General features: G+C 40.0%; 6 protein-coding genes and 4 long non-coding RNA genes across 39 annotated transcripts; 4 read left to right on the forward strand and 6 right to left on the reverse strand.

Moving 5' to 3' along the window:
* Nucleotides 1-265: 265 nt before the first annotated feature.
* On the reverse strand, nt 266-19,703 carry CWH43 (cell wall biogenesis 43 C-terminal homolog). 6 transcript variants are annotated; one of them, XM_085547191.1, is made up of 16 exons: nt 19,370-19,676; nt 18,752-18,943; nt 16,914-17,034; nt 16,615-16,769; nt 15,464-15,665; nt 14,453-14,541; nt 13,184-13,438; nt 9,986-10,111; nt 9,209-9,288; nt 8,410-8,515; nt 7,245-7,380; nt 6,077-6,226; nt 3,852-3,996; nt 3,179-3,240; nt 1,990-2,145; nt 266-668 (listed from the first exon to the last, which is right to left on the reverse strand). In XM_085547191.1, exons 1-16 carry the CDS (start codon nt 19,635-19,637, stop codon nt 578-580), a joined length of 2,334 nt encoding a protein of 777 aa, XP_085403317.1. In that variant the 5' UTR covers nt 19,638-19,676; the 3' UTR covers nt 266-577. The 6 variants fall into 6 exon arrangements, with proteins under 6 accessions (XP_085403317.1, XP_085403318.1, XP_085403319.1 ...); XM_085547192.1 differs by lacking the exon at nt 19,370-19,676 and adding an exon at nt 19,089-19,223; XM_085547193.1 differs by lacking the exon at nt 16,914-17,034 and having other exon boundaries at nt 19,370-19,523.
* Nucleotides 19,704-31,888: 12,185 nt separating this feature from the next.
* Nucleotides 31,889-48,535, reverse strand: OCIAD1 (OCIA domain containing 1). The gene is made up of 8 exons (XM_015862176.3): nt 48,401-48,535; nt 47,781-47,865; nt 45,706-45,759; nt 45,157-45,204; nt 42,000-42,129; nt 39,348-39,553; nt 36,717-36,866; nt 31,889-33,930 (listed from the first exon to the last, which is right to left on the reverse strand). The coding sequence occupies exons 1-8, from the start codon at nt 48,449-48,451 to the stop codon at nt 33,893-33,895; spliced, it is 762 nt and encodes a 253-aa protein (XP_015717662.2). The 5' UTR covers nt 48,452-48,535; the 3' UTR covers nt 31,889-33,892.
* On the forward strand, nt 36,040-44,079 carry LOC116653359 (uncharacterized). The gene is made up of 2 exons (XR_004306997.2): nt 36,040-36,071; nt 43,290-44,079. It is a non-coding gene; the product is annotated as an uncharacterized LOC116653359 (long non-coding RNA).
* A 21-nt stretch (nt 48,536-48,556) lies between the features above and the next one.
* On the forward strand, nt 48,557-187,600 carry FRYL (FRY like transcription coactivator). 22 transcript variants are annotated; one of them, XM_085547204.1, is made up of 65 exons: nt 48,557-48,618; nt 49,219-49,371; nt 62,314-62,514; nt 106,153-106,352; nt 112,424-112,477; nt 114,116-114,255; nt 114,728-114,824; nt 116,991-117,070; nt 117,901-117,981; nt 118,409-118,577; nt 119,507-119,599; nt 121,907-122,005; nt 123,456-123,557; nt 126,215-126,259; nt 128,656-128,759; nt 129,382-129,490; nt 131,303-131,389; nt 132,052-132,223; nt 132,889-133,021; nt 133,253-133,360; nt 134,017-134,254; nt 134,897-135,082; nt 135,188-135,274; nt 136,124-136,392; nt 136,795-136,990; nt 138,392-138,516; nt 139,860-139,917; nt 140,843-140,934; nt 141,292-141,464; nt 141,909-142,069; nt 142,596-142,706; nt 143,622-143,776; nt 144,017-144,116; nt 145,267-145,435; nt 146,600-146,859; nt 146,995-147,135; nt 148,910-149,078; nt 150,198-150,282; nt 151,219-151,331; nt 152,316-152,466; nt 152,827-152,930; nt 153,644-153,829; nt 155,153-155,357; nt 156,228-156,349; nt 156,832-157,022; nt 157,700-157,794; nt 158,585-159,192; nt 159,814-159,911; nt 160,533-160,703; nt 161,605-161,745; nt 163,887-164,084; nt 164,940-165,101; nt 165,390-165,464; nt 165,909-166,085; nt 168,393-168,596; nt 169,430-169,597; nt 172,650-172,903; nt 173,851-174,058; nt 175,004-175,153; nt 176,841-176,939; nt 180,174-180,242; nt 182,876-182,893; nt 183,808-183,918; nt 184,930-185,126; nt 185,495-187,600. In XM_085547204.1, the coding sequence occupies exons 4-65, from the start codon at nt 106,233-106,235 to the stop codon at nt 185,751-185,753; spliced, it is 9,102 nt and encodes a 3,033-aa protein (XP_085403330.1). In that variant the 5' UTR covers nt 48,557-48,618; nt 49,219-49,371; nt 62,314-62,514; nt 106,153-106,232; the 3' UTR covers nt 185,754-187,600. The 22 variants fall into 22 exon arrangements, 20 of the variants coding, with proteins under 20 accessions (XP_085403330.1, XP_085403334.1, XP_085403339.1 ...); XM_085547208.1 differs by lacking the exon at nt 126,215-126,259; XM_085547205.1 differs by lacking the exons at nt 48,557-48,618; nt 49,219-49,371 and adding an exon at nt 50,500-50,636.
* On the reverse strand, nt 137,448-164,757 carry LOC107313702 (uncharacterized). Its single transcript, XR_001555138.2, has 4 exons — nt 164,673-164,757; nt 155,527-155,577; nt 151,615-151,680; nt 137,448-137,515 (listed from the first exon to the last, which is right to left on the reverse strand). It is a non-coding gene; the product is annotated as an uncharacterized LOC107313702 (long non-coding RNA).
* Nucleotides 187,601-189,203: 1,603 nt separating the features above from the next.
* On the reverse strand, nt 189,204-191,902 carry ZAR1 (zygote arrest 1). Its single transcript, XM_015862175.3, has 4 exons — nt 190,735-191,902; nt 190,575-190,667; nt 190,431-190,505; nt 189,204-190,343 (listed from the first exon to the last, which is right to left on the reverse strand). Exons 1-4 carry the CDS (start codon nt 191,764-191,766, stop codon nt 190,200-190,202), a joined length of 1,344 nt encoding a protein of 447 aa, XP_015717661.2. The 5' UTR covers nt 191,767-191,902; the 3' UTR covers nt 189,204-190,199.
* Nucleotides 190,922-208,370, forward strand: LOC107313703 (uncharacterized). The gene is made up of 4 exons (XR_004306996.2): nt 190,922-191,047; nt 197,645-197,729; nt 198,296-198,398; nt 208,252-208,370. It is a non-coding gene; the product is annotated as an uncharacterized LOC107313703 (long non-coding RNA).
* Nucleotides 191,843-193,572, reverse strand: SLC10A4 (solute carrier family 10 member 4). The gene is made up of 3 exons (XM_015862174.3): nt 193,011-193,572; nt 192,657-192,867; nt 191,843-192,546 (listed from the first exon to the last, which is right to left on the reverse strand). Exons 1-3 carry the CDS (start codon nt 193,388-193,390, stop codon nt 192,031-192,033), a joined length of 1,107 nt encoding a protein of 368 aa, XP_015717660.1. The 5' UTR covers nt 193,391-193,572; the 3' UTR covers nt 191,843-192,030.
* Nucleotides 199,079-228,199, reverse strand: SLAIN2 (SLAIN family member 2). Of its 4 annotated transcripts, XM_085547218.1 has the most exons (10): nt 227,835-228,199; nt 220,210-220,358; nt 216,160-216,324; nt 214,599-214,760; nt 213,380-213,739; nt 212,227-212,364; nt 208,298-208,405; nt 207,521-207,598; nt 203,142-203,460; nt 199,082-201,707 (listed from the first exon to the last, which is right to left on the reverse strand). In XM_085547218.1, exons 1-10 carry the CDS (start codon nt 228,197-228,199, stop codon nt 201,641-201,643), a joined length of 1,911 nt encoding a protein of 636 aa, XP_085403344.1. In that variant the 3' UTR covers nt 199,082-201,640. The 4 variants fall into 4 exon arrangements, with proteins under 4 accessions (XP_015717658.2, XP_015717659.2, XP_085403344.1 ...); XM_015862172.3 differs by lacking the exon at nt 208,298-208,405 and having other exon boundaries at nt 199,079-201,707; XM_015862173.3 differs by lacking the exons at nt 207,521-207,598; nt 208,298-208,405 and having other exon boundaries at nt 199,079-201,707.
* Nucleotides 228,200-231,422: 3,223 nt separating this feature from the next.
* Nucleotides 231,423-237,066, forward strand: LOC146761114 (uncharacterized). The gene is made up of 3 exons (XR_014945981.1): nt 231,423-231,561; nt 232,996-233,120; nt 236,929-237,066. It is a non-coding gene; the product is annotated as an uncharacterized LOC146761114 (long non-coding RNA).
* The last annotated feature ends 580 nt before the right edge of the window (nt 237,067-237,646 follow it).

Consider the following 237,646-nt stretch of genomic DNA (forward strand, 5'->3'; position numbering starts at 1 on the left):
TTTGCATGTCTCCTAATTAAGTATAGTCTCATTTCTATTTTGGAAAGAAAAAAAAGAAGAAAAGAAGGCCAAGTTTGTTACTGTAATAGCAACTGAACTCCAAAATGCAGCATGTATCAACAGATTATCCTCACTACCACATTATTTTGCTGTGTCATCAAAAAAACGTGGAAGTTTGCTGCAACTCCTTGCTTATGTCTGCTCCAAGGAGCTATTAAGAGAGGAAAGGAGTCCTAGCTTAACACTGAAGAAAAGGATAGATCCATTAAGCAATGACACAGTACAACACATGATATGTTTAATAAAACTAAGTAGATTATTGCCAAAGCAAGTTCCCATTTTTGCTTTCATACATACAAAACAGATACCTGGCTCAAGAGGATTCCAGTTTATTAAAATATATGCAACTTCTCTCTCACAGCAATGATAAACAAAAGAGTTGCCAACTATTACGCAGATGTTCAAAGTGTTACAAAGCATGGGAACTCCTCATTCTTAAGCAGTGTATCCTTTTTGGCTGCCACTTCAGTTTCAAACAACAAACCTTTCTTGCTGGTCCCCACGATACGTTATTTTCTTATTCTGTTTGTTTAAAATATTTAGGGGTGCTCATATGAAAGTGGTGAATACTCTCATCATAATTATGTCCATCTTTATAAGATCCAAACCTAAGAAAAATATTCCATGAGGCAAAAACATTACAACAAAATTTAACTCATGCAATTAAATCATACAATTCTATAGCATAGTTAATATTTCTTCTTAATGATCTAGACAGTTTATTTTAGAAACAGGCTTCTATCCATCTTACATATAAATCATTACCTAAGTCAGCTACCTACTTAGAGGTCTTTAAGGATGGAGACATTTAATTACACTGATTGGATTAATGCCATGGGCGCTCTATAAATGGACCATGGTGTGAGATACTTCTATCCAGTAAAATCCTATGCTCTAAGTTTTTTCCACTGACTTCAGTTGGGATAGTATTTCACCCTCCACTGTATACAAATACCGAGTTCTACTGTTAATACTCCATATATGTTAATATCTACTGTTAATATTGCAGATATGAAATTATGTTGAAACCTTTTCATGTTCTGTTTAAGTCCCAAGAGTTTGATTATTGCCTACAAGGTTGATGGATCTGCAGAAGTGAAATATAATACTTACACAAAATAGAGATGCTAAATAAATAACAATGCCAGAGGGAAAAGATAGAAAGAAAGAAAGAAAGAAAGAAAGAAAGAAAGAAAGAAAGAAAGAAAGAAAGAAAGAAAGAAAGAAAGAAAGAAAGAAAGAAAGAAAGAAAGAAAGAAAGAAAGAAAGAAAGAAAGAAAGAAAGAAAGAAAGAAAGAAAGAAAGAAAGAAAGAAAGAAAGAAAGAAAGAAAGAAAGAAAGAAAGAAAGAAAGAAAGAAAGAAAGAAAGAAAGAAAGAAAGAAAGAAAGAAAGAAAGAAAGAAAAAGAAAGAAAGAAAAGAAAGAGCAATCAAGAAATAATTTCTCATGTTAAATTCTTGTCCTTTTTGTCTCCTGACACATGTAACGAACTGCATCAGATATCTTCTTTGACATTTGCTCAATTACATAAAGTATTTTAAAATACTTATTAAAAGAGCATTTAACACAGATATCATATTTTGTGTCCTATATAATTGTGCATTAAGATCCTGATCCTCAGACTGCTGAGAAACATGAGAGATTTGTTGTCTATTAAATGACTTACCACATCACTTGGCAATCATCCCTATCAAATAATCTCAGAGGTTAATCATCTGGGTGAAATAACCATTACCTTCAGTTTATGGTGCAACACGGCAGACTGATTTTCCAAGGCACATGCCAAGTCAGTAAAAAAAAGTTGAATCAGAATTCCGAATTTATTGCCTCCTTACCTTCTGTTTGATTTGGTACCGACCACCTTAAGAACTAGCTTGTTCCTAGACATCGCGTATATCATCTCCTTAATGTTTTATGAGATATACTGACCTGGGATTGAAATGGATGTCCTCAGGAACTTGGCTGGGATCAATGACAATTCTGTCATTGTCAACATAGTTATCTAAGTCATCTGGGATTCTAAATTTGGCCATTTGGACTTCTGAGTCACTTAAACCAGCGTGAGATATGCGGGCATAGCCCAACCTATCAGATACAAGAAGAGTTAGCTTGAAGAAGTAACTGAAGGCAGCTTCATCACACTCTTAATTGATGTCTCTTTTTTTTTCCTCCAAGGAGTTATTTTTTTAACCTACCAATAAAACTTTTCATTTCTCTGACTGTCACCTTCAAAGATATTGCAGTGCACTGTGAACATGAGCATCATCACTCAATGTCACAATCAGAAAAACTGAGAAATGAACTTGTGCTTGACAAGAAAAAATAAATCCTAGATCTCGAAACTTCATTTGGGCTTAAAGTTACAGTTTTAGGATGTGCATACATGTATAAGCTCACCAATGACACCAAAGAGATTCTGAAATTCAACAAAGGAACTCAAGTATCAGTGGCAAGAATAACTACAAAAATGAGATTGCAAATGGCGGGGTATTTTTACTCAGTATAGTTATTTATGAGAGGTATCTAGTTTACTGGGTATGCTCTTCTTACCACTGCAGAATTTGCAGTTATTTTGGAATAACCTGGATTTCATTCTGATATAAACGTCAGCAAGAGGATGATTTACAAGAAATTTGGTATTTGAAAATATGGAGTGCATACATCCCTGGCAAAGTACTTGAACATGAGCTTTACAGTCAAAATTTCCACTAAATCCAGCATAAAGCTTGGCTGGATGAGATCAGCATTTTATTTGAACATACCCTACAATCATAGTTCATAATTTGTATCTTCTGTGTCACATACAAATTAGGGCTTAACCTTCACATTTTAGAATGAAGCTGCAAAGCCAGAGCTTGGATCCTGGAAAAAAGTATTCTTACATTAACAAAACAGATTTGATCTGATGGTTGTTGACATAGAAGGATGAAACTCTTAACATTGTCTTTGCCATTTCTATTTAGAAATACACCAGTTCTTCTCAAGTTTGATTACTTCATGACATACTTAACTGCTTATATACATCTCTTATGGAATGTAAAAATCTCACAATTAGCTACAGAAAACTGCAGTATGTATTGTCATAAGCTGAATTTAACATACCCCTTCTTTAACGTACCTTATTACTCCACGGTACATAATATAGCTACACCACCTGTCACGATCGGTACTGTCAATATCCTATGAGCAAGAGAAAAGAAAAATATCAAACAAGGCAAGCTTTCCTTACAGCTAGGCTTCAAATCAGTAACAGAACCAATGTAACCAGTGCATAAACCTGCTGCAGAAAAATGTTTTACCTAAACACAATAGCAAGGTAGAAAGGGAAAAAACCCACAGCGTCTGACAAATCAGATGTTTTGACAAACAGAATGCAAAACTCAAATTTAAAACAAAATAATCATTTAATTTAACACTGGAAGGGACCTATGGAGCTCACCCACTCCCACCGCTATGCACAAAGTAACCGCGAGCAGGTTGCTCAGTGATTCCACAGCCACGTTTTTAATATCTGCAGGGATGGAGGTTTCACAAACACTCTGGGCCCCTCTTCTAAGTCTTGAAAACCCTCATTGCAACTAACTATTGGCATTTCCCTTGTGGCAACTAATGTACACTGCCTCTTGTTTCACTCCATCTTCTCTATACATTTCATTGAGTAGCTGAAGACTCTGAAAATGTATATATCTCTTTGAATGTCTATTTCTAAGTTACTCATTTACAATCTCGAATTTAATGTTTCAAATATATATTATCTCTAACACTTAAAGAAAGCACTGGGTTTACATTACCTGGACATTACCGTTTTCTATTAATTCAGTATAATCTCTGGATCCAGGAGCTGAAGTGATATATCCTAGAAATACAACTTGCTTAGAGCTTGTCTTCAACAACTTTGAAACAGCTATGGCCTGAAGTTTTCTGTCCAAGTCCTCTCTAAAAGAAGTAGAAAGTAATTTAATATACATTTATTTTAGCTCATTTCCTTTCTGCTATATCGTAATAAAACAGAAATGAGGCTGATGCTTTTTTATTCCTCACTATGAGAGGCTACGAAAGTCTATAGAAAGCATGCAGATTCAAAATGGCCACTATGTTGAATAAAAGCCAGATGGTAGCAGTAGATGTAATCAGGGTTCTCTTCCCAATCATTATTTGAGCAACAAATTTCTACACCAGAAGTTTTGGTTTTAATACCTATCTCATTGCTAGGCGATGCAAGTGTAATTGCTTCTGGTTATCTGAGGCTTTGTCTCTGCCTGCACTTGAAATTTAATTGAGCTACCACAGACAGTCTGGTGCATAACAGGGACTTCACATGCCAACAAAACCTTTTACTTTTATGATGGACAAATCATAGCAAAAAGTAGTCTTAAAGTCTGAGTCACATGGTTTACGAAATGTAATTTAAGACCTATGTCATCCCATGAGCATTTACAACATTTGCCAAGTATTTTCCACCTTTTTAACGGATTTACACAATAGTTCCAACATGACCAAAAGTAATAGTGTAAGTATAGCCTGGTAAATACTGCCTTGGAAAGCAGCCCTAGTCCTTGTCATAATATCCAAGGCGTTTCTCTTTCACTGATTCTTCATATTAATCACTTTAAACAGTTGGTAGACTGGTCTACACACCATTGATTTTAGAATGTGATTTTGGAATTTGTAATCCCAAAATAAGATAAGGATTGAAATGCTGCTGTGCTTTCTGAATAGTAGTAATTCTGACTGAAGAAAATGCATTAGGGAGAAAGAGCAGATAGAGAGACTATTTAAATAGAAGCCTGACCTAGATATATGAAAAGTTGCCAGCTCACTCAACAGCTCCTTCAAGAAATACACTCTCAAGAAGATGGGTTCCTTTAAAAGATACCATTATAGAAGTAGTTGTCCAGTCTCTTAGTTTATGCCATCCTAATCAGCAATAATTGATTTTAAAAAAAAGCAGTTGTGCCTGCCATTAATTATAAAATTCACTAATCTCAAAACACAATCTAATTTGTACTTGTGCCCCATGTGTCTCCCCCTATTATTCCTCTTCATCTTTGTCTCAGGTCTCTGTAGGGAAGGAATACAGAGCTATTTTCTTCTATTTTCACACTTTCTCAGAGAGACGATCATCTTTGTGAGACATAGAATGGGATTTCTTTTTAGACTTCAGACCAGGAGCAGTTTCTGACATACATGGTTTGTAAAAGGGAAACCTGTAAACATGCTTGCAGCACAGCTTCTACAATGGAGAAAGGAACAGTGGGAGTTCCTGCTGCTTTCTGAGTGGCTTTTTTTGTGTCGTATAGTCTGTATCTAATTCATAAACCTGTGTTTTCAAAATTTAAAACAATATGAAAATAACAACAAATGAATCTTAGATATTGCCACAAATAGAAAATAGAACTGCATGGAGCATCACAAAAATATCCCTCAATAATATTCATCACATTCAGTAACTCAGACATCGCTTTAAAGAACTGAAAGATACACCCTAATCTTCTTCATCACATATAATCACACATAATTCTTTATTTCAGAACCCGAAGATCAGGTTTCATACATAAAGATATGGAGTGGATTTTTTTTTTTTTTTCTGCTTTGACAACTGTTCTTTCTTAGAGAACTGTTACTTATTATTTTAATAAGTGTCTGATATCCATTAATGCTATCTGTAACTACCTGCACTGGTTGTGGAATATAATAGATCTATACCACATGCAGAAAGTCAGAAAGATGCTCTCCTGCACTGAGATGTACTTGTAGCCCTATTACCTGGTTTGCAGAACAGTATTTTTGTCATATATCTACTGGCTTGGGTATTAGGCTTAGCCAACATTTGGATGCAATATTTGTCCCTTAAAGAATAATGCTTCAAAATGTTTAACTACTGGCTATGTCTCAGTATTTCCAATATCATAGCAGAAGATTTTAAAGAGTATAAAAGAAGCCCCCAAATTTCATTAACAACAATTACGGTTAACTTTGCAGAATATGCAAAACAAGAAATAAATAGAATACACACTCTTCATTTCCAAAGTGAGCAACAACAAAATCAACCAGTCTCCCTGTGAAGTTGACAGTCATGGAGATGGCAGGTGCAATCTCTCCCTCTGGAGAAGGGAGAAGGTGATGGGTAGATTTTACAATTGGATACCTTGACAGTGCCATAATCCTACAGGAAAAGATGAAAATAGTTAAATTTTCTAGTTTGCAAGCATCACTAATCTGAACAAAGCAGATAAATGCAACCAGAAGTCACCATTCCTAGTGGGTATTTCTGAACTTAGATGTTTTTCTCTAAAACATAACTTAAGTACAAGTCTAAAAACATATTATTAAATTCATTCCCAATCATAGAATCATAGAATTACCCAGGTTGGAAAAGACCTTGAGGATCATCAAGTCCAACTGCAGCCTAACCAGTACCCTAACTCTAAAAGCCCTCCACTAAATCATATCCCTGAGCACCACATCCAAACGGCTCTTAAACACATCCAGGGAATGGCGATTCAGCCACCTCCCTGGGGAGCCTATTCCAGTACCTAACTACCCTTTCTGCAAAGAAGTTCTTCCTAATATCCAACCTAAACTTGCCCTGGTGCAACTTGAGGCCATAATATCCTAAATCCTAAGAGAAAGAGAATGACCAATCCTAAATAAAATGGTGACAAAGGTGTATGAATAGTTCATACAGAAAGAAGAAGAAAATATATTGATAAGCTCAGACATCTTTACAGATGGACTCTGATTGGAAAGGAATGTTGCTTTGGTATCTTGGAGGAACACGTATTCAAGCCCAGACAACCCAAGGACATACATCCATCTACATTTTCCAACTCCTATCGCATTTTTAAGTCTGAAATTTTTAAGTCTGAAAGTTCTCAGAGTCAATGAGAAAGGCTGATCCGATTTATTATTTGGAATATCATACTTCCAAATACATATATTAAGGGGCAGGATGCCATTCTCTGCATCACCAATACTGAAGTAGCTTGCAGGCACAGGCATCAAGAATGGGTTGCTGTTAACACAGAGGCAACTTCAACTGCATTGCATTGTAATGCTAGTGACTCAGCATGTCAAGCTCCAGCAAGCGATTGTGGTGATAGTTATTCCAGTTATTCTTTGTCTGTGTTTTACTGGGGTATTTTCACCTATTTACTTTCCCTGTGCATGTAAAGATGACTCACCCCCAAGTGTGATCTCTTGTACTTGGACCAAAATCTGTGTAAAACCCTAGCCTTTCTCCTAGCCACATTGTTGGATCGTTGTTCCCAATGAATGGTTTAGAGGCATCACTTTCCAGAACAGTGATAAAATCTGCACCTAAAATGGGAAAGAAAGAATTAGTAACTGTGATCTATAAATGTGATTTATGTGATTACAGAACGCGGTTATTTTACTTTTGATTACACATGGATGGACACAAGTCCATCAGGGCCAGTCCTACGCTTGTAACAAACTGATGCCCAAACTTTTGGTCACCACAGGCTACAAAGACTCTGGTGGAGACACACTTGTACCTGGATGCCATAGCTCCTCCCTGCCATATATACTGACTCACATTAGACTGTGCTGTATAGTTGGCCTGCACATACACAATGTGATGCACTTCAAAAGCATAAGGCATTGATCGTATACACAGATTAATAGCACAGCATCAAGTCTACTGCTTTCAACTTAACCGACATGTGCTTGCTACACAGTACATCTGCACTTACCTCATCTACCAAACCCAGTTCCTCTCCAAAGGGCCTCATACAAGAGGCAGTGGACTGCTGCTACCCAAATAACTCATTAGCCTACAGCAATTTGCATCCACTAACAAGCATAGTGACAGAAGGGTTCCCAACCCCAGTTCCCACAGAAACCTCCCTTTCTAGGGCACCATGGGCCTGCTATGTTTGCATATTGAGTAATTTTGTCACATAACAGGCCCTCCTACAGTTTTGGCTACAACAAACAGGAAGAGCTACCTGGTTCCTAAGGGAAGTAACAGCTAGGAAAAACCTGCCCATGCTCAAAGGAAAGTTATTTATTATTTCATTTATGCAAAGGCTTTTTCTATAGATAAGAGACTTTTCAGCAATATAAAATAAAATAAATGATACTGATGATCACAAACTGTTTTGTCCAACCAAAAACCCCTTTTATATCTAAGGAAAAACAACTACCTCTGCAAATAGATTTTTAACTGAAGTGGTTGTACTGGAGCAGCACACAGATTCCAGAGGAAGACAACAGATCTTGTGTTAAAGCAAGAAGAGACTTAGTTAGTTAGCAGATGTTCCTGCTTCTCTCTCTTTCTTCGTATGAAGCCTCTCAAATATAAATTAAGCAGGGGAAAAAAGCTACCTGTCTGATTAAGTAAAGCAGCGGATCCTTCCAAATTGGACCAGCCTTCATTGTCATATGCAAATCTAAAAGGCCAGATCATAGCAGAAAAATCTCTTTTTGGAACCTGAAGAATAAGATAGAAAGAAGGCACATTCAATTTGACTCCTACATACTATACGTTTGCATTCAACAACTTCAGGTACACGGTGCTGTAAAAGACACCCAGTGCAGATAATTTAACCAATATATTTTCCTAAAAAAGCTGTCAGAAGTACAAAAGTCTTTAGGTATTTTTAGAAGAATGTGCAGGATTATCTGGAAGCAAAATGTCACTCTAGTTCAAATGAATTTGCAACAGTAATAGTAAATAGATGAACACGTAAAAGACAAAGAGTGTTTTTTATCTTTCTAAGAGGAAGTACCTATTTTTTGTACCACACCTCTCAACGAGTTCTAAAAAGAAAGCCAACTGTATATGCACATGTACAGATTCTTCCTACTCAGTTCTCATATTTCTTGCATCTTTTCCCTCATTTACCATCAGTGTTCCCTCTAGGATAAAATTCACCAACCAGGGAAACATGTCAAGAGCAAGTTTTGAATGGCTACGTCAGGATGTTATCAAAAGGAAACAAGTTCAAGTCATAATTGCAACCGCTTGTATCAGAAGTTTAAATTTACAAGAGTAATCAGTTAAGCCATAGATTTATATATGTACTGATGTAACGATTTCAGTATTTACAAACAAACCCGAGTTATCAGAGGCACATTTCACTGTATGTTTGAATGTCACCATTTTCATACACATGCTACTCACCCCTCGGCCCAACTTCTTCTCATAGGTTCTATAGCGTAGACCCAGTCCTAGCAACCCAACACCAACAAACAGCCACAATACTTGAAACAGAGAAACACAGAAAAGCTGTTTTTAAATCAGGAAATAATGCTACTAGAGTTAAACAGATTTGGGTATGCTGCCATTCTAAGGTCTGCTACACACACAGTGGGGAATTAATGTATTTATATTCCCACATTCACCAGGGATAACACCACTTCAAAGCTGTGTATTTAAGAAAATCTGTATGCATACAGATCTTTCAATCTTACAGTGTATGAAGCTGCTTAATATTTACGTATATGTGTCAGGAGCACATTCTTTCCTCTGACATCATCTTCCACAATAAAATATGTGCAAATCTTACATAAAGTTGTTCCAGAAACTTGCATAAAATAATTACATGTAATTAGATACAGAGAGGCATCCTCATCTACCAAAATGAAACCACAAATGATGCCAAATCCATGTTTACATTTTCTTTTGTCCCCTATTTGGTATTTTGGTCACCATTTAATATATTCCAAGAGGTAGTACAGCCTCTCTCACCACCATGATCGCAGTGTTAGCTCCTAGGTTAGTATATATCTTCATCAAAACTGGAGCTGGGCAATACTTGCAATATCAACTACAGGCCTGGCTCTAGAACTAGCACCAAAAAACACTTCTGAAACTTCTGAGCAAAACACTGCACTGCTTTATGCTTTGTCCTCGAATAACACATGAGTCATGGAAGTGACAAAATAAAATCATACTTACATAGTTTAATGCATTCTGTAGTCTTTTTAAAAAATGGCTTTTGGTTGCTTTTCACTTCAAAGATTGAGTTCAGGTCTTTCTTGGATCCTATTAGAAAGTCTAGCCCAGTGCATAACACAATAAATCCTGTAAAAACAGGTTATTAGCTTTTTTGTAGAGCTCTCACTTACTAAACATTGCTCATGTATGCATCATTCATAAACTTCCAGCTGCTGTGTGACAGTCAAACTTACAAATCCAACAGCAAAGACAATTCATTCAGAGCACAAACAGATAAATGCCATAGCAAATGCAGTAATGAAGCAACATGAGATTAATTAAAGGAGAATATCCTACTTATCATTGTCAGAGTAGTCGCCTTACCTATGCCTGCAAGGTCTTGTAGGCATACTGCAAAGCAGTAATAGTTTTAATTTACAGTGATGACACAAGAATCGCTCCCCTTAAAATCATTTTGTGACATTAAGTACGACACTGATAAGTATTTCAAAATAATTATTTCAAAACAGTAATACTGCAGTGAGAAAGATTATTTGAAACTCCACTGAATACCCATTCCACTAAAAAATAAAGGCACAAAAACCATGACACTTAAAGCTGTAACATTTGTTGTCTGGTATTTTTCCAGATACATTGCAGCTAAGTTTTAATACATGTGAATCAGAGGGGTGAACAAACAAATGGGACTTGAAAGACAGACAACACTCTGCAAAGCCTGTTAAGCCTGCTGACAACTAAGAACAGACTTAAAGCTAACAAAATACTTAGCCAAAGCCCCTTTCATATCATGAACTCTGTCTTCACTACAGTGAGCTCCAAAATACAGATCATTTGGGGGTTTTTCAGGAGGAGATCAAAGGGCTGCTGACACTGATGCAGCTCAGAACTGTTCTCATTCTTCCCTTGCAACCCACCAAGATCACAGCATCACCACATAACATTTTGGTCCCCAGCATTAGACTGCACTGGGTGCAAACTGCAAGCTTCAGAGCCTGTCTCATTATTCACTATGGAAACACAAAGATATTTTAACTCAACTGGTACCATCAGGTACCACTGTAGAGCATTCTATTCATCAATGAAATATTTGTTCAAAGCCATGTTTTCCCTTCCTCTGTTCGTGCATCGGCAGGGAGTACAAGATAGAACAAAAATTCTCAGCCCTTTGATCTGGAGCAAAGCAATTTCAATGGATCTCTCCACTTCTGTGTATCTTAACCTCTACTTCCAGAGCTCCTGAAGCACATTCTGCCAGTATACTCAAGCAAAGACTGACCTGTGTAGCACTGCAGCATTGTTGCAGGGTCAAAGAGGTCTGTATAGGTTGGATTCTGTATGCTAAATACTTCCAGGCTTCCACTAACTGCCACAACTCGCTCAACAGTTAGTTCAGAACCAGCGTGAGCAGACTGCAGCAGGACGAGAAGTAGCATCTAACTGCTGCAATGTGTTTTCCTTTGGATAGGGAGTGCAGATTAAAATTACAAGCTCTTATCTCATCCCTTAGGAGCTGAAGCATCCCATTATCCATAAAGAAAATGTGGGAGCACAATGAACAGGGTAAGAGTTCTGATGGTGGAAGCACATGTCCTCAGTACCTTTGTGTAGCAGTTAATTAACTGCAGAATTCATGTTTTATTTCACAGTTATAGCCGAAGATAAAATAACTGTTACTCATAATTTTCTTATAGGTTCTACATGCTACGTTATGTATAAAAGTTGGCAAACGAGGAAGATGGGTGTAGTGTAATGCACAAGTGGGTACATACAAAACCTTTCTCACAGGGAATGCACTTCAAAGCCATTAAAGTTGATGGGCAACCAGAGATTTGACCCTCTAGCATTACATTACATCACAGTGAAGTAGCACAGAAGTTTTGAATATAATGATCTTACTTTCATTGTCACTTTCCCCAGTGCTGTTCCCTACCCGAAATACGGCAAGATAAAGGCAGGATATTGGACAGGAGGAGAAAGCAAGAAATAGCGCTTGCACCTGAAAGAAACCAGAATAAAAAAAAAGCAGTTTGCCAGAAAGCCAGGATGTAAAGGAAGCACAGCAATAAATACATAGCCTCATAATATCATTTGTATGGCTTTGATAAGCAATGGAATGGTGTCAGAAAGCCAAAAATTGCATTCTCACATTGAATAAGCTCATGTAGTGCCATCAGCTGACACAGGTAAAGTTCACAAGTTTCTTTTTGCCAGAAAGAAAGTTAAGACCATTTCTGTGTTTCTATTGAATGATCCTGCCAGGTGAATCAATCACAAGAGTACTTCCAAGGAAGGGATAGAAGGGGATTTTATATAAAGCTTTTCTTTTCTCAAACCATTACTCAAAAAAAGCATTTAATACTTCCCTACTACATGCTTTCTTCCTATAACCCCAAAAAATACAACTAAATGAACTGAGGTAACAGTTTCTAGAGGTCCCTTGGACTGCTTACAGAATAAAGCAAACTACAGCAAATGTAATGGAACCCTTCCCATAATATAACGAACCAAAATCCTGAGTGACTGCTGAAATATGTGAAGTACTACAAACAAACTAAGACACTGGACTGGAGGAAAGTGGTTGAAAGGTATTTCTGAAATCTGAAACCACTGAAGCAACAAGTCAAGCGTGGCATCCATTAATCCTTTTGAAAGACAACATGGGATAATGTGTCACATTTTCATATGTGCCACACGCTTAGCCAAAGTTAATGTTTAGCACTCCTTAAGTGTTATTAGTGAAATATACTACTGAAACACATCAATATCTACTAAGAGAATTATTTCAGATACAAAACTAGAAAGGGTTGTTTTCATTTCCACCTCCCCACCTTAATCAAGGGATCATTTTGCTGAACCCTTTATATTTGTTCACTTTAATTCTTCCTCATTGGCAAATATCTGACAATTCCTTTTCTTCTCCCATCCCTCTCCTGTTTGTCTGCATATTTCTGACACTGCAGGCTTACCAACATTCCTCCAAACATGCTGCTATGTCCACAAAGCATAAGGTACAGTTATGTGGAAATGAAGCTCGGGTCTTAAGTGCAGACCAGCTAGAAGAGCAGGATGCTGCACTTTGGTCCTCAGAGCAGAACTAAATGATGTGCTGTATTATGTTACAGTCCCAGAAAGACTTAATAGCCTTCCTAAGCCACCAAGTTTCCAGCAAGCACATTGTTACCTGAGGTAAACATGTACCTAAAAGAAGATGGGAGCTTTCTCTAGCATAAACTCCTCCAGGTACGAATTTATAAGCTGTACACCATACACAGAAGAATAGCTGAAGAACATAGGTGAACATGGCTGTACTCATGGCTTTTCCAGGATGCAGACAGCCAACAAAGCGTCCAGCCAGTTGAGGCCACACACACATTGTGAAGACGGCAAGAATATTGCCTGCAACAGCAGCGCTCCAGGTCTGTAAGTAAAGGAGACCAGCTGAAGATGCTATACCTGTAAATGGACAGAAAAAAACAAGTCAATCACAGTCAGCTGTGTTATCTGCCGTCTTCTTTAGAACATTCTTACTAGGATGGAAAAAACAAGATCTGGGAAATATAACTGTGCTTTGCAGTCATTAGAACTGCATCACTAGAAGGACATCTCAGTTTTCCCAGCATCTCATTCTCTTACAGGTTTCTTATCGATCTGAAAGAGTGCAGCAAAAAGACTGCAGAGAGACATCATCAAGAGTCAAATCTGAGCTGCCTTTCTTACATAAGGCTCTTCCAGAGCAACAGTTATTATGCAGTTAATACATAACAACAGCTTATGCAGTTTTTAAGATATTTATAGGTCTATTTGTTATCTACCAGCTTTGATGTGCTTACCTCAAAAAATCAAATCTCATACATTACAGTCTGTACATACATATGTTTCTTAAAACTAACACCTGCACCAAGAGCTAAATCAGGACAAATGACAGTTTAAGGGTTGCAGACTCTTGTGCCTTTCCTGAGACTGCCCTGATATTTGTTCTTTTATTTTGGCTTCTGTAGTAGTTCTAGAAAAAACTCAGTTCACATTAAATTTCTTCTTCTTATTATTATTATTATTCTATTTTTACTATTTTACTGCCAGGAAATCTTGGCAACTAAGGAAGCAAGCTGTAACCTTGCCTGTAGGTGAGCTACCTATCATGTTACAAGTTACTGCACCTCCTGCAGAATGCAAGGGCTTATAAAGCCACATAAAGCTACCTGTAGCCTTGCACAATGCAGATGATGAGAACTGAGATGCTGCCGGTGAGATCAGAACTTCAACGGGGATTCTGAAGAGAACAGTGCCGCTCTGCAGTTACCTGGAGATTCGGCCTGTAACCCTTAGTCAACTGGTCAGACACGCAAATGCCACAGCCAGTGATAAAGAAGCTCTGATTAACATTAACATTTCTGATATGGGATGTAGAATCCAAGGGCGTACCTAAAGGTAATAAAAACTAAAATCCTGCTCCAGACTTGCTCCTACCTATTAGAAACCAGGCAAATCTGGCAACAGAGGACCAACTCCAAAATGAAAGCATCAGTCCATGAGCCAGACCCAACAGAACTGTACCACTAGTAAGAAAAAGAGAAAAAAGAAATCATACATTATTTTAGAAACATCTGGCACTCAGAAATAAACTTTTAGACATAGAAGCAAGGATGGTTGGAAATATTTCTTAATCCTTTTATTTTAAACAGAGCTCGTCTTAAAGTATCTTTGCTTCACCAACCAGTTGAAAATAAGAGCTGTTCAACACAACGTATAAAACGAGCTGTGTTCAGCAGCACAAGCCTGACACTGATACACTGGGTACAAAAGAAAAAGAGAACTCAAAGAGAGTGAGAGGAAGGAAGCCATCCTGAAAACAACATTCTGGTCAATTCAGAGTTAACAGCATAAGACTAAATTCTTAACACCTAAAATTTCTGCAGAAGCACATCCTTTAATATTGCACATAGATGCTAAATAGCAAAAGAGGGGGAAAAAGCAAGCAGTCTCCAAGGTATAAAATTTCCTATTACCTTATTGATGAAATCAACTGCTAGATTCACTTACTGTCTATTACAGATGCATCTCATTCAGAAGCTCTTCAACTTCAGTCCTAATTATAAAGTAATTTTGCATTCTAGCTGATCAGATGTTATTATTGTGGATGTAAAAATCATTCTTGAACAGGAAAAAAATTATTTGTATAGACGCAGTGTTTGGAAATACGAGAAAACAGGTCAGTACTACTTCACCCCTATTCTTAAGCTGTCTGTGAGAAGTGTCTCGTACAGAGTTTATACTACACAAACATTGATACCATCAGCCTCTTTCTAGCAACCAAGCTCTTTCCAATAATGCGCTAAGTAATGTAACATGTCTGTTCCCTCCTTTTTGGCTGAAACAACTGAAGTTGAAGAAATGTTTCAGTTTCCACAATGACATAGTTTTTTGATTACTGTTTTGTTCAAATAATTAAAAACCAACCAACCAATCACAGGTACTTACCCATATGGATTAGGATCTGGACCTGTATGTGGATGTCCACTTACTGCCCACCTAGAAATTAGTGAGACCTCCCCAAATATCCACACGGTGAGGAACATGAGGCTGCCAAAAGCAATTCCTGACAAAAGCCAATTAGGCTGCGAGACAGTCTCCTTAGCTGTGTTACGAGCAGTGTTCACTCCTTGCTTCCTCTCGTCTTCAACTAGAGTAAGAATGGAAATATAACGGAGCCAAGTGTCAAACAGCAACATAAGAAGGTCATTAAGAAAAAGCCAAGAACAAATTAAACAGCCACAAAAGCCAATTTATCTGATTATTCATGAAAACTGATAGGACAAATAATCCCTAGTACAACTCATGTATCTATCGGGAAAACCTATTGGTCTTAAATGTACAAAAATGCAACCTGTCCATATGATTATTCTTCATTGTATTGGAATGTAAAACATTAAAGTGGCTTTGAAAATCAGCAGAAAAGTTACTGGAATTTGTTCAGAGGATTCTGTTCTCTGAAACTCTAAACTCTGATAAGAACACAACCTGACACTTCCAAAGAAGCCAGAAAAACTCCCTTCCTTCTCCTTTTTCCACACTCATTTAAGGAGAAAGGAGTGCCTTTAATTGCATTGACATATCACTTTGTCATGTAGGAAGAAGAGACTCCCTTCCTCATTTTATGCAGTACATACCCTTTCTAAATTATTATGAAAGTCGAGGCTTAGCTTGAGTTAGAAAACACAACACAAACACACCAAGTGCCAACTTATACCCACTAACACATGGACAAGGTTTTATCTTTCAATTAATTCATTCAGGTTATACTGAGAAGGAAGGAACTTCTGAGGATTTAACATGAGCTGCCCTCGCTAACCAAGCCAGCCTCACTGTCCTCCTTGGTGATACTCCCTTCACATTTTTAAAGCACGATTACCATTTGCCAGCACCAAACAGCAGACTGAATTAGAAAACTTACTATAGTTTGCATGGCTTGTAACACAGATTCCATCTTCTTTTAGGGGGGGAAATGAAAGTACCCCATGGTTTGTAAAGGCTGTATACTTGTGCGCCAGACTGCTTAAAAAATAGTCATACATAGACAGGTATACCTTAGGGCATCTGTATAACTGCTTTCTTTGCTAACACATGCTCACCTGAATAAATTCGCTCTATTGTTGCCACTAGACCAATTGTCAGCATGACGGTATTGGCAGCTTGTGAGCTCCACACTGGGTTCAGTGACGTATACCAGATTCGAAGAACAAGGAGCATCATCTTGCCTAGAATGAAGCCCCATATCCTGATGAACCTGCAAGAATCAGTTTTAGATCACTGACGCATTTGAAAGGGGAGGGGGAAACAATCTTGTTTTCTGAGAGAGAAAACAAAATCTTAAATACATATTTTAAGATAGAGAGATGTCTTTTATAATCCCATCAGTACAGAAAAATACCTTTGCAAATTGTTTCCTGACCACAATGTTACTGTTTGAACCAGCAATGAGGACGAAACACCAGCAGCCAAGATGAACAGTCTAATGGAAGCATTTGGAGCCTGGTATGAAGCTAAGCTCCCTACAAACAAACACACACACGTACAGAGGTGTCACGTACAGAAGTATCTAAGCATACAGACATTCCAGAACTGCGCACTTGCATGAATCAAAATCATACAACTTGATGTCCATCCTTTTTTTTTGTGCACTGCATTGCACAAGGATTAGAAGGCAATTGGTCCTACTGGGTGCAAACAAGACCTGCTTTGGTCCAGCATCTTCCTCCAGAGTCACCAACAGCCTGTTCCACCTTGTTACTGAAACGTATAACTCCCCCCACTTACCCCATTTACTGAAAGAAACACTGCATGTGTCTTTCATTGTGAGTCTATTTGAGTCCATTTGTGCATGGACGTGAACACAGGCTGCACATGCAGTGCACACAGATTTCTTGCTCCATCGTGCTGAATTCTGCAATTCTGCTTCTTCAAACCTTACACCATTTGTGCTAGCCAGGTTAGAGCTAGAGTGGATTTGCCTGTTTACATTAGACACACCTTCAGCTGCTGAGCAAATACACTCAAAATGTAAATATCTAACCTAACATGTAAATCTACTGTATGTGTTGTCTGAAGACAAAGGCTCACAAGGGCACAATTAGAAGGGTTGTTTGTTGGAGTCTTTTTAAAGAGAACACAAAGTAGTGTGACAATATACTGAAATCAGAACAAAAGCTCCAGAGAAAATGAAGCTTCCCGGGAGGATAAAAAACAAAGTGAACAATAATGATAGAGAAGGGAAGGTCTTTCTGCTTAGGAACAAGTCTTTAAAAGTTCTAAATATTCTGAGTTTAGCTAAACATGAAGAACTTCCCAGTTTTTTTTACTGTGAAATTAAAGGCTGGCTATTTCCATTGGAATAGGTTGCAGCATGCATGGGATCTTTCTGAGATCAAACAGGACCTGAGGAAATGGCAGCAAGTCGTACCAGAAGAGGTTTAGATTGGACATAAGGAAAAGCTAGGCAGGAATGAATGGGAGGCTTTACCTGTGTACAGCAATGTTCAGGGTACCCTGGCTGAAGGTGCTTACAGCATCAGCCTCCTCATGCTCTGGAGTCCTCCTATGAGCACCTTCATTAACACATCCTTTCCCCAGCTTATTACTAAAGGTGTTACTTTTTGTTCACAGTTAATACCTTCTTGTCTTCTTCTGTTTTCTACCAGTAAGAAAGGAGAATCATAAGAAAGGTGATTCTCTGGTTATCATCCAAAACTGATAAATAAGGAGCCAGGAACTGTAAGCAAGAGACAGGAAACCACCTATCAGCAGCACTCTCCCTCTTTGCAGGATGGATAACTTCATCTCCTCTGAGTTCTGACAGGTGCTACAGACCCATCAGTAATAACCAGCAGAAAATCAACAAGAACTAAGACTTGCACTGGTTGGCTGAAGAATGAAAGGGAACCCGGCATGTCTTGGGTTAGGGTGGGACATGTGGGATGGGTAGTGAGAAATTCTAGTCTGAATTTATGGCCAAACCCTTTTCTTGTGTAACTGACAGAACATGTGAGTCATTTCTCACCCAGCGTGAGCCTACAACCCCAGCAATACAATGCATGCGTACAGATGCACTTAATGAAGAAAGAAAATCATATATTCCACAATTTCAGAAGCAGATCTATTACAAAGAAGCTTAATTTGTGGCAGATCACGTTAATAATAACCCCAGATCTATCTGCTTTACCGATCTCGGAGTCTTGAGGAAGGTTGTAGCTCACAGCAGTGCGTACTCACCAACCACAGTCAGTCTCAGAAGGGCAAGGATGTACTTATTGTTCACCAGCCTCCAACAGGGACCAATTATCAGGAATATCGGAGATAAGAAAGCAACTGCAAAAACTTCTAAGCCAGTAAGCGCCAGTGTCTGCAGAGGGAAGTAATAGATCATTGGTGGCAGGGCATGGTAGAGGGACCAAGAAATGTAGCCTAAAAAAAGAGGAAAGAGAAAGAAATCGCTGTTATACAAAGTTTGGCTTCCTGGGCTTGACCAGATACGTACCATTTTATACCTCTATGCGCAGAACACTAAATCGTTTGCAAAGCATTTCAGGTAACAGAAGGCTGTTGTTACCTTTAAATAAAGCATTTCTTTACAGAAGTATTTGCCATTTCATGTTAAACGAATTGATCTTCCCAGGAAATAGGATGATAAGAAAACAGCTCCTCTCCCGTGTGACAGCAGACGCCGCTTTGGTCACGAGCGAGGATCGCCCAGGGAAGGGTCAGCCCGCAGAGGGAGCAAACACCGCAATAAGAAACTCGCTACCAGCCAGAGCTCCCCAGTGCCGAGCCCCTTTCTTTCCCCCAGCTTCGAGGAGTCGTTAACCGCCCTCCGGCCCCGCCGCCACCTACCGAGGATGCTCTCCGAGAGAACTGCCCTCCATAGGGGATCCATCCTCCATAGGGGATCCATCCTCCATAGGGGATCCAGCGCCGCTTCGCCCCTCTCTGCCGGCAGCCGAGCTCCGGGATGACGCCCCGCCTCGCGGCTCCCTCCGAGCCACCTGGCGGAGAAAGGCTTCCTGCTGTGCCGTGTCTGGGGAGGAAGAGCACGGACCCCTAAGGCAGGACGGCACCGTGCCGCCTTAATTAGCGATCCATGGTTTATATATATAGACATAAAATTGGAGTTTGTAGCTATGAACTAAGAAGCACTTTTGCATTATCTTAAGTTCTATTAATCATACATTACCCTTGGAAACTGCCAGCTGTATCTTCTTACTTCTATTTGCTACTGCCCCAGCCTATATTAACTTTATGAGATGCATTTGCTTTGTCTTTCCTGTGAAAATCCCAGTCCACGGGAGCAAACTTGAGAAGCTCCAGCACCAGTATTGTGATGGCCGACCTCCCTGGGCAAGGAAGAGTGAGACTCAGAGTTGGGAGGGACCCTTAAAAGCCATCTAAGCCAACACCCATGCAACAAGCAGGCACACCTACAGTGCCATCAGGTGCTCAGAGCCCCATCCAGCCTGACCCCAAGTGCCCCCAGGGACAGAGCATACACCTCTATGGTCAACTTGCACCTGCAATCTGCATAAGTCTTAATGGCCCCCTCTTTTCTCTTCTTCAAGGTCCATATTCCTAAATGCATCCTTTATTTTCCTCATCTGAGTAACCTTCACTTATAGTTGGTGCAGCATTATGCAAGCGGTGACAACATTCCATCTTGCCAAGGCAAGAGGAACATGTGAGATGAGCTCCTTGGCCAGAATAAACCAGAACAGCTGCTTTTGTAGCTGTGCAGCAAGAGGCTGGTGCTCACGGGCCAAGTCCAGACAATAAATACCTGGAACAATTTTGCAATGCTTCAGTAATTATTGTACCTTGCCTTGTGGTTTAGAGGTGGAGATCCAATCAAATTAGGTATGTCTGGGATCACAAACCTGACATGCTTGTGTGACTTCAAGTACTAAATATGTAGTTGATAAATAAATAGGAACCTAATAATGGCAAACCAGCAGAACCACAATAGAGGACTGCACTGAGAGCTTCTTCACATAGAAAGAGCACTGTGAGCGTGCCGTGGGACATACACTAACCTTGCCCCAGAGCTGCTCCACTGATGTACTCAGTACAGCATGCGTTGATTCACTTCAGTATGTGTTAGAAACACCAGTAGTATCAAGTCTGATTGCAGGACACAAGCACCTAGAACTGTTGAAAGCTGCTCATGTTGCAGGGCTTCGCAGTAGAAGTGCATGCACAGCTGTGCAGCTTTGCAGAAGACAAAACTGGTCATTTTGCTGCTTTCTTCACACTGAAGAAGTTTGAGATTTGGGATTTCATGTCTGCTAATTTCCTGCCATTCTTCACTATTAAAAGACAGACCAAGCCAAGAGTAAAATAGAAATTAGTTTAATCCAAGAGTCAGATAATAAGCCAGGACATAAAAACCCCCTATTACACCTTTTTTTTTGTGCAGTGAGGACAGACTTTAGTTTTATTCTTCTTACCTTTGAAAGGCCTCAGGTAGGCAGGGACCTCCAACAAGACACCCTTACCTCCACTGACAGCCCTTAAATGAGGTCTGGGAAGAGGTGGATCCTGGCTGCCCCCATTCTGTTCACTCAGCGTCATTGTACGCACCTGAGCTCCTCTGGGCTGGCCCTGCCTTCCCACCAGGTGCTCATTGCTGCTTCAGGCCATGACCTGGCATTTCTACTGCACTGATTTTTAATAGGCACTACTGCACAGGAAGGTACAAACATCCAAGTAAACACTATCCCCAGGAACACATATGCTCTATGAGAAAATCACTGTTCCATTGCCCTTCCATTCTGTGACCAGTTTAAGCTGAAACAAACAGAAAATATGATCTTTTAGGTCTTTTCCAACCTTGGTGATTCTAATTGTTTTTTGGGGATTCATGCCACATGGGATTTACTTGTACACTGTATTTTTCGTAACAGATTTTAGTGAGTACCTATAAATCTTTCTTTCACATGTGATTTCCGGGATACCTCTTTTGCACCTGCACTTTTAAGGGCTGCTTTAGGACATGACCTTTGCAAAACCTGCACATAGACAGAACGTTTAGCGGCAGCAGAGCCAGTGGTTGGCTTGGCTGGTAAGATGAGATAATGCTCTGGGGAAAGGGGCTTCGAGCAGCCAAGGCTTCTGGAAGGTGAAAGGCTTCTTGAACCTAGGAAAATGAACTGTGAGTTAACTGACATCTTGCTTATGAAATACAGACACTGAGGTCGTGCAATAGAAGGAATTATGGTGATGATCTCACAAGCTATTCAGTTCATGGTAAGCGCTGAAGTGCCGTTAGGGTGTGCTACTAAAAACGACGGTCTCCCTGTAGGAAAAATTTAAAAATAAAAACAAAAAGAATTCATACGAACAAGAAACCACCCCAAACTGCTTTTATTAAACAGCAATATCCTGCACAGCCCTGACGGCCACGGCCAGGAGGTGGCGGTGGAGCCCGGCAGAACGTATGCGAGTTCCTCTGATAGGAGTCCGCCGCGAGTGAAGTGCTCGTATAGCGATTCAGTTTGAGAGTTTAGATGACGCGGATCCTGTCCCTTTGCCGTGTTCCTGCCAGTAGAGCTTTCAGCCTCCATCCCAAGAGGGAGAGCTACCAGGAAGCTGCTTAATGGGCCATCGCCATTCTTTGAGAGTGGCTGAGAACAAAGTGTAGCCAAGTACTGAATGTAGTTACCAGTTCTGCAGGTTAGTGTGAGCTCGATGCTTAATTGACTTTGTAGCAAGGTGAGAGAAGGTCATGTTGCTTCTGCTCCATCGCTTAAGAAAGCATTGCAGTCTGAATGTCCAGCGTGCGTGAAGCAGACACTGCATGAGCTTTACAGCTGTGTATCTGACCCCAAGATAAGTGCAGGAAATGGCTTATACAGTAATATTCTGAGTGCCAAAAACCATCCAGGTTATTAAATCGTTGCAAAATGTTTCCTGCTTAACTCTGTCCTTCCCAGTTGCTTTAGCCTTGCTCACTGCCACAGCTCTGTGAAGGTACTTTCTGCAAAGCAGCAGTGCTTCGTATGTTGATAAGGAAAGTTCAAGACTGTTAATTATCTCCAGTGTGAAATGGGTGGCTGTAGGTGATAAAAGCATTTAATTGCTATGCTTACAAAATTACAAATCAGGCATAAAACAGGTTAGAGTTCTGTAGCAGACAAATGCTTTTCCCAGGGCACCTCTTGTTTTATGAAGTCTAAGTATTGGCTTTCAGGAACAGGTACCGTGGTATCACGGAATCACAGAATCACACAATTGTAGGGATTGGAAGGGACCTCTAGAGATCATCGAGTCCAACCCCCCTGCCAAAGCAGGCTCCCTACACCACGTCACACAGGTAGGCGTCCGGTCGGGTCTTGAATATCTCCAGAGAAGGAGACTCCACCACCTCCCTGGGCAGCCTGTTCCAGTGCTCCGTCACCCTCACTGTAAAGAAGTTCTTCCACACATCTGTGCGGAACTTCCTAGGCTGGTAGGTGGTGTGCTCTTACAGAAGAACACAAGCAATACACTGCTAACAACAAAACAGGGAGTTTTGTTTGATTGGGTGCTTTTTTTGTTCTTCATACTATACTATTTGTCTACTTTAGTTGATTTATTTCCTCCTGTGAGGTTCAATTCTAAAAGCTAACTCAGGTTTACCCAGTGTTCTGTTGTCCCATCTCACAAGCTCACAATGCTGGAGAAAATTACAAGGGTCTACAGAGGACATAGAGAGGAAAGTTTCTGGCACAAAGATGAGTGATCCAAACTTAACACACCTGGAGTGATTTCCTGATGCCACTGTGAAAACTGGCTGCAAAATGCCACACCATTTATTGCAATGCAATAAATAAATGCAATTTCTTGTCAAAATATTACAGAGTTCACTGTCACCCTAGTTTGAGCTGAGCAGTATATAAAACTATTGGACTACAGTATAATCATTACAGGTAGAGGTGGTTGAATTAAACTCTTGTTTAATGTGAGCTTGAATAATAATAGAGTTGGCACTATTCATGAAGTCAATTATTAAAACAACATTAGTTTTGTTGCTTTATCACATACCTGTGCACTTGAATGAAAGGGAGGCATGGACACATGGCTTGAGATTGTGTAATTCTTTAGGTGTTAGAATATCTTAAAGGTCAGATACTCGAGGGTTTAGTACCTTTTTAATCCAACATATCAAATTGTCTCTAAATCCTTTTCTGAAAGGACCAAATATGCATTATATTTGTAATGCATTGGGTCCATGTGCCACAGCTTCTGTCTGGCAGAGTGTGAGCACATCCTCGCCTCAAAGAGATAGTAATCTGAACAAGCAGGTGTAGCAGGTAATTTAGGCAGCACACTAAATTAGATTTTAAAAGATGAGTATTGTATTCAACATTATAATCATATAAAACAAGTGTTTAACATATGAAAGTTAACAAGTGAGTAACAAATTCTGCCTAATATTGTACATTTGTTCTTTTTGTTCTTACAGCTCTTCATCTCCTGGGAGAATGCCTGTCACCCAGGGGTTAGTCCCTAAAGGTAAATAGAAAGAATACATGGTGGGCATAGGTTACAGAGCTCAGACTCTGGAGATAATACTGAAGTAGCCTGCTGTTTTCCAAGATCAGCATTCTTCTCACTCATCACCGTCATTGCTATAATGATTTGATTGTATATTAATTTGATTGTCTATTAATTGCTGCATTCATTCATTTGAAAGAACATGAGCTGAAGAGAGAACTCATGAGTTCAAAGACTGGAGGCTAGATTCTCTTGCCATGCTCGTGTGTGCTCAGGTTGGGTCTTCTCTAGAGCTGCTGGTGGGGCAGAGCACTGCACAGCCTGAGCAGGGTGCCAGCATCTGGTACGCAAACTCCCTTTGTCTATTTGGAAAACACAGGCAGTGTTCTTGCAGTGACCACATACTGATATGAATACAGCTTTGGTGCAGAGGGACAAGGAATTCTGCCAAAGTGAGGAGACAGAGAGCTCTTTATAGAGGTAGCTTGCAATCTGCAGGCTAACATAAAAAGAAAATTGTATTCTGTTTATGTGGTGAGTGAGCCTGCTTCTACACATCGTCCCTTGGGGTTCCCCCTGGGGATCATGCCTAATAAAGATAGCATTTCGGGTAATGGGTGAAGGGCACCCACCTTAGCAATTGCCATAGTGGGTGCATCTCATAGGAGAAAATGATTTGGTACTTCAGCCCATGTCAGTAGCTGGTTACAGGAAGCCACGATGCCTAAAGCACAAAGGAGAAAGTGAATAAGCATTCTGACTGTTTCCTTTTATTATAGGCATTTTTCTCAGCAAACCCAAAATTTGGAGCATTACCTCAGATGGCAAGGAAGTTGGACCTAATTCTAGAATAAAGGAAAGGTTATATAAAGGAGATCTGCAGACCTCTGAAATCTCTTTTCAAAGTCTCTCGTTCTGGAATCTTTGAGATATTAGCAGAGTGATTTAGGAAACAAGAACTCTCTTGTGTTTAAAACAAATACATGAAATGCAGATTGTTTAATGTAAACATTTTCAATAGTGGTTTATATTTACTTACCTATCCTCTCAAACTGGTCTAACCTTTGTTTTAGAAGTCATGTCAGCCCAATTATCACCCATGCTCAGCAGATCATACAGTTTTGGCTATCAGTGGACCATCATAGTCTGCTATGAAAAGGAAGATAGGATTCTCTATATGTTCATTTGATGTATCATGTTTAATTTATGACCATATGATAAAACAGAGAAAATTGATCTCATCTGTCTTTTCATCTATTTCCCACAGATCTCAATGTGAGCCTTTATGCTTATGAAAATGCCTTGCTGATAGTGGAAAGCTTCACTGTTACTGTATCTCTCTCCTGCCATTGTCCCTCACACGGTGCTACACAAGGTGCCTATTTGACACTCTTTTGTATTATATCCTTTGCTCCTAACTCTGCTTCACCACTACTGATAGGTACGTTGGCAAAGAATGCTTAGAAATTCCTATTATATTTTGGTGATTGCTGGAAATGGTAATTACAACTAATAAGTAATGGGATTATATTGGTCAAGATTCTAAAAGCAGACATAATTGGAAGTGGCTTTATTTGTGCATTTTTTTCCCCCACATCCATTGCTATGGTTTGGCCAGAGCCTCCACAAGGGTGCTACAAGAGTGATGCTATCCTGGGAAGACACGGGTGTGAGAAATGAAAGTACAACCACTTGGTGGGGTGGGGGACATGAACCATGTAATGTTTTCACCCTAGAAAGAGGAAAGATTCCTGTGAGAAAAAGGAGGGATTACAGGCTGGAAAACAGGGGAGTGGTTAAATGAACTCTCACTCTTTGTCAAGAAAAACAGGCCAGCAGCTGGGCTCTCTAAAAACATTTTCACACATTCTGCTTGTGGTAATCTGTCCTACATTTCTCACAGGCTGGAGAATGTGTGAAAGCGTTTGCAAATAGCTTGGCTGCCTGGGAGAGGGGAGGGCAGAGGCCTGCTTGAAATCTTGCCATGTGAGTTTCTTAAGGCTCCATCTGCAGCTCAGGGCAGAAGTCTGATGTGGAAATGGTTGGATTGAGTCTCTCCAACCATTGGGACATGAGAATTTCAAGGATGTTGATAACGGTCCCTTTCTTGCTCTAAAGCTCATTGCTGCAGTGTGTAAGGAACATCCTAGAAGAACCCACTTTACTCAAAAGCAGAGATTTAATTGAACGTTACAACAGTAAGGATTGTTTTGAAGGAAGACATCAGAACAAATTCCCAGTTTTAATCAACTTACGTGAACATTTTACATCGAGAGAGGTAAGTGCTCAGCAACTGGCAGAAAATGCTTTTTGGCCCAGGGTTACCTAATAGGGATGGCTTCCAAAACAGGCAGTGCTTCTCTTGTGCCAGCTGAAGAGATCCTGAGCAATGTGGTCAGTCCGATCAGTTTGCTGCTTTAGCTGTAAATGAAGCCCCCAAGAAAAGGGGAAGAAAGAAAATCTTTCTGAGAGGTATCTTGCTATTAATAACATGAAAGGAAAGTGCCAGACACAGCTAATTGTGATTGAATAACACCCTAAATCCACCAGCAGTTATGGGCTTCATTAAACCCTTGCACAACTGTGCTGCTTAAATGCCTTTGAAGATTTTCTCTCAAATTAACATTTGCTTACACAGGTCAGTGTTCTCACCGGTTTCAAATACAGACCCCCAAAACATATTTAACTGAGAATGGTCAATTACAAGTAATTATCCGAGCAGTGCAATACAAGCTTTGATGGCTGCAGTGGGATTTGTCTCCACTGTTTGTTAGAGCTCAAGCTTGCTGAACGTTAAATCCAAATTCACGAGACCTTTAATGTTTCAGCCTTTTCCCTCTTCTGGGGTTTTTCCCTCCCTTTGGTGCAATTTAGATCTTAGTACTGAGAAATTAAGGTGGTCTTTGGTACTTAGATGCTGGCAGTACTTTGTGTAGCAAGGAAAGGGAAATAGACTGGAAAGTTTGCAGTTAAGCAGCCATTCAGACACCGAGCTGACTGTTAACAGAGTGGTTTGAAAGTAGTAAGCTATGGGAAGATCATTAAGGTACAATCACACAGCAATTACTGTGCCAAAGCAAATTTTGATAGGCAAGAGTCATATTTTAAAAAGCATCAATAAAACACATTACTAAGGGTATCAAACGTGTGTGTGACATTCATTGTGGACCAGGAGATAAAATATCTTGAAACTGTTCATGGTTTCCACATAATCCATGGCTATTAGATGTTGAGGTAAAAAAAACCCTGTATTTTATTCTGTACCTAAATAGCATTACATATAATCTTTAATGAAGCACCTCAGAAAATCAGGAGCAGCCATTTCCCCAAACATGGTGATAGCGCCTACTTGGAAACCAAAAGCGCAGCTACTGAGAAGTCTGGGCTTTATGGTCAGTTAGTGAAGCCTGTCTTCTGTGGTTTGGGGCTTTTTTCCCTTTTTGTTTTATATTATGCCTACAGCTCATTGTGCCTCTAGTTTGTACCCGTTTTGATCTGTCCGCTTTGGCCAATTCTATCTGCACAAAAAGAGACTGCAGTAAGGATCTATAGGATGTAAAAGTAGATAGTAACTATTAATTGGTTATAACAAACAAAAGGCATTCTAGATTTAACAGCCTCAATGATGCTGGCTATCAAGATAAGAGTAACATACAGCACCATGATTACTCACACTAGGGTTACCTGAGGCAAGCCACGGTGCATGCTTGTGGCAGATGGTGTTTCAAGGCAGACTCGCAGGGGTTGTTCCTGAGGTCACTGGTGTCTCCTGGGGGTTACTGGATGGGTGAAGATAACTGAGCAGTAACAGCTGCTTTAAGTGTAACATTGTTTAGGCTTCCTATTATTTTGTTGCATTAAGTCTACAGTTACACCAAACATTGATGCCTTTTTTGCTAAATCAATTTCCATGCTTTGGAAGAGGCGATATTCTGATGAGCTGATGGCGTTAGTGCTACAGCTGTGAGAAAAGGGCCTTCATGAATCTAAGCTGTATTAGCACTAAACTTGTGCCTATTGAATTAAAACAAGCACAGATTTGGGGGAAAATTGTTCTTTAAAAGGTGTTTAAAAGTTTTATTTTTATTTATTGGTGTTTGGGTTTTTTTGTGTACTGAATATTTAAACTGAGTTCTTTAGAAAACCCAGATAAATTTCTTCAGTTCACATATATATATATATAGAGAGAGAGAGAATATATGTATAGAGAGAGGGAGAGAGAGAGAGAAATACGTGCAACAGTGACTTATAAGATCACAGTAAAATCTGTATAATAAGCAGATGTCTGGACTGTTAGCAGTCAAAACGCATGATGCAGAAGCTCTTAAACGCATACTGGCTATCTTACACTAAAGAAAAGAATGACAGGAAGAGCTGCACAAAACCTTCTGTGCTTCTATGGTCAGACCCTCCACATTTTTGTACTTGAGCAGATAAGCTCCTGATGATAAGCAGAGTGCTGTGAGAGGTTACCAGTACAGCCATTTTGTAATAATTATGTACAACCTTGTTAGCTATCCTACGGTAAATGTTATTATTGATACGTTCAATACAAGTTGGTTAAAGAAATTGTTTTCACAAAGAGGAAGGTGAGTACGTTGAACTTAAGGGTCACCTATTTAAAACAATAAACAATAGAGCAAGATTTAAGGTAATCAGTTGCTTCCATTAAATGTATTTCATCTTATAAACGACAAAGTGTTGTTTATATAGTGTTTAAAACATTTCATAGTGTTCTCTTGTAGTACGTGCTCTGTATTGGCAGGAAGACGTTACAAAATGTTTAAAACATCCACTGAACATCGATTCCTATTAACAACTGGTGCCTGGAAAGTAGAGTTTACTACACCTGAAGATAAGGGAGTGTAGATCTGTGTTCAGAGACATCACAGCTTCATGAAGTCCACAGCCCAGGGAGAAACGAAGTATTGCCGATCTGATTACTAACATCAAGAAAGAAAATACAGCCTTCAGCTGTGATATATGTAAAGTGAATAGCCTTATGTAAGCCTCAATCAGCTGCTTGCAACTATGAATAGAAAAGGATTGAGAGTAGAAGAGAACAACTGCAATGTACTTCCTTCTTTGGGGACTTTCCCATCAGTTAAATTGTGTTTTGTAAAGAAATCCAAAAATATATTGAAAAGAAAGCATATTTCTATTAAAACATTGACTTATTTTAACTCTGGGTGAGCTGGCAGGTCCGCAATCCTTTTCTGAAACTGAAAAAAGAAAGATGAAAGCTGTCTACTCAAGTATTTATAAGTCTATAACAAAAATAACGTTTTGAGCTTATTCTATTACTTTTTGAGAGCATGTAACACTATAATGCAGTGCAAAGCACAGCAATAATAGTGGGGTAGGAAAGACTTTGGCTGCAGCAAATGAGGACAATCCCAAATACAGCAACCATAGAAACCAAGATAGGGGGAAGCCCTGCTTATTCTCGGAATGCCTCAGATAGGTAGGGATAGTCTCTTACTGGAGACTAAGACACCCTTTTTTCCTCTGAGAGCCCTTAAGTGAGGTCTGGGAAGGGGTGGATCCTGGCTGCACCCCTTCTGGTCACTTTGCACGCACCTGAGCTCCCCTGGGTTGGCCCTGCCATCCCACCAGGTGCTCAATCACTGCTTCAAGCCATGACTTGCATTTCCACTATAGAGTAGAATGAGATAGCAAAGCATGCTGAGCAACCAGAGCTAACGGATGGGCAGGGCTGTGGTTGGGGTTGTAAGTGGAGCACATGCCCTGGGACAGGAGCCTGCAGGGCAAGGACAAGGGGGGTGGTTGAAGGCACGGCTAGATGGGGTGCTGCTTTGTGCTTGTAAGAACAGTGTTAATTTGAGAGCACAAGCTTCTTTTGACTTGATTTTCATGACTGAACAACTGTTGGTTGTTTGTGCCACACAGCTGATTTTCTTACATGGCATTGCTGTGAGGAACTCTGTTTGGGAGAGTGAACAAAAGGGCTCCAACTTCTGATGTGAGCATTGCTGCAGTTCCGTACTTTGGAAATAGTAAGCTGCTTTTACTTACATATTTGGCTTTTATGAAGTGTCTTGTTTTCTTAACTGTGTACTTCATTTGGGGAATTGCCTCCAGAACTGGTGAATCTGTGAAGCCTAAAAGCATTACAAGTATATCCATGATGTTATGAATAATAATTCTTCACTTAGATTAGCAATCCATTTAGATTAGCAAAGAAAATATAACTGGAGTCCATAGTTTAAATATCAATGTGCACACTTGCTTTGGCTTAGCTAGTGCAAACCCATATTAACAGCTCTGGGGCAAGAGCCTGAAATAGGAATGAGATGCAAATTGCCTCATTCGTTTCCTTGAGACTGAAATCCAAACATGATTTGTTGATTTCTATAAACCATTTAACAAGCAATCAGACTACAACAAGGGTTATATCTATATAGTGCTATTGTGTCATTTAACACGTAATAGCCGTGCTGGTCACAAACCCTGAAAAACTGCATTGCGAGCAAAGCCTGCTGTTGAAGGACTGAGCTGGCTGCAGGTCAGAGCTGTGAGCAGAGGCCAACTGAGCTACTTGCTGAGAGCAGCCAGCCCAGCAGGGGCAAGACTAACAGGTCCTTGGCTTCCAACAAATAGTGGACAAGTCAGGATTCCCTCTTGAATCCCAAGTAGGCAGGAGATTTTGTGTGTTCTGTTTGGAATAGAGCATACTATTTCCCTAAGCTTCCACAGATCTACTTTAGCTTTCAAGAGGCAAACCAAATTACTTCTCATTTATGTGTTAATCTTCAATGTAGATATATTCCAAACCACTTTAATAGGAACAAACTCCCAAAAACTCTTATGTTTGTACTTCAGCTTATGAAGGCATCCCTTCATTTGAGCAGAGACTAGGACCAGGCTTTTGGTAGAACGTTATGGGCTGCAAAAGAGCTCAGGAACATTTACCCAATGCTCTCCCTGTGCTCAGGCACATCAGTAACAACTGGATTTTGGATAATGCTGGTGGCTCCTTTAAACTGGCCGTGCAACCACTTCTTTTTAAGAGTTATAGGAGATTATGAGAGCAGTTATTTTGAAGCTTTTTCAGTAGTGTTCCTAACGAAGCATTCAGACTGATTTGCTGATGTTTGCCATAGGGTACAATGGTTACTTTTTAATGTAAATTCAAACAATAAAAGAAAACCATTAGCTTTGCAGTGAACTTGAATAGAGTTATTAATTAGTTATTAAGGAACAGTGGCCCATAGGACAGATTCAATTCTCTTGTAATGCAATCGTCTTTGTTGTTAGGTCAGATTGAAAGTGCAGCCAGGGGGAAACATAAAGGGTAATGCCAGGTGAAATTCTTACTGTGATTTCTGAAGAATACTGAGGGGTCTATATTCAAGTAAAACAGGGGGCCTGGTTAATGAATTAAGAAAGAACATGCTTTGCATTAGCAGGAAACGTGTTTAAACATTAACCAAGAGGATCTGTCCTGCATTTTTCACACCATTTTTAATTAGACAGACTGCATACATTTATTCATACTGTGGGTGCAGCATAAATACAGGTAACTGGGCAGCTGATATGAAGTGATGAGAGTGGGAGAGAACACTGAAACTGTGGTAATTAATGGAAGAAATGCAGAAGAAAATGCAAACTGAAAGTGACCCTGCAATGACAAAGTGGGGGTTTGCAATAGCCAATCAAATTACCGTCTATGATTGTGAAAACTCTTGTATTCAATGCTTACTAAACCAAACCCTCAAGAGAAAACAACGAACCTGGAATTGTTTTTACAGTAATCTCAATTTGTTCCTCCGAACCACATGCAGCAGAATGAGAACCTTACATTCAGTTTAGAAATCTTATGTACATACAATGTTACATTAAGCACAGCTGGCCTTTAAATCAACATTAATTAAACATGCTTTTTATTTTCTTTGCAAAGGAAAAAAGTCTAATACAATTCATGTAAAACGCTGAATTTGCCCACCTGAAATATTAATTTAAGGCAAGACTAAGTCCCAGTTTTAGAGCAAGGGCTTCTGATCGTTGCACTAACTGCTAGTAGTCAGCCATCAGCAATAAGAGTACTCTCCAAACATTACAGTTGGTGAGAGCTAGAGGGAGTCTCACTTTGCAGTGGAATGGCCGCACTGCTGAGGTATCTGCGCTTACTCATATAGTCAGTGCATGAGAGGACCACCCCCTTACACAAGCATCTAGTCGTGTAAGCAGGCATTAAGATTCCTGAGATGCACAAAAGAAGTTACTATGTCCTTTTATCTTCTACTTAAGATAATGCAGTACTACTCCAAAATAAGAAGACACAAATATTTTTTGTTCTTGTTGTTGACGTCTTATTCAAGAGCTGCACCTTCTCCCCCCCTCAATGCCATAGGTCTGCTCATAGGTTTTCTCACTTGGAGGCTTTTCATTTGTCTTAAACATTCATTCTTTCAAGTGAAAATGCATTTCCTCTACCTGGCTCTTGTTTTAACACCTAAATATTCTGTCCCTGTTACTTTTTAACTCACAACTCAGAAATTTCATATTTCCAATATAAATCTACCCAGCTTTGGAGCAGTTCACAACAAATTGCAAAAACAAAACGGCAATGTAACTCTGGCAATTCTCAGTAAGTTACACTTCTGATACATCTTCGAGCTTACCTGATTAGCACACCTTTCAATTTTTGCTTTAATAATGATCAGCTTATCTGAAAGCACTTGTCATGTTTTCAAGATTATAAATAGAATTTCTCTCTGAAAGTATTTTCCTCATCTTTTCCTCATTTTTTTCCCTCATTCCAGCTGATGGCTCTTACCAAAACAATCTTCTCATTCATGTTGCTCTGCTGTTAGTCCACTAAATCAATGAAATCTTCAATAATTTTAAGTAGGCTATTTTTCATTTCTAATAAAGACATCAGGAAGGCTTTACACTATTAACTTCACCATGGCTTTTGCTCACCTGTCACCAAAGAAACACAATGCTGTGAGATTAAACAGCACAGTGGAAAATGAGAGAGCTCAGATGGACAGAAGATAATATATTAGTATTTTGATTGAGGCAGAGCAGATGGCACGTACATTAGAAAACACTTTTCAGTAGTTTTGCCAGTGTAACTCAGTTCTGACAGGTAAGTGAACTGCTCCATTGCTCAGGATTCAAGCTTTTGTTGTTGGTTGGAATGACACTCACAAGTGGAAAAGATTTAATGCATAAGAATTAACTCTAACAGTCAAGATACCATTTACATTTTTACCAGTCTGACTGGCTTAGCCTTCCACTTACATGTGCAACATGTATAAGGCAGAACAACAGTCCAAATATACCGCTGTCACCCTGAAACACATTTGAAAAAGGGCAAGTCCAATTCACAGTATGCTTACTCATGTATTTAGCACAGTTCCTCAGCCTTTCTTCTCCAGATAATTCAGTATTAATCCAAACATCATTAAGAATAATAAAAAGTTTCCAGCACATCATTTTCAAACAAAAGAACTTGAGAGGTTATTTCTACAGGTACCTTTTAATGCAAATCTTGAAGATTTCAGAAGATTTCGACATTTTTCCCATCCCAATACAAGCAATTGCTTTATTTACATACATTTTACCCTTTCTGGTACATTTATATTAGTTATTGCTAGTTACCTTCTTTGTTCTTAAATAATAGCACAAATGGTTTACAATCATCACACCTCACAGTAGCCTGGCTCACCATTTATGCAAAATAAAAATGACTTTAAGCCTAAATATATTCTTTTACATCTTCTGGCATGTCAAGATTTTCTCCTAATTTATTAATAACTTTGATTGGCAGAACACTCCAAACGTGCCAGCATCTGTGACTAATATAGATGAAACTCAATTGAGCTGAGTGAAGAGAATTTTCTTCAGTTCTTCATTCAGTTCTTATTCATCCCAGGTATCTCCATATTTATTTACTTTAACTGAAGAAGAGAAAGAAACAGTAACCATGTTATTAGTTTTAAGTGCAAAACTCACAGTGTCAAAAGGTACAGTGCATTCCCATTGAAAGTGTTGAGTGGGGAAAGCATCACAGCACAACAGACGTCTAATTGAAGATACTTTTGAATAAATGGGGAGAAGAATTAATTCATTATTCTTTAACAAACTTATCCTCACTCCAGAGGCCTACTGTGCTCATTCCTGCCCTACAGAACTTGTAATTACTTGGAAATGAACACAACATGTGGACGAGACAAAGACAATTGGAGGAAACGGGCAAGGAATGTTTCGAGAAATATGTGGCTAAATAATGTAGTTACGTGCACAATTGGATGGATTCAGGATAGTTCAAAACACAAATAAACTGAAATTAGCACTCCCTACTAGGAAACCGCTCAGCCATTATTATTTAGCAGCTTCCTTTAGCGTATAAGCGAGTCAGAGAGGAAAAATACAGGCTACTGGTCTTTAAGAATTTACTCAGATATATTGTGCATAACTGAAAAATGGACAGTAAGTGAAAAGATGCTCTCCTGAAAGTGAACTGGAAGGTGTCTGTAACTGATTGCCATCGCTGACAGCACAGAGATGGATCTATGATGCAGAAGGAATGCTGATGCTAGTAAGACACTCTTTTATAAATTGAATTGCACTTTAGTTACTAAACCCAGTTATTACTGCCTTTCTACAGTAGAAACAGTGGAACAGACCAGTGTACTGTCCTTGTTCCAATGAGAAGACAGTAAACTCAGCATAATGCACTGACAAATCTGTTTTAAGCAGATTGATACTGCAGGTGAGGCACATGAGAAGCCGTGTTCAACTAATCTGATTTCCAGTTCTTTTTACCACAGTAGCTTAGCAGATTGTGCTCATTTGTTGACTGTAATGGTCCAGTCCAAATCACTGTGCAGCTACACAAATTCACACTGTTGTAACAAAGGGAAAAGAAAAGGCACCAGCAGACGGAAGCTACAGACTGCTTACAACTGGTTTAAGTACTGTTAATTTCCTCTTCTGTCCTTGCTACAGAAGACAGAAACCTCTGTCTCCTATTGGCAGTCTGGGTCTGGATACAGAGACAGGAGGTGAACAAAGGGGTAACGAATCAGGATGCACAGAGGATGGACATAACAAGTAACACGTCCCATATGGCACAAGAAGCTATAACAGATTTAAGCCCACAACATCAGCATCCCTTAACTGCAGATTTAAATGCACCTCCACTTACAAATAATTTCTCAATTTTAGTACTCCCTTTTAACTTATTTTTTTCCTAACAATGGAAAGAAGGTACTCTTTATATACAAGTTTATATATATATATATATAAGTTTATATACAAATCTCAAGTGTTGGTCAGTGTACTTCTAGTCTCAAAGCCTGACTATACCCATCAAGCAGAACACAAATCTAACCAAATACAATGCTGTTGATCAATACTTTATTACAAAAGGTCCCAAATAACTATAACTACAATAATTAATGCATTCTCATTTGTAGCCATAAGACTTGGCATGAAGTATGGCAAGGTTTGCAGAATGCTACTTGAAATCTTAAGGGATGTTTCCAATGGTTTTCTGTTTGTGAAGAAACACCTTGAAAATAAACATTCTGTAAATCAACTGACAGTGTCAGCTGATTGAACTTACAATCTGAAACTACAACTTCAATGTTTTATTTGACTGAGTCACGTGATAGAGGAAAAAAAAACCCAAACTGTTATTCTCTTATTGATATATTTAAGTCTGTACCCAATAATTCTAATTTTAAGTTTTATTTCAAGACCATGATGGTTCTTCTAAAAGCAAAGAATCTGGAAAAAGTATCTCACAAGTATATAATAGACTGACATTCCTAAGCAACACTGTTGTAAAGTTTCCTATTACTGCTTCAGATTTTTTTGCATTTACATACTTTTTAATATATTTATAACAACCTAATATGCCCAATAGGAGACAACTATTCTTACAAATCTTTTTGCATTGTCATTGAGTAGACATTTGGTTTTGCTGCATATGAAACCAAATGATTGTATCTTAATAGTCCAGCAGTCTGGTAAAACACTTATACTGATATCTTTTTCCACAGCTGTCACACTAAATAATGCAGTCCTAGAGCAGGTAAGTATGAACTGCTACTGATGTCTCCTTTTAAAAACAACTGTTCAAGTCAGAAAGTCCACTGGAGTCTTATTCTTCAGAGCTCTGCATTCTTACTTTGTTGCATAGTTTTGTTTCTCATGAAACAAATCTCGATATTGTTGCTAGACGCTGTTTCCTTCCTTTGCATTTTAATGTAGAATAATGAATCTCTAGAAACAATACCGCTATAGAAATGCACTAACTCCACAAGAAACAATTCATAAATACCCCCCACTCCAAAACCATCAACTATAGTCTATTCTTTGAGAACAATGCTCTCTGAAACACACACCCCCTTCCACAGCTAAAACTCTTCAGTAAAGCTCAGAGAATTCTCTGTTGAAAGACATTGCTCAACGTATTAAAAAATAAAAAAAGAAAATTCAAAAAAAACATGAGATTTTCAGAGTCCAGCACCAACCAACATGACTAGGGAAGAATTATTGTTCACTATTGGAAGATGGGTATTTCTGGTAAGACCCTATTGCATATCACACACCTTGAGACACTGCAACTGTAAGTTGCTTGAAGGGCAGGCAGAATTAAGCTTTGGGTTTGTAACTATATTTAAAATTATTGCTACTGTTTGAATTTATCACATATTGTTGTAAATCAGCACAGTACCTTCCTTAACTGGTCTTTCCTGGGGAAATTTGCCTGGAGTTTCTGCCTTCAATGGTGACATGACTTCATATGTCTCTCTGTGTTTATTCCTTAATTCCTCGTATGTGACACTTTTTTTTTTACGACTTTCTTCTGGAACTGGAGGAGTTTCTACAAACACAACAGACACAAGAAGACCAGAAATGGCATCAAACAACAAAACTTGTCTACAACCTCTTCCAGAACACCAGTTAATTACAGCACAATCTCAAACAAAAACGAGTGTGACAGCTGCAATTCTAAATGCAATTGAGAATGTATGTGGTCCTTTTATCCATTTCATTTTGTCTGTCTGGTTTAGATCTACTTATTTTTATAATTTTACCCAATGGAAAGGCTAACAAGAACATGGTACCTGATAGATATAAGAGTTCTGGTCACTTTATATAAGATTAATGCTCAACATACAATTGATACGTTTGTAATTTCTGAGAAGAAATCCAGATTAATCTAAAGCGTTTGTAGCAAGGCTTTTAAATTCTGCTATCAAAGGATGAGGACCACAACCATCATACGTCACTTGTTATACACTTCAATTTACATTTGTAATGCAGAAGCTTGGTTCTATGATTAAGGCTTTACAAATCATTGATATTTGTGATGAAGTATTATAATAAGTCCCTTTACTGTCCCCCATGACATCCTTATAACAAAGCTGAGGAAGTATGGGATAGATGAGTGGACGGTGAAGTGGGTTGAGAATTGGCTGACTGGCAGAGTGCAGAGGGTTGTCATTGGCGGTGCGGTGTCTGGCTGGAGGCCTGTAACTAGCGGCGTCCCCCAGGGGTCTGTGCTGGGTCCGGTCTTGTTCAACATCTTCATCAACGACCTTGATGAAGGGATAGTGACCACCCTCAGCAAGTTTGCTGATGACACGAAGTTGGGAGGATTGGCTGATACGCCTGAAGGCTGTGCTACCATTCAGTGAGACCTGGACAGGCTGGAGAGCTGGGCAGTAAGAAACTGGATGAGGTTTAACAAAAGCAAGTGTAGAGTCTTGCACCTGGGTAGAAATAATTGCATGCACCAGTACAGGCTGGGGGAAGACCTGCTGGAGAGGAGCTCTGCTGAGAGGGACCTGGGCGTCCTGGTGGACGACAGATTAACCATGAGCCAGCAGTGTGCCCTTGTAGCCAAAAAAGCCAATGGCATACTGGGGTGTATTAAAAAGAGTGTGTCCAGCAGGGTGAAGGAGGTGATCCTCCCCCTCTACTCTGCCCTGGTGAGGCTTCATCTGGAATACTGTGTCCAGTTCTGGGCTCCCCAGTACAAAAAAGACAGGGATCTCTTGGAAAGAGTCCAGCGGAGGGCCTCTAAGATGGTGAAGGGCCTGGAGCATCTCCCCTGTGAGGAGAGACTTAGGGAACTGGGTCTGTTTAGCCTTGAGAAAAGAAGGCTGAGAGGGGACTTGATCCAGGTTTATAAATACCTGAGGTGTGGGAGCCATAGTTGTGAGTCTGGTCTCTTTTCAGTAGTGCGTGGGGATAGGACTAGGGGTAATGGGATGAAAGTACAGCATAGGAAGTTCCGCACGAATGTGCGGAAGAACTTCTTTACAGTGAGGGTGACGGAGCACTGGAACAGGCTGCCCAGGGAGGTGGTGGAGTCTCCTTCTCTGGAGATATTTAAGACCCGCCTGGACGCCTTCCTGTGTGACATGGTGTAGGGAGCCTGCTTTGGCAGGGGGGTTGGACTCGATGATCTCTGGAGGTCCCTTCCAACCCCTACAATTCTGTGATTCTGTGACACAACAACATCTAAAACTTTTACATAACTAAAGGTGAGTTGCACAAAAGAGTTTTTTTGTACTGTTTTGTGTGTGAAACAAAACATTTCCCATCAAGAAATTAAGAATCCAAACCAATTCAAAATATGCAACTCTGCATTGAATAGCAACAGACTCCTTTGTGTACCACAGAGGCCAGTCTTCAGAATAGTGTTTCCCTTGCAATAGCAGAGCACACAGTCCATACTGGACTGACAGGAACAGCTGCACAGAACAGTACTTTAAAACCTTTTTACTTCTTCATGAGAAAATCAGCTGTCACATGAGAGAACACAACCTACATTCAGTTCTCAGAGAATTTAAAGACTTCTCACTTTGAAGACTTAAGAAAAAACAACAATTTTAAGTCATGGAATTAGCAGTATACAGTTAAATACAGTTAAAAACAGTATACCATCACAAGTGAAAATTATTTCATTCTGAAAGGCTAGCAGATAAATGGTAGAAATTATGGCTTATCTACTGCAACAAAAAGGTTGGCACATTCATCTTAATTTTAAACAAAAAGAGCTTCAAGTCAGAACACGTATTTTGCAGGTCAAGTTTCTTAAGAGATTAAGCCTTGCAAATTCATTTACTTGCAATTAGAGCTACAAAATGAAAAAAACATCTGCATTTAGCTTACAGTTAAAAAATAATACATGTATTTAACTTCTGTCTCAAAACAATTCTAGGAACTTCAAGGTGTTTCACTAAAAAACACTATTATGCCACATATGATTTCATGGGGTGAAATTAATTTTACTGAGAGAGTTAAGAGAAAGGCAAGAGTACTACAAACTGCTAAATATTAAGACAGGTCCCACCTTGAACATTATAATCAGTAATTCCTGTAGGTGAAGATTCATTGAGGGAAGCACTGAATGGAACGGGTTCATAACTAGAGAGGGCTCTATCTGTGGAACTATAATCATCTGAATAGCCAGAAGTCATTGGGAATTCAGCTTTTGGAGAAGGTTCAGTAAATGATTGAGAAGGCATATCTGAAAATTCAGATTTTCGACTGGAGTAGCTGAAAAATAATAGAAATAAACATTAAATAGTGAAAGCTAAAGTTAAAATGAAACTATATGAGTGACATTGTGTGCAGATCAAGAACTTACCCTGTTTAATGATTTAGTTTAGTTTTCAACAAAATTAACTGAACTGCCTTAAAAAAAAGGTATTCTTTTTAAACACTGCAAAAACGAATAGGTACCCTTCCCCAACACTTTGATTCTTCCCAAAAGCCCAACTCATAGCCCCAAATCCCCAGATCGGAAGACAAAAGAGAAAGTATTTTGCACTTTAAAACAAAGAACCGACAATCCTTTCCCTCAGGGACTCTTCAGACAGAAAAAAAACACAACAGACACAAACAGTACAGGGTGTGTCCGTGTAACAAGCTATAACATGCGAACAACAGTTATTTCTAAAGATCTCTTAGGAAGAATTCGCAATTAAAAAGCCTTTATTATTACAAGTGGTATAATTGATCAGTAATTCAGAACAAAAGAAAAGGAGAACTAAGACCTGTCTTGGGGAAACAAAACAACAGTAGTTTCCTGAGCTGTTGAATTAAATTTCAGAAGAAATATTAATGAATTTCCTCTTGGGAAAAAAAAAAAAAAAAATCATACAAAAAATACTCCTGAAACTGATGCCTGATGCTACCTACTGGAATGGTTTCAAGCTGCAGCAGGGAAGATTTGGGCTGGACATTAGGAAATATTACTTCTCAGAAAGGGTGGTGAGGCACTGGATTGGACAGTCCAGAGAAGTGGTGGAGTCACCAACCCTGGGGGTGTTCAAGGAACGACTGGATGTTGTGTTGAGGGACATGGTTTAGTGGGAGCTATTGGTAATAGGTGAACGGTTGGACTGAATGATCTTGTAGGTCTTTTCCAACCTTGGTGATTCTATGATTCTACTCAGAGCAGCCTGATAAATCACTTCATGTGTGACACTTTTCTCATAGTTTAGTCTGATTTAAGTAGGAAGAGGGTGGAAATGATCAAGGCATTCTTGATGGAGGTGACACTTCATCCTCTCGGTGCCACTACAGTCTTTCTTGGTTCATTTTTTACTTTAAATTTTTGCTCATCTGTATATTTAACTTTGATTTGCAGTTAATGTTTGTTTTGTTCTCGTGTAGCACATTCCATAAACATACAGAGCTAAGCCGTTTTTTCCTCCATTATATTTTTAAAGTATTTGGAAACACAACATTAAAGAATGATGTAACCCTTTAGCTCCCTACTCCTTTTTAACTGCAAACACATTAATGGGCAGATGTGTAATGGCCACAAACAAGAGTGCAATGATTTGTCACTGGCTTTAAAAGCCAGTATACATGGACGACAATGTAATTTGAATGAATTTAAACTCATTGTTCACCAGGGAAAGAAAAAAAGTACCACATAGCACATAAAATAGACTTCACAGATACAAGAGAAAGGACTTATAAAAGGTTTAGAGACATAACAATGCAGCAGATGATTGCTCACATGGAGTGAGTAGAGCTAATGGTCATTATAAGGTCTTACTAAAAACTGTGGAGTGGTGGGAAAAAAGTCCAGCTGAGTTTATACAGTTGATGTATAATGATGGCCATTACTAAAACTCATCGGAAATAAAAACATTCAGAATAAAGTTAAACCTTGCAGAAAAAAAAAAAAAAACCCGATAAGTATAAATTCATAAAGTAATCCAGAATTCAATCAAATCCTACATAAATATCTGACAAATCTTCACATAGAGAAGCAGCAGGGCTAACACTCCCTATCCAAAGACTACTCTCTTGATTTTAATTCAAGGGTTTAAGTGAGACATTCCAAAAGTAATTTGTAATTAAAAAACACTTGATGTAGAAAACATTCTGGAACAAAACAGGAAATAGTTTTAAGAACTTGATGAGTTTCTCATATGCACAGCATAACTCGGTTACAGATGTAAAGGATTTAAACAAACAGCCGCAAGTTTGACCACCATGCTTCTTCCTGCACTGATATTGTTTACTGAGCTCTTTCCTTTGATAAACACTGAAATCATTTCCACCCTCTTCCTACTTAAATCAAACTAAACTATGAGAAAAGCTTCCAGAAGGTAACACTATTTTATTTCAGTTAACTTAGTTTACTTCTCAATTGGGAAGGGCGACTTTAGATGTCACACTACAAGTAAACTCCACAGGAAACCAACATATGTTAATTTACAAGGAATATATTTTCATAAGTAAAATGCTTGTTTTTCTATTTGTCAAAGTAATGTATTTTATTTGTTGAGTTCAAAATGTGTTTTTATAGCTGATAAATTGATACAGATGATACAGCTTCCAGAAAGTGGCAGAAAGGGGAAAGTGGGAGGGTACAGATCTGAAGATCTTTGAAAGCTGCCAATATAGCCTTGATCTCTTCGGTCTTTAAAATGCCTTATCCTAGAAAATAAGTGTTACATTTAGAAGGAAATTAAGTTCTTACGAATGTGAACTATGCCTCTGAGCCTGTCGCAGAACATCTCCTATTGGGGAGTCCTTCAGCTTCTTAAATTTCTCGCTACAGATTGGCAGGTAGGATATCTTTCCAGCCAGGTATCCACATGTTCCAGCAACTTTATTAAAAGAAGAAAAAAGATGTTTTTATATGTTGAATAATAACATTCAACACAGTTTTAAAATAAATAATTCCAAATGAATTATACAGCATCTCGAATAAGAGAATAAAAGCAGTTGACAACTGAAACAAACAAAAAAATGTATTAATAATCTCTTTACCACTTTTGCAGTCAAAGGGCACTAGAAACAAATGCAAGAGCTAAACAAATACACATGGCAATGACTTAAACATGACATGAGCACCAGGTGATTTCAGATAATAATTAATGAATGAAAGGTGACAAAGAATTCTAATCAGCCTTTCCCAAGCTCCAAAAACAGCAATTAACTATCAAAGATGATAAAATGGTCAGGAGTAAATAAAGACAAAATATTCTAAGAATTCAATCCATTGTAATGGATAGACCACAAAATGTATGAAGAGAAATCCACAATATTTTGTACTAGGCTCTAGTATTAAACTAGTTATACAACTAAATTGGTGGAACTCTTGCAATTTTAAGGCGAATGCTTTCAATTTAGCATATGGGATATTTTATCTGCTAGGCAGGATATAAGCCTAAATTCCATTTTTTTTCTGGAATTAAAGCTGTTGATTTCCATCAGTTGGTCCTTCAGGTTTACGAGTGGGCACAGAGGAGCAGAATTCAGTGGCAATCAAAAGAATCTCTGTTATCTGTAGAAGAGGACAGATGCCTTTATATGCATTTTCTAACTATGAAGGCTAGAGACTAAATCATCCTTAAAACAGGTAGATATTAGTTACCAGTAATATAATTCCCCAAGACCTTCACACTGTAGATTATATTACCTGGGAATCAACATAGCAGGGGATTTTACCCTACCATACTGAAATTGTGATCCCTGTTATAAAGCCAGTATTTTCCAAAAAGGTTAAAAAAAACACCATGCTTTCCAAGGAAAATAAAGGCCACATGCAAAAGCATAGTTTACAGATGTGTACTGATAAGAAGCGTAGGGGTTTAACTGCTTGGAAGAAGAAGGAAAGTGGAAGATACTTAACACACACAGAGGGAAAAATTTAGAGCCCTTAGAATGCTAAAAGAAAAAAAGTAGTCTTAAACTGTTTTACTGTTGTTTTACATCGACAATGAGCTAGCACTAGTACTCAGAACTGCACATGTTCTTCTTTCAGAGCCCATGGGGGAAAAAGAAAACAAAAATAATGACAACAGCGTTGCTTCCTTCAAGCAGATTTCACTGCAAGGGGAATGTACAGTTAAACTATGAGACACCATGTGGAGATGGCAATCATTTCCAGGAAGAACCTGTAGACAGTAGCCACATCTGACGTAAACAATGAGGATGGAATGAGAACTGCTTAACTCAAGCCTTTTAAACCACAACTGCATCCCCCCCCAAAAGTCCAGTAACCAAACTGTATCTGCTAACCTCCACAAAGCTACCTAATGAAAGGCAACCAAAACACACTTTTTATGGAAATTCTTTTCTCTTAACATGAAAGTCTAATGTTCAGCAGTGTATGCTGAAGATAAGTTAGAAGTATTTTAGATAGCCACAGTTTCAGCTAGCCACAGTTTCAAGAACAGTTGATCTGGCCCATTTCAAAGTGTAGTTCTGCATGGTCTTCAGCGACATATGCGTAGGAGGTGTCAGGAAAATAGTAATTCTATTATCCATTAGAAATCTTTGTACTGTTTAGCGTTCGAAAAAAGCAAGTAAAACTTGCTATAAACAAATGGCAGCCCTGGTCTCTCACATTCATTTATCTGCCTAAACAACACTTCCTTCATCACAAATCATGGCTTTTGCCCTCTTCCCACTGAAGTAAACTGTGATAATAACTGGCTGTAACTGGCTGCATCTAAGGAGATTGGCAAGATGGTGAGTTCCTGTTTTACTGCTATGTATTACATTCAAATGGCTAATTTATTATTTTTTTTATTATAGTTAATCCAAAATCATTCATGAGAAATTGCTGTCTTCCCATAATTGTATAACAGAACATCCAGGGAAAAAAAAGAAAAAAAAAGCACTAAAATAGGATGAATGGGACAAGTGAGACACATGAATAATGACCTTCAAATTAGGAAGGGAGGGGTGGGTGTACCCTGGCAAAGTCCTTCAAGCCAACTGCACTGCAGCAGCAGTATATTGTTCCAATATTTTAGGAGATATTATTTGGACCTACAAACTTTTAAGCAATGTAAAAAAGTTCTACTTGCCAAAGCAAAAATATTGAACAGATTCTGCAAATATTAAATATGGTCAAAAATGAGGTTCTGATAGAAGCATCACAAAGTGCTAGTATACACAGTTCAGGTGCTAGCAAGAGAAAATGTTCCTGTGTGTGTTTGTTACTTCCCTCCTGCAAAGTTTACACAGACAAGGAAAATACAAAAGCTAGGTCAAAAGAACATTTTTACTTAGTTCTTTACAGTTGTAACACTCTGAATAATATGCTTCAATAGCAACAGGCTACATTCCTACACACACTCCTAAGCATGAATTTATTTCTGATGAATTTCTGATTCCTCTTTAATCTCCATCACCAAAGGATACTGATCCCCAGCAGACCATAATGAAAAGGAAAATAAATAAGGAAATTTATACAATGCCTGTTTACAGTGCTTTTATCTTTCATTTTCATATTACTGCTGTGAAGAACAGTTCCAATCTTACAACTATATAGAAAGCCTAAAAGGAAAACTTGTCCTAAATCTGCTGCACAAATTCAAATATGATTAATTGCTCTACCTCTTGATAGTGTACAGGTTGTTTTTTTTTTCCAGTATTATATGCTGTTTTTAAGAAACATCACAAAGAAGTTACTGTCTGATAGAATCCACTGCAGGAGGTGAACTTTACTCACTAGATATATCTGATTGTGTAGGCATGATCTTCAAGCAGTTTTACTGATCTAAGCACAGAGTGAAGTCATAGTCAGTGAGCCAGCTGGTTTCATGGGAGTTACAGCTGAGTAACAGACTCCAGAACCTAAGACACAAATGCCAGCTAATCTGTACACAGCTTTTACTTACATACAACTTTAGTAAAGGAGCCAAATCTTGAGCTATCTCTTAGAATGCCTGAAAATGAGAGACCAAAGTAATTAATAACAAGTTATTAAGTTGAAAAAAACCCAACCCATTAACTGTTCTATGAATACAAAATCAGAATTCTATTGCATAATACCAAGAGTAGTGGACAACATTTTTACTGTTAACATTCAAAAGAATGCAAGAAAACCTAACACTGCAATTGTCCACACAATTCTAACGACCTAAGAATTAGCTCTTTAATAATATCACAGAGTACCACTACATTCAGTAGAATCTATTGTTTCATAGTCATAGTGATACTGTATTTGTAGAGCAAAACAAAAGGAAGTATAATTTTATTTTCATTTAAAGTTCTGCTCCTTCTTTAGCTTCAGAAAGTGCATGCCATATAGCTTAAGTCTGAACTCTCTTAGTTACCCATAGATGTAAAAATTATTATAGCTCCTTAATTAAGCAGAAAGGTCATATCTCAGCAAATACAGGTATATTTCTGTATAAATACAGAAACCAGGTATATTTACAGTTTACCTTTTTTGATTAAGAAACTAGTAGCCAGCATGCTTGCTGCAGCCAAAGGAAAAGCTGTGAAGAAGAAGAGAAGTTACTTCAACACAGTATTCAATGTAATTAACAAAACAGGCAATAAAACTAAAAACACTATGTCTTACTAAATTCATTTATATGAGTATATGCACAATTAACAAACTGTAAGAGCTATGAAACATTCTCAGTTCCAGCTTTTGAGACCCGTTACAAGTTATGCAATACTGGTTAATGTGTCATCTTGTCCTCGAACTTCAAGCTTCCTAAAACCTAAGAACCAGTTGCAGCTGGGGAAAAGGGACAAGGTGCTGACATCCAGCTACAGCTGCTATGGCATCAAAACACAGCACTTCAAACCTGAAAGTATACACAGGCTTTTAGAAGAGATGGCTGCATAGAGGCCAGTGCCTCTAAAAATTGTTGGTAACCAAAAGGTTTGATTTTATTATGAGATCGTTTAAATAATTCCAACTCTCTAAGAGATACAAAATAATGGGATTAAAATGAGATTATCAGAAGAGTCAATGAAATCAAAGAGTCAATCAGCAATCAAATAACAGAGCAGGTTGTTTTTGTAGTTTATGGATCACGCTAACCAACTTTGGAGTAGGGTCAAATGCAGAGAATGCAGGCAATGAACACAGAACTGCATTACTACCTACCACAATCTGCTTGACCATTTACATCAGTTTTTATCACACTGAATGACTACAGATAGCAGGAAGTACTTGGAGATGGCAAGAAGCAAAAGGAATGCTTCTTTCAAGCAATTATAATGTTTGGAAGATAACGCTGTTATGAAACTATTCATAGTACCAAGAACACAACAGATATAATAACACTGAAATAATGAATCATAGAATGACCTGGGTTGGAAGGGACCTCAAGGATCATGTAGTTCCAACCCCCCTGCCTGGCAGGGCCACCAAACATACACCTTTACTAGATCAGGTTGCCCAGAGCCCCGTCCAACCTGGTCTTGAACACCTCCAAGGACAGGACATCCACAACCTCCCTGGGCAGCCTGTTCCAGGGCCTAACCACTCTCCTAGTGAAGAACTTCCCCCTAACATCCAAGAATGTTGACAAAGTTAAAGGTAATGGCATCAGAACTCATAACGAAATTACATACTAAGCAAGACTGCAAACATAGATGTTACAAAAAGGCTACTTGAATTACATTAACTTCGTCTAGGGGGATATTTTTCTATTGTAAACAGCACTAAGTTTTTAGTGTTCTGAAGCATGTAATTTGTTAATTAAGTTCCTATGTTAAAATAAACAGAATTTTAATTTTTACAACACTATTTAAATACACATTGCAGACTGTTGCTTTTTGCTTCCCAAATTCAGACAGAGCTAAGATAGATTAGGAATCCAACATTAGGGTAAACATGGCCAGATGTCCCATTTAAGAACAAGTGCAGGCTCCATGGCTTACAAGTGAAGTTAAAGCAACAAAGCAACATTTCAAAGAGAATGTAACCCTCCAATCCACCGAATATTAAAACCCTTTGAGTTTTAGAGATGCTATGGCAGATCTTCCATAAGTTCAGATTCTCTGAGATACAGAATGCCAGCTTATAATTGAATCTAAGTTAAAAGAAAAAACAAAGTTACATTAAAAAATCTAGCAGAACTTATTGCAGGGAATTCAGTTTAACCTTCAGAGCTCAGAAATGATTTATAAGCCCAGCACAAATATTCTGGACATCAAAGACAAGTGATACATTATAGTGGAAACAAATGCTACAATGTGGGCCTACACGTAACATAAAATGATAACTAAAAATTAAAAAAACAGCCACAGCGAAACAAAAATTGGGAGTCAAACATAAAATCACCATAACTAGCAGGTGTAGAAATTAAACAAAAGATTAACAAATCAGAGCCCATCCCCACTTTTCACTGTGATGTGCAAAAACTACCGCGCTTCAGGAATGAAAGAAATCTTCAGAAAAACATTGAGAGGCAGGAATGGCAACAGCAGGTCATTGAGGAGGGGAATGCAATGCATCCTAGTTCAAATGGGGGAGGAGGTCCTATCAAACCCAACTCACCTCGGTAGCGGGCGCTCTCTTCAGCACACTCCTTGAGGAGCCTCCGTTCCTCTTCTGTTGGCACATAGTGCTTAGGGACCGTGTTCTTTCATTGGGGAGAGCAATAAGAGAGAGCAAAAGGATTTAAGAGGATTCCTCAATTAAAAACTTGTGACTTTCAGACCTCATAGCACCTATACTTCAACACAGCTATGATGAAGAAGTGAGCACTTCTCCCCAGCTCCCTGTGCAACCATCTTACAGATGAGTAGAGGATATTAAGTGCCTTCAGATATACTCCATTGGACTCCCTGTCAAGGTGCAGAGGCCCCAAGTGAAATCATAGCTTTGGGTATTTATCTAATTTCAAAGAAAAGAAAAGCTGTGGTTATACCATTTCCCTTCCCACCTACAAAAGGTCACGGACAAGCAGGCCTCAAGGGCACGGCGGGCCACAGGGCACGGAACGGCGGGCCAAGGCCTGACCGGAGCTACACGGGGCCCGACTGCAGCCACACCGCAGTGCACCCGTGGCGCCGCGGCCTCGCACCTCACACCAAGCGGGAACGGCCCTAGTACTGCACGGCCCCCACAAGCTCCCGGGGCCTCCAGGCCCAACGGCGCCGGACGCTTGGCCGTACCTCAGGCGGGTCGCCGAGCTCCCTGCCGCCGGGACCCTGCCCGGCCTCCATGGCGGCTCACAGCCAGCACGGCCCGGCCGCACCGACACAACCGCCACCGGAACCGCCCTGACGGCCCTCCGCCAGGCTGCGGCCGACCCGGAAGTGCTGCGGAGCACTGCGCATGCGCGACGAGCTCGGGGCGGCGTGGGGCCGAACCCGGTGCCGGGCTGGGCCTGGTCGGTACCGGGCTGCAGGGAGCTGGGTCGGGGCTGTAGGGAGCTGGGTCGGGGCTGTGGGGAGCTGGGTCGGGGCTGTAGGGAGCTGGGTCGGGGCTGTGGGGAGCTGGGTCGGGGCTGTAGGGAGCTGGGTCGGGGCTGTAGGGAGCTGGGTCGGGGCTGCGGGGAGCTGGGTCGGGGCTGCGGGGAGCTGGGTCGGGGCTGTAAGGAGCTGGGTCGGGGCTGTAGGGAGCTGGGTCGGGGCTGTAGGGAGCTGGGTCGGGGCTGTAAGGAGCTAGGTCGGGGCTGTAGGGAGCTGGGTCGGGGCTGTAAGGAGCTAGGTCGGGGCTGTAGGGAGCTGGGTCGGGGCTGTAAGGAGCTGGGTCGGGGCTGTAGGGAGCTGGGTCGGGGCTGTAAGGAGCTGGGTCGGGGCTGCAGGGAGCTGGGTCGGGGCTGTACGGAGCTGGGTCGGGGCTGTCAGCCTCAGCCCGCTGTTCTGCTGTGGGAACAGCAAAGGAGGACGTGGGGCCTCGTGTAGCTGTGGCAGTGCTATGCCTGGACCTGCTCCGCTGTTTTCTGCCCTTTTTTTATTCTTATTTATTTCTTTCCCTCGGTGTACAGGCTGGGTGCATCAGCAGGCGGGACGCAAAGCATTAATTTCAATAGAGAACGTTTCCTTCCTGTGCCTTATCTCGTTTCCTGCCTTCTTAAGGAGAGCCACCCTGTAATAAACGTGAGAGCAGGCACAGCTGCGGCACTGCGAATCCTATGAAGGTAATCACTATGCGGCTGTTCTTTTATTACACGGTGTCGTTAGCACCAGGCTCCTTGCTTGGCTGCATGCAGAGCTCCCTTCCCCTTGGTTTAAATGCTGCCCAAGGAGGAACCTGGCACACAGCTCTTAGCGGTGCTGGAGTGTGCTCAGAAAGCAGAGCCTGCAGGGCTTTGTTATTGCAATGGGTAATAGCGGGTGAGCGCTGGGTATGAGAAAGCAGGAAGAACTGAAGGGGGATGGAGGGGAGAGGGGAGATGTTTGTGATAATGCGGTTTGTTTTCAAGCTTCCTTGTAAAGTGTCAGTATTGCTGCGCCAATTGTCAGTGCAGCGCTGTGCCTCTACATGCCTGGAATGTAGCGCTCCCTGCCAGCCCCGCAGCCAGCCCTGCTCGCTGAACACTGGGATTCAAGTGAAGAGGCTTAAATTGCTGCTGCCTGATGAGTGTACAGAAAGAGCCTGCGCCTGAAGATAGGAAATACGAGGTGTAGAGGCTGAAGGTGTCAGAAATCAGCAGGGAACGTGCATGTAGTGTGTGAAATTAGCACAGAATGCGACTGTGATCTGCCTGGTAACACAGATTGGTGCCAGCCTTTATCTCTGCTCATCACCGAACGAAGCCTTGTCGACACCTGAACACACCGTTCATCCCAAAGCAAGATAACTTGAATTCCCGATATGATTTATTTAACTCATTTCTGAAGGCAGTTTATTTAATGCTTCCTGGTACAGATAACAACTTTATTCTTCCCGTTCTGGGTACAGATAACAACTTTATTCTTCTCGTTCTGGGTAAATCTGGATACCAGCTTGTTGTTAAAGCCTGCATGTTGTTGTGTGGGGATGTGGGAACTCAGTCCCTGGCTGCTCATCGTGGAGCCAGGCTCCTTTCAGCGCGGCCCCGTTGGCAGCCAGCGCTTCTGGGGGGGCGGGACTACCCACCGCCTCAGCCTATCGCCTGACAGCAGGCCGCCGTGCGTGACGCTTTGATTGGCCGAGAGTCACGCCGCGGGGCGGGGCTTGGAGGGCGGGCTCGACCAGAAGGAGCCAATGGGGATGGGCCGTGGGGGCGGTGCCGTGTGAGTGCTGCGCTCGCGCCCCAGTGAGCGGCGGTTCGTGGCGGGGCGGTGGGGGCGGGAGGTCGGGCCGGGCCGTCGAGTTACCGGAGGGAGCGGCGGATACAGCGGGATAAAGCGGCGTGAGCGGCAGAGCCCGCTTCCCGACGGCGGCGCTTTGCGGGGCGGCGGCGCTCCGGGAGCGGTGAGGGTGAGGTGGCGGCCGGACCGTGGGGAGGGGGAGGGAGCGCTCCGACGGAAACGGGGCTTGGTTGGGATGAGCGGTCGGGCCACTTTGTTTACGGCGGGCCGGGGGCGGGCGGCGCTCGGCACAGCTGCCCTCGGTACAGCCGCCCGGCAGCAGCGCCGCCCCGCCGCCTCGCTCCGTCCCTCTCCTCTCCTCTCTCCGTCCCTCCTTTCCGGCCCTGCCGAGCTCCCCCCGCTCGTTCCCTGCAGCCGGTAGGTGTTCGGGCGGCGTGGCGGCAGCTCCGTGGCCGGGAGGCGCTCGGCCGGGCCCCGCGGGCCGAGGTTCCGCGCTTCGTAGTGACCGTGCGGCGGCGCCGGGGGCAGCGGCCCTGAGGCAGGCTTTGTTCCCGGCCCCGCCCCGGCAGGCGGCAGCGTCGGGCCCGAGCCTCGTTGGGTTCGTTTTCGCTCTCGCGTTGTGCTGCCCGTGCGGCTGGAGGTGCGGCGGGGGATTGGCCGCGTTCTCCCCCCGCTCGGCTTTAACGTGTGTACTTGCTCTACTTCGCTTCTGTGCTCGTTGTGGTTGGCTGTAAGAACGCTCGGCGAGTGGCTTAGTTAGTATTTTAGCCAGAAATCCGTGGTTCAGTAGCGATTGCACGGTTAGTTCCAGCTCGGAAAGAATCGGAAGGGAAACAGAAAACAAAGCAAAAACCAAACAAACCGTGTTCTGGGGGTCGCTGAGGCTGAGTTGTCAGAGCCATTTGTTGGCTTTGCTGTGAGCCGCAGTGCAGAGGTGAAGGAGAAGGAAACCTGGGCTTTATCTCCCCGGAACCGGAGACCTGAGTGCAGCTGGGAGCACACGCAAAACATGTGGGCTCTTCTGTACTCATGTCCTGGCCATTCCCCCAGCTTAGGCTTCGTATGTTGCAAATGATAGGTCAGGTGGTGAGGCATTGAAATGAGGCCAGAGATAGCAAAGTGTAGGTAGGTTGCTGACCTGGCCACAAAGAGCCATGTGTATTTGCAGGAACAATGTAGTGTGGAGCATGTAGAGTGCTGTGCTTCATGAGGTGATTTACCTGTAGCTATTTAAGAAGTTCCTGCAGTGTGCCTTTCTATAGGTTCCCTGCTGTCGCTGTGGCATTGAGAATGCACTCCAGCCCTTCAGAAGCTCAGTGGAAGCTTGAGCAAGCAGTGGGAAACCACACACTGTGCCTCATCTTGTGGTGTATCACAGGAAGGAAGTATAACCCCAGGTAAAAATGGCAGTGCAGGCTTAGTAAGTTGAGTGCTTACAGGTGAGAACAATGCTCTGCGTCAGAAGCTTGTTTTATTTGCAGAGGCTCCTGGAGGCCACTGGCTGGTGGTATGTGATGGCAGTGCCCGCTCAGGAAGCAGAGTGGTGGTACGTTGCTTTGGGATGCTATCTGCTATCACAGAAAAGTACCGCTGAGCTTTGTTTCAAAAGAAAAGCTGTTGTTGTGCGATGCGGTGTAGGGAACCTGCTTTGGCAGGGGGGTTGGACTCGATCTCTAGAGGTCCCTTCCAACCCCTACAATTCTGTGATTCTGCTGGTTCTTCAGGATGAATTTAAGGTTGAGATACTGAGCTAACTTCACTTGTGTGTTTGGCTGCCTGAACTAAGGGAGCACAGTCACAGCTGGTGATCATGTCATAGCATTACATCCTTCAGGAAGGAGATGGAGGGCTGTAGGTTACTACAAGGTAACTATGTAAACGTCTCATTTGTTCATATTATTGTATTAATGCCTTTCCAGTGTTCTACCAGCCCTGAACAGCTCAAGAGTGCTTCTCAAATGTTTTTGTTCTTTCTCTGCTGTAAATATTTGTCTTTCTAATTTTGGGGGTTAAAATTAATTGATGTGCAGAAAGTTTTTGCTAATACAATTGAGAACACCCTGTCTGTATTTACTTTTTCTAAGAACTTAAGAAGATTATAATTAAACCCAGCTCCCATTGGCTATGTATGAAAGAAACCGACTTGGAAAACAAGGTGTTCCGCATTAGAAATTGCCTATTTTGTATCTACTTCTGTATTTCAGGGAGTTTTATCTTGGTCTCTTTGGCTGGTGGCAGCTGGTTCATTATGGCACAAAGGATTAAATGTTTTCCTTTCTTTTTCAGTCCGAGCACTGTAAGAGGCATGCAGGCAGACTGTACACTTCAGTGGGCTCATGTAATCCAGATCATGAGTATAGAATGTGCTCCCTCTGGTGTAGAGAGCCACGAGCTTGTGGTGGCTCTTGTATACATTTGAGCCATAGCTCAAGGGCAATCACAGGTGTCGTGTTCCAACAGCCGTGTGAGATGAAGGTACCTCAGCGTTAGAGATGAGTTGCACAAGTCACTGTGAGAACAATGAAGGTAGCGGTTTGGGGTTGTGACCACGTGAGGATCTTCGGGCCTGCGCTGTCCTACCAGTGGGAAGTGCAGGGCAGCTCACCCACGGTGCTAAAGCAGCTGCCTCCTGCAGTCTGGCTGTGGCTTACCGCTGTGCAGCGCTTCTGCACGCTCACACCCAAACAACATTGAACCTTTATGACTTCTGGGGCTGTAATAAACCTCTCAGGAATGATCATGGGCTGGAGAAGAGCGTGGCAGTGTGGGAGGGTTTTGCAGTTCAGTGTTATTCTTGTTTGGTCTCACTCCAAATCCCAGTCAGCTCCAGTGAATCAGTTAGCCAGACTGATTCAACTAGGGTTGCTTTGCCTTTTTTTTATATAAAAGTAGCAGTTCTTTTTCCTGGCATTTAGCTTGTGTTTGCTGATTAATTTTCTACATATCTTTGTAACGCTGCATAGCTCTGTCTCTTCCAAGACTGTGCTGCCCTTCCTTCCCCTCCCCCAAATCTAATACAATCCCTAATTCCCTGTGGCATGACGCCTCCCAGGAAGAAAGGCAAGATGTACCATGGCAGGGGGGAGTCAGTACTGTCGCTGGAAAACATAAGGAAGGAGTAAGCTCTTGGGCTAATCGAACGAGAGTATCTGCTCTTGATGTGGCTTTGATTGTGAGGGATTTTTATGTGTATTGGTTGATTGTTGCACACACTTTAATGGTTATCCTGGTCACTTTGGAGTTAGTTTGGTCATCTGTTTCCATTCTCCCTGTGCTTCAGAGAATGGGAGAAGTCTCCTGGCTCAGGCCTTTCTCTTTATTTATCTTTTTAACTGAAGTTGGCACAAGAGAATAAAAAACAAAACAAGTTTTGTGTGCCTTGTCATCTTGCTGTTGGAACACTGCTTCAGAATAAGATTCCTCTGGTACTTCGGAGTATTTGTAAGTTTCAGGCTGTTAATAGCAATCAATCAGTTGTTATTGTTCAGCTTTAATAATGGTGTTAAACAGGAAGAAAAGCTATAGGGTGACAACAGCAGTATTTATTGATGCTTGGACCTACCAAAGTTCAGGCCGTGTGGGAGTGGTGTTGGTTATTCTCATGAGGAAAGCATTAAGGGAGCTCAAAGGTGCCACTAACAATGCAAATAACTGAGGGAGAGAAACTGAGAGGAAACATCAAGTGCCATTTTCAGAGGCAAGAACGTGCTAAAGGGTCACAGAGAGAAAATGGATGAGCCCTGCTCTGCAGTATTCAACCACACTTGGCTAGCCTTTCATAGAAGACTGACTGCTATTGTTTTTGTCTTCACTATTTGTTATTGCAGTAGTCTCAAAATACAACAATTGTGTGGTTTCTGCCAGTCCTGTGCAGCTAAGTTAGTTTGTTTGGAGTAACTGACTACAGTGTTGGAAGTGTTTATAAAATAAGGGCTGGAAGAGGGTGGTGATAAATCTGTATGGACACACATAGATAGTTGTATCTGACCCAAAAGGTTTTGCTTTGGTGGTGCAGGGTGGGAGACTTGTAAATGAGAATATTCATTTAAGAAACAACAACAAGTGGTGAGGGAATATTTATAGTCTGAGCTTTGAGAATGTTGTTGATAAAACCAGGTCTCTGGAATTCATGTTTTCAGTTAAAATTGTAAAGCGTGACTTAGTTGCTCAGTTGGTGTTGGCACTCAGTTCCTTAATAGGAGGGTGCGTATACTGCGAACACCGTGCCCTGGAGGACACTTGTGGTTAACAGCAGAGCTGGACAGATAGACTGGCTTTCTTTGCCTGGGGAAGCTTCAGCCTGTCTTGCATGAAAATTATATCAATAACACTTGTTTTCCTGCTCTAAGACAGGTAGAACTATTTGGATTCTTTCTGGAGCAGCTAAACATCTTTGAGATTGACAGAATCTGCAGGATAGACAGCAAATTGAGCTCATCCGATCTGCCGGTAATGCTGATCACATTAAAAAAGATGACTTTGAACAAAAATAGGATGATTTCTTCCTCTGCAGATATAATCTAAAAACAGATGTCATCCAAAAACTGAAAAATGTGCTGCATTGTGCATACAGACTGCTGTGGCTTATTCATTCCTTGGGGCAAAGAGCTGAGTGGTGGCTGATCCCATAGTGGCTCTGGGAGCTTGTGGGTACCCCAGCCCTTAGAGGTGGGGGTAATTGCTTCTGTTGTTAGGAGAACTGGCAGTAAGGGTAGGGCTCCTGACTCCTTCACTCTGCAACTGCTACCTGTTCCTTTGCTTTGAATGTACATGCAGATCCTGCTGTCCTTCTCTCTGTTGCATCTCTTGTTGTGTCTGTATACCTCATGCTGAAGATCCTTCACTCGATTCTGTATCCTCATTTCTGCCTCCCCAGTAATAAGCAGAGATTTTCCATTTCAGACTTAGTTGGTAGGTGTAAGCAGTGTTTCTTCAGATGACGTTAAGGCTGTGTGTATATGTTTATTTCCATCTACCTCCCTGAATAATTAACAGGTAGATAACTGTAGGGTAGGTGGTATGGATGAGAAGCATTGGAAAGCAAGTTTGGGAATAAGTAAGGAGAAGCACAAAATGAACAGCACAGGCTTTTAGGGAAGAAACTTCTTTACCATTGTACGTACTTACTAACACCTTGATGTAATGCTTTTGGACTTGTGTTCGTCTGGAGGGATGAGACCCAACTATAAAACATTTGAGAACATTTTCTGTGTGTTACAATCATCCTTTGATATTATAGTCTGTTGCTCAAAATCCATAACCAAGCCATCAGGTTGGCGCTGATTATCCTTGTCTTTGTGTTGATGGTGGAGGTAAAATGGTGTGCAACTGATCTGAACCAACTTGAAGCCCAAACTTTTATTGCCTGGAGGATATTCACAGAAGGTACTACATAGCACATTCCACATTATGCTGTACTGCAAGTTGTTCTTTTGATTTGCATTTTAAAACCAAGTAAATATTTGTGTTTTCAAGTCTTTCTCAGGCCCTGTAATTTTATAGTACTTTCTGTTACATACTCCTTCAAAATCAAAATGTTTGAAGTCAAAAGGTGCAGGTCTGTGTGGAAGTACAGCAGAGTCCTTGTTCCACTCATTCTACTTCAAAATAGGCTCCTGAAGGTGGTGGTTGAGTCACTGTCCCTGTATGTGTTTAAGAGCAGTTTGGATGCAGTGCTCAGAGATATGATTTAGCAGAGGGTTGTTAGAGTTAGGGTACTGTGGTTAGGCTGCGGTTGGACTTGATGATCTTTGAGGTCTTTTCCAACCTGAGTGATTCTATGGTTCTATGAAAAGCAATAGGCAGCAATGTCTTTTATCACAGGATATGCGTCAGATTCCCAGAGTCCAGAGGATACTGAAATCACTGGAGTCTATCAATTTAAGGATGCTTTTCTGCAGCTGCTTACTATAGGAAATCTGACTGCTGTGCTCCAGCGTGGGCTGGTTGGTGCATTTGCAGAATGGCCGCTATTTCATACATAGGACCACAGCTCAGCATCTGTTCAAGTTGCTTTAAGTTGGAATAGGGAATGGTCCTCCTTAAAGTAGGACTTCTTCACTTGAAATCCATATACTTTATATCCAAATATGCTGTTTGTGTTGATAACTGAAGACCAGTTCTATTGCTGACTATTCTTTCTCCTTGTAAAAGCACAGTAATGTAACTGGTAGGTGATTTAACACTTTTTGGCAGTTTTTAAAAATAGAATGTATTTTTAGCATTGACAGTGCACTAAGGGAGGAAAAGTGGCGCATAAGCTGTTGATGTTTCATTCAGTTATTCCAAGTGCTTCAACTGTAGTGAATTCTGATTTATAAAAGCTCATTGAATTGAAAAGGATTGTTTGAAAAGGTTTGTTGTGTGAATTGCTTTCTAAAGTAGAGTGTTGCCAAAAGCAACTTGAAGATGTGATATAAGCTCCTGCTTTTTAAATTTAATTCATATTTTTAGGCTGATTTTAATGTAGTCTACGCTTGCGGTTTATTTTGGTGGGGAGGAAGGACAAAAGGTTTTTAGAGGTATTTGTTTGCCATGTTATGCATTTTCCTCTTTGTTGCTGTTGAGATTATGGAGCAGGGGTCAGAGTGTTGGGTGTGCTTCTGTGCTTATGCTGTGTACTGAATGGGAGTTCTTACTTTTCCTATTGCTAATACTTTGTTATTGCAGATATGGCGATTGATGGCACTAGGATCAGTGGCTGTGAGAGCTTCAATAGGATCAGCTGCAGTGTATGAATCTAGACACGCTCTTCTGCTTTACTGTTGCAGGCAGTGATGCACCTGAGGGAGACAACTGCTGCCTTTTTTCTTTCCCAGTGTGCAAGACACAGAAAGGAACAACAGCTCATAAATCTCTAGGTGACATAGAGATAGGCAAGCTGGAGTCACGCTTGTTACTTCTCTTTAAAATACTGGTGTGTAAAGGGCTTACGTTCTGTGCTGGGACAGACGGCGTTTTAGTTATTGGCGTGGTGGAAGCATTATCTGTTTGAGCTGGTATTGTTGTGTATGAGTGTGTGACCTTGGACACTGATATAAGGGTAGTGTGGTTAGGCTGCGGTTGGGCTTGATGATCTTTAAGGTCTTTTCCAACCTGAGCACTTCTATGATTCTAACTTGATAGTCTGTGCACCAGCGTGGATTATTGGCAGATTGGACACTTACGCTGTAGTTTCTTAGCAGGCAAACACCTTCTCTCTAGACAGTCTTACCTAGTAAATGGTACAATGGAAAATGACTGATGTCACTTGTTTTGGATTCTAGTCTTGCGCTAGTAAGTGCAAGTTTTATTTATTAAGAGGCTAAGCTGAGAGACTTGAAAACTCTCATGCTTAAATACACTCTGGCTGAAAACCCTGGTTTAATTTTAGCAGATTTTCTATTGCTTTGAATTGCTTTTCCAGAAGGTAAAAGTTATCAACATTTGAAGAGCAAACAGGTTTTTTGGCACTCTCCCAGTGGAGATGATTCATGATTCACGTACTTTACAGTTGTTTTTCCTGCTAACTAAAGAAAGGAGAATACAAAAATACATCTTTGAGCTGTTATGGTCAAGTTATTACGCATTTGGCACAACAACTTCCTCTGAAGTTTATCTCACAAATCCCTCTCAGCTACCAATTGTGATTATATTGGAGTCTTTTCAATTGAAGCTTGTCAGTTTGTGAATGGAGAGCTATTTGTAATTATAATGAAGATGAATTGTTGAACCATTACGATAACCTTCTGTACCCGAAAACTACATTTGACCTTATTCCAAAGTTTCTGTAAGACAGAGATTCTGCTTTTTAATCTTTTACCATGATCTTTTCAATCCAGGACCTTCTACCTAATGAGTGTCACTCCTCATTTTCACATCCCTTGTGTAGAAGCTGAAACTGCCTCAATTTCCTGCCTTCCAACCGTGCTTCTTCCTCTTGCAATATCCATGCTCCTGCTTATCATATCCGTGTACCTGCAAGGTTAATTGGCCAGCAGTCACCCAGCTGTGCTGCCTATGTGAATCATGGGCTGGGAGATGAGCTGTTTCTGTAAGGAGCTTGTTGGTGTCAGGAAAGTGTATGGCCTGAACTTAAGCACTTACGGTCAGTCACTGTAAGCTGAGAGACCACTGTGTTTTTGACAGTGCATAGTAACACTCAGTTTGTTATGGGATCTTTTCTTTTTCAGTCTGTCATTGAATACGGTGATATACTTGCTACATTGTTCACATACTTCGTGCCTTTAAAACCAGCAAAAGAACCGGGTTGTTGCTAAAAACCCGTTAAGACAAATCAAGCCAAGCTTCAGTAAAGAGGCAGATGAGAATGATAGTGGTTTAGGCAACAATGTTCCCCCTTTTTGTTCTTTTATAGCCCAGTTTCAAGGGATGATGAGCTAACAAATCTCTCAGAGAAATTCAGGAACTGCTATTTATGGAGATTCCCTCAAACTTTATTGATGCTTATGGGGCAGCCAAGTGTTAGGGCCACAAACAGTGCACACCAGCTGCAGTGTAAATGTGCATGATGAAGCTGGTGGGATGGAGGAACTGGGCAGTCTTTTGGTGTGCTGGTAGCATCTCTCAGTGCTGTAATGGCAGAGTTGCTTGTTTGGGTGCATCAGGCAAACCTTATCTCTCTGTATGCTGACATACTGTGTGATAAATCTGGGCTGTGTCATGAATCTGATGCTTCTCTATTGCGTGGGCTGTTAGTGCATCCCCCGTGACTTTGGGGACTTGTGCTGCCTGTTCCTCTGGTGCTGTCCCCACGGGCAGTGTGTTGTGTTAGTGCTTGTGATGCTCAGGGCTGCTGAACGTATGAATCAGCTACATGTTGAAGCAGCCATGCACCATTGTGTTTGCCCAGAAACTGGCTTTCTAGCAACTTGTCAGCATTGCTTAAATGATACCTTTAAAAAGTAATTAATCTTTGACTTTATTCTGACTTTACAAAAGCACACCCAGTGTATGGAAGAAGAGACTGTAACATGGAAAATACACTGCTTCCAACAGTTGGTTAAAACTTGAGTCTTATGTCATTACATCTTTTGGCCTAGTAACTATAAAAAGGCCCTAATTTAGTGTGTTATACATAGCTTCTTAAATGAGCTTCTGAAATGCAGGTGTTGGCACACTGATTTCCTACAGCTTTACTTTAAATCCCCAACCCCCTTCTGTGAAGCTATTGAAAGTAGTCTTCTCTGTTGCCTGCCTAGGTTTAACAGTAGCTTTGGATACAGGAGAATCTAATTGCTGCTTGAAAGCTGAGGTTGTTTGTTGTTTATCTGTTTATTATTCCAATTCAGCATGTTAAAGAAGAATTTTGAATTTTAAGTATGAAAATGTAATTAACCTTAGATATGTATTTTAAAAATAAATTTTATGATAGCTTGTCTCCTACAGTTTGAGCTTTCATAGAATCATAGAATGGCCTGGGTTGAAGAGGGACCATAGTGATCATCCAGTTTCAACCCCCCCCTGCTATGTGCAGGGTCACCAACCAGCAGACCAGGCTGCCCAGAGCCACATCCAGCCTGGCCTTGAATGCCTGCAGGGATGGGGCATCCACAGCCTCCTTGGGCAACCTGATCCAGTGTGACACCACCCTCTGTGTGAAAAACTTCCTCCTAATATCTAACCTAAACCTCCTCTGTCTCAGTTTAAGACCATTCCCCCTTGTGCTATCACTATCCCGTAAACACTTGTTCCTCCTCCTGTTTACATGCTCCCTTCAAGTACTGGAAGGCCTTTATGTAGCTTTGTGTTGTTCTCTGTTTTATTTATTTATAGCTTTTTGTAAGAAAGGTTTTAATAGGTGAACCTCATCCTGTAACCTTGTCTATGGCACCTTGCCTTCCCAGTCTGATAACACCTAGTTAAACTGTACCTTGACATTGGAAGCTGCAGTTAGTGGAATGGAGCCCAGGTACTTCCCTCCAGCCATACGCCGCAGTTACTGTAATCATTTCTCACTTCCTTGGAGACTTTCAACCTTTTGCTGCTGCTTTTACTGGTTCTTGTTTCCTTTGTTGACTTAATCCGATTAAGTTGCTTCTGTAGGAAACCTTAGGTGGTACGTAGATACAATCTTAGTTGTATTTGAAGTTTGGGACAGCAGCTGCAATGTGAAGTTTGTTGTTACTCAGTAGGTACAACTGGAAAACCTGAGACAATTTAAGTGCATGTTTGTGGGTGTGCCACTTTCTGAGCCTTGTCTGGATATTTTGCCAATGAAACTGAGATTGTAGTATCTTGTCCTTACTTTCTGTCAACTTAGTTCTCAGTTTAATTTCATTTCCTCCAGTAAGCAGCTGGGCTGCTGGGCCGTCTGCTGGGGGGAGTGTGGGGAGACAGAGCACACAGCGAAGAATGAGCCTGATTGTAAATCACAGACTGGTTTTGTGTGTTTGCTCCACACAACGTGAGGGAATGAATTATGTATCTGTGAATGCAAGGTTTGAGAAAGCGAGCTACCATGTCAGTGTAAGCCGTGGTGAATCCCTCCTCTCATATGCTTTCAGTTATATCAGGAGCAATGACCTGTTTCAGTTGTCTTCAGGAACTGTGAGCATTTGGTGCAAATGAGGAGTAAAAGGAGTGCCAACTGCTCGTTCCTAACTGGAGGGGGGGATATAAGGCTTTGATTGAAACTATTTTTATGATAAAAAACTATTTTTTAGGAAAAAATTTAAAAAGGGGGTGGGGGGGGGGGGGGGGGAGGGTGGGAAGTGAGCACTGTAATCACTGGAGACAGATTGAAAGGCCCGTATATATTTCTGCTGCACAGAAAACAATATTTGATTGCCCTAATAGTCTAAAGAGGAAAAAGTGATGCTGATTTTATGTGCTGCACTGTCAAATGTGTAGACAGTTGACGCTCTTATTAAAGAGCAGGAGTTTAGCAGGTGAAACTCAGATTTGTATCCGTCTATAAACACATTCCTTTACAACTGCTTACCTCCCTATAAAACGTGACCAGTTTTTCTAAGGGATGGTATGTTCCCGGATTGGAAGAAGTAAGCATCAATTAACTTGCATCCAGTTTGCACAAGTTGATCTAGTTTTCCCGCTTTTCTCCAAGTCTCACTTCTTAGTTAATTGAACTTCAGTGTGGAGCTTTTTAGCTTTAGATCACATTTATGTGAGTCACTTCAGAAACGGTAATAAAGAATTAGAAGAAACGGCCTCTAATGAATTAGTGATGATTAAATAGTTAACACATCCCTAAAAGAAACGAGTACGTTCTTGTTATATCTGAGCCCTCGTAAAGTCACGTTGGATGTACAGTCTGTGAATGTACCTGCAGTTCTTCAGGCTACGACTTGAAATATTTTTTTCCTACTAACGAGTTGATCAGGAGTTGTGAATCGCTGCTGCACGTTGAGACTTGAGTCGTTCAAAGAGCTCGGTCTGCCCCCGGGGTGAAATACTTCTGCTGTAGTTTAGTGGTGAAGGAGAACAAAAGCAAATTCAGAGGCTTAGGCGAGTTGTGACAAGTGAGCGAGTTGCATGCAGGCCTCTGTTGGAGAGGAATCTGCAGAAGTTCTCAGGGCTTTGTTAGAGACACAGCTGAAATACTGCTTGTTTCTTTTTTTCCTGACCACATCCCTGTGCTAAAGTAGAAGGGAAACAGGAAAGAACCAAAAGGACCGATATGGAAGGAGTGATTTGGAATTATCTTTGGTTGGGAGAGAGGGAGAGTGTGTGTATAAATATATGTTATTAAAAAAGCCTGTTCCTAGTTGAAATGTCACTGAAATGTGTGCAGAAACAGTAGCTGTACATAAAGCTTCTGGAAAACGTTGATATCTTTATTAAAATTGATATCTAACATTTGATTTCATTTCTTTTTTTCTTTTCAGTGTTTTATACTTCGTTTGTCTGTACTGTGTTTGGAGATCACTTCCTGGTATTTGGCTGCACACCAACTGACCTGCAGCTGTTTACACCTTTATCTACTCCTCTCATCTCTAAGCACAAGCTGGACTGTGGAGAAAATGTCTTGATGGATACATCCTGAGTGTGAGCAGCTCGTGTTGGTGGTTAGCAATGGCTTCTAAGTGGTAAGATTTCCTTCAGAATTCTGCTATAAAGTGTTTCCATATATGCATGTTTTTTTCCTCTTTTTGCCTTGGTCTTTGTGGTCTCTATTTTACTGTAGTGCGAAGTTGGATGTGTAATTATCACTTCAGATGTCAGTTACCTGAATGGAAATTACTGCTTTCAATAAGAGTATTCAATCACATTATATAAGGAAATTTGCTCTAATGTTAAATAAATATACTTATTCCATTACTGTATTGGATTGTGGACAGATGTGAGCATCTGCCAGAGAGGATAAGAACAGAGTGAGCAGCATTCAAGCTTTCATTCTTGAACTTCCTAAGTTAGATGTACTTCCCATACTTTCCCTGAGCTGATGTACACTTACTAATTTATATCAAATAATGTGTGTGTTGGGTAGTTCTGTCAAGTAGTCTTTCATGTATTTGTATGCTCAGTGGAAATCTGGCTTTGTCAGTGCCCCTAGGATGTGTGGGCAGGTGCTTGAGCTCTGTCCTCTTGTGGAAAAAGCCAGGTAGTGCAGCTAATTAGAAAAGGCCCTTGCAGTCCCTTGTATGGATTTTCTTTTCCCTTACTGGCCTTCATTTAAATATTTTATCTCAAATAAGTAGGTCTGTATTGATATCAAGCACAGGGTAATTGTTGCAGATGAAGTATTTCTGAGTTGAAGTGGGTACAGGCAGATTTAACTAATCTGATATATAAATTGTCCTCAGAAAATAATGTGAGATTCTGCTTCCCTATAGTCTAGCCATAAATAAAGTAGATTGTGCTTCCTTAGCCTCTTTGAGACCAGAGGGTATATGGACATGATGAAAGGAAAATACTGAAATGCAGTTGTTGCTGCAGTATTTATTTAATGGTCTTGTGCATTCAGTACCTTACCTATTATGCAGTGTTTCTAACATGCCTCTTACTTTCCTTTAGTATATTGTCCTTTGTGTTCTTTACAGGAGAAAGAAACAATAAAGTAGACTTTCAGTGTATTTTAAGTCTTGGCATGGGATCATATTCAATATTCTAAATTTCTGCCTCAGCTGCTGGTTTTTCATTCCTAGCTGCACAACTTTCTGACCTGCTTCACTTTCTTTTGTTAGAACTTTCTACTCTAACTGCTTTTTTCTGTTATGTGCATTCCTTCAGACAGTAACAAATCTGTCATTGAAGAAGCCTTCCATGAGCATCCTTAGATTTCCTGGTGCTCAGGGGAGACAAGTGTACTTTTAAGCTTTAGAACAGAGACTCCAGATCAGTACTTTCTTTTCTTAATGAAATAGAATAAATGAGGCAGAAGACTTGAGGACATTAGTATTGTTTTTGCTGTAACTAGTTCTCTTATGAGAGCTTATCTCTAGCATCTCCAATTATACCTCACTTTAAAAGATTTTAATGGTTAGGTAACATGTTTCTATATGTTTATTTGAAAAAATGTGCTTCACTGTCATTTGGACATTGGTTCTTCTCTGCTGCCCCGTTACTGGGTGTGTTTCTGCTGAGGAGCATTGTGGAAAATGCTTGCTCACATGACAAATGAATTGCAGAATTTGGAACACTTGATGCCTTTCGTTGTTCAAATAATGTGGAACATCTGAGATATCTGTAAGGAAACAGATGAGAAGGCTAATAGGGACACAGAAGAGCTGCTTAGTTTGTCGAGTGTGAAAGCTGTGTGTCAGATTAGTGGGGGGAAAAAGATTAATGGTTGAAACTGTTATAGGATTTCCCTTCTCTGGGATTCTTAGAAGTTCAGAAGGTCAACTACGTGGTATATATTTTTTCTTCTGTTCGGTGACATCAGATATCTATCTAGTTCCTTTTTCCATGTTAAGTAAAGCTCTTTCTTGTTGAACCTATTTTCTGTCATGGAGAACAACTTTATCATGACTGATAATTTTGGAGTTCAGTTAATTTTATTATCACAGTATACTTGTTCTGGTGTAATCCACTTGTTTATTGAACCTAATAGCATAGGATGCTATCAGCAGTGTTCCTGAGATACCTGAAATTAAATACATTTTGTGTTCAGAAGGACTTGAACTGTTATCTATTTCTTTTAACAGTCTGCTTAGAAGACTGCATCATTATAACGTAGTGGAAAAAGAAAGTTTTGTCAGCCAACTGACTCCCCCCTTGTATAGCTCTGAAACTTATTAACACATTTTGGTCAGACAACTGTTACGGGGATGCTGCTCTTTTCCATGAGCAGCCAAGGGCTGTTTCCTTGAAAAGAGTAGTACTGGAGTGTTCTCTAACTTGAAAGAAACAGCAGGATGTAGAGCAACTTGTATAGTTACTCTGTAATAAGAACTCTGATACAATTAAAATCAATGATAATATGTGTCTATGGAAAAGAATGAACACTAGAAGTCTTCAGGGAACTGGAAAATCCCTATCCCCTGGCTAGTAGCTAATGAAAGCAAATACTTCCAAGTCAGGGAGGTGGTGGTAAAAGGCAGTTTGTGAGGTTTGGGTGGAGAAAAGTGGTACAGCTATGTACTTCTCATCTCTCCTGTGCACTTACAAGCCCTTCCTGTGGAAACAGTTCCTCTTGGATGTGCTTCTGCCCAGCAGGGTTTAAAACATCCTGCCATTCTTTGCTCAGATGCACCTCTAGTCTTCAGCAATGCCTCCCCCTCCATAACTTCATCCTTATTAAAAAATAAAAATAAAGAAGGTCCTTGCTCCTTTGATTTGTAACACACCTTAAAGGATGGAGGTTAAAATGTACAGCAGAATGGATGGACCAACAGCTTTGAAAGATGTATTTAATTTTAACCACATTTGACTATCTATTTGGCGTTAATTAATGAAAGATACTGCTAGTGTGGATGAGAGGAAAATGACAGTGCACAGAATTATAGGGGTTGGAAGGGACCTTTAGAGATAGAGTCCAACCCTCCCTGCCAAAGCAGGTTCCCTACATCAGGAGTAAACCTATGGAATCTGATACATGTTAAACGTGCACAAACGCTCTTTGTTAGAATCTGTATTTTTCAAGATCTCTTTTCACAATGTGTCAGTCTGTCCTATAGATTAGTCTTAATTTATGGTCCTTGTCAAGTTTAGGGTTTATTTGTATCCTTTATTTCAAGCAAACCTGCTTGGGTGTGTATAAATACATAAAGACTCTACATATAATTAAAATTGGAAGCTTCTCATGGAGGGAATTCAACAATTAGTTGTCTTAGGTTTCCTCATCTTCTCATGCATTTGGTTTCCCGGTGTCTTTGATATGCTGAGCATTATTTGTTGGTAACCCAGAATTGCTGTTTAACTTATTCTTCACACTGCTTAATAGAGACATCTTTGAACCTTAATTTAGTACCCAGCTTGTAGTTGGATCTCTTTCTTTCATCTCTGAAGTTTTCAGGGTTCCCAGATAAGCGGATTAAATGAGGCTTCAGCCAGCATCTTACACTGAAAAGTAGTATTCCTCTCCTGTGCTTAAACCCTGAAACTTGGACAAGTAAACCTCACTTGGATTACTAGGAATTATGGAATTGTAAATTCCATGCTTTTTTGTGTGTGTGTCTGGTAGGAAGGAGTGTGATCGCTTAAATCGCTTTACTTCTACCATATCTGAATATATACGGGATTCAAAATTAACTCTGTTTTCTGTAGAATTATATTTGAATATAGTTTAGAAATGTTTGCGTACTAAAGCTACGATGTTGGAGTTTTCATGGGCCAACACAGAGCTCCACTGGGAGAACCCTGTGCTGCACCTGGTGATCTGAGCCCATGTGGTTTTTACCACCTTTAGACAGGATACAGCTATGCTTTTAAGTGAAATTCTTCCAATGGGGAAAAAAAAAATCCTTTTTTTTCTTATATGATTCATATAAAAATGTAAGCTCTAAATTATTTACTGATATTATTTTGATGTATTATGATATTAAATCATACTCAGCCTCTCTACCATCCAGTAAGTATTTTACTTTATCACTGCCTTGAATTTAGTATTATTATTGTAGTCTTAATGGGCAGGAAAGGATCTTAATCTGAGCAAGAGTGCATTTGTTCCTTTAATTTAGGTGTCGGTCTTTCTGTAAGCCATGAAACATTAAAGACTTCAGCCCTTGAGTACCTGTCACAGCTCTATTTATAGTAAGAACTGGGAGATTGGAGTAGCTTCTATTTAAACCAAATTACATCATTCTGCCAGCATTGTTCTCTCTGGTTAGGATCAAATTATGATGCAAAAATGCATTCATAATCATCATATCATCATTCATATCATCATGAACTTACTGAGGGTGCACTCAATGCCCTCATCCAGGTCATCAGTAAAGATATTGATAGTTTTAAGTACATACGTAGTTAGTGAAGAGTAACCTGCTTAAGTCCCACATGCAATTACTTTTTCTGAATCATTCCTAAAGTATATTTTCCAATTTCATCTTATTTTGCTCTGAATTGATCTAATACATCCTTTTCTCTTATTGAAATTCCTTACCACATTTACTTTATCCTCGATTGATATTTACTTCTTAACTAAAGAACTGTGAGCGACTTCCTTCCGTTGCATCTAAAACAGGTGAATTACTGATTCTATTTTACACAGGGGTTTTGTCTTCTCTAATAGATGAGCTTCTAAAGTCTGGCTTGTGTTTCTTGGATGGAGAAATTGCATGTTTTTTTTAATAGCTAAAAAATATTCTATGTAAAATATTGTCAGCTCTCAATGGCTGTCCTTTGCATTGTTTATCTTAGTACAATATTGTTTTGTGGGTGAAGGTATACAACCATTAGTCAATTTATTTTGAAGAGGGAACATGCAAGTTGGAAAAAAAAAATAATAAAAAGATGAATGTCAGTGTAACCAGTTCTTGAAAAGAGAATGTGGAATTAATGCAAGTTGGTATTCACACCTCTGAAAACTAACTTAATTACCTTTCTAAAGTAAAGAAATAGTTACACTCTTGTATATTGTCCATAATAGCTGCAAGGGCTGGGAATGCCATCAGGTGTGTGTATGTATATATTTATTCTTTATATGAAAATGCTGATCACCCCTTGTAAAAGTGGGGTAGTTGGAGGCTGTGTACTAGAAACTACTTAGGGATTCTTGAATAACTCGAAGCCTCAATTCTGCTTGTGTAATAGAGTGCTTCTAGTGCCCAAACCCTTTCTTCAGAGAAGCTAAATGACTCCTCTCTTTGTATTTGCTCCATATTTTGCTCCTATTATGATTAGTCAGCATAGAATAAATGAGACGGTAATTTGCCCCCAAAAGATACGAATGGCAGACTTGCAGATGGCTTTCAGTGTGTCTGGCATCCGGAGCACAGATCTAGTATTTGCTGAAAACATCATCAGCACACTGCTGACAAATCTCTACATATGGAGAATATTGCTTTAGCAGCACAGGGATACAAATTTCTACAGGTGAGGCTTGACTAGTGATGTTATTACACCTCAATACCATTTATGCAGCATTTCTCAGCAGATGGTATACTGTAATTTCTAATTACAGTCATCAGCATTAAACATCCAGCTCTCTAAATTTGAAACCAGGGACGATCTTGGAAAGTATTAATGGCTTTATAATTGGAGTGAGTCTGGTGGCAATTCTGGCTGTCAAATGTAGAACTGATCTATGGGTTTAAATAGTCATTTTGGATCTGTATCTTGGATCTGTAATACAACTAAATATGGCATTACCTACATCAAATATTTAATAGAAGTAAGCTCTTTCACTGGGGATGTTCCCCATGCATTAAATGACTTGGATTTCTTGTTGAAAGTCCCTGCAAGTAAATATTGGGTTAGTTATGAAAGTATTTAGAGATAATGGTGTGAGCTTTCAGTTCTTTTCTTTGCAGAAGTTGCATTGCTTTAGCCAGGTGATTCCTTTGGAATAATGTACACAAACTTTTTTTCACATTAAAAAAAACCCTTTAAATTTATATTGAAGGATTTGGAGTAGATTAGTGAGAATTATCAGAGATATCTGATATTATATCTGGTCATTATTGGAGAAGATAAGCTAAAAGACTTGAATAGAATTTCTACAAGAAGACAGAAACAGACACAAGGTTGGTTTCCAGAGGCTGCGGAAATGAAGAGAAGCACCACTGGATATCAGTTTCCATGCTGAATAGGGTGATAGCATATGGGCTTGAACTGTGGTTGAGTGTATGCTATAAGATGATAAAGTAATGAAATTCAGTAAGCAGGAAAAATTGTGGACTCATCAGAGCTGCTGGGAAATGTGAAAGCTGTGTGTTTGAGTCACCAGCAGTACAGGGGCTGAGGATCTGAGGATGAGCAATGAATTGAGGAGCCTCTTGAAATCCCACTTTCTTAATTTGTATTTTGTGATTAGACGTCCTTTGCTGCTGATGTGTACTGTTCTAGCATGAGTGAAAAGCAGTATAACCCACAAGGCGTGTGATTGTAATGGTTGAATGTCAATTATTTTATAAAGGCATCAAGTATTTGTGTCTTGAATATCAATGTGTATTTTCTAGCTTTCTGTTAATTACAAAATACAGCCAAACGATCATGAGCTTTCCAGCTCCCCCTTCCAATTAGCGTCGTGTTCTAAATGGCACTGGTGTATCAGTGCCTCTGGGGAGACTTTTCGTGGGTGCTTATGCTGACATACAATCTCTTCCTAATTACAGTAATAGCATTCATGGATCTCGTTTTGTCAGTCGAAAAAGAGGAATTGGGATTAAAAAAGCCAAAACAACAAAACCAAAGCAAAATTGCTTCGGGCTGCTGTGAAGTAATCAGTGCCTTCATTTCTATTAAGCTGCTAAAACACAGAGTGATAATATCGCAACGTGTCTTGTCTCTCTCCAGTGCTAAGTTTTGACTGTTTTTATAGCTGTATTGTAACTTAGTTTGTTATCTGCAAGTGTGACCAGCAGCTTATTTTTAGGATGTGGAGTCTTAAAATAAAAGTTTTTTTGCATGATTTATTTTAGGAGAATCGAGATCATATGCAGCATATCATGAAGAGTAATAAAAATAACTTCTAGTAGCAGTAGAAGCAGATTCTGCTCTGCTCTATCCTATATATAGGCTTCTTGCATTGAAATGATTTCATTGTTAAAGCTAATTGCTTCAAACATATGTATTTCTTTTTTACTTCTGTAAAACGTTGCAGTAAGTGTATGATGTGAATGCTATCAAAGCTGACTGCGTAACTATATTTATATGAAATATGTGAACTAGGATATATTTAAGAAGTTGTACTTCAAATATTTGAACTTTGTGAGAAAATTATGTGTGAGGGAGAACAACAGAAGCGCAGCTCTGGTTTACTGTTAGTTGTTCAAACAGAGTAACAGTGACTTTTATTCTCTCTAATATAGATGTGTTTGTTCTTGAAGGTGAAAATGTTTGTGTGAATACATTCATGCACATGTTATAGGTATTATGTGGAGACGGATCTGTTTTTTCATTAGACTACATAGCAAATGATTATTTGTGTTACTATGGATAGCCTTTAATTACTTTTTGTCATTGGAGCAAGACTGTTCCTAGAGCTGTCCCCACTGAAACACTCAACTTCAGCAAACATCATAATTCTTTAAGCTATTTTGCATAACTGAAGTTAAATTAATTATCCTTCTCCTTTGCACTTCCAGTTTGCACTCACTTAAAAGCTACAGGCTGAAGTGTTACTCATTGTTACCCATTTGATATGTTACTAGCTGTGGATGTGGCAGCAGTTCTCTAAAGGTTGCCCTTAACAAATAGTTTGTGATAATCTTTTAAGAACCTTTGGGTAATGGTTTCCATTTTTTTCCCTAGAGATGCCACTTCATAGCAGTACTGCCATTGTTCTGGGTTGTTGGTAGTTGGACCACAGAGCCTTTGCTTTTAAGTACTGCTTCTTTTCAAATGACCTCTGCATAAAAATATCAGTGTGGTTTGTCATCATTCATTTGAATTGTTTCATGTGGGAAAAGATCTGGCCACTTCCATTGCCATGTAATAGTTTAAATGATGTGTTTTGTTGCCGACTGAAGCAGTCTTCCTACTGGTGTGTGAATGAAGTATGACTCACTGCAGGTGCTTTGAAACTGCCAGTTCTCGATTGAATAAAACTTGCCAGTGGAAGAAATTGAAGGGTTTGGAAGGTGTTGTGTGAGAGGTCACAAGTCCTAAGAAGCAAGAGATCAGTGACAGGAAGACCTGGTGGTTATCCTGGCTAAGGATTATGGAAGCTGTGGAATAGACAATTAGCTCACCCTTCCCAAGAGCTCCTAACACGTTCAGGAAAGCATTGTGTTCTTTCATACTGCTTAAAGATAACAATTTCTGTCTAATACACAGATATTAAAAATGTTGGGGCTTTTTTATTGAATGGGATAATCTTGCATTCAGTCACTAAAAATAACAGTTGTGTTTTGTGTTCTGCTTCTGGTTGATTTCCTTAGCCAAGTATTTTATTGCTGCTTTTGGGTGCATTTACTTCTAGTGGTGCTAAATCAGAACCAAGCCCATAAAAACAAGAAACCCCCAGAAATCCCCAACTTTCCAAAGAAAAAACCCTGTAAGTCACTGAAAAAACCCATTCCCATGTAGAGCTAGTGAAGGAAAAGAAATTGAAGCTTTACCAAAAGCTGGCAGATGGATCTTACTTTCATTTCTTAGCAACCTGAAAGCCAGAAATTCTTTCAGAAAAGCATGGGGTCAACTGAAGCAGTTTTCATGTCTACGTGAATAGAAACCAAACTTAGAAATGGTTGAAAAATTACGTGACTTAGGTTTAGAAAAAAACCTTTTAAAAGGAAAGAAAACCTGCATCATAGAGGGGAAGAGGTGGGGTTTGTCTTCCCCCTGCCTACAGAGTTCTGTGTGACATGACAGCCATGTCCTGCTAATTGGCTGATAACCATCAGGTGGACATCTGGTACCTCGTGAATTTAATACCGGTATGTTAACTTACAGGCTGGAGTGCAGGTTTGATTTCAAGCTGAGCTGTTCTATTCTGTGTTCAGTTCTGACTTTGATCTTCACTGGGGAAGAGCAGATTGTTTTCATTACAGTGAGACAACTACTTGCAGATCAAGCTTCTATAATGGGATTCAAGGCTGAAAAACTTCCTATATGTGGGTGCTATGGTGGCTGCCCTATTTCAGTAGCAGACTGACTCCCACTTAAAGCAGTGATGTTCAGTTTGAATTGGCAAGTTGGAAAAAATAGTGTATATCGCATGAGGTTCGCTGCTAATAGTGCGCCCAGTGTCGGAATAAGGTTGCATGGCTGTAACCCTTTGGCTAAGTAAGAAATATGAGTATGATTGGAGACCTGTAGGCTGAGGTAGAGACCTCTGAGGTGGGATGTGGTGTTAACTAAGGGCAGCTCGCATCCTGCTGCCGCCAGAGGGCGCCGTGGAGGAGCCGGAGTCATCTCCCAGATCAGCTGCAGGAAATGATGTTCTAGCAACATGTCTTTTGTGACTAGCTTGGGCCATCCAGAGTTCTGTATTCATTTACAAAGGAAATTTAGTCTGAGTTGAATGTTTGGGGGCTTTAATGCAGATCAGAATGCAAAGATAGGACACATTTTCAGTTTTCGTTGTGTTTGAGGACGTGTCTCAGGTGACAATTTTAGTGGTGGTTTTCAAGTGTCTCCCAGGCCCTTGGCAGCATCTAACAAATGACACTGAGTGACCTCTAGCAGGTTATGCTGTGTGCACCTGATGGATTTTAAAGTATTTCTGTTTCCTTTTAAGAAGAGTTAGTTGCAGTGCTGGATTGACATTAAGTAGTTTCTTTTCAAGAGTATTGTGTGGTGCTTTGCACTGAAGTTGGATAATTGTGTTGAATGTGTTCAAAAACCTCTTGTACAGGGAGCTGCTGTCGCAGAGGTTGCCCTTGACTGTAGAATGAGTGCATGTTAATTTTATTTGTTTGAGTGATGACTGTAATCTACAGTGACAAAGTGAGGTGTGGATCTCCACTCTATGTCTGGTAAATATTAGTTTCAACCATACATGTTCCCAAGCGTAAAAAGCATTAAAGAATGCTTTTCTATGTTAACATCTCTTTTTCCTTCCCCTTCTCCCATGAGCTTTCTGCTCTAAATGCAAGACATCTTTCATAATGGCTTCTGTAAACTAAATATAGAACGGTGCTTAAACTTTCTTCCAAATGAAAACAGAAAACTCAGTTAAACCATATGGGTAAGTAGCCTTAGGGACAGCGAACGCTGGGACAGAATGGGACAGCTTATTTCTGCACTTGTTGTTTTATGGAAGGCAGTTTGAGTAGTTTAGGTGGTAAATATAGCAACAGAACCACTGGAAAATGGAACTCGGTGCTTAATAAACATTAATAACTTAGTGATTAGTACTTAATGCCATGTGAGAATGCAAATGGTTTAAATTGTGGTGCTGCCAGACACTTTGTAAGGCTGGTGAAGAGGCTTTGAGAATGATAAGTGTTATCTTTCAAATGCAGATGAATGCTCTCTGTGCACTTCATGAAAATTAAGAGCTATTGAACTCTGTGAAATATGACTTTGAAATACATGTGTATTTTTTTTTTAGCTCTTAAAAGTGTCCCGATGCTAAAATGGTGTTTTATCCTAGTCAAGAGTTTAATGTATGTCAGTTGATAGACTGGCTTGTTGTTGTTTGGTTTTCTTATCAGTCTGTACAGTTAGACTTCTTTAAAATCTGCCTGGGAGCAGCTGGCAGCTGACGCGCTGGGGCTGGCACCACCCAGGTCCAACATATGACGTCACTGGGAGAAAGAAGTCGTGTGCGCAGTCTACCTCTGCCTTCAAGGAAGTTAATGTGGGAGCTGCAGTCCGTAACGTGCAGCTGAAGTGCTGTGCTTAGTAAGTTCTGAGCGTACAGAAGGCAGGTAAACATGGAGTTTCTGAAAAAAATTGTTCCTACGGTTGCTTCTGGAGATGTTGTGTTGGATGTTGGAAGCTCTGCACGGGAAAGCTCCCCAAGGCTGCTGAAGATGAGGCGAGTCAGTCTGCTCTCCTTAGGACAGACAATAGATGAAGACGAGGAGATGCATGTTTTACATCCTCATTTCCGTATGTATCTGTGTCATCGAGGTGATAACTAAACTTTTTCTACAGGTCACAATTATTTCGCTAAATTGATGGATTTTGTAATAGTGCTTCCTTGTCAGAGTCTCTACGATGATTGTGTTGCATAGGCTTAGAACTCCTTTAAAAATGACATACTGTCATATTAGTGACCTGCTTTGAAGTAATTTTAGAGGATTTTTTGTGTGTGTTGATTGTACCCCCCTATTGTTTCACTATTGAAGTTGTGAAATTGTAACGTAGCTGTGAGTAGACATTAGGAGTTGTCTAGACAGGTGTGCTGGACTGATATACATCTGCTTTGCAGGATTCAAGTTCTGTGCCAGCTTTTGTCTCCCCGTTTCTGAAATCCCATGTTTCTGAGGTGTTTCTTTTAAGAGCTATTTTTTACATTTCAAAAATGTTTATGCTTTCTTTATTTTTAGTGTTCTGAGGGCTGCAGTCTTGGTGTAAATGTATTATGTTTATAGAATTGTTGACTAAGGAACACAGGCCTGTATTAAGTAGCAGTTATTGCATTGTAATTAGTAGACATTGTATTTAGACCTCTACAGGTAGGGAAAAAAAATGCAACAAATTTTAACTCAAAGAATGAGTTAATGTTACTTTTTCAAACAGTTCAGCTGATTTGCAGTAGGAAATCTGGTTTTACTTTATTTATAGCCAAAGGTCGAAAACAAGTAGATTATAGTTACTTTTTGGTCTTGGATTCTGATGGCTGTTTTCACTTTTTATTATGTGGTGGCTATTCATATGAATTAGCATGGCTTGAAATGTTGACCTGTGTAATTGTGATCATGGAAGATGGAGGCACTCATCCTGTTGAGCGGTGAATTTAGCCTAAACTATGGAATTAATCTCCTTAGGCTTAGCTTTTCTGATTGTAATATAAGTGTTATATATATGTATTTAGATGTGTCAGACATTTAACATCAGCAGCTGGAGAAAGCTGGGACAACTTTAATTTACAGACAGGAACAATTTGTGCAGCAAATTGGAATGAATCATAAAAATATGGGCTGTTGAAGACTTTGTGCAGAGTGAGGTCAGTTAAAATGGTTATAGCTTATATGTTTGACAGCTCTGATCAGAAACTCATCTTTTAGTCATGTTTGAGCCTTTGTTTGGCTTTAAATGTTTTACAGCAATGAGATCTGAAGTTGGATATCCCTGTGAAGCGCACAGCTTAGATATCTCCATGGGCATGTCTTGTCAGCTTTGCTTTTATGCTATGGTATGGTATTCTTTGATACTAAAAAACTATACATTAGATTTTATTTCAAATATTATAATTTCAGAGTTATAATTTAACAATAATCAGTGTTGTCTTTGTGTCAATCTGAGAGAAAATGCTGTAGTTGAAGCTTGTAGTTGATGCTTTCATCTAACCTTGTTCAACGTTTTATTGATAGCTGAGGGAATGAATGTACTAGACAATACTCCAGTCCTACTGTTGAAGATGACTTTTCCTGCTCATTAAATATTTGTGAAAAGGTCATTAAAGGGAGGAATTTCTACCAGTCAGTGGTTTCTGACCGCTGTCATTTAATAGCATGATGTCAACGTGTGCAAAATGCAGACTTAGTCTGTTCTGGGATCATGCTTTTACCATAGCAGATAGTAGCTGAATCCTCTTTAAATTATCTGCTTATTTCTATTTTTGTATCTTGGTAATGGAATGAACTGCTCTTCTGGAATAGAGCAAAAGAACCGCAGTGTTTACCAGTTGGGTATGCAGCAGGCAGCAGGTGACGGCGGAACAGGTAATAAAACAGTAGAACAATTAAAAAGATAGGGATTGTAAATGGTTGCTTAATGTCAGCCGAGGTGGTGGTCATGCACCACAGGATTTAGTACAGTGATACTGTTTGGGAGCGTGATTAAAGCTGAAGTTTGTTGCTCAGTTGGTACACTTGAATTTGAGTTTTTGTTGTTGGTGGTGTTCTATTCTTTCTTCCCCCCTCCTGTCCCTTTTGTTTTATTTAGGAAAGGTTTTGTATGAATAAGCCTCTGTGAAATTCAGTCTGGTAACTACTTAAGAAGTATTATAGAAGGTAGTTGAAAAACAAAAGCAACAACAGAAGAACAACAAAAAAATAGCAAGACTTGCCAGCGTGTATCTGATTTAAATATTTTGTATGGAATTCAAGAGATGAATTCTTTCTTTCTAGATTAAGGCATATTTATCACTGTTGCAGTCTGAAATACGAACTGAATTGGCTTGTGCTTCTGCCTTATAGCAGAAAGCAAGGACTCAGAAATTTCTCTGTGCTCTGTGAATATGCGTCTTTTAAAATGATACATAGCATTTGTCATGATACTTGCAAGAGCTTTTTCAAAATCTTTCATAGCTGTCTTCTGAAATTTAGTGGAGTTTTGAACGCTGGAAAGAAACTTGCTTGAAGTATTTTGCATATGATTGCGTGTGCAACAAGATGTAAATGGTAGTGGTAAAAGTACAGGCAGTTCTTTTAAATTTGAAGTAGCATTTAAGAGTTTTCCATTTAGAAACTTTGTTACAATAGTCTTTCCACAGAAAGCTAGATTAGAATGAAAGATAAAAAGGGGACCTGGAGGATCTAGAGGAGGTCTTTTCATACAGATGATTACCAAAAAAACGTAGTGATATGTATGCATGCAGGCATGCATCTCTCAACGATGCTTTTTTCTCCCTGTTGCAGTGTTAAGGAAGGGGACTGCTGTGACTGCTCCGTGCAGGTGGGCTCGTGGCAGCTGTACCTGCAGCATGTGGTGTGCTCTTAGGGGCTGGGATGTAAGACAGGGCAGCCAACATTGTGGAGCAGGTGTCATGACAAGATGCTCAAGTCAAATCTGTGGTAACCACCCCAGAGCTTTTGAATTTGTTGGTTAACGAGTGTTCTCATTGCTCTGTGTCTGCATCATTTCTGTGAGTGGAAAATGTCTCCTGCGAGCATTAATCTTGTTTCCTTTCCAACGCCTCTGCTGGAGAGGCAGAAATAAGCTGTTGGTGGTAAAGAAATGAGCAGTAGAGCTGTAGCTGCATCAAGGGACTAACAGCAGCAGCTGGGTAGGTGTGGATTGCCCCTGAACAGCATCCCGGTGTCATCTCTCTGGTGATGCCGTGAGCACTCCCAGATAGCAGAGGATGCCTGTCTGGAATAAAAGTCAGGTTTGGGATCCATGTTCTGAATTTCGGTTGGTGAAGGTTAGATTGGTTGGTAGGCAACTGAACACCACTGCTCTTTTATCCTTCTTCATTCTCTGTTTGCTTCTTGTTTACACTGAGACTGTTCTGTAATACTGCTTGGGATCCAGAATGCATTTAAATAAAAATCTCTAAACCTCTCTCCTGTTCGCTTATCATTGTAGATAGCATTGTTTTGCTTGAGTAATGCCCCAGGAAATTGTTCTATGTATATTTTCCATGAGAAGTAATATGGAACATTTCTTAAGGGCCTCTGGAGTCTTGTCTTGAAGCCCTTTGCAGCAGAACAGGGGATTTTTATTTTTTATGTATCTTACAAGCTGATCAGACTGACCTAATAGCTTACAGCCAATGAAGAGGGCAGTCTCACACCCAGCTGTGCAGCCTTTCTACCTCCCCTCTGGTACAGCCTTTTCCTGAGCTGCTGTATTTGACAAGGCTGTCAGGATATATAAGGTATAGTTCTAAGAGAAGTTGTTGAGGTAAATCAACTAATCACAGGCCTCCTTGGTCGGTAGTGGGGGCAGCACTGCATGGCTGGCCATTGCAGGTACAGTCACCTTTTGGATACCATCTGTTTTTAATAGATTGATCTCTGGAAAATCAACTTCTTAATATTTTAAATAAGTAGGAGCATAAACATTTCTCCAGAGTTTTAAGTGCAGTGATGATCCCTTTTTCTTATTAGTACTTAAAAGCAGATACAACTCTGTAATTCTGACCACTGGGTGAATGTTTAAGTAGGGCATTTGCTTAAGACTGAATCAATAATGAACTGCAGTAAAGTTTAGAGTTATGAAGCATGCCTTTTAAAAAAGACCTGGATCTTTACTTGGCTGTACACCTAATACTCTTTTAGTGTAACTCGACTGTTTCATCTGAATAATGAGCATGGATGAATTCATAATGGATAACACTCCTCATTTCCTTCAGTGTGTTTTTGTTTTAATTTGCTTACCAAACTCATCCCAGAGAGCAATGTAGTAATTCTGACTTGCTGCTTCCTTCAGGATGAGTGTCAGAATGGCTCAAAAGGATACCTGAAGGACTCTTTCTTCATACCTGAAGATACTTATGTAGAATTAATAAGGATGTAATGTGTTTTCCTCTGAGATACAGTGAACAGTGTTTAAAGGTTTTTATTTTTTTAATTTGCCATCATAGGTTACCTCTGCATCGTTTTCAGTGCGAAGGTAATACCAGTAGTAATACTTCACACTGATCTTGTAATACATTGTTTTCTGGACTTGAAGAACTTAAGAGGTTTTCTGAGGCTTAAGTATGTTACTATAGTTTTATTTGACAGCCGAACCAATGTAATGGTGAAGTCAGGCTCTTTTCAGCACTGTGTGGAGACAGGATGAGGGGAAATGGCCAGAAACTGGAGCACAGGAAGTTCTGCATGAATGTGTGCAAGAACTTCTTTATGGTGACGGTGACAGAGCACTGGAACAGGCTGCCCAGGGAGGTGGTGGAGTCTCCTTCTCTGGAGATATTTAAGACCTGCCTGGATGCCTACCTGTGTGACGTGGTGTAGGGAGCCTGCTTTGGCAGGGGGGTTGGACTCGATGATCTCTAGAGGTCCCTTCCAACCCCTACGATTCTGTGATTCTTTCCCAGTACCAACCAAAGTACAGTGAGTGTAAACCAATAGAGGGTTTAGGAAATAAGGATGAACAATCTTGGTGTTCAGGATGTTTCTTTTTTTCCTATTCTTTTTCTTTCTGTTCTGCAGAAAATATTTAAATTGAAAAGGAAAAAGTAACAAGAAAACCCTTCAATTGAAATTAGAAACGAAGACAAAACTATGTTATGCTGCAAATATTCTTAAAAATGCTTTCTTTAGACTAATTCTTCAGGATAATGCAGTTAAAAGGGGAGTTGTTTTAACATAGCAAGTACATCTTTCCCTAATTAATTTGAAGTTACTTTTTGCCAAGATAGTTGAAAGATACAACAGACACAGAGAGGGCAATAATACTAAAGCAAATATAACGATAAAGCAAGTTCTTAGCTACAAAACACAGTTTTTCAATGTAGTCTCTATCTTTAGCTATGCATTTTCACTGAGAATGAATAGGAGCTGGGTATCATGCTGGTAACAAATGGCACTAGTGGAGGTGACCCACCACTTCTTTGTGCTCACATGCACACTTTGGTGTTTATAAACATTCAGCAAGTGTTGATGAATGTCAGTAGATGCAGTTTTTTTCTGTATGGAGTAATTCAGCTTTTGCTTCATATGTACTTCCATGTCAGCTGCCATTTTGTCTGACTGCCCCTCTGCTGCCATCGGTCTCCTGGCAACAAAATGCAGTAGAAAATTGATGGGAAGGTTCAGCCTCTGCTGCCATATCACCTACATCCGCCTCTGATATCATGGGCCAACATAATAAAGTAATAGGTGTTACTTTTGGAGTAGCTATTGTGCATGTCTTCCCAGCCCTAGGATAGTCCGTAAAAGGCTGGACACTGTATGTAATAAAAATCTTATTTTACAGAGGCATTAAATGTTAAGCTATTTTCCTTTAAGATGCATTAACATTTGACAGATTAATGTTCCTATAACTCTCCAACGTCAATGGAGTATTTACCAGCAGGACAAAATCAGCTCTTGCCTATAGTGATTACATAGCAGTGATAGCAGCAGTGTAGACTTAAATTCAGCCCCTATGAGTAGCCTTGTGGCTCTCCTGTGGACCTGCTCCCACAGCACCGTATATTTCACGTGCTGGGGCCTCTGGACTTGGATGCAGTTCTCCACATGGAGGACAAGGGCAGAGCAGAGGGGGGACAACAGCATGATATCCTTCAGTAACTCATGGTCCTTTGGGTGGCCTTGGGCTGTTTCTTCTGGCTTTACTTCTCCTAGCTGTGCTGTCTTAATGTAGAAGTCTACTAATCAATGGTTTGTCCTTTTTCTTTTAAGCTTTTAAATAACAGAATGCTCTTTACTCCATAATTGTGAAGTTCATATGTTTTTCCTCTGAAAGCTATTATTTGGGTCCAAACTAAAAGAAAATAATTTCCAGTATTTCATCGGAATAAAGGGCTGATTTCAAAGGCTTTTCCTCTTTCAGTAAATGATGTTCTTTGTGCCTGTGCAAGCGCTGGGTTCAGTTGCCCTTGATGCAGGTCACGAGTGCTTTCTCCAGTTGGAAGTAAGGTTTTCTCAGTTTTTAAGTGTTAGTGAGGAATATCTGTGATTTGGGAAGGTAGTGCTCATGATCTTGTCCCTTTTGCATTTTTAAGATGCACTGGGGTGAGTCTTTTCTCAGTTATTTCTTTGAGAATGTGACTGGATGAAGAAGCATGCTTTTTATTTTACAGTATTTTTTAACTTGAAAGCAGGAGAAACAGGTAAGCAGGAAGAAAAGGAAAATGAGCATCTGGTAACATGTATAAAAAACCCACTGCATTCTCCAGCATGATGTTTTCTGCTGTTGAGAAATAATTTACAAATGTTTTTACTTTATGGGAATCTCAGCCAGAGAATAAATTGTTGTTTTGTGGAAGGAGTAGTGCAGAAGTGAATAGTTAATTCGTCCGGTAGTTGATGTAGTTATGCTACATACATTCTTAGGTAGACTCTGCTTTTGGAAAGCTAACACATTAATGTCAGTTACAGGGTGAAGTGATTATTATGCTAAATATCAAGAGATAATATGATTGAGAGCCTGTTCCATGAATAAAAAAGTCTTAATATTTTCCTCTTGTCTTTATTATGATTTGACCACCCAAAGCCAGTTGTGTGCTTTCTGTGTCTAGTAGAGACAGCAGTGGGGTGCTGTCCCTTCCCATTTGCTATGTCCCGCCAGCCACAGGTGAGCACACATGTGCAGGGCTCCTGACAAAGCATTAAGCTTCAGAGCTGCCGCGGGGCCTCACCCAGTGTTGGGTGCAGGTGCCAGATGCATCTGCTTATAGAGGCTGTATTGTACTGCTCTGGTTGGGGCCCTTTAGAGGACTTTGCGCCGTGGACTATTTGCAGAACTTCCAGACAACCGTGGCTTTGTTGTAAACTTGTAGTGTTTGTTAGGTGATTAGGATCCAACCGTTGCATTCAGCTGTGCTTTTGGGTTTGCTGTTGTTTCTCATTTTCTCCCTTTCTGATGTTTTGTTTCCTTTCTCTTTCCCATAAAGCAGCAAGGTGAAAAGAATACAAATGGTACCTCATACAAAATCTATGAATTTCCACTCTCAAATCAGCTTCACTCTCAAACTTGTTAATAACCTTTTCCTCTGTCCTATGAGGTTCTGCTTTGTACTTCTGCTTCATGTTGCTGCAAGTGTATCTGGTGTTTCACTGAGATGGGAAAGCTGTAAAAGTTAATGTTAAAAACACTTAGATGTTTGAATCCTGCCTAAAAAACATGCACTGTAGTTATGCACCGTAGTTGAGCAGTGTGCCTTTGGAGTGAGGAAACGTGCTATTTTGGTTTAGTAAGAATGCCGTATTAATGACTTTATATTTTTATGTAATATCGTCAAGGAGAGCTACTAATGCTCCTGCCTGTGTATTTAAGACATTAATAGTGACATTTTCAGGGAGTTAAAACATGAACAGAAAATAGTTTGCCTGTGCTTTGTCCTTGCTGTCTGTCTGCTGTTTCCAAGCAGGGCTCCCAAAGCCCTCACCTCGTGTGTGTGTGTGCACTGCCTCAGCCCTGCCAGCTGTGCAGCCACTTGGGCTGATGTGCCCTGCGTGGCACTGCCTGGAGCTGGTGGGCTGGTGCAGGTGAGCAGCAGGCCCTGCCAACATACACACCAATGTGACAGAGGTGGAACAAACTGCTGTATCCTGCAGCCTGCATTAGAGAACACTGTTGTTCTTGTGAGCCCTAAGAAACTTGGGGCTTTACTCTGATTGCTAATGCACTTAATGAACAAACCATAAAAACCCACAGAAACTTTTGGATGAGTCCCGAGTTTGTTTTTCATTGTTGGCTTTTTTTCCTTCTTTAAAACTGTCTGTGTTTCCATAATGCAAGTAAGATGTTTGCTGTAGAAGTGGCACGGGCGTTTAGCAGCTTGGGAGGAGCAACAAAAATAGAAACATAACTGATTCCTAACAGTTGTCCTCAGGCCTTGTAGGGTAACAGAGTTAAGCCTTTCCCTGCTCTATCCATTTAAATGCCCAGCAACTAAGCAGGGATTTTCAGCACAACCTCAGAACTGTTCCCAGGTTCCATTTAAAAGGTTGGTGAAAACTTGAATGCTAGTTCTCCAGAAGCTGTGCATTGATGTACTCCTGCTGAAGCACAGTAAGAAGACTGACATGTTACAGCATATCTTCAGGCTGTTATTTCTGATGGTTTAATGCAGAACCTACCAATCAGACAGACTGTACACTTTCATGACCACTTATTTGTGGTCATGAAAAATCCAAATTGAGCATCTGAGAAGCAATAAAACCTCTGGGGGTCGGTAGATTTTTGGCAATAAGGATGACCCTGAAAATCAAGAAACTCAGATTTGTTACATTGGTGAAATATGGTAACAGCTGTGGCTTTGTGTATTGCTTCACCTGTTCTATTTTCTCTTTGAGAGAGATGAGTTAAATAACATCCCCCAACTGCCTGGTGGTGTTTTTCCAACTTTTAATTACTGATTAGTTTCCTTGTGTTCAGTGATCTGGAGAGCTGGATTTCTCAAGAAGGGCCAGTATGAGATCTGTTTAGTGAAAGCCTTTACAAAGTTGGTCAACTCTTTGTTAAAGTACTTGAAAAGCAGTCTGATTTTTCAGGCTTCTGTTGTTCATTTATTTTGTTAGATTGGAGGCATGGAAGGTTGGAGGAAGATAGGATAATTGCAGTAAAACACCTGTGTTTATTATGGTAAACTTAGACTTCTGCTTACTGGAAAAGTTAAATATTAATAGTATCCTCTTTGATCTGATTCAACGTCCGTGTTTGGTCAGAAATCTGTGCATCCTCATTGTCCTTCACGGCCTGGTGGGAAAAGTTGTAGTTGTAACTGACTTTAAATAGGAAATGCTACTTCTACTTCTGTCTTAATGCATTTTCTGTCAGTCTGTATCGTCCTGAAATTGAATGTAGTAGGATTGAAAACCTCAAAGAAACTTGGAAGCAATGACTTCATATTTTCTTTTTTTATGTAACTTAAAAGAACGGCTTTAGCTGTATTTTTTTTAATGAAATATTTATGCTGGAGTGATTAATGCAGATTACTTTGCGGAAGGGAAAGCAGAGAAATCACATTGTTATCTCCACCATCCTAGTTGATTACAGCTTAAGTGGGGTGGGGGGGGAAAAAGTAATATGGTGTGATAGACTCCTACAGAAATGGAAGTGTTTTGAGATGAACTTTAGACCACACTGCCTATTCAGTCTATAGGGATGAGGCTGAAATAATACTGTAAACCGTATATTATTATATACACACGTATATAACCTATATACTAATAGAACACATGTTTTTTTTTGTCATCTTGATCTTTGCCACAAGTCATAACTTTGACAGCTGCAGAAATAACTATTAGATGCTGTGCTTGCAGTGTTACCAGGTAGCTCCAAGAAAATGGCATAATGCTACTCTATTAAAGGAAAGCTGTATGTGCCTCCTTTGCATACACATTGTTAGTACGTGAATTGGCCCTGGTGTATTGATATCTTCAGATATGTTCTCATTAAAATGTCAAACTCTATGAATAAAAGAAGTCTGAAACTTTTGTTATCTAACAGTAGCATAATTGTCTGATCTTTCGTACTGCTTGGATCCCGTATCTACTTGCAGTACCCTGGGCAGTTCTATGTTTTAGGACTGGTTGTAAAATACATATACTCTTTTCTCGTTCTGAATATTACATCTGTAAGGTGTGTCCTCTTGAAACACAGGAACTCGCTTCAGCACTTTGAGAGTGCTATGCATGAACAGTGGTTGCCCTGATATTCATAGAACTAGTGGGCTTACTGCATGGGAACTTTGTAATGTATAGTGTTGTTTAGCAAACTTCAGAGCCAGTATATAAACTACACCTTTAGTGCAATCATTCAACTTGCTACTTTATATGGAACTCCTAAGTCCAGCCAAGTAATAACCTTATTTTGCTGAGGATTTCTTTTTGGTTTGTTTTTCTTACATAAAACAGCCCCAGTTCAAAGCTCCTGCCTTATAGTTAAATAAAAGTGCTCTCTTTTTTCCATCTTCTCTCTAGGTAATAAAGGAATGAGCCAAGTATCTTATGAAGGACTTCCCATATATGTACTGCAAAGTGATACATATTTTTAGACACTTCCACAGTAGACATGCTTGTTGCTCTCAATTTTAGACACATTGTAATTTCCTGGCCAGAAGTCTGTTTAATTTTCCTCTCAAAAATAAATAAATAAAAAGAGAAGCTTAAAAGGAATTGATGCTGTAAATAACATTTTCTTGCACAGTTTTGAAATGCATTATGATGATATCTCGTAACTCTACACAATGACTTTTATTGGGCTCTGTTTAGTGAATTAGCCTTGTCTGTGCTTGGCAAGCCTCGGTGGCCTTTAATACATGGTTTTCCATGCTTCTACTGTTCTTCATTTGGTTAAAAGTAAAATAAACGTTGCATCTTAAGTTTTATGATTTCTCCTGAAATCTTATTCTAGCCTATGATAGGAATATTAACTCACTGGCTAAACAGAAATCATGAAGTCCAAAGTTGCGGCAGTTGTTTGATCATAAAGAACACAGAAGTTGGGACTGTGAAGAAGAGGAAATGTGAGAAGGCTCGTAAAAGTGTTAACGTGATTGTGCTTATCTCAGTGATGTCTGATAAGGCTGATACTGATGGATGTATTTCCCCTCTTGTTAAAAGGACTGGTAGTGGTATTTGTTTTATCTTTTTGGGATGGGGGGACAGGTGGGTGGGAAGAGATAGTACACAGTAAAGCTATTCTTGTGAATTAGTGATGTTCAATAAATCAAACTTGGTGTATATATATATATATATATATATATAATGGGAGAGCATACATGTGTATAGATAGTCTTAAGACATATTTCCTTTCATTATATTTTTGATCCTACTATGAAGCATTTATAACATTCAGTTTCTCCACTGAAGTATTTGGGGAAGCTTATGCTTCTTACATGGAAGTACAAAAGTACTCTTAGCATCTTAGGAGCTCCTGATGGGCTAACGTTGAGCTGACTGCATTTAAAAGTAATTGTTATTTTCCTTGAGGAGAAGACCAAGTAATCAGGTGCCATGGGGGAAAGCCACATAACTAACTTGAGCAAACACTGTTATCACAGGCAAATGCATGGTCTTAAAAATCACGGTCTGACTCCCATTCACTTTTAAAGCCCCACTATGCAGAACCACTGGCAGCTATTAACGGGGCTCCAGGAGGTGGAACACTGGGATTAGTGATTGTTATTAAGTTTCTGGTGCTAATAATTTACAGAATACAAGCCGAGTGGTGGTGGTACAAGTACAAAGAAGCCAGAGTGTATTTTAGAAGTCATTATTTTGGAGGTGCTGGGAGAGTTGGCTCATGATTTTGGAATGTGTGCTGTTAACAAGGCCTCCTTTGAAGAACTCTCTGTAGCCCAGTGTTGAAGGCACTCAGAGACTAACCATAATTAATACAGCCTTTCAAATTAGTGCTGAAATTCATCAGCCGGTTCCAAAATTTGACCTTTATATCTCACTAATAAAGTACAACCTCTTTATTTCTTATTTAGTAAGAGGAAAATGAAATGCTTGGAGTGTAACTCTGAATGTATTCATAATAGAAGTGATGAAAAATGAGTATGAGGTAATGGGAGGTACTAGGTTAGGTAATATTACTTGAATCGAGTTGTGAAAGAAAGGTTGATGCAGTGTCCTAAAGTGTTGCTCGGTCTGCACGCAGGAAAACAAGCTGGCTGCATGGACAGAGCAATGAATATGGGATGTGCACCGTTCTTATGGACGTCCCTTGGCAATGCCGTATGTGTGACTTCCTCCTCCCGCCTGCTTTACTTCTTCAGCTTGGGGGCAGCTCTGAGGCTCTAGGTTTTTTCCGATGGTTTTAAAGCAGATTTAGTGGAGCGTATGCCGGCCCCTGTATGATGCGTTTTAGCTTGGGCTGCGCTGTGTGGCTCCACTTATTGCCCAGCGGCCCTTCTTCACCTGCTGCGGGCAGCCGCTGCTGCAGCGCCCCGTGCCACTCATCCTGCGCTGAACGGAGCAGTGCTTGGCATTGAATAGAATTAATTCCTGAATCGTAACATCGCTTGGAAGTTTTAAATCAAACTCGGCGAACTGCAGACGGCTTTTTCTACTCCCGTATAGTTCGAAGTAGCGGTGCAGATGGGCTGCAAAGGGGCCTTTCGCTGACCGGCTGATCGCGCCGCCTCCCGCCGTCCCTTTCCGCAAAGGGAACGTGGTTTCTGTCCGGCGGGGCCGTGCCGTGGGCACCCTGCGGGCGGGGCCGGCGCTGAAGGGTCCCTCGGGGAGCGCCCCCCGTCGTTGCTCCGTCCCGGCCCCGCCCCCGTCCCGCCGCCCGCCTCCGCAGTCGGTGCGCGCCCCCCGGGCCCTGCGTCAGCGGGAGGGCGCGCGGCGGCGGGTCGGCGGTGCAGCCGCCAGCAGCCGGCACCATGCTCAGCCTGCAGGACTCGCTCTTCTTCGAGATCAGCATCAAGTCCCTGCTCAAGTCCTGGAGCGGCGGCACCGGTGAGTGCGGCGCTGCGACGGGAGACGCGGCCCCGCGCCCGGTCGGCTGCTGCGTGCGGCCGCGTGGAGCTGAGCCGGGACGGCAGTTGTAGCGGTCCTGGGACGGGGCACGGCGTGTCGGCACTTATGTAACCGGGCTTTGGGACTTTGGGCGTGTGAGGCGTTAATTTGAGCCGCCGTTATCCCAGGGTGATGAGGCTCCCTAAGGCGGCGGGCAGCAGGGTGCCTTACAGCGATCGTTGCAGCTGCGGAAGGCACTGTGCCGTGCCGTGCAGTGCTGTACTGTGCTGTGCTGTGCTGAGCCGAGCCGACGCATCTCGGACTGGGCTCCCACTGAGACTGTTCAGGCTGAGGAGGGCCGTGGTGCTGGGCAGGGGCAGCCACACTGCCCTTGCTTCACCCCACCCGCAGCCCTTGCGCAGGGCCACTGCTGCCCGAGCATGACTGATAGAGAGTGATGGGGTGACAGGCTGTACGTTGCCCAACATCCCTCGCCTTGTGTTTGTAACAGCAAAAGAACAGCTGTAGCAGGATGCATCCTGTGTGTCAGCTGGGTGTGAGCTCTGCGAGGTGCTGCCCCAGGCTGTTCCTCACCAGCCCTCTTCTGGAGCTGCTGGGGTTTGTGATGCACACACGTTCTGCTCAGAAAGACTGGTAAGGAATTAGCAGTGTGTTTGTTGGCTGGGTATATGCCGGCACCTGGCATGCCCCAGCAGCCCAGGCATGGTTTGCTTCTGGCACTGATGCTGAGATCTGTGTTGTGGACTGGCAGCCTCCAGATGGACAGCTCTAACTTGAATCCCAGAGTATCTCAAAGCTGACATCCCTCTGCTGCTTTTATGCCTGTCTTAAGGGTTCAGCTGTTCCAGGTTCTGCTTTGTACTCTGCAGTTAACTGATGTTCTTGCTGACTCATAAATAACTGTAATTTAAGCATCTATTTAACAGTACAAGTTGAAGATGTCATGAAAAGGATCACGAATCCCCGAGGTTGATTTTACTAATGCATATTATTTCCAACTTGAAGCAGAACACGGGATGCATTCGGTTGCAACAAATTGAGCCTGTAGCTGGCTAAATAAGTGCTGTGTCAATAAGAAGGCAAACTGCAGGCTCGTGACCAGACAGCAGCGCTGGCTGTGACGGGGCGATGATGGTAACAAAGGGTATGTGAGGAGAGGCTACACAGCATCGTGCTCCCCCTGTGCCCTCTGCTGTATGAGCAGCAGCTCCGTGGCCCTGCCGGGAGGTGGGATGGTGCTGAGCTGCTGCACTTCAGCCTGTGTTCCTCACTGTGGTGGCTCCACTCATATGAGCGGACACAGTTGCAGCTGCTGCGGTGTGCGGCTGGGCACAGGCCTGAGCTGTAACTCACACCCAGGCCTCTTGCTTTCTGTCCCCTCAAACATTTTCCAATCAAGTGATGCAGTGTGTGCAGAGCAAGGAGTTACGTAATATTTATGTTGAGCATGTGCTCGGAAATTCAATAAACTCGCATCTGCTGAGAGATTACGTAAGAAAGGTTTCTCCTGTGTTTTCTTAAAGAATTTTTAAGTAACTTGAGAACACTGTATGCCGAGGAGTATCAGAGCAGAAGTGCACGTGCTTGTGCACGTTTATATAAGCGCTCATACAGAGCATGTCCTGCTCCCGCAGACCCCGGCTGAGGGCTTGCTTAGCTTGCACAATGGTGCTGCAGTGCTGGCCTGGCTGAGGTTTTATTGTAGTTGATCTTTCTTCTTTCATTGACAACAATGAAGTGACACTTGTATGGCCTAGTTTCAGAATGCTGTCTCTCTGCCAACAATTTTAGGCATTACTTCTTTTTGAAGGGAGTCAGGCGTGGCCTTTTAAACCAGTGCTGTAGGGAGGGTGTTCCTGCCCAAGGATTGTTTGCTTGCTGCAGCGATGGATGGAATGGTGACTTCATGTGAGCTTGTTTTGGGGTTGTGTATCTAAGAAGTTGTAGCCACTATAATGCATCTGAGTCCTAAAGGTGGAAAAAACATGTGACATGAAAGTTACAAGTCCTGTTTATCTCATTGAAGGATGTATCTTCAGAAAGAAAGAAGACTGAATGGAGGTGAATTAGCGTAGCTCCAGCTGCTGAGCATCGGCAGGTAGCTTGGAGCCATCTGCCTGGTGATGGGGTGAAATCATGTGGGTTCAGGGCTGCTCTCCTTCCCAAGGATTACCCAAGTGAAGCGTGCTTTCTCTGTTAACAAGAAATGGACTTTTGGCTCTCAGGAGAGTTACTGCTCCGCTATTGAACAAGTTTGATATTACAGGCATGTTTTTGCCCTGTGGCTTTTCATTTCATGGCAGATGATACGGTGTGCTTTAACTGACAAGGATGACATCACCTCAAATTGTCTTAACCGGGGCATGTATAGGAAGGGAATGTGTGACAAACTGTAGGACGAATGTTCTGTTGTTGGCCTTGTCCTTTGGGAGAAGATGGCTGAGGGCTATTGCAGAGCTGGGCATGCACTTGCCAGGAGGGCAGCTTTATTGCTTCTCCTGCATCTTGCTTCTGCTTAAAGCAATATATGCACAGTTTGTTAATACTTCAAGAATCATCACTCTGCTTAATTTCTACTTTCCTTCCCTGTAACTGTTAGACTGCAAAGAAAAATGAAGCATAGGAGGAGAAAGGAGTGTTAAAATGCTCCATGATTGCTTCTGCTCCACAATGTCCTTTGAGACAGTAGTAAGCAGTGGTGGCCTAGGGAACCTGCAGGCATTTCTAGTGGCAGGTGTATGTTACAGTAGCAAAATGTGCGCTGTTTCACTATCAAGAGATACCTTATTTTCATGGGATCATATTTGTTGCCTTTTAAGCATTATTGAACAGGTTATTAACTTTATTTCTCCAGCATTAGACATCCCAAATAATATTTAGTCCTCCTGAAGGAAATGTTTTGTTAATTGTCACCACGTATTTAAAAAGTCATGCTAGTGAGTACTTATATACTGAAACTCCATAAATTAGTTGTCACAATAAAGCAAAGTTATGGCAGCAGTTGACCACCCAATAAAATGAGAACTGATATCTGCATTTTGAGTAAAAAGGGATGATGGAATGCAGCCTCAGTACTTGGCCTTGTTTGTGAACTTTGGTGGCCTCTAATGATTGCCATGTGCACCGCGGGCATCCATTCAATTGAATGAAGTGGCACTAATGTTATGTGTAATCAGATCTTGTATATGAAGAAAAGGAACTACTTAAAGGGATTACTTTTTTTTTCTAGAGGTCAGTAAACAGGCTGGCAGGAGACAGGTAGACTGTAAGGTGATTCAAAGTGCTCAAATCGTTAGTACCCTCCAGCTGAAAAATGGATGCTCCCAAGTGAAAGTCTCCAAGGTGCTGAACTTCTGTTTCAGTTCTCTACTAGGTGCTGGAGAGGTGAGATGGGTGAGAATGGACACTTCACTCTGTGTCTGACCCCACAAAAGGGGCTTTGATCCAGATATCCAGACATGTCACAGAATCACAGAATTGTAGGGGTTGGAAGGGACCTCTAGAGATCATCGAGTCCAACCCCCCTGCCAAAGCAGGTTCTCCATACCATGTTACCTTCTTATCTGCCACCTTTTAGTGAGCAGGTTTGATTCATTACATCAGCAGAAATTTTCTTGGGAAGTTAGAGAAAGTTTTTCTTTCATTTAATGAGCCAAACCAGAGTTACGGTGAGGCAGAGTTGGGTGGAGCATGGGCTGGTGTGCAGGAAGGGCTGGGACCGGCTGCCCACGAGTACGATGGTGACTGCTGCTTTCAGTGCCTGGTGCATCAGCTCAGCTGGGCTGTGGAGCCGTGCTCTCACATGGGCTGCACACAAGCTTCCTTTATATTTGCTCATTTTATTTCTGCATGACTGTGTGAATCTTTTTTCCATAACTTTCACTCCTACTGAACACATCGGTGCATGTATTTTTTCCCATTCTTTGGCTGTATCTGTTTGATATCCACCTTCTGTACTTTAAAACTTGATGGAAGTTTGATGTAGATTGGGCGTAAGGGCCTGGAGGCTCATCAGAGAATGGGATGTGACCAGATTTTTAGAGATCATGAGTAGATGAGTATTTAAAATATTTTAGGCCTTAATTTTGGACTTTTCTAAATGTTGTCATGGCAAACCTTGAATTAGGATTTCTTTTGAAGATGATGTCATGTGTGGTTCTTCATATAAATGTTTAAATAAGCTGCCTGCGTTGTAGTAAGTACGATATGTGTTGGGCCATGCATTATTTATTTTCATCAGGCATAGATATGCTAGAATGAGCTTTCCTTCAGGGCATTCTTTCTATTAAAACAATATACCTTTTGCTAAACCCATAACTCAACTGGATTTCGTAATGATTCAGATTGCAGAAGAGAATGCTATTGAAAGGAGAAAGTGCCCCACATACAAACCCCTCTGTCAGCTGCTATTGCTAGAACAAACTGCGTGCTCTGCATGAACTTCAGGAAAGCTCCAGATAAACCAACTGCAGCAACCCATATCAAATATCCCATTTCTGCTGACTTCTTTCTTTTTTTAAAAAACTCTTGCTCTGCTGATTTTGTATTGGAAGGGGAAAGGTTCAGACACTGGAGATTTAACAGCATTTAAGAGATCACTGACAGAACAGTATTTATTTATTTAGAAAAGTGATTAAAATCTTCAGAGTGTTATAGAGCAGAAGTATTGTTTGCTATGTTATATATTGTTGGCATATAATTGCAATTATCCATTGTTTAAAAAAAAATAGATGTACATTCTTCCTTATTTGTCAAAAAAGTATAATCACAGAATCACAGAATTATCAAGGTTGGAAAAGACCTACAAGATCATCTAGTCCAACCATTACCGATACTTCCCAGCTAAATCATATTCATCAACACAACATCCAAACGTTTCTTGAACACTCCCATGGTCGGTGACTCCACCACCTCCCTGGGCAGTGCATTCCAATGCCTGACTACCCTTTCCGAAAAGTAATACTTCCTAATGTCCAGCCTGAATCTCCCCTGGTGCAGCTTAAAACCATTCCCTCTAGTTCTATCACTGATTACACAAGAGAAGAGGCCAACCCCCAGCTCACTACAACCCCCCTTGAGGAAGTTATAGAGAGCTATAAGGTCTCCCCTGTGCCTCCTCTTCTCCAGGCTGAAATGAAGGTAATCAAAGGGAGCTTCTAAATTCAGTTTGGATACAGTGCAAAATAAAGTGTGAATATAAACTTCAAGAGGAAAAGGCCGTTTTAAATCAAATGAGGTACCTGTAACCTAAAGTATATAGGGCCACAATGCTGTAAATATGAGTTGTTTGAACTCTGATGTTCCTAGAGCCTGTGCTGATGTCATGAGATGTCATGATGTCATTATATCTTTGTGTTTTTGGGGAGAAAATGAAAGGAAATTTACTGAAACACAATTTTGGATAATAAACTGCCAGGCTGCACTAACAAGAAAATAGATTGCTAAGTCATAGAGTTCCATAGTTTTAATGGCTTAATATTGGAATATTAATTATTGAGGTATTAAGGTATAGAAACATAATATCATCAACTTTATGTTGATAAATCTTACTAGGCTCATCCAGGAGCTATGGACCGATCAAGAAGTAAATATGGAGATGGTCAAAATGCTGAATTATTTATAGCTGGAAAATGTTTCAGTACAGTTACAGAAATGGATTTTTTTTATGACCCTTTAATTATTTACGTCAGCATTTAGACTTGGTGCCATTGATGGGTATAGTTAAAAGCAGACAATATACATAGCACAAATTTTCCTCCTTTCAGAGTAAATACTGAATAAATAATACTTTAAAGCAGTGCTAGAGAACAAGCATATGACTGAAAACAAAAATCCTTGCTCTTTAACTTTTCTCATTCTTCTCCTAAGAATAAAGAACTTGATAACATAAGGAGGAAGAAGAGTACTGTTTTCCCGATGTACATAGCTTCAGTGGCATTCATAATTCAATAGGCAGTTGGACTGGATGATCTTTGGCGGTGGTTCCAACTGGGCTATTCTCAAGTGTATATAGACGTAGACTGCTCTGAGAGTTTGGAAAGAAACAAAGAAAGACAATAAAGAAATAAACCACGCAACCTTTTGAGCTTCTAAAATATTTTGCTGTTAAAAGCAGCGGTGTTTGTAGGTTTCTTGCTTCAACAATCTGTTCAAGTTGTAGAAGTAGTTTATTGCTCAAAGAGATTCTAGGGAAACGTGACATAAATGACTCCTCTGGTCCTGCCCATTGGGCACAGCTGCCGTGTGGACTGAAACATCCTTTGTAGCCTGTTGCTGGTCCAGAAAGATGTTGTAGTGCCTTGAACACATGCAAGTCAATACTAACTAATTAAAGGATATTAGAAATAAATGTTACATCACAATGTGTAAAGCGCTGTAAGTAGCCCTATGAATTGTATATATTTTTTTCCTTGTTCATCATCCCTGTGTTTTTACTGCTGAGCTAGAACTTAGAGGAATTCCTCATCTGAAGGACTTGTTTGTGAGGTGCTGGTGCATTTGGGTTACTGTTCAATATCAGCTTAGCTGGTCTTAATGCAGAGCTGGTGTTGGGCTTAGGAAATAGTGTCTGACATCTCAGTGGAAACCTGTCTCTTTTCTCTCTTTGACATCTTGTTTGTGCCAGCTGTCAGCAAGACACAGCAGTTGGGCCAAACATCACCAGATTTGTACTGTTCTTTCAGCTACAAATGGGGTCTTGTCCTGGAAAAAAGGCAGGCTGGCAACTGATGCTTCATTTTGATGACAGCAAAGAAGAGAAAGGAGGAAGATAGCCCAGCTGTACTGAGATCTGGCTGAGATGGTCAAAGTTTCTTGGATAGCTGTCTGGGGTACAAGAACTTGTGACAGTCTGAATAGGGGTGTTAACTAAGGATGAATCTCATTGGTACTGAATCTCACTGTACCCAGATGCTGTCTTCCTCTTGTATGCCCCCTATGCAGGGCTTTGGTAGAGGTTATGCAAGTTTTCAGAATCAAACATGTACACACTGCTTATTCTAAAGACTTGAAGTTCTGCTTCCTTAGTTGATTTTAGTGTCAATACTGTTTTGCTAGGTATATTATTGGACTTTTTTAGTTCTTTCTCAAGGTTTATTATCTCTTCTTTACTTCTGTTAAGACCATTTACATTAATGGTGCCAAAAAAAATGGTCCCATATCCTTCGGAATAATTTGGTTTTATATTTACAGTTTTGAGGTTATTATGGCTGACTGCCAACAAATGACAATTAATATTGTCTAGTTTTAGCTCTTTCAGAGTTAGAGGGCCAGAAAGGTGCTGAAAAGCACACCAGTCTCATTTGTGCTGGACAGGCTTTTCACTGTTTCAGTCCTCAGGCATCCAATGGGCTCTCCTCATCCACTTGACTCCTGCCCTGTAGCTACTAGATTTTTATGGCATGACAAAAAGTATCACAGTATTTTACGGTGATATCAATATGTGACCGTACAAACTTAAATCCCATGTCAGCGAGGAAAAGATGAATGACGAGCTTTGAACATGCAACTCCAATTTCTAGGGCACTGGCTTACAGTGTAACTCAAGGGTGACCAAGGCTTGTTCCATTTCATAGCTTGATTTGGTCCCGTTCCAGATGTCAGCACTGAAGCACTGTTTGTGGCACTGCGGTCAGTCTCCAGGCCCTAATCCCTGCCGAAATCTGTAGTCACTGCAGCTGCCAAGCACAACTTGTTTTCCTTCCTCTATGCTTGCCATCCTCTGCAAGCAGAGTCGTTCTCATCTTATTAATGAAATCTGTATCTTACTACTTAAGAGTGATTAATGAAGTAGTGTGTTTTCTTAGAGTACATACAGATTTTCCCTGTGTGCCTCACATACTGATGAGGCTGAGGTTCAAAAACTTCATGAGAAAAGACAATGTTTCCAGCGCTGAGTAGGAATATTTGGGCAACATGTGAAAACGTTTTTAGTAACAGAATAGCAGAACAAGGATGAAGCAAGCATTGCATGGGTTTCAGGTGTGCTAGTATGTTTATATGTTGAAGTTTAGGAGGTGGGAGTGTTGCCTGCTGATCTGCACTACTTCTGGTCAGTAACCTGTGTGATGGTTTAAGTGGAGACAGAGAAAGCTAGAAGAAAAAAATCCTTTTTCTTTTGCCTTTTAATTCCAGTACAGCACAGCCCAAATCTTTTGAACAAGCAGTTTAACCATGCGTTTTGGAGTTCCATGGCCAAGCATATGATAACCTATTTTTGTTTCAGATGTGACCAGCCTCCTCCCCAGGATCTGACAAAGAGGCTGTTAGCTCTGAAAGCTTGGTGTGTTTACAGTAGCTAAGAATAGCACTGCACCACACTTGGTATTGTCTTCTTTCAGAGGTCCGGTTCTAGCACTGGGTGCGGTTTGAATGCCGTGTGAGCATTTACAGCTTGTCTTGTGCCGTGCCCTTGCATTGCTACTTTCTCTGAAGACTCAAAGCCCTGAAGCTGGTTGTCTATTTTCTAAGAAGATGCAAAACTGCAGATTCTTATTGGGTTAGTTTACTTATATTTGCGGTAAGCGTAGAGAAATTTCTTCAGGAGATCCAGTAAGAGGTCTAAGTGTCTCATGCTTAGTGATGTAAGAAGATCTTTAAGTAGGGCTTCGTTAGAGCTCAGTGCTGCGTTATGCTGTTACACCAAGACTTCAGAAGTGCAGAGGAATGTCAAAACAGTTGCTAATCATAGAAACAAAATAAGTTTGTGTTTGCATCCCAGAGTGCAGTGCTCAGTCATCTACATATTTCCTCATTTTCACATTCAACAAGTTTTTTTTCCCCACAAAAACAAACCTGCAAACAAACATTCTAGAGCCTCACCAGCCCTGCAGTTGACTTTGCTGGTGTCCCGTGGAGTTCAGTGAGTGAAAGGGAGTACATTTGGGAAACAAACACGCAAAAGACAACAGCTCATTTGGAAACATTGACTTCACAAAAATCTTATGAGATCTGCACGTGTCATCACAAGGAAACGTAAGCTGTACTATGAAAGATGGGGAAATGTTCTTTAAATAGACCCAATCGAGGCTAACGTAATTTGTCTTCAAGCTTTGTAGACATAGTTTTCATCTGATATACTAACATACTTACATGCAACAGTTGAAAAGAAAATGATACTGTCTCTTTATAGATTAAAAAGTGCACGATATGAAGTTATTGGCTACTTTACAACTGATGCTCTGGAGTTTTTTGCAAATCACTTTTTACAACAAAGCTGCTAATATTCATTACTTCTAGCACTAACTCAGGAAAGGTATCAGATTGACATTAATGAGATTAATTGAGGATAATGAGCATAATGAGGATAATGAGCAAAAGTCTTTTCCTCTTTCTGCAAGGAGCAGGAATTGCTCTTTTCTCAGAAGCCGGGAACGAGCAGAAGGGAGAGGGATATAAAACCAACTACCTTGGGTTGTGCAGGGCCAGGAAACGCCTTGCAAGAGCTGCTGGTTTCTGCTGGTTATGGGAATGATAGTTAGAAATCAGCTGTCTGTTAAGCCATTTATCACTGTGTTTGGATTCCTTCAGTGCTCCATCCACCACTTCCTTTTTTTAGGTACTACTCCTTAAAGCTTTACATATAGAGTTTAGTCTGTGCTTTCCCTCCTCCTCATGTAGTGAGCATGCAATAAAAATAGATATTTAGAAGAAATTCAGTCTTGTCGTTGCTATGGAAATGTGTGTTTTCTTAACTTACAGAACAATGTATATGGAAATCTGGAATTCTCTTTCCTTCTTCCTGTCCCGTCTGGTTTATCTTCCCACTGCTGCCTTCACCTCCTTTGTGCTTTTTAACTTAACATCATTTATCCAAGCACTGATAGCACACACACACACACACATATATATATATATATACACACACACACACACATACACATGCATATATATATAAATACATACATATATATATATACACATACATATATTTTGGGTTTTTACTGGTAAAGTTTGGTTGAATGCTGCAGCCATAACAATGAACTGTGAGATAGTATCAAAATATTCAGCTTTTACATCATTGATAAAGTTCTAATTGCTTGTGTTAGTAGAGAAGAATTAGATGGTGTGAATAGTTGGAATCAATGCCAGATAGCTTGCTACCTGAGCCGACCTCCTTCCAGTTGTCCTCTCGACTGCAAGAGTTGGAATGAAGAGAATAAGGGCATGTCTGCAGGGCGTTCACAGGCCTCTGCTGTTAAGTGTATTCATTTGGTAGTGCTGTCTAAAAGCCCTAAAACCACAACTGGTATGGCCATGAACCCGTGCTAATGGCTCCCTTTGAAAGTTAGGGAATACTGCTGGCTCAGGCCTCTTGGGAGCTCAGTTTACATTTTCCTGAGGGCACATGGATCAGAAGAACCAAGATAACAAGCCAAAGTCACACCATTCTGTCCCCGCTTTCCGTATTTAAAGGAAAGTTGTAATCATTACTTCTGTTGCAGTAGTGATTTTAAGTAAGACATAAACATGAGATAAAGCTCTATTAAATGCCTTAAGCACTTCTGCAGTTTAATCCTGTGGGAATAGAATCGCTTTGTTGCATTGTTACCAGAGGTAAGACTTACACTGTAGAAGCCCAATATTATGATACAGGAACAAGTATTAAAAGGAACCAAAACTTGTAGTGTTTTTTGGTTTTTTAAGCTGATCTTGCATGCAAACAGCTTTCTGGGAGTGAAACAAAGCTTGTTGAATACGTTGGCAGTTTAGAAGTACGTGATGAAATAATTTTGATGCCTTTCTGAGTGAAGGTTTCAATTCAAAATACTTTTTTCTTTAATGGAAATGGTTTTTCTGAGGAGGGTTTCTGTTCTGGCAGTTCTTCTACAAAAGAAATTATATAAACTGCCATTTTAGTGCTCTGACACTTTTATGGTCAGGATTTCCTGATGTCATGCTGTAATCAAGAATGACTGGGCAAGACTTGAGACAACTTAGTTTAAATCAATTTCCTCTTCCTCTGGACAAATCTTTGTGCTTTGTCATGTTGTTTTCAAACTGTGTGTGTATGGTTTGGTCTTTGGCACCCTACGCTATCCAACCTACCCACAAATATCTTCTTTTTCCTGTCCAATACTGCTTTGCATACATAGCCTGCCATAGAAGGCTCTGCAAAGTGATTTCCAGAGGAGCTGTAATTCTCTGTGCATGTGCTTGTAGCAGTCTCCACCAGTATTTCCTTTTAGGTTCTAACTCTTGTGATTTTAAAAAATGTAAATATGGTAAAATTAGTTTGATAAGACATTCTAGGGATATTTTTCTGGTTTGGTTTCTTAGATTTTCAATTTCTTCCTTTCAGAGACAGCTACTTGTATCATAGGCCCCACATTCCCCTTTGCCATCTCCTGCTGATTAGAATTATGTAGTGTGAGAGGTCAGCTGATTTGCAGCAGGGGTCTTTGAGACTGCAGCTTGTAGGAGCATTTGCAGCTCTCTGGTCTGATGTTCTCTATGGGCAGACATTGAAAGCCTGGCAGCAGCTGCTGTTCCACTGCTGACTGGCTGCCCTAAAGGACCAGGCACTGTCCTCATGGCAGAGCTGACCTCTTTTTCAGCCATGATATTTCTTAAGAAAGTTATTTCTGTTTTCTGCCTTCCATAGGTAGAAAATACCTGCACATCTGATTCAGATGCCTGTAAGTGATATATGTGATATACGTGACTCTTCTTCCTGTTCAATAACAATTCCATATTTACCGTATGAAGATAACATGTGTTACTTTGCTACTACCTTTATGGTAGTATGGTAGAATTACTTGGGGAGGATACGAGTCCAGTTTCTCTCTTCTTAAACTTATTATTTTTATAAAGAAAAGCAGCACCTTGGAATTTGAAGTAATAATTTGATTTCTGCTCTCTTCTCTCTGTTTTTGGAGACTGTTTCATTAGGTTTCTAGACAACATTGTACCAAGTGAAATTGTCAGAGGTCTTAACAGTAGTGGAGAAAAAAGACTACTTGGGAACAGCAAAGCTGCCAATTGTGAAGAACTTCAAACATGAAGATCATCAGTAGCAACTTGTATCTGCTAAGGGGGCTGCAATCTGTCGCAGATAACAGAAAGCTGGATACTGCCTTACTAAGACTTTATGTCTTAGAATTTCAGCTGTGTCTATGTTGGCTTGCAGTAATATTTCTGTTGCAGTTTACTAGTAGAGGAGTCTGTGTTTTGAGGAAGGTTAAAATCTCTTGCAGGTGTTTTCAGAGGCTGCAGGCAGGAAGCAGGGTATATGTGAGTACCTGTAGCTACAACACTGACAGCTGTTCTTTCAGCTGAGTCAATTTTCCGTAACAGTAGAAAAATGGCTTTACATGATGAAACTTGAGTAGATTGCGGTGAGGTTTTTGTTTCTGTTCTTTTAGACCGCTTGAAAACTCAGCTGTCATAGTATCAGTTTCCACAATATGCTCAAAAATCATATTCCTTCCCAAGGCATCCTTTTCATATACCTAGTTAGTGACTGCTAGAAATGAATGCATCTTCCATTGATTGATGTAAAATAGATGTATGTTTATTTTCTCCTGCCTCTGGCTGGGATCTCTGAAGCTCCTTAGATAAACTGTCAGTAGGGAAATATTTTTTACTGCAGAGGTAAAAGTGCAAGTTCTGATTTGGAAGCGGAGGGGAAGTTATCAATATATGTATAACTTCCTGTCACTGCAAGATTTGACTTGGCTTTACCGGCATTACACTACCTGTATGGCTGAACTAACCAAGTTCCCTTGAGATCTGGAAGAGAATAAAATTAGTATATGTGTATATTTTACAAGTCTGGAATTTCTTCTCTTTCCTTTTGCTGTAATCTGTTATCACAAGTAATGTTTTGCAGGTAAATGAGTGTTGGTGAAATCAATGGAGACAGTTGGATAAATGCAGCACAGTGCCTGGTGGGTCACTATATCTAGCTCACTTTCTCTCTACCTGGAAGGCAGCCGGCTCTGCTTCACTGTGCTGCACAGTATTTCTTATCCTTGACAGATGCAGAGGCTTTCTGCTGCAGTGCCCAACTGGAGCCAGCTCTGGGCTGAGTGATGCTGCTGAACCGAGGAGCCGCCCAGCACTGTGTGTGCAGATGTGCTGGCTGTGCATAAGGTCAGCTGGTGCTCAGTGCAGCTGGAGCTAATAGGTCAATATATTCAGCTTGGGAACAGGCTCCATGCAGTAGCACTAGTGGTGCATGTTTGGACAAAAGCTGAGGAGGTTCCCATGGCTGTTACTGCAGCATCACAAGCTTGTGTAACCCAGGTAAACCAGCTGGATACCCACTGTGTCTTCCCCTCTCCACTCTGAAAGCAAATCTGCATGACCTAAGTAAATATATGACTGACAGATATAGATAAATGCGTTGCTGTAGAGAACAGGCTGCTGGCTTTGACATGGGAGACTTAACATTTTGGCTCTGCTCATGAAGTATTGGGGTGATTATTGGGCAGATTAGATCGCCTCTATTGCGCATCATGGTCCTTATTAGGAAGTAAGTGGTTTCTCTAGTTAAGTAAATGATGAGTTGTTGCTATGAAGCACTCAATATTTGTTGCAGATATCGTTCCATGTATATTAATTTCACTTCTGTGAGGTAGAGTGAGATAGTCTAGATTTTTATCAGAGCAGGAGACAAAGACTGGAACAGGCTGCCCAGGGAGGTGGTGGAGTCTCCTTCTGTGGAGATATTCAAGACCCGCCTGGACTCCTACCTGTGCAATCTGGTGTAGGGAACCTGCTTTAGCAGGGGGGTTGGATTCGATGATCTCTAGAGGTCCCTTCCAACCCCTACAATTCTGTGATTCTGTGAAAAGTTTAATTGAAGTACAATTAAGTAAAAATGCAGATAATATTTTCAGTCTTTTGAAATTGTCATATTGTCGGTTGGACTTTCCAACCTTCTTCTGCAACAAGTATCACAGGAAGCCTGAAGTAGCTGTGATTCTATCTGTGCTGTGAAAATAATAATAAAATGATGAATCATGAAATGTAAGCTGTATAAAATGACTTACTACCTTAGCAATGAGCCAAACGTAGCAACTAAGTACATAATCAGTTTGATGAGAATGATGGAGGCCTTCTCCAAAGTGTGTTGAGTTTTATAATTATTTTATATTATATATAAATATATATTTTTTATTTAAAAGAAATAAAAATAACTTCAGATGTAATTGCAACCATCTTGAAAGAGGACGGATCTTTGTTACAAGTTCTGCTTCTGTCCAACCAAACGTTCCAGCTTTCTGAGGAGCAGTAGCAACTCAAGCAGAGCAAATTTCAGGTAGCTGATGTGAGTCACCCAGTATTATTGAAAGCAAGTGAGGAGGGTCATCACTTAACTGAGTGGAAAACTGTACCAAAAAAGAATATAAAACCTCATTGTATGTTAGCTGTGAAATCAGTTGTGCTCCCACATTGCCACGGGTTGATGTGCATCAGTTACCTTGGGTACCTGCTCAGGTATGTGTGAGTCCCGAATAACCTTACTGGTGTATATGGGACGCCATTTATATCCTCAGCCACTTGATGTGTTTGGACTATACAAAGAGAAGCAGGATGATAAAAATACCATCAACTTTGGTATTAAGTAAACTTTGGTAGGTCTGGATGCTTGTGTTTACCATGAAGAAATTTTGTTGCTAATTTAACATCCATCAGCATGTGTTGCCTTTTGACCTAGGAGTGTGTTGTCTGTCTAATTATCCTTTGTATTGTTTTACTGTTCCTTGAAACTATCCAAACAATTTGGCGTGTCCCTAGCAACCAAACAATACTGTTTAACAGATATTTCCTACAGCTCTTCAGGGGCACTTGCTTCCAAATTTCCCACGTAGCACTAGCTCGCATTGGAACAAACAAACAGGATATTGTTTCAAGTGAATAGCACCCAGTGTTTCAAGAAGTTTATGAAAGTAGTTTTCTGTTATCAGACTGTTGTGAGTGCTGTGGGTTTTGGTTCCAGAGTTTGTCTGAAGTGCTGCAGACTGTTCCTTAGTTTTGAGCTTCAAAACGATGTTTGTAACTTAAATTTTCTCAGGCAAAAGATAATGCTTTGGTGGCAGGGAGGAGGGGGAAGAAAATATTTAATCCTACCCTGTAATGGGATTTCTCCATTAAATATGCTGTTTAAAATCCACACGCATCCTTTTTAGAATGTTATCAATTGCAAGTTCATGAATAGCACTGAACGTAATTATACCAGATAATCATGTAGTCTGACCTAGTTGAGAAATCTGATAATAGATTTTGGCTTTCCTTTAAAGAACTACTGTATATATATCCTTTTATTAAACACAGATCAACTCCCTCCCTGTTTTCCCTCCTTTGTATTTTTTTTCCTGTTTCATGTTAAGTTAAATATCTGGTTTTACATGGCAGTTAAAACCACAACCATTGTCATACATAGTTATTAAGAGTCCTCAGCAAGTTCGCAGATTAAAGTAAATCCTAGTCTTTTATCCAGCTACTTGAGTATGCTGGTACTTCAAGAAACCTACTGTATTTCTAACTTTCTCATGACATTGTTTGTAATTGCATCAATTTGTTTTGTTTTATTTTATTTTATTTTATTTTATTTTATTTTATTTTATTTTATTTTATTTTATTTTATTTTATTTTATTTATTAATTTATTTGGTGGAGAATGAGAATTCATTACCAGTTGAAAGATTTTTGCATGTGAATCCAGCAGTTAGCTGTACTGCAGGTATTTGTGGCTTTGTTCACCTTATGTCTGGTTTTAGATCAACCTGAATAGTCTTGGGACCTCATCCTGAACAAGAGATGCTGTTTTGTGTCTTTCATAATAAAGTCAGAGACATTAGAGACTTGGGCATACTGGGAAGAGTCCAAGATAATGTGGGGTTTGCAGCAGCTGCTCCTGTGAGGAAAGACTGAAAGCTGGGCCTGCTTAGCAAGGGGAAGAGGAGTTTCAGGGATATCTCATTGATGTCCATAGATACCTAAAGGGAGAATGCAAAAAGAGGTAGAGCCAGGCTTTCAGTGGTGCTCAGTGCCAGGATAAGAGGCAATAGGCACAAACTGGATCAGGCTGCCCAAAGGCTGAGGGGTCTTTCCCTTGGAGATCTCCAAATGCTGCATGGGCCTGGACACCCTGCTTGTGGTGTCCCTGCTTGAATGGGGTTTGAGCCAGATGGATTTGGGGGAGATTCTGTGGCCTCTTATTGAGAATTGATTGGTGCAAAGTAAATAAAGTGCTGTGAGGATGATCAGACCTCATTATTTTTTTCTTTAGTGGCAGATGCTTTCTAAGGTCATCTTTTAAAGGCTGGATACAGAAGTGTATTTTGTAAATACACTTTTAAGACTTGCCTACCAAAACAAAGTAAGAGAGTTATGGGTTAAGAAGTATGTTATTCTCGCTCAGTTTCCATGCAGAGGCACGAAGTTCCAGCTCTTGTTGAGGAACATGGGCTGGACAGCAGTGATGGCAATCGCTGCCAAGCCCTCTGCCCAGTTATTTGGGCATGGTGGCACGCTCCAGTAGGCAAGGCTACAAGGAGCCAAAGCAGCTGCTTCAGTAACTCCTTTCTGATCCAGTGCAGCTAGCAATGCACAAGGGATTGTTTACAGTTCTCCCATTTCTTTCAGCTTCCACGTGTGTGATTTAAAACAATGAAGTCAGTAAAGCTGCTGTTGAGTAGAACAAAGCATTGACTTTCTTATGAATGCTCGTATTTAGGATAGAAAGAACTGCTTACATAGAAATATGTGAAATCTGTTGGATACTTCAGCTTTTAGGCACCTTAGTACCTGAAACTTCTGGTTTACTTATCTTTACAACTCTTCAGGCCTTTCCAAATTAGACACTTGAAAGAAAATAAATAAAAAATTGTTATTTATGTTTGGTGAATATGGAAGGCTTCAGTTTTGTAAAGCTCAGAAACCTGGTGTTTCTGTTGGTCACCTGCTGAGGTGAGGAAGGTTGCTTCCCTCCGTTTCTCCTTTTCTGTCCTCGTGTCTTGACCCATAACATATCTATTTCATTTCCTTTGCTGCCTTTGGAAGGATTGGGGTCTAAGAATGGCATGAACATGGCTGAACAAGCACAGAGAGCTTGTAGGGAATCAAATTGGGCTTGTTTTCTTATGAGGTGCTTAAACTCTGTGCTAATAGGTTTAAGTGGGATAAGAAAAGAGTTTTCCTTTCAAGTTAGGAGTTTAGGATTGCTGTCTTTCCTTATTGCAGGTGCTTTGGTCTCTTCCCAAAAACCTTAGTGTGACTTTCCACTGAGGGGATCTGGAGCCTGGCAGCACTTCCTAGCTCTTGTTGCCTGCATTGTGTGCACATATATTTCAGCGTCTTTGTCACCAAGACCAAAAAGTTAGATTGAAGCCTTACAGGATGTTCTGAAGCACATTATGACTTGTGGCTGGTGTGCTGGGTGTTCTGGCACATCACCTGCTGTGCCCCCTGAATACTGGCAACTCAACTGTGTGATTCTGGCATTTCCTTCCTGTCTGTAAGACGGCATATGGTGGTTTACGTATGGGAAAACATACATATTGCTCATAGTGTACTGCTTATCTTTTCTTAACAATGATGGTTTGAGCAGCAAATTCTTAAAGGAAAAACGTAGATCATACATACTAACAAGCTGAAGCAAAGGAAATATCCTTTTTCTTTAGAGACTGAGATAATTAGGACCATTCATGCATTTCACTTCATGTGCTTCACTTCATAAAGCACTTCTGTCAGCTTTAGTAGTGCATTTGATACATGGATACTTTCTGTGGAAGTTGAGGAAACCTGTGTTATGTCAGATGTAACTTTCTGAAGTTAGAGAAGAAATTCTGAAGGGTTTAGAGGCAGACTTGGGAAGGCTGTAAGCAGATTCTGAGACCTGGTTTCCAGGATAACCAGTATTTTCACGGATGAAGAATGAAAATATATTGAGTGAAAGTTGTGGATAATATTTAGCACATAGGAATGATAATATTTAGCACATAGGAATTGCATTTGCACAAATTGAAAACAAGTGAATGTTTTGAAAATTAAGAAGAATTGGTAAAGTGCATCTCAACACCTTTTTAATCACAGAAAGCCCACAGAGCTTTATCTGGGCAAATCACAGTAAGTAATAAGTAAAACAGACAGATATTAGACTCCCTGTACAACCGTTATAAGAAAATCCTAGTATGAGTAGGAAACACAAGAACCATAGGTATTGAGGGACCTCTGGAGCTCATCTCATCCAACCCCTTTGCTAAAGCAGGTTCCTTCCCTTCAGTTTGTCACACAGGAAATCTCGGTATCACAAGAAGTCTTAACCTCAATTTCTAATACTTAAAAAAAACTTAGTAAGCCAGTAAGTATTTTGATTTTGTGTATGCAGTATGAGAATCATTATTGTTTCCCTTAATTGCCATGGATGTAATAAGCACTTTGAACAGTGAGTTGTAATACCTGAATTTTGATACTGCAAGTCATGTCAGATGGCAGCTGTGGTAAAAGGAAAGAAATGCTTTCAAGTTCCTGGGGAGGAAAAGCTAAATTCAAAGTGGATAAATATTATGCAATCTCAGCATATGTCAATTTCAGTAGACGAGTGAAAGCTCTGTTAGAGAGAGAGAGACTAATATATCAATCAGTTAGTTAATATGGCTGGTAGGGGATAAGTCTTCAAGATTTTTTGTTAGAGGGATGTCCTGGTTTCAGCTGAAATAGAGTTAATTATTTTCCTAGTATGATGCTGTGTTTAGGATTTAGAATGGGAATAATGTTGATAGCACACCAGTGTTTTAGTTGTTGCTGAGCAGTGCTTATACCGAGCTAAGGTTGTTTCAGCTTCTTGTGCTGCTCTGCCAGCAAGGAGCTGGGGGGGTGGGGAGTGGGGGGAGCACAAAGGGCTGGGAGGGGACAGCACCAGGACAGCTGACCCAGACTGGCCAAAGGCATGTCCTGTACCAACTGGCGTCATGCTGAGAAACAACTGGCCAGGGGGAGGAGGCTGCTGCTGCTCAGTGCCTGGCTGAGCATCGGACAGTGGGGAGCTGGTGAGCAATTGCATTGTGCATCACTTGTTCTGTGTATTTTATTATTCCTGTTATTATTACCATTTCCCTTCCATTTCTGTTTTTCTCTCAACCCATTAATTTTACCCTTTTTCTGTTTCTCTGTGCTGTCCCACTTTGGTGGGTGGTGGGTGTGAGCAAACTGCTTTGTGGCTCTTAGCCACTGGCTGGGTTAAACCACAGCAAGAGTGGAGAAAAATATTGAGTGTGACATCTCTGGAAGGAACTTGCAGTATCTTTGGAAAAATCACATTGCAGCCATAAGTTGCCAAGAGGCATTTCTTGTAGACCAAGTAGAACCTTGAACTTAGATGGTTTATAAACATCACCTCAAGAAGATGCATCTCACAATACAGGGAGGTGGTCCTACAAATTGAACTTTTGATTTTTAGCCATGCTTGAACTGGAGACACTGTATATTAAAGTCTGTCTATTGGTCATCAACTAGTTACGTTCTGAATGAGGCTGTTCACACACCTTGAGGCAATCAGTAATAAAGAGTTTATGTTATACTCCCGTATCAAACATTTGAGTGGAATTTCCTATCAAATGCAAAGTAACAGTTGAAAAGGACTTCTGGGTGTTTCTTTCTGAGATACAGAATATACTGTGTCGATACATTTATGTGGTGGATGAGAAAGTATCAAGAAGTGCCATTATTTAGAAGTTCTGCTTTACAGCTCACCTTTTTTTGCCTCTTTTCTTCTTTTTTTTAATAGCCTCCACGCCACCCAGCAGAGTAAATAAACGCAGAGTTTCTCCAAGTGTTGCTTCCACTTGGGAAAAGAGAGGCGTCATCATGTCTAACATTACTATTGATCCAGATGTAAAACCTGGCGAGTATGTCATCAAAAGCCTCTTCGCTGAATTTGCTGTTCAGGCTGAAAAGAAAATTGAAGTTGTAATGGCTGAACCTTTGGTGAGTCCTTTTTTTAAAATATTTTTATTCGTTGTAATATTCCTTCAATAATAAAGAGGCCACTGCAAACAGAATTGCTACCTAGGTAATGTTTTATTGGCTTCTTTCACAACTGTTCTAAGTGGTTACTGGAGTTAAGGCCTCTTAGTATTTATAGATTATGTAAAATTACAAAAGGAAATAGTGACTACAAAAAAATGTTCCTATGTTACTGCTACCAAGCATGTTTCCTGTTCATGTTCCTTTGAAATAATATATATTTTTTTGAAAATAGAATTTCAAAGAAAGATGCATGTGATGTGTTTGCCAAGTAAGTTACTACTGAATCACCGAATCATAGAATGGCTTGGATTGGCAGGGACCTTAAAGCCCATCCTGTTCCAGCACCCTGCTGTGGGCAGGGCTGCCCCTCACCAGCTCAGGCTGCCCAGGGCCCCATCCATCCTGGCCTTGAACCCCTCCAGGGATGGAGCTTCTCTGGGCAGCTGTGCCAGCTCCTCACCACTCTCTGATAAAAGGATTTTCTCCTAGCATGTAATCTAAATCTCCCTCCTTTCAGTTTAGAGCCATTCCCCATTGTCCTATAATTATTATATCAAAAAGTCATTTCTTCTCCTGCTGATAAGCACCCTTCAAGTACTGGAAGGCCTCTGTGTGGTCTCCCTGTAGTCATCTCTTCTCCAAGCTGAGGAAGCCTCCCAGTCTCTGTGGGAGAGGCGCTTCAGCCCTCTGGTTGTCTTCATGGTCTCTTCTGGACCATTTCTAATAGCATGTCTTTGTTGTGTTGGGAGCCCCAGACCTGGGTGCTGTACTTCAGGTGGAGCTTGACAAGAGCAGAGTAGAGGACCCCCCTCTCCCTGTCGTCACTCCTCTTTTGATGCAGGATACAACCGGCCTTCTGGGCTGCAAGCACACACTGCTGGCTCATGTCCAGCTTTGTGTTCACCACAACCAAATCTAGATGGCATGTTCTTGAAATAAATAGATATATACTTTTTTAATTGGGAATTGTACTCAATAGTGATCTTTACTTTGCATAAACTCTGACTCAGTATCAGTATCTCTTCAGGATGATGTGGGTTTTTGTTGTCCTCTTGTTTGTGGTTTTTTTAATATACATATGCAATTTACAATCCTGGAATTAAATGGGAAATTGAAGACACTTATTAGTCTCCAAATCACACACAATGCATAGCAACTTTCAGAACTTAGTCTAAAATGATATTATTTTTAGAAATGAAATTTAATATACAGATTATGTCTTCTGTGGCTTGTCTGTACTTGTACTTACTTTTTAAGTTAAAAAAAAAAGGGGGCAAAATTCCTAGTTTGCTGGATGCAGTTATAAAAAGGTACAATGTTACCAGCCTTATAACTTTGCGTGCTTGCAAGTATTTAACATATTTCTACAGCATGACCATATCTTGAATGTTTTCATTAACTGCTGTTATGGACTGTCCTCTCTCACAGCACACCAGTTGGCAGATCGTGACCATGCTGTGCCAAAGCCATGGCATCAAGATCATGCTGCATTATGGGCAATACTGACGAATAAGCTTTTGTTCTAGATGTCTTAATATTAAGAGCATCCATCCCATGCTCTCCTGCCTTCTTTCCTGCATATATGCAGTGAACTACAGTCTCTGTACTGGTAGTATTTCTTGGGCTAAACAGTACAAGGGAACACAGTAGTTTGGGCATGCAATGAATTTGGGTATGAAGTCTGAAGACCTTTTAGAGAAAAGCTAAAGATAAAAATATTTTGAAATGTTAACTGGAAAATCAACTAAATTGCAAGGCCTCTGTGTGCAACAATTGCTTGCAGAAGCATTTTTCATTATAATAAGCAGTCCTAATAAAGCAGAAGGCATGTGTTAGTGTTTGGACCCCAGTTGTGGAACTTTATGAAAGAAAAAGAGAAGGTAGAAAAAGAGGAACTAAATAGAATTGTGATACCACTGACTGAATTATCCAGGTGAAATCATGAGTAGATGAAAGGCCAAAGAAAAGAAAACATTTCATTATACACACCTGTTTAAGTATACATTGTGCGTAACTATGCTTGTGTGTGTACCAGACAAGTATACAATTTAAACGTACGTTTACTGTTTCCTTATCGACATTACAATGGTTTACGAGTTCAGGAGGGTTTGGTAAGAAACTACAGCAGTATTTGCAGGAAAACACATGTAAAAATACTCAAGTGATTACTGAAGGCACAGAGAGGAGAGGTGCAGAGTGGTGATGCTGGCAGCAAACAGGAAGGTTACCAGTGAATGCTGTCTGAGTATCTTTTTACAACTTGTTTGTTAAACATAGCATTTGGCCAAGACTTTTGCATCTATAATTCAAATGGACTGAAGAGCTCTGCAGATACAATCTGTTTGGAGTTAAATCTCTGAACCTAAATACTGATTAGTATGGTAAGTGTAGTAGCCCTGGTGTGCGCTTGTACTGCAAAACATATCCCTGGAGTGGATTAAGTCTGACAGCAATCTTGGTCTGTGCCTCTCTGCCATGCTGTTAACTGTTATTTAAACAAAGGTTTCATCACACAAAATCAGAATTTTCATTGGATTAGAAATTGGTAAAACTGTGAATAAGGCACTTTGCAAAGAAGTGTCACCCCTCAGATCTTTGGGCTCATGAACTTCTAAGGTAATTGCAAGAATTAATCAAGATCTGGTAGTAAGGTTCTAATGCTGATATTCTGAGTGCATACAGTACATATAAAATTCTTTAGGAGAAGATAGGAAATGATAATTATTGGCAGAACAGTGCTTTGTGAAAGTGTTTGTAACAGTTCTGCCTGGGCTCATGTGCTAGATTTTAAAATTGATTAGAACAAAATGCATTGTGATGATAAAGTCTGAAGGGGCAATGGAAAGTTGTACCTGAGATTGGAGAAAAGGTTCTGCAGGAAGAGAAGAAAGCCCCTTGCTATTTTAGTTTGTTTTGGTTTGTCAGATGACGTGGCTGCAAATAATGAAGTTTATGTGGAGAACATATATATCTGTTACATAAATCTTTAATGTGTTAGATGGAGCCAGGCTGTTGGATGGTGTTTGGAGCCAATAAAATTAGAAGCTAAGCACTTAAAACTTGAAGTTGCCCATGACAGCAGGGCAGCAGAAGTGGATGGAAAACAGTCACTTTGGGGCAGGGAAGGCAGGATGCTGCTCATTCAGGAGCTGAGTTGTGATTCCCAAAAGCAACTAAGTGGTTTCTCTGGTTGTGAAGTTTCTTACAGTGCTCTTTGTAATATTGCTCTTCATTGATTTATATCTTTTGTGTCAGTATTTCATTTTAAAAGAGAAGGGACTCAAATAAGATTAGTGTTTTGTTAGTGTTGGTAGTTCTGCAGCTGAGAAAAGATAACCGAGAGGCAAGAAAACAACTTTCCCCAATTGTGAAACAAGATCTGTGTGGGTACTAATGGGCATTTGCAAGGGAAGGATGAGAGAAGCAAGTGTGCAAACTTAGCTGTTGTACCTGAGCAGCTCCACTGCCATGCCAAGGTGCGCAGGCTACTGGGGAGCACTGGAGTGAGGCCAACGGGTGGAACCTGTTTCTACCAGCACCACTGTTTGCACAACGCGCACACGTCTACATCCTGGTCATTGCTGCCTGCCATATGTTGACATTTCTGCTTTCAGCAGATGCAAACTGTAGTGGGTTTGTTTCATTTCTCTTGTGAAAGATACAGACCTTTTGCTACCATCTCTCCCTGAACTTGAGGAAGCTTGAAAGATAAATCTTAAATTATGAGTTCAGTGAGAGTTCCCAGACCTTTTCTTCATGCTGTTGGATAGATTTTTGTATTTCACGTGAGACAGAAGGGGTCAATGGCAAAGCAGTGTCAGAAAAACACTTTGAAAGAAAATAAACTTTAGAGCCATGCAAATAAATCAAAGGCCTTGATAAACCTGTGACTGGGTGATAGAGCGCTATTTGGCCATGTCACATTTGTTTGGTATGCAGCTATGGTGATGGAGGGGAAAAAAAACAACAACTATATTTTTAGAAATACCTTAAAATAGTGTGCTATCTGTTGACATGGGCTTTTTTGTCTAAAGATTTCTGGATGATTTCACTTTGTGTGTGTGTGTGTCTGTGTGTGTTCTTTTGTTCAGATATTTCTGGTTTTAGACACATTCAGTGGGATATAATAACCTCAGTGTTTGTTCATCTTTTTAATAGTCCTGCAGGACTGTAGTGAAAATGTGGCATGCCAGGCACTGTGTCACAGGGAGTCTGAAGGAACCTCAGCTCTACAAGTTGTTTTATAGGAAGGTCACCTCTCCACTCGATAGGAAAGTCCACTTCTTCTCAGGAAATAATTTTCCAGTTAATTTTCCTTCAGCTCATTCAGCAGTATACAATGTTTATATAGGGTGGAACATTTCTCATGCAATCGATGCGATTACAGTTATTTGTGCAGTGTTGGTTGGTATCTGAAACCTGTTCCTTCTTGCTTCAGCATCAGTTAATGAACAGAAATACTGGAGAGTATTAAATGCATTTTCCTGAAACCACCTTTAAAAATGTTTTATTTAAAACGTACTTGAGACAGGGTTAAGTTAAGGACAGGGTTCAATTTAGGCAGTCAAATAGCCCATATGAACAGGGGTTTTCTGAATCAGAGAAAGTGAAGTTGATCTGAATTCTCAGTAGGTGTCAGAGTAGGTTTTAGAGAGCTGCAGTAGTGGTGAGAGACACTAGTTGTGGCTTAATAGGGTACAGCTGCAGTTGGAGCAGAAAATGGCAGAAATTGAGTCTAATTTTCAAGATCACAATTAAGATGAGGTAAAATAAATAGCCGGCTTTAATACTGATCTTGGTACACCCAACCCCAGTCCTGATCCATTTCCCATGTAATCTGTCTGCTTTGGTCTTGCAGGAGTTAAAGGCCAAGCGGTGCTGGCTTTGTAAATTTCCATCAGCAGCATGGCAGAAGGGTGTTGTCCCATGCCAGGCTGCTGAGCAGTTGCTGTTTGTGAGTGGTGCACTGCTGCTGAGCTCTGGCAAGGTGCTGAGAGCTGCGCGCTGCTGCGGTGTCCCACCTGGTGGCTGCTGCTTGGCTGTGTAATCCCTGAGTTCACCTGCCGCAGGCTCCTCTAACTACTTACATCCACTACTTCTGCTCTCCTTGTCAAAGGCAGAGGGATTTCTGGTTTATGTAGAATGAAGTGAAAAGTACCTCAGTGTGCCTGTAATTAGTTGGGAATGCTCACTGTGTCCTTACATGTCTTACTACTTCTTAGTATGCACTTAAGGCTGTTATTCTGGCACTTGGGTGTATGGTTTAGCAAGCCAGTCTGTACATCACTGGCCCTCAGAACCTATACCTGGGACTTAGCCTTTAAAAAAAACCAACTTTCCAGGTATCCTAGAAAGAGACTTGTCAAAAATTGTATTTTCTTGTAGCTGTACTTATTATAGTTCTTGAGTGTTTTGTTTCATTTCCCACAATGCTTTAATTCACACTGAATTATTTTGTCATGAATATAATTGAATTTTGCTTTTAACAGAGCAGTATGTTTTATGGTACAGGTAACAATGAAATATTGTAATTAAATCCCATTAATACTGCATTTTCTGTACCTTATGAAGGAAGTTATTATTGACATACTCCTTGACCAGGACTTGGTTTCTAGCTCTTTCCATTTGCTGTTCAGAGAAAGAGCAGGCTGGTGATGGACTGAGCAATTGATCACTGACTGTGAGCTCGGAGGGGAATGGCTTTTTCTCCCCAGCCCAGCCCACCTTGCCAACCTTGCCAGTTGACTCCATTAAGCACACTTCTGTGGGGGCTGCTGCTGGGGAGAGGTGCTTGAGGTTTTCTGTTTGTCAGTATTATTAACAATTAGTATTTTTACTACTAATTTTGGATCTCTGTTCACTTCCTTTTGTGAGCACATCACATCTTCAGAAACAGCTTTAGCTGAAAAATAATGCAGGCATTCACATTAAATGTTATTTCTTTGTTCTTTGATATAACTGAAATAGAAATAATCTTATCTTTGGTGAATTGCAATACAAAGTTCATATTCTTTTTACTTTTCTTCCAGGAAAAGCTCCTGTCCAGATCTCTACAAAGAGGTGAAGATCTCCAGTTTGATCAGGTAGGAGGCGTGCAATTGAAGGCAGCTCATCTAGGATTAAGGTGGCCTGTCTTTCTGCTGCACAGTGTAGGGGTGGGTTATAACATCTCTATTGGAGTGCCTGAGTTGCCTTTAGAAGACTTAGGCCTAGAGTTGTTAGAAACGAGCATAGAGGAGAAGCAAAAAACAAAAACCAACACCTTAATTTTCCATGATTTTCCATGATAAGGAACTTGCAGGTTGTATGAAAATGACAGTGAAAATTGCTGAAGGTAACGTGCTGAACATGTTTGGACAAAAAGACTGTGTATTCCTGCTATGAGCTTTGTGTAGCTTACGCCTAAATTGCTTCGTCTTTCAGTGTTTGGGTGTTTGGCTTTTACAAGCAAATAATGTTAATTCCAGTTACTTAATGCTCTCTGATTCTATAACAGAAGGCAGATTCAGGGTGTAACTTCATTCTTTCCTGGGTATATAATCTCACTGTAAAGCTATTATGTTTCACTTGGTTAACTGAACTTCACCTGGAATAACTGCTGAATTTATTCATGTTTATTGTCTATGCTTCTTTCGTAACACAGACACGTTTTTGTCCTGTGACCACTTCCTTGCTATGGAGGGGCAGCTTTGTGATGGTGCCCCATTAATTACGGGCTCCTATTAATGTTTTTGAGTAGCCTCTTACTGTATGAATTGCAACGTTCTGTTTGTATTTCTTGTTACTGGAATTTTTTAAAGCTTCTATTATTCCTTTGATATAGTACTAAGTCAGGGGACCTGATTGCTGTTCAGTTAAGAGCCATCCATGCACCTCTTTCTTTTCCTTCCTTCCAAAAGGGAAACATATACTGGCATATGACATTTGATGCATAAGTTTATTTTCCAGGACCCCTTCCCTCAGTGAGTCTTATGTAGGCTTCTAATAGTTTCTAATCTAAAATGTTCTGAGGCTCTTGTCTTCAAAGTGAAAGTTAACTCACAAGCAGGGAAAATGGTTTAGGGAGGATGTAGCTTACCTTTATAGCTTCAGTATCTTGTTTTAAAGCTAACCAGGAGCAAAATGATCTGAATCGTAGGGATCATCTAAGGAAATCTGCAGATCAGCAGTATTATTTATTTTTTCTACACTTTACCCCTCGAAGTCTTTCTCAGGATATTTTTATTAATCACAAGTATTGCTTATTAAGTTACATATTGATTTTGCGAGTAAACCTTTCCCAAAACTGAAAAAGCAGGATGCCTTAAATGAGGGCAAATAAATTCTAATATGATCTTAGGTTTCTGGAGTATTGAATAGTGAGAAATAGGTAAGTGCAGCGTCTCACAGGTAAGTTATAGCAAGAGGATGGCTTCCATCAAAATCCCTCACTTGAAAGATGCAAGAGGTAATCAGTGTGTGGCATTTGAGAACAATGTGGTAACTTTCCTTTCCCAGCCATGGTTCTAGGGACTGACTGGCTCCCCCACTGTCTTCTGGCTGGGGCTTGTAGCTGCTTGATGCCATCTTTCTGCAGACATTCTTCTCCCTCCACACTTGGGCACAGAAAAGTTCTGTTAGGTTAAGTTAAAAGAAATGCAGATAATTCAAGTTTCATATCAGGTATATACTTAAATCTGATTGCTTTCTCGTGGCAAACAATTTTTCTTATTTATTTTCAGTTGATAAGCTCTATGAGCTCAGTAGCAGAGCACTGTCTCCCCTCCTTGTTACGCACCTTGTTTGACTGGTACAGGCGTCAAAATGGAACAGAAGATGAATCCTATGAATACAGACCTCGATCTAGTACAAAATCAAAGGGGTAAGAGTTTCCTTGCAGAAGTCTGCTTAATTTTTGCATGTCTTCTAAGAAAATGTAAGTGTACTTTGTGTTTGGTGTTTTTTTGTTTGTCTGTTTATTTTTTGACAAACATTTTGTATTTTGATCTATCACTGGCTAAATCTGCAGAGGAAGGTGTTTTGAAATGTTGCATTTAACTGTGCAGATGATATCCAAGAAGTGATTTAATAATGCTGTGGGTTATACAAAGAAGGAAGTTGGATTCTGATTACTTCAAGCTAGTTTGTCAACTTTGGGCATTTTTTTGATTTCAAGAGGGTTTGGGATCTTAGTGCTGCACCAAACTATAAAGTCTTTCTAAGCATTTAAACATGTGTTTGACTATGATTGCATGGAAGATATGTGCACTCCTCTGTAATATTTGTGATTAGTTGTATATGATATGTATGTTCTTGATGGTGTTTTTTTTTATTATTATTATTATTTATTTTAGGGATGACCAACAACGTGAAAGAGACTATCTACTTGAAAGGAGGGATTTAGCTGTAGATTTCATTTTTTGTTTAGTTTTAATAGAGGTTCTAAAACAGGTAAGCTCTTTGACATATTTATCTTAATTATTTTTTCATCCCAGTTTTAGTTAGCTCTAAAATTTTATATAGAAAACTGGAGCATATGTATGATCAGCAGAAGTAAGGTGGTAATAATGCCTTGCCTTATCTCCGTTCATTTCTTGGATCTGCTTAGACAAAACTGCTAGTGCAGTATAAAAAGTAAGGTTCCAAAAATAATGTTTTATTCACACTCAGCACCTTTTGTGCAGTTAAAGTCTTCTGAAATGCGGTGTGAGGTTGTTGAATAGTAAGATCAAAATGTCACATTTCTTTAAACTGGAAAGGATATGTATTTATTTAGCTTTCACTAATGTAACACATGCACAAGTTTTGTTAATATAAAATTTGCATTGTTAGATGCATAAGATAGCAGAGTTTGGCTTCAAGTAACAGCCTTTTTCCTTATATATTTGTCAGGGGAAAAATAATGTAATATTTGAAAGCAGAGTTAAGCAGTTGAAGCAGGAAGTTTGCTCATATATTTTGTATCTTTTATGTGTAGGTATATGAAAATTAATTGGCTTTTTGTATTAAGTAAAAAATGGAGTATGGCTTAGTTTGCAGGTAATTTGTAGGAAAATTGTGCTTATATGGTTGTGTATGGCAAGTTTGTGGTACAGGGAGAAATGAAAATAGTGAAACATAATTCAGAGTTGTCAATCCTTCACTGCAAAACCAACCAGTCATCTAAAGGGATACTCCTGAGTTACTCCTGAGCCTCAGTTACTTCTCTTGTTGTACCTTTTACGTGTGTAATCTGGCTAAGTGTTTTTTCTGTAGTCAACTAATTCAGTGCTTATTCATCAGCCTTTTGAAACAGGGAAGAAAGTTCTGATCTGAAGTTCTGACATAGTTTTGATGGTTACTTTCTCTTTAGTGGAGATTCTCTGTATCTGATCTTGAACTTCTAAATGTGGAATTATCTCAGTGTTTTGGCCATATTGCTTCTGTTAGAGAAATTATTTGTCTAAAATCCCTTTCTCAATCATCTGTAGAAACCCAGCAAACAGCTATTTACATGTCTACTGGTCTAGATGCTCATTATTTTGTATTTTGTATTATTTTGTTTGATCTTTAAATTCCACTGACGTTCTTAGCCCAGATCACCTCTGCAAACTAAGGGTCAGGATTCTCTCTGCACAGTTAGAGGTACTACCTGTTTTATGTCCACCAAATTTTCTTTCTGAAGAGCCCTGCTAAGGATATTTTTTCTCTGGGAAGGAACATCGGTTGGCCACTGAACCAATCTATGCCACAGAGAATCCTTCGTTTAGTGTAGTCTTACAGGTTATCTGAAGGAAGTATGTTCTGCGTGTAGTATATTTTGCATTTAGGCAGTAAAAGTGTGGAAAGGATACCTTTTTTTCAGTAAACATATTTACATTTGCATTTAATCCTTCCTGTCTTCCTGGAAGCCCTGTCATTGTTTAATTCTTAGCAACTGCATATATAGCATGCAAGGGTTATGATCCAGCCTCTTTTGTGATAAGTGCAGAGCAACTGGAGAGAGGGTTACGGGCATGACCTGTGTAGGAACAAAAATCTTGCTTAAATGACTGAGTATTACTCATTGCATTATATATCCATGTAAACAGCCTGTTCCAGTAACCAGAAATTCTTGAATAAATAGCTTTATTTACACAGAAGAGTATGAAATTCTCAAGCAATAAGTGCTTCATTTTTTTTATTTTTATTTTTATTTTTTTTTTGTAGCCAAAAGAGTAAGCTTTTATGTATTTTAAAAATAGATTTGTGTTTTTCAGTCAGCTGTTTCCTTTTGAAACCGAGGGTGGTAGTGGTGTTAGAGAACCACTGTTATTTTGTTTTTAAAAAGGACCTCTTAAAAGTGCATGATTTTGTCACCTAATTATTACTTAATGTTAGGAAGATTTATTGTTTTGTCTATTTGCATGTGCAGCAACTCTTATATGGTTGCCAGTATTGTTTTAATTTTAAGATCTTAGATTGTGTAAATGTTCATATCTTGCAGAATGAAATTGGCCTCATGTGCCAGCAGAGGATTTGTGCTCTGATGAGAATAGGAAATATTTCTTTAGGGAACCTCACAGTCCTATTTATGAAATTCATACATACATCCACACACATATGTGCATAGTTACTTACATAACACTTTTATTTCAGATACCTGTTCATCCAGTGCCAGATCCTTTAGTACATGAAGTTCTAAACTTGGCTTTTAAGCACTTTAAACATAAGGAAGGGTAAGTTTCATCTGCATAATATAAAATGTTTTGAATGTATTTCAGCCTGTGCTTCATTGTGGTAATTGTTCTCATTTGATTACTTCACACGTAACACACTGGTGATAATATTCTAAATGAGCAATGATTGATGATTTAAAACTGAACACATATCTTGAAAGAACACAGCTTTGTTAGATGTAATAATAATAGAGCTAATTTTGCATAGAATGGTTTACATAGCCAACCAGATCCAGAAAAGAAGATTGAGGTTAGATAACAATAGTAAACTTCCTGTGCAAAGTGTGTCTGATCAACGGAACAATGCTATTTTACACAGAGTCATAGGGTTTGGAAGAGACCTCTGAGTAACTGATTTAGTAGAGGAATGTTAAAGTTAGGGTAGTATGGTTAGGTTGCAGTTGGACTTGATGATCCTTAAGGTCTTTTCCAACCTGAGTAATTCTGTGATTCTATCATCTACTCCAACCCTATAGATTCCCTATAGCAGGTTGCAAAGGGAAGTGTCTGGTTAGGTTTTAAATATCTCCAGAGAAAGCAACTCCACAACTCCACAACTGGGCAGCCTGTTCCAGAGCTCTGTCACTTTCAATGTTAAGAAGTTCATTCTCATGTTCAGATGAAACTTCCTGTGGTCCAATTTGTGCCCAAATGTCACCTATGTTCTTTATTTATGAATTTAGTTGTTTTTATGGTTATGTTCAAGGATATGGGATGTCATCTTTGAGTCTGTAGTTGCGAACACACTTGTAATTTAGAAGAACAAAAGTGTACTTAAGGTGCATTTTAACATTTTCCCTGGCTTTGCTTTTTTTCTTTCTTTCTTTTAGGTATTCAGGAACCAACACTGGGAATGTGCATATTATTGCAGACTTATATGCAGAAGTGACGGGGGTTCTTGCTCAGTCAAAGTAAGTTCAATCTCTGACTCTTCCTGGGGAAAGAGACAGTAGGGTTGTAGAGCATATAATATAGCAACATTTGTTAGTGGCCTTGGTAACAAATAGTGTAGGCTGAAGTGTGTTCCTCATGTTCCAGCGCAATGGATTGAACAGATCAAGGAATAATCTTTACTTTAGTACAACACTGAATCAACTTGAAGGTGCAGAGAAAAGAGGCTGACTATCTGTCAATAGTTGTTCTGTTAACAAGTGTATTCCAGTGCAGTAATCACTCTTGAAATGCCAAGCTTTTAAGTATCAGCGTTCATCTTGTTTGTTTTCAGTTTACTGTAGGTGCTGATATAAATTACAGAATAAAGACATCAGTTCCGAGTTAAGGACTTAATGTAAAAGTAAAAGAAAATGCAAATAAATGCAATTTATATCCCTTGTTCAGGTTTCAGGCTGTTAGGAAGAAGTTTGTCACTGAATTAAAAGAGCTGCGGCAAAAAGAACAGAGTCCCCATGTAGTACAAAGCATCATCAGTTTGATTATGGGAATGAAGTTTTTTCGAGTAAAGATGTATCCTGTGGAGGATTTTGAAGCATCATTTCAGTTCATGCAGGTAACAAAACGTCACAGCAAACTGAATTAAACTGATGGTTTAGATCATGAACGTGCAATGGTACTTACTGTGATCAGTTAACTCAGATGTGTCATCCTTCATCGTTTTTGTTAGTTTCAGAGTTCTCAGACGCATGAATCATTTGTTTCTCTATGGCTTATGAGTACCTACCATAATGAAAACCCATTCTGAGTTGTCACAGTAATGTGGCTAACTTGTAATACATGAAATCATTTGAGACGAAATGAAAATGGGTAGCAATCTACTATTTTTATTTCTTTATAAAAGTAGGTTGAAAAAGAAGTTTCTTGAGATATCGTTTTTTAAATAGCTGAGATACCAAGAAATACTTCTGCTTGAAAAACACTTCATTTTCAGGGAGAATTCAAATCTTTTTTTGCTTCTGTTGACTGTGGATTGAAAAATTGTTCAGCTGTTAAACAACCGTGGATCTTGACGTTAGTCCTGGGAAATCTACCACATGAGTGGATAGTTCAGTTTCTTGCAAGTTTTGTACAGTGAAGTGTGCATACAAGCATATGGATATTTATTCTTTTGTAAAACTGATTTTGCATCTTTGTGTCAAAGTCACCTTGGGAATTCAAATGAGCACGTAAAAAAATATTAGTTTATAGTGATTTCCATGTAAGATAAGCATTTATTTTTGGCACGTAGAAGAAAAATATGCATGTTTTTTAAATTGTGAATAGAAATAAATGTTCCCCTTTCAACTTTTTATTAGTTCCTGGCCAAAATGTATTTAAAGTTTCCAATCTTCAGTAAAGTTGTTATTATCACAGAAAGTAAGACCAGCTATTTTCAAAATCTGAACTAGTAATTGATGTGTTACGGTAAGACTTATGGCATAATGACATTTCTAAGTCTTTCTTCTTTTTTTCAATATCTTTTCTTAATTCTTCATCTCAAAGGAATGTGCTCAGTACTTCCTGGAAGTAAAAGATAAAGACATAAAACATGCACTTGCTGGTTTGTTTGTGGAAATTCTTATCCCTGTGGCTGCTGTAAGTATCTTTTATTTTCCTCCCTCCATTTTCCATTTTCACAGTTGAGCCCTCATAAAATTGCTTCCAATAATCTTTGTAATATTGCATTTTTACTTATTTAAAAATGCTACTGAGTTACTTATGAACACCTGCATAAACTTTTGAAGGGATGTGTGTTGGTATGATTTGCAGATTAGCTGGTTTCCCCATCTATTTTCAGGTCTTTTTAACACTGTTTTCTTGACTCTTATATCACAACACTGTGGTGTTGTAATTGTACTAAAGGACTGAAATTTCATGTATTTAATATTTTGTTTACTTAGAGATCCCACTGACTTTCTTTATTAGCTGAAATCTCTAAGTTCTTTCTAGAAGAAACTGATGTACATAATATTTTTACAGTCAACTGGGGAGAGCGTGAGCCTCTATGGAAGAAGAAAATATCTAGCATAGAAGAATATCTTTGACCCCTACTTTCTCTATGAAGTGTATTTGTCTTGTCATGACCTGCAAGGATATGTTTATCTCCTCTAGTTTTCTTACCTTTGTGTCTTAAAAGAATAAAAAAATTAAAATGGAGACGATATTTCATTTTAAGGCATGACCACAGAGATGTGGTATTGATAGTAACTGTCTACTGACCTTAGTTTTAGTCTTACCTGGGCATATTTCTTCTCTTTTCTAGAGAAGAATGACCTAACTTGCTGAGAGGTAGATGCATTTGTCATTTTGATTCGCGTAGTTGCTTGACAGGTCAGGTGAGGGGTGAATAGAGAAAGTATTTAGCATTTTGGTAAATATGACTTTTAGTTTATAAAATTGTAATTTTCAGCCTGGAGAAGAGAAGGTTGCGGGGTGACCTCATTGCAGCCTTTCAATACCTGAAAGGAACTTACACCCAGGAGGGGAGTAAACTCTTCAAAAGGGCTGACAATAGCAGGACACGGGGAAATGGTTTTAAGTTGAAAGAGGGAAGATTTAGGTTGGATGTTAGGGGGAAGTTCTTCACTAGGAGAGTGGTTAGGTCCTGGAACAGGCTGCCCAGGGAGGTTGTGGATGCCCCGTCCTTGGAGGTGTTCAAGACCAGGTTGGACAGGGCTCTGGGCAACCTGATCTAGTAAAGGTGTATGTTTGGTGGCCCTGCCAGGCAGGGGGGTTGGAACTACATGATCCTTGAGGTCCCTTCCAACCCGGGTCATTCTGTGATTCTGTAATTTAAATAGTAAAAAAATTTATTGATTAGTCAGAGGCACATTGGAATTAGAACTGGTTTGTGATAGTCACAGAGGCACGCACATCAGCTGTGCAGTGTGTGTGTCTGTGATGAGCCTTGGATCTCTTCCTACAAATAGTGGCTGACTCAGTGCTTTCAGCAGTCAGTGAGGGAGTCTTGATCTTTCTTTCTGACTCACTGAATCTTTAATCATTTCATATAAATGACGCTTCTTAAACAGAAGCTGAGAACCCAATTCCAGGTGGAAATAGAGTTGAGAGGGTTAGTCATTCTCTACGTGAGATGCAAATTTGAATCTTTTCAAGTAGGTGGAAGAACTGAATCTGGATTTGCTGTTATCTTGGGTACAGAAAATCGCTAGTGAGTAAGCTGTTGGATTTCAGCGTTATGACTTTGTTACTGTCCTCCTCCTGCTGAGTCATTCAGGCACTTTTAAGAAATGCGACCAGATTTGGACCCTCCAGGTGTAATGGATGAGTGAATATTTTACAGAGGGAAAGTTAAAGTTGATCTATGAGCTCAAGGTTATGTCCCAAAGCAGAAAAGCGATATTGGCAACAACTGGCTCCAATTCATCATGTGACTCTAGGGGAAGTACCAAACAACTTAGATCTGAACAACAGCAAAAGAGAAATAATTTGGGGATGTAACAAAAGTCATTTAAAATTTAAAACTTCTTTCGCTATTTCACAATTGGGGGATATGAAAGAAAAGGGGAGCACTGAAAAAGGGGAACAAGGTGAAAGTAATGGTTATCACTTTTGAAATGCATTAAACTATGCTTTTAAAGGGTTTCAGTGTAGTTTTATTTGTTAGATGGTGGCAGATATTTCACGTTCTGTTCTTTAAGTATGGAGTACAGACCACAGTTTTAAAACAGTGCTTTGTAGTTGGTTGGTTGTTTTTTAATGTGTATAGCTGATGGTGATGGTTCATTACGCTTCTGTTTGACACTGTTAGCCAATGCTTAGCTAACATGACATTTAACTTTGGAGTGCTCTTAAATTCATAAACATTCTAATGCGTGTTTTAAATGCCTTCTTTATAAAATTTTAAATCAATTTATGTGTGCATTGTTTTTGTTTTAATAGGCTGTTAAAAATGAAGTGAATGTGCCATGTTTGAAAAATTTTGTGGAGATGCTTTATCAGACTACCTTTGACTTGAGTTCAAGGAAGAAGCATTCGCTGGTATTTTAAAGAAATATTTCAACTTCTCCATTTTGTTCATCGTATGCTTTTAAGCTAATGCATTATCTTAAGTTAAAAGCTGTATTAATTTAAGTCTCAACTGTTCAAGCACAGTCCAATTAATGCTACATATATTGAATTTGCACTGATATTTATCTGTTTCTTTGTGCAAGCTATGATGCTGTTATCTCACTTGTGAGATTGTTTTGATATCGATAGTTGTTTTAGTTCATTTTCACACTGTGTTATTTAACCTGATGTCTCTTCTGATAAGAACTTACATGCAGGGACTTTATATATCAATCATGTTTAATTAAAAGATAGAAGTGGCAGTTAAGACTTTCCAGCAAAATAACAGCCCATTAAGTAGTCTTGTTCTGCTTGTTTTTCCCCCTTCCACGTGTAATCAATTCTTTTTCCAAAGTATGTTAATACCTCTTTCTGATAGAAATCTCTACAGATTTCTTCCCCCATGACTACATTTTAGCAAGGATTTAAATATCTTCTTATTGCATTATTCGGGAATTCTTGATTTTAGCAGCTGTATTTCAAGTTTAGCTATTTTACTGGAAATACAGAGCTAAATTTGGCATTCAAATTGACTTATTCAATAAAAGCACGTGAATTTAATATCATTTATTCTTCCTTCATATCAGGGACTCTCCATAGATGTGTGAGCTTTACTTAAACATATAAAGCATATGTACATTGTTACATATAGTTACACCCATGGCATATAATAACAGTTGATGATAGTATTCACAATTAAATTTTATTTATTAAGTCAGACACGTAGTTATGTCAAGATTACAGTTTACCCATTTATCCTCTTTCTTTAATTTTTGTTCCATAACAAGATAATATGTAGTCCGATTTGGTATTAATTGTTGTGTATTTTGTTAAGGGATGTGACATATAAACAAATCTTTTGTTAAAGAAGCAAAGCCAGATCATCCTAGTTTGCGTATTCACAGTCATTATCAAACTAGTTTATCTTGATTAATCAAAGTAGATCTTGAGGAGCAGTAAAACGTCTGACAACCTCAAGCCTGCCTCAGTTTTTACTGAGTTTTTTCCCCTCAAAGGCTGCTCCCTCTCCCAGCACAGAAGACCCTGTGAAATGACTCATATAATTGCAGGGAAAGTGAATATTGTAAGAAGGGTGAGATGTGCTGGCTGCCTTTGCTAGAGATCGGACCTTGGTAGATGAGCTCCACCGTGGTCCCCTGGTGCTATACCATGAGCAGCACACAGCTTACAACACCCACTCCTGGCTAGCAGACATCTCCTAGTGCAGGGCAAAGGCTGCAGCAGAATGCTAACCTGATGACCAGTCCTAGCTGCTGTGAGAGCTTGAGACAGGAAACAGCTCTGTCTCATTCTCGATGTACAAGACTTGGGAGGTCTGCTAAGAGCAATTTGATCGATTCTTTTTCCCCCCTACTCATAGGCTTTGTATCCATTGATCACCTGCCTGTTGTGTGTCAGTCAGAAACAGTTTTTTTTAAATAACTGGCACGTTTTCCTGCAGAACTGTTTGTCACATCTAAAGGTAAGAGTCCTTTTCAATTCAGAAACTTGCAAATCTGTAGCGTTTGTTCCAATATGTTCTCAGACACCTACTGCCAAATAAATAGAAGTACTTAACTATTTAAAAGGACACTGTCATTTAAAAAAAATCATAATGTCTTAAGTCTCCATTAATACTAAACCCTTTATGATGTTATGTAATTCTGGAAATGGATATCTCCCTCATGGGGGCCTTCAGTTTTGTTGAGCAAAATCTACAGAAGTATCTGCTAATAAGTGCTGTCATCTATTAGAGAAAGGACAGAGTGTAATTTTTTTGGTGAAGATTACATTTGAGAAAATAATTTGTCTCTTCATTTACTGAAAGGACAGAAAATGAATCAGTAGTTCAGAAAATAAATAATGTCTACAGCTTGTGATGTGTATTTTCCATGTAATAATTACAGTGTCCCTTTAACCTTGTGGCTTCAGTTGATAGCATCATAAACAAAAGTTGATTGATAAAATGTAGAGATTCTGATACTTTAAAATTGGGGATTTCTTTTCAAAAGTTACTTACAGTATTAATTGTTGTACAGTTTCTTTCCATAATTTTGATTAACATAGTTGATGATTTTGCCTAAGTATTGATTTTGATGATTTTAATAAATTCTATGATTGACTTTCACAATATTCATTCTGGTTAGGTATGGGTGGTGATTCCAAACCTTATTAGTAAAATACATAAACCAGCATGAAGTCTAATGGAAACAGGGTTAGCTGCTTGGATTGTTAAGGATCATTTTGTTTTCATGACATCTTTCACACTTTTCTGTTGCTTGTTGGGTTTTTGTATATTTTTCATCTAACATTCTCTTGCAATATTTGCCTGGATTTTTATGTTGTTTATTTTGCTTACAGAGGCTTCTTTTGGTTTTGTTTTAAAGCTTTTTAAAAAGCTCTTACAATTTAGGAATTGCATTTTTTCTGGCATAATGTCCATTGCTGGTAATGGATGTATTAGAACTATAAAAGCCAGTGAGTTTAACTGGTGGCATGCATTTTATATATCTTTTTTAGTTTTGTTAACTACTAACAGCTTAACACGTTTACTGTAAGGCTCTATTCAGCAGAAATTTTGTGTATGAATTTCTGCAACTCAGAATTCACAGTGTCCTGATGCTTTGCCATCAATGAGTTACTTAGGATGTTTTCAGTGTTGCTTTAATCTGGCCTATCAAATACTACAGGGTTTGGTTGTTGTTGTTTTTTGGGGGGTGGGGAGGTGCCTAGCTTATGCAGAAACCTTTCTGAGGTTAATCTTACTGTCTTCCTGTGTCTTGTGAATGAACGTGTTCCTTTGTTTCTCAAGCTAATTAAATGCATGCAATCTGTAATAAGTAATCTCATTAATTTATAAATCTGAATTTCACAGCAGTTTAGTCTTTTAGGTTTCCCTTTCCCCATTTTATTTCCTCATTTTCTAGTCACTAAAGTTATTTATTTGCAGTTATTAAGTATGTAAAACACAATCAGGATTCCATACCCATCATCTCTAGCATCTTTGATGTTATTTAATGAAGTAATGCAGACAGTTACTGGGAAATAGTTTGGAGTGCTAAAGAGTTTCATCTAGCCCCGTGACATGGAGGAAACAAGAGAAGTTAAGAATTGCAACAGTGATAACACCAGGGCTTTGTCACAGGGATGCTGGACAATGAACATAAGCCGAAGAGGTGACACAGGCTGTGAAGTCACGGTGCTCAGTTCATTCCATCATGACTGCCAGGTGCATTCTTTTGCCTGGCAAGGAATGCCCTGAGGCCACACTTCACTGGGGGAAAATTAAGCCATGTCCCATTTCTGTGGGATGAAAGCTCACACCTTGACAGTCTCTCCATAGTAACTAGTGCACTGTGTTCATACCCTGTGGTATTTCAGTGCACTTACTTCATTTGGAAGCTAGGTTGTCCTTGATAACACTCCTGAAGGTACTCTGAATCCTGATCTAGCAAGATTTATTGTCCTTGTAAACTGTTTGCATTTGGTTTCAGCACATTCCTGTGCCAGTTAGTTATCCTTAGAGCGGCCTTAAGTCTGTGGAGAAAACATCCCAGCCTTTCTCAAAGAGAACAGCCTAGGGCATGATTTCTTTTTCTTTCCTGCTATTAAGCTGTTAACTGCTATAAGGAAGGCTTAAATAGCTCTGGGCCTGGACCAATGCAAATAACAGATAAGTGAGGAGTAAGAGTCGGTTAGGACCGGGAGGCTACCAAATAGAGTCCCTTGGCATATGCAGCTCTGACCTTGATCCATGTGTTAGCTGGGCTGCCTTTGTAGCTTTGAACTCGGGAGAGCTAAGTGTCTTGAATTTGTCCAGCAGACAGTAACACCAGCCAGTATTGCAAAATCACTTTGCCTGCTTTTCTGACTAGTATCTAGATGAAATAGTTGTATCAGATTTGTCAGAAAACTGATTCTTGAGTGAAGTTGAACTCTGGTGTCTGTACCACATCTTACAGAGAGAGAAAGGAATGTACAGGAACGTACATTTGCAGCCACAGAAAAAACAGTATTTCTACTGAATAGAGTCCTTAGTATACAGCTATCTGTTGTTTTTGTGCTTTTTTTCATCTAACATGCATGTGCCTCCCATTCTCATGTTTGTTATGTTTTGCTGTCTCACATTGCTTTATTTAGATGCCATCTAACAACAGTATCAGAAAACAAATAGAAACACTGCAGGTGAGTTAATATGTTGTTATAACTCAGTGAAATGTTGCTTTGTCTTGTGTAAATAATGTATTTTGTACTTTTTTATGTTAATCATTGTTTTTTGTACTTTCCTTTCTCTGTAAAAAATGCTCTTGGCGTTGTTAAGAAGCCACAGGACACAGAATGTTTTGAAGGTCTTTTCTTCATGATAGGGAGTAAAGGAGAAAGTCAGAAAACTGATATCAGTTCGTCCTAGGGGATGAGACTTTGTCAGGTTGCATATCAATATTACACCTGGTTGCCCTGAACAACAATGCATGTTTCCACTGGCATTAAACTACATATTCAGATATATGGGTTTTTTCCTGTTAATTTGTTCCAAAAAAATGTCTTGCATGTGAGCAAACTTGAAAGCATTTTCACAATAAAAAATGTGAAACTGATTTACTGTAACAACTTGCAGTGCACTAACTTGAAAGACTTTTACACTGTTGGTTTTGCAGGTTTTAAAAAGTAGGAAATGTTTTAGTTCAGAACAGAAGAAAAGTTTAACATCAGTATTAAAAAGTACTTTCTTCAGTAAGTGACTACATTTGACTAACATGGAAAAAATGCTGTTTTGTTTCTTGCCTTCATTGAGATATGTTTCATTGACTTGTCTTTGATGTGTCATGTAAGACCATTGTAGATTTGCTCTTATTTTTTTTTTGTTTTATAACTGAGATGCAGTTCTTGAAAGTTTATTCCATAGTTTTCTGACATCGTTTATCCATGTGAAAAGTTCTAGGATTTGAAAGAGAAAAAACAAACAACCCACAAAAGAGAATGCTTTAAAATCTGTCACTCATCAGCTAAAAAGGCTGAAATGTAGTCAGGTTGTGGGGCTACATAGACTTGTTTGCTGCATTCTATGTGCAGTAATCTTGAGGAGGAAGGGAAATACTTGCATGTTAACAGCAGGTATACAATAAGTGTGCCACAAGTAGACCAAACAAAAAGCTTTCCAGTGCTTAAGTCCACGAGTACTGCTGCATTTTTGATGTTCTTGCACTTTTAAAAAGTGAATGTCTATTCACATTTTGCTTTTCTGACAAAGGAGCAAGCTTCACCAGAACCAATCAAAATGATAAACCTTCTCAGCTATGGAATGTTATAGACCACGTTACATAAGTGTCTGCTACCTACACTTATTTTTATTTCTTTTAATTTTGGTTTCCTTCTGGGCTGTAAATTATTTTCCCTCTTTGAATGATCAGATATAAGGAGACCAGAGCATTACTCAAGTGGGTTATTATTAGTAAAAAAAGAGAGTTCTAAATGCTGCATTATGGGTAGTCTTTGTTAAAGCATGTACAGAGGAATTCATAATCTTAATTTGAACATAAAGAACCATTGGTCTGTAGATAAGCTATGATTAATAATAATGTAATTGAGATTTTGGGGTGGGGGTGGAAGGGTGGGTGGTGGGAATGGACACAGTTTAAGTTGGTTGAAATCAAAACTATCAGAGTCTGTTGCAAATTTACACTCTACTTGTCCTGGAAGGACTAAGTAGCAGTGCTACTCTGAACCACTGGCTTGTGATTGAAGCCACAAAAAGTGAAATTAATTGTGTTCAAGCCATCAGGCAGAAACGCTGTGTCTTGAAACAACAAGACTTCACTAGACATGGGAAAGAATCTTTTTTTTTTAAACTGAGACAGAGCCTAAAAAGTTCCAACTGGGAGTCACTTATTCCCAGATCATAATACTAGTGGTGAATTCCAAGAGTCCCATTGAACACTCCAAGATTATAAATACAGTGAGCATCCTTAGCTAAAAAAAGAGGTTACTGCGGTTGGTATGACAAACGTTATTGTCACTCAGTGTTCTGAACAGTGAAACAGCTAGAAGGAGCGAAGCTGAGCTCCTGGAAGAAGCTTTAGGATGAAAAAGAATTTCATACCATGCATAATTTATTAATGCTTGCCCTGCACTCTTTTTCTTCTGCACCTGCTACTGTCTGCTCTCACAAACTGAATACTGGGTCTTAGATGGGCTTTGTGCCTGATCCAAAGCAGCTACTCCCATGTTTTACAGAAAACTATTAGTTAGTTTGCTAAAAAGCGGGTGTCCATTGCTTTCTAAGAAAAGTTCTTTGAGGCAATATGCTCTTGGTGTTCATCCTGAGGACTGTTAGTTAATCTTCTGCTTCCAGAGTGAAAGGCATGTAAAGCAATGTGAAGTTAAGTATTTAAGTACTATAGGAAATACGCAATGCATGCTTGGTTTTAAATATACACAGTAAAACTTATAGTCAGTATTAAACATGTCAGCTTTCATTCTTAAAACAAGTTGAAACTATTCTCAAAAGTCAGGAGAGTAATAGTATGATTTCCTCAATGTCTCGCAGGCAACAGTAACTGTATTTTTCTTCTGTTTTACAGAATAAAGATCCTAAAATGTCCCGAGTTGCACTGGAATCTTTGTATAGGTTGTTGTGGGTTTATGTTATTAGAATAAAATGTGAAAGCAACACTGTAACTCAAAGGTAAGTTCATTGTTCAAGGGGTTCTAAGTTGTTTATTTTTTCCATTGGGATGTTAAAAAAGATCCTGAAGTCACCTTGGGGATGAGCTTGTTGAATAAGTAGAGGAACAAAGACTTCTTCTTAATAGAGAAAACCAGAGGAACTTTTTTAGTTTGAAGAGGAGAATGAAGACAGTCCACTCTCCTTTTTATATGTATGATGACGTAAGTGGAGGGAGAGATAAAAAGCAGGAAATTTAGTTTACAGGCACTACTAATACTGTAAGAAATAGAATCCGAAGTGTCTGTCGCTAAGTGCAGGCTGGAAATGAAAAGAATGAAAAGACGTGTTTTTACAAAGTAGCACGGTAAGAATTTGGAGTGGTCATTCAGCATTTGCTCCTCCTTCTGACTGTTACTGGGTAGCTCAAAACCAAGATTTTGGTCACAGTGTAAACTAACTCATTATAATGTTCCCTGCAACAACAGAGGGCTGTACTTCAAATGGGAGGTGCTGCCTTCTGTGTCACGTAGGAGTCAATCCCACACTCCTTCAGATTTGAATCCCAACAAATAGGCTATTACAAAAAATTATTCTTAAAACAGGTTTTTGACTTTTTGTGTTTGTTTCTCGATTCTCGTAGTCGTCTCATGAGCATTGTATCAGCACTTTTTCCAAAAGGATCACGTAGCGTGGTCCCACGAGACACACCTCTGAATATATTTGTGAAGATTATTCAGTTCATTGCTCAGGTAAGAAGATATCAAGGTAGAGACACAGTATTATGAGCATTATTTGTAAGAAATGTAAATTATGGGCTGTTTTTTGAAATATTTGGAGAGTATGATATATTGAATACAACTTCTCCAAATAATAATATTTATTTCTTCAGATATAATAATTCATTTCTTCAGATAGTGTATTTTTCTTTATATATATATTTTATATATATATTTATTTATATATATATATATATATTATATATATATATATATAATATATATATTTATATTTTTATATATATATATTTTTATATATTTTTTTTCTTTATATATATATTTTTCTTTAAAGTTCAGTAACTGGTTTGTAAATGTCATGATTAGTATTTACATTTGTATTGCTCTGTAACGGATGTACACTAATATACTGAGTGTATTCTACTATAATATATTTATAAGAGAAAAGTATCAGAATGTTAATATCCATTTGTATTCAGCAGGGAGTTTAGCCTCTGTAGGCTGGAAAAAGAATTGCAACATGTATGTTAGTGTGTAGTTCCTATTACATTGCAATTTGTATTGTTTTAGCTGCTCCTGTTGTCTTAATACCAAAATGTAGAGGGTGATCCCACAGGATCTCGTTCATCTGTAACCTTATAAATTAGACTTACTCTTTTCCATCTTACAGATAGCTTGTCTGTGCTTCAGTTTCCAAAATGACCTACTTCTGTTTATACAGCGATAAAACAGGAGACAAAATCCATTATGCTCTGTTTGTTTTTTCTAGGGTTCTTCATTTTAGCACTACATTTTAATTATTTTTTATTATCAAATATTTGAACCTGTAAAGCAGCCTAACTGTAAAAGCCTGTGCTTTATTTACTTTGTTCCTTTGCCTTTGTATCTGAATACACATTTTAATGGTGAATTCTTCTATTGCCTCCTCATCCTCATTTCAGAATGTGTGTTTTTTTTCTTATATACTGTGATAAACAAATGAAGAACTGAAGTTCAGCAAAAATTAAATGCTGAAGTTTGTGTTCTTTGACATAGATTTTCACCAAACTGGGTACAAGCAGAGTTTTCAATTTGACACTTCTGCTAATGAGATTCCAGGGTCTGAAACCAGGCATTCTCAGAATGAAGTAGATGTAATTAGTAACCTACTGTGAAAACTTTATTTAACTATAACTCAACTGTCATCAATAATAAGAGCTGCCTAACAGAAGCAGGAATAAAATATGCTTTTCAAAGGAATGTTCAGTTGACTCATGGATCAGACTCATTTGTTCCATTTTTCCTTCTAGCACATATATTACATTTCTGAACTTGTTCAAGAACTGTGCTGTATTCATAAAAGAGAAAGAAAGAAAGAAAAAGAAAACAGAAAAATACATTTGTTAGGCCAATTTTAGTTTCGTTTTTTTTTTTAGTTGACATCTCTTGTACAGATCGAAACTGAAGTCCAATAGTATATGAACATTCAAAGAGAGCCTGAATGGTAATGCAAAAAGGAGCTAATCTGAGATTCCAAATGCAACCTTAATTGATGTATTTTCTAACTCACACGGGCTTTACCGGTGTATTAATGCCAACACAGTGTATTTTGGCATTTTACTTTTAATATATTCTATTAAAGAGTGTTAAACTGTATTACATTTTTTAAAGAGTTCTATTAATTTGTAACAATATGTAAGAAAAACATGTATTTTAAAACTTTTTAAATATCATTTTTGGTTTTTTAAACTTCTAAGGCATGATACCCATGGCCTATAAGGAAGAAATTAAGCAATGCATAGAAAGATAAAAACAAGAGTTTATGTATAAACCTATTTTCCTTTGTAGGAACGCTTGGATTTTGCAATGAAAGAAATAATATTTGATCTTCTTAGTGTTGGAAAATCACCTAAAACCTTCACAATTAATCCAGAGGTAAAACAAAGTTATTACTTGCATGCAGTGGGAACAGGGTGTTGTGGTGAAGTTTTTGGAACTGCAGTTAACTATTTTTGAGCTGACATTAAAGCAGATTAATGATTATTTTAAAAGATAAAACTAAAGAAATAACTCGTTGTTACTAGTTAAAGAAATAAACGGTTGTGTAGAATTGCTGTTCCATGTGTGGTGAGTAAGCCAACAAAACTACTGCTGTTTCAAATAATTGCAGCTGTAAACCCAGTATGTGTGGTTGTGTGTATAACCTAACCACAAAGCCTTTATTTCAGGGACATCATACCCAGGTCTTAGAAACTCAGTGTACTAGATGAGATGTATAAATGTCTTTCTTCAGGGTATCATTCTTATGATTCATATTGACTCCTTTGATGCTGTTTACTCTAAAACATCAAATATATTAGTCCATTCCAGTTTTGTTGACTGGAATTGGTTATGTGAGGAGGCATTGAACACTAAAATTTTGTTCTTGATACTTTCATTACATTAATGGGTATTATATTTAAATCATGCCTGTCCTACTAAAGCTGTCTGCCTACAGAGGGAAAATGCAGTTTGTGCTTTGCCTCAGCTGTGTTACTACAATGTTACAATTCCTTTTGTTTTCTACTTCTTTTTTCTTCCCTTTTTTGCTTTTGAAGAGGATGAATATAGGCCTCAGAGTCTTCCTCGTCATAGCAGATAGTTTACAGCAGAAAGATGGTGAACCACCAATGCCAACAACAGGAGTTGTTCTTCCCTCAGGAAATACTCTGCGTGTGAAGAAAATTTTTCTTAATAAAACACTGACAGATGAGGAAGCAAAAGTTATAGGTATGTACTGGCCTTTTGGGATTTTACATTCCAATACGTACAGATATGTTCTCAGTTATTCTCAGATAGTATGTTTGTGTATCTTTATATTTATTTTAACTTCTATGGAGAATTTAGTGGTAGCATGTTTTAACATGATTCCTTAGAGAGAAGCTGTAGACAATATTGAAATTCTTGTGTCCAAGACCAGATCTGTGGCTTTTTTAAAAACTGTTTTGCACTACTGAATTAATGCACAACATACTGAGATCAGTTTGGTAATTGGCATGGCAATTTGTTCCAAATTTTTTCCAAAATACATACAGCTGCATTGGAGTGAGATATTTTTTATCCCTTTGTTTGGTTGATCTTCTGCAGATGAAATAGCCGTCTCTAAAAGATGGTTTCAAGCTAGAACTAAAACACTCAGAAATGAGAAAAGCAACTAATTGTTACTTCTCTGTTTGTTCTTCCCTGAAGGAAACTTCTGCTTTCATAAAATACCTCCTACTGCTTGCTTGATATGCTTCTTTTCTTTCTGATGCTTAAAATGAGTCTCATGACAGGTTTTGTACAATAAGAAATTTGTCCTAAGCTGAATGTGGTATATATTTCAATAAGAATGTGAAAAATAAGTGAGAACGTGCAATAGTGAAAGAGGTGATTGGAACTGTTTGCCTTTTCAGGAATGTCAATATACTATCCTCAAGTCAGAAAAGCTCTGGACAGCATTCTTAGGCATTTGGACAAAGAAGTTGGAAGGCCCATGTGCATGACTAGTGTGCAAATGTCCAATAAAGAACCTGAAGATATGATTACGTATGTATAAAATTCACTGTCACATTACCTTGTTTTATTCTTGTGCTGTAATGTTTCACACTAATGCATTAAAAATTTAGGCTTTTTATTTGAATTTTAAATTCATTCTGATTTTATTAATGCTAAAAATTTTCGAGTACCTTCTTAAGTTTTGACTAAAGATTAAAAATCTTCATGATATACTGATGTGGATTTTCCTGTTGTTTTGTTGTTTATAAATTGGTTTCATAGGGGTGAAAGAAAACCTAAGATAGATTTATTCAGAACTTGTATTGCTGCTATTCCAAGATTGATTCCAGATGGTATGAGCAGGACTGACCTCATTGAATTGCTTGCAAGGTAAGAGAAACGAAATAACTTTTAGTGAATATTTCTTCTTAAAAGCTTCTTATATAATGTAGAGCATGTCAGAGCACTCACTGTAAAGTTCAGTTCCACTGCATACAGATCGATCCCTCTTATTCTTGCCTGCCTTCAGCAGTTGTGTTTGCAGATAGGTAGTCTGAGCATTCAGTGAGAACACATAGTTGGGATATGTGCGGGCAGCCTTTACTTATTACTGGAGCAATATTTTTTCTTTTCTGTTTATTTATTTGTTATATTTCATTTTTTAATATAGTTTTGGTGTAGGAGAACAGTTCAGCTTAAAGTTTTGGAATTACAAGCTTATTTGCGTAGAGGGTATTGAATTATACATATGTAAATGGTAGTTAATGTGGGCAAGAGTAATTAAGGTTTTTGTAATGCTTTTTCTTCATAGAAGACAGGAAGCATTGAAAAACAATAACCTGTACATCATGAGATACCTTCACACTATTTCTAGCAGGGTCTTGTCTTAGCTAGTTACAAATGTATTCAGTGCAGAGAATGCATCTTGGTGGAAGTATTGTGCATTGTACAGTAAGGACAGAAGACAGCATCAAACTTTAATTCCTAAAAGCTGGTTAAGAACATGTGATTCTAGGGTTGATGAAATTGGTGTTTTTTCTAAACAGGCTGACAATTCATATGGATGAAGAACTTCGTGCCTTGGCTTTCAATACACTTCAAGCGTTAATGCTTGATTTTCCAGATTGGCGAGAAGATGTACTTTCAGGATTTGTATATTTTATTGTGCGTGAAGTGACTGACATCCACCCAACGCTTCTTGACAATGCAGTAAAAATGTTAGTGCAGCTCATAAATCAGTGGAAACAAGCAGCCCAAATGCATAATAAAACCCAAGATTCTCAGGTACTTAAATTAAAATCCTTTGATATGAAAACATAATTTAATCTATATACAGTTTTGTTAGTATCCTTTTTTTTTAATTAATTTTTTTTAATTAAAGAATTAAATAAATAAGAATTCAGTTTACTTTCTTACAGTGTTGAAGATATTTAGACCTATCATTTTATTTTTTCACGAAAGTTTAGTTTAATATTAACTACCCTCTAAACACTGGTTAATTGCCACATTTTTCTTTACATCAAATTCAACATGCAGAATTGGATATATTAAATAGCAGTTTTAAAACAGCAGAGCTAGCAAAAAAGTACCATTTTCCACTAAAAAATAGAAAAGTGGTGCAAGAGTTGTAAGAAATAATTCTATACAATATTAATTATGAGAGAGTTGTTTACTCTTTTTAAATTTTGCCTTCATTGCATCACTTACGTGAGGAAGTAAAATAAGGACTTTCTTGTGGTATTTGGACTGAATTCAGAGGGAGAAAAAAAACAAGCTAGCTGATATTGTGCCATTTTCACAATTTCAAATATGGCAAGTAGACAAGACCTAAACATCTTGTGATTAATTCTGTCATCACTAATAATGACACTATGATTTGTGTTTACTTTTTCCTTTATTTGTTTAACTTCTGTGGTTATTTCTTAGCGTGGTGTCTCCAGTGGGGCTGCCCATACCCTTCCTCTGGAAAGGACCCTTTATTCCAACGTATTTCATGTGGTGGAAGGCTTTGCTTTGGTCATTCTTTGCAGCACAAGGCCTGCAACGAGAAGATTAGCAGTCAGCGTGCTTAGAGAAATAAGGGCCTTGTTCACACTTCTAGAAATTTCTAAGGTAAGAGTTGATTATCCATCCATCTAAATGCCTAATATCTTTTTACTTGAGTTTATGATTCTTATGTTTTTTTGTTTTGGTTTCTTTTGGTTTTATTTTTTTTAGAGTGATGATGAATTGGCTATAGATGTAATGGACAGACAGAGTGCTTCTATCCTGGAGAGTTTCATACATCTTACTGGTGCTGATCAGGTAGGAGAGGTTTTATCTTAAATTGGAGTGTAAGAGAATGTATTTCTCTAAATCTTTTGGTATTTGTTTTAAATCACAGTGTCATTATATTCAAGCTAATTTTATCAACAGTTTATCAACTGTTTATCAACCCAAAAAACCAACCAACCAACAAAAACAAATGGGGCCTCCAAAGCTATTTCTTAAAATAAAAATAAGGAATGTTTTGAGGCTGACAATATCATTGTATGTTTTCTGATCAATTAGGTGCTTACCACCTCACAGACACACACAAACACACACTTTTTCTGTTTATTTTTTATTTTTTCTTTTCCTCCATCTGGTTCTACAGGTTACAAGTTAATCGAAGGAAAGACTGCTGATTTTTCTGTCACTATGCAGTGTCTAACAAGCAGTGCTTCCTTTAGCCACAATGAGAGCATTATACATAGCTGAATAAGAGTTGAATTCCCTTGTTACATATTTATGGCAAGCAATTAACGGTTGAAGAGAAGCTTTGCTGTGTTTAGGCTTAGGAAATGAGTTGTATTTCAGTAGTAAGACTTTAAGAGTCTGGAATCTTTTGGAAGAATAAGTCATCATGAGTCAAATGCCATTTTTTTTTTTTTTTTTTTCCTTTTTTTTCCACTTAATATTTATTTCCTTTCCAATGTGTTTCTGTCACTGCCCATATTAGAAAATTCTCTAAAACAGTATGAATTAAGTGATGTGTTTTAATTATACCTAAATGTGGCTTTGACACTGACATTTCAGAATGAAAATCTAACAATGAAAAAATATTACTTAATATGTACAGAAATTAATTGTGTTTTGTTTTGTTTGTTTTGTTTTGTTTTTTAATGCATACAGACTACTTTATTATACTGTCCCAGTTCAGTAGATTTACAGACTTTGGCTGACTGGAGTTCCTCTCCAATCAGCCACCAGTTTGACGTGGTCAGTCCATCACATATATGGATATTTGCACATGTGACGCAAGGCCAAGATCCGTGGATTATAAGCCTTTCAAGTTTTATGAAGCAGGAAAATCTTCCAAAACACTGCCCAACAGCTGTAAGCTATGCTTGGATGTTTGCTTATACCAGACTCCAGATGCTGTCTCCACAAGTGGATATAAAGTAAGCTCATTTCTAAAGGAGATCCAGTTTAATTTACTCGTATTCTTTAAAGATTTATAATCATTCTAATGCTCTAATGTTTCGGTGAGGCAGTGCGCACTCCTAATATTTCTGTGGATTTCATTCATCTTCATATAACAAAAAGTTAGAGTGGTTCTATTTGGAAAAAAAATATTATCTGCTGTAAAGGTTAATTCATGCCATAGGCAATATTGTAGCTCAACAAGTTTGACTATAAAAGCATACATTATTGATGTACAAGTATGTTCTGAATAATTCAGTCTGTATACTGTGTTAACAGTTGCAGAAATAAAGATAAGCAATTTAAAAATGAATTCAATGCAGAAACAAAACCTTGTAGGCATTGTTTACTATATTGAGCTTTTTTTTCCCTTTAAATAGCAGCCCTATCAATGCAAAGAAAGTGAATACGACTACAAGCAGTGACTCCTACATCGGCCTCTGGAGAAACTACCTGATTCTTTGCTGCAGTGCAGCATCTTCTTCAAGCTCCTCTACTTCCACTGGCTCTGTGAGATGTTCCCCTCCCGAGACGCTGGCGTCTACCCCTGACAGTGGTTATAGCATCGATTCAAGAGTAGGTTCTTCTAATGATTACTGTAAATACTGCAACTACGTTTTATTGCAAGTAGAACCACTTGAGGCTTACAACATTCTTAGATGCTTAGAAGGCTGTGTAATTTGTCTGAATATATGTTTACAATGTCTTTTTGCATTTGTTTTGGATAACATTCAGTTTGTTACTTCCAGCCCATACCGTAGTGGCAGTTCTACTTGCGGTTTTTCATCTAATCATGTATTGAAAACATTAACCCAATTTCAAAGTCTTATCTGGTGATAATGAGGAATTTTTTTGTCTAAAGTTGTTTTTATTTACTTTTTTTTTTTTTTTTTTTTTTTTTCTGTCAGAAGACCTATGTAATTCTGAGCAAACAGCCTCACACTTCTCCACTAACTGAGGCGGTGTTCTGTTCAGGCACTATAATTTGTTATATTTTTACTAACCACAGTTTTGTCTGCATTACTTCAGCTTACCTGCAGATGTGGTTGGATGTTCTTTTGTGTTTGGTGTTTGTGTTTTCTTCATCTCCTCCTTGGCTTCCTGTAGGAGATAGGAAAAAGGCAGTGAAGATAACTCATAGATTGTACAGCAGATTTTTGGCAGAAGCAGCCTGTTCCAGTTGTTACCAAGATTCTGTCCTTAAATCTGAGAAACTGCAAAATGAAATCTTAACAGGCTTACTTTTCCTTTTAAAGAAACAGAAGATCTTGTAAGATGTTTGTAATCACTTCTCTAAACTGATTATGCAAGTGTGAATTGGAGAGCTAACAAAGTTCAAATTAAAGTTTTTCTCTGAAGATGAAATACGGAAATGTTCCTATAATTAGAATGTCTTCAAGATAAATGTGAAAGAACCTAAGAAAGATGTTATCCAAAGGTAGCCACGTAAACCTCTAAGTCACTGTTTATTTTTGATTTTCAAACTTTTGGAGTTGCCTCTCACATGGAGGATGTAAAGATATGTAGTGCCATTGCCTCTCAGCTGCCTGTGAAGGTGTTGCATAGCTGCATACTCAGCTCTTTATGAAGAGTCATTGGCTCTAGTCACTAACAGTCTATTTCAGCTCTCTTGTGTAGTCAGCACAGAGCCTCAGTAGGTTACCGAACAGATGGGATGAAGCCTCCCCAGAGGCTTTTTAAGTTCAGTGAAATAACAGCAAATTTCAGGGCAGATAACTACTGATTTTTCTGAGGCTTTCTCAATTATCTTCATCCATCTTGGTCACCACAGGGAAAGGATGTTCCTTTTGTACCATTGCTGAAATTTGTTTTCCACGCTAAAGGTCCAAAACTTTGTTTTTATCATGAGTAGTTCAAGTCAATGCTGAGAACCTGATATTGTAGCAGATGTTTTAATCCTGTTACCTGCACGTTGGATAACTTCTTCATTCAGGTTTATTCTGATTTTCTTCTTAGATCATTGGCATTCCATCCCCTTCTTCCTTGTTTAAGCACATAGTTCCAATGATGCGCTCTGAGAGCATGGAAATTACAGAATCCCTTGTGCTGGGACTTGGCAGGACCAACCCAGGAGCTTTTAGGTAATTGCTGTGTTTCATCTGGTTTTATGCTAATAAAAGAAAGCTGGGGAAACAGAACTCAGAAAAAGGCCTTCTTAAGCATTAAAAAAATCTGTGAAAACTGATTATCATTCTTTTCTAGCACTTAGCTGCATTACAGTGATTTTTTAGAAGCTGAACTAATTTTATTATTTTCATGCCTTTTATTGATACTTAAGAGAGCCCTATGGAGGAACAGACTGTGGACTGTTGACATTTACAATGTTAATTACAGTCATGGTTATAGAGGTACTAAAGATAATTGATAACACCACTTAAACCTGCTGGAATACTCATTTTCTCTTTTGTTTTCTATTACTATTCACGTGAGCTTATCTTGTTCATTGTGTGCCAAACTTTGTGTTTTACAAAAAAAACCTTTACAATAACAAAAAAAGAACCTTCTATTTTTTTGTTTATATGAACAAAAATATGCATCTATTCATCACCATGCTTAAGTCTCATGTAATTTAATGAAAGTCTTTGCAACTTTCTGAACACTTTAACACATTTCTAGAAGGAGAACCCCTGTAGCAGGGTAATCAGTCATTTAGCATGAAAACTTCAGTGGATGATGCTTTTGGTATGTCTAGAATAGAACAGCACAGGAAGTACACAGAAAAATGTGGGACACACTGCAGCAAACCTAAAGTAGAGGTGGTAATTACTATGCTATTGATTATAAAAGTGGAATTAGTAAGTTATAGGTTAGTGTGCTGTCTGCATAGATCCATGCTGCCAATCTCTTTTCCATTCCTTTGCTCCTCTTCATGGAACCATGAGATAGTTGGAGTTTGGCAGAGGGAACTGAGAAAAGACTGTGAAGCTTCAGAACAAATTGGGAATGTAACCACAGTATCAAAACATTGCTTTTCAGTTTTCACAGAGACTAGACTGACTAATCTGTCAGCATATCGTTATTGGCCTTAGAGAAGCAATGTTTATTAACAACTAAATGGATAGTGACAGCTGCACGAACATAATATGATCAGCTGCCAGCATCGTTTTTGTCCAATAGTATCTATTGCAGCATTAAGGCCTGAATATGAAAGTGAATGAAAACAATATCTGGTAGAAGTATAACTCAGAACTTTCTAAATGAAAATTTAGTGGAATTATTGAGATATCCATTTGGTGGTTTGTATTTAATTTATTTATTTATTTATCAGAAATAGTTCTTTTAAATGCAAATTTATTTCAGAAAACTACAAGTAAAACCTAAGGGTGTTTAAGTAAATTTTTAACACTTACTATGAAACATCTTTGAGTTGATATGTTAACTTAATGGTTGTTCATATTCTTTCAATTATTTTGTTTTAATTCAGGGAACTAATAGAAGAATTACATCCTATAATTAAGGAAGCACTTGAAAGAAGGCCAGAGGTAATTAGATGTTTTTCCTGTATTCGGCACAGAGTTTTATCTGTCTTCTCAGAAATGATAGTAAATAACTGTTATGCTACTGCAACTAAAAGCTGTCAATATGCTGGCTAACAAATTGAAATGTTACTTTTTAAAGTTAGTGTGAGTTGTTTACAGTGAAATAGTTCTGTTTTGAATTCTGTATTATTCTTATATCAAAGGAGTTTGGTTTTAGATGACTAGAAATTACTGTAAGCTTTCCCACATTCTTTAATTTGTGTTGCCTAAGCATAGTTTAGCATAGTTAAATACTGCTTGCAAATAGTAGTTCCTAAGATGGCATTGATTTCTGCTGTCAACCAGCTTTGTTTAGTTCTTTAAAATGGAAATGGCCCTGAATGAAAATCTTCTGATGGAGAGGATGTTTTACTGTAGGGTTTAGAAGCCCCTGTAGGTATCCACAGACATAATGATCTCTGTAAACACAAACAGATGATTATTCAGTATTTTATTTGTGGTAACTATTGTATTCATATTCATACTAAATTCATACTTATATACAGATGATGAGAAGGAAAATGACTTTTGTTTCAGAATGTTACTGGAGTACAGTATGTTTACTTAGTCCTATGTGCAAGAAAGATTGGTATAGTACTGCAGTTCATTGTTTTGTATGTCACACTTGATGACAGGAGAGTGACAAAAGAAAAAGGATATTATTTCATTAATACATGTAATAATAAACTTAGTGTATCTTGCAGTTACAAAAGGAATAACTGCCTGATCTGTTAAAATAGGCAGCCATTTTGGTAACTGATGATAGAAATTTTGCACCCCCGATAATTCATGCTAATTGTTGTCTAGATATAATAATGCTTTTTTATTCCATGCAGTTTTATGTATTTTTTTCCACTTCATCTAATTCTGCGTTTCCTCTGTTGAGCAGAACATGAAGCGACGCAGGCGTCGAGATATTTTACGTGTACAGCTTGTACGAATATTTGAACTGTTGGCAGATGCTGGTGTCATTAGTCACAGGTGGGGGCTGCACTGATAAGCAGGATCACTTTGTAATATAGATATCTATAGGGAAGGATTATTCATTAATTAGTTGTGTTTCTAAAATTGCATTTTCTTCATTATCTATTACTCTCAGTGTAAGAGCTAATTCTGTGGAAGGATGACTTGTGATAAATGAAACTTATTTGTTTACTTTCACTGGAGTTTTTTATTAGCAAGGAAACAAGCTTGGGGAAAAACTGACTTTGAATTCAGTGTTTGTAAGGATGACGTTTTATGTCCATTAAAGAGAAAGAGATAAAGATTGGGGGTTTTTTTCGGTATTTTTTTTAAAGGTGTATATTTAGCATACGGTTTAATGTTTTTATTTTTAAGTGCAAGTGGTGGCCTTGATAATGAAACACATTCCCTCAACAACACGTTACTGGAGTATGTTGATCTAACAAGACAACTCCTAGAAGCAGAAAATGAAAAGGATTCTGACACATTGAAAGATATCCGATGCCATTTTAGTGCCTTAGTGGCAAATATCATTCAAAATGTTCCAGGTATGTAAAAAGATCTTGGTAACTTCTGATAGACTGTTTTCATTTTATGTTATTTTTTAAGAGCAACAAAAAATTCTACTAACCTGAATTTGCAGAATGCATTACTAAAAATATACCATCAGTTCTGAACACAGCTTCAGCAATGAGGGTTTTTAAGAGAGATACTTGATACTGTTTAGAAGCTACAAGTATTTTTCTCGTTTAACAAAAGTCTTCTTGACCGGCAATGCATTTACATTTTTTAGATTAATAAATATCTCAGATTAATAAATACCTCTGTGATGTTTAGCAGGATAACAGTAAAACTACATCCAGCTATTATGATTTTGAAATTGTGTGTCTTTATTGTTTCCCTTTGATTCTCTGACTCTAATTCTCTTTTATGTATATAATTTTAAAAAATGGTACAAAAAGTGTTTCTAACTTCATTTGCTTTTCTTACAGTCCACCAGAGAAGAAGTGTCTTTCCACAGCAAAGTCTCCGCCACAGTCTATTTATGTTGTTCAGTCATTGGGCAGGTCCTTTTAGTATCATGTTTACTCCCCTGGATAGATACAGTGACAGGAACATGCAAATAAACAGACACCAATACTGTGCATTAAAGGTATTTTAATACTTTTTGATCTTTGACAATAAATGCCCGTGTTGATTTTGCTAATGTACATTTAACATCTCAGCTTTGTGGGGGATGATTTTCATATCCTCGTCATTTATGACTTTATTTCTCTGTTCTACCTACTTGCTCATTTTTGATAATTGGTTTTTTTTGCATACTTAAATCATTGCACGTAGAATAAGAATTACTTAAAATTACTGGTAAATGTTGACTTCCCATGATTTCTCAGCTGCCTAAGGAGAAAGACTTTCACTTAAAGTTTGTTAATAATAAAAACTGTCATATGAACTCTTGCATAAGTCAGCTTTTCACTTTTAACTTCAGAATTGTTATTATTTCAGAATAACGTGATTTGGTTGAAGTATTTCTTTATCAAGATGTAATTCAGTTTTTGCTAGCTGTAGTCTTTCTTATCTGTCAGAAAAGACTACAGTTTTCTGGGATTTTAATGGGCTTGATAAAAACACATCTTCTGTATCTGAGTTATTAAAATGTACTGTTCTACTTTCTAAAGGCTATGTCTGCTGTACTGTGCTGTGGTCCTGTGGCAGATAATGTTGGGCTCTCATCTGATGGCTATTTATACAAATGGCTGGACAATATTCTGGATTCACAGGATAAGAAGGTAATGCAGGCAATGTAAATTTTGGTTTGCAACTGTCAGTACTTTCAACATAGGCATTCATGAATTGTTGTGGTCACATTGACTCAAGGGCTTTAGAGTGGCTTATGCCTAAAGCTTTTGGGAGTGCATATTTTTGCCTTCTCCTTAACACTCACTATCACCAAGTTGAGGAAGCCAGTCATGGGGCACATTCTGAGTACAGACATAGCAGAACTAAAGAGGAAAGGACTGAAACAGATTTCTTGTAATTTCTAAGCTAATCAACTAGATAAAGTTGTGTTAATAAGCACAAGCTTCAGAAACATAAAGGAGACAAGATTTTTAATGTAATGTCTATGAGACTCCAGAGTCCATTGATGGGGACCTATGGAATTCTGAAGACCAAGTTTAAGGCAAGCTTTACAGCTAAAAGATAGGGCCTCCATTGCACTAATTCTGTGATAGCATAAAATTATTGCTCCAGTGGCTAGATTCAGGGGATTATGCAAGTCTCCAGATGGATCAGTCCCTTGTACCCCACAGATTACCTGTCTATATTTAAGTGCTTTTCTGTATCTGATGCCTTCAGACCCGTGTCCAGAAAAGAGTAAATAGCACAATATGGGCTTGGAACTGAGAAAAAGGAATGTTAGAGCTACCTAGTTGTTTACTAGTCTACTTTCTTTACTTATCTAGTTGATTACTTCAGTAATCTTTTACTGTGTGTACAAGTTGGGCATTAAACAGTTCGATAGATTAGCTGTTGTTATTTTTAACTGTGGACTCATTATTTTTAGCTGGAATAATTTTTGTGTATTACAGATGTTTTGGATTAAATATCTATTTTCCTCTTTTATGCCATTTTTATAAGTTGGCCCTTTTTTATTTTTTTATTTTATTTTCTTTTATTTTTAATTGGTTCATTTCTGAATGCAGGTTCACCAGCTGGGCTGTGAGGCAGTTACACTGCTCTTGGAACTCAACCCTGACCAGAGTAACCTCATGTACTGGGCTGTGGACCGGTGCTATACAGGTTCCAAGAGAGTAGCAGCTGGCTGCTTTAAAGCCATAGCCAGTGTGTTCCAAAACAGGTACTGCAGAATTTTTCAGAACTATCATTTTCCAAATGTCATTTCATTTAGAATGTTTTTTCCTCCCTTAAAGAATAGAGAACACTCCTGTCTGTGTGTATGTGTTACTAGAGAAGCTTTCCAGAATGTTAGGTTATTCCATATCATATCCCTTATGAATTAGCTTTTACTTAATAAATTCAAATTTAAAAAAAATAATAAATTAATGTTATTTATTTTATGCTTGCAATTTTTCCCTAGGGATTACCAGTGTGATACAGTGACCCTTCTAAATCTGATACTGTTTAAAGCAGCTGATTCTACTAGGGCTATCTATGAAGTTGCTATGCAACTATTACAGGTTTGTAAGCTAATTTTGATTCAATTGTTTTTATTTTAAAAATTAGAACAATCTCTATTCATTGCAAATAACAGCAGCAAAACCCACAAAGATATTTTTGTTATCATTTAGCTGTTCTTTCTCTAAGAAAATGGGATGTATGTTTTTCTTCTCTGTTTTTATAAATAGTTAGCCTGTATCCCTTACTTGGTCTAAGTAGATGTCAGCAACATGTGTCTGTTTTCAAGAAGATATACAAAGACTTACATTTTCATAACATGTGCTTTCTAAGATAAATAAGCTAAATGAAGATTTTTCTGATTCAACACTACAATAAAGTGTTGTATAGATCAATTCTTGCAAAACTGTCTCAGAGAGAATTGAGTTGCTTCTGTTTCATTGCTCTCTTTAGTGATGTAGCTGTCAGGGTCTTGATTTTTGCATTGGTGCCAAACATTTCCCTTATCCATCAACACGGAGAGGTGTTAGCAGAAATGTTGTTAGTCATTTACTTCTGCTAATTCCTTTCCAAGGACATTTAGGGGTAATACAGGCAGCACTAATATATATATATATGTGTATATTAATCTGTATATACTGCTCATAGCTCATACCAAAAGTCATCTTAGAGATTTTTCCCAAGGTCCTTGTCAGCTAAATTAAGCAGTAAAATCCTTTCGGAAGTCATGCTGTTGCCAATGTGTCAGAACTCAGCATTCTCCCTTTCAGTCCCATCTTTCTTGTCAAGTGAACACTGCTGCTTAAGACCAGACAAAATTAATTTTGGATGTGCTGAACTGCTTTAGCTTCCCTCTGCATTTTGGCACATCAAAGATTGTGTTTCTTCTATTTTTGTTTCGAGCAGAAATTAATATTGTTTGGAAATAAGAGTATTCAATGGTATTTTGCAATTTGTTATGGAAAAATATATGTTGGATAAGTTATATAAGTTAACTCAAGAATTTATCATTGGAAATGCATCAAATGGGATGAGTGTCAGCAATTCTGTGTAATTGCCACAGTGTTTGTGGACACAGAAGATGTATGGAGATCTGAAAGATACAAAGCATTAAATGAGAGTAAATGCATAGATTTCAATAGTGATTTTTTTAATAAAGACTTCTAATATAACTCTGTATAGAGCTTCAAATTCTGAACATTGCTGTTGTAGATCTTGGAACCAAAGATGTTCCGTTACGCTCACAAACTGGAAGTTCAGAGGACAGATGGAGTTTTGGGTCAGCCTTCTCCTTTACCGCATCTCTATTCTGTGTCATACTATCAATTGTCAGAAGAACTGGCAAGGACTTACCCTGAGCTAACGCTTGCCATTTTCTCAGGTATGGTTTAAAATAAATCAATATAAGGGTCACCAGGTCTGAAATCTTTTACTGTATAGTTCATAATTCACTAAAATAAGGAATGTTTGATGATGTCTTCAAAGTAAGTGGTGAAAATTGAGCTTACTGAGTTAGAATTTTTGTTTATTCTTATTTATAATGTATTAAAGAAGAAACTGAATGAATTAAATATATTTTTCTGACTTTCTAATATACTAAAGAGAAACCATGTATTAATAAAATAATTGATTTTCAGAATTCCTCTTCTGTTAATCTTTCTAGTATTTTTGTTTACAGTAGATTGCTGAAAAATAATATTCTGTGACATCTTAAATAGTTGCAGAATAATAATCTCTTGCATAAATTAAGAAAAAAAATGCAAGGAGAAGTTTAAGAGAAGTTTTAAAGTGCTTTTTTGACATATTTTTTACATGCTTTAGGTATTCAGCTGTCTCCTCAATTAGAGGAATTTTTCTCTAGTTAGTAATAGTGTCTAGTTAGTTTAATACTTATCAAACACAGTATGATATATTATAATGTATTTTTTCCCCTGGGTGACTTGAATTGCTTTGTCCTTAATGTTTATGTAAGAAATGAGCAGTGCTGAAACCCTGCTTATCAGACTGGTTTTACCATGTTTTTAATTGTGCAACATGCAATGCGTACTTATTTCATCAGGACTCATTTGTGTCCAGGAAGGTATTACTTGTGTTTTCCTCTCCATAGAATTGAAGCTGGCACATAGAGATTGGATTTTGTTTTCCATTTTCAATGAAAGGCTACTAAATCAAATAAAACTAGCTTGTATTTTGCAAAAATTGGTAAATGAAACAAGCATGAAGCTTTCAGCAGTGAACAAAGCTATCAGAACCTAGTACACGCTTTCTTGTTCGTGCATACAAATCTATGTGTGTGTGATTGCATACAGCAGTTCAGTTTCTTCAGCCGTGCTGTTTGACAGAAGAGTCAATTGAAGAATAATGATGATGGTTATGAAGTAGCATTGGTTAGTTAAACAAAAGAATTATGTCAGTGTCAGTGGTTTTTTTATATTAGTGTGATGTACTGGATTCATAGTAGGGATTGTTATTAGCAAAGCAATTCTGATTAATGACACACCATTTATGTACATCTTTGAATTATATATATATCTTTGAATCACAGAAGTAAGTCAGAGGATCCAAACAGCTCACCCAGCTGGGAGACAGGTAATGCTGCATTATCTGCTGCCGTGGATGAACAATATTGAGCTGGTAGATTTGAAACCTTTGCCAACCTTTCGGCGGCAAGATGAAGATGAAGAAGATTCTTTGAAGGACAGAGAAATAATGGTAAACAGTAGGCGCTGGCTACGAGGAGAAGGCTGGGGATCACCGCAAGCTACAGCCATGGTCCTGAACAACCTTATGTATATGACTGCAAAGGTAAAAACTAATTGGTATTGAATGAAAATGGAGTTGCAAATATACCCAAAAATGGATGATTTTTTTTTTTTTGGTCAGTCTTGAAACAAAAATTTTGCTGGAGTTTTCAAGAGAGATATTGACTTTGTTTTCCAGTATGGTGATGAAGTGGCTTGGTCTGAGATTGAAAATGTCTGGACTACGTTGGCAGACAGCTGGCCAAAGAATCTGAAAATAATTTTGCACTTCCTGATCAGCATCTGTGGAGTGAACAGCGAACCCAGCCTTTTGCCTTATGTAAGTATACTGTATGAGTCTCCTTAGTGTTACTGGTGTTTTAGAAATTAACTGAGTCTCTAGCAGTAAAGATCACCAAGCAAAAAATATGACGTAGTATTTCTGATACCCAAATCTAGCTGCGTAATCATATCACCCCCTGTTTCATGACCAATGTATACAGTGAATAAATTAAATACAAAATGTATGTAAACCTGAAGCAAAGAGGTTTACATACTCAAAGCAAAGAGCCAGACTCTCTTCGGTCATGCCCAGTGCCAGGGTGAGGGAGAGGGCACAAACTGAAAAGCAGGAGGTTCCCTTTCATCATCAGTTAGTTGATGCAGTGCTCTGCAGGTAAAGACTAAGCATTGGCACAGGTTGCCCACAGAGGGGAGCTTCTATCTATTCTCTCTATTGGAGATTGCTATAAGCTGGCTGGACTGTGCTCCTGGGAAGCCTGCTCTGAGTGAGTGACTCTCCTTGAGCAGCAGCAGGACCTCCAGAGGTCCCTGCCAACTTCAGCCTCTCTGCGATTAGTGTACTAATTCTAGAAATAGGCTTATAGGATTAAATGGACACTAGCTGTCCCTGGCAAAGGAAACCTTTTGCTATTTCAATGACAAGTTCAAGAGGCAAAGAATGTTTTTCACTGTAATAAGTATATAGTATGCTGAAAGCCTGTAGAACTTTTGAAATTAAAGAAGTCTGCTATTGAAGACGAATAATCCAAGGATTTGTAAAATGAAATAAAAGATTCTGAGAAAATAATTTCTCTGATGCTGGTGGTCTTCTGGTTATGAAAGTATCAGTAACTTACTGCAATTTAATCAGTGATAAATCTGAAACAAAGCCATCTATCAGTTGTGAGCTGTCAAAATTCAGTGTCCTAGATGGACCATAGATATTATTTAGTAAGTAAGATTTTTAAAAGGATAAGATTTAGTGAACATCTGGTTTTGCATTTTTGTTCCTTTGTCATTAAAAAAAAAAGAACCTTGGAGATCGATTGCTGATTTTAGATTGATTTCATTCCATATACGCACTGATCAATTCCTTTCCATCATAATATGCAAATCAGCACCCACAGATAATTTCTGTTCTTTAGGAAGAAATAAGATGGCTCTATAACTAATACTTTCTTCAGAGAATTATAATAGGTTTTGCTAACAGTCCAAAAAAGTAGATATGAAGTAAACAAAGAAAGAAAGGTATCTGTGATTTATATATATATATATATATATATTTATATTTATGTATGCTTGTCTGTGAATATATAGGACTTATAATATTGTGTTCTTACAAAGGTCATGTTAAGTTCATTGGGTGGCAGTTGTTTTCATTGCAAATCAGGAAATGTAGCAGTGAAGCCCCAAAACTTTCCAATATAGTTTGATCCAAGAGATAAAGTAAGTCCATGAGTCAAACATCCTAAATTGCTTAGCATTTTACTAATTTCTTAGTGTTACTGTCCAAATCATAATTTCAGATGTTGCTAAAACCTGTGTTAGAAAAAGCTATTTTGTTTCTTCAACAATGTTCATTGAACTAAGATACATTTTTGTGATGTTTCTGATGCTTGCTGGTGTTTCTGTCTGTGGGAAGTGATTTTGTTTGCTTTTAGAACTAGAATAAATTGCAGGTATCCTCAATGGCACTACAGGCAGGTAGTAGTTCTATTGAGTTGAGACGATCAAATCTTTCATTTATTTATTTTTTTACAAATAACTAAGGTAAGAATTGTATTTATGTGTATTACTATTTTATGTATATATACTTTTCTATTTGATGGCAGGTAAAGAAAGTTATTGTTTATTTGGGTAGAGACAAAACAATGCAACTACTGGAAGAGCTGGTGAGCGAACTTCAGCTTACAGATCCTGTCAGTTCAGGAGTCACCCATATGGATAATCCGCCATATTACCGCATTACTTCCAGCTATAAAATCCCTTCTGTCACTTCAGGTGAGAATTTATTGAGCTTAAACTATTATTGCTGGCAATGACAAATATGTTTCTATTAAACACTTAAAATATTGGAGTTCATCTGTAAATATTTAGTAGGAGTACAGTGTTCTGTTTCTTTTAGTTATAGTATGATAGAATTTCTGTTTTGAAAGATGGGCAGGTTTTAGATTATCCAGAGTTCTTATTAAAGAGTATCTGAAAGACTCACAAGGAACAGGATTGTATTGATATATATGTTAGATATTGTCTGCATTCAGATCTTGCACATCTGTTTACCCTCAATATATCACTTTTATATCTGTCCAGCTAAACAGCTGGGACAGTTTACATCTTTAAATACAACTTTAAATCATGTTTTTGGCGAAGCATCTTTCAAAGAGAGCCACATAAGACTTGGACGGGAGTATCTATGCAAGGATTTAGCTTTTCAGATGCAGAGCTGTCAGTGCTCTGAAGCAGCCTGGGCCTATCATCTGGGGATTATCTGGATAACAAGGTGCTTGCATTGGTACTTGTTCATGAAAGTATTTCAAACGTATTAAAAATAGTATGGAGCACTTATACTGTAGTGTTTATTGACAGTAACAAAGTAGGGAGAAGGAGGTGCATGATTTTTCACAATTATGATCAAGTGAGTGTGATGCTTGATAGTTTCTCTTAAAAAGAGATTGATATACGCTTCACTGAACACTGCTAGGTTTTAATCCCTAATCTGTTTGTATTTTGAATTAACTGCATACCAAAGTCCAACTGCATTTTACAGATGAATAGAATAAAGGAAAGAAAGAAAGAGATATCTGGGTCCTGCTTCAAAAACAAGCCTTTCTGCTTCATTTACTCTGAAGACTTAGAGATTCCTGGAATTATTTGCTTTTTTTATTTTCCAGTTAGTGAGATTACTGAAGCAGTTCAGAATCTATTTGTCTATGCAATAATTTTTCTTTCTCCTACATGAAAGTAATCACTGCTGCTTGGTTTGTATTTGTGCTTGTTGCTATAGCATGTGTCTGTTTAGGAGTCCTGGCATGGACAAGAAAATAAGGGTCACTGTATGTAGCTTAAGTCTGCTTTGCTTTTTTTTATTCAGTTTCCAATGTCTTTGTCCATGATTAACAGGTACCACTTCTAGTAGCAATACAATGGTAGCTCCCACAGATGGCAACCCTGACAGTAAACATATAAAAGACAGCATTGAAGAGAAGTAAGTATCTCCTCAGAGATAGTTAAATTACAATAATTCCTGGTGGCTTTTATAATTACTTGCATCTCAATGGCTTTGATATGTCTATGCTGCACAGGCCGTTACTGTAGAGTAATGTAGCTGTAATGTAGCTTATTTTGTGATGACTTGTTTCCAAGCCTTAGAAATACTTCTGCAGCGAATACAAAAGTAATTGTATTTCTCTAATTATAGCAATGTAATTTCCCATTTGAACAATTTTCTTCTCCAGGATAATTATATCAATATAATTAAATTGGTAAATATATTGACAGACGTTGACAGAGCCTCATACTTCAATTAAAGCAAATTATAGAAGATTATGAAATCTGAGGTGTCATTCAGAATTTGTCCTACCCAGGCACAGACCAGTACTTGACTGCTTTTCAGGCTTGAGCTGAAGAAGCTTTTAAAGTAATGATGACAGTTTTGAAAGTCTGTGAAAGTTTTGGCATCTGTTGTAGCATTGTCTAAAACCTCCTTAGAGAAAGTGCTTTTTGATACGATATACGGTGTGTATCTTGGGCTTGAAAAGATGGAGTTATAGAAGCTGCTTCAAAAGAGCTTGGAAATTATGCTTTGGGCACTTCAGCTTCTCTGACTTCCTTCTAGTTTAGCAGATTAATGAAGATTAAAGAATCATTTCATCATTAGTGAGAAGAATGTATAATGCCAACACGTGTTAATATTTTAAATGCTGGTGGAAGTGATTTATCAAATCGAGTTGTACTGGATTCTCTCCCCAAATACTCTTATGTGGCATTGCTGCAGGAGGTCTTATACAGCTGAGATGTTTAAATCATATTGTATAATTGTCCTTGTAGGATGAAACATTTTTGCGTAACAGTTTGATTGAAATACGGATCAGTTTTTACAACAGAATGCCAATTACTAATGTCTCTTTATTTGTTCCTGCAGTTATGCACATCTAGACATCTACAGCGGGTTGAACAGTAACTTAAACCGTCAGCACCACAGACTAGAATCTCGCTACAGCAGCAGCTCTGGAGGATCATATGAAGAGGAGAAAAGTAATAGTTTATAAATATTTCTGTGTGTAGAAAATAAAATTTTCAAAACTGAATGCTTTTGCTGAAGCTTTTGGAACATGAGGAAATAGTGATAAATAAAGAGGTTTTTTTGTCAACTTATTTTTGAAAAATATCTATGCATTTAAATAATATAACGTAATATATATTTATTGTTATTATTATTATTTTTACATTCTCCAGTCTTTTTTCTGCTGTTTAGATCTTGCACATATTTGATTACAGTACTGTGTGTAAAGGAGATAAACATGCCTTCTTTCCTTACCTTGTAATCCAGAATGACTTGTGAATATCATCATAAGTGAAGCAGTTTCCTTCCATTTCTTTGCCCCTATCAGCATGAAAAATAGTAGATTAGGTTGAAGAAATAGAAGAGAGATTAGCAGGTGGAAAATTAAATGTGTGAGAAAAAAGATGATAGAAAATAAGTTAAAATATTAAAAAAAAAAAAAAGACAATTAGAAGTGATTATTCTTTTAAACAGCAGCAGTGCCTGTTTAAAAAAAAAAAAGAGCAGACAAAACTTTCTAAGAACCCTTATCAAATCCCTTATTGCAGGGAAGAAAGATCTTGCAGTGTATCTATAATTAATTGTCAAGCTTGCTTTATTTAATCTATTCTGATCTGTATTCTGTTTTGTTTTGTTGTTTGTTTTTTTTTTTTGAGGTGTCTGAGGTGCAGGTGTAAGGGTAAAAGTGAGAATCTTTTCTGAAACTCCCATCTACTTTCAGAGACATAATTTAAACAGTGGCTTATTAATTGTGTCTGCTCTTGTACCAAACTATCCCACATCGTTATTGCCTGTGTCCAACTGCTGCATATAGGCCTCAGTTTGTCAAGAACTCAAAAATATTTACAAGACTGTAAAACAGAAATGGACAATTTCGATGTAATACGAAACTACACATACTGAGGGTGTTTGTTTTCATTTTTATGGTGGTTTTTTTTTTTCATATGCTGTGTTAGGTGATTCCATGCCTCTGTATTCAAACTGGCGGCTGAAGGTGATGGAGCACAATCAAGGAGAGCCTCTCCCATTTCCACCCACTGGAGGTTGCTGGTCACCCTTAGTGGATTACTTGCCTGAAACAACTTCTCCGGGCATGTCTCTGCACAGGTAAGTAACTGTTTTGAAGATTGTTAAATGCTTGCTGATTGCAACTCATTGCTTTTCAATTTGTGTGTTGTACAAATATAGGAATTTAAGCATAGTAAATTTAAAGATAATGCATAAAGATACTACAGTTATTTTCATGGTTTTATGTGTCTGGCAGTTTAAGATTTTCAAGCCTTTTGTTTTGAGGAACTGAAGTTTCTCTGTATTCATCGTGAGCATACGTATTTTCCCTTAATGCGTGTTTGTGGGTGTTTATAGCTAGACTTCAGAGAAAACTGTTCAGAAGCATTTTAAGTTCTTTGCAGCTCAATATAAAGGTTATATGTTATGTTCTGCTAACAGATTTATTTTTGCTTTTAGATGCAACATAGCAGTGATCCTTTTGACTGACTTGATAGTCGACCACAGTGTGAAGGTGGAGTGGGGAGGTTACTTGCATCTTTTGCTTCATGCCATTTTTATAGGTACCAACATTCTAGAAATATTTCTGGTTTCTTACAAACTGTACCTAAGTACATAACTGTTCTTTTCTCCATTTAAATTAGTGTTTGCCATTGTATTTAAATTTCATTAATAGGTTAATGTTTACAAACACAGCTTTAACACAAAACATGGAATGGACCGCTGTATTGCTAAAAATCTGCACTATTCATATACTTGTGGTGGCCTGTTTGAAAACTTACTTTCACATAACAAAAATGGCATTCCTTTGCCTTTTGAAAAAGATTTCACCTAAATACCTTTCAACTTTGTAACAATTGATATAATTAAGGATTGCTATTGTTCAAAAGCAATTTGTTGTTTCACTTTTCTCTTTGCCTTCTTGTAGAAGACAAAGTGAAATTCTGCTTATTTTTTCCTTCTGTTTCCTTTCTGTAATTTTCATACAGAGAGCATATTAATTTCTGACTGCTGTGTAAGAAACGAGGATATATTCGTGTTTGTTAAACTGTGTGCTTTGTTTTTATATTTGAACACTGAAAAAAACATTTATGTATGGGAGAAATAGCTTCTGTATCTAGCAGGAATCATGTGTGCAGTTAATTATTTCCCTATGTGTCAATGTGATAAAGTATAACAATTGGAAGATGTGCTATTTTTGTAATAATCAAATGTGTTCTCTGCATTTAATACAACTTTTTTTGTTTTTGTTTTTGTTTTTTTTAATCTGTGTTAGGTTTTGACCACTGTCACCCTGAAGTTTATGAGCATTGTAAACGACTGCTTTTGCATCTGCTGATAGTGATGGGATCTGGCAGTAATGTCCAATCTGTTGCTTCTGTCCTACTCAGAAACAGAGAGTTCAATGAGTCCAGGATGCTTACTGTCAAGCAAACTACACACTTAGATTATACTTTTACAGGTATGCTTTTGGACTTCTTAAAATGGCAGAAGTTTAATTCTAGGCTTTATCTCTTTTACTTTACTATTTTTCAGAGCCCTTGTTAGCAAAGTACATTTTATTTCAGCTCCGCTTAGCTGGCTAAAAAGTATTTTAAGACCGAATGAGTAATGTTCACATTCACACTTTGTGCCCCGTTGTCAGAGTAGTGAGCTCAGTTGAGCAATTAATTAATAATTAAAAAAAAAACAGAGGAAATTCTATGCTTTGGGTCTGTAACAGCACAGTTTTTAAGTTGTTTATAAAATAATTAAAAAACAAAAAACAAAACTAAACAGGAAAAAGCATCTCTTTCTTGGGCATAAGAACTTTGAACTGTTTACTTCAGTCTTTTGTGCTTGTTTAATAACCTAGCACAGTATTCTTGTGAGGTCTACTTAAGCATCACAATATCATTATGCAATAAATAATATGGGTTTTTTTGTGTAACTGTGAAAATAATAGGTGTAAGCCTAATGTATTTTCTAAAGAAAAGAGTATTTCATATGAATTCAGTAGGTGGCAGCACATTGCTATAAAATCTGCTGGTTCCATTCTGAAATCAGAAGTGGTTTTGTTTCTGACCAAAAATAGGCATCTGTTTTCTGCATCTGATAATTCACAGTTACGGGGAATTAAAAAGTGGGCACACTCAGGGAATTATTTTATATAAACCTGTTCACAGGTGTTTGTCTGTGGGTTTCAAGTTTATTGCAGTCAGAGATTCATGACTGTCTTCTTTTGTCAGTTTGCTTTCTCCTAGCAGCTTGTCAATGTAGGCATAATGCGAGGAGATGGTACAGTTCTCTTTCATGGCTGTGTGGTTCTTTTCATGGAGAACAGGAACTGTATTAAGCTAACTTCAGAGGCTGTGCAGCTAGAAAGGCCCTACTTGGAACTGATTCACTAGTTAAAACTTCTTGTTTGCTGACTTAAAGTGCTGGTAGTTACAGTAGGATTGAGTTTTAATCAAAAAAGAAAAGATCTGCATGTTATTTGTAAGCAGTTTGGATCACTTGTCTCAACTTCCTCTATGATGAGGTGCTTCAGAGGCTGTTGAGCTGTAGTTTCACTGTATTACCAATACAAAAATCAAACAGCATCCAGTGATTCAAAAGGGAGAATCTAACTGTTCCTTATTAAGGGTCCAGTCATGCTCAGGCTTTGATTTCATTTGAAATTATTGCATCCATGAAATTATTCTCATTATATTTGTTAATTTACTAATTTTTAGAGGGCTCATTTTTCATTTTATTTATTTAGTATTGAACTGTTGAACTGATAATGGTCTCATTTTTATTTCAGCAGGTGTTCATGATTTTATACCCGATTACCAGCCCTCCCCAATGACTGACTCAGGGCTTAGTTCAAGTTCTACCTCTTCTAGCATCAGTTTAGGAAATACGAGTGCTGCCATGTCTCATATGCACACCACCATCCTCAATGAGGTTGACATTTCAGTAGAGCAGGATGAAAAAGTAAAAACTCTCATAGAATTCATTACCTCAAGGTAAGATATTCATTTCCATTTTTGTTTAGAGAAATGTTGTATCAGTATGAAAATCAAATCTGACCCTGAAGTGTTTCTATGTGGTGTAGTGTGTGAACAACCCTACATCTCCAATTATCTAAATGAATTTGGCCCCTTTTCTTGTCCTGAGTGTTTAAAAGTCTCTTACCATGTTCAGCATAGGTTCACTGTCATTGCCTTCCTCATAGTTTCTTCCAACCTAGAGAAAAAATACAGAAAATTATTAGAAAGCTGCAAGATTTGTGGGAAGGTTATGGATTGACTTACAGAAAACAGCTGGGAACATGTGCGGGGGAAGACATTAGTGGCAAATAACATCTGTAGAAAAAAAAAAGCAGCACTTGTTTAGTTTATATGATAGCGTATATAAAGCTTTCAAAATCATCTAAGTCTGAAACCCAGCTTGCTTAATCAGAAGTTAAGAGAAACTTGCCAACAACAGAAACAAGATTTTCATGGCCCTGAAGTTAGAATAGTGTGGTTTATTGCTGGGAAGAAAAAGGTATGAAAGAATGTGGTTTTAACAGTTATATAATAGTGGTAGCAGTAACTGGCTTTTTGTTAGGTAACTAAATATCACCTAATGGAGAGCATCTCTTTAGATTTACATTGTTCAGTTACAATTGATCCATTGCTTTTCACTGTTTTCCTACTTTTCTGTGTGTTGTTGTAGAGATATTAAGCTGTTGTCAAAGTTCTTTGATTTGTGTCTGTAATTCTGAGTGGCTTTGTTTATGTGATAGGCAGTAGATTATTTTGCAGTTACTTAAGGCAAAAATAACATTTAATACCAGTGACAAAGGCCATGGTTTTCATTCTGTCACGTTTGCTCTGTTTTTATGTTTTTAGGAAAAGAGGGCCACTTTGGAATCATGAAGATGTTTCAGCTAAGAACCCCAATATAAAGAGTGCTGAACAGTTAACTGTATTTTTAAAGCATGTGGTATCTATATTTAAACAGTCTAGCTCAGGTAAGCTAGAAAACAGTTAAAATACGATGGAATGTTCAAATCTGCAAACGGCATGGTTTTTTTTCAGTACCAGTAAGTTTGCAGATGCTCTATAAAATGAATTTGTGATAGCCTCCTGCTTCTAAAAAGTGCTGATTTTTATTGTGCATCACACATTTCAGTTCATACTTCTGTTGAATTGGATTTAAATATGATATTCTAGGAAAGAGACAAATATCTTACTAGTTTATTGTGGGCATGACATTCAAATCATAAGTGTTTTGTTATCAGCAAGTCTCTGAAGTGTTAAGTATTGTAGAACACATGTTCTTATGCCTGGAAAGATTTTTCAAATGAGTATTCCTTGAGAAAAAATGTAGGAGATGAGAATATTTTGAAGTTAAGGATTACTTCAACAGTTTTACTGTTTATTAAAATCGGGTATTTTTGTGGGATTTTTCAATGAAGCATTGTGATATCTGAGTATTTATTTTCTTATATAGGAGGATTTCAATTGGAACACTGCCTCAGTGAAGTTGCTTTGCAAACTGCTCTTTCGTGTTCCTCTCGACACTATGCCGGGAGATCCTTTCAGATCTTCAGGGCTCTGAAGCAGCCTCTTACTGCATCTACACTGTCTGATGTTCTCTCCAGATTAGTAGAAACTGTTGGAGATGCAGGAGAAGAAGCTCAGGTATTTTATTTTTTCCCCCCCTAATTTTATAGAAAACTGAATATCCTTAAAATAACATCCATATCTATTATTTTAGTGATGGCCAAATTTTAAAGCATTTTGGATTTGGTTACTTCTGTTTTTAAAGATATTTCATATATCAAAGCAGTTTTAGTCATTATATTTTCTAAATTTTCACCTAGTGAAATGAGATATGCTGTGCAGTGTCAGCTTTATGAGAGTTTGATGCATCTGTTTCTTAAAAATGCTATATCCTTCATAGTAAAAGAGTCACGAGATCAGCCATATAAAAGATAATCTTGTGTTCTTAATAAAGAACTTAGATGAAGTATTAAAAACATCCAACCTGGTGTCATGTCTGAAGAATTCGATCTGAGCTTTCAGTGTTGCAAAATGAGATCCTAAGACACCAAGGATAAGATCATACTTAAGAATCATGTAAATCAGAGTTATATTTTGAAATTTGAGGAATGAATTGAAGGGCTTGTCATTTTACTTTCCCCCACCCCCATCTTAAAATTGTAGCCAGCTAGACATTTCTCTTCAAGGTCATGTTCTAACTGAAGCACGGGAATAATTTAGTTATTGATGCTGATTTAATGTTGGTACTCAATAGTTGTGATGTGATTTTCCTTCTGCGTCTTGTGTAATTTACAATGACCTTTGGCTTTCCCCAGGGTTTTGTCATAGAACTGCTTCTGACTTTAGAATCTGCTATTGATACATTGGCTGAAACCATGAAGCATTATGATCTGCTTTCTGCTCTATCTCAGTAAGTTCTTTCACTAGTCGAGCTACATTCTAAGTTTATATACGTTTGCATTATTTAAGATCTCTGTTACTTATATAATGAAATAATCTTTGCAGGGTAGTGATATCTTGCTAGCAAAACTGTGCCCTCTTTTATGACATTTTCATCATTCTTTCCCAAGCAAAACTCGTACGAGCCTAGATTTGCTGAGGTAGATATCTGCTACCTTTCCAAATTAGCTTCTTGGTTCAAAAACTTTCATGTGGCTTCAATTATAAAATACTGTCATTTAATCTGAAATTTCTCAAAAATAAGGGCACTGTGAGTACATTCAGGATTTTTTTATCAAGTCCTAATGAACTTGATTATATAATGTAATTTCATGGGGTCTTAGTTTTCCCCATTTGTATAATATTTAAGAAGTAATTTGAAGTTTACAGATATAAAGTCTTGTACTGCAATAAATACTTCTATTCCAATCATAGAATCGTAGAATGGTTGGAAGGGACCTTTAAGATCATCTAGGTCCAACCCCACTGCTACAGGCAGGGAGACCTCACACTAGACCAGGTTGCTCAGAGCCTCATCCAGCCTGACCTCGAATGCTTCTAGGGAGGGGGTATCCACAACCTCTATGGGCAACCTGTTCCAGTGTCTCACCACCCTCACAGTAAAGAATGTCTTCCTAATATCTAGTCTAAACCTACCCTCTTCCAGTTTAAAACCATTTCCCCTCATCCTTTTCCCCTTTTTCTAAAGGGCATTGCTGCATTTTGCATTGAATAACATGTTATAATGATTTTTATTCTAGAACCTCATACCATGATTCTGTAATGGGGAACAAGTATGCAGCTAATAGGAAAAGCACTGGACAGATAAATCTAAGCACAAGTCCCATTAACAGTGGCAATTGTTTGGGATACTACAACAATACAAGAAGTAATTCTTTGAGACTGAATTTGATCAGTGAGAGGAGAGGTGACCGTCGACGGAGCAACACACTGGATATAATGGATGGAAGGATAAATCATGGTGGAAGTTTGGCCAGGACTAGAAGCCTTTCCTCCCTGAGAGAGGGAGGGATGTATGATGTGCAGCCAACTACTGATCCTGTCAATCTGATGGCCACCATATTTTGGATTGCAACTTCATTGCTAGAATCAGACTACGAGTACGAATACCTTTTGGCTCTCAAGCTGCTCAACAAACTTCTTATTCACTTGCCTCTGGATAAATCGGAGAGTCGGGAAAAGATAGAAAAGGTGCAGAATAAACTGAAATGGAATAACTTTCCAGGCCTTCAGCAGCTTTTCCTTAAAGGCTTTACTTCAGCATCCACACAAGAAATGACAGTTCACCTCCTCAGTAAACTCATCACAATTTCTAGACATGCTTTGGTGGATCCTTCTCAGCTAGCAGGTAACATTAGTAAATATATTTGTAATGAAAATGTGGTAATTTTTTTTTAATCAAGTGAAGTATAATCAAAATCAGCAGTGGTTGTGCTTTTCCCTTGAAAAGAACTCCTTTCAATCAAATGGTATTTGTAGTGTGTTTTGTAGCAGTGCTAGTAAGTGGGAATACATTACTGACTGTTGTTATGTGCCAAAAAAACTGCACAAAAACTTCTATGTATTGACTCTTAAATTACTTCAAACTTGCTGACAAACAAGTCTGAAGAGTTTATGTATTACTCTTTGTGATCTTGTACTAAAAAGCTAAGTACTATCTCCAACATGTGCACATTATATAAATAATTTTACTATATTGAATTAGGCTACCGAGTTTCTTGACAGCTTTGCTTAATTGATTCAGTGATTATTTAAGTTTCATCTGTCTACCTACTAAGACACACATACCTATATATTATGCATGAATACAAACTCGGTTACATGTCTATATATAATATATATGTAAGAATGTAAGTATATCTTCCTCTAGGAGTACTTAAATACCAGTGAGATACACACACACACACAGTCCACATTAAATTATGCTAAAATCATTAGGACTCATATAACTGTTTGTGTATGTGTTTAGGATTTCCCCTAAACATCTTGTGCCTACTTCCTCATCTGATCCAACATTTTGATAATCCAACTCAGTTCTGTAAGGAAACTGCTGACAGGATAGCAAAGGTATGTGAAATGATGCTTGCTGGGATTTACTTTTATTGCCAGCACTGGTTCAATATTTTTCCACTCCTTCATGTAATTCATTTACGTGATTCTTCAAGTTATAGAGAGATAACTAACTATTAATTTCATAAATGTGATCCAGTCCCCATTTATATTGTTGGTCTGAGTAAGCTCCTGAGGTTTTTTTGCCACTGAAAAAAATACATTTAGCTTTTTCTATAAACTTTATATGTAAGAAAGAACTTACATGTTAGCAGTGGTAACATTTCCCCTCTTGTTTGATTTTCTGGTTGTAATATTACATTTAAATTTATTAAATTTTGTAATATTAAATTTAAACTAACTCAATTCTTAGGCACACTTCCTTCTTAACTTACTGATGATAAGAGAGTCTTACCTTTCGTAGTTGTGGATCGGAAGCAAAGACTCTATTTCTTGTACAGAGTAATAAACAGGAAATATCTTTTAAAAAAATCCAGCAGAAACTGTTGATAACTGCTTTCATGATTACTTTGTTTTCAGTTATTGGGGACGGAGTCTAGAAAAATTGTGTAATGACTTATGGATGCATAGGTTCAAATGTCACCTGTAATGTAATTGTATATACTTTTGGCTTTTCAGGTTTGTGCAGAGGAGAAATCACCAACTCTTGCCAATCTGGCTCATATGATGAGTTTATACAGCACACACAGTTATTCCAGGGACTGTTCTAACTGGATTAACGTTGTGTGTCGATATTTACACGACTCCTTCTCAGATGCCACCTTTAACCTTGTAACTTATCTCGCAGAGGTAAATTTTTAATGAAGGTGTATTTTGCGTTCACTCTTCACTTATTCCTTGTTCATATAACTGTGAATATTGGGTGGAAAAGAACATCTTTTACCATGGAAAATATAAATAACATGTTTTAGGATATGAAAAAGGGATGACTAGTGCCACTTGGGAGCGCAACAACTGGAGTGTGCCTTGAAATAATAACCACAGATCCCTTTTTACAATAGTTAGTTATGCTCTATGCTACATGAGTAAAATATGCATATTCTTGACTTTAGTAAAATAAAGGTATTGCATATTTGAAAATACATTTTTTAGCCAAATACACATTTAAAGTTGTCCTTGAGAACTTACTTCAAAGTTCATTTGTAAGTAATGCATAGTGTGTCATCAAAGATAATCTAAGGACAGAATCCAATACGATTCTACCAACTACTTATACAGACAAACTGTTGTTACCTTTAAAAAAGTACATGATGTAAAAAGCTTTTAGAGCTTGTAGAGCTTGCCCTTGAAGAATATTCCTTCAAACTGATGAAGAAAGAATACGTAAATATTCTTACAAATGAATTCCTATATATTTATTTCATTCATAAGACTGTGTATACATGGATGTAATTGTTTCAGGTGCAGCTTAGAGATTTTTACTTCATTTGAACACTTTTATTTGGTAAGAAGTATTTTTTTATTAGGTAGTTTAGATCTGTGCTAACAGACATTGTGAAATTCGGTGGAAAAATGAGTTAGAACAAGTAATACTTGATTACCTAAAATAAGATTGAGAAAATAATGGAGTGGCACACTAAGATTTATTGTAGGGAAAAATAAATAAGTATGAAAGTTTGTCTACATTGTGATGTTCATTTTCATTTCTTGCTACCATTAGAGGCATTGATTCTTAAAATCTCTTTCCTAGCTGTTAGAGAAAGGGTTATCCAGTATGCAGCAATCCTTGCTACAGATCATATACAGTCTCCTGAGTCATATTGACCTGTCTGCAGCACCAGTGAAGCAGTTTAATTTGGAAATCATTAAAGTTATTGGTAAATATGTTCAGGTAGGTACTCTGAGAAGCCTTTCTGCTTGTTATAAAATTGGAAATTACACTTGATTTTCTTTTAGACTTATATATTTTAAATATAAAAAACAGTTGCTTGAAGTCAGACTCCATAGTATTTCATTTATATATTTATTTATTTGTTTATTTATTGCTCTACATACTTAATTTGCTATGGGCTTATATATTTGTCCAATTGGAGATACATCTTTTGGGACAAATTAAGTGGATGAGGGTGCATCTGTGTTCATAGATGTGGAGAGTTCTATATGCGTAGCCATAGCAGATGATCCTTCGACTATTAAAATATAATGCTTTAAATAAGAAAACATTTACTGTTAAGTACTGCCCCAAAGTTTTATTTAAGTGTATTCCTTTTCAGAAAGAAGATTTACTGCTAAGTGCGTGTTTAAATCACTTACACTAATACATCTGTTGAAGTGAAGCACATTAATGTTTACCTTAAGGAATCTGAGCGCAGGGATTTTTTATTAAAGCAAGTCCATGAAACAGTGTTTTGCCCCAGGCAATTGGATCCTTTGTAACTGGAGCACAATTTGCTGAAAATTGTTTTGGGGAAGAAAATGTAACGTCTTGCTGAAAGATTTTTATACAAACGCCAGGAGCACAAAGCCATTTCAGTGCACTGCATTCTCATTATTTTTCTCCTTTTTTTTCCCTCTTCCTTGAATTCCATTATTGCCAAATGTAGCTCAGTCAAGTGGTTTAATGATAATTAACCAGGAAAGGTAGTGTTTCCTGGATGTTTTGTTATTGATGGATATGTACTTTAGATATTGTGTTCCTGTCCGAGTGCATTAGGCAAAATGGAATGATTGGCATAATGACGGTCCTCATGGCCTGACATCTGCTTGCTTTGCCTCTTAACCTTTATCTGAGCTTTCTGTGCAGGACCATACCACCATGGAATGCAATCATAATTAGAAGATGTTAGCTGTCAAAATACTGGTAGTAGTGAAAGAATGTTCCAGAGAAGCATATGCATTTTTTGATAGGATTAAACAATTAGGTAATAAGAGGCCATAAAATAAGATTTCTTGATTAACTGTGGTGCTACAAAACAAGCTTTTTTAGTCTCCTGTGATCACAGTGCATCTTAATAAATATGAATTACTACAGGATGGTGCAAGTTGAGATTATATTTTTTTTAATGCTTATGATACACTGAAATTAACGAGGTTGTTGAAGACCATCACTGACTACAAAGAAGCATGTGCTAGTTAGAGCCTTGCAAGTGGCGCGTATTTGTTTTAATGCAGTAAATAAAAAGTATTTTAACAAACTTATAGTGGTACTAAAAAAAATAATAAATTACTAGTAATTCCAAAGAACAGGAAGATGTAGGTTTCATTCAGAATCCTCACATTTCCAGGAGCGTAAATCTTAACCCTCCAGAAGTGCTGCTTTTGGTGTGTGCCTCTTCTGTTATCCACTGCAATCTCTGCAGATGGAACTGCTGAATTATTCACATCACCTTAATCATCTTTTTAAAGAGAGCACTTAGCTCAGACACAGCCTCTTATGTTCACATACTTTCGTCCTTGTTTTTTTTAAGAGCTCCATTGGTTTGATGCAAGATAAAAAATGTTGTAAATTTTTTTAAAACATCTTTCTAATGCATGAAGAAATACAAAGCATGCAATATGCTTGTCTGTTTTAAATTCAGCTTATTCTGCCCTTGGGCGTCAAATACAGATGCTAGGAGGTAGAAATTATTTTGCTTTTAAATGCAACTGAATTTTGTTTTCTGGGACATAAAGGACAGATACTCCAGATAATGGTAAAAAAGAAAAGAGAAAAACAAAGACAAACACATAAACAAACTGCGTAAATACTGGGAGAAAGGGGCATGGAACAGTCCAATGTGCGCTGTGATCTGGAGCTAGTAAGCCTGCCTGGCTTGTTCTGACGGCTGTGGGATGACCTGATGCTTCACCGCTGCCTTACCAGCATTTCAAGTTCCAGAGCTGCTGCTAGTGCTAATGCCTTGCAGTCACCTGTAGATCAGAGCTTTTGGCTTTGGGAACTTTGAAATGAGTCAAAGAAAAATCCTACTGTACATTAAAAATTGCTGTGTTATTCAAAGTGATTGTTTGGTGATTGATTTATTTTCCTTTTAGAGTCCATATTGGAAGGAAGCCCTCAATATCTTGAAACTGGTGGTGTCTCGATCAGCAAGCCTTGTTGTACCTAGTGATATTCCAAAATCTTATGGAGGTGACATAGGTTCTCCTGAAATCTCCTTCACAAAAATTTTTAATAATGTTTCCAAGGAGCTACCTGGCAAGACCTTGGATTTTCATTTTGATATATCAGAGGTAATCGTTCTGTTTAAACTACAAAGTAGTGACTTTTTGTTCCAAACATGGATTTATTTTGTGTTGGCCTCTTTCATTGATGTCTAAAAGTAAATATCATTTTTAAGAATGCGTGTTGAAGTTCTATGCACAAGTGAGGTGTAACTCAAGTTGTACTGAAAAAGATTCGTTAGAGATTAAAATGTAAAAGAGATTAATTAATTAAAATTAATTAATACAGATGATTTGTATGTCTGGAGGTGGGAGCAGAGCCAAGTGACTGTGATATTACAGGGATGCAGAATCTGGAGAGGACTTTAGAAGGAATAAAAAATAAGGGATCTTGGTTGAAACTGTTCCTAGATAATGATTGGAGATGTGCATGGCATAGGAACATTACATAAATTGCATGCAAATAAGCCAAAACACTGGGGAATTCCCACAGAATTCATCAGAGTAACATTTCTTTTTAGAAGGGCTGAACATGATCCTTGATTTTCAGAAGTTGTGTGTGTTCTAAAGAACTGTAGCAATAATTAGTTAATAACAGGGAGGGTATCTATAGAAGAACTTCACAAGTTATTTTTAAAATTACATTTAAAAACATACCTGGACTGTCAGTATAGAATTTACACTTTTCAAGCAATCAGGTGAGTAGAGCAATGGTCTGTTGCTTAAGGCATAAGTATTCAACTTTGTTTTCCTGCATACTGCTGTTGAATGGACGCTCAGTGGGTTAGGCATGCACTTCATGGAATTCTAAAATGGAAACAGCCACAAAGAAAAAGGCCCTCTATAATGTAAGACTGGTTTCAAATGTGTAGACTCTGTTAATACAGATTTGTATTTTAAGAAAGTGCATGTTGTCTTTGGTAGACACCAATTATTGGGAATAAATACGGTGATCAACACAGCGCTGCTGGTAGAAATGGGAAGCCAAAAGTCATTGCTGTCACCCGGAGCACTTCTTCAACTTCATCAGGCTCCAATTCAAATGCATTAGTTCCTGTCAGCTGGAAGAGACCGCAGCTATCTCAGGTACATTGTGTCTCAAGCTCTTTACATATGCAACATGGACAGTGTTTATGAATGTGTAATAAAAATATTTGTTGAAATGTAGTTTGAAATTGCATTACGTATTGGCAAAGTAATAAACTAATATAAGGTGGAAGCCGGTACAAGTAAAGAGAATAAGATTCTTTCTCTTTCTAGAGGATGTCAGCATGTAAGATAGTCATAGTTAAAAATGCAGACATTTACATTTTTAGTTGGACTTCTGGTAGATGCCTTGCTATGTGATTATTATTATTTGGTTTATTTTTTCAGAGAAGAACCAGGGAGAAGCTCATGAATGTGCTTTCTCTGTGTGGTCCAGAATCCGGTCTTCCCAAGAATCCTTCAGTAAGTAATGGCGGTGTTTTAGTTCGCTTTTAAAGCTTCAGATATGAGAATGCTATTGGGCTTTCAGGTACTGGTGAAATTATGAAGGAAGGTTTTAGAAACTGGTTTTTCAGCTTAGTAATTCACAAATCAAATAGAAAATCAAAATATAAAAAGCAAAGAGAATAGAAATGGAATCATGAACAATGAATTACTGTTACTCTTCAAGAGGTCCAGACTGTCATAGCTTTCACAGTACTGAGAGAATAGTATCTCTCCTTTAAAGATGGAGTTGGAAGTCCAGCTAGTCTTAAAACAACTTGCGTGTTGCACGTGCCTCAGTACAATGATTACACAGGCACACTCAATACTGCTGTTGCTATTAAACTGTGTGAAGCAGGGTGGATCACTTCTGGTGTTACAGAAGTTGAAAGGTTTTGTTTCTATTCTTACCCATATCTTCAGGTTGTGTTTTCCTCTAATGAAGACTTGGAAGTTGGAGATCAACAAACCAGTCTTATTTCAACAACAGAAGAAGCGATTCAAGAGGAGGAGGTGGCTGTAGAAGACAATACCAGCGAACAACAGTTTGGAGTTTTTAAAGACTTTGACTTTTTAGATGTTGAATTGGAAGATGCAGAGGTGAGACCTTGGGATTTCTTCTGTATATTTCCTTTTGAGAATGTTCTAAAAATTCAGCTGTGTTGGTGCAAGTCTAAGGAACTGGCAGCTCTTTTACCTAATCAGATTGGGAAGAGTTTATAATGTGATTGAATTTAACTTGCACGATAAAGAAATTTGTGTCTTAAACTTTGCAGTATAATGTTGTTGCAAACTGTAGGGGAAGGGGTTCTTTGTCAAGGGAGAGGGGAAATGACATCATAGTTGCTTGCATTCCGACTTTCACATTATACCTGGTTTATTGCAATTACGTTTCTACTTCTCCCTGTCAAAAAAAAAAAAAAAAAGAGAGAGAGAGAGAGGACAGGTAAAACAAAGTGTTATTTATTTGGGGATAAGTATAAGAGGCTTGAGACTAGGAATTTGTTGAATTTTAAAAGTATGGCTGAAAGGACTGGGGAGAAGTAGAGAAGAAATGGAATGTTTTATAGATTCTTCCAGTACTTTTGTACTATACAAAGTAGTGAATTAGTGTTGATGACTCTTGCAGGTCAGGAGTCAACGGACTACTGAGATATCAGTCTGTATAAATGCTAAAATTGTTCTCTTTCTCCTGATTTTACCCAGCCCTTTTCAAAAAATCTTGGGCTTTTTCCCTTTATACTTTAGTTTTATCTCACTTTCTTAAACTTGCTTCACTTCAAGCCAATATTTGCATCTTCTAGGAGACATGTAGACTCATTACGATGTATTGCATATGTTTGACCACACACTGTAGAGATGCAGTTTCGTACATTGAATGCTAGTTAAATAGATTAAAATCATTAAGGCTCAGTAGTAGATGGGGCTTTACAGGTCAGATACCAGGAACTGAAACTTTGCCAGACTATGCCAATCTTTAACTTTCTCATTACATGCCTGTAAGCAACATTTACTGCTATCATTAAAAAAAAAAAAAAAAAAGGGAAAAAAAAAAACATATAAGCTTGTAACAAGTTGTGCGCTTGATATAAGAGATGCCCACTTTTTTTGCCCAAATTTTTATTGCAAAACAGAATGTTCTTCGCTCATGAAACTTAAGTGCTTCTCCTCACAGAAGTAATACTTTATTGTTGTTGAGATTGTTTTGCTTTGACATAATGTTTTTTGTACCTTTTGGGGTGCAAACTGAGCAGCAGGAGAGAAAGTGGCTAGAAAATGCTCATCTTACTGTGGTTACTCACAGTATATTGATCTCTTGTCATGATAAAAGGTGTGCGGTTAGAGCAATTTTGGAACACCGTATTGCACACATGGGGCTGGATATGGTGTTTTACGAACTGGCTGTAGTGAACTGATCAGGTTTTCCATATTATTGGTTGTGTTGTTGAAGGTTGACAAAATGCTTGAGAAAATCAAAGACAATTATTGTACTTGTGAACTTTTAAAAATTACAGTGTTTTAAGATCTGGGCTTCATTTAGTAGTTTGTTGGACATTTGCAATCTAAGTATATCCCAGCTTATAAATATGAAAACGGGAAGGATCTGGTTGTTGATGTTCAGGGTACTTCTCATAAAATCGATGTAAAGTAACTGATAAAATAGTTAATGAAGACATCTGTTTTTCTGCAGCTTGAGTATAACTAATGTTGATGATGCTTTGTCAGTTGAATGTGGTCACTTCAGATTCATGTGTGTTAGTTAAAAGACTTCATCTAATGTTTGTTGCTTTACATGTTACGCTAGAGCAAATGTATCATAAGCATGCTGGTTTTGGTGTTTTGTCATCAGTTTATTTTTAATGAGTTTCCCATTAGAAAGATAATTTTTTTTTTAAGTACTAGCTTTTTGACTAAAGCTTTTTTTCCAGAGCTTGAATCAGTCTTTTACTGTTTGCAAATCTTATGTAATAAAACATTTTTCCCTGGTTCTAGAGTATCTTTAAGTGTTCGTCCTCGTTCTTTCTAATTGTATGTGTTTTCCTTTTTGCTAACCAGGAGCTGCAGGTAAGTTGCAGCCTGGTGTCCTGGCTTGTTCATCTGTTGTTGTCTGTGGTGTGTTTGTACTTTCTAGTCAGATACATAAAATGGATACTGATATAGTATAGATTATAGATTGAGTTACTTCCCGAGAATATAAACAAAAGAATTCTGCTTCTTGTGCCATATATTTTAATTTCTCTGCAAACATCTTTTAGCAAGGTGTTTAAACTTCCAATAAAATTAAAGGGCTGATTGAAACTCTGTTCATAATGCATTTAATACTTGTGTCGTCTATGTGGCATCTGTACATTAATTATAATACATTAACATTCATACATGTATGTGTGCAAACTTTTTTTATTACAGGGTGAAAGCATGGACAACTTCAACTGGGGTGTTCGTAGGCGCTCTCTTGACAGTATCGACAAAGGAGACACACCATCTCTTCAAGAATGCCAGTACTCTGGTAGCACACCCAGCCTGAACCTGACAAACCAGGAAGATACTGATGAGTCTTCAGAAGAAGAAGCAGCACTGACTGCAAGTCAGATACTGTCTCGCTCACAGATGGTTAGTCATTTATTTGTAAAAAGTATCTGAGAACTTAAGCTTTTACCTACTAAGTATGGCTCACACTTCTCATCCAGAGGAGCAGATGCCTTGGATAAAACTGAACTGCCTATGCTACTCTGTCACAGTAACTTCATGAAGGGAGTTACTTTGCTAGTGGTACAAAATAGATTCATAGTTCTTGTACAACTTTGATGTTTTAAATGCCTTTATACTTACTGCTGTTGTTCAGATATAAGTGTAAAATCACATGCGTTACTTGTAAAGTGTTTGTGGATTCCTAGCTTCAAAGAAATTCAAAATATTAAATGAAAACAAGAGCAGTAAATGATCCCAGAGTAGCCTAAATTGTGTTTGACTATTGAAATTACTAATGTGACTCTGCCTTTTGAAGCTTGTGTAAGATCATTTGTAGGCGATTCAGAAGTCTCTGTACATTACAGTAACTGATAAAGAAAAAAAAGTGATCTGGGGGAAAGGGAGCAGCGGAGATAGCATTCCCATTTTCACACTTGTGGCAAAGTTTGTATTAACATTTCCCATAACAAAGAGATCTGCTGTTCAGTGCTTTGCATAGCATTTTTCCCCCGACCAAAAACTATTCAGAGGAAAAAAGGGAATTATTTTCAGGATCTCAAGGATAACTTGCCTACTTCTGTTTGAAGATAAATGTTACAGAAACGCGTGTGAGGCATGTGATTTTTTTGTGTAGAGCTGTTCATTTTGTGCAAAATTCAAACAGCTAATCGCTCTGAAACAGATTATTTTAAAACTAATGTGTTTTTTCCTATTTGATACACTGAAGAATTTTACTTTTTTGTTTTCTCTTTCAGATAAACAGTGATTCTGCCATAGATGAAACAATATCAGATCACGCTGGCTTATCACTTCAGTCTCAAGATTCCACTAGCAGTGTGGGAACGGAAGAGGTGCTCCAAATCAGAACTGAGACCCCAAGTTTGGAGGCGTCTCTAGATAACTCTAGCAACCAGCTGCCTGAGGTGGGGAGAAATGTGGGCTGGTGCATGGCTGATCTGGGCTCCTTCTAGTGTTCAGCAGCAACTTTTGCTTTCTTTTTTCATCTGTTACACTGGTTGTTTGATTCGCTTTTAATATTTCTAACCTGTTGGAATGTTCTTACAAAAGGTTCTCTCAGAATGAAAAGTACGTGTGATGCACTCAGGGATCTTACCACAGGTTAAAAATATTACGGAAGAGCTGATCATGAACATTTCATGGTGCCGAATGAAAATAGGCTAATATTTAAGACGCTTTTCCTTGATATGGATGAAATCCTTCTTGAGCGAAATTTTCTTTCAAATACTTTATTTCCTTTGTTTGCTTTCTTTGGGTTAATGTGATTGGTGCTATGTGGGAATAAAACCTCAGGCCAGCTGTGTTAGCAGTTGGTTCAATTAAATAATCCTTTAAAAAGGACCACAGATGCTAGTGGTGTACTTTTTTGGAAAGGCCTTTGTGGAGTGAGACAGATTTCAAGCTAATGGCTGCCTGCAAATCTGTGAGTACTTCAGTTTTTTTGATGTTTTTAAAATCTTTTGAATGATTTAAAATAGCAAAACTCATAAAACTCCTCTGTTTCGGTATTTAGCAGTTATGGGTAAAAACTCTGGGTTCTTTTTTCTTGAATTTGAAGTGGCTTGTTTTTAGGTAGACTCTGTATGACTTCAGTTAAAATCATCAATGGGACCGACAATCTTAGCTATCACTCCATATCTTTAAATAACCAGCGAACAGTTGGCATTTAATGAGTCTTCAGCTGACTTGGTTTAGACATAATTTCCAGTTTTTTTGAACAAAGGCTGTATACCACATGTGTTTGCTACCTAGAAAATCACTCTTTTAAAAGAGTGAACCACCACTTAGTTTAATTAAAGTAACCGAAACAACAAAATACATGTTTTGAATATAATGGAGGGGAAGCGTGAGTGACTGTGATCCTGTGGTAAAACCCTCGCCTTCTAAATATGTAAAATTGACTTCTGTAAAGCCGTTTCCTGCTTTTTTCATATTTTGCCACTAGGATTAATGAGGCATTTTTCTTCATTTTATGTATTTATTAATTTATGAAAGCACTTGAGCACTTGACTTAAATTGTCTCAAAGTTTTAGTGTGCCTGTGCTCAGGTTGCCGTCAGGTTATTATGCTGTTAGTGTTTCATCTGCTTATCTACTACTGCAGTTTTGTTCCAGTAGAGTTTTGAGTGGTGAAGAACTCTTAATCTGCATGATTTTTTTTCTAATATAGGACAGATATGCATTATTTTAAGACCTGAAATAATTCCTTCAGGAAAGGGAAAAGTGATATAAAAGCTGGATTTCTTTCAGAATCACATTCACTGCAATAGAACTTTTCGGTGTTGTTTGCCCGTGGTACATTCTGAGCTATAGTTCATTTCTGTTCCTAAGACTGTTTTTATATTTGGGCTTGTTCTTCTACAGCTCCCTTTATGGGATCACTACATTTCTTATAAGTTACATGCAAGTAATCATAGAAATAAGTTGCAATGTTTTAGTATAATTATTCAAAGCATTTAAATTAATGGGTATGTTTACGTTGGGCTATAAAATAATTTCACTACTAACCACCACCCAGCAAAGATGTTTCTTTATCAGAAACAACAGCTGGTAAGTGGATGAGATTTTTCTTCATCTGTAAATGGAAAGAATTCATTGCCAGTGAAGTTAAAGTCAGTGTGTTTCATAAATAAATTATCAGGAAGAGATATATGGCCTCAGTGCGGAATTCTCTATGTATCAATCAAGACAGAGGTCTGTAACTGAAGAGTTCATTGCACTTTCCCATGTAAAAGTAGCACCATGTATTTACTTCAGAGTGCATAGTTAGCTAACACAGTCTGTATTTCTATTTTCTGATAAATTAGTGTTAAAACTGAATGTGGTAGCATTATGTTTCATGTTTGGTGTTGTATAAACGGGCTTTTTTGCCAGTACTCTTTGTTTGTAGTCCTTCACAATGAACTTTTAAGCCCGTTGTTTCCTTGAATTTTCAAGTAGGATAATTGTATTTTTTAGATGTCTTTTAAAAATTTAAGTCTCACATTTTTAAGGTGCCAGATTCCCCAGGAGAAAATAAAAACTAATGGGATGCTAAAGAGTTAAGTAGCTAATTTGTTTAAATGTCATTGATAAATTCCCAGTAATAACATATCTCTGCAAAAAGGACAAAGCATTCCACGTTTCAGTTTGTAATTTATGGCTCCTTTGTGCCATAAAGTTCCAGATTCAAACTGTGCAAAAGAGGCATTAGAAGCAAGGTCACTAGCTGTGCCGAAGGGCAGCAGTGTCACATGTAGAAATACCACAGTTAAGGTGAGAGAACATTAGAGCCACCACAAAAGAAAATGATGTAGTTCTCCTTAAAGCTGAATTGTCTGTCGTATGTCTGTAAGTAGTTACTTGTCAAAGATTTGTTTAGGATGATGAAAGCTGTGAAATAATGTGCATGCTTAGATGCTGCTCAAAAGTTTGTTGACTGGTCCTGGGCTGCCAAGTGGAGGTAAAACAGCACATAATGTCACAAATATTAATGATGTGTGATAATTGCTGCCTGTAGGAAAAAGCGGTAGCAGGAAGATCCTATTTTTAGTTCACAAAAAAAATCAAGTAAAAGGTTTTAAATGGGTTAATCATAAATTAACTAAATTCAATATAGTGATTTTAATGAATACAACGGTGCTAATGGAAGAAGAGAGAAGGGAGCAAGGGTCAGTCTCATAATACCTACCTGAGAGTAATGATCAACTCTTTGCACAAGCCAGAGGTCAAACATCTTCATTCAGAGATTCAGAGTTAAACCTTTGGAAGTCATCTTAGCCATGCTATAAGAATTAAAAAGGCTGCCTGCTTCTGCTCAAGTAAAAGTGAACAATACAGAGAGCTGAGTGTTTCAAGTATAAATGAACCTGTGTAAATGCTTTTTTAAAAATCTGTCTGTTACTTTACCATAATAAAAAGCTGATAAGATTGTATAAGCTTTGATAAAGAAAGTAATAAAGGTATGTCTGATTCACAGGAAGGCAGTTCAGCAGTAAGGGATGAACAGGTCAGCACTGCTAGTGAAGACACTGGGTCGTATCTTCTACAAGAACAACAAGACTGTCTGGTCTGTCATGAACCTCTTGAGTTAGAAGAGACCCCAGAACTGGCAGAGCCTGCAGCTCCAGAGAGCTATTGTGAATCTATCTGTGAAGAAGATGTCACTCTTGCTTTGAAAGAACTGGATGAGAGATGTGAAGAAGAAGAAGCTGACTTCTCTGGTTTGTCTAGGTCAGATTTATGTTGGTTCTAACTAATAGAAATTACATCAATACATAAACCAATGCAGTCTTTCTTGTGACATAGTTTCTTTTATTAATCCCACAGTACAGGCATCTAAAATGATATTTTCATATCTGAAATAATGGTTTATGCCTATTTAGCAAATCAGCTCAGTACTACTTTTAGATGCTTCTGATGAGAGAAATTTTTCTCTCTGGAGAGAGAAACAGGTATTTTTTGGTACAGGGAATGCAACGTACAGGAAAAGATGAGGATTTTGAATAAAAGAATTGTTAAAATTTTCTGTATTACAATGAATAACACAACTAAATGGTTGTAATTAGTAACAGTGATTAATTGATAGTTTGATACCTTTATTGGATGTCTAGTGCCTAATGGAAAATATGACTGCAGAATGCTCTTCAGACAAAAGCCTATTAAATTGATTGCTCATAAAAATGGAACTGTTCCAACCTCAATCTGCTCATCTATCTCACTGATACTACTTAAGACAGTTTTAAGATATTATTGAGCTGCCAGATGAACCTTTCTCCTATTGAAGGCTAGAATTTTTTATAGATGCTGTATGTATATTTAGATGAATAAAAATTGGAAGAGTTGAATGTTAATTCAGTTACAGAGGGCACGAAAGAAAGGTTAGTTTCTAAGTGATATGTGTTTATTTATAGCGCTGTATAGAGCTATTTATAAGCTATAGATAACAGTTTGTAGATGTTCACAGAAACAGCGTGGTTCAGTAAACCTGGGAGATGAGGTTGTGAGCAACTTTTTAATATTGAAGTTGAAAAAAAATTGAGGTTTTTAGGTTCATAGTGAGCTTAGTTGATTAATAAATTATTTTTTAAAACGCAATCCTTAATTGTTTTATTACCAAAATTAAAGGTTTTTCCTTGAAGATGACTTAGGAGTTAACTTCTTCTGTCTGTCGTTCACAGCCAAGATGAAGAAGAGCAGGATGGTTTCCCAGAAGTACAAACCTCCCCACCTCCTTCACCATTTCTTTCTGCCATATTGGCAGCTTTCCAACCAGTGGCGTATGATGATGAAGAGGAAGCCTGGCGCTGCCACGTCAATCAGATGCTGTCTGATACAGATGGTTCATGTGCTGTCTATACATTTCATGTCTTCTCAAGATTGTTTCAGGTCAGTGAATTGCCGGAACTTAGCTGTTAGTCTGAAATCCATTCCTCCTGCTTTTAAAATTATTCTTTCCCTATGTAGCTGTAGGATCATGGTAGCAAAAAGCTTTAGAAAGCAAATCAAAAGCAGACCAAAAGAACCCCATATCACAAAACAAAACAAAAGTTGCGTCAATAAGAGAATGGTATATGTTCATTCACTACTTTTCCATTGGATATCTACATCCATTGTCTCTGAGATAGAGATCCTGCTCAGTGGAAGGGGGGGAAATTGCTATTTGGTATTTCTTGTAAGCCTTTAGTTCAGGTTGTGCTTTTTTTTATTCTTTTTTGTTGTTCTCCCTGAACATCACCCAAGCCCTGTGCTGATTACAGAATGAATGATTTCCTCCTGGGATTTCTATGGATTTCATTATGATGGGTTTGCAGCATGAAGAACACTAATGAAATTATCTTTCATTTGTCTTGTGAGAAATTGTGGGTTTTTTTCTTCTTAATTGAAGCACAAGGAGATCTGTTAAAGATGGAAGTTTCAAGTGTTTCTGAAGTTATATTTCCCTCACAGATGTGGCATCCAGCATGGTATTCCTGTGGCCTAATTTTTCTAGCTCCCTCTGCCCTGTATTTAAGGAATTTGTTCTTTGTGTTTTCTAAGCAGTACCATGTAGACATATATTATTCTTGGCAACTTCATATGGGATATGAGGGGTATAATTATTCCATTTTATTTAAAGGCAATGTTCCAAGTGAGCTAATAGCAGATGCAGTATTACAAACCAAGACCTTCTGACTCCAACCCTTTCTTATTTCTCCAAAGCCAATTTTGCCTGCTGTTAAATATGCCGTAATAAGCTTCTCTGAGGAAGGATCTTTTATTTTTTTACCCTACCATGCTACCGCGATGGAGGGATTTGGAAATACAATTTTTTTCTCCTTGTTTGCTTTCTAGACCATTCAAAGGAAGTTTGTAGCTATAACAAATGACTCGGTCAGCTTTCTTGGAGAAAGTCTACAGCGCATTGGAAAGAAGTTTAAGAGTTCACTGGAAGTGATGATGTTATGTTCAGAATGCCCAACAGTCTTTGTGGATGCAGAAACGGTAAAAATCTTTTACATTTAATGCTGAAATAGAAGTTTACTTACACATTTTTATGTAAGATACCAAATGATTAAACACTTGGAAAATAGCAGCAGTGCTTGTGGAAGGCTTTCAAAGGTTTCAAAAAGAAAAGAAGTGTTAATGTCAAAGATTGTGCTCGTGTCACTAATTGAAATGTTACCTAAATAACTACGAGGTGTTTAAAAAAAAGCTTTATTATAAATGAAATCAAGAAGGATTTAAAGTGTGAGGTGACCATTTCAAATCGTAATCACTTGAAAACACAAGTATGAAATGCATTTTGTCCAGAAAAAAAGAAATTAAAAAGCCCTCCAGTTTTAACAGTGAGTGAACTTATCAGTTATCACTTAGATTCCCTTGCTGTTCTTTAACTTCCTCACTTGTTCATATTTATTCTGTAGTCCTTGGATAAAGACCTGAAGAAAAAGGAAGGCCGCCTCCCATCTTTGCGTTGTACAATTATTTATTGTCTGTGTATTTAGTCTATCATGCATTAAAAAAACTAAAGCAAATGGATGCATCATTAAGCTAATGTACATATATTCAGTAGACCCGTGTTGTAAACTCTGTGGGTAGTTCTGGTCCGCTGCTTGCAAAGAATATACAGTTGAACTGGAAACAGTTCCAAGAGAAGCAACAGGGATTATGGGATGCGTGGAATGGCTTCCATATAAAACATGAGAATGCAAACTAAGATTTTTCAGCTTTTTGAGCAATAATCTGTTAATGGTACAAAAAAATTCATTATCATGATAAAGAAAGAGGAATTGTTGCATTTTTGTCTTATTTGACATTAAAGAGATTTGAATTAAGCTAGTAGTGACTTACAAAGGGTACAGGACAAAAGAGAGGTGATCCTTTGTGTTGATATATAATCAACGTGTGAAACTCCATACTTTTTACAATTAGTGTTCATGCTTTCAGAAAACAACAAAAGATTCATGAAAGAAATGCCCCTGAATAGGTTTTTCATATGCGAAGCAACACACTGACAGAGACTAAGAGTGCGTTCAGGAGCAAAAAAGCAAATAGATGTCCATGTACTTGTCCTGTTCTACCTTTCCTTGGGCCATATCAGATGGGAAACTGAGATGGATTGGACTTTGGCCTGACCCAGTATGAGGCTCTTCTCCTGACCTGCTTTTTCCGTTGTTGCTGAGGGGCATCTCTGCTCTTTTGCTTCTGCTTTGGAATATGGGAGCTAAAAAGGCATGGTATGGACACTGTGTTTCAAGGGAACCGTGTATAATGGTTTTTGTTTAACTTACGTCACTTAAAAAGCAGTATAAATTAATCAGAAAAAGGAGATTTATTTTGGACAGGAAGCCCTAATAAGAGCTATACCAGTGCATATTAGAACAGCAGGAGTGTGTAAATATACATAGGTTTATATATGTATGTATCTATATATATGATGCTTTGCATAAAAGAATGTATGCATATATAGCAGTATATGCAAACGTACCAGTACGTGTGCATTCATGCACATATACATACTGGTGTTGTTACACTGACAAATATAATTGTACGGATAAATCTTCTCATCCCAAATAATATAATGGAAGTGGACCTACTCGTATATCAGATTAATTTTCACTATTATCCACTAATATAGTGGGCTTTGTGAATTATGGTTGGATACTACCTGACTGTTTTTATCTTTCAGCTATTGTCTTGTGGCCTGCTGGAAACATTGAAGTTCAGTGTTCTAGAACTCCAAGAACATCTGGATACCTATAATGTCAAAAGAGAGGCTGCAGAACAGGTGAGTGTGTTTTGTATTTCAAATCAAATATATGAGGTTTTTCCTGTAGAGAGAAAATGATCCTTGGGAAAGTTAAACATATGTTGAAGGAATGTATTACTGATGCCAACAGCCAGTCGGGCAGTGGCTGAGGCAACACAGGCAAATTTGAGTGATGCAAAACAGAGCCAGAATTCAAGCTATGGTATCTTGGCAGAGCTGTACTTTGCAGGACAAGTTTCCCTGCTTCTCAGTTGCAGTGAGTTTATTAAGAAACGATGGCCGTCTGCCTTGCACAGTTTGCTGACAGCTGATCTGTTTACTAGAATAGCCATCCACTTGTTGGTGGAAATGAAGTTTCCTCAAAGCTAAGGCTGAAGCACACCATGTAAATAAACTATTTTTAGGATGCAAACCGGTATTTCTGCAGAAGACGACGCTGAATTTTTTGTCCTGCTGTGTAGCCAATAACAATTTGTTTGGGAATTAATTCATGGGGTCTAATGCAATAAAATACATCTTGTCGTTTAGTCTTAATCAGAAACAAAGCACTCATCTAATGACCAGCATTACCTTATTGGATATATTATTTAATGTATGGCAATCTCCAATGCATAATGCTATCATCAGCACTGTAAGAAAACTGTGTATTTTATTCTTCATTTTAGAGAGCAAAACAGGGGCACAGAAAGAATAACTGATTTTCCACAGGGTCAGACAAGAAGATTGAGGCAGAGTAGCGAGGTGCGGAGGTGTGTGGATATGCTTTGAGTAGTAACCCTCCCAAAATCATACATACTCCTCATTTAGTCCACAGTTTGTCATAGCAATAAGATACAGCATTGTTTGGTTTATAAAATTGTATCCCTTTCAAATGGCTAAGAACTTGCTTAGCTCATTTTTAGCTAGTTTTCCTGTGACTTGTCATATAGACATAAATCCATGCTGGATATTATGAGCTTGTTTGCATTATTATATCACTTTGGATATCAGTTTGGTGGTCTCATTTTGTTACATCACAGTCAAAGAGTGTTGGTTTTTTTTCCTGTAGTGAAGCTGTCAGAAGGTTGTCTGGTGGCATTTCTGTGGTCAGCTTGTCTTCTGCCACAGCATTTGTGAATGACTGGAGCAGGAAAAAGGTTTCTATGGATCAATGGAACTGTGAAATAACTGGGAGCATCTTGACAGCTTTTACTTTTCTTTAATAATTCATAAAGAGAATGAAGTGGTACTAAGGAAGGAGATGTATTTCTTCAGGTCTCAGTCCTCCATTTTTGTGTGCATTGCACAATATAAGTAGACTTAATTTTATTTCGGATAAATTTCATTCGTTTTCTCTACCCCACTGAACAAAATACAACAAAAAATTGTCACTCAAAATTTACCCTAATAAAGAGATGCTGTTTGTCACTATCAGTGCTACGTACAGTATTAGCATTCCCATTCATGTAAATCAAATTCAAAACAGGGTTGCAATTACTTGGAACTGTGCACTGAGAGAAGACAGAAAAGGTATCATGTACTGTATGACTTTTGAGGGATGTCTGTTTTAGGGGTCATCTGGCAAACCAACCTACACTGTCACCAATGACAATCACAAACTTCCCTGTCTTAGATTTTTCACCCACATCTTTGTAGGAGATACCTTGGGAAAAGCAAATTGTAGAGAAAACATACGAGTATTTTATCACAGAATCTGTTGCTGTTCTCAAAGAGAAGGTTTAGGCCTTTCTGCAGTGCTGAACATATGTTCTTTGCAAAAGTTATAATTAATTTTCTCAACCTTTTGGAGCTACTATTCTGTTCTCTTGCAAGGAAGCTGCTTGTGACTTCACTTACATATTAGGGACCGAGATACTGAATCAGACACATGAATATAAAACATGTTAGATGTATTCCATAAAGTTCTAGGTATGCCCTTTGTTCAAACTGGTTTAAGATTTAAAGAAATGTTAAAAGGAGAGCTTGTGAAAACAGCTGCTAGCTTCCAGTTTTTGTTGCTGCTTGCTGCAGTGCAAACCTATTCCATTATTACCGATGAATGCTGTCAGATAAAAAGAAAAATTAGATTTGCTGTGTATGTCGGTATCCATGTCACTAATTGGAGCTGACACCACAGTGTTTAGAGAATTCCATTTCTCCTCTTGATAAGCACACAGGCCTGGTTAATTCACTAAGTAACCTTTATTAAATTGAGCAGATGGGAAATCACTTTTTCTTTTTCTTGCATCGGAATAAAAGGTTAGAAAAAGGTCACGGTGACTTCCTGTGAGACTTACGATATAAAGCACTCGGTATGCTATATATTATTCTTTCCTGGATGTACAGAGCCTGTTCTTCATTTCTGAAGATAATCTGCACTCTGCATCTCAACATGACGTGTTGCTATTTCAGTAATGCCCAAATTACCTCATGCTTGCTGCTGTTTCCACTGTACAGAGGAATATGCTGAGCGTTCTGTAGATGAGATCAACGGCTCATGTTATCCAAAAGGAGTGTATTTGATTTCACAAATGCTTGATATTAATACTTGAAAATGTCTTTGCTTTTTTAAGGGTTAAAAGAAGGGATTACCCACTGAAAATAATAACTTATGCACTATAGGAACTGGAGTTAAATATGGTGCTGTATTTATGGAAGAGGGTGGAATCTGTGTTTGCATGGGCTAATATGAGAATGCTTCATCTCTCTGGCTCGTATGAACCAGAGGTGATACTGAATTCCCACTGGATTTGGGATTTTTTTGTTCCTCCCAGTAAATCTGCAGGTACATCTTGTTGCACAGGAGCAACTGCTGTTGCTAAAGTGAAACAGACTTGCTCTTCTTCCATAATTTCTGCGACTGGTTTGAAGTGCTGAGAAATCACATTGGTGTAAACCTTGTGCAGAAAGCAAAGAGAAAATACAAACTCATTTAATTAATGTCATTTTTCTGCCTCCTCCCCTTATGTCTCCCTGTAACAATACCCAAATTCAGTCATGTTTGTATTTGGACTGAAGTGTGCTGTCTCCATCTGGGAGAATGAAGCAGCTACGTGAAATTTACAACAGAAAGGATGCAATAAGAGCTGCAAAGCTGTACTTCATGACAGAAATCAGTAGTGGAAACAGCACTGGTAAACAAATGATTTCATATCACGATTTCTTACATAGTCTAATAACATGAAAGATTTACTGAGGTCACTTAAGCAGTTTTACCACAGTTTTCAGTTTGCTGTACTTCAACTGATGTTTAACCTTGTATTTATTTTTCAGTGGCTAGCTGACTGCAAGAGGACATTTGGTACCGATGATGGCATTCATGGCACTAACACAGATGCTCAGGTAGGTACATCTCATTTGTACGTCTCTGGATATGAGATTTAAAAGCAGATCTGTTGGACAAAAACTCCAGTATTTTCAAGAGAGATTAGAAACACGTGAAAAGCTTTTCATTTCAGTTATCACGCAATCTTCTGCAATCTCAGTTTCTTATGAAGCAGTGGTCTCATAAAATGGGCTTTTTTTAATAAAAGCTGGCAACCAGTCCTGGTTTCGAGGCTTAATAACACTGAGTCAATAAACAGACTAGATACCATCTTTGTACCAGTACGTCTACTTTTCTGCAGCTGTTTCTAGAAGAAGAAAGATCAGCATTCTGCTTGTATGCTCAGATAAACTGTCTGGCCAAAATTCTCTACTGAATTCAATATAATCAGTGCTATATAAATATGTATGACCTTTTCGGAGCCATCATTGGGGTGGGATGGAACAGTAGAGCAGAATGGCAAAAATATAATGAAACTCTTTTGTCAAACCGTCCTCTAATAACAAGGTGAAGTATCCTATTAAGATCAGTTTGATATTCCATATGTGTTTGCATGACAGTGTCTCTGTTTACTATTACTAATAGCTATAGTGAGTGATAGCTTTTCCTAAAGTGTGCTAGGACTTCTGTTCAGTTGGAACTCTTATTCTTGATATACTTGGTGATGTTTCTGCTGCTGAAAATGTGGTGTTTAGCAACAGAAATTTCTACTGTGCGTGCGAACTGTTTCTTCCTTAGTTTACATTTATTCTCTTATATTCTTTATATGAAATTTAAGTCCAGTCACAAAATGTATATGAATTTTTTAGAGTACCAAAATGTGTTTGTATTACCGCATTGAGGTTGAATATTTTAAAGACATTTAATGTGGCTAAAGCAAACTATAGCTATTCACACACTGGCTACCACTTGGGAGGCTTTTTGCTTTGCCTATAAGCACAATGTCTGGTATGTTTCATGCTTGGTTCACATCTTCATGTAGTGACTGGCACTGAGTAACAACATAGTACTACAGCACACTAAATGTTCCATGTATTGATGTAAAAAGCAGAGTCTGTGTATTTCAGTCCATTTCTGAAATGTTGCTTTATGTACACTAAGAAACTGTTAAGACATTACCATGAAAGCAAATATTACTATTTTAATATTAAATGCACCAGTCAGAGCAAGGCAGTCTTATTTGTTCCTCTCCATTTCAGCTGTGTTTGTAGACAGCCTCAGAACAGGTGCTGTGTGGCCAGTTGTCGATGATTGTTTGTGGAGACCTGCTCTGGTTGTTGTTTCAGTTCCAGCTTACAGAGCAGGCTGGAAGCTTTGTGTGTGTATGTGTGTTCCTTGCACCGCAGGCTCAGTTAAAATCATTTTAAGGCGTAATATCCATTGAGGATGCTGAATCTTATTATTTTACTTCATAAACTTACGCAATTTACCTAAGTTACGTATTTACTCACAGAAGCTTACATAGTAGCTTGATGGAATGGAGATATCACAGAAAATCACTTTCTAAAAGTGAGTGGAGTGTAGGACTGCTAATTCTACCCAGTCAACCAGTTAATGCTAAAAAGACCTGAGTATTGTCTTGTGAAAGAAGACAATGTGCAGAAACACAAAGCTGCAGGGCTGCTTCCATTTCTTACCAATTCTAAGCACTGTGATCGATACAGATAAGGCATAGTGAGATGAATTCTGCTCTGGCTCATGCATTACCAGCAGACGTGCAAATAAATACAATTACTGAGCTTTTGCTATTGGTACTTACATGCAAGCCTGAAAGAATGCATCTAGACTCAGGCTACACTGTTTGTACAAGACCAGAAGGGAAATCAAGATTGTTTTGCCAAGCAGACAAGTGCTATGTGTTAGTCTGAAGCAACTTAAAGCCATTCTTAAAGCAAAACCTCTCTTTAATTTTTAGAATAACCACTGAAGTATGATTGGGGGAGGGATATTTATGGCTTGTAGCAATGACAAGAGCTGGCTTAAAGAACACCGGGACTTAATGACTAATTCTTAAATAAATTGACTGCCATTTCTCAAAATCTGAATCTCTGCCCCATTGGAATAATTCTTCTCAACTGGAGCAGCTCGAGATGTTCAGTGCATCGGAAACTTTTGCTTATATGATTGTGCTATGTGAATAATAGCACCAAGTACAATACAAAACCACACAGTGTTTACAGTCCATTAAGCACGCAGTGCATAATTTATTACGCACCTAGTAATTAGTTGTGTACTTAATAACTATTAACTGCTTCTGCCTGTTATGATCAGGTGCTGATTCCATCTTCATACACACATGCCCATTGAATATGGCTTAAATGTCATCAGCACAGTGTTTACAAAGCCCAGAGGTTTCTAATATATAAAGACCAGGCGGGGCTCTAAGGTGAAGCATGTTACTCATGTACTCATGTTGTGGGACAATAAATTCGCTGTATTATATCGGCCATTACAAGAGCAAGTATGTAGTAATTCAACTTCAACCTGTTAATTTTTTTTTCCATTCAGGGTATATTTGGAGCATGTTACTTGTATTTCATTCTCCATTTTACCTGGGACATCTTTTACCCTAATTAAAATGATTTCCTGCACTAATTCTTGATCTTTTTCTTTCTTTGTATTTTTGTGACCTGCTCATCTTCTTGCTTAGCAAATGGAAATTCTAGCAGTAAGTGATGGTTCTTGATTTATCGAATATTTAACCATGCCAGTCAACGAGCTGGTCTCCATTTGTCTCATCCATTTGTGACATAGTGGTGTCTTGTCATAGACTGTTACAAAAATGCTGTGTGCTTCATTTCTGCGTCATCTAACCCAGTGAAATGTTGGTTCTTTGTAGATAACAGAATCCTGTAGTAAGTAGAACCTTATAGAAGATTATTCCCTTAGAATTAGCTCTTATGTCTTTATGTTAAACAGCATTAGCACTGCCTGCACCTCAGGTAGTTTTGGAAGCATAAACATTGAAACAAGACAGTGCACAAGTTAATGCTGCTGTTTCATTTCTTTAAGATTACACTGTGGTGTTTTCAGCTGCCTTTCACAAAGGAAGCATTATTCTTACATTCAAGAATGGAATTATTTTCCTCTTATTCAATCAGGCAGTTATAAGCTAAAGACCAGGTTATATACTATATTTACATGTTTATATTAGTGGTTATGAAAGACAGTGTACTTACCAACCACGGCGTTCTTTTGTATTAGTTTTTGAATTCAAAGCAGTGAAGTATGAACAATACGAGTAAACAGTCTCTGATATTCTGTCTGGGAACATGACATTTTAAAATGCATTTTGAATCATTTTTTTTTCCTACCATTTGGAAATGTGACTTCTTTTTAAAATGTGAACTCTTAACCTGTGTGACAGAGTCTACCCATAAATATAGAACTGAATGAAGCTTTCACTTGCTTTTCATTAGCTTCTCGCTGCATTAGCTTGCAAATCTTTTTGGCTTTTTCATCAGTAACCAAGTAACTTCTTTTACTTTCTGCACATCCTACATTGAAGTTGTCATTTGTTTCTTGTATTGGATGTGCATGTTTCGCACTCTGTGAATCTAATGACGCTGTTTACATTTGTAGGAACTGGAGTTATGTCGGAGGCTGTACAAGCTGCATTTCCAGTTGCTGCTTCTGTTCCAAGCCTACTGCAAACTTATCAGCCAAGTAAACACGATCAAGAAAGAAGCAGAGGTAAAGAAAATCATGCCATTTAGCTACTTGCTGTTGACATTTTAAAGCCAAATCACTTTGAATACGTTTTGGTAACGTGTTTTCCAGCAGGACATCTTTTTAAAAACCACAGGAGGGTACCCAGCTCCTCGATAGCTCATTAATAACAGATCTAAGTAGGGCTTGCAGGAATTCTCTGAGATGTGCAATTATCAGCGTTGATTTTTGTACAGCTTGAAAGCTCTTAGACAGGAATGCAGGGAGTCCAGCAACAAGGACTATTTCAGTAGCACTCTTGGTGTATGCTAATCAAGCGACAACAAATTCCACCAGCAGAGTTCTGTGATGAAGCCCCTTTCCATCAACCCAGTGCTTCCTGTTGGGAACACAGTGACTGACTACCAATCACATAACTGCATCATGCCAGCCACCATTCAGTTTCACTGCAACCTTAGTCCCAACCTGTGTGTAGTTAGTAATGCATGTTAGAAGTCTTGTGGCTGATGTTGAGGTGTACTAACTTTAGAAGCAAAATGCGTCATTCAGCCGTGCACACGTGGTACGTATGTGATCTTAATCAAGTTTATCTGAATGAGTTACGCTGCTAATAATGTCTTCTCAATATTCTCCCACCGGGACTGTAATGCAATAGAGGTAGCATTTTAAAAGAAAAAAAGTATTGCCTGATGTAGTGGAGAGGAAAACAAAGAAGAGGAGTGGAAGTCTTTGGGTTAGGAAAAAATTATACATGTTACTCACTGAGATCTCCAGATTTTTGTAGGGGCTGCAAATAAGTGAGTTTGTTTTGTATGCAGAATGTCACAGAAGGTCAGCATCACTGAATTCTCAAGTCAGCTGGGCCATAAAACTGGCTGTATGTATAAGGAACTGAAGCAAACGGTTGGATTGCTTTTTCTGTGTCATATTCAGGATTGTACCAAGAAGGAAGAATCTATGTGCCTGATCAGCTGAAGCTTAATAGAGCTAAAAATACATTTAAACCAGAAAAGCTTACTTATGTATTTCTTTTAGGTCATAAACATGTCTGAGGAACTTGCTGTTCTGGAGAGCTGTCTGAAAGAGGCCGAGGCTGCGTCTGACAGTGGTATTGAAGAAATTGAAATTGCAGAAGCTTCCCAAGCTAGCACAGAAACGGCGATTCACTCTCTCATTGAAGCCCTGAGAAGCAAGGAGTTTGTGTCAGCTGTAGCACAGGTCAAGGCTTTCAGGTGAGTGCATAAGGATTCTGCTTTCAGGACAGAGTTTGCTAACGGGCCGTATTAATTTAAAGACGGGGATAGGCGATATCCCAATTTTTTCAGCTATTGCTGGATACTCTTACTGAAAAAGACAAGCACTGATGATTAATTATTGCATGCTCATTGGCAATGTTTTGCTTTAAAAAAGGCAACTGTAGTGATACTTGTTGTTCTTTAGAATCAGGCTTTGTGAAAAATCATGCTGTTAACTCTAAGGACTGCAGAAAAATCCTTCCTCTTGCGTTTCCATATCTTCTGTTCAGATCCCTGTTTTAAGAATGCTTACCTATTTATTATTCATTTATTTTAATGCCTAAATACAAATTGTTTGTCCACAGATCCATTTGGCCCCACGACATCTTTGGCAGTTCGGAAGATGACCCAATCCAAACGCTGCTGCACATATATTTCCGCCATCAGACACTTGGTCAGACTGGGAGCTTTGCAGTAGTGGGCTCCAACCAGGATATGTCTGAGGCCAGCTCAAAGCTAATGGAACTTAATCTAGAAATTCGAGAGTCTCTACGCATGGTGCAATCCTATCACCTTCTAGGGAAAATCAAACCCGGAGTCAGTCTTGTGAGCACTGGATTCTGAACAGCTGTCGTTTAGAAGAGAACTGATACTGAAAATGCTTCGGACTATTACTGAGCACCTTTCATTTAAACAAACAATAAACAACACAGAAAAGAAACTCTCCAGCAATCCTGACGAATGACCCAGTTTCATCAAAGCAAGAACTTATTTCTTCAAAGTAAAAAATCTGAACACTGAGGTTAACATCTTACTTAACTACTCTTCCTACACAGTAGCTGTGTGGCAGTAGTATTTTTTTAATTAAACATATGTATAAAACCTACATGAAAGGAAAAGGGCTTAAATGCAATGCATACATATGCATTATTTTCTGTTGTAACAGAACTACACGCGGTGTTTGCAGTAACAGCCTCTAAATGTTGAATCAGCACTGCAGGTGGGATGAGGCTAAAATCAAGGCTGGTTTGTTTTGGCTGAAGACCTGCAAGGCCCCCCTGGCTTTCCAGCAGCAGTAGATAATAATCATCAGCTGATACCTAATGAGACACTTTGCAGCATCATGGAGAGCGTGCGGTTGAATATGAGCAGGATGGCTTCTGACTGCAAAAACCATTGACTTCTCAGCGTTTTATTTTGTTGTCCGTAACGAGGAAGCGATGTGTGTGAGTTGTTGGTATGTATGGCTACGTGACAGTTGTTTTTTGGAGGTGTGGATGATTGTTAAATGAGGTCTCAGAGCATGCTTATAAGAGCTGCAAGATTATTTTTGAAGAAATTTTATTTTATTAGATCTAATCCTCATAGCGTGTAAATGTTAGGACATTTAATAATATTTTAAACTGGGATTTCCCAGCGTTTCTAAAAGAAATAATATATCTGTTAACTTTATTGGAATGCTGCTCAGTTCTCTGATCAGTGCTTATGTTACAAATATTGATAACAACTAACCAAAAAGTAGCTGCCTGCAGAGACTTTAAAATGTATATTAAAGATATATGCTGCCCATCAGCAATTCTCATTAGAAGTTAACTTATTTTATTCTGTATATATTCTAGAAACTGTATAGTGCAAAACCAGTATTTTTCTTGTAAATTTGTGCAATGCACTGTTAAGACATTAGGTGTATAAAGCTGAGGGGAAGGGGACTTCTCACTATGGGTAGTCACGTACACAACTTGCAGCCTGAGTAGCCTGCAGGGTTCAAACAAAGTCTGAATGCACATACGTGGCTCAAGTGAAGCCTAAGGAATTGGGACTATACAGACAACAGGACTGCCAACACAACCATGCAAACAGGCAATATTCTTCTAAGTTCAGCGTCAAAGTCTGTAGCATCCAACCAACTGGATTCTGTTGGAACCAACAGCATTTTGTAAAAAAATAAAATAAAATGGAAAAAAAAAAAAAAAGAAGAAGAAAAGAATGTAGTCCCCCGATTCCTGTGATCTGAAAGGAACACCCGCTATTTTTATATACATCTCTTACCCACTGTGATTTTTTTTCTAATGGGCTCTAATTCCAGAGTTTAGAATGTAGAGTTGCAATTCTTAGCTCTGCCTTTATGGGGGAATTTGACCCCACTAGAAATGTAATTAATTGTACTGAAGCGCATTAACTGAAGGCACTGTGCACACACTGTTGGGCTGCTGACAGTAGTTCTGTTATCCTAACAAGCTCTGTAACCGGTCAAGGCACATCCATAATCACTGTATTTTTTTTCTCCTGACCCTGATAAAATTGAATTATTTTGGTGGTTTTGTGGTACTGTAGCTGGTGTTCTTAATTATTTAATAAGTATTTACAGGGGGATACGTAGTTCTATTTAGTGGCGCATTACACTTTTATTTACATCATCTTTTACCAGCTTTTTTTTTGTTTTGTAAAAATAAAAGACATTGTATCTGTCACCTTGCGTAGTTTTACAAGCCAGAAGTTCTTGGTTTTTTGGAGCATTTAAGTTCTTAAGCTAAATGCTGACTGCAGAACAATGGGAGCCCCATATTCCTGTTTATTTCCCTTGTGTCTGGTCCATGCATTTCCCCAGGAATCTTCTGAGAACATAAAGAGAATCTGTGAGACTCCTCAAAGCTCAACGTCTGCATAGAGTTCCTCAGCTACACATCTTCCTCGCTGCACTGGTGGGAACTGAGACCCGCCATGTGGAACATAGATCACAGTACCTCAATGGTTGGGTATTCTTAACATCTGCATGCTGCTTCTTTTACTGTGGTTTAAGAACCACCTCCAGACCTCGACCACGCCACCCGTCCTGTCTTACAGAGCCCCATCCTTCACTCCTGGCTGCTCACAGCCCTTCCTCCTGAGGGCATCAGGCCATACCAAGCACTGCTCTTTTTGCTGGCTGCCACTTCCCAAATGACTCATTGTTACACAGCACCAGCAGCATGCCAAGCCCAGCTGTAGTGCTGAAGGCTGTCTGAAACCTGGCACAACGTCTGACATCTTTAAGATGCACTGAGCGCAGTATTATCAGAGCTAACATCTGCAAAAAGCACCTTTCCATGGAGAAGCAGTGCAATGCTCAAGGTACCTTTGAAGAGCTGACAACTCTGCTGTTCTCTGCTTTGCATAATCACACAGGTCACCATCAGCATCCCTTCTTTCTGTTGAACTGAGGAACCACAGCCCACAGTGCAGCATGTGCTGTCAAAGACAATGACAGCAGTAAAGTGGGAAAGCATTCAGAACCGTACATCAAGCAATGAAAGCAGTGGATGTATTTATGTTGGAGGAGCAACACTCACTAGGAACAAGTGCAGCACAAAGGAAAGCCTGTTTAACACCATTAACTGCACTCCCCTTCCTCCACACCCCAGGACCTCGCAGCAGCATGTAGGGCCAGCCTGCCCCTGCTTCACCACCAAAGGAGCTCTCCTGAAGCTCAGCTGTGCTCCAGCACCAGCTGTGTGCTCTCTAAAGTAGCTGGGGGTGTCACAGTTCTCAGGTGTACTGCATTTCCACTCTGATACTGCTGGTAACTCCACAGCAAGCATTCCTCAAAGCCCTGCTGGTGAGGAGAGCTGGATACATAGGAGGAGCTACTCAGTGATATGATACAAAACTGGTGTTGCTGTGGAAAAACTAGTAGTGCTCTGCTCATTCCTAGAGTGCACCATGCTGTTACAGTAATTAGCAAAGCAAGCATAAATGAAGTCACTGAGCAATTAATTGCTGGTGATAGATTGTACTCCTACAGCAAAAGATTTCAGTAACAGAACTGCAAAGTTACTGCACTAAGTTCAAGGGATGCACTTAAATAACGCAGGAACTGACAGCAGGATGAGCGATGTCTGTTCTTGAGGAGCTCTAGCATTAATACCACTCCCCAACAGGCAAACACTACCAGCAAGGACAGCTGTTACCTCCCCACCATCACCACGGCCTCTATGAGAGCAGCACAGACACAGGCAGCTCCTGCTGGTGCTCTGAAGCCAGTTCTTCTAAGCCACCTTAGAAGAGTTCTCCACAAGACTCAGTCCAGCATAGTGCTTAATTTCAAAGGTAACAGCTTTATTTGCATTCTCAGGAAAGTACATTTCTCCATTGATCACCCATCTCCTTAGCTATGAGGTAGAATATAGTGGGGCACAGGTTTCCCTGAGTTGTCTGTGCAGGTGGCACTGCCGTAGTGTGCTGAAGTGCATAACACCGCTTAAACATCACCTCACCCTGGCAGCATAAATAGTGTGTGTGCATCACCTCTAGCTGCAAACCCCATCCCAGATGGGCAGTGATCTGCTCCTCCATGCAGGAAGGCAGCAGAACCAAACCTAAGGGCCACTCCAAGCACACACCACCACGTGCACAGCATTTGGTGCAGCATTTTGTGCAGCATCCACAGGCTCGGAAGAAGCTGGGCAGATGCAAGTCATCTGGAGCCCTTCCTCCCAATAGCCACAAGTTTCCTTCCACCCGATATGTGTATCATCAACAACTCCCTCACCAGTGACAGCTGCCTCTGAAGACAAATTAAGACCACCCCAAGCAGCACGTGGCCCCAGCCTACACCACCAGCTCAGCCAGGCCCAGCCAGCCATACCAGCAGCATCCTGACTGCTACACAGTCATTCTCAGCCACTGTCCAGAGAGGAACAGCAGGGCAGGAGCCCTGGAGCACCAACGTGCACAGTGACTCTGCCACCTGCAGTGGGTGTCAGCCCGATGCCCAAGTGTTTGAGCAGGATGAGTAACCAGCGATCTTTCCTATCTGAGACCCCACACAGCCTTGAGCTGCTGCAGCCCAGACTGTCACTAACGTGCAAACCATTATTTGTGGGCTCTTCCCTTACACAACTCCCAACATTTCAACACAGCCCTGTAAACCGGGCACAGCCCCACCTGACCAGCAGAGGCTTCATCAAATCTTTACTCGCAAGCTTTCCCAGCCACCCCCAAACAGCAACAGAAATCAACCTGCCGAGCCTGCAGTTCCCCGGAAGAGCCCTAAACAAACAAACAACCCCCCCCATCCCCTCCTCCTCGTCCTCAGATGATGTATTTGAAGCTGAAGGTGCTGTCGCAGGACAGCCGCTTCCCCTTGCACCTCCCGCACAGGTCCTGGCGGTGCGGCCTCTTGGGGTCCACGTGGCGCAGCTTCACGGGGCAGGTGCAGCGCGTCTGCTTGCAGCTCTGCGGGGACACGGGTCAGCGGGGGGTGGGTGCGGGGAGCAGCTCGGGCTGCGGGGCCCGGTGTTCACCTGGCCGGTGTTTGTTTACCTGGCAGGTGATGTCCTCCACGCGATACGGGTTGTACGACTTCTGGCACGTGCGGCAGAACTGTCGGAAATAGACCTGCGGGGACGGGGCGGTCAGAGGCTGCGGGGGTCGCCTCGGGGCCGGGCGGGACGGGACGGGCCGTACCTTGTTGGTGCCCTGCACGCACCAGACGTAGGCGCTCTCCCAGCGGACGTTGCAGTCCTTGCAGTGGTAGTAGCCGTACTTCTGCTCCAGGAACTGACGGACACGGCCGTTACCGAGGTTGACGCTCAGCCCGGCCCCCGCCCCAGGCCCCGCTCCTCACCTGGAAGCGCAGACGGGCCTTGCCCGGGGCCGCCTCCTGCTTCTGGGGCGCGGCGGGCGGCTCCGCCGAAGGCTCCACCGGCGGCTCCTCCGGCGGCTCTTCCTCCTGCCGGGCTCCGTCCGAGCCCGCGGCCCCGCGTTGTTCCAGCGGAGCGGCCTCGCTCTCGGCCGGTTCCTCCCAGCTGGCGCGCACCGCCTCCGCATCGCGCCGCTCCTCCTCGACGGCGGCCGGGGCCGGCGGCTCCCGGGGCTCTCGCGGCTCCTCGTTGAAGGCGGTGATGCGGCGGGACGCCACGGGCGAGTACACGGCCACGGTGCGGGGAAAGCGCACGGCTCGGGTGCTGGTGGTGGCCGGGCTGCCCTGCTCCTGATCCGGCTCCGGCTGCGGCTCCGGGGCCGCCTCGCGGGGCCTCGACGTGGCGGGTCCGGGCCGGCGTCTGAGCAGCGTGCGGGGCCCCAGGGAGCACTGCACCGAGGCGTCCTGCCGCGGGTTGACCTGCACGCCCACCTCCTTGGTGTTGGCCTTGCGGAGCCGCGGCGTCAGGTTGGGGTTCACCTGGGACAGGATGGCCTTCAGCTGCGCACGCTGGTAGTCGTCGAAGTACTCGGCCGCGGCCGCCGCCGCCTCCCCGTAGCCCGCCAGGTACCCGCCCCGCGGCCGCCAGCCGCCCGGGCCGCCCTTGGCTTTGGGCGGCGGGTAGCGGTACGAGTAGGGCGGGTAAGCGGCGTACAGGTAGCTCTCCATCGCGTCCTCCGCCATAGCGCACACACGGCGGCACGGGGGCGGCCTTAAATACCCCCGGGGCGGGGCCCGGCCCCACACGCCCCGACGGCGCCTGCCCGGAGCCGGGCCATGGGCCTGGGGCGGCCTGAGGCGCTCGGTGAGATGGGGGAGCGGTTCGGAGCTGCCTCCGGGCAAATAATCGGCCGCGAGGCGGGTTTGGTTTGGGTTTGGTTTGGGTTTGGTTTGGGTTTGGTTTACGTGGAGACACACACAAGGTGACAGCACCTCGGCCTCTACAAGTGTTCTCATCCCACACCTGGGCAGATGGAGCCTCACTGCATGGAGAAAAGCTCACTGGGTTGTGTGGCAGCAATACTTTCTCCTCTTTTATTATTATTATTACTTATTTTATTTATACTTGTGAGGAACTACACCAGTGATGGCAATAAACACACGTCACTGTACGACGGGAGCAGCTGGAACAACAACAGAGTCCGGGTGAGCTCACCCAGCACAAGCAGGGCTCACACCACACTGCCACCCCAACTACGGGCTGCCACCATCACCACCCAGCTACAGCGCTGTCTGCGTCGTCTCTGTGGGAGCAGCGCCGAGCTCCGCAGTGCTCACTGTGCCATAGGAGGTATCGGGCACCTCCTCTTCCTTCAGCTTCCTATAGGAGATGTCTGTGTCCTCCTCGTCTCCCAGCATCTCCTGCTTGGGGCCGTCTCTGCCGTACACCTTGTAGGCCAGCACGAAGAGCCCCGCTTCCGCCGCCTGGAAGAGCGCGTAGAGCAGGGGGAACATGTACATGCCGCCCACCAGCTGCGGGGGGAAGGTGAGCTTGAGGATGGCGGTGCAGAGCTGGACGTTCTGGCAGCCCGTCTCCAGCGACACGGTTCTTCTGCAGTGCGGGGGCATCCTGAACAGCGTGGCCAAACCGTATCCCAGGGCGTACCCCGTCAGCGGCATCAGCACGGCGATGGCATAGACTGAGGCGGGGATGTGAGCCAGCAGGTCGGGCCCCAGCATGGTGCCGGTCAGGATGAAGAGGATCACCAGGGTCACTAAGAGGGACCACAGCGAGACCTGGACACACACAGCGACAAACGGCACAAGGATGAGTTGAACAGCACAAATCCCCTCTGCCCTCGCGTTGTGCATTCAGAACCTCCGCAGCGCCCATATGGTGCCCTTACCTTGACCAGGATGTCGGCAGCACGGGGGTACCGGTATCGGATGAGCACCCCCATGCCGATGGGGAGCAGCGTGCTGCCCAGCGTCAGGCTGACGGCGCCCAGGGGCAGCAGCCGCACCAGCGCCGTGTGGATCCAGGGCCGGCTGTACAGCCACAGGCACAGCGGCATCAGGAGCAGCGCCAGCAGCGTGGAGGAGGCGGTCATGATGATGCTGCGGGGGAGCGAAAGGTAACGGCGGATCGCGCCGGGGCAGGAGCTGTCGGAACACGCTCCCCGCTCCCTCCCGTTGTAGGATCGGGGTCCCGGAGCCGAGCCATGCGCCGTGCCCGACCCGCCCCGGCACCCGCTGCCTACCTGAGGGTCATGTCACCGTCGACGAGCACCGACATGAGGTTGGAGAGGTTCCCCCCGGGGCAGCAGCCGCACAGCAGCACCGCCACGGCCGCCACCTCGTCCAGCGCGAAGATGAGGGCGAGCAGGAAGGCGACCAGCGGCATGGCCACGAACTGCCCCAGCAGCGCCAGCAGCACCCCCACGGGGCGCCGCAGCTGCCGGCCCAGCTGCCCCAGCTCCACGGCGCAGCCCAGCCCCAGCATGGTCACGCACAGCGCCAGCCCCACCAGCACGCTCAGCCCCTGGCTCAGCGGCCGCTCCCCCAGCGCCTCGCCGGGCCCCGGCGCCGCTGCGTCGTCGGGGCGGCCGCCCGCAGCCGGGGGCTGCTCGGAGCCGGCCATGGCCGCAACGCGGGGCCGCGGGACCCTCGGGGCTGACGGGCGCCCGCAGCCCGCGCCGCGCTCCGCGCCGTCTGCCGCCGCTCTCGGGGCGGTGTTTCGCCGCAGCCCCGACGGCCGCCAGCGCCGCCCCCGGCCCCGCCGCCCTCCTCCCGCGGGGGCAGGGCCCGCAACGGGAGCGGGGGGGCAGCGCTGCTCGGGGGGCACCGCGCTGTGTACGGGACTGCGGGATCGAGGCGCCCCGCGAGGATCGGCCGCCAGTGAGAGGGGAGGAGGGGGCGGCAGATCGGGGCTGCTGAGTGCCGGGCCGTGCGGGGTCAGTGCTGAAGGAGAGCACGGGATGAGTCAGCGGCGCTGGACGGCCCGGTGGGACCCAGCTCTGCAGCTCATCCGTTCGTATTCTGTGCTCTGAGCTGCCGGCCAAGGGGAGCGCAGGGCCGGGTTGGTTATATGGGGCTGAACGTTCCGAACTATAAGTTTGGAACACATTTCTTCCTCGTTGTTCCATCTGTTGAAAATCGGGTGAGCAGACGGATGGTGAGGGCAAGGGGTGGGATGGAGAGCAGCCACTGGTGCACGGTTTGTAACCAGAGTGAATAATATTGCCTCCCACTACTCGCAGAAGGGGCCTGGCTTCTGCAGGGCAACGTGCATCCTGCCAGCACTGCTGACCATACTGTAAGGGATGGCCCAGGTACTGTAAGGGATGACGCAGGTACTGTAAGGGATGACCCAGGTACTGTATGGGATGACCCAGGTACTGTATGGGATGACCCGGGGCTCCTCGCTGCTCATTGAGCACAGCGCATGGAGCTGCTGTTGGAATGCTTTGCTCCTGTGAGAAGCACCGTGCCCTGCACCAGCCTGCACAGCAGTGATGGGAGTGTGGAGAGGAGAGGAAAGGCCTCGAGCATGGTGAGACATGTGTGTTCATTGCTACTTATAACATGGATCTGGAGTGGTTATTTCTTGTGGCTTTGGAGACTCAGGAATCAGAACAGGAATATGCAGAGACGGTGGTTTTGATGGTTGTTCCATGGCTGTCTTTGTGCTGGTGAGGCTGTGTTGGCTGGTGCTGGGGTAAGCAGGGCCTTCTCTGAGTGGGTGGCTCTTGCCTCTTTCGGGGGGGGGTCACTCCTTTTGTCACCCCAGGACGCTGGTCAGGACGTGCTGATGGATGGGCATTGCTCCTGCCCCAAACCAGTCACGTTATGGGCAAAAACCGAGAGAACCAGATGTGTTCATTCATTGCAGTTCTGTCCCTCAGGCTCTTATTACAAATCATAGAACCACAGACCTGTTTGGGTTGGAAGGGATGCTAAATCCCACCCAGTTTTACCCCCATGCTGTGGGCAGGGCTGCCCCCCACCAGCTCAGGCTGCCCAGGGCCCCATCCAAACTGGCCTTGGTTGGGATGGGGCACCCACAGCTCTCCAAGCTCCACAACCCGAATGCAGCAGCACGAGCTTCACTGCTGTCCTGTGGGTCTCCTTTGTGTCCCCGTGTCCTGCTGCATTTCCTCTGCGTGGCTGCGGGCAGCTCCTCCCTTTGAATCACAGCCCTGCTGAGCGATGCTGTGTTAGCAGCCCAGGGCAGGAATTACTGTTGAAATGAACTGTGCTGTTGTACTTGATGTGCCCCATGGTTATTTTTAAGGCACCTCAAGCCCATTAATCATCAAACGAAGCACTTCAGGACTCAGGTTGCCGTGTTCCGATATTTCACCATGAGGACTGAGCGTCCTAACTGTGTGTGACCCACCTTCCAAATCCAAGAGGCAGATCCCTTTGCCAGCCATCCCATTACAGGCAGGCTCCTGGGACAAAGGCTAATCCTGCAAATGGATTCTGATGGACGTCTGCTTTGGCGGCTGTTCCCCTGCAGCTGTAAGGCAGATATTGGTGGTGTGCATTTGGAGGCTGCCTTGGTAACTTTGATTAGCAGCTACGTGTTGCATGTTAGGTACCTTTACCTGAGTTTACATAGGAAATCATTCCGCTTCAGGCACTGCCGCCTTCTGTTGCCGTCTGAGATGTTTCTTTTCATGTGGGAGCACTATCAGCATCATGATGAAAGGCGTAATAAAATAAATGACTGGATGACTAATGCACGTCTTGGTGCAGAGGAGCTGGAATTAGCCTCGTGCCCAGCCAGGCAGGAACAGGGGACGACGGAGCTGGGGCTGCCTCTGAAGCTCACCCCTGGGCTCAGGGCCAGGCATCCTCCTGCAGGCACAGCTCTGCCTTTGCGGGGCTCTGCTGGTTGGATATTGGGAAGAACTTCTTTACAGAAAGGGTAGTTAGGTACTGGAATAGGCTGCCCAGGGAGGTGGTTGAATCGCCATCCCTGGTTGTGTTTAAGAGCTGTTTGGATGTGGTGCTCAGGGATATGATTTAGCAGAGGGTTGTTAGAGTTAGGGTACTGGTTAGGCTGCGGTTGGACTTGGTGATCCTCAAGGCCTTTTCCAACCTGGGTAATTCTATGATTCTATGATTCTATGATTCATTCCCTACACAGGAACCTAATCCAGTTAAAAGCCATAAATCATGTAAGGTGAAGCTCATAAATGTCGTCTTGTACCTGTAAAATATGGGCTGTTGTTTGGTTTGGTTTGGCCAGGTCAGAGTAAATGGCACTGAGACCGCATCGTCCTACACAACAGTTTGAATGTCAAAAGATACAGGAGTGAATGTAAAGACTCCTGCAGCGCTGTTTGCTGAATGGAGTGTTAATTTAATTGAAGGGAGACATCCTAAAGACAAATAAATCCCAGCCCTCTGCTGCCAAAGCTTTCCTCACATTGGAGATGAGCCCATGGGACGGGTCAGCATGAGCAGCATTGCTCTGCCCCACGTGGCACAGAGCCCTCCTACAGCAAGGCTGCTTAAACACGAAATAAAAATGATCCTTGTGCCACTGCCAGCTCCTTACAGAGTAATGAAAATGGATATCTATGGGGCTGATCAGCACACCAACAAAGCAAGGCCAGACCACAAGCCAGGTGTGCTGTTATTAGATTAAATCCTCATTGATTTACAAAGAAATCTCAGGAGAATGGGAAGAGATAAATCTCTCTCATAATGGGAAGCTCTTAGAGAGCGTTGTACGCTGGTCCCATAACAAAGAGCCGGGTGAGGAGATTGAGTGCATGCTCAATGAGTTTGCAAATGACACTGAACTGGGAGGAAGTGAGGATCTGCCTTTATAGGTAGGGCCTACAGAGGGATCTGGACAGGCTGGAATCAATGGGCTGAGGTCAGTTGTACAAGCTTTAGCAATACCAAGTGCCAAATGTTAATTAATACTCAGTTCTGGTGTCCTGCAGCATTCCTGTGCCTGGAGCGCAGCGTAGGCAGTGCCAAGCATTGATCCAGGCCTGTGTAAATGGCAGCATAGATACAGGAACCAAATCTTTGCTAAGATTTTCACCAATCCACCCTCACAAAAAAAGAACCGCTGTCAACTCTGACATTTCCCACAGGCATTACCTGCTCTGTGACATTTGGTCTTATAAGCAGATGTTGGCCAGATTTCCATTCGTAGCTCACCCCGCTGCCACAGATGAGGGGCTGCCCACAGCTGCCCCTTGTCTCTAAATAGCAGAGCACCCATCCCTCCCTCCCAGCCACACGGTGCTGACAAAGGGCTGAGCCCCAGCAAAATACATCCGCGTCACCAGCAGCGTGTGGCAGAGCAGGGAACAGGAGGGGGGTCTCCTGCAGCTCAGTGTGAGTGATTCTGTGATCCTGAAGCCAGGTGACAGCAGTGACACAACGCTGCTGCCATTGACATCCAGGCACTGCTTGAAATGGAACCGGGCCAAAGGGTTCCTAATTCCTTGGTATTCAAGTCTGCTGGAGCAGCACTAACAGGGCTTGTGTCTGTATTAGCCTGGGGGTAGATGAACATAAATGACTTAACCTTGTGCTGGGCTCCACATCAGTGGGTAAGAGTAGAGATGCATGGAGAACCCAGAGGCTAAGGCAGGAGCAGAGGGTTCGCCCAAGGTTCCCCAACCCCTTCACCCCCATAAGGCTCCAAATGGCAGCACCTGCTTCAGTGAAGCTGCATTTCTGAAGGAGGAGCGTCAGGAAGATTTGTCATGAGCTGCACCTGTCCTGCCCAGCCTCATTCTGATAAAGAGAGCTCTGCTCACACTGCAGACCTGGGGCTGCTGTTTATATGTGATGGTTTCTAGGTCCTGTTCTGAACTGGAAGCTTTCTAATAGCACTTGGTCTGTTGCTTTCTCCCATCAGCATTATGGCCACTGCTGGAGCACACTGTGAGCAGAAGCAGCAGTGCGGTGGCTGAGCTGTATTAACCTGGGGCTAAAAGAGAGAGGTGAGTAAAGATCCATTAGGTATTGGATTGTGTGTAACTGGATGTATGGGTTGGTGGTACTAACCAAAGGGAAGAAACATGCCTAGGAGAAATGCATTGAGGACGTTATCATAGAGTCCTCTGAGGTGGAAGGGGCCTTCAAAGGCTTTCTGTTTCAACTGCCCTGCAGAGAGCAGGGATTAATGTAAAGGGGACAGTGGTGTATAGAATGACTGTGTGAGACATTGGGACTGGTGGTCCTATTGCAAAGTGAGCAGTTCTAGGGAGTGAGCGTGAGCCTGAAGCAGTGCTGGCTCCTTCCAGTTCCTGACCTGCAAACCAGGGGTTAACACGAGGCTTTGGGAGGGAAAGGTTTCTTTGCTGTGCTGAAGTTGTGTGTGAGGCAGATCCGGCCTCACCTTCCTGAAACAAAGCAGTGGTCAGACAGCCTGCAGGTGTCAGCCTTGTGCCAGAGGATGGCCAACGCTTAAGAGTAAACGGTAAATGCAGTGTTTATTATAGGAAGAGATATGGGAAGGGCAACTGAATTACCTGTGACTTTAATGCTGCCCTGTGTTTTCCTGAAGGAACACGAGGGAAACCACATTTGATCCCTGAACCAAAAGGTGAAGGGGAGGAGCAGCTCACGTCCAAGGGGCAGGAAGAGTGAAGTCAGCTCCACTTCAGCAGGTGAGCGGCCTCGGGGGAAACATTCTGATCTGGATGTTTAATTACAGACCAGGGGACTACACAGCAATGCATGGCGAGTCTCACTGCTTGAATTTCATTGTATGCATCATGCTAGGTCTGCTTACCATATAGATGTAGGTCCAGCTTAACTATTCTAATGCTGATGTGATGAAAGGATGGCGTTTGTGTAATGGAAACAGGCCTGCTGAACCTGGCAGCTGCGTTCTTGCAGAGGGTGGTGGTGAATGAAATCCAGCTGGTGACCAGCCACGAATGTTGCCCCTCAGGGGTCAGTGCTGGGGATGGTCTTGTTTCATTTCTTTATTAATGATCTGGGTGAGAGGGTTGAGTGCACCCTCAGTGGGCCAGCAGTGTGCACAGGTGGCCAAAGATGCCAATGGCATCCTGGCATGTATCAGGAACTGTACAGCCAGCAGGAGCAGGGAGGTGATCGTCCCTTTGTTCTCTGCTCTGGTGAGGCCACATCTCGAGTGCTGTTCAGTTCTGGGCACTGTTCTCACTGCATGAACTGCAGAGCAGTAGCTGATGTTCAAGACTGAAGAAGTGAATACAGAGGGGGAAGAAAACTCAAACAATCCAACAGAAACCTCTTAAGAAAACCCTATAAATACAAAAAGAATCTATAAAGTTTGCTATACAAATAATGATGCAGGCAGTGCTTTGTGGTAAGAATATTTTATATATATATTTTTACACTTTAACACTTACAAAAAACATTCAAACACAAAAAAATTAAATAACTTTGGAAGCAGAATGAGCCTTTCTGCCCACATACATACAACAATTCCGAGCTGTTGGCACAAAAAGGAATCCACATTCATAAAACCCTTACTACTATATCAAACATAAGTTAAGTAAATCATAGGCACTAGTTTATCAAATCCATATTTCCACACTTCTGCAGTAAATCTCTAAACACGGAGCCCCATGATTTCCTGATATCGATAAACTGGTAATGCACGAAGGCTTTTAGTAAACAGATAGTCTGTCTTTTCAGGAAGCATCTGTTGTATTTCAGGGGGAGTAGAACGGCAGAGAAAAGAACGTGTAAGAACTGAAGCTGAATTTACCCAAGTAATGAATTACTGAAGGAAACTTACGGAACGGTTTGATGCAGCCATGGTAAAACCCCAGTGTTGTCATCTAAACTGACTTTCAAAGTTTCAAAGTCAAGCAAGGTGTTTAATAAAACCCACCAATGAAAAATAATCTCTCTTTAGAATGAAGCGGCATTGCTTTGTAAAATGCTGACATGTTATAATTCAGTCTTTGATGGGAATGGGTGCATTGGATCTCTTCTACTTAACAGATACATGAGACACTTAATACTGGCATCCGCTGTCTGTGCCAGCAAACAAGGCCAGGCTGTTTCAGCAGGTGACTTGTGCAGAAATCTCACAGAGTTACAGTATATCTGATACCAATTTCAAAGTCTCAGCACAGATCTTGGTCTGGAGTGCGAAGTCACTCAGCGATCTATACTTGCCTACAGCTGCTTGAGTAATTAAGAGCTGCAAATCAATCTCTGCTACTTTCTGTTTGGCTTCTTCCAACACAAGTAGTATTGCATGGCTTTTTATCCAGGAATATGTGAGTGCGAGCCTAAAACTCAAGTGTGTGAATTTCAGGGTTAGTTTTTTCTCTTCGTGGTGGGAGTCAAAATACACCAGCAGTTCCAAGCTCAGGTACGTCAGGGGCTGAAGGCTTCTATTGCCTGATCCAACTCTTAGTGTCTGTCAGTCATTGCACAAAGGATACCACTCACATCTCATTATTTCATCGACTGTACATCCAACATACTGAAAAAGCTTCAAACAAAATCCCTTCCATTGAACTCGTCCCACCAAACACAACCTTAGTTACAAGTGTTTGTACGATGTCTTCTGAAACAGAAAATGATGGTTCAAATGCTAATTGTATAAATGAGTTGTTCAGAGAGAAATGTGTTAGAATAAGTCAGAGCCACAGGAGAAATCTCAGAGCTTGTAAACAGACATAGCAGGTTTCATACTCTATTACCAGTAATGTAAGATACACATATGTAAGGCAAAGTACATATTTAAAACACACTTACTTACATGGGAAATATCTTCTGTAAAAATATTTACAATTTAAAATTAACCAATTTAAGAAATGGATGAAAGTAAAAAAATAGGATACAGAAAACTCCCTCATACCATGGAACATCACCTACATGGAATCATTTGGCATCAAGAGTCAACTCATTACCTTAAAGTTTGTATGTTACAAGTGCATAGTTGTGTTTCCTTCTCCTCTATCAGCATTTTCAGTCATGTTCCAGGCTGCGAGCGTAGTGCTGTGGCATCAGAACAAATGGACATTACTACCTGCTTCATCCTGCATAAGGAAACCTGCTATAAAAAAAGTTTTCCCCAAATAGTGAGCAACGTGTTAAAAATGTGGCTACAACAGCAAAGGCCATCTTTCCTGAGCCGGGAACTTTAAGGTCAGAAAGATTGTACAACTGATGCTAAGCCCTTTTGGCAGTCAAGCAATAACAGCATGTAAAGCTGATAAATCAACACAGGAAAGATGCAATCTATACTATTGCATCTGTGTATGTCTGCTACATTCAAACCTTTAATGTTAGTATAAGCCATGGCTACTCCTTACTGTCCTGCCTCATCTTCCAGAGTAGCTTCTGATTCTTCCTGAAGGATGCACGTACCGCTTTCCCCAACAAGAATCTCATCTAACTGTTAACAGCGATGTTTCAATAGCACTGTAGCAGTCTGCAATCAGAATATAACGCTGCCTTGTTTCAATAGCGTGTATTTACCAACCTTTCTGCTGAGTTAAAATAGGTTGAAAACCAAGTTTTGGAAAATTTAAGTGACTGCTGTTCTTGCTGTTTTTCAAGATGGGCGTTTCTTTGGCATTTGTTATGTTTCTGCCCAGACATTGGCCACTGTCATAAACGCTCAAATTTACCCATTTTAGCAAGCAAGAAAAAAAACCCACAAAACATAACTGAGAGCAACCCAATGTGAAAGCGATTGTATGACCACCAAACATCTGATGTTAGATGTCAGTAAAGTGCTGCTTTATAATCTCTGCCAGCTTGTGCTAATTAGAGACAGAGAGGTCTGGAATTTATACAAATCCCAAAGTCACATCTGAACAGTCCGTAGGCTCAGCTGTGAGTTCGCCTGGTGAGGAAGCATCCATGAGCACTGGAACTTTGCATTAAGCTCTGCAGTTCAATAGCAGCCATCTTTCCAACTCTCGTCTTTCACGTTGCTGTAGGTTTTGGGAGCAGGTAACGATCTAAAACAGAACGAGGTATGTTTCAGTTTCATACGTAACAGCTGAAATCCCCATCCACAATACATAAAAGCTTAACCATTTTTAGAGTAAAGTAGATGTTTTACTCATTTGCTTCTCTGCAGTACAGTTTATTTAACATACAAGCCAAAATGTTTTTCAGTTTACAATCTTGCTAATTATCCCATCAGAAATCTATCCAAATAAACAGTCAGAAAACATTTCCTTACTGTGCTCTGCAAGAACACAAATGTAATCTCCTGCCATTTAAAAATGACTTTTGTTGTTTGGTTTTTATATAAGCAGAGAGATCCTTGTTTAGAGTACTACGGTTTCCTTACATCAGAATCTCAGAAGTTCATTGATACTGCACTGCATACAGACACTGCACGTTGTACCTACAGCACGTACAACAGCTGTGTAATAAGTGAAGCGCTTCTGAGGCCAGCTGGGATTTGGACAGCTACACTTTGCTTCCCTTAAGAAGTTTCTGTCCAAAAGCCCCTTGCTGTTTATAACATCACGTTTCATGCAGCTTATGGAGCACTAAACAGTCCATACTGTGAGTCACTTCTTGTTCCCTGCTCAGCACTCAAAGCAGAACAAAACTGCTCTTTATGACTGTTTCATCTTTCCCATGATACTGGAGATAACTGTTCATTCTTTCTGCTTAAGGGGATTCTCAGTATTCCTCATGGGTGACTATGGGTGACTACTTCCTTACGTCAGCTGTCTTCCACTTGACACCTTCACTGAAAACACACACTAACTTGGCACTAAAAGCACATATTCCAAGTTATGCACCATTTCCTTCTATTCTCCTGAAGACAAACTGACCGTGTAGCCTTCCAGCTCATAATTAGCTTCTCTTGTGGTTGAGGGTAAGTCTTTGCCTTCTCAGCCCACACTGTGATACTTCCTTCAGTACCAGTATCAGTGATAGAACTAGAGGGAATGGTTTTAAGCTGCGCCAGGGGAGATTCAGGCTGGACATTAGGAAAAATTACTTCTCGGAAAGGGTGGTCAGACATTGGAATGCACTGCCCAGGGAGGTGGCAGTGTCACCGACTATGGGAGTGTTCAAGAAACGTTTGGATGTTGTGTTGAGGGATGTGATTTAACTGGGAAGTATTGGTAATGGTTGGACTAGATGATCTTGTAGGTCTTTTCCAACCTTGATAATTCTGTGATTCTTTAGTTGGGTATCTTTCATTATTCATTTCAGCTTCACCCACCTTCCAGCCCAATTCAAGAACCCTTTTCTCTCAGTTTTGCTTCAAATCCCTTTTGAAAACACTTTACATGGAGGTTTCCATTCCTGTCATTTCTCAAGACCTTCAACCAAACTAAGAAGTGCAGGGAGGAACAGCACAAATACACAACATACAGCAGTCAGTATGGCAAACTGAACATCCAGACTGCCCTTCCCACACTCACCTGCGAACAGGCTGTGCAAGTTTGCTACGAGGCACTAGGATGCCCCCTGTGGAAGGGGCACTGGGTCTGGGCAAACCACTCCTCATCCCCGCTGTCCCTGCCGGCCTGGTGAGGGTGGTGCTGTTAACGCTGCTGGCAGGGCTGGGCAAGCCTGAACTCTGAGCTGCGAGAGGCCCAGGTGAAGAACTGCTGTGTGTCAGCTGTGTGGCTTCCAGAGGAGCAGCAGAACCAGGTCCGTGGTTACTAAATGCTTTCAGTGGTTGTCGCAGAGCGAGGGGAGATGGTGCTGCAGGTGAGCGGAATTTACTTGAAGAAGGTACTGGAAAATAAAACGCAGAAGTTACTTTCAAGCTTAGCTTACAGAGTAACTGACATTAAAAACAGGCAAGGATTTTATGTGAAAATTCAAACAACACGGAATGTATAATGGAGTACAGCCAATCAAGCAGCAATGAGAAACAGGAATTCAGATGTCCTCTTTGTCATGGTTTTGATATAATAACTCTAATGGTCCCTTTACCTACTATGAATATTTATCTGTATTTAGGGGTAATGCCAGTAGGGCCCTAACCATTCTGTCCATCAAGCCAGAAGAAACAGAGGTGTAAATTACCAGATTTACTTACAATTCAAACTTTAAATACTTTGTTATCAAAGTTAGTTAGTATGTAAAATGCAGGTCTTTATCAGATCCTCCTTGGGTAAGGTTAATAAACCAGTGACCATCTATTTATAGGTTTAGACTTAGAATTCAAGGCTCTGTACTAGCCCTTAATTCAAGGTTCTGAATTTTCAAAGACAGGCAGCAATTCATGACAATTGATCCTTGCAGCAAAATACTGACAGTATTTGAGTCCCTCAATTCTTTATGAGTATCAGAAATATTTTAAAGATACACATAACGTATCAGTAAATAGATTTCCTGAACTCATCAGTCTTCTTAATATTTGAATGGGATTTCACCAGCTCCTCAGCCTGACTGGGGTGTGATTTGGCAACTGCTGATGCTGGACAATCAAATCAATCAGAAAAAAGGAGAAACCAGGCTGACATTTAGTGACCTCGCATTAGCAATTCTTTTTTGACTAGTAAATCTCTTTATGCAGAGGAAGGTGAGTTCCTCTTTGACAACAGATGTTGTACTTAAGAAAGGTGGCCCTTCACACAGCACTTATTATCACTGTACAAGACAGATCCACTACGAATAAAAAGAGTAAGAGAAGAAAGCAGTAATGTTAGGAACGTGACTTCTCATATGGGGTACAGAGAAAGTGGTAATTTTCAGGTTACACTGCAAAACTATTCCTGATTGGGCTTGATAGGAAGATTAATGTGTACGTTACAGATGTGAGTTGGATTCAGTTCCTTTTGGGATTATCCAAGAGGGCCTTCCTACTGACAGTAGAAAGCATGAGGCTGTGCATAGGAGAAGCTAACAAAGGTGGTAGAGATGTTAACAATACGACAATTGGTTAAGTAGAAAGGAGAATTAATAAAAGCCCTTGATGTCAAGCTGGACAATGGATTACAGAAAGCATTAACAGCAGAATGATGGGACAAGAATGGCAGCAAAGTGCTCCTAGAGCTACAACAGGTGACATATTAGAAGGGGTTTTTTTTGAATGTGAAATTGTCAGCAAAGTTGGTGTAATTAAATCAGCAATTACCAAGAGATTCTACAGTCTGAACAAAGGGAGCTTTCATCACTAAATTCCTCATCACCATACTTGGTGGAACTCAAATACAGCACCATGTTAGCAACTAACCTACTGAATAATGCCAGCATATAAACACTGGGCACAGCATTAGGGGCTGCTATGGACAGTACTGGCTGCTAATATGCATAATGGGAAAAAGGTTCAAAAGCACTAAGTGCAATGAAGACTTGTAACTGAAGGAAGTCGGTTGTTTTTCCAGAGAAAGTGAGTATCCAGGTGTAGTGGAAATGCAAGTCATGGCCTGGAGCAGTGATTGAGCACCTGGTGGAAAGGCAGGGCTAAACCAGGGAGCTCAGCTGCATGCAATGAAGCTGAATGACCACAAGGGGTGGAGCCAGAATCCACCTCTTCCCAGACCTCATTTAAGGGTTGGCAGTAGAGATGAGGGTACCTTGCTGGAGATCCCTGTCTGCTGGAGACCTTCTAAAGGTAGGCTGCTCTTTTCTTTCATTTCCTGTAGCTGCTGTATTTGTTCCTTTTTGCTGGAGCCAAAGGCTTTTACCATCCCATTATAGCATTATGTCAGTGAATTAGTCTTCTCCATTCCCCAATGTTCTCCTGCCCCATTTTGCCACGCTTCCAGCTTGAGTTATCAATTCATACAATGTTTCCTGTCAGTATGCATGTTGCAGGCATTGCTGAGAGCTGTATTCATTATTTTACATAAAGGAATTGATTGTCTTCCAGTGAGCTATGATCTCTAAAGCAATCGCTGGCAAAGTGCCTAACAATTCTGCTCTACATGTGAAGGCTTTTGTCTTAACATTTTGGGATATTTAATAGAGCTCAATCTGGTCTATTTGTAAGACCTGATTATGAAGTGTGAAGTACTGCCTCAGTCAAATCTATTTGATACTGCAGATGGGTATACAATATCAAAATAATAAATGTTTAATAAAAACATGTAAGGGTGATGTTTTAACAACAGCACACAGCTCCATCTCCTTAAACATTGAATGACTAGAACCAGCTACAGTTAAAACCTCAGGCAGTAAGAAAAATATAAACAGCACCATGAACAACACTAGGGGGAATTTCCCACCCTCTTGGGATTCTGCTCCCCACTGCAGGGCAGGGAAGAAATCAGATGCAGTGAGAACTGCACTCCAAGGCCAGCTGCTGCACACCAGCTTGAAACCTGAACTGATTCCGAACCAGCTCATACTGATGTTTCAGTATGAGGTGATTCAGACTGATGCAGCAGAACAGATGAGGCAAAGCAATGGAAATCAATAAGCTGTTCTGTCACACAACTGATACTGAACTGTCACGTAAACCTTAGCGGATCTGTGAGGTAAAGGCTTTGTTACTTGAAGGTATTTTGAAAGGTTTTACAGAAAACGATTAAAAAAACCCAAACATGCTGAAGTTCTTATTCTGAAGATGTTAAGCCATGTAACGACCAACATTTTAAGGAACTTAAGTCATTTAGCCCACAGTCAATTATTCTTCTGAAAAAGCTGCCTTGTTTCATGGCTGCATAATACTGCTATAATCCCAAGAATCTTGCTTAGCTCACAGACAAGAAAGCCAACACAGCAAACGCCACAGCATCTTGGTGTTTCTGTACATTTCCTCAGCCACAGGCGATGCTACCAGCCCTGCAAGTGTTTTATGTAATGGGATGAGTGCAGAGGCACAGCCTGCTGGAAAGGGCACAGAAAGCTTTGGGAAGGAGTAAAAATGATGGTTGTGTGTCAAAGCACAACACTGAGAGAAGTTTTTGGCATTTGGAAAGAATATCATAAACACCATTAGAAACTTCCTATCAGCCATGTGAATCTGCTTTAAAGTCATTACACTTTGCTAATTCAAGGGAAGACAGGGCACTAAAACTTTGTGAACGGAATGAAGCTGACTGAAAGACACACTTGTCAGCCACCTCCAGGATCTGCAAGGATTCCTACAGTCCTTAAGAGATTTTAACATATACTCTTGTTTTCATCTTGGTAGTGAAATTGAGGCGGTATCACAAGCAAGGCTACCAATGTTAATTAAAAATCAGCTAAAACTTGCCTAATTGGATGTGGGACTTACTTTCTTCTCAAAAATGTCAACTTCAGCCATTAGCCAACTGGAACATTATACACAGTCTCTAATTCTTTGAGAATAAAAACAACACCACAAACTACACTGTGGGATAATGGTTTGGTTTTGAGAGGAAAGGAGGAAGCACAAACAACATGTGCATAAATCTCCAGTTGCCTGAGGGTGAAGTTGTTACTGTCTGTTTCCAGAACTAAGTGAAAGACGATGTTTGCACTTATGTATGATTTTTTTTTTTTCATGTTCAGAAATGTTAACAAAATCTATTCTACAGACTGTATGTTGTAAGACAAAAATCCCATCCAAATGACACCCCGCTAAATACTCATCCAGAAGTTGTCTTTTCCAACCTAGGCTTAGTGATCAATGCTAGAAGTCACCAACAATTTGACTTTGTCTCAAAGTCATATTTAAAGCTTTCCTTTCCTTACATGATACAGGAATGCATTGTCAATGTTTAGACCAAGAAGTCAGATTCTTTATTACACCGAGAGCTACTCAGTTAATCTCAACATGCAACAGCAACTTCATTCATCTCGACTGTGTGAGATTTAATGCAGGTGAACAATTATCTGAGACTTGCTGGAGCTTGATAAGAGGCTGTAAGTTAATTACCTCCTTTTGCAGATGGAGTTTGAAGAAACTGTTTGGTTTTGAAGGCAGCGCGAGGCAAATTTTTCTGCCTTTGCAGAGCTGTTGAAAGACAAGAAGTGTTATATTTGTCTAAGATGATAAGTAAGCTAAAGTTACTGGGACGTTCAGAACGGCATCCGCTTGTGACACATAAGGAATAGAGTGAGTAAAACACTCTACAAGCTGTTATGACTCTGAAAGTGATGGTTTTTAAAACGGTGCTTGCTCTTAATGGCTAAGAGTGACAAAGAAGCGTGTCAGAAACTTTGCAGTGCAAAATGAGCAGGTTCTGTAAGATCAAAGCTGCTTGCAGGGCAAAATGCCCAGAAAGGCAAAAACAAACAAACAAATACACCAAAGGGAGAACAAGCCACCTAGCACGCATGCTACAGCAATATGAGTGCAAGATCGGACAATAAGGATGACAATTCAACTGTCCTATTTGATCAAGCAAGACTAAACTTATCATTTTAAAGTAGTTTTCAAGAAAAAGTTGTAGCACGATGCAAAAGCACCACTTTTGGTATGAGCATCATTTTAAAATGCTGTTGTCTGTATGCAAACATAAGCCATTTTGAGAGATGTTTTGCTTTTTTCTCTGATGTTACATAAGAGAACTCAGAACGAAGACGCAAAACTGAGGGTTAGCAGCTGTCGGCAAGCAAACAGCACGCTGCTTTATATATACCTTCTATGTCCTGCCTTTTTTCTAGTAACATTCAAGGGCTGATACTGCCTTGACGCATCCTTACTACCTACCAGATACCAAGCAAGAAGCCTGTGTTCCAAGAGCAGCGGAAACTTGGCAAAGAGAGAACTCTCTATTGCCAGAAGGAACGCACTGATTCAGCACGTTTTCACCGCAGCATATTTTTGGAGGGAAGAAGGAAAGCAGCCAGTGAAATAAAGCTCTGCCTACACAAAGGCTTCTTAAAATGACTATGTATGAAAAAGTGTCTCCGCCCACATCAGTGTGTAGTTTTATGCCGGCATAAAACTGCTTACATTGGTAAGGCTTATTTCCATGGCGAGAGGGAAGAAAGATGGGGGAACAGCTGTGTGTGAAGAGCCCAACCCTGAGTGAGGAAGCTCAGTGCTCGTGTCACCAATTGCTGAACACTGCTGCAGAAGGCAGGAGAAGGAACAAATGGTACTAATCCTTTACTAAAGGATTTCTTATCCGTGAGTCAATGCAAAATCTGCAGTATTTTGTGAGCTACAAAAGAATTCCATCATGTGTTCTCCCTTCCTTCTAAAAATATTAATTAGGTGGTGATCTATTCATTCTGATCTTTGTAACTAACTGAAAACTTCGTTTTCAACAAACAGCAAAAATGAATAAACACATTTATAAACGTTATAAAATGAGCCTAAAAGAACAAGAACAAAAACTTCTTCCACCAACTAGAATCTAGTGCAAAAAAAGCATGAGGCAATAGTCAGTTCTCAGTCGACTTCTGACACATGGCCTTACTGTAAACCTTTTTCAATACTTCTAAACAGCCAATTAAACGTGTGAAGATGCTTAAAAATAAGCACAGTTCTCAGACTTGTTTTCTTAAAGGAATTTAGTGAAGCCAACCACTGGCCAGAGTGTTTCTGTCCACAAGGATTCCATAATATCACTTTCTGCTGAATCGGTCTTTTTGTTCTACCACGTTAAATCAAGAACAAATTCTTCTTTCATATTTAAGATCTTGAATGTGGTCAACTGTACATAGCAGTAAGTTGCTTCCCCCTTCATTATTATGCTACTTGTGAGTCAGAGATGTGAGATGATGTGGAAAGAATTAAAAAAAAACAAACATATTTTTAATATATATCAAATTCCTTCTTTCCTTCTCAGTGGAGGCTCCAGGCAAAGTTCCCAACATCTGACAGCTAAGCAGTACGTGCGCTACAACACTGCAAAGAGCTGCAAGCAGGGAACTTGAGTAATGCTGTGGAAACGTGATTTGAGATAAGTGTGGAGTACACACTCATCCACACTGTTTGCTGCTCTTGAATGGCTCCATATTACCTCTCACAAATGGTGCGAGCTGAATATATTTATTTCTGATTAACCGAACTGGAATACTTAGGTTTCCTTAGAATATAAAGGTTCTTTTGCACTGAACATGCCAAGCAGCCAAATCTTGGCAAGCAGACCAGACTATGGTCACTAATAATCTGAACACTTCACAGCTTGGCTCTTTGAAAAAGCATTGTAATTAACTCTGCTGAAAGGTTTCACATCCTTGTGTTATTAATGCTGTGTGTGTTCAAAAGGATCACGCATATGTGATCCACATTGTTCCTATGTAGAAGCTGCCTTGTGCAAAGCTCTACAACTTACAGTCTCCGTAGAGTGCAATCTAAATGTGGAGAATTTGCAATCTGTAACACATGGAAGCCTAGAAGATGCCTGTTCTTTGGAGAATGCAAGTATTACCCTAACTTCCAGTGTTCTACAGTAAAATACTTATCAGCTTTAGCACTCCAAAATCCTTTCTGCGTGACAGCACAGTGAACCATGTGTGGATGAAGATTCCAGTAGTTACACTTAATATGTAGTTTACCCGTTCAAACCCTTTTCAAAGAGAATTTGGATTTTTCACCAGATTATAGCTAAAGCTTATAAAATGTCTTCATCTTTTGCATTTGTACTTATTGTAATTATCTTTCATCTACTCCTTAATCAAGCATGTATTAATTTGCCTACGTAACCATATCCGGAATTGTCTGCACAGAAACTTACTGGATTCCTAACTCATTTTTGAATGCCAGCAACCATAGCAAGTTCAGTATTGCAGCCACAGCAAATGTGCAAGTAAATTATGAACAGCAGATCGTTGACAAAAAAGAAAAGTAGTGATCCCAGGCGGCAAGCCAGCATCCTTGCAAAGGGAAGCTCATGCAACACTAGCAGGTATGAGGAAGCTTTGAATCCTTAGACCCAGATGTCATTGCCAAGGGAAAACAAAGCTTAGCTGCAATTTAACAGTGCTTTGTGCAAGGTGACAAAATAGAAAACCAATAAAACAAAAAGTGTACAATAAAAAAAGCACAATTCTGGAAATTTTTTATACAATGTACAATTTTGAGGAATTTTTTAAAATCCAGACTAGGCAAAGATACTTACTCATTGACTTCATACACAAACCGTTTTACGATTGTCAATAGCAAGACTCTGACAAACATCTGTAAGAGCAGGGAAACTGTAAAAGCTAGAAATCTGGGCTTTGTTAATGATACTAAACTTACATTTAGATGTAAGTTGGTCTAGAGTGGTTCATGTTTGAGGAAAGATTCCCATAAAAAGCAAACAGATCTACCTAATGCTTTCTATGATTCTCAGTCCATCCAGTAGTTGAAAACAATCATGTATAAACATCTAATTCCTGCAATGAAGTAACTCAAATATTGAAAACTGAGACTTCTGCTATCTTATCTTTCCACAAAGTTGCACTGGGAATATTAGAAAGCAGCTTTCTGACTAGCTAAGCTGCCCTCTGTCCTCTCTCCCCTTTCAAGTTCACTCTCTTTTAAAACACCAAATACAATCTGTATAGATTTGGCTACAGTATCATGCAGTTGGGACTAATTGTCCACAGAACCCTTACATCCAGAGTCACTAGAAAGACAGAACTCTTGTTGTCTTCGCCAGGTCCGTATTGCTCTGCATTTAACTGTATTTGGTTGTATTATCAAGCTGTTTCAAAAGGCCCATGGTTACAAAGGCCCATCAGGTATGGCAGTTTGCCTTTACTCTTCAACAGGTAAAAATGAAAATTGTTTCATTCACAAATACTATCTTGCATTACTTGTCAAATACTTAGATTACTGTTGAACTTTCATAGATCAAAGCTCTACAAATAATAATATTCAAAATGTGTTCTTCCTTTGAAATGTCACACGGGTAATTCATTTTCAAACTTGTTTTAAAATAAAAATGGTCAGGAAACATTTAAGCAAAAGGAACTGTCAATATTGATATATAAGGAAGCACTGAATATTTGCATTTCATTTGTTTTGGCTTTAAGGTCACCATTTCTAAGAGGCTTGTGAGATCAGCAGTGTTCTCATATCAGTGGTTTGCTTCCAACCAAACCAGCAGGCATTAACCCAGCTCTGCGCTTTTTGTTTGACAGTACTCAGGTTCATCTAAACCTTTGCTGAGAAACACTGATGTTTGGTAAAAACAAAATCTGAAACTGAATGCATTAATTTTCAGGTGACAAAGCGGAAGAAAATTAACTGCAGGTAAGTTAAAATTGCACAGATGATTTTGCATTAGGTTTCAATAGTTAGAAATAGCAAAACCATCACCAAGATAAGCATTCTGGTAGCGTGACGTGTTTTTTCTAGTCTGAAATATAATGCTTCATACTGTTGAATTTTATGCTCTGCCTAATGCTACTTCAGAGTATTTATGCTCTTTGTAGAACTTTATATATGCTTTTAGGACAGTATGAATGTTATTTTAACAGCAGACTACAAGTTCTTTCAGTACATTCAACACCTGATTTATTAAAAAAAAAAAAAAAAAGAAAAATAGCAGCATTTCAGACAGATGTGATTAAAATCCCAGATTAGCACCTCTAGTGTGGCATGCAGTGTTTCTCTGTGCCATGAAACTGGACAACAGCTCAGTGCCATCACTTAATTTTGACATATCCAATCCACTCAAACGTCAGGAAGGTACTTACTGGCTGAGGCTTGAGGTTGAATGCGAGGTATTCCTCCATTTGGCACTTGGAAGTTTGAGTCGCTTCTGCTGTTTTTCACAGACTCAGCTTGGATGTTGGATGTCCTGGACAGGTTTGGAAGACTACGCCTTAGTTTTTCTGTGTGAAACAACACAAAGATATCACTAAGTATAGCCCAAGGCCTGACCGAGTTCATGTTGTTAACCAATAGCTGAACCCAAAATCTACGTTACACAAAAAGTTAGCTATATATAACTAATTAAAATGCATACTCTGCTACATAACAGCTCTTTGATCATACTGAGATGAAGTTTTATATTTATATATAAAAAATGAAGAGTATTACAGAGTTTTCACTTGTGGCAAAAGTAAAAATCAAAAATGGGGTATTCTGAAATTGAAACATGTCTGAATTATAATTCCTTGGGTTCTGTTCCTGCATTACAGCAACTGAATACGCAAATCTGTCATCCAGTGTTGCACACTTTCTGAAGCCTTTATACAGAAAACTATATTATACAAGGCTTGCCATAAGATTAAAAACAGTAGTTTTTATAGCAATGTTTGTCGCCAATCAGTCCCATATCAGCACACTATGTAACAAACAGGTACTCACTTGGAAAGAAACTTACACAGCATTCAAAATGATAAAGTGTTACGAATCTTTCACATATGGCTGGAGTACTAATTCAGCTAATATTGATTCTTTAAGGAGCTTATGAAATTCGTACAATTTCTCACAGAAGGCAAAAAAATGGCATTAAATTCTTGTGGTGTTTTGCTTACGTCCAACTCGCACAGAGCTGGGTTGATTACACTACAGGACAGAAGAGCACAGCTGACAAGGCGCAATGAACGTCCAACCTAATTATGAACAGCGATGCAGGGGAAGAAGTATTCTCTAACCATGCACAAACACTAAGGGTGAAAATGAAAGCAAGCATCTTTATAGGGTGAATATTCTTACAAGTTAGCACTGCAGTCTGTACGTTCCTGAACATCCAGATTTTCTATCACCCTTTCTAGAGCAGGAAAAAAAAAATTCCGAACAACATTTTTGGCTCAAGCAATGTGCAACCAAATGAAGTCTTTCACAGGAATCACAGAACTACTTCAGCTACACATGTAATGAATTTGAGATGGAGCTTATTACCTTCGCTTTTGACATTACTGGTCTGCATATCTGTAGGATGGCCTTGAAGTGAAAGACGAGGTTGCTGTAAACGGCTAATCATAGGTTGGGGTGACACTCTACTGTATTCTATACTTCGAGCAGGTGATCGGGAACGAGGAGAGTTCCTTGGAGACTGTTTTGGTGAAGGCCAGGGAGAACTACGAGGTGATGGTGAGAACCTGCTGACAGCAGGATGCACTGTGTGATGTGTGCCATCTTCTTCATCCTCTAAACTCTGTGCATCAAGCTCCTGGTCGCTGAATGTGCCTCGCCTCGTGGAATTGCAAGAAGAACCAGAACTACGCCGAGACGCTGATGCTGCATACTCTTGCCGGAGGCCTGGTAACAGTGAGTACAGCGTTACTTTTTATCAGCCCACATATGGTGCAGGCTAGAAATCACACAACTACCCACCCAGTGCTCAAGCTAACATTTGGTTCATCTTCCCTCTTTTTATTTGAGACATAAAATTAATTCCAGATTAATATTAAACAAGGTTGTCTAACAGCTGAGTAAGTGGATGAGTTTTTCCTTTTCATACTACAACAGTCATTAATATAGCTGTGCTGTCTACTTGTTCATCTCCTCTCCCAGGCTGGAAACTCACAACACAGGCCACAACTTAATCTGGTTATCATGTACCACCCTGTAAGAATTACAGAAGCTAGAATGAAATGCCTCTTGAGGGACATTAGTAAATACAACAGAAAGCTACCCATAGAGGATCTAGAGTTCAGTTAGACCAGCCATCTCCAAAGCTGGGAGCACTTACCCAAGGGGTACACAGAACAGTTCAGTGTGATAAAGGGAAGAACATTTTTTGGTAATGTTAAGAGATAAAGTAATGCTTGTAATTACTGTTTGCTTCACTTTTTCTTTTAAAATTTATACTTTTGTACATGCTTTACAATGTACATAATGTAGCAGGGCAGGAGTACGTGTACGTAATGGTATACATTTCCTTTCCTTATCCAGGAGACAGAAATCTTTAGATAGTCTTCTCAGGAAAACTACATTTGTATATCCTTGATAGAGCAAAGGGATTTGCTCTGTCATTCTGGGGTTGGACTCGATGATCTCTAGAGGTTCCTTCTAACCCCTACAATTCTGTGACTCTTGCTAAGGAAGCTCTGCTGCAGTTATTTAATTTAAAAAAGATCAGCTATCCCACTTGGTTTTCAAGATGCAAAATACTTACTTTCTTCCTGCATTCGTGCTAAAATTTGCACATCTGTAACATCATTTAGCTTGTAATTAGATCCAATAGAGTCTTCATCCATCTCTGATGCACTTAATTCACTGTCCACAGAGGACTGTGGACTTAGTGGAGGATTCCTATCAGCTGAGCTTTTAAGATGACCTGTAGAAAGAACATAATGTAATAGGAGATGTTTGAAAGAAAAAGAAGAGAAAATTCATATCCTGATAAAAGAACCAACCATCTGAAAACAGATGATGACTTCAAATACTGAGACAGACATTTGAAATATCTGACTGCAAATCTATGCTGAAAACGAGTAACTTTATTAAAATCGTCGTAATGGTGAGAGATGAAATTAATGACAGAAATTTGGTCCCTTTGTACCAAGGTTTCAATTGCTATGACATTTGTACAGCTCCTACAGAAAGAGCACTGCATGCCTGTTCCATTTAGGTCTATGTTATTCTACACACCATGGTGGCTGCTCTGAAAGTAATGCCTTTTATTTGATTATGTTGGCCTGTAATCAGTGGTGGATGTTAGTGGTATGGCAGTAGAGGTTGAACCTTCTTGCCAATATTCCATTACATGTTGTTGCTGTGTGACAGATGGCAGCAGGACTGTAGCACATAACAAAGACCAGAGCTAGATAGATGAAAACAGAACTTCAGCAATGTCTCTGGTGAATACATTGCAGTGCAGGATTCTCTTTATAAGTCCACAGCAAACTACGGACAGTGGGACTTAAAATTAAATGTTCTTTCTCTTCCCTGCAAACTAACTTGAGCTGAAGTAAATGCAATGAGCCAACATTCTGACTTCAGTGTAGAGAGATGTTTCATACATCAGTTTTTCTAAAACAAAGAAAATGCCTATGGAACAGAATAGAGGCAGAAAAGGCTGCCAGAAGTTACTGTTTATACTGATGTCTGCAGAGCCTTAAAGAATATCTTCAATTGCAATACACGCTTCTTTCTTAGATTACATAGTTCATACTGCAGCTGTGCTCAGGGATATGATTTAGCAGAGGGTTTTTAGAGCTAGGGCACTATGGTTAGGCTGCGGTTGGACTTGATCTTCAAGGTCTTTTCCAACCTGGGTAATTCTGTGATTCTATGATCATATACCAAATGTTTCAATAATAAATAATACTGTAATTGCATAGACTATACAGCCACCAACAGGTAACGTCTAAAGGTACTACATGTGGTCAATTCCAGAAGCTTCTTAAGTGTGTGGGGACTTCACAGAAGCTGTAGTACGAGTTTTGGGCTAACTGTTAAAATGTAACCACTTACCTTAGGTACATGGGTATCCCAAAGAAAACCTGGTAAATCTATCTCACACCAAAAGGTGTGTGTATAAAAAATGCCTTTCCTAAAAAGCTTAAAATACCACATGATGCAAACTTCCTACAAAAAAACAACAACCAAGCACTGATGAGTTGTGGTGTCCTTCTTATTCTAGGCTCCATGAAAATGTAAAGGTATTTGAGCATGTATTTCTGAAAGAAAGGAAGAGGGGGAAGGAAAAGACCCCCCCAAACACACACACTTACCTGAGGTACCCGGAGGTATGAACTGTTTCGCTAATGCAGATTTCACTGGTGTTGAGGAGGGGGAGTTGAAACCACTACTGTAGGGGCTACTGGTATTCGGACTATAGGAGCTGGCATAGCTGACTGCAGTGAAAGGGCTATTGTACAAACTCTGTCTCTTCATGGCTGTACAAAAGAGGAGGAAAATGACCAATTATAATACAGAAAAAAGCAAAAAAATGAATATAATGCTATGGTAACTTCAGTGTGATTTAATTGCTATACAATTCAAGCAAAGCACTTAAGTCAGCAGGGATTTTTTTCAGCTCATTTCTTAGTCTCCTAGGTACTAAACCTAAAACAAGAGAGCTACAAGATAAGGTAACAAGCACTTTCTTAGTAAGTGCCAAGTCCACCACCTTCCTGGGCAGCCCATTCCACTGCCTGACCGCTCTTTTAGAACAGTAGTATTTCCTAATGTCCATAGGAAATATAAACATCCATATAATGTAATTTATATACCTGCTTAAAAGTTGCATTCAGTTTTCATTTCAAAATAATAGAAAATAGAACTTTGAGGGGAAATAAAGGGGGTGGGAATCAAAGGAAATATGATCAGTTTTGCTAAGTTTCTTCATTGCTGAAAGTGCTTTATGCCAAACTGACAAAAGAATTGTATTTAGATTAGTAGTCAGCAGCTCAGTGAGCTGCAAATTAAACTGTTTAAGGCGTGACAGTTTTGAAACTGTGCACTTACAGATTACAAACTGACAAGAACAGGCCTGACAGATGTGTGGCAATGGACTCAAACAGGTTCTAGGGGGAAAAGATGAAAAAAAAAAAAAAGCAGAAAAAAAAAGTAGTAAAGATAAAAATACCTGAATTCCATTCTGCCATGTCAAGCAGTTTGACATTCACTTGGTTTACTAAAAGTTCCTTTATTCTGCTGGGTTTTATTTATTTATTATTTTTAACATTAAATGAAGACAAATAGAAACAGCTGCAGCAAGGCCTGCTTCAGCTCTTCCTCCCACCCTACTCTGCTCTTGGTCACTACTTCCTCACTCACTCAATACAAGCAATGGAGTAGTTGCACTGTTACCCAGACTACTAAAGCAGTGTCAATAATAAGTGATCTCATCAGAGAACCAGTTCTTAGTGGCACCCTTGAGGGACTGTGTTACCACAACCAAATGACTAGCAGAGTGCAGCAGAGGAAGAAATGGCAGGAATTAAAGCCGGCCTCACAGCAAGTTCCTTGAACTGCCCTGCTTTCACTTTCATTATTTGAGCCCGAAAGTGAAAGCTATGTGCTAATATTTCACCAGCAGTGAACTCCATGAATTTCAGTCAATATTCTTGAGTTGTAAGTATTTATGACTTGCATATTTCTTCAGATGAAAGCAAGTTATACAGATAAGTACTGTATTTTTCCCCCACAAAAAAAACAAAAAACAAAAAAACAAACAACAAACCAACCAACCAAAACAACTGGATTCAAGCAATTTTTCCTGGTATAGAATTCCAATAGGGATTTCTATAGCATTGAAAGGCATGAAGTGTTTTTCAACAATGCAAAATACGGCCCTTCTTAGGAGTGATAGTGTTAGTCAGTTGGATGAATTTTAACATCAAAAAGATTCTCTATTAGATAAAACATCAGCTTTGAGTACATCATGCATCAGTTTTCAGAACATAAAGAGAAGGATTAATGAAATGATGAGCACTTTTATATTAACATCAAGCGTAAGAGGTGGTCTAAGGAGAATCTCCACTGTTTGCTGGATGAGGCTGGGAATGTGACCACTGAGGATAAGGAAAAGGCAGAGGTTCTGAATGCCTTCTTTAGGTCTGTCTTTAAAGGTCAGACCAGTTATCGTTAGGGTATTCCACTCTCTGACCTGGCAGTCTCGACTGAGGAGCAGATTAAACCCCCCATGATTCAGGAGTAAACAGTCAGAGACTTACTACTGCAACTGGACTGCCACAAGTCCATGGGGCTGGATGAGATTCACCCGAGAGTGCTGAGGGAACTGGTGGAGGTGACAGCCGAGCTGCTTTCCATCATCTATCAGCGCTCCCTGTTGACTGGTGAGGTCCCAGAAGACTGGAGGCTTGCCAATGTGATTCCCATTTACAAGAAGGGTTGTAAGGAGGACTTGGGGAACTACAGGCCCATTAGCCTAACTTCGGTGCCAGGGAAAGGTTTGGAGAAGATTGTCTTGAGGGAGATCAAGCAACATGTGTGGAACAGCTGGGGGATCAGGCCTAGCCAGCATGGGTTCACAAAGGGCAGGTCCTGTTTGACCAACCTGATCTCCTTCTATGATCTAGTGACTCATCTGGTGGATGAGTAAAAGGCTGTTGATGTTGTCTGCCTAGACTTCAGCAAAGCTTTTGACACTGTCTCCCACAGTATTCTCCAGCAGAAGTTGGCAGCCCATGGCTTGGATGGGTACCCTCTTGGCTGGGTAAGGAACTGGCTGGAGAACTGGGCCCAGAGAGTAGTGGTGAATGGAGCCAAATTCAACTGGAGACCAGTCACAAGTGGTGGTCCCCCAGGGGTTGGTGCTGGAGCCTGTCCTCTTCAATATCTTTATTGATGACATGGATGGGGGCATTGAGTGCACCCTCAGTAAGTTTGCAGATGACACCAAGTTGGCTGGAAGTGTTGATCTCTAGCCTGGAGAGTTGGGCTAAAGCCAATGGGATGATATTCAGTAAGACAAAATGCTGGGTCCTGCGCCTGGATCACAACAACCCCAGGCAACACTACAGGCCTGGGGCAGAGTGGCTGGCAGACTGTGTAGAAGAAATGGACCTGGGGGTATTGATCGATGCTCAGCTGAACATGAGCCAGCAGTGCGCCCAGGTAGCCAAGAAGGTCAATGGCATCCTGGCTTGCATCAGAAACAGCATTGCTAGCAGGAACAGGAAATGACTGTCCCCCTGTACTCAGCTCTGGTGAGGCTGCACTTCAAGTACTGTGTCCTTTTTTGGGCCCCTCACTGCAAGAAAGACATCAAGGCCCTGGAATGTGTTCAAAGAAGGGCTACAAAGTTGGTGAGGGGTCTGAAGCACAGGCCTTATGAGGAGTGGCTGAGGGAGCTGGGATTGTTCAGTCTGGAGAAGAGGTGGCTCAGGGGAGACCTTATTGCTCTCTATAACTACCTGAAGGGAGGTTGTTGTGACTTGGGAGTCAGCCTCTTCTGTCATGTAACTGTTGATAGGACTAGAAGGAATGGCTTCAGGCTGCACCAGGGGAGGTTCAGGCTGAATGTTAGGAAATACTACTCTGAAAGAGTGGTCAAGTACTGGAATGTGTTGCCCAGGGAGGTGGTGGAGTCACTGACCCTGGAGGTGTTCAAGAAACATTTGAATGTTGTAGGTCTTTTCCAACCTTGGTGATTCTGTGTTTCACCACCCAGTTTATTTTAGTCAACAATTGGTTAAATTGGTCTTCAGTTTCTCTTTCTCTCTAGAATACAAGGAATGGTATTTCTGGGTTCCTGCCTCTGATTTCTTCACATGCTTATTCATAAAATCTGGTATAATTTTAGACGCCCTTGTATTGGAAGTGCTGGTTTCCAGCCAACATGAAACATGCTCTTTGCACTTTTGACCAGGGACTGAAGGGCAAGGAATATCAGGGATATGAAAAAAAAGACAAAGTTGCCTAGACACAGTTTGAATGGATCAGACTTTCAAGTTCAGCCATCTCATACAGCAATGTCCTGCCATCCTGCTCCAACTACGACTGAGCTTTTACAAATATTCTAAGGGTTACAGAAGCTGTGATACCTGCTGAAATGAAATAACTCACTGTGAAGGCAATTACAGCATTATGCTGCTAGTTTTTGTAACAATAAGAACTGGATTTTTCATATTATCTACTAGCAAAGTTTTCAAGTTTTATTAAGAACAATCTTAGTACAAGTCAGAATAAAGACTGAATTGCTCCAGAGAAGAATCCAAGGAAGGGGGAAATGTCATAATAATGTCATATGTCCGATCCCTCCAACTCTGTTTAATAATATGTACAACCCAGTGGCGTTAGTACTCGGAACTCACCTGACATTGTCTGTTCCAGCCTGTGGATCAATGACTTTTTAGCACTTTCAATGTCAGGACTTGGGTAATCCAACACCTGCCTGCACCAAACTAAAGGGTTGACACATTTCTGCATTGGAGTCAGTCTCTTCTTTGGAGATGTATATAACCTGAAAAGAAGAAAAACATTATGAAGACAAAATGTGGATAAATCAGGCATGTAAAAAAAATACGCACTATGCTATTTCTATTCTTATACTACACATACAATACAAACCCAAAATTTAAAGAAAGCACAAGCTTTAAGTTTAAATTAATGATTTTGGATACAGTATGATACTGATAACATGTGGCTATCTGAGGATTCCTGTCAAAAGCTGATGCCTATATTGTTAGACCTTCATAAACCAATTGGTATGCCAGAGACGGACCCCAATATGTGGACAATTTCACTCTGTTACATAAACATACAACTGATACATCCTTGAGTTAAGTAATATTCGCCTTAAAGAAGAAAATGAAGAACCATGCAAAATGCAACTACAGTTTTCCTAAATGCAAAGAGGCTGTAAGCAATAACCGCCTTAAGTGCTGCAGTAAACAGGACATATCTCCTCATTTTGTATCCTTTCTAGTTACAACTTGTACCCCAGCACCTGATCCTTTAGTTTTCTTCTGCACACTGAACAAAGAGAATTCTCTGTCCTAAGGGGTACACAGTCAAGCATTAAAAACAAGGAGGAAGAGATAATGCGTGTAGGGGAGTAAAGGGAAACAATGGGACCATATTGTTCTGGAGGACCTGCTGAAGGGCCTTTGCCCATTAGCACTCCCATTCATTTATTCTAAATTCAATATTTCATAACTGAAGAAAAAAGCATCCCATTTTAAAGGCTCTAAAAATTTAGCTGAAAAACAAACAGTTTAGAGGCAAAGTCATATATCCAATCACTCACTCAAAACAGGGATACTTCATCCTTACCTTTGGAACAAAAACAACTCTGGAGATTTCTTTCAGCAAAAGACAAAGTGAACTGCAACATCTACAGCACTAACTAGAGCATTTGCATTTGCAGAGATGGCTAAATGTGTTTCTTCTAGGAGCACCCAGTGACAGACCTCATATTCTAGTAGCTTAGGAATATCTGAGAATCATTTGAGTCAGCTCCATACAAAAGAGCAAAAATGCCTGTTTCCTTGAGGCCTACAACATCAGAAGTTATTTTTCCTCAGCTCTACTAGGAGATTATTAACTAATAATCTGTAATTCTAGAACTTGACTTTTTTCTTAATTACTGCCCTTATTACTATTACTATTATTGTCTTAGCAAAGTCTGCATCATGACGGCTGCTTCTTACACAAGCTTCCCAAGAGGCGTATTTAAAAATCATGATGACCATCATGACCCTCCCATGCAGAACACTGATCACTTTGTTCAGAGCACACTCTAACACATTCTTCCCTCAAACACTGAAAGTAAAAGGCTGTATCTACAAGTGCAGGAAAGAGGATTCTTCTCACCTATCAGGTTTTCATACGAAAACAAAATGGTTTTAACAGTGCAAACAGCCACTGCTCCATGCAACAGCCCACGTGCCTTACACTCTGCCCATTGTTCCGCTGGTCAGGAAAAGTGGTTTTGCAGAGATCCCTCCAGGCACCCTGCCAGCAAGAGAAGCTAAGAGCCCATCACACACTTCCATCCTTGGAAATTCTTGGAAAGAACAGGATCTGCTTGATTTTCATAGTTCTGTTGCAACAATTGCAGTAATTGCTATACTTTATGCAATTACCTGTATGTAGATAAAGTCAACATTTAACACTTAACAGCACTCAGACGCTTTGAATTCACTCTTCTTAGCATTTATCTCCCTGTACTCTTTTCCATCCTGAGGTAGGGTTACACAACAGAGTGAAAGGCTGCCAAACCAACCTTGGTGCAGTGCCGAGGAGGCTCCCAGCTCCCTGGTGGCTGACATGGCCTTGCCACATATGAGAAGTACCATGCACATCTGAAGTGTTTACAGTAATACCCAGCACAATGGGCAAGAAATGAAGCAGTGATCTTTATCCCATGTCTGACAAAGAGCGGCTAATTTACATTTTGAAACTCTTGCTTTGCTTAATTTAAGTTTAAAAAATAAAGACCAAGAGCGAGGTGAAGCGCTGGAGTAATGCTTCTACCTATCCTCTCCTCCCAGCAGCAGAAAGGGAAAGAGGAACAGAAAGGATGCAATGGAATTAAAATAAGCACATAGATTTAACTTCACAAAGCTCAGTGATCTCTGTCCAGCTTCTGTAGGACCCCAAAGGCACAGGTGCTCTCTAGCTGAAGAGCTTCCCAGAAAAGACTTATTTCCATCCACGACCATTTATACATTCAACAGCAAAATAACTCTGCTGAATGGCAGCACAGCCACATTAAGACTGGAGATTACCAATGACTTCGTACATCTTTAAACACCATTAAATCACCTTCTAAAAACAGGAAATGGAACATGTTTGAGGAAGCAGGTGACTTAGAGTTACCACCCAGACTTCAAATATTAACACATCAGAAAAACTACACTCCAACTGATCCACAAGAAAGCAAAGACTCAACTACAGCTTAAGTGACACAGGATCAAGTAAATGAAAACAGTACATGAAAGAAGCTTGGGAGTGCCGACCTATTTTGTAACAGCTTTAAGAAGCTCAGGCACATGACTGTGCTGCACAGGAACATTTCCTTCCTCCAGCTGTCACTAGCTGGAGTGACAGAGCATTCTCAGTGCAGTGCCAGCATGAAACATAAGCAGTCAGGGGCTCTGCTGATTAGTTCTAGGGAGACTGAGCACAGAAAGGGAAAGGCCTTTGTACAGGGACAATCGTCACTAGGCACTCACAGACACTCATAGGACAATGCCAGCCTAATATGGTGAATCACAGCATGTTGAGCTATAGCTGAGCTGGGAAAGGCTTTGAAGAAAGAAGACATGGAGGAAGGAATGGAATTTTGCCATAAGGATTATCTCACCTGATGAGCACACCTCCCACCAATTAAGATACAAGCGGCTGGTTGCCATGGGCATGAAACCAGAAGCCAAGATTCCAACTAGGAAGAAAGAAGGAGTCTTTGTACCAAAACTCTTTTGTAGTTCAAGTGCAGGAGGAAAACATGCAGATAATTAACAAGGTGCAGATCCAATCAGATGGAATACACCAAGTGGAAGAACCTTGACTTAAAGCTTATTTATTTTAGTCATATTATGCATGAAGAGGTACAAGAGAGAATGAAAGAAGGGAATGGATAAAATGTGTTCCAGGCAATCCTGGAGCACCCATTCCACAATTAAAAACATATCGCAAAGACATCAGTCTTTGATGTTATGAGTTATTACACTTCAATAACTAATAACTTGTGTAACCCTTAGTCAACTTAACATGCTGCTTTCCACATCTTCCTCTTAATCTGAGGAACTGTTAGCAGAATTTAGTTTAAAAAGACAGACTTTACACCTGATTTATACTTAACCTGCCAGTATCACCTTCTCTTTTACTCAAAGCCTCAAACCAGGAGTTGATCAGAACCTGTCCAGGTTCCAAGAGGCCAAGGCAACATTAACATAAGGTGACTTTAGCAGCTGAGCAGAAAACAGTGCAATGTAATTCCAGCAATGGGATTTCATTCCGGTGCAGCTCTGCACTGAAACACACCATATTTTACTGGTTCACCACAGCAAACTTGAGGGTGTTCCGTGGATATGGAGCTATTAGATGAAAGATGATCACTACGGATGACAAGCATATTTTTATCCTCTATATCTCAAAGCAGCAACTTAGCCAGCTAACTGGAACACATGACTAGAACCGAAGTGTAAACTATTAAAAATAGGTATTACTTTAACAGAAATAGCTGCTGAATGACAGTGTGTATAGTAGGAAAAGCACTCGCTTTCCATTTCAGCTAAACAGGATACTTAACAAATACACTGAAAATATCAGTTTTCACTATTAACATAAGCAATCAAGCAATAATTTCACTTTAAATATGCAGCAAATGCCTTCCATCTGGAAACAAAGTCCATCAGCCATGAGCTATTCCCCAGCCCTAATGGTGGGAAGTGGCAGGCAAACACTGGTATGGGCAGGTGAGCTACTGCAGCAACACCACAGGAAGAGGATGCAACTGTTCACACAGAATCACAGAATGACCCGGGTTGGAAGGGACCTCAAGGATCATGTAGTTCCAAACCCCTGCCTGGCAGGGCCACCAAACATACACATTTACTAGATCAGGTTGCCCAGGGCCCCGTCCAACCTGGTCTTGAACACCTCCAAGGACGGGGCATCCACAACCTCCCTGGGCAGCCTGTTCCAGGGCCTAACCAGAAGTTCACTGTGCAGTGTACATAAAACAGATACACATCAACCTCTATACAGTGCAGTATGTGCACATCAGAGTAAGTTCTGAAGAAAAAAAAAATCACTATTATGCTTCGCTCTCATATTTAAAAGAAAGCTTTTCAGAAAGCTTAGAACCAACTCTGCGGCAAGTTACTGCAAGTCATAGCGTGGATCTACAGGACATTAGCTCCAGTAATTGCCCACGTGTGTACACTTAGCCTGCAATAAATGAAACAAGTCACTTTTTAAGAGTGGCGTAGCAAGTCACCCTGCATACTGTTACCAAGTCATCTCCAGCACGATAGGCACCCACACCCAACCTCACCCAGCAAGTCAGGCAAGCAGCTGTACCCTGTGTCCTGCAACTCTGAACAGAGTAGGCCTGAACCCAGCTCCAAACAGGTCTATCTGAAGTGCAGTACTGTGTGCACGTGCATACATGACTGAGGAAAACCTTCAGTTCTATATCAGGAGGAAAGTCTGACCACAGTAACAGGGATTCAGAAGCATTAATCTCACATGAGCATTAAATGTAAAATAAGGCGGTTTTATCAGTGAAGAGAATTATTTGTTATTACAAGGCTGTGGACAATTTCATACTGGAGTATGTGAATCTAGCAGGACTAGGGGAAATGGATCCAAGCTGAAGGAGGGAAGATTTAGGTTGGATGTTAGGGGGAAGTTCTTCACTAGGAGAGTGGTTAGGTCCTGGAACAGGCTGCCCAGGGAGGTTGTGGATGCCCCATCCTTGGAGGTGTTCAAGACCAGGTTGGACGGGGCCCTGGGCAACCTGACCTAGTAAAGGTGTATGTTTGGTGGCCCTGCCAGGCAGGGGGGTTGGAACTACATGATCCTTGAGGTCCCTTCCAACCCGGGTCATTCTGTGATTTTGTATGTGAATACAAGGACTGAAAAGTGTCCACGTTACTCAAAGCAGAGAAAAAGAGAGAGATAACCAGCAGCCTTCTCCATCTACTATCTGGCACGACCAGGTCCTCCCAAAATCAACAGCTAAGTCAGATTTATACTTCTCCATGCAGACAAATCAACAGACAAATTAACCTTCTAAGCATAAGCTGTGATTTAAATTTAGTTTGTTTCCATCCGAGGTTTCCCCAGTTGGTAAGTGGTCGTTGATCGCTACACTGGTATAATCCCACAGTTTAAACTGGATTTGGGGTTTAACAGCAGTGATCCAAATCCATTCGAACCTTGAAGAGTTGACACGAGGTTTAACCGAGTACATTCACCCTTTTCAGTCAGTTCAACTACTTGAATGTCCTTGTCAAGCGAAGCCTTAAGAGCAGGATCTTCACCAAGCAGTTCAAGAGGAATCTACTTACATTATCCCTCCTATTCTTCACAGCACCATTTCTTTTCCATTGATCCACTGAACATTTTCTACTTCATTTAGAGCAACAGCTTCCATTTATCAAACGCCTCAAGTCTTCCCACCCTCATAAGAAAATATGTTTTAAGACTATTTAGCGTCTCAAGTGTTGAAATGAGTGTTGTTCAGAAACTGCAGGAGTTCAATTTCCATTTTTATAAGATAATCTAGAAGAAGAAAATGTCAGGAGCCAACTTTTCATCCAGCCAAACCACATTTATCACTAAGTGCATATTAAATTATAGCATGGAAGGACACACTGATATTTCTTAATGAGCGCTACAAGTGAATTTTAAGATGACTCTTCTCAAGTTGTATGTTTGTATCTCTCAGTCACTGAGAATGAAATTTGGTCTGTTAGTCGCTCTAATGGGAAAGGAACAAGTGCAGTCTGCTGCAAGGCTTTATGCCCTGTTGTCTTTTGAGGACTCGAATTTGCATGGAAACACGACTGAAGCCACAACAACAGGCAGCACAACGTGCCAAACACCTGCCAGCAGCAAGTGCGGGGCTGAGTGAGCTGTGCCGCCTGCCCATCAGCATCCACAAGTACATAAACAAAAACACACAGCATTTATGTCATCACCGTAAGCTGTGACATCAACTTCCACTGAAGAGGTTCATCAAGTTGTCCACAATCAAAGCTCAACATAAAAATGCTAACAACTATTGCCACTAGAAAATCTGCTATACTGCAAACTTAATGTGTGAATTCACAATGTTCCATTTCCCCAGCATGCTCTAAACCAGCAGATTACGGGGCGTAAGCTGGGAAATAAGAGCAGCTCCTTTGCACAGACTCATCCCCTGGAAGACGATGCCTTGTTTTAATTTAGTAAGCTCGTGTTGGATCAGAATAAACTTATGTTCTCATGCTTCTCTGTGGCTCGGGCTGGATGTCAAGCAAATGACTCCTCTGAGTTAGTACACACAATGTATCCTCCCTGAGCAACTGAAATGATTTCATGCACGGGCAATGTTTAAGTGTTTTTAATGGAGTCACTTACTCAAATACTTTTTTATTTATTTTTTTTTTATAATCTACTTGTCTGAGCATTAGTCCTTGAAAAATACTTCTTCAGCTGAGCTTGAAAAGCAACCCTGACTCAAGTCAGATTGTTTCTGTTACACTTATCCCCTCAGAACACATTTCTGTTGTGTCCCTGTTAATACCGTGCTCCTCCCCGCTGCTTCTCCCAAAACTCCTACGCTGCTCTTCTCCACTGCTGTCATGGGAAACTTCAGGCAGCTGCCGAACAGCACGATGCTATGAGAGCAAACCTCCCTGACTGTGCTAGCAGAAGCTCATCTAAGTGCGATAAGGCCAAGGTAACAATCTCCAGCTGCTGTTTCTGCTGGAGCAGCAGGCAAGCCGTCCATTTAAACAGATGAACTGCCTACAGTGAGCAGCCGTCCTGTATCACGGCACGATAGAATTGCAGGGGTTGCAAGGGACCCCAGAGACCATCCAGTCCAACTCTCAGCTAACAGGTTCCCTACAGGAGGTTGCACAGGACAGCCAGCAACAAATGAAAACGTGCGGGACTACATTTCTGAGACAGAGCACGTTCCATCTTCTGTCTTTACAGCAGAATGAAATCCAGGTCAGGCACGCATTTAAAGAAGCACAGCGGTAGCTGTGGGCTAGTTATGAACCGCCTCAGAGAACACGCACCTCCTCGGTACCGCACGCTGCACCCACGGCACAGCCGGGAGCCGGTTCCTGCGCCCTGACGTCCCGCTGTCACCGCGGCCCAACAAAAGCAAAGTGCCCGAGCTTCGGGCGAGGCCTCCCCGCAGCACCCCCGGCAGCGGGCTCCGGGCTAAGGCCGGGCCTCGGTCCGCTCCCCGCCTCCCTCCCCTCCTCACCAGTCGGTCTCGTCCTCCTCGCAGCCGGCCAGGCGCTCCAGCTCGTCGGGCCGGAGAGGCGCCGCATCGTCCAGCAGGCCGCCGCTCTCACCGCCGCCGCCCGGCTCCTCAGGGGGCGGCCGCCGCGCCGCGGCCCTGGGGCTGAGGCAGCGGCCGTCGGACGGGGACGGGGACGGGGAGGAGGCGGCGGCGGGGGGCGAAGGGGAGGCCCCGCCGCTGAGGAGGCGCTTGGGGCTGGCGGGGGCGGCGGGCAGGGCGCCGTGGCGGCTGCGAAGCTGCTCGTTCTGCTTCTCCAGCTTCTTCACCAGCTCCTGCAGCTTCCGCACCTCCGCGTCCGCGTTTACGCTCGAGCCGACGTCCTCCATGGCTCCTGCCGGCTGCGGGGCGCTCTGCGCGGGGAAGGCCGGCCGCGCCACCCCGTCTACATGGCCGGGCGGCACAGGAGGGTGGCGGCACGGCAGGGCGGGGCGGGGCGGGCGCTGCCGCCTCCTCAGCGGCGCTGGCGGGCGGCACAGGAGGGCCCGTATCCGGCCGCCATCTTGCCGCCTTCTCCGGCCCGCCCGAGACACAACGTCACGCTCGTAACCTGGAAGTGCCCCGCGTTGGAGATGGGCGGGTGTCGGGCTGTGTGCTGTGCTGTGCTGTGCTGTGCTGTGTGCTATACTGTGCTGCCTTACCGCCCTCTGGTGCCCTATGGGGACTGGAGCCTGCAGGCGGCTGTTGTGTGGGCGGGTGGCGTCAGTCACAAGGGAGCCGGGAGAGCTGTTGTGGTGGTTATCAAACTGTGGAGGAGCTTTGGCCTTGGAGCAGGGACCTTTAATCATCGCTGCCGTACTAATAGCAGCCCTTGAAAACTGCTGTGTGCATTGGCTGGTAAATCTAACTCCTTCTCTCTGTACCGTTTACTGCCAAGTGCCTTAATGAAATCCAGGTGTGTTCTGTGAGCTCTGTTAGCAGAGCTTGCAGGCCTCCATAAGGCAAGAAAAGTGGTAGGGTTTGTGATAATAAGGATATTTGGTGCTGTGATGACAGTGCTGACAGTTTGGTGGTTGGTGAGCGGATAAGTGGTCTTAGATAGAGAAGTTCATTCTAACTGAGGGCATCAATACAACAATCATAAAACACAGCTTCCTTCTTTTCCATAGTCAGTGGTTGAATAGGAAGGACTGTGATCCTGCTTTCTCATTGTCTTGTGCAGGGTATTTCCCTGTCATGTTTTGGGAACGGAGTTGAGGATCAGGAGCTGATAATGGAGTTCCATAAGCATCTCACTCATCAGGTTCCAAGCTTGCTCTGGGCAGATGTGACAGACCACACTCAGGCTGAGGCCTCTGGCTGACTATGCAGAATAGTTAAAATTGGTTGTAATGCCACAAGAGATGAAATCTTTCCACTCTGCTACAAGAGCAAGTGAAATTTGTCTGCCCCTGAAATTAGATGTGCTGCAGATCCGTTGATCTGTTGAGTCTGTGTTGTTCATTTCACACAGATGGAGAGGAAAGGGAAAATCAGCATTTCTGCACAGTCTCGTGGACTCTGAAAGCCCCTGTGTGCACAGCCAGTGTGGTTGGCATTTTGTGTTAATGGAACAGGCAATAGCAAAGCTGAAGGGCAATAGATCTCTGCCCGTGCGTGTGCTCCCCATGTCTAATTCAGGATAAGTGTGAGCAGAAGAAATGGGGAGCACTGCTTTTGAAGCGCAAGAAGCCTGGCTCAGGTAGTTCGATATGTATCTTTCTGACAAGTGGTTCCTGAGAAAAAGACCTCCAGGAGCTTTGTTTTGGTGCCCTTTGAGCTTCCTAGCATGGACAACTGCTATTTATTTATTTATTTTGGTACAGCTGTCATTTGCTGTTTTATATCTGGTGAAATTGTTCAATAATGACATTGAAACCTTTATTTTAATTGCCACCTGAAATAAGAAAAAAATCCCTCAGAGGGAAGAGGAAATAAAGACAGGCAGATGCGCAGTGGGAAGTTAACGTTTGTAGCAAATATCGAACTTCAGGCCTGGAAAACTGGATTGCTTTTGAAGCAGATTTGTTTAGTCTCCTGAGGAAGATTGTTGCCTGCCAAACTTTCCAAAGGAGGTGTTCAACAGGCCCACACACGCTCTCACTAGGCAGTGTTTATCTAAACCTTTGAAATAAAAAGAATCATTTGTCATTCCAGTATCTCATGGCACGCACAAACATTGCACATGTGGTGGAATTAGTGTCTGTCTCTTTGAAAGCTAGTTTCAAAACCTTAACTGAAAGAACCAACATTACAACTTTAATTATCTATAAAAGATATCTCTGAGTACATCCAGTCTTTTCAGTGGTGAGAAAATGTATCTAATCCACTGGTTTAAGCTTAGTTTACCTGGAAGCCTAACTGTACTTTAGAAACTGAGCAGCAATGAGTTTTTGAAAGGCATCTGTGGACAAAGGAGCCTTTACAAATCTTTTTGCAAGCAGATGGCCTGCTGTATTTACTACTGATACCTCTTGGTGTGAAAGAAGGACCACATTCATACACATTCCTGCGATGTCATAAGCCCTTCTGGAGGGCAGCAAGATTCTAGCTGAGTTCTGCCATTTAGATACACTTACCTTGGGTATCCTCAATCGAATTGTATCTGTTTGATGTGAATTAACAGGCCTCTCTTTTATGCACAGGAAAGTTGTTGTTTAAACCTGCTTTTATGCTCCAAATCTGGAAGAAGAACAACTCTAGGGTACTGCACAGGTTTCTAATGAGGCTAGTGTTCATGGCATGCTATGTGGGTAGAAAATATGTGACCAAATACGTAGTTTAACCCTTAATTCATACAACTAATTCAGAATGCTGACTCTTCAAAGGTTATCATCAGAGTTGAGCATTGTAATAAAAGTTCCACATCACTGCAGACACCCTAAGTGATGTCTGCTCACCTGAGCGCCACTGTAGTATTGGAGTTCCTTCCACAGGATTAGAGTCTTTTCTCCTTGAAATTTTAGCATAATCTGCATATAATATTCATTAAAAAATGTAAATTCAGCTTCATGGTGGAGTTAACTACCTGTATGTCATGCTTATTGATCACTTGGAAATAATAGCTCTTTAGAAACCTGCTGAGCTCAGCGTGCTTAAAGTGCTGCAGTGGGAGCGAGGTGACTCAGAACACTGGGAAAGGACTTGCTGTTGTCAAGAAGATCCACAAGGTATATTCGTTTACAGATGACAGTAATTTCAGGCATGTGAGTATCATTGAGTGAAGACTTGCATGTTTCCACCCATCTGAAGCAATCTTCTGTGTGATGTGATGAGTTCTAAATGTTGCTGGGAACGCTGCACACAGACAGGAACATTTCCAATAAACACGGGATACCGCCCCCGTCCTTGAGCTTGGAGGAACAGTGACGACACCTTATTTGCCAAAGGGTGTATGATTTCGTTATTAAAACCTGCTCTGGAATTAAGTACCTTTTCTCCCTCCTTTCTGCAGTTCGGAAGGCCGTCGCCGCCACCTAGTGACAGCCCTGCACACAGTGACAGCCCCTGCACCGATGGCGCCGGGACCTGCTGCGAGAGCAGCGATGCTCTGGTCCCCACATACAGTGTATGAGCACCTGGACAGGGACCTCTGCTCTTTCCTCCTGTGCTTGGAGGATGCGCTAATGGAAATCTTCCACTCTACTACACAGTGGTAAAACAGTATCTAAAGCCTAGGATTGAGCAAAGCACTTCTGAGATAGGACAAGAGGTAACAACCATACATTGCACCAGGTTCAGGTTGGGTGATATGAACATAGCATTGGAAGGGGCTGCCCAGAGAGGCAGTGGAGTCACCATCCCTGGAGGTGTTCAGGGATTCATAGAATCATAGAATTACCCGGGTTGAAGAAGACCTTGAAGATCATCAAGTCCAACTGCAGCCTAACCATAGTACCCTAACTCTAAAAGCCCTACACTAAATCATATCCCTGAGTATCACATCCAGACGGCTCTTAAACACATCCAGGGATGGTGATTCAACGACCTCCCTGGGGAGCCTATTCCAGTACCTAACTACCCTTTCTGTGAAGAAGTTCTTCCTAATATCCAACCTAAACATGAGAACATGTAGGAGTGGTACTGAGAGGCATAGTTTAAAGGGCATGGGTCAATGGCTGGACTAGATTTGTTTACTCATCTTTTCCAAATGTAATGTGCAGAGAGAGCCTAAAAGGAGTGGAAACAAAATTTAAATAAATAAATAAATCTGTACAGGCAGAAGCATGTGGGAGAGGTGAAAGTATAAAAAGTTCAGCTTAGAGGCCGTGAAGGAAATGTAATCAAATAATAAAAGCTGTCTTGGCCATATAAACAAAAATTAAGGGAAATGGATGCCTTACATAATGTAGGTGCTGGCATTAAAATGAATCTAGGCACTGCCCCAAACTATTTGCCTCAGCTTTAGTAATGATAATAGCATTGGACACAGAAGCAAAATCCCAACAGTGAATGTGAATGGGTGTGGAAACACGTTATCACAGGCAAGGTGAAAGCAAAGTGCAAAGAGCTCAGCTCTTGAGGAGGCCAAGAAACAGAGATAATAAAGCTCATGATATGAGTTCCAATGCATTTGCTGGAACAGCTGCAACACCGTCTATTTAAACATTAGATAATGAAGCAAGTTTATTTTTCCTAAGGAAAAAAAGGGATCCTTAAAAATATGTTATTTTGTTGCATACGAGGATTAAATATTGCATGGAAGAAATACAGATATGAAAGGATACTAAAGATAGATTTTGTCCAATTAATTTGGGATTCTCTTTGATGAAATATGAGACTTTTTTTTTAAAGACGAAGTAGTGTGCAGTGGCAGGACAAGGAGCAATGGCCTAAAACTTGAACACAGGAAGTTTCATACTAACATGTGGCAGAAGTTCTTTATGGTGAGGGTGATGGAGGATTGGAACAGGTTGCCCAGAGAGGTTGTGGGGATAATGAGTGTGTCTGTACACATAGCATGTTTCATATGTCCACTGACATTTACCTTTTTATATATTTTTGCAATTATATATGTAAATTCTACCAAAATGTTAAAATGAGGTGTTACAAAATGTTAAGTAGAATAGCAATAAAGCTGTTCTATCTTGCTGACAGGTAAAATATCAAATTTTAACCCGTTCAAATAATCTAATTTCTCTGCCAGAACTTAAATAAAGAATTAACATCTGAACATGGAATTATCAAGGAAAATCCTCTCTCGTGACCGTACCAAGCTCAAAACAACACATCCCTTTTGTCAGAAGTGATCTTCTGTATGAATCCTTCTCTGTAAGTATTCTCAGCCTCTTTCAGCACTGTACTTTGTACATGCACAGTGTAACTGATCTTATCATCTGCAGCTTGAAACAACCTTAGGAGTATGCCAGTGAGCTGCAGCCTTTTCACTGCCTTTATTGCTTGGTGGAAAGCCTGGGTTGGATCATAGAATCGTAGAATGGCCTGGGTTGTAAAGGACCTCGAAGATCATCTAGTTTCAACTCCTTGCCATGGGCAGGGTTGCCAAATACTAGACCAGGCCACCCAGAGCCACATCCAGCTTTGCCTTGAGTGCCTCCAGGGATGGGGCATCCACAACTTCCTTGGGTGACCTGTTCCAGTGCATCACCACCCTCATCATCATCATGGGGGATCTGTGGAGGCTGCAAAATTAAAGGAATAGGTGGGACAAGTTCAGCCCAGGTGTGGGCTGTTAGTGCAGTCAGTGGTATTTCAGAACTATATATGAACCTTGGTTAGGAAGGAAAAGCTGCCTTGAAAAGAGGCAGCAGGGGTAATACTGCCTTCCCTCTGTCACCAGCAAGCCCCTGCGTTAGGGCAGAGAGGGATGCTGGGGTCTGATGCCATAAGACACATTTTGCCCTTTTGTTATTAGCAGATCTGAGCCTATTCCAGTGCTGTGCAATTCTTTCAGTACAGAAAGCAGTACATGAGAGTTGAGCTATATTCAGACCTCAAGAGATGTGCCAAAATGACTGAAGCCTTTGGTGGAAAGTTCAGAGAAGAGAGAAAATCAAAGGGCCCTTATTTTTAACCCAGAATCCAGCAGTCTGTGTCCATTTCCCAGCTCAGACAATGCAGCAGCCTAGTGAGAGTGAGGTATTTTCTATGGGCTCAGTTCCTACTATTGTTTACAAGCCAAATGTGAGGTTAGATAGTAACGGGTCAGCCCTTGTAGTCATGGCACAGGCATCTCTTAGCAGTTACATGGCTGTGTGTTAGTACAAAGAAACACGTGAGGGCAAGAGACCTACAGTCTTCTTCCTTTCACATAAACATTTTGGCAAGAAATGTTTGAGAAAAATAATGGTTCTGCATCAGAAATCCCAAGGGCACTAAGCATCCATAAACAAAGCTGTAGCCTGTGCTATGTGTAAATTCTCTGGGAATACATCTGAATAACATGGCCACCAGCAGTGCGTGAGCTTCTCTTGGGATTAAAGATTTGGATGCCAGCCTTCTAATCACAGGGATTCAGTTACTCCTTCCAATTAGATCAATGTAACATGGCTGTGTGGTGCAATAATAGCAGCTCTTCTAAACGGAGACACGTTGAGTCCTGACAAAGAAAAGCTTTGTTCATTTTAGCATTTTTGCTTTGTGTCCTATCCCTATGTGGAGTCTCACATGAAACATTACACACACTAAAATTACATGCTGACCACTTTCAGAAATATATTCTAGTTAAACAGACCACATCCTGAAACAAAACCTCCTTTCAGTGTTTTTGCTATAAAATGTGGTGCAAGTCCACTGAAGTCAGCCATGAAATCCCAGTTTTGTCAAGCTCAGAATCTGCTCGGTGGAGACCCACCGCTGCTGGTTAAACTTGGGCTCTGCCACCAGTAGCTGAAGCCTAAAAGTGCTTTGAATCCTTGCAGAGAGGTGTCTGCAGGCAGCTTACCCAGCTTCCTTCACAGCCACAGATGCGCCTTTAGCCCACGCAGTGCTGTCACTCAGGCTGCTCCGCTGTGTCACTTACCGGCGTCACCGCAGAGGGGGAGCAGCACACTGCACACTGGCCCAGGGCACATGCAGAGACGTGCTGCTGCAGAGTAGTGGTTCGCGTTTAAGGATCCTCCGGGCTTCTTCACTGCAGTGTTAGAGGATCCCACTGAGGTAGTTGTTCTCTGCTTCGTTACCAGTAAGAAATTTTAACCTGATCGCCACTGCTGCTGTGCTGAGCTGTCAAGTGGGGTGAACGGTGCTAATAGAAAGTATTCTTTACATTCTCCTCTATTTTATATACACACACTTGCTGTTGTTTATTATATCATGTCACCCCTCTAAGGCTGCACTACTCTCTGGGGTCTGCTTTTACTCTTTGGTTGCTTAGGCTTGCTATGGCAAGTGGCACTGCAATATTACAGCACTTCAGAAGGAAATGGGGAAAAGAACGTGTGTAGTTGTGTGATCATAGCAATGGTTGTGGTCAGAGAGGCCCACCAAGAATTAAAGATGTTTAGCAAATCCTCCCAGAAATGTATGGATCCAGCTTAACACTCAAACGCATGAATACAAATCCTGTAGCTTTATAGAGACATGTTCCTGTGTTCTGAAGGCCAGTCTAGCTTGATATGCAGTACTTTTACATGTTGCTTCTTTAGTTAATAATTGTTCTACAAATTTGCTTGCCTGCATCTTGCAATGTAGAAGAACTCTTACAAAAATAGGTACTTCTGTATTATAAATGTGTGCTGTGTTCTCAGAAGAAAGCTCACAGGGCTCTTGGAGGTGTCCAGTTCAGTATTTCCACCATTATAGCAGCCCGTTCCAAAACCCCAAACCTAGGTTTTGAGTTTATAAAGGAAGGATAGCCAGACCTGAGCTTGAAAGCAACTCTTTTCCCTACTATAACCTATTAGTAGTTAGTCCAGAAGAATTTGGTTTTTTTTCCAGATAAGGACATGTCTCTAACAGAAGAGGGCAGGGAATGTCTTTGTGGTCTAGCTATTATGGCCAAAATGCTGCCTGTTGTTATGACATGAGAGGAAACATGCTGTCTGCAGAGAGGAAGCAGGGTGATGGGTGCTGTTGAGTTGCTTGAAGTGAAGCAGGTAAAAGCAGTTCTCAGCAGCAGAAAGCTGCTTGGCTGCCCTCAGAGCTAGGCAGGGGATTTTCTCAAGCACACAGTCATTATGTAGCTTTCCAGCATGTTTGGTGCCAGTATGCCACTCATTTGATCTGCTCCAGCCATAAACTGTTTGCTAAGCAAAGAGCTTCACATGTCTTCGGAGAGTTGCACAATGAACCACCTTCATCTGTTTTATTTCAATCTAGCTGTTATAGGCTTCACTTGATAACTTCTAGCTCTTGTATTAGAATAGAAAATAAATACCAGATGCTTATTCAGTCCTTTCATCCCAATTAACATTTCTACCCTACTCACTTTGTGCCGTCTGTCTTAAATGCTGGAAGTGGTCCATTCCACTCCATCCATCGGATGTAGCACTGGGCATCCCATAAATATATTAAATGTTTCCTCAGACCAAGCTTCCAAAAAAAAAATGCTCAGAAGAAGAAAGCACAGGGCAGCCCATGAGATAGGCACAATAAAAGACTGAAGTGATTGTTTGTAAACTTGATTCATCCTAAATAAGGAAGCAGACGAGAGGAGAGAGAAGTAGAGGAGTGGAAGAAACATTGCGATTGAGTAACAAAATATTGCATCATGATGCTTGCCTGCAGGGCTACTGAAATGAAATGACAGGGAGAGGTGGTCCACAGCCCCAGGGAGCCCCTGGCCCCATCAAGTCCTGACATGGCCAGTCAGAAAGGGCTGGGATAAACCATTGGCTCTGTCACACGACATAGTGGAAAGTCTATTGTTCCCTTCAATACACATTGCGTCTTCTTGATATTTCCCCCCTAACTCAGCTAGATGGAAGGACAACATCTTTTTTTAAGTTTCACAGGGAGCATCAAATAGAAACAAAATGACTTAATGGAATTATCACCTCCAGAATCTCTACAAAAGAAAAGAAGCTTTGGAGATATTGTAGACAGAAAAAGCAGCACATTTTCTGGTATGGAAGCCATATAATGAAAAGCAATGGTTATTTTTCTCTCATTGACACAGTTTATTCCTGGCAGTGTGAAAAACTCTTGTCATCTCTTTCCAAACAAGTGAGGGAAGGGAAATGAAGAGAGGAAATGCCCAGTGACTCTGAGAAATGAAGAAGGGTTTAAGAGGGCTTAGCAGGCACCAAGGAGAAAGAGGAAGGGCCTCTCTGTGCTGTGGGGACTGGCAGACATTCTTCTCCACCAGAAAGATTGCACAGATGAGACTTTCTGAACACAGGAGATTGCTGCAAACAGCTCCAACGACAGAAGTGACATGGGCCATCAGATGGTAAAGCATATACAAACGTATACCTGCTGGAAATATAGTCTGTCTGAGTTGGCAACTTATAGGCATCTTTTTCTTTTCCTGTTTGGTGCTTCATGCCACTTATGTGCCTGAAATTTCAAGAACCTCCACACTTCCTGAGGGAGAGACTTCCTCCTACAGATGGGCATTTTGCCACGGAAACTTCACTGCTTCCCTCCTCTGCAGAAGAGCAAAATCAACTGCTCTGAGCACTGGGTGCCCATAACCCAAAGCACAGTGAGGTTGTTGTGCCACACATTTCACTGGGTGCCTGAGGCCGTACCAAAGGAAAGGCTTGGACAGCATGGACTCCAATCCCCACAGCCCAGAGGTGGGATGGGTGTCACACCACCAGCCCACAGGGTTCTTGAACCTCTAAGAGGGTATGGAGAAAAGATGGAAGCAGCAAGCAGCACTCAGCTATCCT

The sequence above is a fragment of the Coturnix japonica genome, chromosome 4 (assembly GCF_054131305.1).
Source record: "Coturnix japonica strain WE chromosome 4, WE-NBRP24, whole genome shotgun sequence".
NCBI classification, from domain to species: Eukaryota; Metazoa; Chordata; class Aves; order Galliformes; family Phasianidae; genus Coturnix; species Coturnix japonica.

Bases quoted from the DNA above. Each gene is read 5' to 3' on its own strand.
- CWH43 (XM_085547191.1), bottom strand. From the start codon at position 19,637: ATGTCTATATATATAAACCATGGATCGCTAATTAAGGCGGCACGGTGC. The intron at 3,997-6,076 runs GTGTGTATTCTA...TACTTCTTTTAG, and splicing joins GCTCACTTTGGAAATGAAGA to AGAGGACTTGGACAGAAAAC. The intron at 2,146-3,178 runs GTACGTTAAAGA...TGTATCTGATAG, and splicing joins ATGTACCGTGGAGTAATAAG to GTTGGGCTATGCCCGCATAT.
- OCIAD1 (XM_015862176.3), bottom strand. From the start codon at position 48,451: ATGGAGGCCGGGCAGGGTCCCGGCGGCAGGGAGCTCGGCGACCCGCCT. The intron at 45,760-47,780 runs GTGAGTTGGGTT...TCTTCTTCACAG, and splicing joins AGAGAGCGCCCGCTACCGAG to CTTTTCCTTTGGCTGCAGCA. The intron at 33,931-36,716 runs GTACTGTGCTGA...TCTCTTCTTCAG, and splicing joins GGAAAGACCAGTTAAGGAAG to TTAAAGTAAATAAATATGGA.
- FRYL (XM_015862154.3), top strand. From the start codon at position 73,354: ATGGAGTTTCTGAAAAAAATTGTTCCTACGGTTGCTTCTGGAGATGTT. The intron at 114,256-114,727 runs GTAAGAGTTTCC...TATTTATTTTAG, and splicing joins TCTAGTACAAAATCAAAGGG to GGATGACCAACAACGTGAAA. The intron at 149,079-150,197 runs GTGAGAATTTAT...CATGATTAACAG, and splicing joins AATCCCTTCTGTCACTTCAG to GTACCACTTCTAGTAGCAAT.
- ZAR1 (XM_015862175.3), bottom strand. From the start codon at position 191,766: ATGAGAACACTTGTAGAGGCCGAGGTGCTGTCACCTTGTGTGTGTCTC. The intron at 190,668-190,734 runs GTGAGGAGCGGG...CGTGTCCGTCAG, and splicing joins AGGCCCGTCTGCGCTTCCAG to TTCCTGGAGCAGAAGTACGG. The intron at 190,506-190,574 runs GTACGGCCCGTC...CCGTCCCCGCAG, and splicing joins GCGTGCAGGGCACCAACAAG to GTCTATTTCCGACAGTTCTG.
- SLC10A4 (XM_015862174.3), bottom strand. From the start codon at position 193,390: ATGGCCGGCTCCGAGCAGCCCCCGGCTGCGGGCGGCCGCCCCGACGAC. The intron at 192,868-193,010 runs GTAGGCAGCGGG...GCTCCCCCGCAG, and splicing joins GACGGTGACATGACCCTCAG to CATCATCATGACCGCCTCCT. The intron at 192,547-192,656 runs GTAAGGGCACCA...GTGTGTGTCCAG, and splicing joins CTGCCGACATCCTGGTCAAG to GTCTCGCTGTGGTCCCTCTT.
- SLAIN2 (XM_085547218.1), bottom strand. From the start codon at position 228,199: ATGGAGGACGTCGGCTCGAGCGTAAACGCGGACGCGGAGGTGCGGAAG. The intron at 212,365-213,379 runs GTAATAAGCTCC...TGTTTCACACAG, and splicing joins CAGTAATGTCAAAAGCGAAG to AAAAACTAAGGCGTAGTCTT. The intron at 207,599-208,297 runs GTAGGTAGTAAG...GTCTTTCAACAG, and splicing joins GGCTTCTTGCTTGGTATCTG to CTCTGCAAAGGCAGAAAAAT.